Source organism: Macaca fascicularis, chromosome 19 (genome assembly GCF_037993035.2).
Source record: "Macaca fascicularis isolate 582-1 chromosome 19, T2T-MFA8v1.1".
Classification (NCBI taxonomy): Eukaryota; Metazoa; Chordata; class Mammalia; order Primates; family Cercopithecidae; genus Macaca; species Macaca fascicularis.
The window spans coordinates 41,725,825-42,002,500 of record NC_088393.1 but is presented as its reverse complement, the minus strand read 5'-3'; the positions used below and the strand labels follow the sequence as shown (position 1 = coordinate 42,002,500).

The following is a 276,676-nucleotide window of genomic DNA, read 5'->3' as shown; positions in this document are numbered from 1 at the left end:
GAGAGGGTGAAGTGAGAGGGCAGGTGTAATCACTTCCTACCTAGGGTCCTGAATCCAGGACAGGAGTTGGAAGGAGAGGTCCCTGTTTCTGGCTCTAACTTTGAGCTGTCGCCTCGCTGCCCTCGGCCTCCATTCCCTCGGGTCTAAAATGCGAATCTCAATAATTTTCTCTGTGGAGGGAACTGGAGCTGGTACGCTTGTGACGTGGTCCCCTTTCAGTGCTCGGAGAGCATCACTCTAGGTGCCGTCTTTGAAGAAGGACTTCCCAGGTCCTGCTGTTGTTTTAGGGAATCATTCCAGCGGAAGTCTGGCCCTACCAAAAGCTAGGAGAGGGAATGAGAGCCTCGAGGGCAAGAGGTGAGGCGGGAGCAGCATTTTTGGCAGGAGGCTAGAAGGCAAGAAGCTCATTGGATTTGTCTTTGTGGATGCCTTGTTTGTTACAAATGAATCTGGCATGACGCCTAACAGCAGTGAATCCGTGCTCCTGTTTAACACATGCTCTTGTATTTAAAAAGCAAATCCAGTTCAATATTCATTAATGACAGTGTACGTGAATGTGTGTCTCTTGGAATGTGAGCACATAACAGGCCCCAAGTTACTCTCCAGCATGTCACACTGTTTACTCCTCATAACTCTGATCACCTTCAGGAGTTGTCTATTCATTTTTCCTCACCTGGCCTGTTCTCTAACCTCAATCTAACCTTGTTCCAGGGTCTCTTCAGAGAGAGCTTCCCTGGTTTCATCATGTAAAGTCACTCCCAGTCTTTGTGGTCTTCTCACTCTTGTGTTGTTTTCTAGAGTCTTCTGACTTTATCTTGATTGTTTATTGCTGAGGATCTGTCCCCTAACCCCGGAATGTGAGCTTCTGTTTTCCATCCCCAGCCCCAAAACTGTTCTGTTCTGGGCCTGTACCACTTAGTCGATAAGTGATTAATGAATGAGATTCTACCCTCTGGGGCTCCCATCCTACTTAGATTTAATCTAACCCAACCCCACCCCACACCCCACCATGGCTGCAGAGTCACTGCCCAGTCCACCAGGACACTTCCCCTCCCATTCTTCTCTCCTGCACATGCCAAGCTCATTGGACAATTTTCCCTGTCACATTGTTCCCAGATCTCTGCAAGCCTTCTCCTGGATGTGTGCTGCATTGATCTCTCCTAGGGTGCTACCGGAGCAAATAGGAAAAATACTAACAGCAACAAATAATAGCTGGTCTTCACTGAGCACACTGATAATGTGCTGAGAGGCAGTTTCTGCGTATTATCTTTAATGCCCTTCTTCTCAGAGTAAAATTCTTTCATTTTCCTTTCTTTACAGAAGAGGAACCGGAGACTCAGATCAACTACCCAAGGTTGCATAGGTCACAAGTAACAGAAACAATCCAGTATGTCGAGCACAAAGGCCTACATTATTTATTTATTTATTTATTTTTTGAAAGAGGGTCTAGCTCTGTTGCTTAGGCTGGAGTGCAGTGGCCCCATCACAGCTCACTAGCAATCCTCCCCACTAAGCCTCCTGAGTAGCTAGGATTATCGGTGTGTGCCACCACACCCAGCTAATTTTTTAATTTTTTGTGGAGACAGGGGCTCACTGTGTTGCCCAGGCTGGCCTCGAACTCCTGAACTCAAACAATCCTCCCACTTTGGCCTCTCAAAGTACTTACTGGCATGAGTCAACATGCCCAGCCATAAGCTTACATTTTTAACCAATATTTCACCCACAGTGAATTGGAGATCCCTTGGGGCGACAGCTAAAGTACACTTTGCAAGGGGAAGGTGCAGGCCTCTCTCTAGTAGGTGGGCATTGGAATGAAGGGGTCTTAGGGGAACCTTTCTGGCAAGGGGAACTGTATGGACAAAGGCAGAGGCATGAGGAGACGTAGAATGACACCAGGGCTTGTCACCTGCTGACATGTATCTTGTGTGATCATCTCATGATCATCGTGCCAACATCCCATTCTCACCCAGGACAGACAAGGTGCTTAAGGCAACTGCCCAGGTTCTTAGAGCCACAGCCTGCATTGCCCTTGGCCACTTGTGTTACCTGGTACCTAAGGGAAATGTGCTAATCGTGGCTCCGGAAGAAAAAGAACAGGTTGCTGCTCATTGTGGGATATTCCAGGGAGTCTGCAAGCCCCAGCTGCCTGAAGGCAGGGAAACCTTGTTTGAGCCCTCCTAAGCCCTAGGCAGCTGGCACCTCTTCAGGTACCTCTTCTATGAGGCAAAGAAAGGCTCTGCTCTTCCTTCCATATCTATGGAAGTATTTTCAGGAGTGGCTGAAATTGTTTTCATTGTAAAAATTATAGGAAATATTTTTAGCACTTGTCACTGTGGATTCACTGTGGTGATGGAGGAGTACAGGGGTCACACTCATAGATCCTGGACCTGAGAGATGTGGCTTCAAATCCTGCTTCTGCTTATTAGACATACACCTCTGAGTGACTTGACTCTGAGCCTCAATTTGCTGATTGTGAAATGGAGATGATGATGGCATTTACATCATGGGCTATAGGATGATTACTGAAATTGACAAACACATTGTAACACATGCTGGGCACTGCCATGTTTGCTTTATGAATGTTTTCTCATTAATTCTCACAGCAGTCTGTTGAAGTGGGAACTATTAATGTATTGATGTGGAAACTGGGGCTCCAAGAAATTAAGAGACTTCTCCAAGGTCACACATCTGGCATGGGTTGGTTCAAGAGGCTGGATCTAAACTTCAGGAGCCTGATTCCAGACCTGGAGACATTTAGTTGCTTGAACACAGCATGTAAAGCCCTCGGGTGCAGGCAAATGGTGCAGACCAGTGAGGCTCAGCTACTGCTGCTGTGATTATTGTTTGAATTCTTATTTTTCCCCATTCTTCTAACGTCCTAGGATGTTACTGTCTGCTCTTCACAGTCATATGGGATTATCATTGTCTTGTATCATTTTCCAGTGGTTTCCAACCTAGGAGGCTTTTCTCTCCCACATCTTTGTATTCTGTCAGCGGCACCATCTTCCTCCACAGAGCTCAGTGCTTCTCAGGAGTTGCTCAGTGATTCAGGGCCTCTGGACCCTTTGCCAGTAACCAAGAAATGGGCTGTAATTTCACCTAATAGCTCCACAGCCACCTGTCACCTCTGTTTGACTTCCCAGGCATTAGTATCATTTGAAGACGTGGTTGTGACCTTCACTGGAGAGGAATGGGGGCACCTGGACCTGGCCCAGAGGACCCTGTACCAGGAGGTGATGCTGGAGACCTGCAGGCTTCTAGTCTCACTGGGTAAGACCTCATTACCTTCCCATGTCGGGGACCCACAGCCTCTTTGAATCCACCCTTTCTAGGCCTGGCTGGTCCGGAAGCCTCAGGACACACCCTTCCCTGATCCCTGCAGCCTCCGCACGTTGTGGTCTGACCTCCTCTTCCTGGGTTTCCTTTCGTCTCCGTCAAAGATTGTTGTGTAAGGAACATAGTCCTCCTCAACACTTTCATCCCGCTGTCTAACACAGCTGGCCTCAGTCTGATATGCTTATCCCAGACTGCCACAAAAGGTAATTGGCCCAGCTTGGTTGAGTCAAATGTCCTCACAGCCCAGTTAGCAGGACCTGTGGATAATGGGAAGTTCTGCAAGCAGCGGGTGATTGACACAGGTACTAAGAAGGTGCTTGTTATCAGTGCTGCTGGTATCTTTCTCAGCAACACAGTCTCAGCTGAAAAGTCTATTTGGCCCCTGGCACCTGCACAGGTAACCCTTACTTCCTAAGGCCTGTGCCTTGCTCCTCTGCTGCTACAGATGATTATGTAAAGGGGGCATAGACACATTCTCAAATGGCATGGGTGTATGCTATCTGAGAAAGCTGTTCTTTGTTTCTTTTCTCTTTCCTGCCTTTTGAATGTTGAGTGTTGGCTTAGGGCTGAATCTTTAACACTCCGGTAGCTGTTGGTGAATTTCTTCCTCAGTAGAAAGAGTAGCCTCAAACTCCCAGCCTCGAGCAGGCAGCAGGAACTTGCTGGGACCTGATACCGTTTTGATTTTGCCATTTTTATAGTAACCTGTCACAGCAAGTTAACTAATACCCATAAAGTGCTTAGAATAGAGCTGGAAACAAAATAACTTCCACATGTGTTTGCTACATTTAACAAATTAATAAATACCAAATGCTTTGCCACCTAAACGTCTAATAGCCAGTTTGCCCAGAAGTTGGTCTGAGTAGAAATTAATGGAGGCCCAAGGTCTCGCTTCGTTCAGATGTTCAAATGGTTACCGTCACTGGGCTCTCCCAGCCCTGCGTCCCCACAAGGGATGAGTCATTAATGAAGTAAACGCGGTGTTATTTTATGACAACTGTGATTAGCTGTGAAAAGGAGATGTATGGGGAACAGCATTCCAGGAGGAGGGACCGACATGAGCAGCATCCGTGTGGGAGCAGGGTGCTTGATTCCTTAACAGAGATGAAGGCAGGCCTGATTCCCCTTTAACACTGCTCATCACCCAGCTCAGTGCCAGGCATATGGCAGAACATTTGCTGAGTGTGCATGTGGCATGGAAGTGTGCATAATCCTATGGTGAACATTTGCTAAGTGACAGCTGGATGCATGCCAGGACAAGATTTTCCAATTGATGCTTCTGGGTCCTGGTGCGTCAGTCACTGACTTCTCTCCAGAGTCTTCTGTCTTTTAGCCTTCCCAGTTGGCAAAATGTGTGTGGCTGCATGTGGAAGAAGACCACCTCCTGCCAGTTTCACCCTGAAAATAATTTATTACTTCACCTGATGAGAAGCCCTGAGGTGCTGCTGGCTCCTGGCTTGGTCGATGCCAATCCATGCTAACCCAGTTCTCTATCTGCTTTCTCTCCTCAGTCTAGGGCCCTGGCCAGTACCCTTGTGGGGCAGTAGGCCTCCATGTTCAGCTTCAGTCCCTGGCCTGCCTTACACAACTATCAATAGATGCCATTCATCAGGCGATTTAGTCCTGTGTTTTTCAACCATCATGGGCACCAAAATCACCTGGGGAGCTTTAAAAACTACCAGTGCTCAGTCCTTCTGCTCAGAGAGTTGTTTTAATTTATTCTGTTTTTGGAACTGGGTGTTGCTAGGTAGTTTTGATGCACAGGGTGGTTGAATCCTACTAGCTTAGGTTAATTAGGAAATAGTTTTGGTGAGGCGGGGGAGGGCCCCTTCTGGGGTTTCGTTGCAGTATGTTAAATGTATATACTCCTTTCCACCTCAGACTTTTCTTTTTGTCTTTACCTATATACCATACTCCAGTTGTTTCTCCATGCACAGGGCATCCTGTTCCCAAACCAGAGCTGATCTACCTACTGGAACATGGACAGGACCTGTGGACAGTGAAGAGAGGCCTCTCCCAAAGCACTTGTGCAGGTTGGTGACTTTGAGAGTCTGGCAGCGAGTATCAGGGCAGCTTGCAGACCACCCAGGCATCACTGTGTCTGAAATGCCATGGGCAGCTATTTTGTGGTCTTGAGTGGTCATGGAGCCCTTGACCCCATGGTTCCCCATCTTCCCACTCCATCACACACTCTTCACCTTTATTCAGGTTGGAATATGCTCAGTAGGAGACAGATTCTAGGCTTTAATGATTTGCCACTCACTAGCCTCATGACTCTGGAGAAGTTGTGTGATGTCACTGTGCCTTTGGTATATAAGTTAGGCTGAGTTATTTACCTTCTCTGAAAAATAAACTCCAAAATCCTGGCGACTCAACAGATTTAGTTTAGTTTAGTTTTTTCATCCATGCCATAGTCCAGTGTGGGTCAGCGGGAAAGCCGTGTACCTGTATTTATTTAGGGATCACATGCATTCTGTTGTCAATATGCAGCTTTAAGGTTGCCCTGGCCAAGAGGAATGGGAGAGGTGGGCAGTAGTCACTTCCACTTGCACACACACATCACTTCCATTCACATTTCATTGACAAGAACTAGGTATTAGGATACACGTTTTATCAGGCTGGGAAATGTGGTTTAGCTTTTTTATGCCCAAGGAGAAGAGCCCATGGGTATAGTGAACATACACTTATCTGATAAACTTAGCCTACATTTGAAAGATAGTGATGATAGTTTCTGCATGACTGGGTTGTTTGGGAATGTGACTGCATAACAGGAAACTGCCTAACACACTGCCTGACCCAGAGTGGCTCAACAGAAGTTACCTGTTAGTAATATTCATGTAGTGTTAGTCATAAGGAATAGTGATAGCTCGGACGTTCTTCTGCATTCAGAAGACAGTCCTTTCTTTTCCTGCAGATTACTATTTCAAACTACACTCTGCATCCCACCATTTTTCACCTTCTCCAGCCCGTCATTTATTGATCCATCCATCCATCCATCCTTTCATTTGTGTATCAGATACCCAGAAGCACTCCCTAGCCCTATTGTTTTCTGGCCCTCCTGTCTTCTAAAACCTCAAGGTGATGATTGCCTTTGTCAGTCCCACATCTGGGCTGCCAAAGGGAGCTGGAGCCATCAAGCAGCTGGATTTGTGACACTGCAGATTCACCATCTCGCCCCTCTAATGTCCTTCTTGCCTGCTCAGCCAGCTTTCACCCCTCTCCCCAGTTCCACATCTTCACTTGAATGTCTCAGAGACACCTCACACTCATCATGCTTCAAAAGGACCTCATGATCTCCCCATTTTCAGCTAATGCCCCTTTCAGTGAGTGGAGAAGGCTAAAAACAAACGTGGACAACCCCTCAATACCTCCATCTCCCTCATACCCAATATCCAGCCATCCCCGAATCTTGACCGCTTTACATCATCCATGTCTCCTGAATCCCTCACCTTCACCAGTTCCATCAGCTCCAGCATTAGTACTCTAGGCCAAGTGATTATCTCTTGCCTGCATAATGCTGCCATATTCCTCACTGTTTTCCCCACATGTGCTCTGTGCCTCTGGTCAGCCCTGTGTGTTATATCTGCATCCACTCACATATTCCATGTATCACCGCCTCCCTTGCCACTGATGTCAGAGCATCTGACCTACTTTATGAATAAAGCCTACACACTTGATTTTCTTGTTTTTTGACACTTACTGAGTCACGTGCATCTGACTCATCCTGCAACTTCCTTCTCACTTCCGTGGAAGAGTTCTCATCCTAGCCATGGCTAATTTCTCCAGCATAATCTAGATTACACTTTCTGCCTTCTCAGGTGTATTAGCCATCTACTGCTATTCATATGTAACAATATTACCACAAACCCTGCAGCTGGAAACATCACTCATTTATTATCTCCCACCTATGGATTGGGAGTCCGGGCACAGCTTAGCCAGGTCCTCTCAGGACTGTCATAGGCAGCTCATAGCTCATCACAGTCAGCTCACTTCTTCAAATCAAGCCACTATGTGAGACTCCAGCAAAACTGATGCTTCAGTCTTATAAAATTACATATATTTTATCATGCACATTCCATCATCTTTGCCATATTCTATTCTTTAGAAGCAAATTGAGGTCCTGCCAATATTCTAAAGGGGGACTACAAAAGGGTGTGAACACCATGACTTGGGGATCATGAGAAGCCATACATGAATCTCTCTGCTGCATCAGGGAACATGCTTCTTCACTTATTTCCTGCCTCTTCTATATTGTCATCCCCGCTGTACTCAACATTTAAAAAAATGATGATGTTTCTGATACCTGGGGGAAACTTTTTTTTTTAATGCTCTTACGTCTCCAGCAGCATCTAAATATTGCTGACTCTATTTCACCTGAATAGCCAAGCTTGTTGGAGGAGTCTTCTCATTCTTTGAAGAGACATCTACACAAGACCTTCCTTTATTTTTTCCCTTATGTTTGTACTGAGGTGCAATTTATACATAATAAGTGTACAAATCATAAAGTTTCATTTCTTTAAAATTTTATATATGTACAAGTCAGAGAAACCACCTCACAGTTCAAGAAATACAGTGTTTTCAGCACTTAACAGGCTCCTTGTGCTCATTCTTTGTCAGTATCCCCTTCTACAAAAGTAGCCAGTGTTTACACTCTATCACCATACATTAGTTTTGAAGGCATATACGTAGAACCTTCCAGTATATACTCTGTCCTGACTTCTTTCGATAATCTTTATGACTCAGATTCATTCATGTGGTTGCATATCGTTGGAGTTAGTTCATTACCATCATTGAATGAATAGACTACATAGACCCATTTTCCTATTGATGGACATTTGATTTGGTCTCCATTTTTGGAATATTATGAAGACTACTCTTACGAATATTCTTGATTTTATTTTTTGTTGGATATAAACTCATATTTCTGTGGGGAATATACATACAAGTGGACTGGCCAGATCAAGTGTGGGCATAGATTAGCTTTAATCGAAACCACCAGTTTCAGAGTAACTCACCATTTCACATTTCCACCAGCCATGTATGAGAGCCTTCATTGTTCCACATACGCCTGAGCAGTTGGTGTCTTTCCCTTTATTCCTTGATGCCTGGTAGTGGTGTTGCTCAGCACCACAGCACTTAATATGTTCTTACCCAGGTCACTGTTGCCATCCTGATTGCTAAATTCAACTATAATAATGATAATAGACAGTGGTCTACAGTTTACCAAACATTTACCCTTTGTCACGCAAATGAACTTTGGTTTGGTTTTTGTTTTTTTTTCAGACAGGGTCTCACTCTGTCGCCTAGGCTAGTGTGCAGTGGCACAATCTCAGCTCATTGCAGCCTCTGCCTCTTGGGTTCAAGTGATTCTTGTGCCTCAGCCTCCTAATTGCGATTACAGGCATACACCACCACACTTGGCTGATTTTTTTGTATTTTTAGTAGAGATGGGGTTTTGCTATGTTGGCCAGGCTGGTAATTCCTGGCCTCAAGTGATCTTCCTGCCTCAGCCTCCCAAAGCACTGGGATTACAGGTGTGAGCCCCCACACCCAGCCACAAACAAATGTTTTATATGCTTTTTCTCCTAACAGCTTGTAGGCAGGAACAGAACATCCCAGTTTTTCAGATGAGGAAAGTGAGTCTTAGAAAAGTATGTTAGTCTGCTCTGGCTGCTGTAATAAAATACTATAGACTGCATGGCTTATATAGCAGAAATGTATTTTCTCTCAGGTTTAGAGGCCGCAAGTCTAAGGGCAAGGTACCAGCATGGTTGAGTTCTGATAAGGTTTGTCTTCCCAGCTTGCAGACAGCTGTCTTCTCACTTTGTGCTCACATGGCCTTCCCTCAGTGCCTTCACACACAGTGGAAGCTCTCTAGTGTCTCTTCTTACAAGAGGTTTACCATGTTGGCCAGGCTGGTCTCGAACTCCTGACCTTCAGTGATCCGCCTGTCTTGGCCTTCCAAAGTGCTGGGATTACAGGCATGAGCTACCACACCTGGACCCCCCTCTGACTTTCATAATTGTCCCTAGGTGTGCAGAATTAGAAAAATGATAAATAGTGATTTATGACACATTGTGGTCATTAGTCAATGCGTGTCCTGGTTTTTTGTTTTATTTTCTTTCATTGCATTTTATTATTTATTCATCCTCCTTTAAAAAGATCGCAATGAACACCTACAAACTTTCGCCAAGTACAAGAACATTACCTGCTTCCTGCATCTGTTGATGTGTTTCTTTCCTTTCCCATTCCTGTGCTGCCTCCCTTGCATACATGGCCAATTTAAGATTTGTTATTCCATTGCTTATTCTGTAGGAAGATTCAGGTTTTTTCCATAAATATAGGCTATTCAGATATTCTGATTTTGCTTGTCAGTTTTGGTAATTTGAGTGATTTAAAATATTTGCCCACTTTATCTTTGTCTTCCCATTACTTTTTAAGATTGTTTCATCTCAAAATGGTGAATTTTATATTTTATCACAATAAAAGTCAGAAAAATAAATTTAACATATCTATATATCTTTTTATAATGCCATTTAAAACTGATAAACCTTCTAAAAAAATAAAAGGTTGTTACATTGTATTCTTGTGTGTGTGTATTTTGCTTTTTTTGAACATTATAAAAAGTGTATTGTGGTTTATATTGTCTTCTAGGGTTTTCACTCTTACTCAACAGTAAGTTACTAACATTCATGATGCATATAGCTGTAGTTCACTCATTTTTTTCCTGCTATAGTCAGTTGCATGAATATAACACAATGTATTCATTTTCAGGGAGAGCTTAAAAATGTTTGCTTATTGTTTTTTGTTCTCATAAACAATGCTGCCATAAATTCATATATGTGACCTCAGACACATCTATAGGAGTTTCTCTTAGTAAAGTTCCTTGGACTGGCATTTCTGGATTATAAGATAAGCAAAAGAAGAATTTTACTAGATAATGCTCTGTTGTTTCCTAAAATGGTTATACCCATTTCACTTCCCTTGCCGTATCTGAACGATTTCATAGAACACCATACTCTTCAATAGTTGATGCTGTCAGGTCCTTTAGTTTTTTCAACCTAGTGAGTATAAAATGGGGCATCTCATTGTGGTCCTAATTTGTTTTTCCCCCATTACCAAGAAAGTTGAACACATGTTGATTGGTCAATGTATATCTTCTGTGGAATATCAGTGCATAATATGTTCATTTTTCATTTTGGGGTGGAGTGAAGTTCCCAACCATAATTGTGAGTTTATTTCCCCTTTCAACTCAGTTTTTGGTTCATGTATTTTGAGGCTCTGGTGTTTGGTGCATACAGATTTAAGATGATTTTGTCTTCCTAGTGCCATGGTCTTCTCTTTATCTTGTGATGCCCCTCTTTGTCTCATTTTCTTAGGTCTTTGCTATCTGATACTAACGTTACCTTTTTTGTTTGTTTGCTTTTTTGTTTATTATATTTACTGTAGTCAAATTTTTCATTTATGATTAATGCTTTTATATCTTGTTCTAGAAATCTTTCTCAAAAGATACTCATTTTTATTTTGTGTTTAATGTTTAGCTTCTGACAGTTGGATCTTAATCACTCTGGAGGTAATTCTGTATGTGGTATGAGGTAGGAATATTATTTCATTTTTCTCCATGTGGCAAATAATTGTTCTAAATCCATTTATTGAATGGTTCCTCCTTTTCCCAATGGCCTTCTCTGCTGCTTCTATCATATATCAAAGTTACATATATACATTTCTGAGTTCTCCATTTCATTTTTCCCTTTCACCGTTTGTCTTATATCTATGCCTAACCACACTGCCTGAATGCATATAGTTTCATCATAATACTAATTCCTCATAGGATAAGTCCCCTGCTTTATTCTTCAGAGTTATCCTAGTCTCTGTATTAGCTGACTGGTCTCTATCCACAGTCAGCTTGTCAATATCTATGAAAAACCCTATTGAGATTTTATCTGATGTTGTACTGAATTTAGAAGTGAATTTAGGGAGAAGTGACAACTTTATATTGATTAATCTCTTTTCATATAGATCTTTAGTGCATTAAGTTTTATAATTTTCTTCATGTAGATCTTACCTATTTTGTGTATGTTCACTTAGTCTTTACTCAGACATTGTGGACTCATTATGTTCATCCAGATGCTTCTCACCCTCCTCACTTTTACAGGCAAGGATCCTGAGAATATGTTTCTTCTCTGTCTCTGCCTGCCTTTCCATCCTCATCTCCATCATCTCATTCCATTTACATTATTCAGCAATCAGCATTCTCTCAAGACTTTCAACCCTTGTACATTCTGTTTTCATCTGCCAAAGTTTCCCTCCTAATTCCTCTGTCTGGGAACTCCTACTCCTCTTTTTAAAGAAAGCTCACATAGCACCTTTTCTTGGTGCTGTGATCCAAGACATCCTCTGATCCCTCTCTGTCTCTCTTCTGGGCCATGTTAAGTATACCTTCCCTGCATTGCCATAGTGCCATGAGACTGCCTCTGTCAGAGCACATTCATCACACACATTGTAATTATTAGTCTGCCCAATCTCCCTCATTTGGGAGAGTGAGGAGCTGTCTCCATTCCAGATTCTCTGTCCTCTGCCCTTGCTTTTCCTTTGGGTTTCCTTTTAAAGATCTCAAGAGTCCAAGAATTAAGAAAGAATTTGCAAGCCTGGTTTTGAGAGATGTAAAAATGCAGTAGGCGGCCAGGTGTGGTGGCTTACGCCTGTAATCCCAGCACTTTGGGAGGCCAAGGTGGGCGGATCACAAGGTCAGGAGATCGAGACCATCCTGGCTAACATGGTGAAACCCCGTCTCTACTACAAATAAAAAAATTAGCTGGGTGTGGTGGCAGGCGCCTGTAGTCCCAGCTACTCTGGAGGCTGAGGCAGGAGAATGGTGTGAACCCGTGAGGCAGAGCTTGCAGTGAGCCAAGATCGTGCCACGGCACTCGAGCCTGAGCGACAGAACGAGACTCAAAAAAAAAAAAAAAATGCAGTAGACATCAGAGACACTGTTGTCACCTTCATTCTTCTGCTAAAATAGTGATTTTGTTTGTTCTATGTTGACATCACTAATGTTTTTTTTATATTGGATTTCCTTCAGGTGAAAAAGCAAAACCCAAGACTACAGAGCCTACTGTTTCTCAGCTGGCCTTCTCTGAGGAATTCTCTTTCCAGGAATTTCTGGCACAGAGATCCTCAAGAGATTCCAGGTTTGGGCAAGCTAGAGATGAGGAAAAGCTAATAGAAATTCAGGAAGGGAACTTGAGGCCAGGAACAAACCCGCACAAAGAGATATGCCCTGGGAAGTTGAGCTATAAACATGACGATTTGGAGCCAGATGATAGTCTGGGCTTAAGGGTTTTACAGGAACGAGTCACTCCACAAGATGCTGTCCATGAACATGACTCTCAACGACCAGAAAAAGACCCCATAATTGATGCAAGGAATAACCCTTACACATGCATGGAATGTGGGAAAGGCTTTAGCAAGAAGTGGGCCCTTGTTCGGCATCAACAGATTCATGCTGGAGTGAAGCCCTATGAGTGCAATGAGTGTGGGAAAGCCTGTCGTTATATGGCTGATGTCATTCGACATATGAGGCTTCATACTGGGGAAAAGCCATATAAGTGTATTGAGTGTGGGAAAGCCTTCAAACGCAGGTTTCACCTCACAGAGCACCAGCGTATTCACACCGGAGATAAGCCCTATGAGTGCAAAGAATGTGGCAAAGCATTCACCCACCGCTCTTCTTTTATCCAGCATAATATGACTCACACTCGAGAAAAACCCTTTTTATGCAAAGAATGTGGGAAAGCTTTTTACTACAGTTCCTCATTTGCTCAACACATGAGGATTCATACTGGAAAGAAACTCTATGAGTGCAGTAAATGTGGAAAGGCCTTCACACACCGCTCCACATTTATCCAGCACAATATGACCCACACGGGAGAAAAACCATTTTTATGTAAAGAATGTGGAAAAGCCTTTTGCCTCAACTCATCCTTCACTCAGCACATGAGGATTCACACTGGAGAGAAACCCTATGAGTGCAGTGAATGTGGAAAGGCCTTTACTCATCGCTCCACTTTCATCCGACATAAGAGGACCCATACCGGAGAGAAGCCCTTTGAGTGCAAAGAATGTGGGAAGGCCTTTTGTGACAGCTCTTCCTTAATTCAACACATGAGGATTCACACTGGTGAGAAGCCTTATGAGTGCAGTAAATGTGGAAAGGCCTTTACACACCATTCTGTTTTTATTCGACACAACAGGACCCACAGTGGACAAAAACCCTTGGAGTGCAAAGAATGTGCAAAAGCCTTTTACTATAGCTCTTCCTTCACTCGACACATGAGGATTCACACTGGAGAGAAACCCTATGTTTGTAGAGAATGTGGGAAGGCTTTTACCCAACCTGCAAATTTTGTTCGGCATAAGAGGATCCACACTGGAGAAAAACCCTTTGAATGCAAAGAATGTGAGAAAGCCTTCTGTGACAACTTTGCTTTAACTCAGCACATGAGAACTCATACTGGAGAGAAACCCTTTGAGTGCAATGAATGTGGAAAGACCTTCAGCCACAGTTCATCGTTCACTCACCATCGAAAGATTCATACCAGAGTTTAAAAGATACAGGAAGGACTTTTACAAGTGTGTTCGCCTTTAGTGAACTCATAGTGGTGACATACCTTTCCTTTTGAATGTAACTATTGAGGGAAATCTTTTGGCTAGAGAAATGTCTTAGTATCTGAGAATTTATACTAACGAGAAACAAAATTGTCCCTGTGAAATCTTTTTATGGCAGGTAATCACTTATCATCCAAAGAATTATATTAAAGATTGACCCAGTTTAGAGCCTTACACTGTACCTGAGAATAATAGAGAGGAGAGACCTGGTGGTTAACATGCATTTAGGTAAAATGTCAGCAACAACTTTCCTCTTATTAATACTATAAATCCATCTCAAGCATATTTTAAAATAATGAGAGATGGAAGAAACAATCTAGAAGAGAAAAGAAAAAGACGTGCATAACTTGTTTCCAATTTCCCTGTTTATGACAGTTTGTCATTTGGCGGGTTGGGGGATGGAACAGGGAATAAGACATTGAAAAAGTCTCATCCCCTTTATATGTCTGATATATATATATCTCTCTCTAAGGAGAATTGGACCATTGAGGGCAGCTCTGCCAACATTTATTAGAAGTATTCATTGTTCCAAAACTGCCATCTCTACCCTTGAGGGAGTGTAAGTCTTTGTGAGAAATATAAAGGCTTGAGTCATGAAATATGTAACACATGTGCACATGTACACACATTCATTTATATATATATATGCAGTGAATTGTTACTCGTGGTAGTTAGGTTCTGTGAATTTTCTGTGCACACTGAATTAGTGAATGCTGAATGATTGTTGCTAGAGGAAATACAGGATTAGCTTCTATAAGCCTTGGATCCAAACATTTTTATCAAGCAGTCAACATATAACTTTCTTCTATGGGTATTTGTTTGTTTGTTTGTCTGTTTGTTTAAAGACATCTTATCAGTGTTTCTTGAATAATTATAATTACTATTCTTTATAATAAAAATATTTTAATTATAGCATGTTTGTGTAATGTACTCAGTATATTATACTGCTTTACCTCTTAATTATGTACACACAGTACACATATACAGTATTCATATACAATAAACATAGTAAACTGTACAGTACTCATATGGTAAATGGTACTGTGAACACCTATATGATACAGTACAGTCATGCCAATAAAGATAGTCCTGGGGGAAAAACATTAAAGATTAAAAAAAAGATTAAAAATGTACTTTTGATGGAGCTGCAAGATGGGACAGCGCACTGTATGGTTAAACTTCTTGACTTTGACTTACCCCCAGAAAACTAAGGAAGAGGTTGATGCAACTTACTCTGCAGAAGAGGAAGGCATTTCTGAGGGTGCCATATCAACATCTGGCAATTTTTACTTCAGGAGTTTGACTTTTGCCACTTGTTGACAGCATCAGCAGTTTTCCCTCCTGAACTGGCATGAAAAATTGCATCAGCCTTGTCTGGCTTTTCACCTAAAGTGTTTTTATCTTTTTTTGAGACAGGGTCTCACTCTGTTGCCCAGGCTAGAGTGCAGTGGAGTGATCACAGCTGACTGCAGCCTTGCCTCCTGGGCTGAAGCAGTCCTCCCAACTGAGCTTCCTGAGTAGCTGGGATCACAGGTATGTGCCATAATGCCCAGCTCATTTGTTTTTTGTAGAGGTGGGGGTTTCACTATATTGCGCAGGGTGGTCTCAAACTCCTGGACTCAAGTGATCCTCCTTCCTCAGCCTCCAAAGTGTTGGGATTACAGGCATGAGCCACTGTGCCCGGCCCCACCTGAGTGTCCCAGTATAAAGGAGTGCAGTGGAGGTTAGGGGCTTAAATTTGAGGCTACATTCGGGTATAGGGTCATATTCTTCCATGTAATTGAAAATGTTTCCAAGGCAGGATTTCAGTTTGATATTTTTGCTGCTGTAAGGACAATTCTTGGAATCTTAGGCTGACCTTCATCACAATCTTTAATCATCACTGACTTTGATGCCTCAATAACGTTGCTTACAGTGACTGGCTTCCAGTAGTCCAAAATCGTGGTTTCCTTGTTGAGAGCCTCACAAGCCTTGCTATAAAGGTCCTTCATGTTGTGCACCTTGAAAGCTTTTAAGTACGCTCTGATTGAAGGGTTGTATGACAGATGTGTTCGTGGCCATAAAAATTATATCTAGGTTGCAGTGGGAATTTTCAGGTTCTTTATGGCAATGAACTGGAGCATTATTTCAAAGTAATTAAACTTAGAAGGCAAAGTTTTTGCCTTGGAGATAGCATTCAACTTCTTGGATGAAGCAGTTGTAAAACCAATCCCAGAATATTTCGGAAGTCACCCATGCTTTTCTTTCCACCTACAGTGGACTGGAATATGGCTCAGGTTTTTCTCTTTAAGTTCCTATGGATTTGGGGTTCTGTACACCATTAGTGGTTTGCACTTATAGTTACCATTGGTACTGATGCACAGTAGCAAGGTTGCAGGATCTTTGATTTAAAGTAAGGGACTTTGGAGGCCATTTGTGCTATATAGATTCATTGCCTTCTAAAACAAGCCACTCTCATCAGTGTTGAAACCTGTCTTTTCTCATAACCCTTTTCCTGGATAACATTTAGTGGATATTATTTAAATTCTTCTACAGCCCTCAGAAGAATTTGCCTGCAAGTTTAATACCTTTTATGTTGTAGTGCCTTTGGAAATGTGTGAGTAGCCAGCACTAGCTAAGCAGGGTTAGCATTTTCCTTACTTAGGTGTCATGACCATAAATTTCTTTGGCTTTAAGCCTCATAATAATGCTGTCCTCTATTTTTTATTGGTCATCATCTGATTCACCCATAAATTTAGCCTTTTTTTCATGTTTTCTATAACTTCATCATGCATTTTAGATGTTCCTTTTTATACTTCTAGGAGCTGCCTCATGTACAGACAGGTGAATTTCCTCCTATTTCTGGTTGTATTGTATTGTTGATTTGTAAACATTGAACTCACAGACAACAGCATATAACTCATGACTGAATGAATCTTTTTTTTTTTTTTTGAAACAGAGTTTCACTGTTCTTGCCCAGGCTGAGTGCAATGGTGTGATCTTGGCTCACTGCAACCTCCACCCATTCAAGCGATTCTGCTGCCTCAGCTTCCCAAGTACCTGGGATTACAGGTGCCTGCGACCACACCTGGCTAATTTTTGTATTTTTAGTAGACACGGGGTTTCACCATGTGGTTGGTCTCAAACTCCTGACCTCAAGTGATTCACCCACCTCAGCCTCCCAAAGTGCTGGGATTACAGGCGTGAGCCATTGTGCACTAAATGACTGAAAATGACACTATATTATGAATGCCAAAACAAGAAAGTAAGCATCACCTTTGACCTCAGCTGGTGACATGCAGGCTTGATGAATCATTTTTTTCATCACTCTGCACATAATCTGCAAATGACTGCAAAAATGCAAAAACCTCAAAGTATTGATTTGAGAGTTATAACAAAATTTCAGTAGGTGAGTTCTCAAATACAGAATTCACATTCATATATACAGACAGCAGTTTAGTTTTGTACTCACTGGAAAGAGCTGAAGACCTCATCCTCCCGCAAAGTGACCTGGTGGCTAAGAGCCTAGATGATAGATTGTAATTTCAGATCATTCGGTGTTTTCATGACCCATTGGGTGACCTTGGTCATGCACTTCTCCGTGGAGCTGTGTTACTCTCTGTAAGAGAAGGAAGGTGGACATTAAACACATGGGAAAATGAATGTACAGTATGTTAGGTGATATGCAGACCCAAGAAGCATGCAGGAGCCCAGAAGAGAGAACCACATATCTAAGACCTCAAGGGTGGCAAGAGCTTGAGGATACAGCTCGATGGTAGTGTGGCTTGACAGGGAGAATAGAAATTAATGATGGAGTGGAGTAGCAGGCCATATGCACAGACAGGGCACCATGAAATTTTGATTTAATTCTAATTGTTATGTGAAGTCATGGGACAATTTTAGCAGATACACAAAATATTTTTTTTTCCTTTTTTCTAAAAATTTAACAGTTGTATGTTTTACACTTGGGTCAGAATTTCTCAACCTTCTAAAGCTGAAGTCATTCATTTGAGACCTTTCATTCTTTTTCTAATATAGGCCTTTAATGCTATAAATTTCACTCCAAATATGGTTTAGTAGCATTCCATAAATTCTGACATAATTTTCAATCAGTTCTAATAATTTTTAATTTCCCTTTTCTTTTTTGATCTATGAAGTTTGATTATGGTCTGAGAACATACGTTGCATGACTTGAACCCTTTTCTATTTATTGAGGTTTGTTTTATGATCCAGAATGTGGTCTATCTTGGAGGAATGTTTACACATTATTACTGAAAATAATGTGCATTCTGATCTTGTTGGGTGGAGTCTTCTATAAATGTCAAGTAAGTCAAATAGTTGAGAGTGTTGCTCATGTCTTCTGAGTCCTGATTTTCTACTTGTTCTGTCACTTATGTAGAGAATGGTGTTTTCTTTTTTTAAAAAAAAAAACTACTGTAATTATGGATTTGTCTATTTCTCTTTGCATATCTATCATTTTTAAGTTCTTTTATTAGGTATATAAATATTTAGGTAATAGTCTTTGTTCTGAAGTTAACTGTGTGTGATATTAATACAGCCTCTCTAGTGCTCTTTTGCTTACTATTACAATGGTGTATCTGTGTCCTTTGATTTTTTTTTTTTTTTTTTGAGATGGAGTTTTGCTTTTGTTGCCCAGGCTGGAGTGCAATGGCACAATCTCGGCTCACCGCAACCTCCACCTCCCAGGTTCAAGCGATTCTCCTGCCTCAGCCTCCCAAGTACCTGGGATTATGGGTGCCCATCACTACACCCAGCTAATTTTATATTTTTAGTAGAGATAGGGTTGCTCCATGTTGGTCAGGCTGGTCTTGAACTCCCGACCTCAGGTGATCCGCCTGTCTTGGCCTCCCAAAGTGCTGGAATTACAGGCATGAGCCACCATGCCCAACCATGTCCTTTCAGTTTTAAATAATTTTTGTCATTATATTGAAAATGTTTTCTTGTATGAAACATTATTGGATCTTGCATTTTATCTACTTTGAACATCTCTGCCTTTTAATTAGCTCATTTAATTTAGTGTGATTGCTGGGTTTCAATTTATCATTTTGCTATTGGTTTTTCTCTTTGTTTAATCTGTACTCTTTATTTTCTCCCCTGACCCCACTCCTGCCTTTGGATTGAATATTTTGCATGATTCCTGTGTTGTTAGAACTATTTAAATTGTGTGCTCATAGGACTGTCAGTCAGGTGTAGGCAAAGGAGGAAACACATGAGAGGGTTGTCAAAGAACAAAGTTTATAATACTAACAGGTCCTAGAGAGACAGTCATTGCACACCAAGGGAACCAAGGGGGCACAGACAGCATCAGGGAGGCTGGCTAAACTGAGCTGTTAGGGAGCCAAGAGAATGAAGACCTATGCGGAAGTGCCTTTATTGGCAGCCAGGATGGAGTACACAAACAGCACAACAGAACTTGTGGCAGGGCCAGCCTAATCACACTGGTATAGCTGGCTGGGGGCTCACAGCCTGTTTATGGGAATACCAAGGCAGCAGGAAAGTACAGTGCTTTAAAATTTACATTACAGTTTGCCCTGTGGTCCCTCAACATCATTACAATACTAATCAGATGGATAACACTTGCCACGTGGGTTGCGGAGATGTTAAAGGTGCCCGGGACAACATGACTTAGCCACTGAAGGTGAACTTTAATAAAAGTAACAGTTCAGAAGAGTTCTATTAGGCATATGATGAGGGTTTGGTATCCAGTTTGTAACGAGGCATCCCACTTTGTGGAAGAAAGCCAAGAGAACAGGCCAGGCACCCTTGGATTAAGGGAATCTGTTGGAATATTTGGCTAAGTCATGAAAAACCTTTACCTCTTGACCTATTCCTCATAGTTGGCCTGTACCTGTCCAGAGTTATTAATGTACATACAGTAGGAGGTATCCTGAATGGCACAAACTCCTCCTTCCCTGGCTAATAGTCAAGAGCCAGCCTGTTATCTATTGCCATTTGAGCTAGAGACTAATAGGCTTGTTGTATTAAGGACAGTACTTTGTACAGCCTTTGAATATGATCTGAAAGGGCCACCTAATGATGCTGCTTGGCAGTTATGATCTTATTCGACAAAGGCTGCTGTATTGGTGTCAGCAATGGTGGGTCCTGTGCCTATGGCAAGTCCTATTAAGATAGGGATAAACACTGCCCATTTTGCCTTGTGTCTTTGAACCATGGCAATCCCCAGTGTAACCACTGTTTACCAGATTTTATCAGGGAAAACATGCAGGGTGATTGGCAAGGAAAAATACATAAGGTGCTGTGCCTGTGATTTCGAGGCACCAAAAAACCCAAATGTGCCATTATTCAGAGTGTACTGTACCCATGAGAATACTGTAAGGAGGGTGAAGGCCTCAGGGTAGGGAATTGGCCACTGGTGGCTGGCTCCTGGGCACAAATAGTAAGCCCATAGGTTGACTTGGTCATAACATGTAGTCATCCCTGGTGAGGATGAAGGCAGGTGGTGGATTTAAGCAAATAGCACTTTGGGAGTTTATTTATTTATATGGCATTATTCAAGACAGTAGTTCTGAAATCTTTAGGGTCACTAACAATATCTTGGTAGTGTTTTAAGTGCATTAGAAACACGTTCAGGTCAAAGTGACAGGTTTGGCAGTTGTAATGTTGGAGGGTATGAAATGATAGTAAGGTATATGTAAAGGTTAGTGGTATTTGTGTGTGATCAAGGGGAAAGAGTGATCATAGTAGGAGATACAGGGCGAGAGTAGGAAAAGGCATCGGGGAGTAAACTGTACTCTTTCTAGGGGGAGAAGGGGTTGACTGATTTGAGGCAGATGCCTCCTGAGGAAAGTAATAATTTCCACTAATTTTTAGAATGGCATAGATAGTAGTAACCTCTACTAGATTTACTGTTAGACATGGAAGTGTAGGGTGTACATTTTGGCAGAGAGCAAGGAATATACCAGAATCATAGGTTAGACAGACAGCAAGTTCAGAAACATAGTAGAACCTTTAACATCCAAGGGAGAAAAGCATAAATATCCCATGTTTAATGCATGCCTTAGGAGAGGCACTCCATAGGCACCACGGGGACAGAGGTTTTCATATCTGGGGTGAAGCTGTCCCTGGCACAAGAGGTAAATTCATCTACAATGGCAAAGACATGGGCTGGGACAATGTCATCTCCAGCAGTGAGCTTCTGGGCAAGGGTGAAATCATCTGAGATATGGAACTTGGGTGTCCTTTTTAAATGGGTACCCTGTCAGGGTGATGTGCAACTCAGCATTTGCCATGTTTGGTTGAGGCTTATTTGGGGAGTTTAGACCTCTGAATTGAAAACCAGTGAATCATCCCAACCAGCAGTAAGGAGACCAATAGTTACCAGAATGGTGTGCAGTGCACTTAACAGATCTTCTGTTTTTCTTTGTGGAAGTCTAGGCTCAAATGGGTGCCATAGCAGATGAGTAGCTGCCTGAACCATGGGACAGTCTCTATGGTCACTGAGTCCAAGGGAAATAAGCACCCTCAATCCAGCCTTCCGCCCCGTGCTCCTGGAGAAAAATGGATGCAGCTATGATCTATCTTGCAAAGAATGTGTGTGATGGCAGAGCTGCTGAAGTACCCCACAGGTAGCCTGAAACAGGAGGATTATGTCCCTTCAGAAATGAAGGTGAACTGTAGTTGACAGACTATTGAAATAGGCCTGGAACAGAACACATTCTCCAAATCTATAAGAGCTGGTTATTGATTTAATAGAATCAGTAATTTTAATAATATTAGCTATTTTATATGGGGAGCCTAATTGGTGGGAACACATTAAGGTTGTAGTAATACACCATGAGGCACTTTACCTTTTTTATCCCCCAGGTTTAACTGGCAAGATTGGGATATCAAATAGAAAAGCAGTTGGGGTAACTGCCTTTTTATTAATTAGGTTTTAACTCTTGAAGGCCCTGTTGTACCCTATATTGGACCAGATTAACTATTTTAACTGGGTATTCATGGGGTCCCATTTTATCAAGCCAGTTTGTAAAAGACCTACCTTAATTTATTATTTATGTTAGAGCATCTATGCTCCAATATGGGATATTTTAGGGCAATGGGTATTATGACTTGGGAAATATAGGCAAGGCTACATTTAAAGTGAGGCATTGCTACTTTTTCTCTATTTTATATATAGTGACTTCAAGATTATAGGAGAGGCACAATGCTTAAATTTAATGGGATCCCCCAGTATAAATGTAATTTGAACTCCAGTACTGATTATGTCCATGGAGTTTTGTCATTGGGTACATTTTAGCTTCTTTTAATTTCAACCTGATAGACTTCCTTTACTTTTTTTTTTTTTTTTTTTTTTTTGCAGAGCAGGTCTAGTGATAACTCCTTCCACTTTTGTTTATCTGGAAATATGTGAATTTCTACATATTTTTTCAAGAACATTTTGCTGAATATAAACTTCTCTATTGACAGCTTTTTTTTCTTCACCCTTTACGTTTATTGACCCACTTCCTTCTAGCTTCCAAGGTCTGATGAGACACTGGTTAATAGTCTTGAGGATCCCCTGTATGAGAGGAGTTGCTTCTCTCTTCCTATTTTCAAGATTATCTGTCTTTGGCTTTTGACATTTGATGATGTATCTCAGTGTGGGTCTCTTTGCAATTCTCCTACTTAGAGTTCATTCATGGTGAGCTCTTGCTGGATTTGCAAATTCATGTCTTTTATCAAATCTGGAGATTTTTCAGCCATTATGTCTTCAAATATTTTCTCTGCCTCTTTCTTTCTCTTCCCCTTCAGGGATTCCCAAATTGTTGTTGTGTTAAGTTCCAATAAGCTATGTTCACTCTTCCTCATTCTTTTTTATATTGATAATTTATATTTTCCTATTTTTAAGTTTGCTGAATCTCTCCTCTGATTGCATGTCTTTTTAATCCCTTTGTTGTATTCATATTTTTTGTTTCCATTACTGTAAATTTTGATCCAGAATTTCTTTTTAGTTTTTTTTAAAATAATTTTCTCTCTTTAGTTCTATCCTTAGTTTGCTCATACATCTTTTTCCTTTGTTCATGTCTTTAGCTTTTAAGCATCTTTAAGACAGTTGTCTTTTTCTAGTGAGACTGACATCTGGGTTTCCTCAAGTATTTTTTGTCTCCATTCATTTTGTTCCTTTAATTGGGCCATACTTTTCTGTTTTTTGGCATGCCTTCAGGTTTTTTTTTTGTTGTTGTAGAAAACTGGACATTTGAATCTTACCATGTGATAACTCTGGAAATAATATTTCCCCCCACCTTTCCCTGGATTTGCTGCATTTTTGCCTTTGTTTTTATTATTATGGGATAACTATGTGCCAGAGATCAGCCTAAAGTGAAAGCTGAAGAAAGTCTCTTCAGTGCTTGTATCTTTCCTTGGGCATGTGAGGTGGCTTTCTGAATTCTTCCATATATGTAGTTATTTTTGAACAGACACAAAAAAATAGGTGCAATTCTTTTATATCTCGTGAGAGTCACTTCATCCAGTAGGGGTTGAAACAATGATGACTAGCCTACAAGCCCACAAGATCAGAAGCACCAATCCACAGTAAGAACACAGAACCTCAGTACCTGTGGGATAAGGTACTTATTGCCCACCCTGGCTCCAGAAATCTGCACCAGAATGACATTCCCATCCACAAAGCTGCTTGCCATGGAGCTGGGAGTGAGGAATGTGTAGACAATACCACTCTGATGGCTGCAATCAACACAAATTGTAATTTATTAGGCAAGCTGGAAATTACAAGCATTCAAAGAAACTCTGGAGTTCCAAAATTGTCACTTCAGAGAGATGCCAGAATAGTTTTTCAGGTATAGTAGCAGATTTGTAGCACTTTCTATTTGGTCATTTTCCCTGAAATCATACTCCACATATTTGGTTTTGTAGTATTTCATAGTATCTGAAATAATCTCTCTCTAAATATTTATGTGATCTGTTGCAGACAGTAAAATATGGAAAACTGGGTACTCACCTTTAAGAAATGAAGTACCGCTCTCTTCATGAGTCTTTTGATGCTCCTTCCTAGTGGTCTTCTGGGTGCTACTTAGCCATTGCCTCAAAGAATGTGAAAAGCTACATTACCTAGAAGGATGTGCTTCATATGCCCAAGTGAGACCCTAGGACAGAAGTGCTTCCTGCAGCCTGCATTATTATGGGTTGCATTATTGGCACTGCTATGGTGGACTTTCATTTGTCACATGACCTGTCTGACCACACCACCCTGGGGGAGCAGGTGGCTCTTTGGGACCAAGCTAGGAAGGCCAGTAAGGAGGATAGGATCCATCTAGACACCTTTGTAGGGCCTGCGAGAGAGTTCAGCTGAGTCTGAAGTACTGATGCCATCACCTCCGTCCTAGCACAGGTGTGTTAACTACCCTCATATTCTTGGACCCTCAGCCACATGGCTGTGGCACACTGACATGGAGGATCGTGGCATCCTGGGATTCTTCAGGCCTTCTCTTCCTGCTGATAGGGTCACTCTCAGTCCAGAGTCCTAGACTTACATGAGGTATTACAAGAGAAAGTTCCTCTTTCTGGCAATCGGTGGTATGTAGTGGAGAAGTATGAACTATAACTTCTTAGTATCCCCCATTCATGTACAGTGGCATGTGCAGATCCTCAGGAGAGCATGGCCTACAGAATCCAGAGACATGATTGGATCATGCTGTGCCCTATCTCAGGGCTGTGGCCTTGTGCAAGCTACCTTGCTACCCTTCACCTCCATTTTCCTCAAGGAAGGCTTAAAGGGGAAATATTAACCATCTTAATTCTAGATGAGAGTATCAGAGATGGCTAAATGTGTGATGTGTGTTCCCAGTGCCCAACATTGTGCAAGGAACATCCCTCTAGATGCTATTTCTAGGGAGATACATCCTTAGGCCTATAAATCTGTCCTCTACTCCATCTTCCTTTGCTTACTGCTCTCCTGCCAAGCTGTGCTGATCATTCTAAGCTCCTTCCCACTTCCCAGGGTTTCTCTCTGCCTGTGACACTGAGTCCAGATCACCGCAGTGCCTCTCCCTCTCCTCTCCTCCCTTGCATCCTTCCCTGTTCTGCACAAATGTCACCTACTAGGAGAGTCTTCCCCCTCCTCCCCCTTTGGCCTTGCTAGTTCTAGATTAAGTATTTCTCATCTTCTGGAATCTTTGTGCAGGGAATGTGACACACTTACAAAAGTAGAGATCAGGACTTGTTTGGGTTTTCCAGGGTGGTGTGGAAGCAAAGAGGCTAAATAATAATAATAGCTACATTTATTGAGCTCTGAGGGTACCTGGTTATGTAACAGTTCATTTAATCCCAGTTTCCTCAGAGTTAGGTTCTATTATTCCTGCTTTACAGAAAAGGAACCTGAGGTTTGGATAACTTAAGTTACCTTCTCAGGGTCACACAACTCTTGGCAGAAACTCACACCCTGTATGTTGATCCCTTGAGGCTATGTTCTTTCTTCTTCACCTCCATTCTTCCTCAGTGGGTTGGGGAAGCCTAAGGTGACACCTGACAAAGATTTCTCTTTCTTTGACCAAACTCTAGCCAGGCCCCTCTGAGCCTTCTTCAATAGGCCTGTCAACTTTTGCCTATTAAGACTTGAACAACACTAACACTTTCTAATGACTGTTAAAGTGCCAGCCTGAAAAACTCAAAGCTGTCCACAGAATTTCTTCCAGCCAACACTGAAGATAAGGCCCTTGTCTCCCAGCCTCTGTGGGAGGATAGGAGCCTCAAAGTGCCAGTAGCAAACCCAGATAGACTGCACACAGATCAGCCCCCTCCCTTCCTGTGTTCTGTAATTTTTCAGTTTTCTTACTCTACTGAGCCCGTTCTCCACTCCCTCCCTATTTCCTCACCCTCCCTTTAACATACTCATTCACCTCTGTACAAATCAAAGCTGGGTTCAGTTCATGCCAAATTCCTTTCCCCATTGCAATAGTTACTACCAATTAAAGTCTGTTCTCACCACCGTCATTAATGTCCAGCTTTGTTCATCTTTGACACACCTAGTGAGCTTTGCAAGGTCGGCAGGCCTCCCTCGGCAGGCAAGCATGGTAATAAATGGGGTATGGGACATATTCTAGGCAGAAGGAACAGCATGGCCAAAGGCAACATTTTTTGTTCAAGGAGGCAAGAGAGCCTGTTTATTTGCCAAAAGAAACCCGTTTCTGAGATCTGTCCTAGGAGGGCAGTATGGTGTGGTCTTTTACTGAATGTTCAAATTTAGCCTATATTCCTAAGATGTGTGACTCTGAGCTCAGGTCACTAGCATGAACATAATTACAGCATTTACTTTACAGTATATGGGAAGACTATTAAAAGCAGGAAAACCACAGCAACAAACTTCCATGTAGAGGCACTTTGTTGCTTGCTTTGTAAGTCTTTTAATTCTCACAACCACCTGGTAAGATGGGAATTATTTTTGTTTTGATGGAAAAATCAGGAAATGAAGTGACTTTCCCAAGTTTATAGAGTAAGCAAGTGACAGTCCCAATACACTTAGGAATTTGGGTCCAGAGCTGAGAACATTTAATTGTCTCAATGCAGCACATAGTGCAAACACAATGCTCAGTTTATGCTGCTATTAACAATATTGTGTTATGATCATTTTAATTTTTCCCTATTTATCTTTCATGCCAGAGTGCTTACACTCTGCACCTCTCAGGCCATATGGCCTTGTCATTGTCTTATTTCTTGCATCAATTACTTCTGCATATAAAGCTTTTTTCTCTAACACAATTGCAATTTGTTTAAAGACTGACTCCCCCTCAGCAGCAAAAAATTAAGTTCCCAGGAAGTGCTCAGTGATATGTGCCTTGCTTCTTTCTAGGTGTTTACCAACAACTGAGCTCTAATCACATCTGACTGGCCCAAGGCTAACAAGGAAACTGTTTGACTTTCCAGGCATCAGTGACCTTCAATGACAGGCTGTAACCTCCATTTAGGAAGAGTGAGAACAGTGGCACCCAGCCCACAGGACTCTGTATTGAGAGATGATGATAAAGAACTGTAGGCTTCTGGTCTCTCGGTAAAGCCTCCCCTTTCCTTCATGTGGAAGCCTGATGCCTCCTTCACTCGGCCCATTTTCCAAATCTGTAGGGCACCCTCCTTCCTTCCCATAGACCTGCTAGGTTCCCATCTCATCTCCTACCTGGTCTCTTTGTTTCTCCTCAGATTATTTAGGGCAAGAAACATTCTCTCCCTCAAAATGGCTCAGATACTCAAGAATTTGTTGGAAGGAAACCAGGGGGTTTTGTAAGAGCTCTCCCCTAAAAATGTTAAACAGCAAACATGTAAGAATGACAAGTGATTAGATGTGACATTTGAGACCAGAATGATGAAGCAACCATGAGAAGACAATGATGATGAAATCAACAGCTAATACATATTGAATGCTATTGAGAGGCCAGGCACTGTTATAAACACTTTGCACCAATTGATACATTTAATCTTCATAATAATGCTGTGAGATAGCTTTATTACCATTTTACAGATGGAGAAACTGAGGCATGACACAGTGAAATAGTTTGTCCAAGGTCACACAAAGCCAGTATACACGCAACTTGGATTTAAACCCAGGTAGCATGACTCCAAAGCTTAATGCTCTTCACACACACACACACCTTGGGGCTCTTAAAGGATATGGAGTGTTTCTTATCTATTAGGCCCACAGTGGATGCTCAAGAAATGGTTAATAGGTATAACTGAGGAAACAATGTCAGCGACATCATAACATCATCATGACATCAGCCAAACTTTCTATCATAGCAAAGTAAGTCTCTTATTGCTTTCTTAAAACCATCTTCATTTAAAAAGATGGCCTTCTTTTTCCTAGTTCTGTATTGTGAAGGCACTTTAAATCCAGAAATGTAAAGCATTATCATATGTATGCTCATGCTTTTTAAATGACAAAGCACAGGTATTTCGATGAATCCTCTCATAACAAAGTGACATGGTAGCAGTAAACTACGTGTAGTGGAAACAAAATCTGGGCATTATAGGGCTACTTCATCTTTGTGGTACCAGTTGCTTGGGAGAGCAGAGAAAGGACACAGAATGGGAGAAAAGAAAGCTACTCTCATTATCCCATAAGTATATATGTGGTAGCCAGTCTATCCATACACAACTGTTTGATACCACGTCATGCTTCCTTAAGCATGACGTTGTTCTTCTTGTGTTGTTCTTCGGTCCAGGCTGGAAAGCAGTGGTGTGATGACAGCTCACTGTGACCTTAAAACTCCTGTACTCAAGCAGTCCCTCCCCACTCAGCCTCCTGAATAGCTAGGACTGCAGGTGTGTGCCTACACCTGGGTAATTTTTTTTTTTTTTTTTAAACAGACTAATGAGTTTTGCTGTGTTGCCCAGGCTGGTCTCGAACTCCTGGCCTCAAGCAATCCTCTTGCCTCTGCCTCCCAAAGTGCTGGGAATACAGACATGAGCCACTACATCTGGCCCTTCCTTAATTATAAATCTTCCAAAGATCCTTCAGTGTTCCACAGAATTTCAATATAAATTTCACGATTAAAAATAAATCAAATGAAAGATAAAATCCCTGCAAAATAGTAAAAATTTACCACCCCATTCCAAACCTACTTTCTGTTGCAAATTGCTATTGGGATATGCCTCTGTGCTTTGGCTTTCAGTTAAGGTCGCACATATATCAGAGGAGATATATTTTGTTGCAAGTCAGAAACCTTATCACTCATTCCACACCAGAATTATATCTATAATGTTCCTTTTTAAAACAACAACGTATCTTACTACTCACCCAAGATATAGAACAAAATCTGAAGCACAATCCATATCACAGCCCTTCACTTGCATCAGTGTCCATACACTCCAAATCAAATTGATCTGTATTACCTTTTTAATCACAAGATAGGATTCTAATCACAGGGCCAGTGAGACTGTTCCATTTCTTATCTAGAAGTTAGAATATCTGAAGCCATCCTCCCTCCTTACAAACCATAATTGTCTGTCAAGGTTCAGTGCACAGAACAAAAACTCTCTTAACTATTTCAAGGCATATATTGCTGTAAATTAGTGCTTTCAAAATTGGTAGGTAGGCTGTAAAAGTAATGAGAACACTTCTGGACTAGTGACTTCAACGTAAACTCCCATAACTATGATCCAGGGATAGAGAAATAATGGTTGCTGAAACCAATGATGCTGCCAGCAGTACTACCTCAAAGCCACAGAATCTGAAACTAGACATGGGAACATGGAGTCCAGCTGCAGCAAGCATGACAGAACTCGACTGTCCACTTTACCTAGAATAACACCCAGTACACCACATACACACATGCAAAGGCACAAGCAGGGATGCACATAGCTACATGAGTAGTACTCATTACATAATTAGTGTTCATCATTTAGGATTCATTTCAAAAATCACATCCAGCTAAGCCTGCTCTGATCTCTTATAGTATGTTGTTTCTTGGTTATGTCCTCATAGCACTTGTAAACAATTATTTCAAATTTACTTGCTATCCATCTTTCTTGTCAGATAACATCCCTGTGAGAAAAATATCACATTTGTTTTGTTCATTATTACAATGCTTATCAAAATGTGCTTTCTGGACGGCGAGAACACATGAAAAATGCAAATTCAAATCAACTCATACAGAAACTCTAAGATTCAGACTTAGCAATCTGTGCTTTAATAAACCCTCCTAGTGATTTTGACACATCACTAAGCTCAGAACTACTGAATTCCTGTATTCCATCCCTGTGTAATACACATGAGTGATGCTCAGTAAATTTTCTTGAAATGTATTTAATTAAGCCTACTGGAAATTGACTCTGAATTATCCTCATCAAAATACTATTTTTTTTTTTTTTTGAGATGGAGTCTTGCTCTGTTGCCCAGGCTGGAGTGCAGTGGCCGGATCTCAGCTCACTGCAAGCTCTGCCTCCCGGGTTTACGCCATTCTCCTGCCTCAGCCTCCCCAGTAGCTGGGACTACAGGCGCCCACCACCTCGCCCGGCTAGTTTTTTGTATTTTTAGTAGAGACGGGGTTTCACCATATTAGCCAGGATGGTCTCGATCTCCTGACCTCGTGATCCGCCCGTCTCGGCCTCCCAAAGTGCTGGGGTTACAGGCTTGAGCCACCGCGCCCGGCCCAAAATACTGCTATTCTTAGTACAAAGAGCAGGTGATTTTTCTCTAGGTTTGCTAGTCTCCAACTAAAGGCTATGCTAAGGCTAATCTTAGTGAAATTTTTTTACAAGAAATAGTCACAGTAAAAGAGTTTGTGGTATACAAAATGATTTTATTAGATGCCAAAACTTTTATTAACATCACTTTATTTCTTTTGCAGCTTTAATTTTCAACATTATAACACTGGCTCCTCTGGGTGACTAAATATCTTCACATGTCCACTAGCTAAAAAGAATTTCTAAGTATAACTCAACTGAAACTGAAAGCTACTGCTCTAAGAAATGCATATTATAATGTTTATTTGCTCTCCTGTAGAATCCAGTTTACAAATAGCATGACTGCAAAGATTTACACATAATTCCTAAATCCTTCAGGTTGTTCTACCATTAATCTTCTGATGTGTAGCAAGATAAAACACTCTTAGTGAACACTTTGCTACATCTCTTAAATGAGATTTCTCTCCATTTTGAGTTCTCTGCTGTAGAATAAGGGATACACTTGGAACTGAAGACTTCCCTCAATTTCTAAATTTTCTACATTCATACAGCTTCTCTCCTGTAGGAGTTTGTAAAAGATTCCTATTGCCTAGTCTTTCCCACATTTGCTACATGTACAGGGTTTTTTTCCTAGTGTGAGTACACTTATGTCAATTAAGGGATTAACACTGACAAAGATTTTCCCACATGTATGGTCTTCATATGATTTCCCTACAGTATAACGTCTGATAAACAAACAGGCCTACATCTTTGCTAAAAAGTCTTCCTACAGTCACCACATTCATACGACTTTCCCCAGTATAAATTTTTCTAATGTTAAATAAGGGAGAATCTAGGAATGAAAATTACCATGATAAACACTGCTTCATATGGTTTCTCTTCTGTAAGGTTTCTCACATGTATAGTGATTCATATGGTCTAAAGGCTTTTCCACACTTACCACATTATTGGGTTTCCCTCCATTATGTACTCTTTGATGGGCAGTAAGATTTGAGCCTTTGCTAAAAGCTTTCCCACACTCATTACATTTATATGGCTTTTCTCCAGTATGAATTCTCTGATGTACAGTAAGGTTTGAACTACAGCTGAAGGTTTTCCCACATTTAATACATTCATAGGGTTTCTCTCCAGTATGAATTCTGTGATGTTGAAGCAGGGATGACCTATGACTGAAGGCTTTCCCACATATACTGCATTCATAGGGTTTCAATCTAATGTGATTTCTCAAATGCATATTCAGTGATTCAAGCTGGTTGAAGGATTTCCTGCATTTCTGACATTCAAAGGGTTTTTCTTCAGTATGAATACTCTGATGCTGAACAAGAAATGAGAGGCTACTAAAGACTTTGAGACATTTGTTGCATTCATATTGTTTCTCCATAGTGTGAATTCTTTGATGTCGAGTAAGGTGTGAGCTACAGCAAAAAGCTTTCCCACATTCTCTACATTCATAAGGCTTCTCTCCAGTATGGATTTTCTGATGGTGAATGAGAGATGACCTATGAATGAAGGCCTTTCCACATATACGACACTCATAGAGTTTTTCTTGCGTATGAATTCTTAGATGTTCAATAAGATGCGACACACGACTAAAAGACTTTCCACAGTTCATACATTCGTATGGTTTCTCTCCAGTGTGAGTGCTCTGATGGTTAGTAAGTGATGACACATGGCTAAAGGCCTTCCCACATTCAACACATTTGTAAGGTTTCTCTCCACTATGGCTTATCAGATGTCGTGTAAGGGATGAGCCATGGCTAAAAGTCTTCCCACATTCACGACATTCATAGGGCTTCTCTCCTGTGTGAATTCTCCAATGGCGATTGAGGATTGACTGTTTGCCAAAGGCTTTCCCACATTCACTGCATATATAGATTTTCTCTCTATTACAAGTTTGGTGAAGGGTAAGAGATTTGCTCTGGTGGAAGGCTGCCCCACTTATACTAGAATTCAAAAGTTTCTTTCCACCACTGATTTTCTCATTTTTTACAACTGACTTTTTTGGTAAGTTCTTCTTTAATATAGCATATTTGTGTGAATTCCCTTCAGCAGAAATTTTTTGTGTTTCAAAAAGAGTAGACTTTGAATGAAAGGTGTAAATACTGTCTGGAGTGGGGCTTTCTCTAAAGGTGAGAGTTGCTGGTCTGAAATGCTCTACCTGACTTCCATGCTTCCCTTCCAACTTCTCTATATATTCCAAATTCTTCTTAGAATTTGAAAATTCATAACTTTGTTTTACAACTTTTTCTATTATTACTGTTTGGGGTGAATCTTCATCATAAATATCCTTCTTTGTTGATAATTCCTTGCTTTCCCATCTTGATTCCCAATCTGAAATACATCAAGAAAGTAAAGCACTGCTTTTTTTTTTTTTTTTTTTTTTTTTTTTTTTTTTTTTTTTTACTTCTTGAAAAGTAACTTCTATAGTGGAATTAGGAGAACTGGATTAGAAATGAAGCCCCCACAAAACACATAGCTCTGACAACTCAAATATTTCAATGATTTCTGAACAATGCTCAAATGGAGCAGAGAATACAAAGTTCACAGAAGTAGGAACAGAGTGTGATAACAGAAATGGGAAAAATACATGTAATGAATGAAATAGTATGGAAAAAAAGGAAATTATCAAAATAAAATGTGGAAGGCATTCTGGATTCCAAGCCATCATTTTGTGCCTATATTCATGTGTGAAAGACTGCATTTTGTCTCATAGCCTTTTTCTCCAACATTCAATTAATCTCAATTTGCTGCCAGATTAACACACTTAAAATACAGAATTGATATTTCTACTTTAAACAGTTTCAGTAAAAACAAAATAATCTAAATGCTCTTTATATGTGACAAAGATTTAGGCTTTCCGAGGTTATGAAGAAACTGTGTGAATCATGTCATTTACCGGACATTAGAAAATATTATTCCTAGAAACATCTTTATATATGTTCGTTTTTTCCTCTAATATGTTCATATTTCATCTATAAGGCTCAGCTTTAGAAAAGTGATTTCTCATCTAATTGACAGCTTTTCTTAGCCTAAAACTATCAGTAGGTTTTTCTTTAAGTAGATTTAAGAAAGAATAATTTGCCTTACTTTGTCATGAACAGAGTAACAATTGAATTATTATGATGGCAAAAACCTCTAACCCTGATTAGATGACATGAGTAACACAGATAATAATTTGAGATAGAGGAACAATTGTTTTGAAAATCTAAGCTAAATATCCCTCAATTTTTCATTTCTATCTGAGATCTTTGAAGACAGTATCCCTAAAATGCTTCCACACTCTCTATAAACATCTTTAACAAAATCTTCCTTAGTCTCGTTCACCATGACTCACCTGGAATCATACCTTTTGACAGTTTTTTCTCCACCATCCAGGGCTCTTTTCCATCCTCCAATAACATGATCACATATGGCTTAGTTACGGAAAGACCTGCTTACAGGAAGAATATAGAATTGTTTAAGCTGTGGTCCTCTATTATGAGAGGCATCACATGAGGGACCACAGGAAGGGATGAAGGGTGTTCACTGAAATGGAAAGATAAGCTTCAGGGGCACAACAGAGCCGCACATTTCTTTGGGAACATGCTACAGAAATTCAGCCATTTACTTAGGAGGATCTCCAGCAATTCAGAGTGGCAAAAGAGCCCCTAATGGAGTGGAATGGGTGATATCCTTACCTACAGAGACCAGGTTCTCATAATTCTGGACCATCACATCCTTGTATAAGTCCCTCTGAGCAGAATCGAGCCATCCCCACTCTTCATGAGAGAAGTCTATAGCCACATCACTAAATGTCACCTGAAATAGCAAATATATTTAGGCTCATGCATAGCCCAGGCCTCTTCTGTCACTGAAGAAAGGGTAAAATTAGCCTGGTTGTGGGAGAAATGGAATAAGATTCAGGAATTGTGGCAATGATTGGGAATGTGATCTCAGTTAAGTAATAATAGGACAGTATGTAGTTGGAATTACTAAACCATAAGGGGGACAGGTATGTGATTAGAATTATTATACAATAAGGGTGAGAAACAAATATGAGAGCTTTGCTTCAGGAGAGTTAATTTTGCTAAAAGTTACAGAAATACACGAATTTTTAAAAATCAGTATTTGACATTTGACAGCACAGGGTCAAGTATTTAGTTATATCTTTTACAGCTTAAGTGCTAGGTAAGTAATTAAAAAAATGAGGCTAAAGCGATTGTCTCTCAAATGGGATACTCAGGATGATCCACTAAGGCTCACAAAAAATGGGCAACCAGGTGTGGTGGCTCACACCTGTAATCCCAACTACTTAGGAGGCTGAGGCAGGAGAATGGCTTGAACTCAAGAGACGGAGGTTGTGCCACTGCACTCCAGCCTGGGTAACAGAGCAAGACTCTGTCTCAAAAATAAAAAAAAATCTTTATATTAAAGACTGATAGACATACACTGTTATGGTTTGATTGTGACCCCCAAAAAGCATGTATTGAACTTAATCGCCATTGTAACAGTTTTGAGAGGTAAGACCTTAGGAGATGATTATGCCTTGAGGGCTTTGCCCTCATGAATGGATTAATGTCATCATCATTAGGACTGGCTTATTTAATAAATGCATTTGAGCCCCTTTTTGGTTCTCTCTCTTCTCTTCACCCTTCCACCATAAAAGGACACAGCAAGAAGGCCCTTGCCAGATGCCTGCCCCTTGATCTTGGACTTCCCAGGCTACAAAACCATGAGAGGTCAATTTCTATTGTTCATAAATTGCTCAGTCTGTGGTATTCTGTTACAGCAGCACCAATGGACTAAAACATACATATAACTGATTCATAAACAAAAAAGAAAAATATATTTATGGTGTATACTTAAACTTTGTACTGACAGACATTTAATAATTAAAATATGAGACCTCTGAGTGAAAAGACTGAAGGATGGTTTCATATCATAGATCAGGTGTCTCTAACCCCCTGGGCCACAGACTGGTACCGGTCTGTGGCCTGTTAGGAATTGGGCCATAGAGCAGGAGATGATTGGGAGGCAAATGACTATTATCACCTGAGCTCCACCTCCTGTCAGATCAGCTATGGCATTAGACTCTCATAGGAGCACAATCGCTACTGTGAATTGCGCGTGCAAGGGATCAATTCACACCCCTTATGTGAACTAAACTAATGCCTGATGATCTGAGGTGGAACAGTTTTATCCTCAGAACACCACCTCCCACTTCTGTGGGAAAACTGTCTTCCACAAAACTGATCTCTGGTGCCAAAAAGGTTGGGGACCACTGTCTTAGATAGTCCTTAAATAGGACCTGAAAGGAAAGGGAAAAAAATAAAAGGGTACATTTCAAAGAAAATACTCTAAGGAAATGCTCACAGATGTGCTTAGAAATTCCTTTCAATAGTACTCATTTCACAATATTACTTAAAATAGTAAAACTTTGGAAGCTTCAATATTCAATAGTAGTTTATTGGCTAGTTAAATTATATTATGTACAAAAAATATATCCATTTAATACAGCATTATTACTGTCTTTGATTTGTGAAACAAATTGCTTGCCTGTGGTAATTTTTTAGGTCTGACAGTTAATTCAGTATTGTATTACATTATTTGGATATTTTGCATGCATATTCACCAGTGATACTGGTCTTTGGTTTTAAAGGCAGAATTTACTTTTCCCAGGTGTTGGGAAAATAATTAAAATTCAAATCTCCTGCCAATGGCAGAAAATCCTCTCCACAAATGTAGAAAAAAACACAGTTTTATTACTTAATAAGCATTAAATCAATTGTGATGTACTTCACAGGCAATCCACTAATGAGATTAAAAGGACAGGAAGAAATCTCATCTTTTTTATAGCCAAGCAGATACAATCCAATACATACATTTTCCAAATAATCAAGTAAGACCTGACAGTTCAATTTGCTACACATAATTTATCCTAAATTCATCTGTTAATTGTAGTTGCCACTGTGTTAGTTAATTCCCTTTATCCCAAATCAAAAAAACATTTATCATAGCTTTATGATGAACAGGTTATTACAAGTTAGAGCCAGGGATTACAAGTTCTTCCCCTTCAGTTGCCTGGGCAGCCTGGGGTGTTCACTTATCTCTGTCCCCAAAAGAACATAGGATATCTATCCTAGCACTTATTTTAACTTCTTATGCTTTCTTACTTTTCTACCAGTGCTGCAATCCTCAATACAGTAGCCACTAGGCAATTTGGCTACATACATTTAAATTAATTAAAATGTAAAAATAAAATAAATAAAATTTAAAATTCAGTTCCTCAGTTGCTTAAGCCACAGTTCAAGGACTCAATAGTCATACAGGGCTGGTGGCTACCGTACTGACCAGCACATGTGCAGAACACTTCCACCACTGCAAAAAGTTCTCTTAGACAATACTGTATTAGAACATGAAGTCCTGTGTGTCGGTGTACACCGAAATTCATCTACAACTTTTCCTAACAGGTACTTCACAAGTGTTTAGAAGATGAACCAATTAATAATTTTGGCATGAGTTCACTTTAGCTGTTACTTTTTTCTTGCTGTCGCCAGGCTGGAGTGCAGTGACATAAACATAGTTCATGAAGCCTCATACCACAGGGTTCAAGAAATTTTCTCAACTCATCGGCCTCTCGAATAGCTGGAAAAAGAGGCATGTGCCACCACACCAGTTTTTCGATTCTAATTATCTAATTTCTCCAAGAAAACAGACTTCACCCAACATGTACATCTGCTATTCATGTTCTCTCCTGTGCAAGCTTCACGTTCCATGCCATGATTCTGCCCCATCAGTTCTTCATTACTCATCTTATTCACTCAACAATTACTTACTAAGCATCTATTTGGTGCCAGGTACCACTCTGGGTACTGAAGCTATAACAGACAACAAAAAAGAAAAAACATTTCTCCCACCAGGAAGAGGCAAACAACGAGCATGTGCGTATACTGAATATACAGTACATCAGCTAGTGAGTGACACGTGCCGTGGAAAACAACAAAGCAGTGATGGAGAAGTGGAAGTGCTAGGCGAGAGAAGATGACCGCAATTGCAAATAGGCGTTCAGGGACGCTTTTCTGAGAAAGTAACCACGGAGCAAACACAGGAAGAAGATAAGAATGCAAGCTTGTGCCTATGTCGGGGAAGAATATTCCACGTGGATGGCACAGCAACTGGTGACAGTGGCTGGAGCTCACAGGAATGAGGAAGCAGAGAAGGAAGGTGGGATCAGAGAGGTAATGGCCTAATTGTACAAACAGGTCATTGCAGAAGTAACTCAGAGCCACTGAAAACTTTTAGGTTGAGGAATGATAGGAATTGATATAACAGTAGGGTCACAATAACAGCTGTACTAAGAACAGACCGATGAGGGTTAAGGGCAGATGGAGGGAATCCAGCTAGGATTCCGCAATAATCCAGGTGGCTTTATCGCTAGCACTACCGGGGTGGTAGTGGTGGTGGTAGTGATGGGGTAACTAAGGGTCAGATTCTGTATACAGCGTATAACTTAGTTCCAACTAGAGGATCTGAGTAAGAGTTATAAGTCAAAGGGAGAATCAAGGATGTCGGCAAACATCTCTTCACTTGAGACTACATGGTACAGTTTTGACAATCATAAAGCAAATAACCTTACATTCCAAAGCTGCATTGTGAATTGTAGTTTTAAAACGTTGGCAAGACTAGAAAGTCTTCTAGCAGAAAACTGTAGAATAGAGGACCACTGGGTGAGGAGGACAATACCTTGTGGGCTCCATCTTTCCTATATATATGGATGGAACCATAGATTCAATCCCTTAAATAGACTTAATTAGGTGGGAACAGGCAGGAGAAGTAAACACACAGTCCTGATAAAGTGTTTCAGGAAGATTTGGGGACACACTGACTTACCTGAGACATTACTCTGCAATTTCCCAACAGCCAACAGAGTCCTCTTGCCAGGCTCTTATCTTAGAGATGGGCAGTGTCCTGAGGGCACAGAAGGGCAGGGAAAAGCAGTCATGAAAAATCAGGTTTATCTTGCGGCACCTGTGACACACCATAATGGAAAAGCACACTGGTAATCACTCTCCAGGGCGTCAATCTCTCCCTGGGAACTAACAGGTTGTTTCTCCGCAAGGGCTAACCGTTTACCAGGTGCCACCTGCGGGGAAAATCAATTATTCTGTACATAAAAGCCTCATAAAACAACGGTAACAACTATCAGCTCGTTCGATCTTCATTACTATGCATGGTCGGCATTCACATTATTCCAGATTTCTTTTTAAACAATGACAAAACTGAAATTCCAAGATACCGAACCCATTTGTTCAAGGTTACACAACTGCAAAGCGCCGGCTTCATGACGACATAACCCAAAGACAACTGTGGCTGGCGTCTGCTCACGCGCCCACTTCGCTCTCACAACAGCGCCAAGATGTCGGCGCCGTCATCACCCCGCGTTTACACAGGAGGACAAGGCGGCCAGGAAAAGCCAAGGCACCGGCCGGAGTCACACCGCGGGGCAGACCCAGGGCCTGAGCCCCGCCGCCGCCCCCGGGACTCACACTAGCCGGAGTCCTCAGCGGGGCCTCACCGTCCCCGCAGGCGCCCCGAGCCCGCACCTCTGCGGACCTGACGCCCCGCGTCGCTGGTGAACGGGCAACGGCCGCCGACCTCCGGGAACGACACTGCCCAGAATCGTCCCTGAGCCTAGGAGTCGCCGTCAGGCCTGAGGCTACCGCGGGACGGACCCAGTGCGCAGCCCACAGCCGATCGACATTTCCCAGAATCATCCGCGAACCGCCGGCACCGGAAGACCACGCTTCCCAGGAGTCTCTGCGGCCGCGCGGACCTGGCGCGCCGCGGGCAAACCGGTCTAGGTTTCCTAAGAAACTAAACCGCCTGGGACTGTTGTCCCAGAACCGGCCAGTTAGGACCATGCGCAAAGTGTCCTGGGGCACACAGTCATCCTGTGGTGAAAGATACACCTCGGAACCAAGGGCTACCCTCTACTTTTGAGGACAATAGCGCCAGGACCAAGAAACTACACTTCCCAGAAAACCGTGCGGCCATGGCAAACTCTTTCTGGGTCAGCGTGGGCTCACACCAATATTTCTTTCCGGGGGCGTGGGGAGACCTTACTGGTACCGCGCGAGCTCTCGCCTTTGCTAGCAAAAGAGCTCCTCTCTTGCCAAACCCTGCTGCTACGCTGTCCAGCTTCTGTGGTATTTGAGGTTTTTTTGGAATGCACTTGCCGGAGACTACAGCTCACAGAACGCCCTGGGCTGGAGTGTGCCAGCTGTAGTTCGCCAAGGACATTTCTTGGAAATGCATGCGGCCACGTATCTGTGACACAAATGGGCGTTCTCATGTGCGTTAAGCTCCGTGGAAGGACTTGGAAATACGGAACTTGAGAGAGCGCTGGGAGGACACAGACCCTCATCCTGGGAGGAGTCACTCCTCCCGCAGCCATCGAGCCTGACCCCCTCTCTCACCAGAGGCGCTTCTTAGACCCTGACCTTGCCCGGCCCACCCAAAGGGGCAATGGACCTCTTTGTATGCAAGCCAGAGCAGTCTACTGTTGGTGTATATTTGAATTTTTTACTTTCTTTTTAATATTTAAATTAAATTTTAATTTAATGCTGCCTCTGCCTCTGAGAGAGACAGGGAGAGATAGGGGAGGCCTGGAGTGGGGGCCCTGGGGGACAGGGATAGGGGACCCTTCCTCACTTTGCACAATCTGGGAACCCTCCCCAAGGGGAACATAAAGCTGCAGTGGAAGAGCACTGGCCTAGTGGGCTTCGTCCTGGGGACAAAGGCTGGGAGACTGCAGCTGAAAGGTGTGGGCTCCAGGAGGGCCGCAGAGGGCCCAGCAGCAGAGTCAGGGAGCAGAGGTCCGCCCTCCGTCCATCTTCCTTCCTTCTCTGGCCCACAGAGCACTCTGTGCCCCTCCCATGCCCACAGCTACAGGTGGAGCCGGCTTGCGGGGGCGGGGGTTCTTTAGAAGGAGTGGGGGTCCTCCTAGGGTAAAGAGGGCCAGGAGGCTTCCTGGGGACCTCAGGCCCCTCTGGGCCTCCCAGGACTGGGCCTGTGGCTGTGATGTGCTTTGCCCTGGGAGTGACGTGCTCAGTGGTGGAGTTTGTGTAACTGTCACTCATTCACCTGCCCGTGCCCAGCCACTCCCATCGGCGCCCACCCAATACACATGTGGGTCCTCAGCTGCCGTCAGGGGAAGTTCCTGCCTGTGTCACACACATCCGTCCCACCCACCACACTGCAGGTTACAGGACTGCCCCACATGCGCCACCATGCCCACCTGAAGTTACCTGGCACACAGGTATCATCACCTGCACGACATGACCAGGTCGTGCACTTTCTATGCTAGGGCCAGGGCAGGCTTGCACCTTCAGCCTTAGGGACACTGGGGGTGGTGATAGCTGGAGGCCAGGGAAGTCACCAGGCTGGAGACATCATCTACCTCCAGGAGAGGGTTGATATGAGACATCTCCCATGCACCACTTTGAGCCATCTCAGCCTCACCTGGGACTCTGGCTGGCACCAGCAGTTCCATGAAGGTTTAGACCATCTCTAGGTTTAGGAAGGGCCTCCCTTGCCATCACCGTGGTCTGGGCTGCACGCCTTCTGAGCAAGGGCTCTGGGCAGCAGATGCAGCCAGCCAGAGTGTGGGGGTGAGGGGCCTAGGCACAGGAGGGTTGCAAGGCCTTCACTACACCCACCATTTCAGAGGGAGGACAGTAATTGTTTGGGTTTGTCCTGTGAGGTGTGGCAGAGAGCAGGGCCCAGGGCACGTCCAGGGCCAGACAGGAATCCTGTGCTGCAGCCTCGGGGCCATGAGGGTACATGATGGGGCCAGTATGGGGGCATCCCCTGTGCCAAACACCTGGGCAGTAGGTGCCCTGGGGTCAGTGGGTGGGTCAGAGCGTTTGCAGGATTTCTGGTTTCTGTTGGACTTGTGTGTGCTGGAGGATAGAGAGAAGAGAGAAAGGGTGGAGAGAAGGGGGAGATGGCCCCTGCTGCTTCCTGGCCTCTAAGTGGGGATGATGGGTGGTAGATGAGTGGCAGAGGGGTCAGCGGGAGCTTCAAGGCTGAGCCAGGGAAGCGGAGGCAGCAGGGATGCAGGCCTTGCCTGAGGTTGACTTGGGGCTGGGGCTTCTTAGAGGCCAGGGCCCTAGAGCTCCCAGACAGGGAGTCTGCAGGAACACAGCACATGACACAGCACAACTCAACACAACACAACCTGGCACAGCAGAGCAGCGTGCTGTGCACTGGGCTGCAGCAGAACGGGGAGGGAAGTCTGTAGGGTCCCAGGAGTCATGGAGCAAACTGACCTGAGCCGTGTCCCTCAGCCAAGGCACAGGCACCTGGCCTTGAGCCACCTACTTCCTTGTGACAGCCCCATGCCCTGGTGTCCCTGGGGCTGAGACAGGGCTGGGGCTGCTGTCCAAGGTGAGGTCTGACTAATCCCTAACCTCTAACCCCGAGCTGTTTTGGGAACTTGAACTTCTTCTAGGGGACCCAGTGGTGCTGACAGGATTTCTGGGCACCTCAGCCAGGCCCCCTGCCCGCCTGGCCACATTGGCTCCCACTCAAATCTGACCTTGGGGCTTGTGTGGCCTCTGCTTACTGAGCCCTGTGGTTCTCTGCCAGGCACTGTTGGCCCTGCGGCCAGGCTGGCACCTGGAGAATGGCCTGTCCCCAAAGCCTGCACTCCTCCCAGTTCACCCGCTTTGCTTTTCTCCCGCACTGGGAGGTGGGAACCAGGTTGACACTGGGGGAGGAGCTCCCTCAAATCTGGCTTCACTTTAGAGTTCTGGGCAGGGCTTTGGGAGATCATACCCTCATTATTTATTCTTTGGAAGAATTTGTATAAGATTGGTTTCCTCCTTAAGTATTTGCTAGAATGTCCCAGAAAAAGTCATTTGCCTGGGATTTTCTTTGCAAAAGCTTTTAAAATTTTAATTTGGTTTCATAGACAATTAGAGGACTGCATGGCCACCAGCAACAGTTGCAGATTCTTATGGGCAATAAAACTCACAGACACAATAGGTGAATGTTCACTTGACTCTAAATTAACGTAGATTTATGAAAGGACAAAGAAAAAGCATGTTCAGCATTTTCAGTGTTATTGGTGGGGTGAGAGATGTCCAGCAGCAGTCTAACATTTCACACCACCATTCAGTAGCATCGCTATTTGGGAATTGAAGTTAATGTGCATGAGGTTCACCTTGAAATGTTCATGTATCATTGTCTGATCCAGAACATCTTACAACATTGGAGGACACCTCCATGTCCATGTTAGTTCAGGAAAGCCTTGCTTTCCTGTCTTTTACATGATCCTAATCATGTCGTCCTTCAGTGTCCATACACCACTCACTGCCCTCCCAGTTCAGGTGCAGTTCCCCAAGCAAAGCTTTCACAATAAACAATGCCTGAAATGCAGCATTTCTCATTGATCTAATTCCATTCTGACTGAAGAAACAGTGCTGGAGGAAATAAAAGCAACATCGTCTTCCTAGGATTGAATATAGGAGAGAGCCTAGGCCTCCTGTTCATGGTTCACCCTTAAGGATTATTCAGGGTTTCTCTATCTTCTCATGTCAGTATTTGAATGTTTTTTTGGAATTTAAAAATCTCACCTAATTTTAAAAATAAACACAGGCCGGTCACGGTGGCTCAAGCCTGTAATCCCAGCACTTTGGGAGGCCCAGACGGGCGGATCACAAGGTCAGGAGATCGAGACCATCCTGGCTAACACGGTGAAACCCCGTCTCTACTGAAAAATACAAAAAACTAGCCGGGCGAGGTGTCAGGTGTCTGTAGTCCCAGCTACTTGGGAGGCTGAGGCAGGAGAATGGCGTAAACCCGGGAGGCGGAGCTTGCAGTAAGCCGAGATCCGGCCACTGCACTCCAGCCTGGGTGACACAGCGAGACTCCGTCTCAAAAAAAAAAAAAAGAAAAAAAAAAAAACACAAAGTTTCCATAGTATCCTATTTAAAATGTTTCATTACTTTATTTTTAACAAATAAACTCTCACTATATTGCCCAGGCCGGAATGCAGGAGCTGTTCCAGGTGTGATGATAACTCACTGCAGCCTCAAGCTCCTGGGCTCAAGCAACACTCCCACCTCAGCCTCCTGAATATACTCTTACTTTAATGGCTGAAAGATCTTTAAGAAGGTCTCCTTTTAAATTAATTTATTCATTATTTGTGTCTTTTCAATTTTTCTTTTTAATGTCTCCCTCCCCATAGGTTTTTCAGTTGGTAGTAGATTAATGTTCCACAACATTTACTTTGTGCAGCTAAATTGCCACACAGGATCTACATGATCCTAATCATGTCGTCATTCAGTGTCCATACACCACTCACTGCCCTCCCAGTTCAGGCGCAGTCCCCCAAGTACCCTCACTCCATTGATGTCCCTAGATTTGGACAATGGGATGTTAGCAGACAATAGGCAGTTAATTGCTTCAATAGGACCATGCAGTTAGTCTTTCCTTCCCACATTCCTGTGGTCACTATGAGACGACCTTTCCCCTAGAAGTGCTGGTTCTTAGGTGTGAACCCCTGAATGAATAGATGTGGCTCAGATTTGAGCCCAACCTACAGGAGGGACCAACTCCTACCAGGTCCACAGCTTGAGTGTTCACCATCTAGCCAAGCCCAGCTTATATCAGCTGAAACACCAGCCAACCCACAGCACATGAGGGATCAATGATTGTCAGTCATCATCAATGAGTGTCATTTTAATCTATTGAATTTTCAGGTTGTTTGTGACACAGTAAAAGTGGGCCAATTGGATAATTAATTTGTATAAATATGAAGAGTTTGCAATCACTTTTTGTTATTGATTTCTATGAAAATTGCATTGAGATCAAATTATATCCTCTGGAAATTTTAAAATCCTTTGAAATTTGTTGAGACCTACTTTATGCTCTAATAAGTGGTCATTTTTATTAATCATCCACATGCAGTTAAAAATGCATATTCCTCCATTATTACATGCCTTATTCTATTAAGTTTTTCCTAATTGTATTTTTAAATCTTATTTTTTTATTTTAACAGCTTTAATGAAGTATAAATGACATATAAGAAGCATATATATCAAAATGTACAATTTGTAACTTCTGACAGTTGTGAAAACCAGAAAAATCATCATGATCAAAATATGAACAGATTTATCCCTTGTGAAAGTTTCCTTGTGCCTCTTTAAGTGCCTCTCTCTTGCCTGTCCTTGTCCCCTTCCTTCTCTTTGGGCAACCACTGATCTGGTTTCTGCCAGTATAGATTAGTTTGCATTTTCCAGCACTTTATGTACATGGAATCATAGAGCATGCACTGTTTTTGGTCTGATTTCCTTCACAGAACTTAAAATCTTTCAAGTTCATTGGTCTTATGAGTATCAATACTTCATACAGTTTTTTTTAGTTTCAAATGTTAAAAAATTTACATAAAGCAAATTCACTCTTTTTGATGTGCATTTCCATGAGTTTTGAGAACTCTGTCTTATGTAGGTTTTGTATGGGTGTCTGGAGTCGTAGGCACTTCCACTACAGTAGAGATATTCTTTCCTGACTTCAGACGCTCCTTGTGCTATGCTTTTGTAGGCAGATGGTCTCCTTGCCCTTAATCCTGAGTGGCCACCAGCTTGTTCTTCATTCCGATGGCTTTGCCTTTTCCAGAACTGCTTATCAATGAAATCATGTACTATGTAGCTTTTTGAGTCTGGCTTCTTTCAATAATTTTCTCATTGACAAATTCTACCTATAATCTTAAAATGCTAAAGTGTCAAGTATCTTTATTAATACTCTTTTTTTCAGATGTTTTAATTACTGGAAATAAGATTACCAAATTTATTTTTTAAAAATCAGGTTCTTATGTGGCAATATACTTAATGTATTTTTATATAGTAACTAGATAATAAGATTTCTTTTTTCCCTCCAGCTTTATTGGTATAATTGACAAATAGGAATTGTGTATATTTAAAATGTATGGCTTGATAATTTGATATATATTTACAGTGTGAAGTGACCACCATACTCAAGGTAATTAACATATTCATCATAGATTTGATTATGTTTCAAATTTTAAAATAAAAAGGTATTGAAGTCAGGTAGACTCAAAAGCTACATATTGCGTGATTTTACTTATTAGCAATTCTGGAAAAGGCAAAGCTATAGAGATAAGAGCACACCAGTGGCCACTAACGATTAAGGGTGAGGAGATTATTTGAGTACAAAGGAACAGCAGAAGAAATTTTTTGAGGGGTAGAAAACAGGTTTTTTGTTTTGTTTTGTTTTTTTACTGATGAGGACCCTTAAAAATTTTTAGCAAATTTCAAGTAAGATGGCTCCTCCCTTTTTCACAGTTTTGCTTTCTGCAGTTTCAGTTACTCATAGTCAACCAGGGTTCAAAAATTGGTGAGGCAGTACAATAAGATATATTCAGAGAGAGACACTGATCAGATTCATATAAATTTTACTACAGTATGTTGGTATAATTGTTCTATTTTATAATTAGTTCCTGTTAATTTCTTAGTTGAATTTATAAATTAAACTCTATGATAGTCATGGAGGCATAGGAAAAAAGCATAGTATATTGTATACAAGGTTCATTACTATGCATGGGTTCAGGCATTCACAGAGAGTTATAGAATGTATCCCCTGAGGATAAAGGGGATTCCTCTATACAATAGAGTATTATTACTCAAGGTCACCATGCTGTCCATTAGACCTCCAGAGATGTATCTTGCATAGCTGAAACTTTGTACCCTTTGAGGACTTCTCACTCATACCGCCCACCACCACTTTGTGGCCCCAGGCAACCACAATTCTACTCTCTGATTCTATGAGTTTTATCATTTTAGATTACACATAGAAGTGAGATCATGCAGGATTTGTCTTTTTGTGTCTAGCTTATTTCACTAATGTCCTCAAGATTCATCCATGTTGTTGAAAGTAGCAGGATTTCCGTCTTTTTTAAAAGGCCAAACAGTATTCCATTGTATATTTTGTAAAACATATGTGATTGATAGATAGCTTTTGTGTGTATGTGTATGTGTGTGTGTGTGTATATATATATATATATATATATCTCACATTTTCTTTATCCATTCATCCATTGACAGACATTTAGGTTTTTTCCCTATCTTGGTGACTGAATAATGCCACAATGAACCTGGGGGTGCCAATCTACTGATCTTATTATTATTGGATATATATGTAGAAGTGGGATTTCTGGGTCATATAGTAGTTCTATTTTTTATTTTTATTTTTTGAGACAGAGTCTTGCTCTGTCACCCAAGCTAGAGTGCAATGGTGTGATCTTGGCTCACTGCAACATTTGCCTCCTGGGTTCAAGTGATTCTCCTGTCTCAGCCTCCCGAGTAGCTGGGATTACAGGCACACACCACCATGCTCGGCTAATTTTTGTATTTTTAGTAGAGACAGGGCTTCACCATGTTGGCCAGGTTGGTCTCAAACTCCTGACCTAGGGTGATCTGCCTGTCTCGGCCTCCCAAAGTGCTGGGATTACAGGTGTAAGCCAATGCGCCCTGCCTATTTTTAATTTTTTGAGAAAGGTTCATTCTGTTTTTTATAAAGGCTGTACCATTTTATATTTCTACAATAGTGCACAAGGGTTTCAATTTCTTTACATCTTTGCAAACACTTATAATTTTTCATCTTTTGGGTAGAAGCCATGCTAATATGTGTGAGATGGTATCTTGTGGTTTTGTTTTTTTTTTTTTTTTTTTTTTTTTTTTGAGACGGAGTCTTGCTCTGTCACCCAGGCTGGAGTGCAGTGGCCGGATCTCAGCTCACTGCAAGCTCCGCCTCCCGGGTTTACGCCATTCTCCTGCCTCAGCCTCCCAAGTAGCTGGGACTACAGGCGCCCGCCACCTCGCCCAGCTATTTTTTTGTATTTCTTAGTAGAGACGGGGTTTCACCGTGTTAGCCGGGATCGTCTCTCGATCTCCTGACCTCGTGATCCGCCCGTCTCGGCCTCCCAAAGTGCTGGGATTACAGGCTTGAGCCACCGCGCCCGGCCATATCTTGTGGTTTTGATTGTCATTTCCCAGATGATTCATGATGGTGAACATCTTTTCATGCAGCTATTGGCCATTTGTAAGTCTTTTTAGGAAAAATGTGTATGCAGGTCCTTTGCCCATTTTTAATTGGATTATTTTTTACATTGAGTTGTATGAGGTAATTATATAGTTTGGATATTAACCCCTTATCAAATATATGATTTACAAATGTTTTCTTTCATTTTTTAGGTTGATACCTCCAGCCTCATCTTCTCACTCAGGATTGTTTTCACTTTTTGGGCTTCTTTGCAATTCCATGAACATTTTAGGATTTTTTTTTTCCTGTTTCTATAAAAAATGCCATTGGGATTCATAGAATCTGATAGATGTCTTCTTTAATTTTCTTTATCAATGTTTTACAGTCTTCAGTGTGCAAGTATTTCACCTCTTTGGCTAAGTTTATTTTGAAGCATTTTATTCTTTTTGTTGTTACTGTAAATGTAATTGTTTTCTTATTTTCCTTTTTGGATAGTTCATTATCAGTGTATAGAAATATCTTAGATTTTTGTATATATATTTTGTATCCTGCAACATTACTAGACTTATCAGTACTTTAACAATACATTGTTAATTACACTTATCCTACAGTACTATAGAACCCTAGAACTTATTCCTCCTATCTAGTTGCATTTTGTATCAGCAATCAACCTTTGGCTATAAACCCCTCTCCCCCAACTTTTCTTTGCCTCTAGTAACTATTACTGTATACTCTCCTATGAGTTCAACTTTTTTTAGCTTCCATGTATGAGTGAGAACATACAGCATTTATCTTTCTGTGCCTGGCTTATTTCACTTAACACAATATCTCCAAATTCATCCATGTTGATGCAAATAACAGAACTTTGTACTTTTTAAATGGCTAAACAGTATTTCATTGCATATATATACTGTATTTTCTTCATCCATTCACTTGTTGATGGAAACTGAGATTGATTCCAATAAATATGAGAGTGCAGATATGTCTTTGATATACTAATTTTCTTTATTTTTTTCTTGGATGTATACTCAGTAATGATATTGCTCAATCATACGGTAATTCTGTTTTTAGTTTTTTGAGAAAACCTCCATATCATTCTCCATAATGGCTATCCTAATTTACATTCCCACCTACAGTATGCAAGGGTTCCCTTTTCCTTGCTTCCTCACTAGCATTTGTTATCTTTTGCAATTTTGATAATAGCCCTTCCTACTAAGGTGAGATGAATCTCATTGTGGTTTTGATTTGCATTTCCCTGATGATTGGCGATGCTGACCATTTGAAAAATACCTGTTGACCATTTGTATGCCATCTGGGTTTCAGCTCTTGCATATAAGTCTTCATGCTATTTTGAGTTGATTTAAGGAAAAATATGATTAGAGATGGATGTCTGGTTTCATATTTTTGGCATATTAATATCCAGTTTTCCCAGCACCATTTATTGAAGAGGGTCCAACACCCAGGGAGCCTTGCTCACTGCTAGCACAGCAGTCTGATATCAAACTGCAAGGCAGCAGTGAGGCTGGGGGAGGGGTGCCCACCATTGTTGAGGCTTGAGTAGGTAAACAAAACATCCAGGAAGCTCGAACTGGGTGGAGCCCACCACAGCTCAAGGAGGCCTGCCTGCCTCTGTAGACTCCACCTCTGGGGGCAGGGCATAGCCAAACAAAAGGCAGCAGAAACCTCTGCAGACTTAAATGTCCCTGTCCGACAGCTTTGAAGAGAGTAGGGGTTCTCCCAGCATGGAATTTGAGGTCTGAGAACGGACAGACTGCCTCCTCAAGTGGGTCCCTGACCCCCGAGTAGCCTAACTGGGAGGCACCTCCCAGTAGGGGCCGACTGACACCTCATACGGCCAGGTGCTCTTCTGAGATGAAGCTTCCAGAGGAACCATCAGGCAGCAACAATTGCCATTCTGCAATATTTGTGGTTCTGCAGCCTCTGCTGGTGATACCCAAGCAAACAGGGTCTGGAATGGACCTCCAGCAAACTCCAACAGACCTGCAACTGAGGGTCCTGACTGTTAGAAGGAAAACTAACAAACAGAAAGGACATCCACACCAAAACCCCATCTGTAAGTCATCATCATCAAAGACCAAAGGTAGATAAAACCACAAAGGTGGGGAGAAAGCAGAGAAGAAGAGCTGAAAATTCTAAAAATCAGAGCGCCTCTTCTCCTCCAAAGGAACGCAACTCCTCGCCAGCAATGGAACAAAGCTGGATAGAGAATGACTTTGACGAGTTGAGAGAAGAAGGCTTCAGACGATCGGTAATAACAAACTTCTCCGAGCTAAAGCAGGATGTTCGAACCCATTGCAAAGAAGCTAAAAACTTTGAAAAAAGATTAGATGAATGGCTAACTAGAATAAGCAGCATAGAGAAGACCTGAAATGACTGATAGAGCTGAAAACCATGGCATGAGAACTACGTGACGCATGCACAAGCTTCGGTAGCCAATTCGATCAACTGGAAGAAAGGGTATCAGTGATTGAAGATCAGATGAATGAAATGAAGTGAGAAGAGAAGTTTAGGGGAAGAAGAGTAAAAAGAAATGAACAAAGCCTCCAACAAATATGGGAATATGTGAAAAGAACAAATCTACGTCTTATTGGTGTATCTGAAAGTGATGAGGAGAATGGAACCAAGTTGGAAAACACTCTTCAGGCTATTATCCAGGAGAACTTCCCCAACCTAGCAAGGCAGGCCAACAATCAAATTCAGGAAACACAGAGAATGCCACAAAGATACTCCTCGAGAAGAGCAACTCCAAGACACATAATTGTCAGATTCACCAAAGTTGAAATGAAGGAAAAAATGTTAAGGGCAGCCAGAGAGAAAGGTCAGGTTACCCACAAAGGGAAGCCCATCAGACTAACAGCAGATCTCTCGGCAGAAACTCTCCAAGCCAGAAGAGAGTGGGGGCTGATATTCAACATTCTTAAAGAAAAGAATTTTCAACCCAGAATTTCATATCTAGCCAAACTAAGTTTCATAAGTGAAGGAGAAATAAAATCCTTTACAGACAAGCAAATGCTGAGAGATTTTGTCACCACCAGGCCTGCTGCTACAAGAGCTCCTGAAGGAAGCACTAAACATGGAAAGGAACAACTGGTACCAGGCATTGCAAAAACATGCCAAAATGTAAAGTCCATCGATGCTAGGAAGAAACTGCATCAACTAAGGAGCAAAATAACCAGCTAACATCATGAGAGGATCAAGTTCACACATAATAATATTAACCTTAAATGTAAATGGGCTAAATGCTCCCATTAAAAGACACAGACTGGCAAATTGGATAGAGTCAAGACCCATCAGTGTGCTGTGTTCAGGAGACCCATCTCATGTGCAGAGACACACAGATGCTCAAAATAAAGGGATAGAGGAAGATCTACCAGGCAAATGGAAACAAAAAAAGGAGGGGTTGCAATCCTAGTCTCTGATAAAATACATTTTATCTGATAAAACCTAGTCTCTGATAAAACAAACAAAGATCAAAAGAGACAAAGAAGTCCATTACCTAATGGTAAAGGGATCAATTCAACAAGAAGAGCTAACTATCCTAAATATATATGCACTCAATACAGGAGCACCTGGATTCATAAAGCAAGTCCTTAGAGACTTTCAAAGAGACTTAGACTCCCACACAGTAATAATGGGAGACTTTAACACTGCACTGTCAATATTAGATAGATCAACGAGATAGAAGATTAACAAGGATATCCAGGACTTGAACTCAGCTCTGCACCAAGTAGACCTAATAGACTTCTACAGAACTCTCCACCCCAAATCAACAGAATATACATTCTTCTCAGCAACACATCACACTTATTCCAAAATTGACCACGTAGTTGGAAGCAAAGCACTCCTCAGCAAATGTAAAAGAACAGAAAATATAACAAACTGTCTCTCAGACCACAGTGCCATCAAACTAGAACTAAGGATTAAGAAACTCACTCAAAACCACTCAACTACCTGGAAACTGAACAACCTGCTCCTACTGGGTACATAACAAAATGAAGACAGAAATAAAGATGTTCTTTGAAACCAACGAGAACAAAGACACAGCATACCAGAATCTCTGGGACACATTTAAAGCAGTGTGTAGAGGGAAATGTATAGCACTAAATGCCCACAAGAGAAAGCAGGAAAGATCTAAAATTGACACCCTAGCATCACAATTAAAAGAACTAGAGAAGCCAAGAGAAAACACATTCAAAAACTAACAGAAGGCAAGAAATAACTAAGATCACAGCAGAACTGAAGGCGATTGAGACACAAAAACCCTTCAAAAAATCAATGAATCCAGGAGCAAGTTTTTTGAAAAGATCAACAAAATTGATAGACTGCTAGCAAGACTAATAAAGAAGAAAAGTGAGAAGAATCAGATAAACGCAATAAAAAATGATAAAGGGGATATCACCAGCGACCCAACGAGATACAAACTACCATCAGAGAATACTATAAATATATCTATGCAAACAAACTAGAAAATCTAGAAGTAATGGATAAATTCTTGGACACATACACCCTCCCAAGACTAAACCAGTAAGAAGTTGAATTCCTGAATAGACCAATAACAGGTTCTGAAATTGAGGCAATAATTAATAGCCTACCAACCAAAAAAAGTCCAGGACCAGATGGATTCACAGCCAAATTCTACCAGAGATACAAAGAGGAGCTGGTACCATTCCTTCTGAAATTACTCCAATCAATAGAAAAAGAGGGAATCCTCCCTAACTCATTTTATGAGGCCAGCATCATCCTGATACCAAAACCTGGCAGAGACACAACAAAAAGAGAATTTGAGACCACTATCCCTGATGAACATCAATGCAAAAATCCTCAATAAAATACTGGCATCTGAATCCAGCAGAATATCAAAAAGCTTATCCACCATGATCAAGTTGGCTTCATCCCTGGGATGCAAGGCTGGTTCAACATACACAAATCAATAAACGTGATCCATCGTATAAACAGAACCAAAGACAAAAACCACATGATTATCTCGATAGATGTAGAAAAGGCCTTCAACAAAATTCAACAGCCCTTTATGCTAAAAACTCTCAATAAATTAGGTATTTATAGGACGTATCTCAAAATAATAAGAGCTATTTATGGCAAACCCACAGCCAATATCATACTGAATGGGCAAAAACTGGAAGCATTCCCTTTGAAAACTGGCACAAGACAGGGATGCCCTCTCCCACCACTCCTATTCAACATAGAGTTGGAAGTTCTGGCAAGGGCAATCAGGCAGGAGAAAGAAATAAAGAGTATTCAGTTAGGAAAAGAGGAAGTCAAATTGTCTGTTTGCAGATGACATGATTGTATATTTAGAAAACCCCATCATCTCAGTCCGAAATCTCCTTAAGCTGATAAGCAACTTCAGCAAAGTCTCAGGATACAAAATCAATGTGCAAAATCACAAGCATTCCTATACACCAATAACAGAGAAACAGAGAGCCCAATCATGAATGAACTCCCATTCACAATTGCTTCAAAGAGAATAAAATACCTAGGAATGCAACTTACAAGGGAATTACAAACCACTGCTCAAGGAAATAAAAGAGGAAACAAACAAATGGAAGAACATTCCCTGTTCATGGATATGAAGTATCAATATCGTGAAAATGGCCATACTGCCCAAGGTAATTTATAGATTCAATGTCATCCCCATCAAGCTACCAATGACTTTCTTCACAGAATTGGAAAAAACTACTTTAAAGTTCCTATGGAACCAAAAAAGAGCCCGCATTGCCAAGACAATCCTAAGCCAAAACAACAAAGCTGGAGGCATCACTCTACCTGACTTTAAACTATGCTACAAGACTACAGTAACCAAAACAGCATGGTACTGGTACCAAATCAGAGACGTAGACCAGTGGAAGAGAACAGAGCCCTCAGAAACAATACCACACATCTACAACCATCTGATCTTTGACAAAGCTGACAAAAACAAGAAATGAGGAAAGGATTCCCTACTTAATAAATGATGCTGGGAAAACGGGCTAGCCATATGTAGAAAGCTGAAACTGGATCATTTCCTTACACCTTATACAAAAATTAATTCAATATGGATTAAAGACTTAAATGTTACATCTAAAGCCATAAAAAACCTAGAAGAAAACCTAGGTAATACCATTCAGGACATAGGCATGGGCAAGGACTTCATGTCTAAAACACCAAAAGCAATGGCAACAAAAGCCAAAATTGATAAATGGGATCTAATTGAACTAAAGAGCTTCTGCACAGCAAAAGAAACTACCATCAGAGTGAATAGGTAACCTAAAGAATGGGAGAAAATTTTTGCAATCTACCCATCTGACAAAGGGCTAATATCCAGAATCTACAAAGAACTTAAACAAATTTACAAGAAAAAATAAAACAACCCCATCAAAAAGTGGGCAAAAGATAAGAATAGACACGCTCAAAAGAAGACATTTATGCAGGCAACAGACACATGAAAAAATGCTCATCATCACTGGTCATCAGAGAAATGTGAATCAAAACCACAATGAGATACCATCTCACACCAGTGTAGAATGGCAATCATTAAATAGTCAAGAAACAACAGGTGCTGGAGAGGATGCGGAGAAATCGGAACATGTTTACACTGTTGGTGGGACTGTAAACTAGTTCAACCATTGTGGAAGATAGTGTGGCAATTCCTCAAGGATCTAGAACTAGAAATACCATTTGACCCAGCGATCCCATTACTGGTTATATACCCAAAGGATTATAAATCATGCTACTACAAAGACACATGCACACGTACGTTTATTGCGGCACCATTCACAATAGCAAAGACTTGGAACCAACCCAAATGTCCATCAATGATAGACTGGATTAAGAAAATGTGGCACATATACACCATGGAATACTATGCAGCCATAAAGAGGATGAGTTCATGTCCTTTGTAGGGACATGGATGAAGCTGGAAACCATCATTCTGAGCAAACTATCCCAAGGACAGAAAACCAAACACTGCACTTTCTCACTCATAGGTGAGAATTGAACAATGAGAACTCTTGGACACAGGATGGGGAACATAACACACTGTGGCCTGTCGTGGGGTGGGGGAAGTGGGAAGGGATAGCATTAGAAGATATACCTAATGTAAATGAGTTAATGGGTGCAGCACACCAACATGGCACATGCATACATACATAACAAACCTGCACATTGTGCACATGTACTCTAGAACTTAAAGTATAATTAAAAAAAAAAAAAAAAAAAAGAAAAAAATCACATACGAGTCAATGGGATGCCGGGTGTGGTGGCTCACACCTGTAATCCTAGCACTTTGGGAGGCCAAGGTGGGCAGATCACGAGGTTAGGAGTTCAAGACCAGCCTGGCCAACACAGTGATACCCCATCTCTACTAAAAATACAAAAATTTAGCAGGGCATGGTGGCAGGCACCTGTAATCCCACCTACTCGGGAGGCTAAAGCAGGAGAATCATTTGAACTGGGGAGGGGTGGAGGCTGCAGTGAGCTGAGATCGCACCATTGTACTCCAGCCCAGGCAACAGTGCTAGACTCTGTCTCAAAAAAAAAAAAAAAAAAAAAAAAAGAGTCAATGGGGTATCCGTCACCTGAAGGATTTATTCTTTGTGTTACAAATAATTTGATTATACTTTTTCAGTTATTTTAAAATATACAATTAAACAATTATTAACTATAGTCACCCTGTTTTCCTATCAAATACTAAACCTTATTCATTCTTTGTTAAATGTTCTTACAGAAAGAAATATTATTTTGCAGCTGTTGGATGAAATAGTCTATAAATATCTCCAAGAGCCATTTGGTCAGAAGTGCAGCAATTGTGTCAAGAAAGTTTTCAATTTTTCCACATATATATATATTTCACTGTTTTCTTGTCAGTTTTGATTTCTGGTTTCATTCCATTGTGGCCAGAAGACACTGAATATGATTCTGATCTTCTTAAATTTGTTAAGACTTGTTTTCAAATTAACGTGTGTTCTGTCCTGGAGACTGTACTGTGTAATATTGACGAGAATGTCTTCTGCTGTTGGGAGGAAAGTTCTGTGTGTGTCTGATAGGTCCATTTGTTCTATGGTTTTGTTTAAGTCTGCTGTAGGTTGTCAGTCTAGATGGTCTGTCTCTTATTAAATGTGACATGTGGAAGCCTCCTACCATTTACTATTGCCATTTTGTTAACATTTTTGTTTGTCTTGTAGTTCTTTTGTCCCTCTGTTTCTACTCCCTAAGTGTCCTTTCACTGTGACCTAGGGTGGAGAGGAAGACAGTGGGAGCGTCCCCCCAACAGTTTTCTCTCTTTGGTTCCTGTGTCCTAGCATTGTGTTAAAGGTGCTGCCCATGGTTGTAGGCGTGGTCTTCCAAGTCATGGAACCATATGAACTAAGTGATGGGATTAACCATGGTTTACCCACACAGCCTTAACTTATCGATCTGTGTGATCTGCCTGGCTTCCTGAAAAAAATGGATCTCTGGAGAGTGTGTGTCCCCTTTGGTCAAGGCTTCTTTAAGAGAGTCAATGTGCTAAATTACCTGCTATTTTGGCCTGTGCTAAAATATTTACCCTTAGCAAAACGGTTCTGTTTAACCTTTGTACTTAAAATCACTTTACTAATTAAGTACTGCTCTCATTGGAGACAGAAATGAAAATAGGGACTTAACGGCTATTTTTCCTGATGTTGGGACAGTATCGGCGCTAACATTTGGCTATGAAGGATATTTTCCTCCTAATTGTTGAAGGTGGAGCTTTCCCATTCACAGAAGGAGCTTAGAGCCTGATTTCTAACAGTGCAAAAAGAGAGAATTGAGAAGATGCAGCTGTGAAACACCATCAATTTGCCTGATGAAGAGGATGTCTATTTCCACTAGGTGGCGCTGTTGGCTCAGAAATACCATGTGCTCACCGGAGGAAGGATAGAGATAGGCTTGTTAAGTTGCTGCATGTGGTGTTTGCTGATCTTTCCTAACAGAACTGTTTCCCTGAACTGTAAAATTTCCTGCACACTGCACATAGAGGATAGGAGACATAGTGACTGTGGATAGAAAAGAAAGGAAAATTTTGTGACAGGATAGCTGAAATCCATGACCAACACCTGGATGGGCTGTTGGAGGCTGGGTTCAATCCTGAAGCCTTTGAATAATGCCAGGGTGGGCCCTGGACAGAAATTCTCAGTTGCCCTAGGACTTCTCCCAGCCTCTCGTGATGTGATGGCTAGGAACTCTGTGAAACAAAAAACAAAACAAAACAAAAAAAACTGGTTTGAAGACAGCCTTGAGATTAGAGGACAGATTTGAGGTTCACTCCATACTACCAGTCTAATGTTTCCATCTTCCATTCTGATCCTGAGCCTAGATGAGAACCGCAAAAGGAAACAGCTTGGTTGTCTGGGGTATAGTCCCTTTTTTTTTTTTTTTGAGATGGAGTCTTGCTCTGTCACCCAGGCTGGAGTGCAGTGACATGATCTTGGCTCACTGCAAGCTCTGCCTCCCAGGTTCCCGCCATTCTCCTGCCTCAGCCTCCTGAGTAACTGGGACTACAGGCACCTGCCACCATGCCCAGCTAATTTTTTGTATTTGCAGTAGAGACAGGGTTTCCCCATGTTGACCAGGATGGTCTCGATTTCCTGACCTTGTTATCTGCCCGCCTTGGCCTCCCAAAGTGCTGGGATTACAGGCATGAGCCACCATGCCCAGCCTACCCTGTTTCTTTGTCTCAGGTGAGAAAAATTCAGGACACAAACACACATGAGGAGTGGGTTTAGGAGCAGAAAGTTTAATAGACAAAGAAGAATAGAGAGAGAAAATGCTTCCTCATGCTGAGAAACCAGGTTGCCCAAGAGAGGGTCTCCAGTTTGCAGCAGGATGCAATTGATTTTGCACAGTGGCTTGGGGAGGTGGTGACTGATTTACATAGGGCCCAGGGGATTGGTTTGACTAGATGTGCCATTTGCATAGCCTGCAAAAAGACTGGTCTTTCCACCCTAGTCTTTTATTATGCAAATGTGGTTCTGCCTGGTGGGTCACCATGATACCTACACACATGGTGACAACGAAAAGGAGAGCAGGAACCAACACATTGAATGTACCTGGCTTTCAGGTACCACTGTTGGCATTTACATATGAAAGCTCCTAGCTTTCATATATCAGGCTGCTTTCTGTTGGAGAATAAATGGTTTGGGGCTGCTTTTTATTAAAGGAAAATTCCACTGAGAATTTTTACCTTTTCTAGCTGCCAAAAAATAATTTCTTAATAAATCCTGTATTAGAAAGACACAGGGCTCATGGTTTGGAGAAGATTCGGTCCATAGCCTCATGTGCTATAGAGCCTGGAGGCAGGGAGGTCAGAGTCAAGGGTGTAAAATTGAGGTTGAGTGGTCCGTGGACACAGGAGGTCCTGGAGGTTCTCAGGCTAGCCTACAGAGCTGAACAGCCAGAGCCAGCCCACAAGCTCAAGGGTTAGCTGAGTCTCCCTTCTTGGCCCTTCCCTGCATCATTGGTGTCTGCTCTCTCCTCTCTACCTCCTCATTCACAAGGTTTCCTCCCAGATTCCCAGGGAAAGACCTTGGTAGGAGAGTACCTTGTCATGCTTTTATTTTAATGCTGAATTTACAGAAAAACCATATAATACGCTTTTGAATTTAGTCAATATATTCATACACAGAATTTTTGCAAGATTAATTTTTATACTTTCCACCACTTGTTTGAACTTTTAACTTCATATTATCTAATTTTAAAAATTATTTAACCCTAGGCAAGAATTCACATTTTTATGCCTCTTATAACCTTTTATTAAAACATTTTACTGTTCCTACACACCTCACATGTAAATCTATTTCCAGTAGGCTCAATTACATGTCATAATAGTAACTTGGTGGGAGGAGAATAAGCACTCCCACCACTGCTCTAGAACCAGCAGACCCTCCACCCAGACTAAGGCACAGGCACAACACTAACACTTTCTAACGATGCCTGAAAAACTAAAGGCTGTCCAAAGAATTTCTTCTAGTCAACACCTGAAGATAAGGCCCCTGTCTCCCAGGCTCTGTGGCAGGATAGGAGCCTAACTCAAAGTGCCAGCAGCAAACCCAGATACACTGCACACAGACCAGCCCCCTCCCTTCCTGTGTTTTGTAATTTTTCACTTTTCTGAGTCCACTGAACCCCTCCTCACCACACCCAATTTCTTCACCTTCCCTTTAACGTACTCATTCACCTTTGTACAAATCAAAACTGAGTTCGCTTCATGCCAAATTCCTTTCCCCATTGCAATAGTTATCAATCAGTCTGTTCTCACCACTGTTATTAACGTCCAGCTTTGTTCATCTTTGACACACCTAGTGAGCTTTGCAAGGTAGGCATGCCTCCATTGGCATTAGGTAAGCGTGGTAATAAATGGGGTATGGGACACATTCTAGGCAGAAGAAACGGCATGACCAAAGGAAATGTTTTTTGTTCAAGTAGGCAAGAGAGCCTGTATGGTTGCCAAGAGAAATCCCCGTCTTCTGAGATCTGTCCTAGGAGGGCAATATTGTTTGGTCTTTTACTGAATGTTCAAATGTAGCCTATATTCCTAAGATGTGTGACTCTGAGAGAGACTCAGGTCACTAGCATGAAGATGATGACCATATTTACCTTACAGTATGTGGGAAGATTATTAAAAGCAGGGAAAACACAGCAACAAACTTCCATGCAGAGGCACTTTGTTGCTTGCTTTATAAATCTTTTAATTCTCACAACCACCTGGTAAGATGGGAAATATTTTTGTTTTGATGGAGAAATTGGGAAATGAAGTGACTTCCCCAAATTTATAGATTAAGCAAGTGACAGTCCCAATAGGCTGAATTCACACCTAGCAATTTGTGTCCAGAGCTGAGAGCATTTGTCTGAATGCAGCACACAAAGCAAACATAAGGCGCAGTTGTTGCTATTAACGGTATTGTATTATGATCATTATTTTTCCCTATTTGATGCCAGAGTGCTTACACTCTGCACCATACAGCATTGTCATTGTCTTGTATCTTGTATCAATTACTTCTGCATATAAAGCTGTTTTCCTCTAACACAACTGCAATTTGTTTAAAGACTGACTCTCCGTCAGCAGCAAAGAATTAAGCTCCCAGGAAGTACTCAGTGATATGTGCCTTGCTTCTTTCTAGGTGTTTATCAACAACTGAGCTCTAATCACATCTGACTGGCCCAAGGCTAACAAGGAAACTCTGACTTTCCAGGCATCGGTGACCTTCATTGACAGGCTGTAACTTCAATTCAGAAGAGTGAAGGCAGTGGCACCTAGTCCATGGGACGCTGTACTCACAGATGCTGCTGAAGACCTGTAGTGTTCTGGTCTCAGTGGGTAAAACCTCCCCTTTCCTCCATGTGGAAGCCTGATGCCTCCTTCACTCAGCCCATTTCCCAACTCTGTAGGGCACCCTCCTTCCTTCTCACAGACTTGTTGAATTCTCATCTTATCTCCTACCTGGTCTCTTTGTTTCTCCTCAGGTTATTTTAGGCAAGAAACATTCCCTCAAAATGGCTCAGATACTAAAGGATTTGTTGGAAGGAAACGGGGGTGTTTTGTAAGAGCTCTCCCCCAAAAATGTGAAACAGTAAACACATAAGAGCAACAAGTGATTAGATGTGACATCTGAGACCACAATGTTGAAGCAACCATGAGGATATGATGAAGATAAAATCAATAGCTAATACTTATTGAACGCTATTGAGAGGCCATTGTTGTAAACATTGTGCATCAATTAACTCATTTAATTTTCACAATGCTGTGAAATAGCTTTATTACCATTTTACAGATGGAGAAACTGAGGCATGACACAGTGAAGAAGTTGGTCCAAGGTCACACAAAGCCAGTATACATGCAACTTGGATTTAAACACAGGTAACAAGACTCCAAAGCTTAACGCTCTTCACACACACACACACACACACACACACACACACACACACACACACCCCCACCCCTCGGAGCTCTTAAAGAGTATGAAGTGCTTATCTATTAGGTCCACAGAAGATACTCAAGGAATGGTTAATAGGTATGACTGAGAAAATAATATGTTGTCAGTGACATCATAACATTATAATTATATTCTGGACAGTGTTAGTGGCCCCTAAGAATGTGTGAAAAATGCAAATTCAAATCAACTCATACAAGAATTCTAGGATTGAGGCTTAGCAATCTGTGCTTTAACAAGTCCTTCCAGTGATTTTGACACACCACTACAGCTCAGAACTACTGGATTCCTATATCCCATCCCTGTGTAATACACATGAGTGATGCTCAGTAAATTTTCTTGAAATGTATTAATTAAGCCTACTGGAAATGGACTCTGAATAATCCTCACCAAAATACTGCTATTCTTAGTATAAAGAGCAGGCCATTTTTCTCGAAGTTTGCTGGTCTCCCACTAAAAACTATACTAAGGCTAATCTTAGTGAATTTTTTTTGCCAGAAACAGTCACAGAGAAAGACTTCATGATATACAAAATGATCTTATTAGATACCAAACTTTTATTAACACCATTTTATTTCTTTTGCAGCTTTAATTTTTAACATTATAATATTTACTGGCTCCTCTGGGTGACTAAATATCTTCACATGCCTACTAGCTAAAAAGAATTTCTAAGTAGAACCCAACTGAAACTGCAAGCTACTGCTCTAAGAAAGGCATACTTAATTATGTTTATTTGCTCTCCTATAGAATCCTGTTTACAAACAGCACCACTGCAGATTTACATGTAATTTCTAAATCCTTCAGGTTGCTCTACCATTCATCTTCTGATGTCTAGCAAGACAAACACTCTTAGTGAACACTTTGCTACATCTCTTATATGATGAGATTTCTCTCCAGTTTATTTCCTGTAGAATAAGGAATGCACTTGGAACTGAAGAATTCCTTCAATTTCTAAATTTTCCACATTCATACAACCTTTTTCCTGTAGGAGTTTGTAGGAGATTCCTATCGCCTATAGTCTTTCCCACATTTGCTACATGTACACAGTTTTTTCCTAGTGTGAGTATACTTATGTCAATTAAGGGATTAATACTGACAAAGGCTTTCCCACATTTATTGACTTCATATGATTTCTCTACAGTATAAACTCTGATAAAAATGTCTGCATCATTGCTAAAAGTCTCCCATATTCACCACATTCATACAACTTTTCCCCAGTATAAACTTTTTCTGATGTTAAATAAGGGAGGATCTATGAAGTTTACCATGATAAACACTGCTTCAAATAGTTTCTCTTTTGTAAGATTTCTCACATGTACAGTGATTCATATGATCTAAAGGCTTTTCCACACTTACCATATTATTGGGTTTCTCTCCATTATGTACTCTTTGATGGGCAGTAAGATTTGAGCCTTTGCTAAAAGCTTTTCCACACTCATTACATTTATATGGCTTTTCTCCAGTATGAATTCTGATGTATAAACTCTGTATGAACTGATAATAGTGAAATTTATTGATGCAGTTCAATAAGGTTTGAACTACAGCTGAAGGTCTTCCTACATTTAATACATTCGTAAGGTTTCTCTCCAGTATGAATTCTGTGATGTTGAAGCAGGGATGACCTATGACTGAAGGTTTTCCCACATATACTGCATTCATAGGGTTTCAATCTAAAGTGATTTCTCAAATGCATATTCAGTGATTCAAGCTGGTTGAAGGATTTCCTGCATTTCTAAACTTCAAAAGGATTTTCTTCAGTATGAATACTCTGATGTTGAACAAGAAATGACAGGCTACTAAAGACTTTGAGACATTTGTTGCATTCAAACTTTTTCTTTATACTGTGAATTCTTTGATGTTGAGTAAGGTGTGAGCTACAGCAGAAAGCTTTCCCACATTCTCTACATTCATAAGGTTTCTCTCCAGTATGGCTTTTCTGATGATGAATGAGAGATGAACTATGAATGAAGGCCTTTCCACATATACGACACTCATAGCGTTTTTCTTGCGTATGAATTCTTAGATGCTGAATGAGAAGGGACACACGACTAAAAGACTTTCCACAGTTCATACATTCGTATGGTTTCTCTCCAGTGTGAGTGCTCTGATGGTTAGTAAGTGATGAGCCATGGCTAAAGGCCTTCCCACATTCAACACATTTGTAAGGTTTCTCTCCACTATGACTTATCTGATGCCGTGTAAGGGATGAGCCATGGCTAAAAGTCTTCCCACATTCACGACATTCATACGGCTTCTCTCCTGTATGAATTCTCCAATGGCGATTGAGGATTGACTGTTTGCCAAAGGCTTTCCCACATTCACTGCATGTATAGATTTTAGCTCTATTACAAGTCTGGGGAAGGATAAGAGATTTGCTCTGGTTGAAGGCTGCCCCACTTTTATTAGAATTCAAAAGCTTCTTTCCACCATTGATTCTCTCATTTTTTATAACTGACTTTTTTGATACATTCTTCTTTAATATATCATATTTATGTGAATTTCCTTCAGCAGAATTGTTTTGTGGTTCGGAAAGAGTAGACCTTGAATGAAAGGTGCTCCTAAATTTGTTGCATTCTATATATTCCAAATTCTTATTAGAATTTGGGAATTCAAAACGTCGTTTTACAACTTTTTCTATTGTTACTGTTTGGGGTGAATCTTCATCGTAAATATCCTTCTTTGTTGATAATTCCTTGTTTTCCCATCTTGATTCCCAATCTGAAATATATCAAGAAAGCAAAGCACTGCTTTTTTTTTTTTTTCCACTTCTTGAAGAAAACTTCTACAGTGTAATTAGGAGAAATGGATAAGAAATGAAGCCCCCAGAAAACACATAGCTCTGACAACTCAAAATATTTCAGTGACTTCTGAACAATGCTCAAATGGAGCAGAGAATAGAAAGTTCACAGAAGTAGGAACAGAGTGTGATAAAGGAAATGGGTAAACTATACAAAATGGATAAAATAGTATTGAAAAAAAGGAAACTATCAGAAATAAGATGTAGAAGGCATTCTTGGATTACAAATCATCTTTTTGTGCCTATATTCATGTGGGAAAGATTGCATTTTGTCTCATAGCCTTTTTCTCCAACCTTCCATTAATCTCAATTTGCTGCCAGATTATCAAGCTTAAAATACAGAATTGATACTACTACATTAAACAATTGCAGTAAAAACAAAGTAATCTAAATGTTCTTTATAGCTGACAAAGATTTAGGCTTTCTGAGGTTATGAAGAAACTGTGTGAATCATATTATTTCTTGAACATTAGAAAATATTATTCCTAGAAACATATTTATATGTCCCTTACTTCCTCTAATATGTTCATATTTCACCTACAAATTTAGAAAAGTGATTTTCCATCTAATAGACAGCTTTTCTTAGCTTAAAACTATTAGTATATTTTGCTTAAGTAGAATTAAGAAAGAATAAATTGTCTTACTTTGTCATGAATATAGTAACAATTTTAATTATCTCTAACCTTGATTAGATGACATGAGTGATACAGATAATAATTTTAGAGGGAGAAGTAATTGTTTTGAAAATATAAGCTAAATATCCCTCAATTTTTCATTTCTATTTGAGATCTTTGAAGACAGTATCCGTAAAATACCTCCACACTCACTATAAACATCTTTTAACAAAAACTTCCTTAGTCTCGTTCACCATGACTCACCTGGAATCATACCTTTTGACAGTTTTTTCTCCACCATCCAGGGCTCTTTTCCATCCTCCAATAACATGATCACATATGGCTTAGTTATGGAAAGACCTGCTTACAGGAAGAAAATAGAATTGTTTAAGCTGTGGTCCTCTATTATGAGAGGCCATCACAAGAAGGACCACAAGAAGGGATGAAGGGTGTTCATTGAAATGGAAAGATAAGCTTCAGGCAGGGCACAACAGAGCTGCACATTTCTTTGGGCACATGCTACAGAAATTCAGCCATTTACTTAGGAGGCTCTCCAGCAATTCAGAGTGACAAAAGAAAGGTGTCCCCTACTGGAGTGGAAGGGGTGATATCCTTACCTACAGAGACCAGGTTCTCATAATTCTGGACCATCACATCCTTGTATAAGTCCCTCTGAGCAGAATCTAGCCATGCCCACTCTTCATGAGAGAAGTCTATAGCCACATCACTAAATGTCACCTGAAATAGCAAATATATTTAAGCTCAGTCATAGCCCAGGCCTCTTCTGTCACTAAAGAAGGGGTAAAATCAGCCTGCTTGTGGAAGAAATGAAACAAGATTCAGGAGTTGTGACAATGATTGGGAATGTGATCTCAGTTAAGTAATAACAGGACAGTTATGTAGTTGGAATTAACATACAATAAAGGGGACAGTTATGTAGTTAGAATTTTTACACAATAAGAATGAGAGACAAATATGATAGCTTCACTTCAGTAGAGTTAATTTTGTTAAAAGTTTAGAATTATATGAATTTTTAAAAGGCAACATTTGACATTTGACAGCACAAAGTATTTAGTTATATCTTTTAGAGCTAAGTGCTAGTAATTAAAAATAAGTAATTAAAATAAGTAAGTGAAAATAAGGCTAAAGTGATTGTCTCTCAAATGGGATACTCAGGAAGATTCACTAAAGCTCACAAAAAATGGGTTCAGAAAAAAAGACATCTTTATATTAAAGACTGATAAGACATATGGTTTGATTGTATTCCCTAAAAAAGCATATATTGAACTAATCGCCATTCTAATAGTATTGAGAGGTGAGACCTTTAGGAGATGATTGGCCTTGAGGACTCTGTCCTCATGAATGGATTAATGTCATCATTAGGGGAGAGGGTTCCTTATTTTAAAAAATGAGTTCAGGCCCCTCTTTGCCTCTCTCTCTTCTCTTTGCCCATCCACCATAAAATGACACAGCAAGAAGGCCTTTGCCAGATGTCTGCCCCTTAGTCTTGGACTTCCCAGGCACCAAAACCATGAGAAGTCAATTTTCATTATTTATAAACTACTCAGTCTGGGGTATTCTGTTACAGCAGCACAAACAGACTAAAATATACACACAACTGATTCATAAACAAAAAACAAAAATATATTTATGGTGTATACTTAAACTGAGTACTGACAAACATTTAATAATTGAAATATGAGACTCCTGGGTGAAAAGACTGAAGATGTCATAGATCAGGGGTCTACCGCCCGGTCACGGACTGGTACTGGTCTGTGGCTTTTAGGAATGGGGCAACACAGCAGGAGGTAAGTGGCAGGGAAGTGAGCATTACCACCGGAGCTCCGCCTGCTGTCAGATCAGCTCTGGCATAGATTCTTAGAGGAGCGCAATCTCTACTGTGAACTGCGCATGCAAGGGATCGAGGTTGCACACTCCTTATGTGAATCTAACTAACGCCTGATTATCTGACGTAGAACAGTTTCGTCCCCAAACCACTACCTCCACCACCTCCCACTTTCATGGAAAAATTGTTTTCCACAAAACTGATCCCTGGTGTCAAAAAGGTTGAGGACTCCTGCCATAGACAGTCCTTAAATAGGACCTGGAAGTAACAGAAAAAAACAAAAGAGCACATTTCAAAGAAAATATTCTAAAAAAAATGCTCACAGATGTACTTAGAAATTCTTCTCAATAGTACTCATTTCACAGTATTATTTAAAATAGTAAAACTTTAGAAGCTTAAATATTCAATAGTAGCTTATTGGCTAGTCAAATTACAATATGTGCAAAAAGTACATCCATTTAATACAGCATTATTACTGTCTGTGATCTGTAAAACAGACTGCTCTACTGTGGTTATTTTTTAGCTCTGAGAGTTCATTCAGTATTGTAGCACTTTATTTGGATATTTTGCATGCATGTTCACAAGTGACATGGGTCTTTGGTTTTAAAGCCAGAATTTACTTTTCTCAGGTTTGGGGAAAACAATTAAAATTCAAACCTCCTTCCAATGGCAGAAAATCCTCTCCACAAATGTAGAAACAAAAAGAAAACGGTTTTATTACTGAATAAGCATTAAATCAGACCTTGAGGCACTTCACAAGCAATCCACTATTGAGATTAAAAGGACAGGAAGAAATCTCATCTTATTATATAGGCAAGCAGATACAATCCAACACATATGTTTTCCAAATAAACAATAACTTATCCTCAAGTAAGATTTGACAGTTCAATTTGCTACACAAAATTTATTCTAAATTCACCTGTTAATTGGAGTTGCCACTGTGTTAGTTAATTGCCTATATCCCAAATAAAAATAACATTTCTCATATCTTTGACAAACCAGTCATTACAACTTAGAGCCAGAATGCTTCTTTCTTCCCCTTCAGTTGCCCGGGCAGCTTGAGATGTTCACTCATCTGAGCCCCCAAAAGAACATAGGATATCTATGCTAGCACTTATTTAAATTTCTTATGCTTTCTTACTTTTCTACCAGTGCTGCAATCTTCAACACAGGAGCCACTAGCCAACTTGGCTACAACATTTAAATTAATTAAAATGTAAAAATAAAATAATTAAATAAAATTTAAAATTCATTTCCTCTGTTGCTTAAGCTAAAATTCGAGTACTCAATAGTCACACAGGGCTGGTGGCTACCGTACTGACTAGTACACATGCAGAACACTTCCACCACTGCAGAAAGTTCTCTTAGACAATACTGCACTAGATCATGAAGTTCTGTGTGTCAGTGTACACTGAAATCCATGTATAACTTTTCCTAACAGGTACTTTGTAAGTGTTTAGAAGATGAACCAATGAATCGTTTTGGTATTAGCTCACTTTAGCCTTTCCTTTTTTTTTTTTTTTTTTTTAAGAGACAGGTTCTTGCCCTATCACCAAGCTGGAGTGCAGTGACATAATCATAGCTCACTACAGCCTCAACCCACAGGGCTCAAGAAATCTTCCCACTTCATCAGCCTCCCAAGTAGCTGGGACAACAGGCATGCACCACTACGCCAGTTTTTCAGTTCTAATTATCTAATTATTCCAGGAAAACAGACTTCACCCAACATGTACATCTGCTACTTACATCCCCTCCTGTGCAAGCTTCACCTTCCATGCCATGATTCTGCCCCACCAGTTCTTCATTACTCATCTTATTCACCCAACAATTACCTACTAATCTATTTGGTGCCAGGTAACACTCTGGGTACTGAAGCTATAGCAGTCAACAAAAAAGAAAAAACATTCCTCCCACCAGGAACAGACAATGAGCAGGTGCATATACTGAACATACAGTACATCAGCTAGTGAGTGACACGCGCCATGGAAAACAAAGCAGTGATGGAGGAGTGGAAGTGCTGGTCAAGGGAAGGTGACTGCAATTGCAAATAGGCGTTCAGGGAAGCTTTTCTGAGAAAGTAACCACGGAACAAATACATGAAGGAGATAAGAATGCAAGCTTATGCATATGTAGGGAAAGAATATTCCACGTGGATGGCACAGCAACTGGTGACAGTGGCTAGAGCTCAAAGGAATGAGGAGGCAGAGAAGGAAGGTGGGATCAGAGAGGTAATGGCCTAACTGTACAAATAGGTCACTGCAGAAGTGACTCAGTTAGAGCCACTGAAAAATTTTAGGTTGAAGAATAACAGGAATTTATATAACAATAGTATCACAGTAACAGTTGTACTGAGAATAGATTGATGCGGGTTAAGGGCAGATGCTGGGAATACAGCTAGGAGGCTACCCCAATAATCCAGGTGGCTCAGACTGGTGGTAGGGGTGGTGGTGGTGATGGGCTAGCTAATGGTTAGATGCTGTACACGGTGTATCGTTTAGATCCAACTAGAGGACCGGAATATTAGTTATAAATCAAAAGGAAGAATCAAGGATGACTCCAAACATCTCTTCACTTGAGACCACATGGTACAGTTTTGACAACCATAAACCAAATAACCTTACATTCCAAAGTTGCATTGTGAATTACAGTTTAAAAATTTTGGCAATCTAGAAAGTCTTCTAGCAGAAAACTGTAGAAAAGAGGAACACTGGGTGAAGAGAGCAATACCTTGGTGTTCTCTTGTGGGCTCCATCCTTCCTATAGTGAAAGGAACCATAGATCCAGTCCCTTAAATGGACTTGATTAGGTGGGAATAGGCAGAAGCAAAGCAAACACACAGAGGCCTCATGAAGTGTTTCAGGAAGACTTGGGGACACACCGACTTACCTGAGCCATTATTCTGCAATTTCCAGTAGCCAATAGAGTCCCCTTTCCAGGCTCTTATCTTACAGATGGGCAGTGTCCTGAGGGCACAGAAGGACAGGAAACAGTAGTCATGAAAAATAAGGCTGGCACCTGTGACACACCATAATGGAAAGGCACACTGGTAATCACTCTCCGGGGCGCCAGTGTCTCCCTGGGAACTAACAGGGTGTTTCTCTGCAAGGGCTAACCGTTTACCAGGTGCCACCTGCGGGGAAAATCAGTTATTCTGTATATAAAAGACTGATAAAACAACAATAATAACTATCAGCTTGTTCAATCTTCACCACTTTGCACGGTGGACATTCACATTATTCCAGATTTCTTTTTTCTTTTTGTCTCTTTTTTTTTGAGACGGAGTCCCGTTCTGTCGCCCAGGCTGGAGTACAATGGAGCGACCTCGGCTCACTGCAACCTCCGCCTCCCAGGTTCAAGCGATTCTCCTGCCTCAGCCTCCCGAAGAGCTGGGATTACACACACGTGCCACCACGCCCAGCTAATTTTTTTTTTTTTTTTTGTATTTTTAGTAGAGACGGGGTTTCGCCATGTTGGCCAGGCTGGTGCGGTGGCTTACGCCTTTAATCCCAGCACTTTGGGAGGCGGAGGCAGGCGGATCGCTTGAGGTCAGGAGTTCTAAACCGTATTTTTTTTTTTTAAATGAAGACAAAACTGAAATTCCGAGATACAGAACCTATTTGTTCAAGGTTACACAACTGAAAGCGCCGGCTTGATGACAACATAACCCCAAAACAACTGCGGCTGGCGTCTGCTCTCGCACCCACTTCGCTCTCACAACAGTGCCAAGAGGTCGGCGCCGTCATCACCCCGCGTTTACACGACTCGACACCAAGGGCAGGAAATGCCAAAGCCCGGGCCGGTGTCAAACCGCGGGGCGGACGCAAGGCCTGAGCCCCGCCGTCGTCCCCGGGACCCATACTTGCCGGAGTCCTCAGCATGGCCTCACCGTCCCCGCAGGCGCCCGGAGCTCGCGTCTCCGCAGACCTGACGCGCCGCGTAGCTGGTGAGCAGGTAACGGCCGCCGACCTCCGGGAACGACACTGCCCCAAACCGTTCCTTAGCTTGGAATCCGCCTCCAGCCCTGAGGTTATCGCGGGACTGACCTCGTGCACCCACGGCCAAACCACATTTCCCAGAATCCTCCGCGTGCGGGACACCTGTCCCCGGTGCCGCGAACCGCCGGCACCGGAAGACCACACTTCCCAAGGGTCTGTGCGGCTGCGCGGACCTTGTGCGCAGAGGGTAAACCGGTCACGGCTTCGTAAGAAGCTAAACCGCCTGGGGCTGTAGAGCCAGAGCCGGCCAGCTAGGACCACGCGCAGTGTCCTGGGGCACACAGTCGTCCTCTGGTGAACGATACACCTCGGAACCAAGGGACACCCTCTACTTGTAAGGGTCATGGCGCCTGGACCAAGAAATTACATTTCCCAGAAAACTCTGCAGCCGCGCCGAGGTCTTCCGGGTCATTCCTGCGCTCACACAAACGTTTCCCTCCGGGACGTGGGCAGCCCTTGCTGGTACCGCGGAAGTGCTCGCCTTTGCTAGCAAGGGGGCCCCTCTCATCCCAAAGCCTGCTGCTATGCAGTTCATCTTCAGAGCTCTTTTTGTTTTTTTGGCCCTCATATGCCCAAGACGATAGCTCACAAAACGCCCTGTGACCCGACTATCACGACTGTAGTTGCCAAGGACATTTCCTGGAAATGCAAGGGGACACGTATCTGTGACACCAATGACCGTTCTGACGCGCGTTACGCCCCCTGCAATTACTTAGAAATACTGAATTTGAGTGAGCGCTGGGAGGACGGAAACCATCCTGGGAGGAGTCACTCCTTCCGCAGCCATCAGCGCCTGACACCCCCTCTCCCCAGAAGTGCTTCTGAGGCCCTGACCTTGCCCGGCCCACCCAAAGGGGCAATGAACCTCTCTGTATGCAAGCCAGAGCAGTCTACTCCTTATGTGTATTTGGGTTGTTTACTTTCTTTTTAACACTTAAATGTCAATTGACTTATTTTTAAAATGATAAATAGTGTGGTTATAGACTTTTTTGTACTTAGTAAGTACTCACCTGCATGATCTTCGTGAAGTGGTGCTTGTTACCAGCAAGGGGTCCCGGTCCAGACCCCAAGAGAGGGTTCTTAGATCTCACACAAGAAAAATCCACGGGAGTCCACAGTGCAAAGACAAAGCAAGTGTATTAAGAAAGTAAAGAGGCCGGGCGCGGTGGCTCAAGCCTGTAATCCCAGCACTTTGGGAGGCCGAGACGGGCGGATCACGAGGTCAGGAGATCGAGACCATCCTGGCTAACACGGTGAAACCCCGTCTCTACTAAAAAATACAAAAAACTAGCCGGGCGAGGTGGCGGGCGCCTGTAGTCCCAGCTACTTGGGAGGCTGAGGCAGGAGAATGGCGGGAACCCGGGAGGCAGAGCTTGCAGTGAGCTGAGATCCGGCCACAGCACTCCAGCCTGGGCAACAGAGCGAGACTCCGTCTCAAGAAAAAAAAAAAAAAGAAAGTAAAGAAACAAAAGAATGGGTACTCCACTGTTGGAGCAGCAGCTTGGGCTGCTGGACTAAGGATAGTTATTGCTTGATGATATGCTAAGCAAGGGGTGGATTATTCATGAGTTTTCCAGGAAAGAGGTGGGAAATTTCCCGGAGCTGAGGGCTTCCTCACTTTTTAAATCATGCAGGGTAACTTCTGAACCTTACTATGGCATTTGTAAATTGTCATGGCACTGGTGAGAGTGTCTCTTAGCATGCTAATGCATATAATTAGCATATAACTGAGAGGTGAAGGCAGCTGGGCTTCTGGGTCAGGTGGGGACTTGGAGAACTGTTCTGTCTAGCTGAAGGATTGTAAATGCACCAATCAGCGCTCTGTGTCTAGCTAAAGGTTTGTAAACATACCAATCAGCACTCTGTAAAAATGCACCAATCAGAGCTCTGTGTCTAGCTAAATGTTTGTAAATACACCAATCAGCACTCTGTAAAAACGGACCAATCAGTACTCTGTAAAATAGACCAATCAGTGGGATGCAGGTGGGGCCAAATAAGGGAATTAAAAACTGGCCCCACCGGAGCCGGCAGCTGCAAGCCCCTGGTTTCCCCTTCCACAGTGTGGAGTGTTTTGTTCTTTTGCTCTTTGGGTCTGCACTATTTTTATTAGCTGTAACACCGCAAAGGTCTAGATGCAGCTTCACTCTTGAAGCCAGTGAGACCACCAACCCACTGGGAGGAATGAACAACTCCAGACGTGCCACCTTTATGAGCTGTAACAGTCACTGTGAAGGTCTGCAGCTTCACTCCTGACACCAGTGGGACCACAAACCCACCGGAAGGAACCCATTCTGGACACATAAGGAGCAGTGAGGACACCAAAGGTCAGTCTCCTCGCCATCTTGATTTTGGTGGGTTTTGGCTGGCTTCTTTACTGCAGCCTGTTTAACCAGCAAGGCCTTTATGACATGACATGTATCTTGTGCCGACCTCCAATGTTATCCTGTGACTTAGAATGTGGTAAGTGTCTGGGAAGTTGGTCTCAGCCTTATTTTACCCAGGCCGTATTCAAGATGGAGTTGCTCTGGTATAAACACCTCTGACACTTCTACCTTGGTGTGTCCTGTGGGTGTGGTGGTGAATTCCTATAGCAGCTACAGTTTTACAAAACACTGTGGCATCAGCTGGCTTCCTCTAAAGGCTTAGAGTATGTAATAAGGAAAGACTGGCTTGTGCAAAGTATATTCCCGTCTATGACTTTACTGTACAATGATGAATTGTTTTCCAAAGTTGTACCAATTTTCACTCCTACCAGAGTTTATGGTTATTTTGGTTGCCAACTCTTACTGCCAACACTCTCTTTGTGAAACTTTAAGTTTGATAATCTACTAGGTGTGAAATAGGAGGTGTGAAATAGTAACCCATTGTGGCTTAAAGTTGCTTTTTTTTTTTTTTTTTTTTGAGACAGAGTCTCGCTCTGTCACCCAAGCTGGAGTGCAGTGGCTGGATCTCAGCTCACTGCAAGCTCCGCCTCCTGGGTTCACGCCATTCTCCTACCTCAGCCTCCCGAGTAGCTGGGACTACAGGCACCGGCCACCATGCCCGGCTAATTTTTTGTATTTTTAGTAGAGACAGGGTTTCACCATGTTAGCCAGGATGGTCTCGATCTCCTGACCTCATGATCTGCCCGCCTCGGCCTCCCAAAGTGCTGGGATTATAGGCGTGAGCCACCGCACTTGGCTCGCTATTTCTATTTTCTAAGAGAATTTTAAATTTTTTTTTGAGACAGGGTCATGCTTTGTTATCTGGGCTGAAGTGCAGTGGTGCAGTCATGGCTCACTGTAGCCTCATCCTCCTGGGCTTAAGAAATCCTCCCACCTCAGCCTCCTGAGTAGCTGGGATTATAGGTAGGTACCACCACAGGTGGCTATTTTTTGTAATTTTTGTGGAGACAGGGTTTCGCCGTATTGCCCAACATGGTGTCAAACTCCTGGCTCAAGTGATCTGCCCACCTCGGCCTCCCAACGTGCTGGAACTATAGGTGTGAGCCACTGCACCCTCTGTGAAGGAATTTTTTAAATCAAGAAAAGATGAATTTTATAACATCTCACTTGCATTTAATGAAATATGCATACAGTTTTCCTTAGTCTCTGAATGTGTTAAATTACATCAAATAATTTTGTAATTTGAAACCTACCTTGCATTTCTGGTGTAAATCCTCCTTAGTCAGCATATAGTATTCTTTATATGTAATTTCATTCACTTTGCCAATATCTTGCATAGAACATTTTGTCTATGTCCTTGAGTGGTTGGATTTTGGTGTCAGGATGATACTAGCTCATTGTGAATTGGGGGATGTAGAGGTGATTTATATTTATTCCAACAGAGTTCGTCTTCATTCCATAGCCTGCTTTGTACCCCAGGACCTGACCTTTTCTGGATTTGCATCACTGGGCAACGTTGCCCTTTGGTTTTTTTCAGGGCTACAGTTTGGCAGTGGCTGCATTTCTCCTGTGACCTTGGCCTCTCCTGCAGTTACAGGTCTCACTGGATTGTAGAAATGGCTCCTTTTCCTTGCCTCTCATTAGATATGTTGCTCTCACTTGCCTTGGGTTTCTCACTTTTTAAATTGGTTTCCCTTAATTTTGCTCACAGCACAGCCATAAGCCTGTGAACCAGAAAGTATTTGAGAGAGGTCTCAATCAATTTAGAAAGTATTTTTCGAAGGCTAAGGATGTGCCCATGACATAGATTCAGGAGGTCCTGATGACATGTTCCCAAGGTGGTCAGAGAACAGCTTGCTTTTATACACTTTAGGGAGACATAATACATCAATCAATGCATGTAAGATTTATATTGGTTCCATCTGGAAGAGCAAGAGGACAACTTGAGGTGGGGTTGGTGGGGGCATCCAGGTCTTAGGTAGTTTTAAAATTTTTCTGATTGGCAATTGGTTCAAAGAGTTATTGTCAATAAAAAGGAATGCCTGGGTTGTGATAAGTGTTTGTGGAGACCAAGGTTTTATCCTGCAGACGAAGCCTCCAAGTGGCAGGCTTCAGAACGAACAGATTGTAAATGTTTCTTATCAGACTTAAGGTCTGTGTTGATGCTAAACCTTGGTCAGCTTTTCCTGAATTCCAAAAGGGAGATGGGTATAATGAGGCAGGTCTGACTCCTCCTTCCATCTTCACCTGAACTAGTTTTTCAGGTTAACTTTCGAATGCCCTTGGCCAAGAGGAGGGGTCCATTCAGATGTTTGGGGGCCTTAGGATTTTATTTTTAGTTTACAGCCATTCATTAAACTCTTGTCACATATCCTGTGTGAGTATGCCATTTCTTTCCTGCAGAGACACTGATTGGTACAGAGAATGTACCCTCATTGTTTATTCTTTGGAAGAATTTACATAAGATTGGAGTGGTGTAAGTGCCCGAAGGGTTCTTCCTGCCTGCTGCACACACAGATCAATTCAGGAAGACCATGGCATTGCAGAGTTTAATTGATGGGAGGCCGGCTATACCATGGGGGAGACAGAGTTATCATCAAAGTGATCTCATTGAAGGCCCAGAGGCTAGGCGTTTTTCAGAAACGCTTGGTGGGCTGGGGGCTAGGGTATGTGGAGTGCTGATTTGTTGGATTGGAGATGAGTTTGTAGAGAGTTGAGCTGTTTTGTTGCATGCAGTTCCTTCTGGGTGGGACCATAGAAACAGTTGGTGAATCCAGGTGGAGCCATTGGTGTTAGACATCCAAAAAAACCTGAAAAGATGTCTCAAAAGGCCTATCTCAGGTTCTAAAATAGTGATGGTATCTGCAAAAGTAACTGGAGAAGTTGGATATCTGTGACTTCCAGAATAATTGCTGGCAATTATTTACTATATTTGTTAAATTTAATTTTTTGTTTTAATAGCTTTATTAACATGTAATTGACATGTAACAAGTATGTTTATCTAAAGTGTATAATTTGTAACTTTTGTTTGTGTGTGTACTTTGGCCAAATTAAGGTTCCTCTATCCTCCTAGCCTGATGGTCTCTCATTAGCTTTACATAAACAGTTGAGTTTTGGGGAAGTTGCGCTTTAAATATTATCATTTAAAGTATTAAGTAAATGTTTCTTTTTAGTGTTTCTCTCTTCATTAACCTATTAAGTTGATTCTAATTTTATTTTAGGATCTTGTATATGTTTATTAAATTAGTTTTATTGAAATACAATAAAGCTATTGAAAATAGCTTTATCGAAGTATAATTTACATATAACTAGTATGTATATCTAAAGTACATATTTGTAACTTTTTTTAAAATTATACTTTAAGTTCTAGGGTACATGTGCACAACGTGCAGGTTTGTTACATATGTATACTTGTGCCATGTTGGTGTGCTGCACCCATCAACTCGTCAGCACCCATCAACTCGTCATTTACATCAGGTATAACTCCCAATGCCATCCCTCCCCCCTCCCCCCTCCCCACTCCCCATAAGAGGCCCCCTTCCAGAGTCCAAGTGATCTCATTGTTCAATTCCTACCTATGAGTGAGAACATGCGGTGTTTGGTTTTCTGTTCTTGTGGTAGTTTGCTGAGAATGATGGTTTCCAGCTGCATCCATGTCCCTACAAAGGACGCGAACTCATCCTTTTTGATGCCTGCATAGTATTCCAGGGTGTATATGTGCCACATTTTCTTAATCCAGTCTGTCACTGATGGACATTTGGGTTGATTCCAAGTCTTTGCTATTGTGAATAGTGCCGCAGTAAACACACGTGTGCATGTCTTTATAATAGCATGATTTATAATCCTTTAGGTATATACCCAGTAATGGGATGGCTGGGTCAAATAGTATTTCTGGTTCTAGATCCTTGAGGAATCGCCATACTGTTTTCCACAATGGTTGAACCAGTTTACAATCCCACCAACAGTGTAAAAGTGTCCCTGTTTCTCCACATGCTCTCCAGCACCTGTTGTTTCCTGACTTTTTAATGATTGCCATTCTAACTGGTGTGAGATGGTATCTCATTGTGGTTTTGATTTGCATTTCTCTGATGGCCAGTGATGACAAGCATTTTTTCATGTGCCTGTTGGCTGTATGCATGTCTTCTTTTGAGAAATGTCTATTCATATCCTTTGCCCACTTTTTGATGGAGTTGTTTGTTTTTTTCTTGTAAATTTGTTTGAGTTCTTTGTAGGTTCTGGATATTAGCCCTTTGTCAGATGAGTAGATTGTAAAAATTTTCTCCCATTCTGTAGGTTGCCTGTTCACTCTGATGGTAGTTTCTTTTGCTGTGCACAAGCTCTTTAGTTTAATTAGATCCCATTTGTCAATTATGGCTTTTGTTGCCGTTGCTTTTGGTGTTTTAGACATGAAGTCCTTGCCCATGCCTATGTCCTGAATGGTATTACCTAGGTTTTCTTCTAGGGTTTTTATGGCTTTAGATGTAACATTTAAGTCTCTAATCCATCTTGAATTAATTTTCGTATAAGGAGTAAGGAAAGGATCCAGTTTCAGCTTTCTACTTATGGCTAGCCAATTTTCCCAGCACCATTTAATAAATAGGGAATCCTTTCCCCATTTCTTGTTTTTCTCAGGTTTGTCAAAGATCAGATGGCTGTAGATGTGTGGTATTACTTCTGAGGGCTCTGTTCTGTTCCATTGGTCCATATCTCTGTTTTGGTACCAGTACCATGATTTTTTTTCTTTTCTTTTTTTTTTTTTTTTTTTTGAGACAGAGTCTCGCTCTGTCGCCCAGGCTGGAGTGCAGTGGCCAGATCTCAGCTCACTGCAAGCTCTACCTCCCAGGTTCACGCCATTCTCCTGCCTCAGCCTCTCGAGTAGCTGGGACTACAGGCGCCCGCCACCTCGCCAGGCTAGTTTTTTTTTGTATTTTTTAGTAGAGACGGGGTTTCACCGTGTTAGCCAGGATGGTCTCGATCTCCTGACCTCGTGATCCACCCGTCTCAGCCTCCTAAAGTGCTGGGATTACAGGCTTGAGCCACCGCGCCCGGCCATTTTTTTCTTTACCGTAGCCTTGTAGTACAGTTTGAAGTCAGGTAGCGTGATGCCTCCAGCTTTGTTCTTTTGACTTAGGATTGTCTTGGCAATGTGGGCTCTTTTTTGGTTCCATATGAACTTTAAAGCAGTTTTTTCCAGTTCTGTGAAGAAAGTAATTGGTAGCTTAATGGCGATGGCATTGAATCTATAAATTACCTTGGGCGGTATGGCCATTTTCACGATATTGATTCTTCCTATCCATGAGCATGGTATGTTCCTCCATTTGTTTGTGTCCTCTTTTATTTCACTGAGCAGTGGTTTGTAGTTCTCCTTGAAGAGGTCCATTACATCCCTTGTAAGTTGGATTCCTAGGTATTTTATTCTCTTTGAAGCAATTGTGAATGGAAGTTCATTCATGATTTGGCTCTCTGTTTGTCTGTTACTGGTGTATAAGAATGCTTGTGATTTTTGCACATTGATTTTGTATCCTGAGACTTTGCTGAAGCTGCTTATCAGCTTAAGGAGATTTTGGGCTGAGACAATGGGGTTTTCTAAATATACAATCATGTCATCTGCACACAGGGACAATTTGACTTCTTCTTTTCCTAACTGAATACCCTTGATTTCTTTCTCTTGCCTGATTGCCCTAGCCAGAACTTCCAACACTATGTTGAATAGGAGTGGTGAGAGAGGGCATCCCTGTCTTCTGCCAGTTTTCAAAAGGAATGCTTCCAGTTTTTGCCCATTCCGTATGATATTGGCTGTGGGTTTGTCATAAATAACTCTTATTATTTTGAGATATGTTCCATCAATACCAAATTTATTGAGACTTTTTAGCATGAAAGGCTGTTGAATTTTGTCAAAGGCCTTTTCTGTATCTATTGAGATAATCATGCGGTTTTTGTCTTTGGTTCTGTTTATATGCTGGATTACATTTATTGATTTGCATATGTTGAACCAGCCTTGCATCCCAGGGATGAAGCCCACTTGATCATGGTGGATAAGCTTTTTGATGTGCTGCTGGAAACGGTTTGCCAGTATTTTATTGAGGATTTTTGCATCGATGTTCATCAGGGATATTGGTCTAAAATTCTCTTTTTTCGTTGTGTCTCTGCCAGGCTTTGGTATCAGGATGATGTTGGCCTCATAAAATGAGTTAGGGACGATTCCCTCTTTTTCTATTGATTGGAATAATTTCAGAAGGAATGGTACCAGCTCCTCCTTGTACCTCCAGTAGAATTTGGCTGTGAATCCGTCTGGTCCTGGACTTTTTTTGGTTGGTAGGCTATTAACTATTGCCTCAATTTCAGAGCCTGCAATTGGTCTATTCAGGGATTCAACTTCTTCCTGGTTTAGTCTTCGGAGAGTGTAAGTGTCCAGGAAATTATCCATTTCTTCTAGGTTTTCTAGTTTATTTGTGTAGAGGTGTTTATAGTATTCTCTGATGGTAGTTTGTATTTCTGTGGGATCAGTGGTGATATCCCCTTTATCATTTTTTTTATTGCATCTGTTTGATTCTTGTCTCTTTTCTTCTTTATTAGTCTTGCTAGCAGTCTATCAATTTTGTTGAGCTTTTCAAAAAACCAGCTCCTGGATTCATAGATTTTTTGGAGGGTTTTTTGTGTCTCTATTTCCTTCAGTTCTGCTATGATCTTAGTTATTTCTTGCCTTCTGCTAGCTTTTGAATGTGTTTGCTCTTGCTTCTCTAGTTCTTTTAATTGTGATATTAGGGTGTCAATTTTAGATCTTTCCAGCTTTCTCTTGTGGGCATTTAGTGCCATAAATTTCCCTCTACACACTGCTTTAAATGTGTCCCAGAGATTCTGGTATGTTGTATCTTTGTTCTCATTGGTTTCAAAGAACATCTTTATTTCTGCCTTCATTTCGTTATGTACTCAGTAGTCATTCAGGAGCAGGTTGTTCAGTTTCCCTGTAGTTGAGTGGTTTTGATTGAGTTTCTTAGTCCTGAGTTCTAGTTTGATTGCACTGTGGTCTGAGAGACAGTTTGTTATAATTTCTGTTCTTTTACATTTGCTGAGGAGTGCTTTACTTCCAACTATGTGGTCAATTTTGGAATAAGTGTGATGTGGTGCTGAGAAGAATATATATTCTGTTGATTTGGGGTGGAGAGTTCTGTAGATGTCTGTTAGGTCCACTTGGTGCAGAGTTGAGTTCAGTTCCTGGATATCCTTGTTAACTTTATGTCGCGTTGATCTGTCTAATGTTGACAGTGGGGTGTTGAAGTCTCCCATTATTATTGTATGAGAGTCTAAGTCTCTTTGTAAGTCTCTAAGGACTTCCTTTATGAATCTGGGTGCTCCTGTATTGCGTGCATATATATTTAGGATAGTTAGCACTTCTTGTTGAATTTATCCCTTTACCATTATGTAATGGCCTTCTTTGTCTCTTTTGATCTTTGATGGTTTAAAGTCTGTTTTATCAGAGACTAGGATTGCAAACCCTGCTTTTTTGGTTCTCCATTTGCTTGATAGATCTTCCTCCATCCCTTTATTTTGAGTCTATGTGTGTCTCTGCATGTAAGATGGGTCTCCTGAATACAGCAAACTGATGGGTCTTGACTCTTTATCCAGTTTGCCAGTCTGTGTCTTTTAATTGGACCATTTAGTCCATTTACATTTAAGGTTAATATTGTTATGTGTGAACTTGATCCTGTCACTGTGATATTAGCTGGTTATTTTGCTCGTTAGTTGATGCAGTTTTTTCCTAGCATCTATGGTCTTTACATTTTGGCACGTTTTTGCAATGGCTGGTACCGCTTGTTCCTTTCCATGTTTAGTACTTCCTTTAGGGTCTCTTGTAGGGCAGGCCTTGTGGTGACAAAATCTCTAAGCATTTGCTTGTCTGTAAAGGATTTTATTTCTCCTTCACTTATGAAACTTAGTTTGGCTGGATATGAAATTCTGGGTTGAAAATTCTTTTAAGAATGTTGAATATCAGCCCCCACTCTCTTCTGGCTTGGAGAGTTTCTGCCGAGAGATCTGCTGTTAGTCTGATGGGCTTCCCTTTGTGGGTAACCCGACCTTTCTCTCTGGCTGCCCTTAACATTTTTTCCTTCACTTCAGCTTTGGCGAATCTGACAATTATGTGTCTTGGAGTTGCTCTTCTTGAGGAGTATCTTTGTGGCATTCTCTGTATTTCCTGAATTTGAATGTTTGCCTGCCTTACTAGGTTGGGGAAGTTCTCCTGGATAATATCCTGAAGAGTGTTTTCCGACTCGGTTCCATTTTCCCCCTCAATTTCAGGCACACCAATCAGACATAGATTTGGTCTTTTCACATAATCCCATATTTCTTGGAGGCTTTGTTCATTTCTTTATCCTCTTTTTTCTCTAGACTTCTCTTTTTGCGTCGTTTCATTCATTTGATCTTCAATCATTGATACTCTTTCTTCCAGTTGATCGAGTCAGTTACTGAAGTTTGTGCATTTGTCACGTATTTCTCGTGTCATGGTTTTTATCTCTGTCAGTTTGTTTATGACCTTCTCTGCATTGATTATTCTAGTTATCCATTCTTCCATTCTTTTTTCAAGATTTTTAGTTTCTTTGCATTGGTTATGTAGTTCCTCCTTTAGCTCTGAGAAGTTTGATTGACTAAAGCCTTCTTCTCTCAACTCGTCAAAGTCATTCTCCATCCAGCTTTGATCCGTTGCTGGCGATGAGCTGCATTGCTTTGGAGGGGGAGATGCGCTTGATTTTTTGAATTTCCAGCTTTTCTGCCCTGTTTTTTTTCCCATCTTTGTGGTTTTATCTGCCTTTGGTCTTTGATGATGGTGACGAACTGATGGGGTTTTGGTGTGGGTGTTCTTTCTGTTTGTTAGTTTTCCTTCTAATAGTCAGGACCCTCAGCTGCAGGTCTGTTGGAATTTGCTTGAGGTTCACTCCAGACCCTGTTTACCTGGGTATCAGCAGCGGAGGTTGCAGAAGATAGAATATTGCTGAACAGCGAGTGTTGCTGTCTGATTCTTGCTCTGGAAGCTTCGTCTCAGGGGTGTACCCCGCCATGTGAGGTGTGAGGTGTTGGTCTGCACCTAGTGGGGGATGTCTCCCAGTTAGGCTACTCAGGGGTCAGGGACCCACTTGAGCAGGCAGTCTGTCCATTCTCAGATCTCAACCTCTGTGCTGGGAGATCCACTGCTTTCTTCAAAGCTGTCAGACAGGGGCATTTACCTCTGCCGAGGTTTCTTCTGCTTTTTGTTTAGCTATGCCCTGTCCCCAGAGATGGAGGCTACAGAGGCAGGCGGGCCCACTTGAGCTGTGGTGGGCTCCACCCAGTTCAAGCTTCCAGGTGGCTTTGTTTACCTACTTAAGCCTCAGCAATGGCGGGCGCCCCTCCCCCAGCCTCGCTGCTGCCTTGCAGTTAGATCTCAGACTGCTCTGCTAGCAACGAGGGAGGCTCCGTGGCCGTGGGACCCTCCCATCCAGGTGTGGGATATAATCTCCTGGTGTGCCTTTTGCTAATACTCTTGGTAAAGCACAGTATTAGGGTGGGAGTTACCTGATTTTCCAGGTGTTGTGTGTCTCAGTTTCCCTTGGCTAGAAAAGGGATTCCCTTCCCCCTTGCGCTTCCCAGATGAGGCGATGCCTCGCCCTGCTTCAGCTCTGGCTGGTCGGGCTTCACCAGCTGACCAGCACCAATTATCTGGCACTCCCCAGTCAGATGAACCCGGTACCTCAGTTGAAAATGCAGAAATCACCCGTCCTCCATGTCGCTCGTGCTGGGAGCTGGAGGCTGGAGCTGCTCCTATTCGGCCATCTTGCTCCAATGTTGTTTATAAGTAAGATCAGTTTTGTTTCTTTGTTTTCAAACTGGCAACTGTGGAATTTATTGGATTAAAATTGTTAATATAATTCCTTATTACCTATTATAATCTGTAAAAGCTGGGTGTGGTAGCGCCCAACTACTCTGGAGGCCGAAGCAATCCACTTGCTTCAGTCTATGAGTTCGAGGCTGCAGTGAGTCATGATCGTGCCACTGCACTCTAACCAAGGTGACAAAGCAATACTCTGTCTCAAAAAAGATTTAAAAGTCCCCTTAGAAAATAGAAATAGGATAATATATCTTTAATCTAGCAAAGAATATCTACCAAAAGTATCTTATGTTAAACTTACTATTTAATGATAAAATATCAAAAGCTATCCTCTTGAATCTGGATGAAGGGTATCCAGAAATAATTATATATACAATGTTGTGTAACTTTCTTATAAGTCTAAAATTATGTGAAATTTAACAATTTATATAAAATACAATGCTGTCAAGAGCAAAACAAACAAACAAAAAAGTTCCTCTTGAGTTTAGATACTAAACAAAATGCCTGTTTTCACCATTGCTATCCAACATTGCACTAGACATTCTACAAATGCAATAAAGCAGGACAAGTAAAATATATGAATATTGAAGAGGAAGAAACAAATACACATTAGATATATTTATATAAATAATCTGAAAGAATCTACAGAGAAAATACTAAAGAGTTTTTGAATTCAAATACAAAATAATATAGAATAATTTAAAATTTTCATACAGCAACACAAATATTTGTAAACTTACACTTTAAAAGAATGTAACATTTATAGTGGCATTAAAAAGAACAGATGCCTTGGAATAAATCAATTAATACATGTATAAGAGCACCACAGAAATATATATGTAAAAAGTTATTGAGAGAAAATAGGAAAGATCAAAATAAACAGCAACATGTCTCAGCATTATGGAGAGGAATACTCGATGTCATCAAAACTTCACTTCCCTCCAAATTGAATTCAAATAGCTGTTTCTAAACATCTGGCACTGTAGAGGGCCAAAACCAGCAAAGGCACTCTAGGAACAAGGCCAAAGCAGAAGGACTCCCTCTGCCAGAGTCAAGAACCAAAGCTTTAGTGTGTATTCAACATAGTGCCATATTGGCATAGAGACAGACAAACAAACCAGCAACAGGAAATAGAGAACTCAGAAGCAAACCTATGTCCCTCTATGGGGCACTTGCTTTTTGACAAAGGTGACATTGGGAATAATGGAATGAGGGCCATCTTCTCCAAAACTAAATTTGTCCAACCTGCAGCCTGCAGGACCCTTGCGGCCCAGGGTGGCTTTGAATGCAGCCCAACACAAATTTGTAAACTTTCTTGAAACATTATGAGATTTTTGCGATTTTAATTTTTTTTTTTAGCTCATTAGCTATTGTTAGTGTTAGTGTATTTTATGTGTGACCCAAAACAACTCTTCTTCTTCCAGTGTGACCCAGGGAAGCCAAAAGATTACACGCCCCTGTCCTAAACAGTACTGGGACAGCAGGGAATCTATATAATTAAAAAGTAAGGGGACTGTTACTCACACAAAAGTCAATTCCATATGCCTTAGAGACCTCAATGGATAAGGTAAAAGAATAAAGACTTCACAAGTATTTATACAGAAGAATATATTTACAACCATGAGATGAGAATCTTTTTTCCAAAGGAATAAAACCACATTAAGAAATAAAAATTAAAAAGATAAGACTATTAAGCAAAACACACACACACACACACAACATCAAGCATAAAGGAAGTGTTGATAAATTTATTTACAGTAAGCGTTAAACTTCTGTTCAATAAAAACCATCAACAGAATACAAAGCTAGTAATCCCCAGTGTTGCAGAAGGCATTTTAAATAAATAACCAAACAAGGGCTCTTATCAAGAAAATACTGGCTGGGCACAGTGGCTCATGCCTGTAATCCCAGCACTTTGGGAGGCTGAGGCGTGTGGATCATCTAAGTTCAGGAGTTCAAGACCACGCCAGCCAACATGGCAAAACCCCACCTCTACTAAAAATACAAAAATTAGCCGGGCCTGGTGGTGGGTGCCTGTAATCCCAGCTACTCAGGAGGCTGAGGCAATAGAATAGCTTGAACCCAGGAGGCAGAAGTTGCAGTGAGCCGAGATCACACCATTCCACTCCAGCCTGGGCAATAAGAGTGAAACTCCATCTCAAAAACAAAAAAAGAAAATACCAAGAACTCCTCCAGCACGTTGGGAGATTGAGGCAGGTGAATCACCTGAGCTCAGGAGTTCAAAACCAGCCTGGGCAACATGGCGAAACCCCGTTTCTAGTAAAAATGCAAAAATAAACCAGGTGTGGTGGCATGCGCCTGTAGTACCAGATACTCAGGAGGCTGAGGCAGGAGGATCACTTGAGCTCAGGAGGTTGAGACTGCAGTGAACTGAGATCATGCCACTGCACTCCAACCTGGGTGGCAGAGAGAAACCCTGTCTAAAAAAAAAAAAAGAAAATACAAAAAACTCCTACAAATGACCAGAGATGGAAAAAAGAAATGAACATGCAATATACAAATGGGAAGAAAGACTCCTACTCACACTTCACTAAATGACCAATAAACACATAAAGAGGCCTCAACCTCATTAGACCAGAAAATGCAAATGGGAACCCAATGAGATGTCCCTGACACCTGCCTACCGGATGGTTCACTCGACACTGACGATACCAGCTTGTGGCCATCTACAGCGGCAGGAAATACTACAGTGTGGCTGGGGATGTGCGTTGTACAACTGCTTTCGAGGTTTCCTGTTTCCTAAAACAGTCAAGAATATGAATGTCTTATCACCTAAAATTCCACACATGGGCACAAACCCATACAAATATGAATGTAAATGTGTGCCAGGACATCAACACATAAAAGCTCCCTGCAGTGTTGTTCATGATAATAGAATCAGTACACAATGGTCGATGCTTTTAAACCATAAAGAAAGCTACATGGATTGATACCAACAAAAACATTGAACAAAAAGGTAAGATATGGGAGAACATACGCATGGTGACCAAGGTTATAAAAACTGTAAAATAATAAAATTAACACTTATTATATGTGAAGATGTTTAGGTAGCAAAATCATCCACTAAAACAACAATAAACCACAAACTCAGGACAGGGGTCAACTCTAGGTGGTGAGGCTGGTGCCGGGAGGGGCTCACCATGACCTTTCTTGAACTGCAGGGATATTATGAGGTTTGCATCACAGTCATCACTTAAGATACACTTTATATGGTGTGTCCTAGTCTGTATTTGTGTCATATGTCACAATAGAAAGATGAAAGGCGAGGGGAGGAGCGAAAGGGAGAAATAGAAAGTGAAGGAGAGGAGAAATGAATAAGGAAAAAGGGACATGAAGACAGAGACGCAGAGGGAAAAGAAGGAAAGAACAGGGCAGGGAGGAAGAGACAGGAGAGGATGCAGGGGGCGTGGGAGAGGATGGGGAGAAGGAGAGAGTGTGAGCTGCACCCATGTAACCTGCCTGCCCCATCTCCTCCACAGCCCGGTTGTCCTCCCTGCCCACCCTACCCCTCCACTGTGGGTCTGAGACCACTCCCCACTCAGAAGGCTCTTGACCTCCAGCCCCTATCCAGACAGTCTCATTGCCCAAAACCCTGCCCAGAACCCTAAGGTGAAGCCACAGTTGAGGGAGCCCCTCCCCCAGTGTCAACCTGGCTCCCACCTCCCAGTGCGGGAGAAAAGCAAAGCGGGTGAGCTGGGAGGAGTGCAGGCTTTGGGGACAGGCCATTCTCCAGGTGCCAGCCTGGCCGCAGGGCCAACAGTGACTGGCAGGGAACCACAGGGCTCAGTAAGCAGAGGCCATACAGGCCCCAAGGCCAGACTGCAGTGGGAACCAGTGTGGCCAGGTGGGCAGGGGGCCTGGCTGAGGTGCCCAGAAATCCCATCAGCACCACTGGATTCCCTGGAAGACGCTCAAGTTCCCCAAACAACTGGGGATTACAGGCAGGGGAATAGAGTCAGACCTCACCTTGGACAGCAGCCCCAGCCCTGTCCTCAGCCCCAGGGACACTAGGGCATCCGGCTGTCACAAGGAAGTGGGTGGCTCAAGTCCGGGGGCCTGTGCCTTGGCTGAGGGATGCGGCTCAGGTCAGTTTGCTCCATGACTCCCTGCACCCTGGGCCGCACTCTGCTGCAGCCCAGTGCACCGCACGCTGCTCTGCTATGCCAGGTTGTGTTGTGTCAAGTTGTGCTGTCGTGTGCTGTGTCACTGTTCCTGCAAACTCCCTGTCTGGGAGCTTTAGGGCCCTGGCCTCTAAGAAGTCCCAGCCCCGAGTCAGCCTCAGGCAAGGTCTGCACCTCTGCGGCCTCCACTTCCCTGGCTCAGCCTTGCAGCTTCCACTGCCTCCTCTGCCACTCACCTACCACCCATCACCCCCACTTAGAGGCCAGGAAGCAGCGGGAGCTGTCTCCCTCATCCCTCCATTCTCTGCCCTCTCCCGCCATCCTTCAGGACTCTATCTTAACTTGGCTCTTGCAAATGCCCGGACCCACCCACTGACCCCAGAGCACCCCCTACCCATGTGTTTGGCCAGGGGACGCCCCCACACCGGCCCCATCGTGTCCCTTCGGGGCCCCAAGGCTGCAGCACGGGATGCCTGTCTGGATCTGGACCTGCCCAGGGCCCTGCCCTCTGCCACCGCTCACAGGACAAACCCAAATAATTGCTGTCCTCCCTCTGAAATGGTGGCCATGGGGGTGCAGGGAAGGCCTCGAGTCCTTCCTGTGCCCAGGCCCCTCACCCCCACACTCTGGCTGGCTGCAAATGCTGTCCAGAGCCCTTGGTCACAAGGAAGCCCAGACCACAGTGATGACAAGGGAGGCCCTTCCTAAGCCTAGAGATGGTCTAAACCTTCATGGAACTGCTGGTCCCAGTGCCAGCCAGAGTCCCAGGTGAGGCTGAGGTGGCTCAAAGTGGTGCACAGGAGATGTCTGATATCAACCCTCTCCTGGAGGCAGATGATGTCTCCACCCTGGTGACTTCCCTGACCTCCAGCCACCCCCCACTCCAGTGTCCCCAAAACTGAAGGTACAAGCTTGCCCTGGCCCTGGCATAGAAAGTGCACAATCTGATCATGTCATGCAGGTGAGGATACCCGTGTGCCAGGTAACCTCAGGAGGGCATGGTGGCACTTGTGGGGCAGTCCTGTAACCTGCAATGTGGTGGGTGGGATGGATGCATGTGACACAGTCAGGAACTTCCCCTCATGGCACTTGAAGACCCACATGTGTATTGGGTGGGGCCGATGGGAGTCACAGGTGTGTGGCTGGGCACAGGCAGGTGAGTGAGTGACAGCTACACAAACCCCACCACTGAGCATGTCCCTCCCAGGGCAAAGAAGATCAGAGCCACAGGCCCAGCCCTGGGAGGCCCAGAGGGGCCTCAGGTCCTCAGGGAGCCTCCTGGCCCTCTCTGCCCTCAGAGGACCCCCCTCCCTCTAGAGACCCCTCCAGCTGGCTCTACCTGCAGCTGTAGGGCTGGGAGGGGGACACAGTGCTCTGGGGTCCAGAGAAGGAAGGAAGAGGGTGGGAGGGTGGCCCTCTGCTCCCAGGTCCTCTGCTCCCTGACCCTGCTGCTCAGCCCCCTGCAACCCTCCTGGAACCCAGAGCTTTCAGCTGCAGTCTCCCAGCCTCTGTCTCCAGGACGAAGCTCACTAGCTGGCTTTTCACCTTCAGACGGCATAAAGTGAAGAAGAGTCCCCCGTCCCCGCACCGCAGGGCCACCACACCAGGCTCTCCCATCTCTCCCTGTCTCTCTCAGACGCACATGCAGAGGCAGAGGCAGCCACGTGCCCTGTCCCAGCCACAATCACACCCTCATATTCATATAATCACAGACCCCCACCCCACACAGTCAACACCCCAACCTCAGGTGCCCCACACACACCCCACACGCTCCCGCCAGAGCATTCTACTCACACACACATATCCCATTCTCACAGGCATGCATCCAAGCCTCGTGACGCACACACGATGGGACAGGCCATACAGTCAGCTGAGAGTCTCAGCGCTCATGGACACCTGAACTTCGCAGGCACCGGCGCAGGACCGCGCCCAGCCAGTGGTCCCCGCCTGCACCGCAGCTGCCTGGATCCAGCATCGTGGGAGGGACTGGGGGCGGGGCAAGGGCGGGGACCCGCAGATGCAACCTGCTACGCTGGAGTGCCACAAACCCCACTCCCGCCCCTACCCTCCCTGTCCAGCCAAGCCACGCCACCCGGGCCCGCCCCTAGGACACGGAGTTTAAGGACAGTACCTCCTGAGATGCCAGAGGGACCTGCGTCCATACTGCCCCAGTGTGACCCGCATACCTACTGGCCCCGACCCCGAACCACATGGCGCCCGCCCGAGCCCTGGCGCTGCTGGGTCTCCTGCTGCTGCCGCTGCTCGCGGGTAGGCCCCGCCAGGGGAGCCCGGGCTGTGCTGCAGCCCTGGGGCACCTACCCCTACCTGCTCACATGCTCCTACTCTCCCGGCAGAGCCCAGGAAACTCTGCCCGCAGCTTATGACGGTCATTAACCAGTTTCTGACCAAGGACAAGGACACCTACATGGACTCTGTCAACAGATACCACCCCACGGAGCTGGAGAGAAACACAGCCTCTAAACTCAAGGACTGCGTGACCGACACCATGACCCCCGAGGAGGCACAGGCCGTCATGCAGCAACTGGTGAGTGCAGCAGGCCCGGCCACCAGCGCCTCCTCACAGCCCTTGACCTCCTTTGAGAGGAGGGACTCTGTTCCTTGAGAGCCTCTCTCTCCACCCAAACACCTCCCCTCCTATCACCAAGCAATGTCCCTGCAGACGGGCAACTGCCCAGAGACAAGACCTCAGGGCGCTGGGCCTCCGCCTTCTGATGCTCAACCTCTGCTGTCAACCCCATCCTACCCCTTCTTCCCCAGAAGACCCCTCCCTTCAGCCTCCCACCCCTCCCCACAGGAAGAAATCAACAACCAGTGTGCCTACACCCTACTGAAGTAACACCATCCACGGGCACCTCGGGTGCCTGTCCAGGCTGCCTGTCCCACCCATGAGAATCTGGGCCCAAGGCCCTGCCCTCCCCAGCTCCGCCCTGCTGCTGCTGCCTCTGCTCCCTCTCTGGCTGTGCTGATTGGGGCAAGCCTAGGAACCGCTGCCCCCTCCCCACCCAGGCCTGTCCCCTGCCGAACAAGGCTGCCTAATAAACTCACCTGCATCCATCCAGCTTCTGTGTGTGTTTTTCAGCCAAGGGGGAAGTGGGAGTGCTGACCCCAGAAGGGCAGGTGGAAGGACAGGCATCTCTCAGACAGGCATGGGGCAACCTGATGGGGTGTCCCCACCCCACTGCCCCTTCCCTGCCTCAACCATTACCCTCCACCTTCAACACTGCCCCTGCCATCTGCAGCTCCACCACCGCCTCCACCCCCTCCCTAACTCCAATGTCAAGTGCCACACCCGCCTGGCCAGGGGGTTCCCTGTTCAAGTCCTCTGGGTTCCCTGCAATCTGCGACCACACTTCCTTCTCCTCAACCTGTAATTCAGTTTCCCCAGCTCTGACCTCAACCTCCCCGTGCTTCCCCCATCAGAATCTCCCTTGCTTCCCATCCCCAGTCATCTGTTCACACCCATTCAGCACTGACGATACCCCCTCCTCAATCCCATATCAGGGCATCAAAAGCCCCAAGCATCCCTGATCTAGATCCCACATCCAGCTCTACCCCGCCAACTCTCCCATCCAGGGCCTACACCACACAGGAGCCTTTCAAGGGGGGTCCTCATCCATTTGTCTGCAGCCCCCAGTGGGATGCAAAGGTGAGGACCCATCCTGGGGCCTCCTTCCCCATCCATCCCCAAACTAGGCAGCTGCAGGAACAAGAGAAACCAGGGAAGACCGGAAAGGGTCAGGTTCTTACCACAGCCCAGTCATCCCTGGTCTTGGCCCCAGACATCCACACACACACACACACACACACACACACACAGACACACACACACACACACACAGACACACACACACAGACACACACACACACACACACACACACACACACACACACACACACACACAGACACACACACCAGGCCTAGAGCTGAAGGACACTTGTGAGTTTGCTGGAATCTGTTTAAGAAAAAAGCTTGGTCCGAGGTCCAAGAAAACTACATTCTTTTAAAGAAAATGAAAATATCCTCAAGGGAAAAACTTAATTTAAGTCAAATCCTGTCCTTTTGTCGTGGAGCCCCGTGCCCCGCTCAGACAAAGGCTTTCCTGCAGGGTGACCTGGGTGTTCCCTCGCGGCTCCTGAGCCAGACCTGTGGCTGGAGCTGCGCAAGGTTTTTCGCGGGCCTAGCAAGGGGGCTCCGGAAGAGGAAACAAGGCAGGAACTGGCTGCCAATATCCATCAGGTTCCCCAAGGCCAAATCCCACAGTAACCACGTGGCCACAGACAGTGCCCTTTGCAGGCCCCCTCTCCAAGGGTGTCATTTGTCACCCTCTCCTTGGACTCCACCCAAGCCAGTCACCCTCCCACCCACAGCGGGCACAGCGTTAGGAGATGCAAGAACACGCGTGTCCCGGCCAGTCCAGCCTTCCAAGTCTGCACTCTGTCCTGAAGCCATGCTTGGGGGACTTGTTGGGGGACAGGGACACGGTCCCAGGCCCCTGAAGAAGGGACAGCCACTCCCACCAGGACCTGCCAGGAAGACAGCCGGGTCACCTTGCACCCCTGAGTGGGGCCACGGCTCTCTCCAGCCTGGTGGCCCAGGGCCTGCATAGAGACTACAGGCTGCAGGGATTCCCTGAGCGGAAAGCCACTGAGAGGGCCAGTGGGAGGCAGGGCTGCGCAGGGCAGTGGCTTGAACAGCCCCAGACGGTGAATAAATAGAATCTTCCCTGCGGGCATCAGGCCCCTGCAGGGAGCAGCTTGGTAGGAGTGAGGCAGGAGAACAGGGTCTGGAGGCACAGAACCTAAGGCTGACTCACTCTGACTTCCTAGAACTAAATCAAACAGAAAACAACTTTTCACACCTAAGTAAGAAAAGGACCAGAGACTACTCCCTTTACAAGCCCATTTCCCCTTTTTTCTGCGTGGCAGATGGAAAACTGAAAGTATCTGATTGGTTGCGGAAAACAACCAATCAGAGGTTTGCATGGGAGGGTAACTTTGTAACTTCACTTCAGCCACTGATTGGTTGCTTTCCACAACCAATCAGATCCTTGCATAGGGTGTAACTTTTGTAACTTCACTTCAGCCTCTGTTTGCTTTCTGCAACCAATCAGACTGATCGTGAGCCACTACATCATTTACATAGGATGCACACCAAGTAACCAGTGGGAAACCTCTAGAGGGTATTTAAACCCCAGAAAATTCTGTAACCTGGGGGCCCCTATGCTCAGGCCTGCTCCCAGCAGCCTGCTTCCATCATGTGGAGTGTTTTTTTGTTTTGTTTTGTTTCGTTTTATGAGATAGAGTCCTCACTCTGTCGCCCAGGCTGGAGTGCAGGCTGGGTTCAAGCGATTCTCGTGCCTCAGTCTCCCAAGTAGCTGGGATTACAGGCGTATGCCACCAGGCCCGGCTATTTTTTGTACTTTTAGTAGACATGGGGTTTCACCATGTTAGCCAGGCTGGTCTCGAACTCCTGACCTCAAGTGATCTGCCTGCGTCAGCCTCCCAAAGTACTGGGATTATAGGCATGAGCCACTGTGCCCAACCAATAAATAAATAAATCTTTGCTTTTGTTGCTTCATTCTTTCTCTCACCACGTGGAGTGTACTTTGATTTTCAGTAAATCTCTGCTTTTATTGCTTCATTCTTTCCTTGCTCTGTTTGTGAGGTTTTTGGGTTTGTTTTTTTTCCCCCCAATTCTTGGTTCAAAACGGCAAGAACCTGGACACCCTCCATGGGTAACAGGAAGGTGGGATGCAGGGAGCCCACCCTGACACTGATCAGGGCCACCCACGTGCCCCTCCCCCCACACCCATACTCACTAGGGTCCTGGGTGAAGCTTCCCCTGCTGCTCACAGCTCAGTGAGTCACCAGGCCAGCAAGCACCCCCAGCTGTCCCCCGCTGCTGATTTTGTCCCTGGTCACCCTTACCAATCAGGGTTCAGTCAGGTGACAGAAATCACAGGCAAGTGGCTTTCAACACCCACATATGTAGGATCTCTTCACTGTGTCACATGTGTTCCTAACTAACTTTCTATACCTCACGTCCTTTAGGTTCTGTGTTTCATTCCAAGTTATGTTCCTTGAATCTAAATTACAATTTACTAATTTTCTCGAAAGCTGCACCTAATCTGTTATCCATTCAGACAAACAAACTCACTTATCAAATGTTTGTTGAACCAGCACTCGGTGGCAGATTCTGTGCTAGGGTGTGCCAAGTGCAGACACATGTTTGCCAAGACACACGGTCATGCCTCAGGGCCTCCTGGGTGCACATGCACACATGGATCTGCAGGCTGGCACCACAGTGCTCAGCCTGCTCCCAATCCCAGGGTGCTCCAGGGAGGACAGAGGATGTCACAGCAACACCCAACCCCTCACCCCCCGACTGCATGCTGAGCTTAGTTCCTGATACACTGTCACCCCAAAGCCATGGCCCAGCACCGTGGGTCTCTCTGCAGACCTGCCCTGCCCCAACTCACACACACACACACACACAGGCGCACGCGCGCAAAGAGATGTGTCTCATTTCTACCTGTGGGATTTTAACTTAAGGTGGTGACTGAGTGACCACACAGAGAGGCCAATGTGATGGAAAGCAATTATTACGTACATTTCCTAGGGGCACACCATGCCACACAGGGCCACATGGAGAGCACCAGTGTTGATCGGGAGGCAGGAGCAAGGGGAAGGCATAGGCAACAGCCTTTATTGGGGTTTTCATGGGATAGGCCAGGCAGGGCAGAGTAAACAGCTTATGATTAGCTAGTTTGAATAACTCCGGCAGGCTTTGGCCTATAGTGTTGGTCTCTGGTTACCAGGTACCTGGTCGTGGGGTGCTTCAGTGCAGGGGAGATATTGGCGTGGGGTGTGAGAGTTGGATAAAGAGGTAATTGGGGCTGTAGACTCAGGAGCAGTTGGTTGTATATGAGAGAGGTGCTCCGGGTCAAGCGCTTTGCCGTCTCTAAGAGAAGACTAATCCTGGGAGGGCAGTCTCTCCAGAGCCAGCAAACTTTAAAAGATGTCATCATAAAACACAGAAAATAAAAAGCATAAGCACACCAAATCACAGGGTAAGTGGATGTTTACCTTTCTACAAACTGACAAATTGTGTTTCAAAGTGGTTATACTACATTACATGCCCTCCTCAGTGTTATGAGGATTTCAGGTACTGCATATCCTCACTAACACTTGGTATAGAGAGTCTTCAATTTTCACCATTCCCATTTGGTGTGTAGTGGTATTTCTCTGTGATTTTACTTTGTATCTCCCTAATGACAAATGTTTACAATTTTTATTTGTACTACTGCCATCCCTCTATCTACTTTGGTTAACTGTTCAAATCCTTTGTCCATTTAAACTTTTATTATTGAGTTTTGAGAGTTTTTAGTAAATATTGGATGCAAGTCCTTCTTTAGATGTGTGACTTGCCAGTATAGTCTTCTAGCCTACAGTTTGTTTTCTCCTTCATCTTAACAGAGTCTGTCCTAGAGCAGAAATTTTTACTGATGACAAAGTTGAACGTGTCATGTTTCCTTAGATTGAATGTGTTTTTGGTGCATATTTCAGAAGTATTTGCCAAGATTTAAAAAATTCTCTCATGTTACTTAATGAAGGTTTTATACTTTCAGGTTTATAATCCATTTTGTGTTAGTTCTTGAATATTATATACCATGTGAGGTTTGGGGTCACCGCTTGTGGTTTTGTTTCTTGGTTTTTGTTTTAATATGGATGTCCAGTTGTCCCAGCAACACTTGTTGAAAACACAATCTTCACTGAATTGCCTTTGCACCTTTCTAAAACATCATTTGATCTTAGATGTGTTGGTCTATTCCTGGGCTTTCTTAATCTATATTTTTGCTAACATTTTAAAGTCTTAACATAATTATATAATACATCTTCAAATCAGGCAATGTAATCCTTTAACTTTATGCATGTTTTAAATTTTTTTTTTTTTTTTTTTGCTATTCTAAGTCCTTACCTTATGTGTTACCATATAAATTTTAGAATTCACTTGTTATTTTCTAATGAAAGCATCATGGGATTTTGATTGAGATTGCATTGAAAAAAATATATATACATATATATAGTTGTTTTGTTTTTTGAAACGGAGTCTTACTCTGTCACCCAGGCTGGAGTGCAGTGGCGTGATCTTGGCTTACTGCAAGCTCCGCCTCCTGGGTTCATGCCATTCTCCTGCCTCAGCCTCCTGAGTAGCTGTGACTACAGGCGCCTGCCACCACACCCAGCTAATTTTTTTGTATTTTTAGTAGAGACGGGGTTTCACCACATTAGCCAGGATGGTTTCGATCTCCTGACCTCGTGATCCACCCGCCTCAGCCTCCCAAAGTGCTGGGGATGGGATTACAGGCGTGAGCCACCACACCTGGTCGCATTTATTTTCAATTAAATAATTAAAACATTAATGAGTTTAAAACATTGTTGGGTTACCCACAAAGGGAAGCCTTTGTGTTCTAATCCATAAATGTGGTGTATCTCTCCATTTATTTAGATCTTTAATTTTCTTCCACAATATTTTGTAGTTTCCAGTGTACATCTTATATGTATTTCAGTTGCACATCTTATATGTCTCAAGTTTATGTTGTATGCTCTTGTAAAAAGCCAGCACTTTGGGAAGCTGAGGCAGGCACATCACCTGAGGTCAGGAGTTCAAGATCAGGCTGGCTAACATGGTGAAGCCCCATTTCTACTAAAAATACAAAAAATTACCCAGGAATGGTGGTGTGAGCCTGTAATCCCAGCTACTCGGGAGGCTGAAGCAGGAGAATCACTTGAACCGGGAGGTGGAGGTTGCAGTGAGCCGAGATCATGCCATTGTACTCCAGTTTAGGCAACAACAGTGAAAATCCTTCTCAAAAATAAAAGTACTTTTTAAATTTCAGTTTCAAATTGATCATCATACATAGAAGTACAATTTTTATAAAAATCATTGTCTGCCCTGGAAACTATAATTTCATTTATTCTACATTTTTGTTTGTAGATTCCATGGGATTTTCTCCGTTAATATTTATGTTGTATCAGGGGAACCCATCCCCAATATTTCAACGTAAGTTCTTTCTATTTTCCCTAAGTGTTGGCCAATCTGAGAAATAAGAGAAAGAGTACAAAGAGAGGAATTTTACAGCTGGGCCTCCAGAGGTGACATCACATAATGGTAGGACCGTGATGCCCACCTGAGCTGCAAAACCAGCAGGTTTTTATTAAGGACTTCAAAAGGGGAGGGGATGTACGAATAGGGAGTAGGTCACAAAGATCAGATGCTTTTGAGGCCAATAAAGATCACAAGGCAAAGGGCAAAGCAAAGATCACAAGGCAAAGGGCAAAATCAGAATTTCTGATGAGGGTCTATGTTCAGCTGTGCATGTATTGTCTTGATAAACATCTTAAACAACAGAAAACAGGGTTCCAGAGCAGAGAACCGGTCTGACTCCAAATTCACCAGGGTGGGGTTTTTCCCCACCCCAGTGATCCTGAGGGTACAGAAGGAGACCAGGCATATTTCAGTCCTTATCTCAACTGCATAAGACAGACACTCCCAGAGCAGCCATTTATAGACCTCCCCTCAGGAATGCAATTCTTTTCCCAGGGTCTTAATTATTAATATTCCTTGCTAGGAAAAGAATTCAGCAATATCTTCCCCACTTTCACGTCTGTTTATAGGCTCTCTGCAAGAAGAAAAATATGGCTCTCTTTGCCCGACCCCACAGGCAGTCAGACCTTATGGTCATCTTCCCTTGTTCCCTAAAATCACTGCTATTCTGTTCTTTTTCAAGGTGCACTGATTTCACATTGTTCAAACATACATGTTTTACAATCAATTTGTACAATAGTGGTCCTGAAGTGACATACATTCTCAGGTTACAAAGATAACAGGATTAAGAGATTAAACACAGGCATAAGAAATTATAAGAGTATTATTTGGGAACTGATGAATGTCCATGAAATTTTCACAATTTATGTTCAGAGATTGCAGTAAAGACAGGCATAAGAAATTATAAAAGTATTATTTAGGAACTGACATAGGTCCATATTAAAATGAAATCCTCACAATTTATGTTTCTCTGCCGTGGCTCCAGTCAGTCCCTCCATTTGGGATCCCTGACTTCCCACAACAATGTTATCTAAAAATAAGTTCAATTTTATTTGTTTTCAAACTGGTCACTGTGAAATTTATTGGAATAAGATTATTCATATTATTCCTTATTACCCTTTTAGAATCTGTAAAAACTGGGTGTAGTGGCACACTCCTGTAGGCCCAACTACTCTGGAGGCTGAAGCAAGTGGATTGATTTAGCCCAGGAGTTCCAGGCTGCAGTGAGCCATGGTCATGCCACTGCACTCCAGGTGGGGTGTAAGAATAAATAAATAAATGAATAAATAAAATCTATAGTATCTAGCGATGTCACCTCACCTGTACCTAACATTGGTAATTTGTGTTTTCTCACATTATTTCATGCTAGATCCACAAAGGTGGATCTCTTTTATTGATCTTTTCAAAAAATCAGTTATTGGTTTCACTGGTTTTTCTCCATTGTTATTTTGTTTTCCATATCATTAAGTTTTCTCTGATCTTTATTATTGCCTTCTTGTTTTGAGTTTCAGTTGTCCTTTTTGAAGTTTTTTAGGTTGAATCTGTCATTGATTTGACACATTTCTTTCCTGAGATAGGAATTTTAACCTATAAATTTAGCAGCATCCACAATTCTTTTTTGGTTCAGATGGAGTCTTGCTCTGGCACCCAGGCTGGAATGCAGTGGCAGGATCTCGGCTCACTTGCAACCTCTGCCTCCTGGGTTCAAGCAATTCTCATGTCTCAGCCTCTCAAGTAGCTGGGATTAGAGGTGCACGTCACCACCACCAGCTAATTTTTGTATTTTTATTAGAGACAGGGTTTCAACATGTTGGCCAGGCTGGTCTCAAACTCCTGACCTCAGGTGATCTGCCTGCCTTGGCCTCCCAAAGAGCTGGGATTACAGGCAGGAGCCACTGCACCTGGCCCCACAATTCTTTTTGTATGCTGTACTGTCGTGTAGTATGATACTGGCCTAGCAATGCTCTAGTCTTATCCCTGGAGATTCCTGGGTATCCATCTTTAATGCTCGGTAAAATAAATGAGCAAAATTTATGATGAGCTCTTCAAAATCTAAAATCCCGAAGGGTAGCTGGCAAGATGACGGAATAGGAACAGCTCCAGTCTGCAGCTCCCAGTGAGATCAATGCAGAAGGCAGGTGATTTCTGCATTTCCAACTGAGGTACCCAGCTCATCTCATTGGGACTGGTTAGACAGTGGGTGCAGCCCACCGAGGGTGAGCAGAAGCAGGGTGGGGCGTCACCTCAACAGGGAAGCACAAGCGATTGAGGAACTCTCTCCCCTAGCCAAGGGAAGCTGTGAGGGACTATGCTATGAGGAATGGTGCATTCCGGCCCAGATACTACGCTTTTCCCACAGTCGTCACAACCCACAGACCAGGAGATTCCCTCTGGTGCCTACACCACCAGGGCCCTAGGTTTCAAGCACAAAACTGGGCAGCCATTTGGGCAGACACCAAGCTAGCTGCAGGAATTTCTTTTCATACCCCAGTGGCACCTGGAATGCCAGCAAGACAGAACTGTTCACTCCCCTGGAAAGGGGGCTGAAGCCAGGGAGCCAAGTGGTCTAGTTCAGTGGATCCCACTCCCACAGAGCCCAGCGAGCTAAGATCCACTGGTTTGAAATTCTCGCTGCCAACACAGCAGTCTGAAGTTGACCTGGGACACTCAAGCTTGGTGCAGGGAGGGGCGCCCACCATTACTAAGGCTTGAGTAGGTGGTTTTCTCCTCACTACATAAACAAAGCCACTGGGAAGTTCAAAATGGGCAGAGCCCCCCACAGCTCTGCAAACCTGCTGTAGCCAGACTGCCTCTCTAGATTCCTCCTCTCTGGGCAGGGCATCTCTGAAAGAAAGGCAGCAGCCCCAGTCAGGAGCTTATACATAAAACTCCCATCTCCCTGGGACAGAGCACCTGGGGGAAGGGGCAGCTTTGGGCACAGCTTCAGCAGACTTAAACATTCTTGCCTGCCAGCTCGGAAGAGAGTAGCAGATCTCCCAGCACAGCACTCGAGCTCTGCTAAGGGACAGACTGCCTCCTCAAGTGGGTCTCTGACCCCCATGCCTCCTGACTGAGAGACAACTCCCAGAAGGGGTCGACAGACACCTCATAGAGGAGAGCTCCGGCTGGCATCTGGTGGGTACCCATCCAGGATAATGTTTCATGAGGAAGGAACTGGCAGCAATCTGTGCTGCTCTGTAGCCTCCACTGGTGATACCCAGGCAAACAAGGTCTGGAGTGGACCTCCAGCAAACTCCAGCAGACCTGCAGCAGAGATGCCTGTCAGAAGGAAAACTAACAAACAGAAAGGAATTGTATCAACATGAACAAAAAGGACATCCACACCAAAACCCCATCCAAATGTCAATAACATCAAAGGCCAAAGGTAGATAAATCCACAAAGATGGGGAGACACCAGTGCAAAAAGGCTGAAAATTCCAAACACCAGAACACCTCTTCTCCTCCAAAGGATCACAACTCCTCACCAGCAAATGAACAAAACTTGACAGAAAATGAGTTTGACGAATTGACAGAAGTAGGCTTCAGAAAGTGGGTAATAACAAACTCCTCCGAGCTAAAGGAGCAGGTTCTAACCCAATGCAAGGAAGCTAAGAAACTTGAAAAAAGGTTAGACGAATTGCTAACCAGAATAACCAGTTTAGAGAAGAACATAAATGACCTGATGGAGCTGAAAAACACAGCACAAGAAATTCGTGAAGTATACACAAGTATCAATAGCCGAATTGATCAAGCGGAAGAAAGGATATCAGTGACTGAATATCAACTTAATGAAATAAAGTGTGAAGACAAGATTAGAGGAAAAAATTGAAAAGGAATGAACAAAACCTCCAAGAAATATGGGACTACGTAAAAAGACCAAACCCATGTTTGATTGGTGTACCTGAAAGTGATGGGGAGAATGGAACCAACTTGGAAAACACTCTTCAGGATATTATCCAGGAGAACTTCCCCAATCTAGCAAGACAGGCCAACATTCAAATTTAGGAAATACAGAGAACACCACAAAGATACTCCTTGAGAAGAACAACCCCAAGACACAAAATCATCAAATTCGCCAAGGTTGTAACGAAGGAAAAAAAACGTTAGGGGCAGCCAGAGAGAAAAGTCGGGTTACCCACAAAGGGAAACCCATCAGACTAACAGTGGATCTCTCTGCAGAAACCCTACAAGCCAGAAGAGAGTGGGGGCCAATAGTCAACATTCTTGCAGAAAAGAATTTTCAATCCAGAATTTCATATCCAGCCAAACTAAGCATCATAAGCAAAGGAGAAATAAAATCCTTTACAGACAAGCAAATGCTGAGAGATTTTGTCACCACCAGACCTGCCTTACAAGATTTCCTGAAGAAAGCACTAAACTGGGAAAGGAAAAATTGGTACCAACAACTGCAAAAACATGCCAATTTGTAAAGACCATCGACACTATGAAGAAACTGCATCAACTAATGTGCAAAATAAACAGCTAGCATCATAATGACAGGATCATATTCCCACATAATAGTATTAACCTTAAATGTAAATGGGCTAAATGCCCCAATTAAAAGACATAGACTGGCAAATTGGATAGAGTCAAAACCCATCAGTGTGCTGTATTCAGGAACCCCAGCTCATGTGCAAAGACACATATAGTCTCAAAATAAAGGGATGGAGGAATACTTACCAAGCAAATGGAAAGAAAAAAAAAAAAAAAAAAAAAGCAGGTGCTGTAATCCTCATCTCTGATAAAACAGACTTTAAGCCAACAAAGATCAAAAGAGACCAAAAAAAGGGCATTACGTAATGGTAAAGGGATCAATTCAACAAGAAGAGATAAGTATCCTAAATATATATGCACCCAATACAGGAGCACCCAGATTCATAAAGCAAGTTTTTAGAGACCCACAAAGAGAGACTTAGACTCCCACACAATAATAGTGGGACATTTTAACACCCCACTGTCAATATTAGACAAATCAACAAGACAGAAAATTAACAAGAATATTCAGGACTTGAACTCAGCTCTGGACCAAGCGAACCTAACAGACATCTACAGAACTCTCCACCCCAAATCAACAGAATATACATCCTTCTTAGCACCACATTGCACTTACTCTGAAATTGACCACATAATTGGAAGTAAAACATTCCTCAGCAAATGCAAAGGAATGGAAATTGTAACAAACAGTCTCTCAGACTACGGTGCAATCAAATTAGAATTTAGGATTAAGAAACTCACTCAAAACCGCACCACTACATGAAACTGAACAACCTGCTCCTGAATGACTCACTACTGGGTAAATAATGAAATGAAGGCAGAAATAAACAAGTTATTTGAAGCCAATGAGAACAAAGACACAATGTACCAGAATCTCTGGGACACATTTAAAGCAGTGTTTAGAGGGAAATTATTGCACTAAATGCCCACAAGAGAAAGCAGGAAAGATCTAAAAACAACACCCTAATATCACAATTAAAAGAACTAGAGAAGCAAGAGCAAACAAATTCAAAAGCTAGCAGAAGACAAGAAATAACTAAGATCAGAGCAGATCTGAAGGAGATAGAGACACGAACAACCCTTTAAAAAAAAAATCAATGAATCCAGCAGCTGGTTTTTTGAAAAGATCAACAAAACAGATAGATCACTAGCCAGACTAATAAAGAAGAAAAAAGAATCAAATAGACAAAATAAAAAATAATAAAGGGGATATCACCACTGATCCCAGAGAAATACAAACTACCATCAGAGAATACTATAAACACCTCTATGCAAATAAACTAGAAAATCTAAAAGAAATGGATTAAATTCCTGGACACATACACCCTCCCAAGTCTAAACCAGGAAGAAATTGAATCCCTGAATAAATCAATAACAAGTTCTGAAATTGAGGTAGTAATAGCCTACCAACAGAAAAAAATCCAGGAGCAGATGGATTCACAGCCCAATTCTACCAGAGGTACAAAGAGGAGCTGGTACCATTCCTTCTGAAACTATTCCAATCAATAGAAAAAGAGGGAATCCTAACTCATTTTATAAGACCAGCATCATCCTGATACCAAAACCTGGCAGATGCACAACAAAAAAAGAAAATTTCACGCCAACAGCCCTGATGAACATCAATGTGAAAATCCTCAATAAAATACTAGCAAACCAAATCCAGCAGCACATCAAAAAGCTTATCTACCACGATCAAGTCAGCTTCATCCCTGGGATGCAAGGTTGATTCAACATATGCAAATCAATAAACGTAATCCATCACATAAATAGAATCAATGACAAAAACCACATGATTATCTCAATAGATACAGAAAAGACCTTCGACAAAATTCAACACCACTTCATGCTAAAAACTCTCAATAAACTAGGTATTGATGGAACGTATCTTAAAATAACAAGAGCTATTTATGACAAACCCACAGCCAATATCATACTGAATGGGCAAAAACTGGAAGCATTTCCTTTGAAAACCAGCACAAGACAAGGATGCCCTCTCTCACCACTCTGATGCAACATACAGTTGGAAGTTCTGGCCAGGGTAATCAGGCAAGAGAAAGAAATAAACGGTATTCAATTAGGAAAAGAAGAAGTCAAATTGTCTCCGTTTGCAGATGACATGATTGTATGTTTAGAAAACCCCATCATCTCAGCCCGAAATCTCCTTAAGCTGATAAGGAGCAACTTAAGGAGCAACTTAGGATAAGCAACTTCAGCAAAGTCTCAGGATACAAAATCAATGTGTAAAAATCACAAGCATTTCTATATACCAATAATAAACAGCCAAATCATGAGTTAACTCCCATTTACAATTGTTACAAAGAGATTAAAATACCTAGGAATGCAACTTACAAGGGGTGTGAAGGACCTCTTTGAGGAGAACTACAAACCACTGCTCAAGGAAATAAGAGAGGACACAAACAAATGGAAAAACATTCCATGCTCATAGATTGGAAGCATCAATATCATGAAAATGGCCATACTGCCCAAAGTAATTTATAGATTCATTGCTATCCCCATCAAGCTACCATTGAATTTCTTCACAGAATTAGAAAAAACTACTTTAAATTTCATATGGAACCAAAACAGATCCCGCATAGCCAAGACAATCCTAAGCCAAAAGAACAAAGCTGGAGGCATCACGCTACCTGACTTCAAAGTATACTACAAGTCTACAGTAACCAAAACAGCATGGTACTGGTGCCAAAACAGATATATAGACCAATGGAACAGAATAGAGGCCTCAGAAATAATGCCACACATCTACAACCATCTGATCTTTGACAAACCTGACAAAAACAAGCAATAGGGAAAGAATTCCCTATTTAATAAATGGTGTTGGGAAAACAGGCTAGCCATATGCAGAAGACTGAAACTGGGCCCCTTCCTTACACCTTATACAAAAATTAACTCAAGATGGATTAAAGACTTAAATGTAAGACATAACACCATAAAAACCCTAGAAGAAAACCTAGGAAATACCATTCAGGACATAGTCATGGGCAAAGACTTCATGACTAAAACACCAAAAGTAATGGCAACAAAAGCCAAAATAGAAAATGGGATCTAATTAAACTAAAGAGCTTCTGCACAGCAAAATAAACTGTCATCAGAGTGAACAGGTAACCTACAGAATGGGAGAAAATTTCTGCAATCTATCCATCTGACAAAAGGCTAATATCCAGAATCTACAAAGAACTTAAACAAATTCACAAGAAAAAAACAACCCCATCAAAGTGGGTGAAGGATATGAACAGACACTTCTCAAAAGAAGATATTTATGCAGCCAACAAACATATGAAAAAAAGCTCATCACACTGGTCATCAGAGAAATGCAAATCAAAACCACAATGAGATACCATTTCATGCCATTTAGAATGACGATCATTAAAAAGTCAGGAAATAGCTTTTCCCTTTTGTGGCCATCACCGAAGTGGGAGCGGCCAAAATGAAGTTTAATCCCTTTGTGACTTCGAAGCAAGAATCGCAAAAGCCTTTTCAATGCACCTTCCCACATTCGCAGGAAGATTATGTCTTCCCCTCTTTCCAAAGAGCTGAGACAGAAGTACAACGTGCGATCCATGCCCATCCGAAAGGATGATGAAGTTCAGGTTGTACGAGGACACTATAAAGGTCAGCAAGTTGGCAAAGTAGTCCAGGTTTACAGGAAGAAGTATGTTATCTACATTGAACGGGTGCAGCGGGAAAAGGCTAATGGCACAACGGTCCACGTAGGCATTCACCCCAGCAAGGTGGTTATCACTAGGCTAAAACTGGACAAAGACCGCAAAAAGATCCTTGAACGGAAAGCCAAATCTCGCCAAGTAGGAAAGGAAAAGGGCAAATACAAGGAAGAAACAATTGAGAAGATGCAGGAATAAAGTAATCTTATATAAAAGCTTTGATTAAAACTTGAAGCAAAGAAAAAAAAAAAAGTCAGGAAATAATAGATGCTGGAGAGGATATGGAGAAATAGGAACGCTTTTACATTGTTGGTGGGAGTGTAAATTAGTTCAACCATTATGAAAGAGTGTGGCGATTCCTCAAGGATCTAGAACCAGAAATACCATTTGACCCAGCAATCCCATTACTGGGTATATACCCAACGGATTATAAATCATGCTACTATAAAGACAAATGCACACGTATGTTTATTGTGGCACTGTTCACAATAGCAAAGACTTGGAACCAACCCAAATGCCCATCAATGATAGACTGGACAAAGAAAATGTGGCACATAATACAGCATCGAATATTATGCAGCCATAAAAAAGGATGACTTCCTGTGCTTTATCAGGACATGGATGAAGCTGGAAACCATCATTCTTAGCAAACTAACACAAGAAGAGAAAACCAAACACCACATGTTCTCACTCATAAGTAGCAGTTGAACAATGAGAACACACGGACACAGGAAGGGGAACATCACACACTGGGGCCTGTTGGGGAGTGGGGGGCTATGGGAGGGACAGCATTAGGAGAAATACCTAATGTGTAGATAGCGGATTGATGGGTGCAGCAAACCCGCATGGCACATGTATAGCTATGTAACAAACCTGCACCTTCTGCACATGTATCCCAGAACTTAAAGTATAATAAAAACATTTTTTTCAATCTAAAATCCCTCATGGCCCCAAGGGCCATTGTGTCTACCAATGGCTTTTGCTGTAGTCTGCATGTTTGTAACCCTCAAAATTCCTATGTTGAAATCTAATCATCAATATGGTGGTTTTGAAAGGTGTGGGACCTTTGGGAGATGATTAAGTCAACAAGTTGGAACTCCCATGAATGCGATGAGTGCGCTTATAAAAGAGGCCCCAAACAGCTGTCTTGACCCTTCAGCCACATGAGGACGCAGCTAGAAGACACCCTCTAGGAACCAGAAAGCAGCCCTCGCCAGACTCTGAATGTTCTGGCATCTGGATCTTAGACTTCTCAGCCTTCAGAACTACGAGGAATAAATCTCTGTTGTTTATAAGCAACTCAGTTTACGGTTTTTGTTACAAGAGACTGAACAGACTAAAACACCTTTACCTGGCATAAATGTCTAAACAACTGGTTCTGGTCATATAGCAAGAGAAACATAAAAGACCTTGCTAGGAACTTTTGCTCTGAGCTCTTCCAAAGTCAAGATTGACTGAACAGATGTTGTTGGCTCAATCAAGAAATGAAGCATGTCATGTATGAATATGAATTTTTGGGGTATCATTCCTGGAGAATTTGAGAATCTAAGTAAATATTAATAGAATTGATTATAAGCCATTTACTAAATTAAGAAGGAGCCTGATTTCTGCCTCATGCTATGATCTAATGAAATGACCAGAATTTTTTCTTGCTTTCAACAAGAAGAAAACCAGATGCAATATATGAAAACAGTAACACAATTTTCAGGCATTGGGGAAGAAGCAATGAAGGACTGGGATCTCAACGAAGAAGATACAAAGTATGTGTGTGATACCTAACCTTGTTTTAACCTGAATTGACGCTCCCTTAGCTGAGAGAGCCAGACAGACTCCATCTTGGCTCCTTCACTTACAGCTCCTTACCCGTCCCCTTCCTCAAGGACTTAACTTTTGCAAGCAGACTCCCAGCACATCCAAGGATGAAATTAACTGCTAAGATACTGTGGCAAGCGATATCCGCAGTTCCTAGGATTTCCTCCGGTTGATAACACACAAATCCCCGCGTCTATCACCTTGTGATAGATTTAAAGCCCCTGTACCTGGAACTGTTTGCTTTCCTGTAACCATTTATTCTTTTAACTTTTTACCTGCTTTACTTCTGTAAGATTGTTTTAACTAGACTCCCCCCTCCCCTTTCTAAACTAAAGTATAAAAGAAAATCTAGCCCCTTTTTTGGGGCTGAGAATTTTGCGCACTAGCCGTCTCTCAGTCGCCAGCCAATAAAGGACTCCTGAATTCATCTCAGAGTGTGGCGTTTCTCTGTAACTTGCTCAGTTACAACATTTGGAGGCCCCAGTGAGATTTTTTGCCACTGGATGAGAGCCAGACTCGTTCCAGGCTCCCCCAGGGCAAACAGCGGACTTATAGGGGAGGCGCCACCTGAAGATGTTCCAGGGGCCCATAAGACCCTGTCTTCCACAGGGAAACGGATCGGCCACCAGTGTGTGCCCACAAAAATTCAACTCCTGAGTCCTCAGTTTCTGATCCTGGGAAGGTAAGTCAGATCTGACTTTCCTTCTCTCAGGGGAAAGCGGCTCTGACAAGGGCCCTCCCTTTTTGACTCTGCCCGCATTCCAGGATGCTGGAGGACAGAGTCCTGGTTTTCTGTTAGGCCTCTCTGTTAAGACTAGTCTGTCTATCTCTCTTTCTCTCTCTCTTTCTCCCCACCTCTGTCTTTCTCTATCCTTCTCCTTCTCTCATTCAGGTCTCCCAGAGACCTCTGTTTTGGAACGGGAATAAGAAAACTGTTATAAATTCCGTGTGAATGAGTACGTGAATGTGGAGTTCAAGGGCTTGCACTTGAATTTCCAGTTTGTAGCTCTACGGTGAAAGTTACAGAGTTCGAGTGGGCCTTCACCTGCAGTTCCGTAGGGACCTCATAAGGCTTAAGGCAGCATCGGGCATAGCTCGATCCAAGCCGGGGATTTATACCAGCCCGCCAATGCTAAGAGGAGCCTAAGTACCCTCATGGGGAGTGGCCAGGTGAGCATCTGACTGATCCTATCATGGGACCCTCTCCCTTTGTCTGTCTATTAAAAAAATGTCATAATTGTTTATATGCCCAGGGTCTATTGTCTTGTTTGGTAACATTTTGTATGTCAGATCGTCGATACTGCCCCAGACAACTGGATAAGAACTTCTTCAAGGTCCTCAGTACTGATTTTCTATCACAGGAGGTCAAATTTCTCATCAGTCGTTTGGGCTGGACATCTCAGTCCTGCCCTTTCTGTCAGAAACAAATCAGGTGTTGTTATGGGAAAGAGTGTGGGAAACATTCGCCCGTTTGGAATTTCTGGCACCATAAAGGTTGCTGGCTTTTAGATTGCCACACACCATGCCCAAGTGACTAGACCACCTCCACATTAGACCAGTGGTGGATTCAAAATAGCCACCCCTCAGACCTCCTTGCTCATCTTTTCTGTCATCCCATAACTTTTTCCATGCCCCTGGACAAGGCACTGTGCAGGGAAACCTCCACCCATACTGCTCTACTCTGTCCAGAGGTCTCAGGCATGTCTCTTCGGGCTGCCAGACCCAGGGGCCAGGCACACCTCTGCCACTTTACGAAAAAAACAGCCTCCTTCCCCAAGGCAGGGGCTCCTGACCCACAAGCGAGGAGTGGAGGGTGATGGTGCCGGACCTCCTGCCCCAAAGACCCCCGCGGGCACCCGGCTCCTGCACCTTCAGGCGTCAAAGCCCCCAACTTCCCCGAGCACCAGTGCATCTGCACCCGGCTCAGAACGCAGGGGCCCAGGCTGCTGCGGTGACCTTGGCCCAGGGCCAGGCTTCTGAGCCAGGCTTGCAGTGCCTGACGGGGCCTGGAGGTGGGGCAGGGGAACGGCAGAGTCACCCTGGTGACCCAGCGCTGCCCAGCACGCCTCCTCCCAGCCTGAAAAGATCTGAGTGGCCCCTTTTCCTCTTCATCCCCAGCCTTAACCCCATACATCTCGTTTTCCTGTGTCGCAGCAAGTCCAGCGTCTCCAAGACTTGGCTCCGTCCTCCCTTTTTAAACCCTTAAAAGAAAAGGCCAAGTTTTAACTTTTTACCTTCAAGTCGTGGAGACACCAAAGATATGTAGGCTATAGGTTAAAAAGGAGGGGGGGGATCACGTAGGTCCCACTGGCCTTGGACCCACCTCTTGTCCTCCCGCTAGATCTCAAAGCTTAAAGAGACAGTCCTTATGTGGCAAGAAGTGTTGACTATTGTTGTTTTCATACTTCTTCTGGTTATAATACTTTTGTCTTTCCTATACTACAGGCCCCCAGGTCATGAATTTATCTGTCTGTGCTGGGTTTACTATTTCTGCTCAAACCTTGTTAAATTGCCTCCAGAATGGGAAACTCTTCTTCCCAGCCTCATAAAGACTGGAGCCCTCTCCAATGTATGTTACAAAATTTCTCCCTGGGTTTCCCAGAGGATTATGGGGTCCACCTTAAAAAAGGCAAACTCCGGACACTCTGTGAAGTAAAATGGCCACAGTCTGGAACTGGGTGGCCCCCAGAAGGGTCACTGAATCTCACAGCTGTTCAGGTTGTGTGGCGGGTCATTGCTGGAACTCCCAGTCACCCTGATCAATTTCCCTACATTGATCAATGCCTGAGCTTGGTCCGGAGCCCTTCCCCTTGGCTCCGCTCATGCACCGTTCATAATCCTACCTCCAAGGTCCTTTTAAGCCAGACCACACTTTTGTCCTGATCCTCAGCTCCCTTGGCTCCTCCTATATTGCCTCTCTCTGAAGAAGAGGAAAGTTTTCTTTACACAGTTCCACCGCCTTATAACCCTCCTGCTCCCCCAGAATCTTCCCTTGTCCCCTTGACTACATCTCCTGTGGTGTCCCTTCCTATTGCTTCCTGATTGTGGCCATGGCAGGAGGAGGTAGCCCCCCTCCTCCTGCTGAGAGAGGCACAAATCCCTTCGGGTGATGAGCGCTCAGCTCCATTCTTAATTTATGTCCCTTTCTCTACTTCTGACCTGTACAACTGGAAGGCTCATAATCCCCTCTTCTCTGAAAAGCCCCAGGTTCTGACCTCACTGATGGAGTCCGTGCTCCGGACTCACCAGCCCACCTGGGATGATTGTCAGCAACTCCTTTTAACCCTCTTCACCTCTGAAGAGAGGGATCGTATCCGAAGAGAAGCCAGAAAGTATTTCCATACATCAGCCAGTAGACCCGAGGGGGAAGCCCAAAACTTCCTCGAGGAGGTTTTTCCCTCTACCTGGCCTAACTGGGATCCTAACTCCTCAGGTGGAAGGAGGGCTTTAGATGGTTTTCACCGGTATCTCCTTGTGGGCATCAAGGGAGCTGCTCAAAAACCCATGAATCTGTCTAAGACAACTGAAGTTGTCCAGGGGCCTGATGAGTCACCTGGAGCATTTTTAGAACGCCTCCAGGAGGCCTACTGGATTTACACCCCTTTGACCCGGCGTCTCCCTAGAATAGCAATGCATTAATTTGGCATTTGTGGCTCAGGCAGCTCCTGATATTAAAAGAAAATTGCAAAAGCTGGAGGGATTTGCTGGAATGAACATTAGCCAGCTTTTAGAAGTACCCAGAAAGTTTTTGACAATCGAGAGTTTGAAAAACAAAAATAGGCAGCTGCGGCAGCTGAAAAGGCCACTGAGAAAGCATCCAAAAGACAAGCGAAAATCTTAGTGGCGGCCATCCAGGAAGCCTAAAAGGAAGGGACCCCATCACAGAGCACTAGCCAGGGGACCCTGGCTAGCAAAGCATCATCCACTGGTAGTTGTAGAACTTCTGGCCACTGCCATGCCAGTCCAGGTAAAACAGTATCCTATGAGTCAGCGGGCTACAGAAGGGATCGATCCCCATATTCAGTGACTATTACAAGCTGGCATACTCACACCATGTCAGTCTGCCTGAAATACTCCATTTTTGCCAGTCCAGAAACCCAGAACAAATGATTACCGGCCTGTACAGGACTTGAGGGAGGTTAACAAGCAGACAGTTACTGTCCATCCAACTGTCCCCAACTCTTATACTTTACTCAGCCTGCTCCCACCAGAACATACAGTATACACTGTCCTTGACTTACAGGATGCCTTCTTTGCTATTCCTCTGGCCCCCAAAAGCCAACCTATCTTTGCTTTTGAATGGACAGATCCTGGCTCAGAAGACACCATCCCATTAAGTTGGACTCGGTTACCTCAAGGCTTTAAAAATCCCCCCACCTTTTTTGGGGAAGCCCTCCAACAGGATCTTATGCCATTCCGAGCCAGTCACCCCAATTGTGCTCTTCTTCAGTACGTAGACAACTTTTATCAGCTACTGAAACTACTGACAGCTGCCTGCAATATACTAGGGACCTACTTTACCTCCTTCAGGAGCTTGGGTATTGGGTCTCAGCCAAAAAGGCCCAGCTTTTTCTTCCCAGAGTGTCCTACCTAAGGTACAAGATAAACAAAGGAAAAAGAGCACTCACCAGCGCCCGGAAGGAAGCCATCTTGCGAATCCCCACTCCCACCACCAAGAGGCAGACATTACCACACCTGTCCATGACTGCCAAGAACTGTTGGAGACTACAGAAACCGGCCGACCTCATCTGCAGGTTGTGCCTTTAAAGGAGGCAGACGCCACCGTGTTTAAAGACAGTAGCAGTTTTCTTGAGCAGGGAGTTTGAAAGGTTGGTGCTGCCGTCACTATGAAGATGGATATACTGTAGGCCCAAGCACTGCCAGCAGGTGGCTGTAATTCACTGCAAAGGAAATCAAAAAGAAGACATGGCCATTGCCCGTGGTAACCAAAGAGCAGACTCTACAGCCCAGGAAGCAGCTTGACTCCCAGTCGCGCCTCTGACCCTGCTGCCTGCAGTGTCCTTTCCACAACCTGACTTGCCAGATCATCCAAAATATTCCCCAGAGGAGGAAAAACAGGCTTCAGATCTTCAGGCCAGTAAAAATAAGGAAGTCTCTCCAACAGGTACAAGACATCATCCAGCCACTTGTCCAGGGAGCTCACCCTAATCCAGTTCCTGACCAGACGGGGCCCTGCCACTCTTTACAGCTGGGTGACCTGGTGTACGTTAAAAAGTTTCAGAAAGAAGGATTCACTGCTACCTGGAAAGGACCTCATACCGTCATCCTCAACACACCAACAGCTCTGAAAGTGGATGGCATTCCAGCTGGGATTCATCACTCTCACATCAAAAAGGCCAACAGAGCCCAACAAGAAACATGGGTCCCAAAGCCTGGGCCAGGCTCCTTAAAACTGTGCCTAAGTCAACTGAAGCCATCAGATTAATTCTTTTTATTTACCTCTATTGTTTGTTTCTGCCCATTATGCTTTTGCCCCATCCTACTCTTTCCTCCTCACTTCTTTCACAACAGGACGTGTGTCTGCAAACACTACTTGGAAGGCAGGAACCTCCAAGGAAGTCTCTTTTGCAGTCGATTTATGTGCTTTGTTCCCAGGGCCTGCCCGTGCCCCATGAAGAACAATGCAATCTGCCTGTCATAGCAGCAGGGAACATCGACCTTGCTGCGGGATTTGGACACTCCCAAAGCCAGACTGGATGTGAAAATTCCAAAGGTGCAGAAAAGGACTTCAGAATGTTGACTTTTACCTCTGTCCTGGAAATCACCCTGACTCTAGTTGTCGAGATTCTTACCAGTTTTTCTGCCCTGACTGGACATGTGTAACTTTGGCCACCTACTCTGGGGGATCAACCCAATCTTCAACCCTTTCCATTTAGCTCAGTGATATTATGGCATGTCATAGGGATTAAGGCTTTATAGCCCAGGATTTGATGTTGGAACTATGTTCACCATCCAAAAAAAAATCCTGGTCCCATGGAGCCCTCCTAAGCCAATCAGGCCTTTAACTCATTTAGGTGACCCTGTGTTCCAAAAATACCCAGACAAGGTCGATTTAACTGTCCCACTGCCACTCCTGGTTCGCAAACCTCAGCTGCAATGACAGCACCTCCAACCCAGCCTGAAGTCCATTCTAGGCGGGGTACATCACCTCCTCAATCTCACCTAGCCTAAACTAGCCCAAGATTGTTGGTTGTGCCTAAAGGCCAAACCTCCATGTTATGTTGGATTAGGAGTAGAAGCCGCACTTAAAATTGGCTCTCTTTCTTGTCATACACGCCCCCATGCCCTCACATTAAGAGACGTGTCTGGAAAGGCTTCTTGTCTAATTAGCACTGGATATAACTTATCTGCTTCTCCCTTTCAAGCTACCTGTAATCAGTCTATGCTTACCTCCTTAAGCACCTCAGTCTCGACCAGGCACCTAACAATACCTGGTTAGCCTGCACTTCAGGTCTCACTCGCTGCATCAATGGGACTGAACCAGGACCTCTCCTGTCTGTGTTGGCTCATATACTCCCCCAGGTCTATGTGAATAGTGGGCCAGAAGGACAACTTATCATTTCTCCCCCTGAATTACACCAAGCCGCGCTACTCCTTGTACCCCTCCTGGCCAGCCTTAGCATAGCTGGATCAGCAGCCGTCGGCACGGCTGCCCTGGTTCAGGGAGAAACTGGACTAATGTCCCTGTCTCAACAAGTAGATGCTGATTTAAGTAATCTTCAATCAGCCATAAATATACTACATACCCAAGTGAAGTCTCTAGCTGAAGTAGCTCTTCAAAACCGCCAAGACTTAGATCTGCTATTTCTCTCTCAATGAGGATTATGTGCCGCTCTAAGAAAGAGCTGTTACTTCTATGCCAATCAGTCTAAAGTCATAAAAGATACTCTCCAAAAAGTTCTGTTACTTCTATGCCAATCAGTCTAAAGTCATAAAAGATACTCTCCAAAAAGTTCAAGAAAACCTAGATAGACACCAGCAAGAACGAGAAAATAACACCCCCCGGTACCAAAACATGTTTAACTGGAATCCGTGGCTAATTACTTAATCACTAGGTTAGCTGGACCCCTTCTCCTCCTATTGTTAGGCTTAGTCTGAGAGCCTTGTATATTAAATTGGTTTCTTAACTTTGCAAAACAACGCATAGCTTCTTTCAAGCTTACATATCTTAAAATGCAATAAAATCCCCTCGTTATAACTGAGGAATCAATGATTTGATTCCCAAAAACACAATGGGGAATGTGATACCCCACCTTGTTTTAACCTGAATTGACGCTCCCTTAGCTGAGAGCCAGACAGACTCCATCTTGGCTCCTTCACTTACAGTTTCTTACCCAACCCCTTCCTCAAGGACCTAACTTGTGCAAGCAGACTCCCGGCACATCCAAGGATGCAATTAACTGATAAGATACTGTGGCAAGCGATATCTGCAGTTCCTAGAAATTCGTCCGGTTGATAACACTCAAAGCCCCACAACTATCACCTCGTGATAGATTTAAAGCCCCTGCACCTGGAACTGTTTGCTTTCCTGTAACTATTCTTTTAACTTTTTGCTTGCTTTACTTATCTAAGATTGTTTTAACTAGACTCCTCCCCTTCCCTTTCTAAACCAAAGTATAAAAGAAAATCTAGCCCCTTCTTCGGGGCTGAGAGAATTTTGAGCACTAGCCGTCTCTCAGTTGCCGGCTAATAAAGGACTCTTGAATTCGTCTCAGAGTGTGGCGTTTCTCTGTAACTCGCTCAGTTACAACATGTGAGCCCTACAATTATTCCTGCTTACAATGTAGAAGAAAAATAAGTATATATGGCGACCATTGTGGGTATAATTTAGGTGGGATAATAGGAGAGAGGAGAGAGGCAGAGATTTGCAGAACTCTCCGTGTAAATCTTTGGCTAAGTCCTGATCTGCACAAGCATGACCAGACACTACCTGAGGTTTAGAAAGGAACCCCTACAAAGCAATGTCCCAATTATTTGAGCTCATCCAGGGCTGGGAACTGTGTGTTCACCTGCCAGTGCGGAACACCTATTAGTATAGAAAACACCAGATAGAAAGGTATACCTAAAGAATGAGGCTGACAGACTCAAGGCTGTTCTGGTCTTATACTAAAAAAGTTTAAAAGAGAAAGACCCAGTGCCAAGCAGGCAAGAGAAAAGCCTGCTGCTAAGTAATTTTATTGAATGGCATACCAAGGTCCAACATTGTTTAAAGCGATACAAACAAATACAACATTCAATGATGTAAAATTCAGTGTCTGGCATCCAATAAATAATAACCATGCACACAAAGAAGTAGTGATATAAAAATCATTAACCAGAAGAGTGAATTGAGAAGCACAGAAATGATGAAAATGATGAAATTAGTGGACAAATATGCTGTATAGCTTTTATAACTATCCAGCATTTGTTTGGGGAAAATAAAACTTGATAATGAGAAATAGTACATATATATATATACACACACATATATATACAAATATATATACACACACACATATATATATTTGTGGTTTCTACTCCAACATCTAAAGACCTTGTTACTCCTATCCTCACAACAACAGAAAGTTGAACAAACTGAAAATCAGTAACTCTTCTTAGATCCATCAGAGAATTGAGTTCATAGGGCTAAAGCAATGCCCCCAAAACTGGAGACACAGCAAATACAGAGGATCAGATTTTGAGAAGCAGAAGCCACTGGAGCCAGCAACTGATAGGTGAACAGTGATTAACAAATTGCTGGAGGCTAATGGTGGACAAGCTTGAGTCTTTTTTTTTTTTTTTTTTTTTACAACTTTAAGTTCTAGGGTACATGTGCATAACGTGCAGGTTTGTTACATATGTATACTTGTGCCATGTTGGTGTGCTGCACCCATCAACTCGTCAGCACCCATCAACTTAAAAACTCCTGGGAGCCCAGTCTTATCATGGGAGCAGCACCCGTATTTTCATGAGATTTACCTCCAGGAGACCCACCAGACTCTCATGATGAAGACTGGAGAACAATTATCTCATGCTTCAGGCAGGAAGAGGGGGAAAATAATCATTCTAAGACATACCCAAGGAAACATAGGCATTCTGAAATAAGCCCAGAGTATTCTGTGCTACGTAACAAAAGCCTGACCTCAGGAAACTACCAAATCGTATGTGACTTGTGAGAAGAACTAGTCAGTCGGTTCCATCTAGCCTTCCTATCTCAAATAAAGGTGTTGTACCCGAGCGAGTTAGAGAAATGCCACACTTTGAGACAAATTTAAGAGTCCTTTATTAGCCGGCGACTGAGAGACGGCCAAGAGACGGCTAATGCTCAAAATTCTCTTGGCCCCTAGGAAGGGGTTTGATTTTCTTTTATATTTCGGGTTAGGAAGGGGAGGGGGAGCTCAGTTGCAACAACAATTCTACAGAAGTAAAAACATGTACAAAGTTTAAAAAAATAAGACAAATGATTACAGAGAAACAGTTTCCAGGTGTAAGGGCTCTAAATCTTTCATAAGATGTTATATACGTGGGCTCTGTCAGACACAAACTCAAGGCTTTACGGTGTTATCTCTTGAGCAAAATCCTGGGAACTTCATACTTTGCTTGCTTCAGTACCTTATCAGTTAATTGGACTCTTTGATATGTTGAGAGTCTGCTTACACAAGTTAACTCCTTGAGGAAGGGGGTGGGTGGGGAGTCCCTGAAGCCTTGCCAATGACACAGCCAAATGGAGTTCGTCCGGCTTTCTCAGCTAAGGGAGAGCTTATTCATGTGGAAACAAGGCTAGGAGATTAAGGGAGAAAGGGAAAGTCTAAAAACAAAGTTAGTAAAAAAGCAAGGTTAGGTATTATATTCCCCACTTGTGTTTTTGGGGGAATCAAATCATTGATTCCTCAGTTATAACAAGGGGGTCATATTGAGTTTTAAGACACATAAGTTTGACAGAAGCTGTGCGTTGCTTTGCAAAGTTAACAAACCAATTTAATATACAAGGCCCAAAAATTAAGCTTAACAGTAGGATGAGGAGGGGTCCGGCTAACGCAGTGATTAAAGTAGTTAGCCATGGGTTACAGATGAACATGCTTTGATGCCAGGGGATGTTATTTTCTCGTTCTTGCTGACATCTATCCAGATTTTCTCGAACCTTTTGAAGAGTATCTTTTACGACTCCAGATTGATTGGCATAGAAGCAACAACTGTCTCCCAGATCTGCGCATAAACCTCCTTGAGAGAGGAATAGTAGATCCAAGCCTTGGCGGTTTTGAAGAACTACTTCAGCCAGAGACTCTACCTGGGAATGTAGTATATCTATGGCAGACCGGAGGTTACTTAAATCAGAATCTACCTGTTGAGATAGGGACATTAGTCCAGTTTCCCCTTGAACCAAGGCAGCCATACTGATAGCTGCTGATCGGGCTATGCTAAGGCCAGCCAAGAGGGGAACTAGGAGCGGGGTGGCGTGGTGGAACCTGGGATGTAACTCAGGGGGAGCGATGAGAACTTGTCCTTCTGGTCCACTGTACACGTATACCTCGGGAAGTACATGAACTAACACGCACAGGAGAGGTCCTGGTTCAGTCCCGTTAATGCAGCGAGTGAGACCTGAGGTGCAGGCCAACCAGGTATTGTTAGGCGCTTGGTAAGAGACTGAGGTGCTTATGGAAGTAAGCAGGGACTGATTACAAGCAGCCTGAAAAGGAGAAGCAGATAAGTTATACCCAATACTAATTAGACACGAAGCATTTCCAGACACATCTCCTAGTGTGAGAGCACGGGGTCGTGCACGACAGGATAGAGGGCCATGTTTAAGTGTGGCTTCTACTCCTAATCCTACATAAAAAGGGGGCTTTGCTTTTAAACATAGCCAGCAATCTTGAGCTAGTTTAGGCTGGGTGAGGTTAAGGAGGTGATGTACTCTGCCTAGTATAGACATCAGGCTGGGTTGAAAATGTTGTCGTTTTAGCTGGGGTTTAGGAACTAAGAATGGCGGTAGAACAGTTAAATCAACTTTGTCAGGGTGCTTTTGGAACACAGGGTCACCTAGATCAGTTAATGGCCCGATTGGCTTAGGAGGGCTCTCTGAGACCAGAATTTTCTTTTGGATGGTGAACATAGTCCCAATATCAAATCCTGGGATATAAAGTCTTAATCCCCATGACATGCCGTAATACCATTGAGCTGAATTAGGGTCATGGACAGTTATAGTAAGAGGATTACAATTTTTTCTAGTACACAATCTAGGACGAGAAGCACGACTTATGGAAAGAGTTGAAGATCGGGTTGATCCTCCAGAGTAAGTGGCTAAAGTTACACATGTCCAATCAGGGCAGAAAAACTGGTAAGTATCTCGACAGCTAGAGTCAGGGTGATTTCCAGGACAGAGATAAAAGTCAGTATTTTGGAGTCCTTTTTCTGCACCTCTGGAGCTTCCACATCCAGTCTGGCTCCCAGAGTGTCCAAATCCTGCCGCAAGGTCGACACTTCCCGCCCCTGTGACCGGCAGATTGCGTTGCTCTTCCTGGGTGCGGGCTGGTTCTGGAAACAGCACACATAAATCAACTGCAAGGGAGACGTCCTTGGAGGTACCTGCCCTCCAAGTAGTGTTTGCAAATACACGTCCTGTCGTGAAAGAGGTGAGGAGAAAGGAATAGGAAGGCACAGAGGACATGATAGGCAAAAACAAACAGGAGAGGTAAATAAAAAGAATTAATCTAAGAGCTTCACCCGACTTAGGTGCAGTTTCAAGGGGCCTGACCCAGGCTTGAGGACCCATGTTTCTAGTTGGGCTCTGTTGGCCTGTCTGATGCGGGAGTGATGAATCCAAGCAGGAATGCCGTCCACCTTCACAGCCGTTGGCGTGGTGAGGATGACAGTGTGTGTGTGGTACCTTCCAAGCAGGAGTGAGTCCTTCTCTCTGAAACTTCTTGATTTTTATTGGCTCCGAGATCTGAAGCCAGTTTTTCTTCTGTTGAGTACGTGGGATTGTCAAGCAGATCTGGCTGTGAAAAGGATACTGCGGGTAGTAAGTTTAGAGGCGTGACTAGAAGTCAGGTTGAGTCCCAAGCCTCTGAGTCAGCTTTCTGGTTACCACGGGCAACGGCCGTGTTTTCTCTTTGATGTTCTTTGCAGTGGATCACAGCTACCTGCTGGGGGAGCCACAGGGCTTCAAGCAGAGCTAGAATTTCTCCTTTGTTTTTGATAGTCTTTCCTGCCGAGGTAAGTAGCCCGCGTTCCTGATAGATGGCTCCATGTACACAGTACAGTAGCAAAGGCGTACCTGCTGTCAGTGTAAATGTTAATACTTTTATCCTTACCCCATCGGAGAGCCTGAGTGAGGGCAATCAATTCCGCTTTTTGTGCTGAGATGTTTGCTGGCAAAGCCTGGGCCCATAGCACATCTGTCTCCGTAGTAACGGCTGCACCAGCCTTTCATACCCCCTGCTGGAGGAAGCTGCTACTGTCTGTAAACACGGTGGCGTGCGTCCGCCTTCTTTAGGGGCGCATCTTGGAGATCAGGTCGGCCAGTTTCTGTAGTTCCTGACAGTCATGGACAGGAGTAGTGAAGTCTGGATCAGGGAGTAGAGTAGCTGGATTGAGACATCTTGAAGGAAAGTCAGACAAGGCTGATCTAACAGTAAACCCTGATACTGCAGTATGAGGGGCCGTAAGGGTTAAACTTTGGCCCAGAATTAACTTAGCCTCTTGGACTAGGTTTGCCGTAGCCGCTATGGCTTGCAGACAACTTGATTATCCAGAGGCCACAGGATCCAGCCTCTTAGACAAATAGGCTACCAGGCGTCTCCAGGGTCCTAAAGCCTGAGTAAGCACCCCTTTAGCAACTCCCTGGCTTTCGTGGACAGACAAGTGAAACAGCTTTGAGATATTCGGGAAGGCTAGAGCAGGGGCTTCAGTTAATGCCTTTTTCAGGTTTTGAAAAGCCCGTTCTTCTGTGTCTGTCCAAACTAGCGGGTCATTCCCTCCTGTAGCAGTGTACAGGGGCTTGGCAATCTCCGCGAACCCCAATATCCAGAGGTGACAATATCCCACAGCCCCCAGGAATTCACGTACCTGTCTCTTGGTGGTGGTGGTGGGAGTGGGAATTCATAGGATGGTTTCTTTTCGGGCACCAGTGAGTGCCCTTTTTCCTTGGTTTATCTTGCATCCCAGGTAGGACACTCTGGGAAGACAAATCTGGGCCTTTTTGGCTGAGACTCCACACCAGAGCTCCTGAAGGAGGTAAAGCAGGTCTCTAGTATGTTGCAGGCAACTGTCCATAGTTTCAGGAGCTAATAAAAGTTCATGTACATATTGATGAAGAGTACAGTTAGGGTGGCTAGCTCGGCATGGTGTAAGATCTTGCTGGAGAGCCCCTCCAAAAACGGTTGGGGAGTTTTTAAAACCCTGAGGTAATCGAGTCCAAGTCAATTGGGTAGTGTCCCCAGAGCTAGGATCTGTCCATTCAAACGCAAAGATCGGCTGGCTCTTGGGGGCCAGAGGAATAGCAAAAAAAGCATCCTTTAGGTCAAGGACAGTGTATACTGTATGTTCTGGCAGGAGCAGGCTAAGTAGAGTATAAGGATTAGGGACGGTTGGATGGACAGTAACAGTCAATTTGTTAACTTCCCTTAAGTCTTGTACCGCCCAGTAATCATTCGTTCCAGGTTTCTGGACTGGCAAAAATGGAGTATTCCAGGCAGACTGACATGGTGTGAGCATGCCAGCTTGTAACAGTCGCTGAATATGGGGATTAATTCCCTGCCTAGCCGGCTGACACATGGGATATTGTTTCACCTGGACCGGCATGGCGGTGGCCAGGAGTTCTACAACCACTGGTGGATGGTGTTTAGCCAGTCCTAGGGAGTTTGACTTGGCCCAAACTCGGGAAAAGAGTGTAAGTCCAACAGGAGAGGATCAGTACTATTTTCCAGTGGTTGTGATGGCGAAACTAAAAGGTATTCCTCCGACAGAGGGGTAGTTAGCAGGAGTTGAGCAGTGGGGGGCGCTGTATTTCCTAGTGTGAGGTGAGCCTGCTGAGCTGAGAAGATAGAAGCCTATAACTTATGGAGCAGGTCTCATCCGAGGAGAGGAAAAGGACACTCTGGAACCACAAGAAATGAGTGAGTCACTCTTTCCTGTCCCAAGCTCACTTCTCATGAGTGTGTGACAGGATATTCTTGAATAGCTCCGATAGCTCCTTGTACAGCCACTCTCTTAGTGGAGACACTGCTCAAGGGGGTCTGCAGTACCGAATGCTCTACCCCGGTAGCTACTAGAAAGCATACAGGCTGGTCTCCCCAATGTAGCAGTCACCATGAGCTCCTGGGGGCCAAGAGCAAGGGAGCCCTGGCCCCGTCAGTCTTCAGGCTCTTCCGTAATGGGGAGGGTAAGGACCTTTTTCTTTTCTAATTTTTCCTCTGGCTGAAGCGGGCATTCCTTTTTCCAGTGTCCAGTCTGCTTGCAATAAGTACATTAGTCCTTCCTTAAGCGGGGCTGTCCACCTCTTTTTCCCTTCTGGTGGCGGAAAAAGGTTCCAAGGGAGCAGGATGGTTATAAGGCAGCAGGACTGGGTCGGGGAGACTCTCCTCTTCATCAGAGGGAGGCAATACAGGGGGAGCCGAACTGGCTAAGGGTCGAGACGAAAATGCGGTCTGGCTCAAAACGACCTTGGAGGCAGAATTATGAATGGTGCATGAGCGGAACCATGGAGGGGGGCTCCTGATCAAACTCAGCCATTGGTCAATGTAGGGAAACTGATCAGGGTGGCCGGGAGCTTCAGTAACAACCCACCACACAGCCTGAACAATTGCGAGGTTCAGTGACCCTACTGGGGGCCACCCGACTCCAAACTTTGGCCATTCTACTTCGCAGAGTGTCCAGAGCTTGCCTTTTATTAAGGCAGACCCCATAGTCCCCTGAGAAGCCTAGAGAAAAATTCTGCAACATACATTGGAGAGGGCTCCAATCCTTACAAGGCTGGAAAGAGGAGTTTCCCATTTTTGGAGGCAATTTAACAAGGTTTGAGCAGAGATATTAAACCCAGCACGGACAGAGAAACTCACTCCCTGGTGGGCGGAGTATCGGAAGAACAGAATTAACATAACCAGAAGGAGCAAAAAGACCACAATTGCTAATGCCACTTCCCACATTTTGGTTAACTGTAGTTTTAAGATTGAGGGAGGAGGACTGGAGGCCGACCCCAAGGTCTCCTTGACTGGACGGACCTAGGTGTCCTTCCTCTTTCCCTGGACCTGTAGCCTAAATACTTTTGGTGTCTCCATGACTCAAAGGCAAATAGCCCAAACTCAGCCTTTTCTTTCAAGGGTTTGAGGAGTGACAGCAGAGCCACATCCTGGAGTTGCTAGACTTGCTGTGACACCGGAAAATGAGAGGTACAGGGTAAGGTGTGGGGATAAGGAGGAAAAGGGCCACTCAGATCTTTCCTAAGGTAGGAGAGTAGCCACCGAGGAATAGAATAAGAGTCTAACCAAAGTAAAGCAGTGTGGGCATAGGTTTCTCTGCACAGTGCCCTATTTAAGGGCACAGGAAAAGTTACAGGATGACAAAAGAGATGAGCAAGGAGGTCTGCAGGGTGGCTATTTTGAACCCACCACAGGTTTAGTCTGGGGTGGCCCAGTCACTTGGACATGGGGTGTGACTATCTAAATGCCAGCAACCTTCACGGTGCCAGAAATCCCAATCAGGTGAATGTTCTTCACATTCGTTTCCATAACAACACCTGATTTGTTTCTGACAGAAAAGGCAGGACTGTGGTGGCCAGCCTAAACGATTGATGAGAAATTTAACCTCCTGTGATAAAAAATCAACACTAAGGACCTTGAAGAAATTCTTGCCCAGACGTCTTGGGCAATATCGACGACCTGACATACGAAACTTTGACAACCATTAAATAGAACAATAGACACCGAGCAGGACAATAAACATAAAACAAACTATAGACCCTAGGGTATATAAACAATTATAGCAGTTTTTTTTTCTTTAGACAGACAAGGGGAGGGGGTCCCGTGTTGGGATCAGATGCCCGCCTGGCCACTCCCCTGAGGGGACTTGGGCTCCTCTTAGCATTGGCGGGCCGGTATAAACCCCCGGCTTGGATCGAGCTATGCCCAATGCTGCCTTAAGCCTTATGAGGTCACCACGGAACTGCAGGTGAGGGCCCACTCAAACTCCGTAGCTTTCACCATGGAGCTACAAACTGGAGATCCATAAGCATGCCCCTGGACTCCTCAGTCATACACACATTCACTCAGAGTTTATAACAATATTATATATATATATATATATATATTTTTTTCCATTTTAAACAAAAGGTCTCGGGAGACCCGAACGAGAAGAGGAGGTAGTGGGAGTGATAGAGAAAGGGGGAGAAAGAGAGAGAAAGAAAGAGGAAGAGAGTGAGAGACTAGTCTTAATGGAGAGGCCAGCCTGCCAGAAACCAAGACTCGATCCTCCAGCATCCTGGAGTATGGATAGTCAAAGAGAGGGATGCCCTCGTCAGGGCTGCCCCCCTCTCACCAAATCGAAGTCAAATCTGACTTACCTGACCCCGGGGTCAGAAGCTGAGGACTCAGAGGTTGAATTTTTGTCAGCACACACACACGGTAGTCGATCTGCTCTCCTCCGGAAGACGGTCGCCTTTCAGGGACCTGTAAAATTTCTTTTTCAGGTGGCACCCCCACCTATAAGCGGGCCATCCGACCAGGGGAGGCCGGAGCGAGCCCGGCTCTTGCCCAGTGGTGAAGTAGATCTCGCTGGGGCCTCCAAATGTTGTACCTGAGCGAGTTAGAGCAACGCCACACTTTAAGACAAATTTAAGAGTCCTTTATTAGCCGGTGACCGAGAGACAGCTAATGCTCAAAATTCTCTCGGCCCTGAAGAAGGGGCTTGTTCTTTTTTTTTTTTTTTTTTTTTTTTTGAGACGGAGTCTCGCTCTGTCGCCCAGGCTGGAGTGCAGTGGCCGGATCTCAGCTCACTGCAAGCTCTGCCTCCCGGGTTCACGCCATTCTCCTGCCTCAGCCTCCCGAGTAGCTGGGACTACAGGCGCCCGCCACCTCACCCAGCTAATTTTTTTTTGTATTTTTAGTAGAGACGGGGTTTCACCGTGTTAGCCAGGGTGGTCTTGATCTTGACCTCGTGATCTGCCCGTCTTGGCCTCCCAAAGTGCTGGGATTACAGGCTTGAGCCACCGCGCCCGGCCTTGATTTTCTTTTATATTTCGGGTTAGGAAGGGGAGGGGGAGCTCAGTTGCAACAATTCTACAGAAGTAAAAACATGTAAAAAGTTTAAAAAAAAAAAAAAAGACAAATGATTACAGAGAAACAGTTTCCAGGTGCAAGGGCTCTAGCTCTTTCATAAGATGTTATATATGTGGGCTCTGCCAAACACAAACTCAAGGCTTTATTTATGGTGTTATCTCTTGAGCAAAATCCTGGGAACTTCATACATTGCTTGCTTCAGTACCTTATCAGTTAATTAGACTCTTTGATATGTTGACAGTCTGCTTACAAGTTAACTCCTTGAGGAAGGGGGTAGGTAAGGAGTCCTTGAAGCCTTGCAAATGATGGAGCCAAAAGGAGTTCATCCAGCTTTCTCAGCTAAGGGAGAGCTTATTCATGTGGAAACAAGGCTAGGAGATTAAGGGAGAAAGGGAGAGTCTAAAAACAAAGTTAGTAAAAAAGCAAGGTTAGGTATTACAAAGGGAGAAAAGAAAGCTAAGAAATTTTTCTGAAGGTCAGCCCAGGGACTCAGTCTCACTGATAAAACTGAGATGTAATCATGAGATTAAAAAATGCTGCCTCTCCACAATACCTTATCACCACATCAACAGGTCTGCAGTATAATAACAGCAGATGGGCCAGGCGCAGTGGCCCATGCCTGTAATCCCAGCACTTTGGGAGGCTGAGGTGGGTGGATTACTTGAGGTCAGGAGTTCAAGACCAGCCTGGCCAACACATCGAAACTCTGTCTCTACTAAAAATACAAAAATTAGCTGAGCGTGGTGGTATGTATCTGTAATTCCAGCTACTCAGAAAACTGAGGCAAGAGAATCACTTGATCCTGGGAGGCAGAAGTTGCAGTGAACCAAGATTGCACCACTACACTCCAGCCTGGGTGATGGAGGGATACCTTATTTCAAAAAATAATAAAATAAATAATAATAATAATAAAAAACAGTAGATGGTAACTGATAGAGCTGCAAGACACAGACAGGAATTTCTAGGGAAACCCACAGACAACAGCAGAGATACCAATAAGGATATTAGAGGAAATTTAATCCCCCGAAATCTACTGCTACAGCAAATAATAAACAGCCAAAATTCTAGCCAGATAAACACAAAACCTCGCAGGAAAGTCCTATTAACTTTAGTTCATATTACCCAATACATCATGTCTGGCTATCAACAAAAATAGCATAACATGATAAAAGGTAAAGGCTCTAGACTGAGTTGTGTACATCCCTCCCCACCAAATTCATGTTAAAACCCTAATCCCCAATGTGATTGTATTGGAGACAGACTTTAAAGAGGTAATTAAGGTTAAATGAGGTGTAAGGATGGATCCCTAAACAAATAAGATTAGAGTACTTATAGGAAAAGGAAGAGAAACCCAGGGTGTGTGCTCACAGACTGAAGGCCATGTCAAGACACAGCAAGAAGGCAGCCATCTGCATGCCTGCAAGAGAGTCCTCACCAAAACCCAACTCTGCTGACATCTTGATCTAGGCGTTCCATTCTCCAGGATTATGAGCAAATAAATTTCTTTTGTTTATGTCATTCAGTCTGTGGCATTCTGTTAAGAAGAATAACCCAAGAAAACTAACGCATCAGGAAGAAACACATTAGGAAGAGACAAAGCAGCTGTCACAACAAGACGCTGGGGCAGAGAGGTTGGAATTATCACACCAGGATTTTAAGTTGTAATTAATATGCTAAGGATTCTAATGGAAAAAGTGGCCAACAGGCAAGAACACATGTGTAATGTAAGCAGAGAGATGCAAACACTAAAAAAAAAAAAAAAAAAAAATCAAAAAGAAATGCTAATGCCGGGCGCGGTGGCTCACGCCTGTAATCCCAGCACTTTGGGAGGCCGAGGCGGGCGGATCACAAGGTCAGGAGATTGAGACCACGGTGAAACCCCGTTTCTACTAAAAATACAAAAACTTAGCCGGGCACGGTGGCGGGCGCCTGTAGTCCCAGCTACTCAGGAGGCTGAGGCAGGAGAATGGCGTGAACCCGGGAGGCGGAGCTTGCAGTGAGCCGAGATTGCGCCACTGCATTCCAGCCTGGGCGACAGAGCGAGACTCTGTCTCAAAAAAAAAAAAAAAAAAAAAAAAAAGAAATGCTAGAAATAAAAAACACTGTTAACAGAAATGAAGAATGTCTTTGATGGGCTTATCAACAGACTACAGAAGGTCAAGGAAAGAATCTGTGAGTGTGAAACATGTTGATAGAAACTTCCCAAACTGGAAAGCAAAAAGAGAGAGAAAAGGAGAGAGCGAGGGAGGGAACTGAAACAGAACATCCAAGAACTATGGACAGTTATAAAAGATGTAGGGCATAATGAGAATGAATCCTAGAGGAGGAGAGAAAGGAGCAGAAAACCTATTTGAAGTGATAATGACTGAAAGTCTTCCAAACTTACTGGCAGACATCAAAAAGCACAGACATAGGAAGTTGAGAGAAGATCAAGCAAGATTGTGATACGACATACATTTGGTTTTTGTCACCACTTCCTCTCGGAGTGCTGACACCCCTTGAATGTACTGAGTGACAGGAATGTCTTTTGTTATTAATAGTGAGCCCCACTGACGACACCTGAGTTTATGCTAAAGAGGTACTTAAGGTAGAGCATCTGGATAGCCTCAGGATGGGCTATAAGATATTGATGCTTCATGCAGTTGAATTTCTATTTATGATGGTCAATTGCATTATTCATCACACAATTTAACAATAAAAGTACATGTCCACTTTTCCTTGGTCATAGTCTCTGCATTAATTAAATTAAACTCTCCCTTTTCCAACCCTCATACTTTGGGCATTAATATAATACATTTTGCCCAGCTACATATTTTAGTTTATTTTTTTCATTTAGTTTATTTCCTATCTTTTAAGTTTTTATTCTTCTCTATACAGCATAAAATTCCTGATGGATTACTACACCTTAATGCTGTGGTCCCATCCATTGAGGCCTCCATAGCCAATATCCAATATTATTAAAATTGCTGATTCTATTCAGTCAACAACTGGTATATATTTTGCTTTTATAGATTTGGCTAACATGATCTGTTCAGTGCCAATTCCAACAGCCTCTCTACTGCAATTTATCTCCACCTCTGAAGGCATGCAACACACCTTTCCCAGGCTACCCAGAGGGTACCTCGTCAGCTTTGGCATCATGTACAATATTTGCAGACAAGATCTGAACTGCATCCGTCTTTCTTTCTCTAAGAGCACAGGTATGACATGATATTAATAACATGCTCCTCCCAGGAGACTCATTTGAAACATTCATTAAGGACATATAAGTCCAATCTTTTAGTACATTTTGGGTCCTGGTGGCAACATGTTCCACATTTACAAATTTTACTTCCAAATTAAAATCAGTAGCCCAGGCTGGAAGCAGTGGCTCATGCCTGTAATCCCAATACTTTGGGAGTCCAAGTGGGGAGGATCGCTTGAGTCAGGAGTTTGAGACCATCCTGGGCAAAATAGGGAGTCCCCATCTCTACTAAATGAAAATAATAATGAAAAACCCCTAGCTGGGCATGGTGGCATGCACCTGTGGTCCCAGCTTCTCAGGAGGCTGAGGTAGGAGGATTACTTGGGCCCAGGAGGTTGAGGCTACTGTGAGCTGTGATTGTGCCAGTGCACTCCAGTCTGGGTGACAGAGCAGAACCCTGTCTCAGAAAAAAAAAAATAGGTAGGTACTCCTGTTACTGCTCTCAAAGCCTCCTTCACTGTAGAGTTTTTGACAACCTCCTCTTATCCCTCCTGGAGCCTTTGACCACATATGATGGCCATAAATTGCCCAAGGACTTCTGATGCAAGAAATTTCCCTCTTGGCCTCATGCTATACATTCTTAAACAATAAATGATGGCTACTTACTGGGCTTTCCTGGAAATACAGAGACACAGACCCTGAGCCTGTGCCCCTCCATACCCAGCTGCTCATAATGCTTTGGGTCATGGACACAGCACCCCACAAGCTGGGCATGGCTACTGAGGCCTCCCTAGATAGGATGGAACCAAACCTAGGTCCTCTGGTATGTTCCACCTACAGGAGGGGGTGATCTCCTCTGTCCTCCAGTCCAAAACACAAACCCCTAAAGGCCTGTATCTCAACTCAGGCCTTAACTTATCTTCATAAATGTTTGCTCTTGTCCCCGTCCCATAAGTGCTGGAGGCCAGATTAAGGGCTCATACTCCCTTGTGACCCATTAACCATGAATTTTCCCACAGGCTAAGCAGCTGCTGTGCTGATCTGATATGGGACTCATTGGAACCTAAACTTCCACCAAAAAACAAATCAGAAACCTTGTCTCCCTTCATACACGACACTTTCTTCCATATCCTCAAATGGCAAAAGGAGCAAACAAGTTTGGGCCTCTTTTATGAGGACACTAATCCATTCACGAGAACTCCAGCCTCATGACTTAGTATCTCCTCAAAGGTCTCACCTCTTAATAGTATTAAACTGAGGATTTGGTTTCAACATATGAATTTGGTGGCAGGGGCAGGGGACAGACATTCACATCATAGCATGCCCTGAATCTTAAACAGCTTCAGCATCAACATAAACTGGCATTTATTCTCCCAAGTTCATATTCTAAAATGTGCCCTTGACCAGAAAAATCCCAACAGCAAAAATCACTGACTGTAAATACTGCATTATTTTAAATAGGAAAGGGACAGAAGGCAGCTAAGAACTAGTGGAAGGGAGTGGATTCAGTATTGCATGTAATGTTTTCCTTCTCCTTATTTCTCTCTCTCTCTCTGCCCCATTTTCTTTCTCAAGTGTCTGGCATAATATTTGTTTAAAACAGACTTGCTTATACCTGTGATTCTCTCTACCTCACACCCAATTTCTCCTTCTCAGTCTCTATACCAGTGCCTCTAACCTTTCTGCTAACAATGCAAGTCATGGTGTCACTAGAAAAGAGGTCTCGATCTAGACCCCAAGACAGGGTTCTTGGATCTGGTTCAGGAAGGAATTTAAGGTGAGTCATAGAGTGGAATGAAAGAAGCAAGTTTAGGCTGGGCAAGGCAGCTCACAACTGTAATCCCAGCACTTTGGAAGGCTGAGGCAGGCAGATCACAAGGTCAAGAGATTGAGACGATCCTGGCCAACATGATGAAACCCCATCTCTACTAAAAATACAAAAATTAGCTGGGCATGGTGGCGCATGCCTGTAGTTCCAGCTACTCAGGAGGCTGAGGCAGGAGAATCACTTGAACCTGGGAGGCAGAGGTTACAGTGAGCCGAGATCGCACCACTGCACTCCAACCTGGCAACAGAGCGAAACTCCATCTCAAAAAAACCAAAGGAAAGAAGCAAGTTTATTAGAAGCGACACCATTAGTGAGCAGCCCTCAGAAAGCAAGAGGGGGAATGCACTGGCTTTGTTTTAGGTTTTTCTTATATAGGGGTCTTATCTACAAAAAAACTAAGCTAAACTGTGTCTATGCGTGGGTGAGCAGGCACAATGACAAAATTTATTACTGTATTCATTTAAACTAGCCTTGACATTCTAGTGTGTAAATACATCAAAGCATAGCTATTATCTTGAAAGCATACATTGTTATGGGTACTGGGACATCTGGACTCTGCACTGTTGTAGGAGCGTCCCTGTAGGTATCTTTAGGCTGTTTCCTCAACTATAAACACCCCATGACTATGGCTCATGACCAGCAAGGAATGTACTTTGCTAGTCTCAAAATGGAGCTGTACTTAAGATGACATTCTTTGGCTTTGCTAGACTACTGCTTTCCCTACAATGGAGCACTCACAAGTTAGGGCTTTAGCGTCACAGGAATGCTTTTTACGAGATGGCCAGACATAGCTATTGAAACAAAAGGACTAGCCCTCCATTTAAAGTTCTTCTCACCTATGCCCTGAGTCACATCTAGTGCTTTAATGTTGGCTCTCTCTCCACTCATGAACTTAACTCATATTCCAAATATCGGAGGACTCACAATGGGAAGCCACCACAATTCTTCCAGGGAGCTCATGAGGAAAAGCAGCAACAATGAAGAATCCCTATGTAAGCTTTTCTGGATGGATTGAGCAGGGACTTTATGTCTTAAGTGTGGTTTAAAGTGGTTCCAGAGTGGTAGGGATCTTAGTTTTGTCTGAAAAAAAAAAAGTATATAATCTCTAGAAGAGAAAGGCACTTTCATCTAAGGATATAGGGAGGCTCCCTGAAATCTCTTTTCAAGGACAAAGATAACCAACAAAAAAGGAAGCAACCAAACTGATTGAAGAATTTAAAAATGAACATCCCAAGCCTGTAATCCCAGCACTTTGGGAGGCCGAGACGGGCGGATCACGAGGTCAGGAGATCGAGACCATCCTGGCTAACACGGTGAAATACAAAAAAATAGCCGGGCGAGATGGCGGGCGCCTGTAGTCCCAGCTACTCAGGAGGCTGAGGCAGGAGAATGGCGCAAACCCGGGAGGCGGAGCTTGCAGTGAGCTGAGATCCAGCCACTGCACTCCAGCCTGGGCGACAGAGCCAGACTCCTTCTCAAAAAAAAAAAATAATAAAATAAATAAATAAATAAATAAATAAATAAAAATGAACATCCAAAGGGGCCCATAAAATCTTCAGTTATTGCCATTATCAGATACATATTATGAAGCAACTATGCCTACCATGTTAAAAAATTTTTTTTGAAAAATTGAAATTAAAGTGTCCTGGAGAGACAATTATGAATGGGCAATAGATCGGAATAAATTATTCAGAATGCAACGCAGAGATTGAAGGATGGAAATTACAGAGAATTTAAGACACCTGGAGGATACAGAGTGGTAATACCTGCCTTATAATGAATTGGGGTTCTCAAGGGAGAGAAAGAATGGGCAAGAGGCAATACATGAGAGAGGAAGTGTTTGCTTAGCACCGAAGATGGCACGTCACAGATTCAGGTTGTTCAGCAAATCCCAAGCAGGAAAGATTTTAAGAATTTCATAACCAGAAACATTATGCCAAGCTCCAGAAAACACATTCAGTTACTACTTCAGTTGAAAGCTCAGGATTCTAAGTGGAAAATAATCTTAATAACCTAGTCACTGCACTATCTCCTTAAAATCTCATTTTTTTCTATGTCTCCTGCATTTTAATACTAAAAAGGTCATCATTCCAAAAGAACATTAACCAAAAGACCTGCAGTTCTCAGAGAAGACAATACTAAGGCCAACAGACATTTGAAAAGACTCTCAATCTCGTTAAGAATTAAACAATGCAACTTTAAGCCACGAGTTATGATTTCACACCTAGTAAATTATCAAAATTTTAAAGTTTCACAAATCCAGTGTTGGCAGTAAGAGTTGGCAACCAAAATAACCATAAACTCTAGTGGGAGTGAAAATTGGTACAACTTTGGAAAACAATTCATCATTGTACAGTAAAGTCATAAATGGGAACATACTTTGCACAATCCAGTCTTTCCTTATTACATACTCTGAGCCTTGAGAGGAAGCCAGCTGATGCCACAATGTTTTTTAAAACTATGGCTGCTATAGGAACTCACCACCACATCCACAGGATACACCAAGGTAGAAGTGTCAGAGCCAAAGCGACTCCATCTTGAATGGGGCCTGGGTAAAACAAAGCTGAGACCTACTTCCCAGACAGTTAAGGCATTCTAAGTCACAGGATAACACTGGAGGTCCGCACAAGACACAGGTCATAAAAGTCTTGCTGGTTAAACAGGTTGCAGTAAAGAAGCTGGCCAAAACCCACCAAAATCAAGATAGCAAGGAGAGTGACCTTTGGTAGTTCTCACTGCTCATTATATGCTAATTATATGCATTAGCACGCTAAGCGACACTTTTTCCCAGAAAAAGGCTAAGCCACCTTTTTCCCAGAAAACTCGTGAATAAACCACCCCTTGTTTAGCATATCATCAAGAAATAACTACAAGTATCCTTATTCCAACAGCCCAAGCTGCTGCTCTGCCAGTGAAGTACCCATTCTTTTGTGTCTTTACCTTCTTAATAAACTTGCTTTGGCTTTGCACTGTGGACGCCCACGGATTTTTCCTGCCTGAGATTTAAGAACCCTCTCTTGGAGTCTAGACTGGGACCCCTTTCTGGTAACAGAAGCACCGCTTCACGATCATGCAGGTCAGTACTTACCAAGTACTAAAAAGTCTATAGCCACACTATTTATAATTTTTAAAATGAACGAGGTCAATTAACATTTAATTTAAATGTTAAAAAGAAAGTATGCCGGGCGCGGTGGCTCACTCCTGTAATCCCTGCACTCTGGGAGGCCGAGGCGGGCGGATCATGAGGTCAGGAGATCGAGACTATCCTGCCTAACACGGTGAAACCCCGTCTCTACTAAAAAATACAAAAAATTAGCCGGGCGTAGTGGCAGGCGCCAGTAGTCCCAGCTACTCGGGAGGCTGAGGCAGGAGAATGGCGTGAACCCGGGAGGCGGAGCTTGCAGTGAGCCGAGATCGTGTCACTGCACTCCAGCGCTCCAGCCTGGGCGACAGAGCAAGACTCCGTCTCAAAAAAAAAAAAAAAAAGAAAGAAAGTAAACAAGCCAAATATACACAAACAGTAGACTGCTCTGGCTTGCATCCAGAGAGGTCCATTGCCCTTTTGGGTGGGCCGGGCAAGGTCAGGGCCTAAGAAGCACTTCTGGAGAGAGGGGGCGACAGGCTCTGATGGCTGCAGGAGGAGTGACTCCTCCCAGGATGAGGGTCTCCATCCTCCCAGTGCTCACTCAAGTTCAGTATTTCCAAGTCCTCCCAGGGGACGTAACGCACGTCAGAACGGCTGTCATTAGTGTCACATATACGTGTCCGCATGCATTTCCAGGAAATGTCCTTGGCCGGAGAACTACAGTTGTGACAGTCGGGTCACAGGGCGTTTTGTGAGCTATCGTCTTGGGCAAATGAGTGCCAAAAACACAAAAAGACCTCAAAAGGTGGACAGCACAGCAGCAGGGTTTGGGATGAGAGAAGCCCCTTTGCTAGCACCGGCGAGCACTTGCGCAGTACCAGCAAGTGCTGCCTACGGCCCGGAGGGAAACGTTTGTGTGAGCAAATGAATGACCCGGAAGACCTTAGGGCGCCTGCAGAGTTTTCTGGAAAGTGTAATTTCTTGGTCCGGGCGCCACTGGGTGGCCCTCGGTTCCGAGGTGTATCATTCACCACAGGACTGTGTGCCCCAGAACACTTCGCGCGTGGTTCTAACTAGCCGGCACTGAGACGACAGCCCCAGGCAGTTTAGTTTCTTACCAAGCCAAGACCGGTTTGCCCGCAGCTGACCAGGTCCGCGCCGCCGCAGAGACTCTTGGGAAGTGTGGTCTTCCGGTGCTTGCGGTTCGCTGCACTCGGCACTTTTGTCCCGCACGCGGAGGATTCTAGAAAATGTGGCTTGGCCTTAGGCGGTGCACTGGGTCAGTCTCGCGATAGCCTTAGGCCTGGCGGGGACTCCCAGGCTGAGGAACGATTCTGGGCAGTGTCGTTCCCGGAGGTCGGCGGCCGTTGCCCGCTCACCAGCTACGCGGTGCGTCCTGTCCGCAGAGATGCGGGGACGGTGAGGCCCCGTTGAGGACTCCGGCCAGTGCGAGTCCCGGGGGTGGCGGTGGGGCTCAGGCCCTGGGTCTGCCTCGTGGTGTGACCCTGGCCGGAGCCTTGGCTTTTCCTGGCCTTCGTGTCGTGCTGTGTAGAGGTGATGACGGCATCGACCTCTTGGCGCTGTTGTGAGAGCGAAGTGGGCGCCTGAGCAGACGCCAGCCACAGTTGTCTTTGGGTTATGTCGTCATGAAGTTGGTGCTTTGCAGTTGTGTAACCTTGAACAAATGGGTTCAGTATCTTGGAATTTTCAGTTTCGTCATCGTTTAAAAAGAGATCTGGAATAATGTGAATGCCCACCGTGCATTGGTCAAGATTGAACGAGCTGATAAAGTTACTACTGTTATTTTATGAGTCTTTTATGTGCAGAATAATTGATTTTCCTCTCAGGTGGCACCTGGTAAACGGTTAGCCCTTGTGGAGAAACACCCAGTTAGTTCCCAGGGAGAGATTGGGGCCCCGGAGAGTGATTACCAGTGTACCTTTCCATTAAGGTGTGTCACAGGTGCCGCAACATAAGCCTGATTTTTCATAACTGCTTTTTCCTGCCCTTCTGTGCCCTCAGGACACTGCCCAGCTCTAAGATAGCCTGGAAAGAGGACTCTGTTGGCTATTGGAAATTGCAGAGTAATGTCTCAAGTAAGTCGATGTGTCCCCAAATCTTCCTGAAACAACTTTTATCAGTTTGCTTTGCTTCTCCTGCCTGTTCCAACCAAATCAAGTCCATTTAAGGGACTGGATCTATGGTTCCTTTCACTATAAGAAGGATGGAGCCCACCGGAGAGCTCCAAGGTATTGTCCTTCTCACCCAGTGGTCCTCTTTTCTACAGTTTTCTGCTAGAAGATGTTCTAATCTTGCCAACATTTTTAAACTGTAATTCACGATGCAAGTTTGGAATGTAAGGTTATTTGCTTTATGGTTGTCAAAACCGTACCATGTGGTCTCAAGTCAAGAGATGTTTGCAGTCATCCTTGATTCTTCCCTTTCACTCATTGCTCATATTCAGGTCCTCTAGTTGGATATAAACAATACACTGTATACAGAATCTGACCATTCATTACCCTATCACCTCCACCACCACTACCACCCCAGTCCAAACACCTGGATTATTGTGGTAGCCTCCTAGCTGGATTCCTTGCATCTGCCCTTAACCCTCATCAGTCTGTTCTCAGTACAGCAGTCACCGTGATCCTATCCTTACATAAATTTCTGTCATTCCTTAACTTAAAATTTTTCAATGTCTCTAACTCAGAGTCACTTCTGCAATAACCTCTTTGCACAATTAGGCCATTACCTCTCTGATCCCACCTTCCTTCTCTGCCTCCTCATTCCTGTGAGCTCCAGCCACTGTCACCAGTTGCTGTGCCATCCACGTGGAATATTCTTCCCCGACATATGCACAAGCTTGCATTCTTACCTTCTTCATGTGTTTGTTCCATGGTTACTTTCACAGAAGAGCTTCCCTGAACGCCTATTTGCAATTGCAGTCACCTTCCCTCGCCTACCACTTCCACTCCTCCATCACTGCTTTGTTGTTTTCCACGGCACGTGTCACTCACTCACTGATGTACTTATGTTCATTTTATGCATGTGCTCATTGTCTGTTCCTGGTGGGCGGAAAGTTTTTTCTTTTTTGTTGTCTGTTATAGCTTCAGTACCCAGAGTGATACCTGGCACCAGATAGATGCTTAGTAAGTAATTGTGGAGTGAATAAGATGAGTAATGAAGAACTGGTGGGGCAGAATCATGGCATGGAAGGTGAAGCTTGCGTAGGAGGGGGTGTGAGTAGCAGATGTACATGTTGAGTGAAGTATATTTTCTTGGAAAAATTAGATAATTAGAATTGAAAAACTGGCATATTGATACATATCTGTTGTCCCAGCTACTCAGGAGGCTGATGAGGTGGGAAGATTGCTTGAGCTCAGGGGTGTGAGGCTGCAGTGAGCTATGATTATGTCACTGTACTCCAGTCTAGCAACACAGCAAGACCCTGTCTCTTAAATTAAAAAAAAAAAAAAAGTCTAAAGTGAACTAATGCCAAACCATTCATTGGTTCATCTTCTAAATGCTTATGAAGTACCTGTTAGGAAAAGTTGTACATGGATTTTGGTGTGCACTGACACACAGAACTTCATGATCTAGTGTAGTATTGTATAAGAGAACTTTCTGCAGTGGTGGAAGTGCTCTGCATGTGTACTGGTCAGTACAGTAGCCACCAGCCCTGTATGACTGTTGAGTAATTGAACTGTAGCTTAAGCAACTGAGGAACTGAATTTTAAATTTTATTTATTTTATTTTTACATTTTAATTAATTTAAATGTAGGTAGCCAAATTGACTCGTGGCTCCTGTATTGAGGATTGCAGCACTGTAGAAAAGTAAGAAAGCATAAGCAATTTAAATAAGTGCTAGTACTCTTTAACTCTCGGAGCTGACAAATTACCACAGTAGATCAGTCTGTTTCACAAATCAAAGACAGTAATAATGCTGTATTAAATGGATGTATTTTTTGCACATATTATAATTTGACTAGCCAATAAGCTATTATTGAATATTTAAGCTTCTAAAGTTTTACTATTTTAAATAATACTCTCGCCTGTAGAGAAATAAAACTCTCACCTCTAGAGAAAGCCCCACTGGGGACAGTTACAAATATGACACATTTAGAAGCACCTTTCATTCAAAGTCTACTCTTTCTGAACCACAAAAAAATTCTGCTGAAGGGAATTCACACAAATATGATATATTAAATGAAATGAGTACTACTGAGAGGAATTTCTAAGCATATCTGTGAGCATTTCCTTAGAATATTTTCTTTGAAATGTACCCTTTTATTTTTTTCCCCTTAGTTTCAGGTCCTAGTTAAGGACTGTCTGTGGCAGGGGTGCCCAACCCTTTGGGCACCAGGGATCAGTTTCATGGAAGACAGTTTTTCCACAGGAGTGGGAGGTGGTGGTTTGGGCGTAAGCTGTTCCACCTCAGATCCTCAGACATTAGTCAGATTCTCATAAGGAGCGTGCAGCCTCAATCCCTTGCATGCGCAGTTCACGGTAGGGATTGTGCTCCTATGACTTCTCATAGTTTTGGAGCCTGAGAAGTCCAAGATCAAGGAAGGTGTCTGGCAAGGGCTGTGTTGTTGTGTCCTTCTATGGTGGATGGGCAAAGAGAAGAGAGAGAGGTAAAAGGGGCCTCGGACTAATTTTTTAAATAAGGAACCCACTCCCACGATGATGACATTAATCCACTGATGAGGACAGAGCCCTCAAGGCCTAATCGTCTCCTAAAGATCTCACCTCTCAATACTGTTTGAACAGCGATTAAGTTCAATACATGCTTTTTGGGAGACACAATCAAACCGTAAATTTCTGTAGAACATTTCAAACCAGCAACTCTCACCTCTAGAGAAAGCCCCACTGGGGACAGTTACAAATATGACACATTTAGAAGCACCTTTCATTCAAAGTCTACTCTTTCTGAACCACAAAAAAATTCTGCTGAAGGGAATTCACACAAATATGATATATTAAAGAAGAATTTACCAAAATGTGTATTAATGTCTATCGGTCTTTAATATAAAGATCTTTTTTCTGAACCCATTTTTTGTGAGCCTTAGTGGATCATCCTGAGTATCTTGTTTGAGAGACAATCGCTTTAGCCTCATTTTTTAATTACTTACCTAGTACTTAAACTATAAAGGATATAACCAAATACTTGACTGTATGCTGTCTAATGTTAAATGTTGATTTTTAAAAATTCATGTAATTCTATAACTTTTAACAAAAAATTCTACTGAAGCAAAGCTCTCATATTTGTCTCTCACCCTTATTGTATAATAATCCTAAGCACATAACTGTCCCCCTTATTATGTAAGAATTCCATCTACATAACTGTCCTATTATTACTTAACTAAGATCACATTCCCAATTTTTGTCACAACTCCTGAATCTTGTTCCATTTCTTCCACAAGCAGGCTAATTTTACCCCTTCATCAGTGACAGAAGAGGTCTGGGCTATGGCTGAGCCTAAATATATTTGCTGTTTCAGGTGACATTTAGTGATGTGGCTATAGACTTCTCTCATGAAGAGTGGGGATGACTCCATTCTGCTCAGAGGGACTTATACAAGGATGTGATGGTCCAGAATTACAAGAACCTGGTGTCTGTAAGTAAGGATATTACCCCATCCACTCCAATAGGGGCTCTTTTGCCACTCTGAATTGCTGAAGAGCCTCCTAAGTAAATGGCTGAATTTCCGTACCATGTTCCCAAGGAAATGTGCAGCTCTGTTGTGCCCTCCCTGAAGCTTATCTTTCCATTTCAGTGAATACCCTTTATCCCTTCTTGTGGTCCCTCTTGTGATGGCCTCTCATAATAGAGGACCACAGCTTAAACAATTCTATATTCTTCCTGTAAGCAGGTCTTTCCATAACTAAGCCATATGTGATCACATTGTTGGAGGATGGGAGAGAGCCCTGGATGGTGGAGAAAAAACTGTCAAAAGGTATGATTCCAGGTGAGTCATGGTGAACGAGACTAAGGAAGATTTTGTTAAAGATGTTTATAGTGAGTGTGGAGGCATTTTAGGAATACTATCTCCAAATATCTCAAATATAAATGAAAAATATAAAACGAAATATTTAGCTTAGATTTTCAAAATAATTGTTTCTCTATCCCAAATTATTATCTGTATCACTCATATCACCTAATCAAGTTTAGAGGTTTTTGCCATCATAATAATTCAAATTGTTACTCTATTCATGACAAAGTAAGGCAAATTATTCTTTCTTAAATCTACATAAGGAAAAACATACTGATACTTTTAGCTAAGAAAAGCTGTCAATTAGAGGGAAAATCACTTTTCTAAAGCTGAGCTTTGTAGATGAAATATGAACATATTAGAGGAAGTAAAGAACATATAAAATATGTTCCTAGGAATAATATTTTCTAATGTCTAATAAGTGATATGATTCACAGTTTCTTCATAACCTCAGAAGGCCTAAATGTTTGTCAGCCATAAAGAGCACTTAGATTATTTTGTTTTTACTGCAGCTGTTTAATGTAGTAGTATCAATTCTGTATTTTAAGTGTGTTAATCTGGCAGCAAATTGAGATTAATGGAAGGTTGGAGGAAAAGGCTATGAGACAAAATGCAGTCTTTCACATGTGAATATGGGCACAAAGAGATGACTTGGAATCCAGAATGCCTTCCACATTTTATTTCTGATAGTTTCATTTTTTTCACATACTGTTTTATCTATTATGTATATTTTACCCATTTCTGTTATCACTCCTTCTGTGAACTTTGTATTCTCTGCTTCTCTGCTTCATTTGAGCATTGTTCAGAAATCATTGAAATATTTGAGTTGTCTGAACTATGTGTTTTCTGGGGACTTCATTTCTTATCCATTTCTCCTAATTCCACCATAGAAGTGTCTTTTCAAGAAGTGAAAAAAAGAAAAAGCAGTGCTGTGCTTTCTTGATGTATTTCAGATTGGGAATCAAGATGGGAAAACAAGGAATTATCAACAAAGAAGGATATTTATGAGGAATATTCACTCCAAACAGTAACAGTAGAAAATGTTTTAAAACAAAATTATGAATTTTCAAATTCTAATAAGAATTTGCAATCTATAGAGAAGTTGGAAGCATGAAATTTATGTAGAACATTTCAGACCAGCAACTCTCACCTCTAGAGAAGGCCCCACTGGGGACAGTTATAAATATGACACATTTAGAAACACCTTTCATTCAAAGTCTACTCTTTCTGAACCACAAAAAAATTTTGCTGAAGGGAATTCACACAAATATGATATATTAAAGAAGAATTTACCCAAAAAGTCAGTTATAAAAAATGAGAGACTCAATGGTGGAAAGAAACTTTTGAATTCTAATGAAAGTGGAGCAGCCTTTAACCAGAGCAAATCTCCTCACCAGACTTGTAATAGAGAGAAAATCTATACATGCAGTGAATGTGGGAAAGCCTTTGGCAAACAGTCAATCCTCAATCGCCACTGGAAAATTCATACAGGAGAGAAGGCCTATGAATGTTGTGAATGTGGGAGGACTTTTAGCCGTGGCTCATCCCTTAAACGACATCAGATAAATCATAGTGGAGAGAAACCTTACAAATGCATTGAATGTGGGAAGGCCTTTAGCCATGGCTCATCACTTACTAACCATCAGAGCACTCACATTGGAGAGAAACCATATGAATGTATGAACTGTGGAAAGTCTTTTAGTCGTGTGTCCCTTCTTGTTCAACATCTAAAAATTCATATGCAAGAAAAAACGCTATGAGTAAAAAAAAAAAAAAAGAAAAAAAAAACACTATGAGTGTCGTATACATGGAAAGGCCTTCATTCATAGGTCATCTCTCATTCACCATCAGAAAAGCCTTATGAATATAGAGAATGTGGGAAAGCTTTTTGCTGTAGCTCACACCTTACTCAACATCAAATAATTCACACTATGGAGAAACAATATGAATGCAATAAATACCTGAAAGTCTTTAGTAGCCTGTCATTTCTTGTTCAACAGAGTATTCATACTGAAGAAAATCCCTTTGAAGTTTAGAAATGCAGGAAATCCTTCAGCCAGCTTGAATCACTGAATATGCATTTGAGAAATCACATTAGATTGAAACCCTACGAATGCAGTATATGTGGGAAAGCCTTCAGTCATAGGTCATCCCTGCTTCAACATCACAGAATTCATACTGGAGAGAAAACTTACAAATGTATTAAATGTGGGAAGACCTTCAGCTGTAGTTCAAACCTTACTGTACATCAGAGAATTCACATTGGAGAAAAGCCATATAAATGTAATGAGTGTGGGAAAGCTTTTAGCAAAGGCTGAAATCTTACTGCCCATCAAAGTACATAATGGAGAGAAACCCAGTAGTGTGGTAAGTGTGGAAAAGCCTCTAGACCATATGAATCACTGTACATGTGAGAAACCTTACACAAGAGAATGTGTATGAAGCAGTGTTTAGCATGGTAAACTTCGTTCATAGATCCTCATTTAACATCAGAAAAATTTATACTAGGGAAAAGTCTTATGAATGTAGGGAATATGGGAAGACTTTCAGCAATGATGTAGACGTTTTTATTTATCAGAGTTTTTACTGTAGAGAAATCACATGAAGACCATAAATGTGGGAAAGCCTTTGTCAGTATTAATCCCTTAATTGACATAAGTATACTCATACTAGGATAAAACCCTGTACATGTAGCAAATATGGGAAAGACTATAGGCAATAAGAATCTCCAACAAACTCCTACAGGAGAGACACTGTATGAATGTAGAAAATTTAAAAATTGAGGGAGGACTTCAGTTCCAAGTGCATCACTTATTTTACAAAGAACTCAAACTGGAGAGAAATCTCATTTAAGAGATGTAGCAAAGTGTTCACTAGGAGTGTTTATCTTGCTACCCCATCAGAAGATTAATGGTAGAACAACCTGAAAGATTTAGGAATCACGTGTAAATCTTTGCAGTGATGCTATTTGTAAACAGGATTCTACAGGAGAGCAAATAAACATAATTACGCATTTCTTAGAGCAGTAGCTTGTAGTTTTAAGTTCTACTTAGAAATTATTTTTAACTAGTGTGCATGTGAAGATATTTAGTCACCCAAAGGAGCCAGTAAATGTTATAATGTTAAAAATTAAAGCTGCAAAAGAAATATAATGGTGTGAATAAAGGTTTTGGTATCTAATAAAATCATTTTGTATATCATGAACTCTTTCTCTGTGACTATTACTGGCAAAAAACCTTCACTAAGATTAGCCTTAGTATAGCCTTTAGTGGGAGACAAGCAAACCTAGAGAAAAATGCCTGCTCTTTATACTAAGAATAGCAGTATTTTGGTGAGGATTATTCAGAGTCCATTTCCGTGGGCTTAATACATTTCAAGAAAATGTACTGAGCATCACTCATGTATATTACACAGCGATGGGATATAGGAATCTGGTCATTCTGAGCTTTAGTGGTATGTCAGAATCGTTAGGAGGGCTTGTTAAAGCACAGATTGCTAAGTCTCAATTCTAGTTTCTGTATGAGTTTATTTGAATTTGCATTTTTCACACGTTCTTAGGTGACACTAACACTGTTTTGTCCAGAAAGCACATTTTGATAACCATTGTAATAATTAACAAATGTGGTCTTTTTCTCACAGAGACATTATCTGACAAGAGAAATGGATAGCAGATAAACTTGAAATAATCGTTTACAAGTGCTATGAGAACATAACCAAGAAACAACATACTATAAGAGATCGGAGCAGGCTTAGTGAGATGTGATTTTTTGAAATGAATCCTAAATGATGAACACTAATTATGTAATGAGTACTACTCATGTAGCTGTGTGCATCCCTGCATGTGCCTGTGCGTGTGTGTATGCGGTGTGCTGCGTGTTATTCTAGGTAAAGCAGTCGAGTTCTATCATGCTTGCTGCAGCTGGATTCCATGTTCCCATGTCTAGTTTCAGATTCTGTGACTTTGAGGTAGCACTGTTGGCAGCATCATTGGTTTCAGCAACTGTCATTTCTCTATCTCTGGGTCATCATTATGGGAGTTTACCTTGAAATCACTAGTCCAGAAGTGTCCTCATTGCTTTTACAGCCCACCTACCAATTTCAAAAGCACTAATTTACTGCAATATATGTCTTGAAATAGTTAAGAGAGTTTTTGTTCTCTGCACTGAACCTTGACAGATAATTATGGTTTGTAAGGAGGGAGGATGGCTTCAAATATTCTAAGTTCTAGATAAGAAATGGAACAGTCTCACTGGCCCTGTGATTAGAATCCTATCTTGTGATTAAAAAGGTAATACAGATCAATTTGATTTGGAGTGTATGGACACTGATGCAAGGGAAGGGCTGTGATATGGATTATGCTTCAGATTTTGTACACTATGGCAGGTGAGAATCATAAGATATGTTATTATTTTAAAAAGGAACATTATGTTATACATACAAGAATTCTGGTGTGAAATGAGTGATAAGGTTTCTGACTGTCAACAAAATGTATCTCTTCTGATACATGTACTACCTTAACTGAAAGCTAAAAGCATAGAGGCATATTCCAATAGCACTTTGGAATAGAGACAGTAGGTTTGGAATGGGGTGGTAAATTTTTACTATTCTGCAGGGATTTTATCTTTCATTTGATTTAATTTTAATAATGAAATTCATATTGAAATTCTATGAAACATTGCGAGATCTTAGATTTAAGGAAGGGCCAGGTGCAATGGGACATATCTGTAATCCCAGAGCTTTGGGAGGCTGGGGCAGGAGGATTGCTTGAAGCCAGGAGTTCGAGACCAGCCTGGGCAACATAGCAAGATTCAGTCTCTAAAAATATATATATTTTTAATTACCCAGGGGTAGGCATACGCCTGCAGTCCTAGCTATTCAGAAGGCTGAGTGGGGAGGGATTGCTTGAGTACAGGAGTTTAAGGTCACAGTGAGCCATCATCCCACCACTGCTTTCCAGCCTGGCAGCAGAACAACACTCTGATTCCAAAGTAAGTATAATTAAGGAAGTATGACGTAGTATCAAACAGTTGTAATTATGGATAGTCTACCTACCACATATATACTTATGGGATAATGACAGTAGCTTTCTTTTCTCTCATTCTCTGTCCTTCCTCTGCTCTCCCAAGGAACTGGTACCACAAAGATGAAGTAGTCCTATAATGCCCAGATTTTGTTTCCACTACATATAGTTTTATGCCACCATGTCATTTTGTTATGAGAGGATTCGTCGAAATTCCTGTGCTTTGTCATTTAAAAAGCATGAGCATACACGTGATAATGCTTTACATTTCTCGATTTAAAGTGCCCTCACAATAACAGAATTAGGAAAAAGAAGGCCTTTTTTTTTTTTTTTTTTTTTTTGAGACGGAGTTTCACTCTTGTTGCCCAAGCTGGAGTGCAATGGCACGATCTCGGCTCACTGCAACCTCCGCCTCTCGGGTTCAAGCAATTCTCCTGCCTCAGCTTCCCGAGTAATTGGGATTACAGGCACATGCCACCACACCCAGCTAATTTTTTGTATTTTTAGTAGAGACAGGGTTTCACCATGTTGGCCAGGCTGGTCTCAAACTCCTCACCTCAGGTGATCTGCCCGCTTCGGCCTCCCAAAGTGCTAGAATTACAGGCGTGAGCCACCACACCCAGCCAGAAGGCCATATTTTTAAATAAAGAAGCTTTTAAGAGCAATAAGAGACCATTACTTTGTTATGATAGAAGATTGGGCTGATGTCATAATGATGTTATGATGTCACTGACATCATATTTTTCCTCATTCATACCTATTAACCATTTATTGAGCATCTACTGGAGTGCACTGGCGCGATCTCGGCTCACTGCAAGCTCCGCCTGCCGGGTTCACGCCATTCCACATGTCTTCTCTTGATTTGCGAGGCCATCAGCAACTCCTGCGATTGCCTCAGTTCCTGGTACCAAATTTAAATGGACTTTTGATGCTTTGAAAATTTGTTCTTATAATTTGGAAATGTCTAAAGTGAGATTATCTTCTCTTCCCTGTAGATGGCGTCTAACCATGTTCCAGTGATGTTCAGACTCATTATAAACTCGGGGTGTAATACAAAAATCTGACGTATTCCAGTCACACTGTAACTGGAAATGATGTTCTAAGCTCATAAGCCTATCTCCCATCCAAATGACAGTTTGTCTAAGATCATTAATTTGATTTGCCAATTTTTGATCAATACCAGATTGTGAATTCCACAATCTTGTAGAATTCTTTTGCCAATCGTTAACAAAGTTTACCGTCTGAACAGAAGAGTGCAATGCAACTCCTTCCACAGCGGCCATAGCTGTGACTGCAATTAATCCCATAATCACTGCAATTAAAGTAAAAATGAATCTTTTGGAGCTATTTAAAATGACTTTTAATACCTCAGTCAAAATATGGACAGACAGCGAGGCCTCCTACGGTCAGTCCACGGACCCAGGGATCCACACGTCTTCTCTTGCTCTCACTAGCAGAATACGGTGCTGCCAATTAAAAGTCAAATCAATGCAAGTAAACAATCTGCAATAGTCACAGGTTATAGTTTGGGAGTCTGGTTTAATAACTATATTTCCTACAACTAGCATGTAAGAGGGCTTTACACAACTTTGTAAAGGAACTGTAAGACTGGAATTTAGGTCAATAGTATAAAATGGCTTACGATCTCTTGTTTCTATAGTTCAATTTCCAGACCAAATTCTAATGCGGTATGAGGCTACAGTAAGCCTCCATAATTCTGGATGTTCAGGACCAGAAACAGGACTTATTATTTTTGGTCTTGGAGTAGAGATTCCTTTTTCTCCCCATTCCTAAAGGTAGAAAGACTGTAATTTTTTGTGCTTACGTTTATCTAAACTTTTTGTTAAGTCACTATCAACAGCTGGACTCACTTGTGCACTGGGACACGGTTGAGTTTGTCCTGTGCAATTGTGGTGGAATTGACCTCAAGGTGCTCAATCTATAATAGTTCTGAATTCATTGTTCTGTAATATCACCGCACTATTGGCCACACATTCTTCCCAAACTACAACTTCTGTGTCTTTTGATCCTTTGGGAACTTCCTTGGGGCAAGGTTTCCCTTTAGGCCTAAATTTTAATGATCTTTGATGAGAAAAGTCCTGTAAATAATTTACCTGTGGCCCGAGTGACATTCCACTTATCATGTGATAAGTAAATCTACTGCTGGTATTGACAGTAGGTACTTCTACCAACCAATTTTGGATTGCCGGAATCAAACATCCTGGTGCTCTCCCTAGGCAAGTAGGAGGATAATAATACCCAGTGGAAATATTTATCATCATTCCTTCTTCCTCAGGTTTGGCAGGGCAATGATCATCTGTGGGGCCAGGTACCCATGCACTATTATTAACATATATTTCAATAGGATTATCCATCCATGTGACTGCCCGAATTAAGGGCAGGAAAGGCACATAGGCCCAGTAGGTATAATTAGCTGCAGCTGCTCCTGCAGGCATGGAGAGACTTACCACCATTGATACAATCATCAAAGCTGCAAGCAGCATGTTCTTTGGAGTTTGTGTCACCTTTGTGTTCTCTAGGCTTTTTTCAGCTAACTGTGTCAGCTTCTTTAACTGTGCCCAAGTTGGCGGTTCTGCCTTCTTGGTGGATGGCAACTTCATCTGTTCTTCTGACATCACCATTTTGTTCATCTTGTGAGTCGATGCTGCTCGATTGCAGTGCTTCCGTCTCTGTGCAGGCGCTTTTCTTTGCGTCTCTGATGGGTTCATTGTAGAACTTCAAATGTTTAGTGGGTATCCAAACAGGAAGCTGATTTTCTCCTGGTGAAACACAAGTAAAACCTCTCCCCCACGTTACCACCTTCCCTATTTCCCATGTCTTATTTTTGTTGTCTTTCCACCAAATCAGTTTTCCTTCATGTGGGCTGTTCTTTTTACTAGTAAGATGTTGTTCTGCAGAAGTAGTAATCTGATTTCTATAAACGTTTAAAAACTTTTAAGTATAGAGTGCTAGATTAAGTTGCATCTGAGGAGTGGTACACTCCTTACTGTCTCCCCCTTCTTTTTGTTTAACTAACTGAGTTTTGAGTGTTCTATTAGTCCTTTTAACTATGGCCTGTCCTTGGGAATTATAGGGAATTCTTGTTGTATGCATAATTTTCCACTGATTTAAGAATTTTTGGATAACTTTACTACAGTATCCTGGTCCATCGTCAGTTTTAATTTCTTCTGAAACTCCATTACAGCAAAACAAGATAATAAATGTTTTTTAACATGGGAAGTACTTTTCCACACAATTTTATTATTGGTAATCTTGTCTGACCAATTAATGTAGCTATTTGATCCAAGTACAATGTAAAAGTCTTAATTGTACTGTGAGGAAGGAATGACCACTCCACAAGATCAGTATTTTGAACAACGATGCCTGTTGGAGAATGTACAGTAGCAAAAATCAAAAGTTGGAGTGGGGCTAAGGGATCTATTATATTTATTTGAGCGACTGAATTTTTTCTTCTACTAATTTAATTTCTTTAGTTGCCTCTGGGGTTAATATTCTTTTACTATTTAAGTCTGAATCTCCTTTTAAGATAGAGAACAAATTGGACATGGCATAAGTAGGAATGCCTAGAGTTGGCCGAATCCAATTAATATCTCCTAGCAGTTTTTGAAAGTCATTTAATGTTTTTATTATGTCTTTTCTTATTTCTATTTTTTGTGGCTTAATTTTTCTATTTTCTATTTGCATCCTTAAATAATGAAAAGGAGCAGAGGTCTGAATCTTATTAGATGCTATTGCCAGTCCTGCATTGGCAACCTCTGCTTGGAGAAATATGTAATGGTCAATTAATTTGTCTCTCATTTCTGCAGCACATAAAATATAATCAATATAATGAATGATATAACAGTATGAAAATTTGTCTTTAACTGGTTGAAGAGCTTGACCTAGGAAAGTCTGACAAATAGTTGGGACTATTAAGCATTCCTTGAAGTAACACTTTCCACTGAAACCTAGTGGCTGGTTCTTTATTATTTACGGCTGGTATAGTAAAGGCAAATTTTTCACAATCCTGCTCCGTCAGAGGAATGGTAAAAAAGCAATCCTTCAGATAAATTATAATTAAAGGACAGTCTTTTGGGATCATGGCCGGAGAGGGCAACCTGGGTTGGAGAGGTCCTAGGGGTTGAATTATGGCATTCACAGCCCTTAAATCTGTTAACATACGCCATCTGCTGGATTTTTTCTGAATTACAAACACAGGAGAATTTCAAGGTGAGAATGAAGGCTCGATATGTCCTTTTTCTAATTGTTCCTTTGCTAATAAATGCAAAACCTCCAGTTTTTGTTTTGGTAGCAGCCACTGATTTAAATATACTGGTTTTTCTGTTTTCTAAGTTAATGGAATGGTTTTAGGAGGCTCTACAGTGGCCACCCCTAAAAAGGATACCTTGTTCCTTTTCTTTCTTGATTTTCCTCAGTCTCAATTGGGACTTTAATGCCATTTTCATTTTTTCCTAGTCCTTTTCCTGGTATATGTCCTATTTTAGTCATGATTTTTTGACTCATGGGGGCTGTATAATGGAGCAGGCAATAGAGATTTCTGCACCTCATTATTGTAATAAATCTCGACCTTACAGATTAACAGGACTTGAAGTAATCATTGGTTGAACAGTACTTCCTTGATTATCTGGCCTTAAACAATGTAAAATCATAGTACTTTGATACACCTCTGAGGCAGTGCCTATGCCGACAAGTCCTGTAACAGCCTTTTGTTTAGGCCAATTTTTGGCCACTGATTTTTTTTTTTTTTTTTTTTTTTTTTTTTTTTTTTGAGACGGAGTCTCACTCTGTCGCCCAGGCTGGAGTGCAGTGGCCGGATCTCAGCTCACTGCAACCTCCGCCTCCCGGGTTCACGCCATTCTCCTGCCTCAGCCTCCCGAGTAGCTGGGACTACAGGCGCCCGCCGCCTCGCCCGGCTAGTTTTTTGTATTTTTTTTAGTAGAGATGGGGTTTCACCGTGTTAGCCAGGATGGTCTCGATCTCCTGACCTCGTGATCCGCCCGTCTCGGCCTCCCAAAGTGCTGGGATTACAGGCTTGAGCCACCGCGCCCGGCCTTGGCCACTGATTTAAAGCAGTGATAGAGACATCTGCTCCAGTGTCTACTAACCTTTCAAATTGTTTTCCTTGAATAATGGCCTTATACACAGGTCTGCTCTCTGAGAACTGACTTGCCTAATATGTAGCCTTTCCTGCTGGATCAGTGCTTCCAAACCTTTCTGTTCTTTTTATTTCACTGTTTCCAACCTTAATATAAGGCAGGAGTAATAATTGAGCAATCCTGTCTCCTGGACTGGCCCTCCAAGGAATTGAGGAGCTAATAACCAATTGAATTTTGCCTTTGTAGTCTGAATCAACCACACCAGTATGAATTTGAACTCTTTTTAGAATTAGACTCGATCTTCCTAAGATTAGTCCTACAGTCCCCTCAGGCAATGGGCCATATATCCCTGTGGGGAATTTTTTGTGGGGGCTCCTCTGGAAGCAGAGAGACTGCTTGTATAGTACATAAATCTACTGCTGCACTGCCGCTTGTGGCGGGTGACAATTGCTGTATTGTGGTAACTGGCTCATTCCTTGAGGCACTTGTGACAGTGGGGGTTGTTGTCCTTGAAAACCTTGAGGAACAAAGGGCTGAATTGGGAATGCCTCAGTTTGTTGTAGGGCCTGAGGCTGGCCCCACTTCTCATTTCCTGACAATGGTTGCCCATTTTTATCAAATTTAGAATGACCTTGATTAGCCCAATGTTTTCCTTTTTTACATCTTGGACATAGGTCAGGTGGTTCTTTATCTGTTATTGTAAAAGCTTGAATAGTTATATTTTGTTTATTTGAGGCTGGGCAATTCCCTTTTAGATGACCAATTTGTCCACAATTATAACATTTTCCTCTAAATGTTCTAACTTGTCCTCCTAAAGCAACTCCTGTGATTGCTTGAGCCATAAGCATGGCTTTATGCATGGCTCCTCCAATTCAATTCCATCACAGGCTTTTACGTAGTCTGAGATTACATCTGACCCTGCCAGGACCTTACCTTTTAATGGCTTAATGACTGATTGACACTCAGTATTGGCGTTTTTATATGCCATCAACTCCACTATGACCTTACTGGCATTCTTATCGGCAATTGACTTTTGAGCAGCATCTTGGAGCCTTGCCACAAAATCAGGGTAGGGCTCTTTAGAGCCTTGTCTTATTGTATTGAATGAGGGGCAGGCAGTTCCTGTGCCCTGGATTTTTTCCCCAGGCTCTAAGGCAGATAGCTCTAACTTGCTCAATTGCCTCATTTTGCATTATTGTTTGTTGATTAGTAGTGCTCCAATTTTGACCTGTTCCTAATAGTTGATCTGCATCTATGTTATCTGGAGGATTCGCAGCCCTATTTTTTCAGGCCTGTTCTTGGGCCCCATCAGTCCACCAAGTCTTAACTTGTAAAAATTGAGAGGGTGAGAGTAATGATTTGGCCAGAATCTCCTAATCATAAGGAATGAGTCTATGTCCATGAGCAATGGAATCTAATAATGTTCTCATATAAGGGGAGTTGGGTCCATACTGTTTTACTCCCTCTTTCATATATTTTAGCATTTTTATAGAAGAGGACTCATATCTGGCCTCAGCTAGGGGAGGTGCTCCCTCTGGGGCCTCTTCTCCAGGTGGTATCAGCTCTAATATTACTGGGAATTGCCACACCTCAATATCTCCTTGTTTCCTTGCCTTATCAATAATTTTATGTAATGTACTACCTTGTCCACTAGGTGGTGGTATACAATTAAGTCTCATAGTGGGCGGCTGAGGATATAGAGCCCAGCCTTATGGTGCTGGAAACATTCCTGGCTGTCCATACTGATTTTCTGGGGGCGGCTGATACTGAAGTTTGGCTGGTGGCCAGTACTGATAGGCTACTGGCGATTGGCTCTTATTTTCTACTGGCTGATATTGTGGATACCGTATTTGGATTGGCATTGCCGTGACAGAGACTCTATCTTTTTCTATTTGATTTTTTTTGGGGGGGTTTGTACTTGTCTAACCTGCATTTGAGGTTGTAATGTTTCAGGCATCTTAGCTGCTGGAAGAGGAGTTGGCCATTGTGGTTTAGACTCTGATGCCTGCTAATTCTGGACCTTTTTCTTCTAATTTTAATGTTTCAGGATATATTACCTCCTGTAATTGATTATGGTCAACATTTTGCGTTGACTGAGCCATTACTGGCTCTGCTACATATTTACAATGTGAACTTTCCATTCCTTTCTGGGATTCTATCCCTGCCTCTTCTTCATAATCTATTACACAGCTTTCAGGGACATCAGACTGAAATGCTATCTTCTCCTGTTTGAAACAGTTCTAAAGCTACTTTAATAATGACCCAATCATTCCATACTGTAAGTGAGATGATTTTACCCTCCCTATTTGCTTGTTTTAATTCTTTGCCCAATTTTTTCCCAATCTTTTAGATCCAAAGTTCCCTGTTCTAGAAACCATGGGCAGAACTGTTCTACTGTTTGAAATAGCGTAATTAGATTTTTTGTAGAGACTCTACCTCCCCCTCTTTTTAAAAGGATTTTAATAGAGCTGATATAAGAGGCATATTTACTTTTAGTCTGTCCCATTGTTACCCTAAGTTCTTCTGAGTGCACAAGCTTACTGCAAGGCTGACCGTAGACATACTTGGGAATATCTCGTCAACTTGTCCTCAATGACCACGCTCAAGCGTACCTTCACCTTAGAGAAAAGCCCCACATTGGGCGCCAGATGAAGGGGTGGCCTGCCCCTCCACACCTGTGGATGTTTCTCATCAGGTGGGATGAGAGACATGAGAAAAGAAAGAGACACAGAGACAAAGTATAGAGAAAGAAAAGTGGGCCCAGGGGACTGGCACTCAGCATATGGAGGACCCACGCCAGCACTGGTTACTGAGTTCCCTCAGTATTTATTGATCATTATCTCTACCATCTTGGAGAGGGGGATGTGGCAGAACAATAGGGTAATAGTGGGGAGAGGGTCAGCAGGAAAACATGTGAACAAAGATCTCTGTGTCACAAATAAGTTTAAGGAAAGGTGCTGTGCCTTGATGTGCACGTATACAAACATCTCGGTGCATTAAAGAGCAGTATTGCTGCTAGCATGTCTCACCTCCAGCCCTAAGGCAGTTTTCTTCTATCTCAGTAAATAGAACATATGAGTGGTTTTCTCCTATCTCAGTAAATAGAACATACAACTGGGTTTTACACTGGGACATTCCATTGCCCAGGGACAAGCAGGAGACAGATGCCTTCCTCTTATCTCAACTGCAAAGAGATCTTCCTCTTTCACTAATCCTCCTCAGCACAGACCCTTTACAGGTGTCAGACTCGGGGATGGTCAGGTCTTTCCCTTCCCATGAGGCCATATCTCAGGCTATCACATGGAGAGAAACCTTGTGATACCTGGCTTTCCTAGGCAGAGGTCCCTGCGGCTTTCCACAGTGTATTGTGTCCCTGGGTACTTGAGATTAGAGAATGGTGATGACTTTTAACAAGCATACTGCCTTCAAGCACTTTTTTAACAAAGCACATCCTGCATAGCCCTAAATCCATTAAACCTTGAGTCAACACAGCACATGTTTCTGTGAGCACAGGGTTGGGGCTAGGATTACAGATTAACAGCATCTCAAGGCAGAAGAATTTATCTTAGTACAGAACAAAATGGAGTCTCTTATGTCTACTTCTTTCTACATAGACACAGTAACAGTCTGATCTCTCTTTTCCCCACAGAATGGAGGGTACTAAGAAGTTATAGTTCATACTACCCCACCACATAACACTGATTTCCAGAAAGAGGAATTTTCTCTTGTCTAGGACCCTGGACTGAGAGTGACCCTAACAACAGGAAGAGAAGGCCTGCAGAACCCCAGGATGCCACGATCCTCCATGTCAGTGTGCCACAGCCGTGTGGTTGAGAGTCCAAGAATATGAGACTGGGGATACTTAACACACTTGTGCTAGAAGGGAGATGACTGTATAAGTAGTTCAGACTCAGCTGAACTCTTTCCCTACAGAGGTGGCTAGATGGGTCCCATCCTTCTTACTGGCCTTCTTAGCTTGGTCCCAAAGAGTCACCTGCTCCTCCTGGGTGGTGTGAGCAGACAGGACATGTGACAAATGAAAGTGCACCCTAGCAGTGCCAAAAGTCCAACCCAAGACAATGCAGGCTGCAGGGAACACTCCTGTCCTACGCTGTCATTTGGGCCTATGAAGCACATCCTTCTGGGTAATGTAGCTCTTCATATTCTCTGAGGCAGTGGTGAATTAGCACCCAGAAAGGTACTAGGAAGGAGCATCAAAAGACGCTTATGATCACATCTTAAAGGTGAGTATCCAGTTTTTCATATTTTACTGTCTGCAACAGATCACATAAATGTTTAGAGATATATTATTTCAGATGCTATGAAAGTCTACAAAACCAAATATGTAGCATGTGATGTCAGGGAAAATGACCAAGTAGGAAGTGTCATGAATCTGTCACTGTACCTGAACAACTATTCTGGCAGCTCTCTGAAGTGACTATTTTGGAACTTCAGAGTTTATTTGAATGCTTGTAATTTCCAGCTTGTCTAATAAATTACAATTGTGTTGATTGCAACCATCAGAGTGGTGTTGGCTACCCATTCCTCACTCCCAGCTCCTTGAAGCAGCTTTGGGGATGGGAATGTGATTCTGGTGCAGATTTCTGCAGCCAGGGAGGGCAATAAATACTTTATCCCACAGATACTGAGGTTCTGTGTTCTGACTGTGGACTGGTGCTTCTGATCTTGTGGGCTTGTAGGCTAGTCATCGTTGTTTCAACCCACCAGATGAAGTGACTTTCAGGAGATTTTAAAGACTTGCAACTATTTTTTTTATTATTCAAAATCAACTACATATATGCAAGAATTCAGAAATCCACCTCACATGCCCAAGGAAAGATACAAGCACTGCAAAGACCTTATTCAGCTTTTACTTTAGGCTGATCTCTGGCACATAGTTATCTCATAATAATACAAACAAAGGCAAAAATGCAGCAAATCCAGGGGAAGTGGGGAAATATGATTTCCAGAGATATCACCTTGTAATATTCAAATGTCCAGTCTTCAACAACAACAAAAACCTGAAGGCATGCCAAAAAACAGAAAAGTATGACCCAATTAAAGGAACAAAATGAATTGACAGAAAACATACTTGAGGCAGCCCAGATGTCAGACTCACTATAAAAAGACAACAGTCTTTTTTTTTTTTTTTTTTTTTTTTTTTTTTTTTTTTGAGACGGAGGCTCACGCTGTCGCCCAGGCTGGAGTGCAGTGGCGCGATCTCGGCTCACTGCAAGCTCCGCCTCCCGGGTTCCCGCCATTCTCCTGCCTCAGCCTCCTGAGTAGCTGGGACTACAGGCGCCCGCCACCGCGCCCGGCTAATTTTTTGTATTTTTAGTAGAGACGGGGTTTCACTGTGGTCTCGATCTCCTGACCTTGTGATCCGCCCGCCTCGGCCTCCCAAAGTGCTGGGATTACAGGCTTGAGCCACCGCGCCCGGCCGACAACAGTCTTAAAGGTGCTTTAAAAGTGAAGTAAATACATGAACAAAGGAAAAAGATGTATGAGCAAACTGAGGATAGAAATAATGAGATGAAACTTTTTATAAGAACGAAAAAATCTGGATCAAAAATTACATAACAGAAATAAAGAATATTATTACAGTAGAGGGATTCAAAAGATAAGCAATTAGAGGAGAGATTCAGCAAACTTAAAAATACAAAAAATATAATTTATCAACATAAAAAAGAGTGAACAGAGCTTAATGGTACTGTAGCACAACATCAATTTGGGAATCCTTGAAGGAGAAAAGAGAGAAAGGGGAGGAGAAAATATTTGAAGACATAATGGCTGAAAAATCTCCAAATTTGATGAAAGACATGAATTTGCAAATCCAGCAAGCAGAATGAACTCTTAAGTAGGAGAATTGCAAAGAGACCCACAGTGAGATACAAAATCAAATGTCAAAAGCCAAAGACAGATAATCTTGAAAATAGCAAAAGAGAAGCAACTCCTATCATACAAGGGATCCTCAAGACTATCAACCAGGGTCTCATCAGAAATCTTGGAAGCCAGAAGAAAGCTGGTCAATAAACATAAAGTGCTGAAGAAAAAAAGCTGTCAATAGAGAGTTTATATTCAGCAAAATGCTCTTGAAAAATTAGGGAGAAATTAACATATTCCCAGATAAACAAAAGCTGAGGGAGTTGATTATCACTAGACCTGCCCTGAAAAAAAATGCTAAAGGAAGTCTATCAGGTTGAAATTAAAAGAAGCCAGACTATAACTCAAAGCCATATAGAGAAGTAAAGATCTCTAGTAAAGGTAAATACATGGTAAACTATAAAATGTAATACTATGATAATTTTGGTTTGTAACTCCACTTTTTAAATCTTCTACAGGGTTGAAAAGACAAATACATAAAAACAGCTAACCTGTTATTGGGAACACAATGTATAAAGATCTAATCTGTGACATCAATAATGGGAAGTGGGGGGTGGACTTGCAGAGTCAGAAGGACTGGTCTCTACCTCACCTAATTCAGATCTCAGGCAGCAAGAAGCATCAAGTACTACTTGGGAGAGCTGCAAGGACACTAAGACCTGTAGACACATGGAGTAAAATAATACAGGTGGAGATATGTATACACTGTCTAAGTCCCCAAGACAACCCAGGGTGAGATTCTTTGGGAAAATAAGACATTTAAAAGCAGCTGTGTATACAGAGGGATTGAAAAAAAACCACACACAGACCCAGCCAAGATGTATGCTCAGAAAATACCCGAGAACCTTAAGCTTTTTCCTCATACTGATCCCAAGGCACAGAACATTCCCAGCTAATTATTAAAGGACTTTCCTGAAACAGACCCAGTATGCAAAGACTGAGAGATGTGGCTATTTTTTTTCAAATGCCCAATTTTCACTTAAACAATCACAAGGCAATCAAAGAAACAGAAAAAAACATGGTCCATTCGAAGGAAGAATACAAAGTGGCAGAAATTATCTCTGAAGACAGGCATTGGGTTTACTGGACAAAGATAACTGTGTTAAATATGCTCAGATATTAAAGTAACTGTTAAATAGGGTCAGATACATAAAGGAAACACAAAGAACTAAACGATATCAAGGAAATGATTTAAAACAAAATGAGAATATCTACAAAAAGATATAGATACTATAGAAAGGAACCAAATAGATATTGTGAAGCTGAAAAATATATTAATCTATTAGTCAATATGAAAAAATAAGTAGAGGAGTTCAACAGCAGACTTCAGCAGCCAACTTGAAGATAAGACATTTTAAATGATCAGATCTCAGCAATAGAAAGTAAAAAGAATGAAGAATAGTGAATAAAACCTAAGGAACTTATGGGAAACCATCAGTGGACCAATATATGTATTATGGGAGTCCCAGGAAAAGAGAGAGAGAAGGTAGTAGAATTACTTTAAGAAATGTTGACTGAAAACTTCCCAAATTTGAGGAAACACATAATGCATATATTCGATACATTCAGTGAACTCCAGTAAGATAAACCCACTGAAACACATAATAGTGAAATGCCGAATGACAGAGAGACTCTTGAAAGCAGTAAAAGAAAAGTAACACATCACCTGTAAAGGATCCTCAATAAGATCATCAAGTCATTTCTCAGCAGAAACCCTGCACTCCAGAAGGTAGTGGTATGATATATTTGAAGTGATGTAAGGAAAAAACTGTTAAAACCAAAGGGCAACATAGCCTAATGATGTCATCCAGAAAAGGCCAGGTCCTAGCATACAAAGCGAGCTGTGAAAAGAAGACAACTAGCTCTGCTGAAATAAATAGAAATCACCACTACATCCCCCAGTTCATAATGAGCTAGTATCCTGACACCAAAATCCAACCACTCAAAGACATAGACAAAATGTTCCATGCAAGATACTGGCAAAGTGAATGAAATTATATATAAAGAATACTATATGCTCCAGCCTGGCCAACATGGTGAAACCCCATCTCTACTAAAAATACAAAAATTAGCCAGGTATGGTGGTGGGCGCCTGTAATCCCAGCTACTCTGGAGGCTGAGGCAGGAGAATCACTTGAACCCGGGAGGCAGAGGTTGCAGTAAGCTGCGACCACGCCATTGCACTCCAAACTGGGCGACAGAGCAAGACTCCACCTCAAAAAAAAAAAAAAAAAAAAAAAAAAGAGAAAAGAATACTATATACTGATTGGAGAATTTAAACCAGAAATGCAAGGTAGGTTTCAAATTAGAAAATCATTTGATGCCCAGCACTTTGGGAGGCCGAGGCGGGCGGATCAGGAAGTCAGGAGATCCAGACCATCCTGGCTAACACTGTGAAACCCCGTCTCTACTAAAAATACAAAAAAATTAACCAGGCCCACGTGGTGGCGGGCGCCTGTAGTCCCAGCTACTCGGGAGACTGAGGCAGAAGAATGGCATGAACCCGGCAGGCGGAGCTTGCAGTGAGCCGAGATCGCGCCACTGCACTCCAGCCTGGGAGACAGAGTGAGACTCTGTCTCAAAAAAAAAAAAAAAAAAAAAGAAAGAAAGAAAATCATTTGATGTAATTTAACACATTCACAGAACTGAGGGAAAATTTGCATGCACATTTCATTAAATGCAAGTGAGATGTGTTATAAAATTCATCCTTTCTGGATTTAAAAAACTATTTTACACAGGGGGCAGTGGCTCATACCTATAATCCCAGCACTTTGGGAGGCTCGGTGGGCAGATCACTTGAGCCAGAAGTTTGAGACTACGTTGGGCAACATGGAGAAACCCTGTCTCTACAAAAATTACAAAAGTTAACCAGGTGTGGTGGCACCTACCTGTAGTCTCAGCTACTCGGGAGGCTAAGGTGGGAGGATCATTTAAGCCCTGGAGGTTGAGGCTGCAGTGAGCCAAGACCGCACCACTGCACTCTAGCCCAGGTGGCAAAGCAAGACCCTGTCTCAAAAAAATTTTTTTAATTCTCTAAAAAATAGAAATAGAATAATATATCTTTAATCTAACAAAGACCATCTACCAAAAAATCTTACATTAAACTTTCTATTTAATGGTGAAATATCAAAAGCTATCCTTTTGAATCTGGATGAAGGGTATCCAGAAATACTTGTAAAATGTTGCATGACTTTCTTATAAGCCTAAAATTATATGAAATTTAAAAATTTATATAAAATACAATGCTATTAACAGCAAAAAAAAAAAAATTCCTCTTGAGTTTAGAATAAACAAAAATGCCTTCCTTCACCATTGCTATCCAACATTGTGCCAGAGATTCCACAAATGCAATAAAGCAAGGCCAGTAAAATATATGAAGACTGAAGAGGAAGAAACAAATATGCATTCGATATATTTCTATAAATAGTCTTTGTGAATCTACAGAGACTAAAGAGTTTTTGAACGCTAAATACAAAACAATATGAAATAGTTAAAATGTTCCATATGGCAGCACAAACATTTATAAACTTACACTTTAAAAGAATGTAACATTTACAGAGGCATTAAAAATAAAAGATGCCTTGGAATAAATCAATTACTACATGTATAAGAGCACCACAGAAGTATATATGTAAAAAGTTAATGAGAGAAAATAGGGAAGACCAAAATAAATGGCAACATATACCAGTGTTATGGAGAGGAATACTCAGTATTATCAAAACTTCAATTCTCTCCAAGTTGAATTCAAAAAGCTGTTTCTAAACTTATATGGGAATGCAGAGGGCCAAAACCAGAAAGACACTCTAGGAACAAGGCCAAAGCAGAAGGACTCCCTCTGCCAGAGTCAAGAACTAAAGCTTTAGTGTGTACTCAACACAGTGCCACATTGGCCTAGAGACAGACAAACAGACCAACGACATGAAGTAGAGAACTCAGAAGCAAACCTATGTCCCTCTATGGGGCACTTGTTTTTTGACAAAGGTGACATTGAGAAAAATGGAATAAGGGCCATCTTCTCCTAAACCAAGCTTGTCCAACCTGCAGCCCGCAGCCCCATGCAGCCCAGGACAGCTTTGAATGTGGCCCAACACAAATTTGTAAATGTTCTTAAAACATTATGAGATTTTTTTTTTTAGTTTTTTTTTTTTTTTTTTTTTTTTGCTCATCAGCTATTGTTAGAGTTAGTGTATTTTATGTGTGACCCAAAACATTTCTTCTTCCAGTGTGGCCCACAGAAGCTAAAGATTACACAACCCTGTCCTAAACAGTACTGGGACAGCAGGGAATCTATATAATTAAAAAGTAAGGGGACTGTTACCCACACCTCACACAAAAGACCATTCCTTGTGGATTAGAGACTTCAATGGACAAGGCAAAATAGTAAAGACTTTACAAGTATTTAGGTAAAAGAATAACCTTATGACCATGAGATAAGAATCATTTTTTCCAAAGGAATAAAACCATATTAAGAAATAAAAATAAGAAAGATAAGAATTGTTTTTAAGCAAAACACACAGACAACACTAAGCATAAAGGAAGCATTGATAAATTTAATTACAGTAAACTTTAAACTTCTGCTCATTAAAAATCATTAAGAGAATACAAAGCTGATCCACTGGGGAAAACATTTTCCACAAATAACCAAACAAGGGCTCTTATGAAGAAAATACAAAGAACAGCACGTTGGGAGGCCGAGGTGGGCGGATCACCTGAACTCAGAAGTTCAGGACCAGCCTGGACAACATAGCAAAACCCAGTCATTACTAAAAATAGAAAAGTCAGCCGGCGTGGTGGCCCACACCTGTAGTAGAAACTTCTCAGGAGGCTGAAACAGGAGGATCGCTTGAGCCCAAGAGACGGAGGCTACAGTGAACCGAGATCATGCAACTGTGTGCCAGCCTGGGCGGCAGAGAGAAACCCTGTCTCAAAAAAAAAAACCACAAAGAACTCCTACAAATCAACCAGAGATGGAAAAAAGAAAAGAACATGCAATATATAAATGGGAAAAAAGCCTTCTACTCACACTTCACTAAATGACCAATAAACACATAAAGAGGCCTCAACCTCATTACACCAGAAAATGCAAATGGGAACCCAATGAGATGCCCCTGGCACCTGCCTACCAGATGGTTCACTCAACACTGATGATACAAGAGTGTGGTGGTCTAGAGCGGCAGGAAATACTACAGTGTGGCTGGGGGTATGCGTTGTATAACTGCTTTAAAGGTTTCCTGTTTCCGGCGGGGCGCGGTGGCTCAAGCTTGTAATCCCAGCACTTTGGGAGGCTGAGACAGGCGGATCACAAGGTCAGGAGATCGAGACCATCCTGGCTAACATGGTGAAACCCCGTCTCTACTAAAGAAAAATACAAAAAATTAGCCTGTAGTCCCAGCTACTTGGTAGGCTGAGGCAGGAGAATGGCGTGAACCCAGGAGGCGGAGCTTGCAGTGAGCTGAGATCCGGCCACTGCACTCCAGCCTGGGCGACAGAGTGAGACTCTGCCTCAAAAAAAAAAAAAAAAAAAAAAGGTTTCCTGTTTCCTAGAATAGTCAAGAATATGAATGTCTTATCACCTAAAATTCCACACGTGGGCACAAACCCTAACAAATGTGAATTTAAAAGCCCCCTGTAGTGTTGTTTATGATAATAGAATCAGTTCACAATCATAGATTTTTAAAACATAAAGACAGCAACGTGGATTGGTATCAACAACAATGTTGAACAAAACAGGAAGATACAGGCCGGACACGGTGGCTTATGCCCGTAATTCCAGCACTTTGAGAGGCCAAGGCGGGTGGATCACGAGGTCAGGAGATCAAGACCATCCTGGCTAACACAGTGAAACCCCATCTCTACTAAAAAACACAAAAAATTAGCCAGGCGTGGTGGCAGATACCTGTAGTCCCAGCTACTTGGGAGGCTGAGGCAAGAAAATGGCATGAACCTGGGAGGTGGAGCTTGCAGTGAGCCGAGATTGCACCACTGCACTCCAGCCTGGGCAACACAGCGAGACTTTGTCTCAAAAAAAAAAAAAAAAGAAAAGAAAAGAAAAAGAAAAGCAAAGAAAGATACAGTCAGGCACAGTGGCTCATGCCTGTAATCCCAGCACTTTGGGAGGCCGAGGCGGGTGGATCACCTTAGGTCTGGAGTTCCAGACCAGGCTGGCCAACATGGTGAAACCCCATCTGTGCTAAAAATACAAAAATTAGCTGGTCATGGGGACGGGCGCCTATAATACCAGCTACACTGGGAGACTGAGGCAGAAGCCTCGCCTCACCTCACCCTACCCCTCCACCGTGGGTCTCTCTGCTATGGGACCACGCCCCACTGAGCAGGCTGTTGACCTCCAGCCCCTATCCAAAAAGTCTCATTGCCCAAAACCCTGCCCAGAACCCTAAGGTGAAGCCACAGTTGAGGGAGCCCCTCCCCTAGTGTCAACCTGGCTCCCACCTCCCAGTGCGGGAGAAAAGCAAAGTGGGTGAGCTGGGAGGAGTGCAGGCTTTGGGGACAGGCCATTCTCCAGGTGCCAGCCTGGCCGCAGGGCCAACGGTGACCGGCAGGGAACCACAGGGCTCAGTAAGCAGAGGCCACACAGGCCCCAAGGCCAGATTGCAGTGGGAGCCAGTGTGGCTAGGCCAGCAGGGGGCCTGGCTGAGGTGCCCAGAAATCCCATCAGCACCACTGGGTCCCCTGGAAGATGCTCAAGTTCCCACTGGGAATTACAGGCAGGGGATTAGAGTCAGACCTCACCTTGGACAGCAGCCCCAGCCCTGTCCTCAGCCCCAGGGACACTAGGGCACCCAGCTGTCACAAGGAAGTGGGTGGCTCAAGGCCAGGAGCCTGTGCTTTGGCTGAGGGACGCGGCTCAGGTCAGTTTGCTCCATGATTCCCCAGAGCCTACATACATGACTCCCTGGACCCTGGGCTGCACTCTGCTGCAGCCCAGTGCACCGCACGCTGCTCTGCTGTGCCAGGTTGTGTTGTGTCGAGTTGTGCTGTGTCGTGTGCTGCGTCACTGTTCCTGCAAACTCCCTGTCCGGGAGCTCTAGGGTACTGGCCTCTAAGAAACCCCAGCCCCGAGTCAGCCTCAGGCAAGGTCTGCATCTCTGCGGCCTCCATTTCCCTGGCTCAGCCTTGAAGCTCCCGCTGACCCCTCTGCCACTCACCTACCACCCATCACCCCCACTTAGAGACCAGGAAGCAGCAAGGGCCATCTCCCCCTTCTCTCCACCCTTTCTCTCCTCCCTCCATCCTCCAGGACACACAACTCCAACAGAAACCAGAAATCTTGCAAATGCCCCGACATACCCACTGACCCCAGGACACCTTCTCTCCAGGTGTTTGACACAAGGGACACCCCCACACCGGCCCCATCGTGTGCCCTGGTGGCCCCGAGGCTGCAGCACAGGATGCCTGTCTGGCTCTGGACCTGCCCAGGGCCCTGCCCTCTGCCGCCACTCACAGGACAAACCCAAACAATTGCTGTCCTCCCTCTGAAATGGTGGCCATGGGGGTGCAGGGAAGGCCTCGAGTCCTACCTGTGCCCAGCCCCCTCAGCCCCACACTCTGGCTGGCTGCATCTGCTGTCCAGACCCCTTGATCACAAGGAAGCCCAGACCACAGTGATGATAAGGGAGGCCTTTCCTAAGCCTAGAAATGGTCTAAACCTTCATGGAACTGCTGGTCCCAGTGCCAGCCAGAGTCCCAGGTGAGGCTGAGGTGGCTCAAAGTGGTGCACAGGAGATGTCTGATATCAACCCTCTCCTGGAGGTAGATGATGTCTCCAGCCTGGTGACTTCCCTGGCCTCCAGCTATCACCACCCCCAGTGTCCCTAAGGCTGAAGGTGCAAGCTTGCCCTGGCCCTAGAATAGAAAGTGCACGATCTGGTCATGTCATGCAGGTGAGGATACCTGTGTGCCAGGTAACCTCAGGCGGGCATGGTGGTGCTTGTGGGACAGTCTTGTAACCTGCAGTATGGTTGGTGGGATGGATGCTTGTGACACAGGCAGGAACTACCCCTCATGGTAGTTGAGGAACCACGTGTGTATTGGGTGGGGCTGATGGGAGTCACAGGTGTGGCTGGGCACAGGCAGGTGAGTGACAGCTACACAAACCCCACCACTGAGCATGTCCCTCCTAGGGCAAAGCAGATTAGAGCCACAGGCCCAGCCTCCTGGCCCTCTCTGCCCTCAGAGGAGCCCCCTCCCTCTAGAGAGCCCCAGCTGGCACCACCTGCAGCTGTGCGGGTGGGAGGGGGACACAGTGCTATAGGTCCGGAGACGGAAGGAAGATGGAGGGAGGGTGGCCCTCTGCTCCCAGGCCCTCTGCTCCCTGACCCTGCTGCTCAGCCCCTGCAGCCCTCCCGGAGCCCACCCTTTCAGCTGCAGTCTCCCAGGCTCTGTCCCCAGGACGAAGCTCACTCTGCCAGTGCTTCTCCACTGTAGCCGGCTTTTCCCCTTGGGGAGAGTCCTCAGATGGTGTAAAGTGGGGAAGGGTTCCCTGGCCCTGCCCCGCAGGCCTCCCCCATCTCTCCGTCTCTATCAGACACAGAGGCAGAGACAGAGGCAGCCACACACCCAGTCCCAGCCACAATCACACCCTCATATTCATATAATCACAGATCCCCACCCTACACAGTCACACACCCCAACTACAGGTGCCACCCACACACCCCACACGCTCCCGCCAGCGCATTCCACTCACACACACACAATCCCATTCTCACACACGTGCACACAAACCTTTTGCTGCACACACAACATGACAGGCCACAGAGCAGGATGAGAGTCTCAGAGCACATGGACACCCGCACCGCACAGGGACCCCCCAGGACCGGACCGCGCCCAGCCACGGGTCCCTGCCTGCACTGCAGCTGCCTGGATCCTGCACCACAGGATGGGCTGGGGGCGGTCCTGAAATCATCTGCATGCCAGGGCTCGCTCTCTCTCACAAGTGAAGTTGTTTCCACAGGCAGGTGCACGATACACACAACACGTAAGGCATTCTTGAGTTAGAGGAGATTTCCATGTATTCATTTTATCAAAGTACAATCTCTGCGGTCCTAATGATGCCAATGGCCAATGCCAGACTCAAGGTTGAGTCTGACCCTGACCTGCCTCTTGGCCTTCCCATTAGAGCCAGGAGAAAGGCAGCACGCCCAGCACTTCCACCACTGTCTCCTTAGCACGGGGGTGGAGTTTCTGGACAAGAAATCAGAGCCAGAAAAACAAGTGAGGCTTCTGAAGACCCTAATCCATAAAGCTCTACTGAGAGATGTAAAATAAAACTTCAGTGAATGGAGGAAACGCACCGGACCCTCAAAGCCAGGACTCAATATTAAAGGGTGTCAGTTCCAAATTAATACAGAATTTGAAAGCACTTCGAATCAGAATTCTAACAAGTTTTTTTTTCTTTCATAATTTGAAATAAAAGTTCTTCATCAAGAATGTGTAAGAATATTCAATCCCAAACTAGTGAACTGGAAGAAGGACATTCACAGGCAAATCACAAAAGGGAAGCCCATGGCCAATGCATGCAAAAGATGCTCATTCTCACAGCTCATCAAATGCGCACATTCAAATTATTTTCATCAAATTCATACAGACTTTGTTTTCTTACTGGCATTATCTAGGATTGGTGAGGATGCGGGAAACAGTATTTTCCTATGATGGATGGGAACACTGCTTGGCACAGATATTCTAGTAGGCAAGGTGGCCATGTGCATCCAAAGGCAGGAACACTTGGCCTGCCATTTTCACGTTCAGGTCTTGATCCTTGGTAAATAATGAAAGCCAGGCCCAAACACTTAGCTACTTTTTTTTTTTTTTTGGAGAGACGGGGTCTAATATGATTTGGCTCTGTGTCCCCACTGAAATCTCATCTTGAATTGTTCTCCCATAATCCCCACGTGTTGTGGGAGGGACCTAATGGGAAATATTCTGAATCATGGGGGCAGCTTCCCTCATATTGTTCTCATGGTAGTGAATATGTCTCACGAGATCTCATGGTTTTATTGAGGGTTTCCACTTCTGCACCTGTCATTTTCTCTTGCACCTCTCATTTTCTTTTGCCTCAGGCCATGATTCTGAGGCCTCCTAGCCATGTGGAACTGCAAGTTCCATTAAACCTCTTTTTCTTCCCAGTCACAGGTATGCCTTTATCAGCAGCATGAAAACAAACTAATACAGTAAATCAGTACAGAGAGTGGGGTGTTGCTGAAAACACACCCGAAAATGTGGAAGCAACTTTGGAACTGGGTAACAGGCAGAGGTTGGAAGAGTTTGGAGGGCTCAGAAGATACGAAAATATGGGAAAGTTTGGAACCTCCTAGAAATTTGTTTAATATTTGACAAAAAATGCTGATAGTGATATGAATACTAAGGTCCAGGCTGAGGTGGTCTCAGATGGAGATGAGGAACTTGTTGGGAACTGGAGCAAAGGTGACTCTTGTTATGTTTAAGCAAAGACACTGGTGGCATTTTGCCCCTGCCCTAGAGATTTGTGGAACTTTGAACTTGAGAGAGATGATTTAGAGTATCTGGTGAAAGAAATTTCTTTTTTTTTTTTTTGAGACGGAGTCTCGCTCTGTCGCCCAGGCTGGAGTGCAGTGGCCGGATCTCAGCTCACTGCAAGCTCCACCTCCCGGGTTCACACCATTCTCCTGCCTCAGCCTCCCGAGTAGCTGGGACTATAGGCACCTGCCACCTCGCCCGGCTAGTTTTTTGTATTTTTTAGTAGAGATGGGGTTTCACCGTGTTAGCCAGGATGGTCTCGATCTCCTGACCTCGTGATCCACCCGTCTCGGCCTCCCAAAGTGCTGGGATTACAGGCTTGAGCCACCGCGCCCGGCCTGGTGAAAGAAATTTCTAAGCAGAAAAGCATTCAAGAGGTGAGTTGGGTGCTGCTAAAAACATTCCATTTTAAAAGGGAAACAGAGCACAAAAAATTGGAAAATTTGCAGCCTGACAATGCAGTAGAAAAGAAACACCTATTTTTTGAGGAGAAATTCAAGTTGGCTGCAGAAATTTGCATAAGTAACAATGAGGGGATGTTAAACCCCAAGACAATGGGGAAAATGTCTCCACGGCATGTCATTGGTCTTCCCATCACAGACCCAGAAGCCTAGGAGGAAAAAATGGTTTTGTGGGCTGGACCCAAGGTCCCCATGCTGTGTGCAGCCTAGGGACTTGGTGCCTTGTGTCCCAACCACTCCAGTCATTGCTAAAAGGGGCCAAGGTACAGCTCAGCCCATGGTTTCAGAGGATGGAAGCCCCAAACCTTGGCAGCCTCTATGTGGTGTTGAGCCTGCAGGTGCACAGAAGTCAAGAACTGAGGTTTGGGGACCTCCACCTAGATTTCAGATGTATGGAAATGCCTGGATGCCCAGGCAAAAGTTTGCTGCAGGGGAGGGGCCCTCATGGAGAACCTCTGCTAGGGCAGTGCAGAAGGGAAATGTGGGGTCAGAGCCCCAACACAGTGTCCCTCCTGGGGCACTGCCAAGTGGAGCTGTGAGAGGAAGGCCACCATCCTCCAGACACCAGAATGGCAGATCTACTGGCAGCTTGTACCAGATGCCTGGAAAACGGGCACTCAATGCCAGCCTGTGAAAGCAGCCAGGAGGGGAGCTATACCCTACAAAGCCACAGGGGCGGAGCTGCCTAAGACTATGGGAACCCACCTTGTGCATCACCATGACCTGGATATGAGACATGGAATCAAAGGAAATCATTTTGGAGCTTCAAAATTTGACTGACCTGCTGGATTTTGGACTTGCTGGGTCCTGTAACCCCTTTGTTTTGGCCAATTTCTCCCATTTGGAATAGCTGTATTTACCCAATACCTGTACCCCCATTGTATTTACGAAGTAACTAGCTTGCTTTTGCTTGTACAGGCTCATAGGCGGAAGGGACTTGCTTTGTCTCAGATTAGACTTTAGACTGTGGACTTTTGGGTTAATGCTGAAATGAGTTAAGAATTTGGGGGACTGTTGGGAAGGCATGATTGGTTTTGAAATGTGAGGACATGAGATTTGAAGGGGCCAGGGGCAGAATGATATGATTTGGCTCCATGTCCCCACCCACATGTCCCCCATCAAATCTCATCTTGAACTGTACTCCCTTAATTCCCACATTTAGCGGGAGGGACCCAGTGGGAGATAATTTGTATCATGGGGGTGGTTTCTCCCATACTGTTCTCATGGTAGTGAATAAGTCTCACGAGATCTGATGGTTTTATCAGATCGTTTCTGCTTTTGCATCTCTGTCATTTTTCTCTTGCTGCCACCACGAAAGTGCCTTTTGCCTCCCACCATGATTCTGAGGCCTCCCCAGCCATGTGGAACTGTAAATCCAATTAAACCTCTTTTTCTTCCCAGTCTTGGGTATGTCTGTATCAGCAGCGTGAAAACAGGCTAACACAGGGTCTCGCCGTTACCCAGGCTGGAGTGCACTGGCACAGTCATAGCTCACTGCAGCCTGGAATCCTGGCCTCAAGCGCTCCTCCTGCCTCTGCCTGCCAGGTAGCTGGGACCACAGGCAGGAGCCAACCGCACCCAGCTCTAACTGCCACATTATTTGTCACCACATGATTTATAAAGCCAGGTCCAGTAGAAAAACAGATGATGTTTTACAAGAAATAAACCACTTAAATTTCCTAAATGTACCACAATGAACATATGTTGCGTTGTAGAAGAAATTTTTCACGTGGGACTGATACTTATATTTTTGAAAAGAGGGCAAGGTCCTTGCACAGAAAATGTTTATACACCACCTTGGCAGAGCGGATTTTACTGGAGGCGTCTCTCTAGATAACATCTCAATACGGATGGGGTGATGGGTGTGTCCCGGGGCCATGAGTAGCCTCCTGCAGCTCAGCGCTTCGGGCTCCTAGGAACCACCAGTCCCAGATGGCAGGGGGAGAGGCCTGGCAGGAGGGGAGGGACACAGCTGCTCCTGCATCCCTGGCTCAGCTGCTCCATACAGGGCAAGGAAGCAGCTATGGGGTTGGAGTCGGCCATCCTGGCCTCATCTCCAGGGTCCTGGCCACATAAAGTCAACACAAAGGTAACCCCAAATAAAAACATGTCCATGCAAAGGAACACAGGTCAACACACCTTTAAAAATAAAACCATAGAGGTTGCTGCTTACATAGGGTGGACTGGAACCTTCACCATGTCCCCTCCTTCTGGTGACCAAACCAAACCAAGGCTAAGGGAGTACTAAAACTTCCCACCTCACAGGCCGGGTGCAGCGGCTCACACCTACAATCCTAGCACTTTGGGAGGCTGAGGCAGGCAGATCACTTAAGGTCAGGAGTTAGAGACCAGCCTGGCCAACACGATGAAACCCCATCTCCACTAAAAATATAAAAAATTAAGCCGGGCGCGGTGGCTCACGCCTGTAATCCCAGCACTTTGGGAGGCCAAGGCGGGCAGATCACAAGGTCAGGAGATCGAGACCACGGTGAAACCCCGTCTCTACTAAAAATACAAAAAATTAGCCGGGCGCGGTTGTGGGCGCCTGTAGTCCCAGCTACTCGGGAGGCTGAGGCAGGAGAATGGCGTGAACCTGGGAGGCGGAGCTTGCAGTGAGCCGAGATCGCGCCACTGCACTCCAGCCTGGGCGACAGAGCGAGACTCCATCTCAAAAAAAAAAAAAAAAAAAAATTAGCTGAGCGTGATAGCGCGTGCCTGTAATCCCAGCTACTCGGGAGGCTGAGGCCAGAGAGTCACTTGAACCCGGGAGGCCGAGGCTGTAGTGAGCTGAGATTCTGCCACTGAACCCCAGCCTGGGTGACAAAGCAAGACTCCATCTCAGAAAAAAAAAAAAAAAAAGTCCCACCTCACACTAACAAAGAGAATGAGGAGGGATCCTTAGAGGACCTGAGATTTCAACCACATGGAGCAGGAGGAAGATGCTGTGACTGAAACGGAGCTTGGTGGGTCTCAGGGGAAGGTGCTCCAAGGTGGAGTCAAGACGGGGAAACCTATTTGCTCCTCAATCCCCTACAGAGGCTGGGAATCAGGCTCTGCTCCAGGGGATGTGTAGGACCAGGACGGGAGGCTGAGGCCATAGGATGGATTAAAATCTGTGCATCTCTTATCATCTTCAGCAGGGAGCTCGGGCTTCCTCTGTGACATAACCCGACAGCATCTGCCATCACCACCACCAGGAACAATAGCATCCGCCTAGTCCAAGTCTATAATGCAGCGGCTCACTCTCTACCCCACCCCCCAAGCAAAAGCCCATCTGCTGACAGGCACTGTCCCAGACACCAGGGCTCCCCTCCAGGTCTCCAGCTCCCTGGTGACAAGACTGACAGACAAAACTAATGGAATCTGGTACCTAGAAGAGGATGAGAAGGATCCCCATGAACCCTAGAGAAGACAAGGGGATGTGACCGGGCAGACCCTCAGGAGGCACAAGACACAGATTCAACTGGCATCCAAAGGGGACAGCCAGCAATTTTTATTTATTATTATTATTTTTTAGTTTATGTTTGTTTGTGATTGTAACATTTTCTTTTGGACATCAAACACTGCACCCAAATATGAGCCATTCATCTTAAGACAACTGCTTTTGTCCTAAGAATCCTGTTCTGATGTTTACAATTAACTCTGGACAACTTAAAACTTATTAGTGGCACTGCTGTCTAATAATCAAATATTTCATTATAGGCCAAATGCAATTATTAAACGAAAAGAGCAAATTTCCCCCCCCCCTTTCTTACCTTCAAACCAAACCAAAAAGGTAGTTTTCACATGGAAAGAGCACCTACTTCAGGGAGACTGAATTTTTAACCAGTTATATTTTTATTTAATTTAATTAATTAATTAATTTATTTATTTTTGAGATAGTGTCTAGCTCTGTTACCCAGGCTGGAGTGCAGTGGCGTGATCTCGGCTCACTGCAACCTCCGCCTCCCCGGTTCAAGCGATTCTCATGCCTCAGCCTCCCCAGTAGCTGGGACTACAGGTGCCCACCACCACACCTGGCTAGTTTTTATATTTTTAGTAGAGATGGGGTTTCACCATGTTGGCCAGGCTGGTCTGGAACTCCTGGCCACGGCCTCCCAAAGTGCTGGGATTACAGGCATGAGCCACTGTGCCTGGCTGTTAACTAGTTTTATTAAACCCTACAAGCTCTAAAACATGAGACAAGGCTTTCCAGAGTAAATGGGATGATAAAAAGGTAAAATTCCCTGGAAGTCTGTTTTCACCAACTTGCAAAAAATGAAAGAGCTGATTTCTTTCTGTTTATTCTTTAAAAGGTTCGGCCTGCACCTTCAGTACACACTGTGGAAGGACAGCCCCATAGTCACAGGGGCTGTTCAGGGACAGCGCTTCCCAGTCATCCAATCCACAGCCAGGAATCTCGACAAGCAGCAAAAGAAAAGTCACTCATCACCTACGAGACAGGATCCGTGAGAGACACAGCCAACTTCTCACCAGAAACCATGAGCGTCTGAACACACGGAGGGCACGTTCAGAGTGCAGAAGAGAAAGGGAACTAGGCTGGGCAAGCTGATGGCAGGGTGGTCCAGGAACGGGCTGGGACTCCCAGCCCCCATCTGTTCTCAGGGACAAGTCCTGGCTGAGATCCACGCAGCTCAGGAAGGTGGCGACCCCAGGCCATGGGCCTCGCTGAGGATGCCTGGAAATCTTCATCAGCCCGGCTGGCTCAGGTGGAGATGGAGGCTCCAGGACAATGTGGGATGGGAGGAGGGTGAGTAAATACCAGGCCTGGTCCTGCACCTCTCCCTGGCCTCCAGCCTGCAGCCCCCCCTATAACCCTTCCTCAGCAGGGCTGACAATGGACGGGGGCATGGATGTCCCAGGTGCTGTCAGAGAAGAGGGTGAGCCAGCTGTGTCCTGAGTGCCTGTGACAGGTCCCAGTGGCAGGAACTTCAGGTAGGGAGGAAGAGATCCCACACAGTCCTTTCACCATGGCAGGGCAGGTGTGTGACACGGACGGGTTCCCGTGCGCAGCGTGGAGGGGAGTGCGCGCTGGGTATAGGACAATGGGCGTGGCAGGTGAGGGGAGGCACAGGTGGGTGGGTGTGACAGGCACACAACCACCACTGCTGAGCACCTCCCTACAAAGTGCCAGGGGGGCCAGGTCTACCAGTCCTGAGGGTCCACAGGGGGCCTGGAATCCCTGGGGAATCCTTGGGCCCTGTGCCCTCCTGGCAGCCCTGTGACACATGCCCCAGGCCTGGAAGGGTGGCCCAGCAATGCCCTCAGGGTCGGAGAAGTGGGTGGAAGGACAGGAGCTGCGTCTACCCTCCTCCTGAGTTTCCTATGCTCTCCAGGATCCCAGGCCATCCTGGGGTATCCGGCCAGGGACTGGAGACCTGGGGAGGGCCTGGGCCTGAGACAGGTGAGTTTCTTCTGCCACCTCAGGCCTCAGCGCCCCTCCCATCTTTGAGCCCCCACCCAGGCTGGCTCCCAGAATCCCCCACCGTTCCCATGAAATGTGTGCACATGCCCCTCTCCCAGGTCCCCACCAGTCTCTAGGGTGCACGCCTACCACGGGGGGAGTGGGAGCAAAGCCTCCAGAGCTGGGCTGGGTGGAGGCTTCAGGTGGCCCTGGTGCTCCCCACTCTCCCAGACCTGTTCTTGATCCCCACCCCAAGGCTCTCCTGGGCCCCAAAGGCTGAGGCTACTCCTAACCCTACAGCCAGCAACGCCCTCACCCCTCCCGAGTGCGGCACTGGAAGTCCCTGCTGGCCTCCTGGCTAGGTGAGGGCTGCCAGACATGGAGGAGACAGGACCCCATGATCGGAAAGGGACTTCTCTCGGCCTCTGCTCATGGAGCTGGAGACCAGCCTCAGGGTGGGGCTGGGTGGGAGGGGTGAGCACAGCTGCACCCCACCCCGCTCACCCCAAACCCCAGTCACCCTCTGACCCACACTGCTCTCCACACTTCTGCCCAGCCCTGCCCAGGTCCCATATATCCTGCCCAGTGGCCCCTCCCCACCCACCCCCCAGAGCAGGTCCACTTGGGGTTGTCATGGTACCTGCAGCTCCGCAAGCTGACATCTGTGCTTCCCATCTCAGCAGGGGCAGGGAGCCCGGATGAAGAAAGAATAAGGGCAGAGGACACCCCATGCCTAAGACCCACCCACCCCGGGACCCTTCCAGAGGCCATCATAAGGCCCACACACACACAGACACACACACAATTACAGCCCACAGTCTGGTCATTTGCAGGAGGTGAACCTTCTCCATTTGAGGGTCAGGCCTCAGTGGGGTCACTGAGAACCCACCAAATCCTCCCACATCACCTGGCTTCAGGGCAGCCCGCCTGCCAGGAAGGGCGGGGAGAACCCCGGACTCTGTTGGTCTCGCTCCAGTTCAATCCCTCTCTCCCTCTCTCTCCCTGCCGCTTATCCTGTCTCCGTATCTTTCCCCCTCGTTCTCGGAGACAGCCTCCCTCTCATACAACAGGTCTCTTTCCCACTCCACCTCCCACCATGTCTCCCAATGTCTCTCATTCATTTTCTGAAATACTCAATCCCTTTCACACATGACTTTCTCCATCTCTCTCATTGATACACACACTCTCCCCCCATCCCTGCCTCTCTCTCTCTCTCTCTCTCTCTCACATACACACACACACACACACACACACAGAGGCAGACTCAGCCCTTCAGGGTCTATGCCCTGAGCTAAGCCCCGCTGAGAGGCAGGCTTGTCTGGGGATTGCAGGGAGCACTCATGCCCACATGGGATGTGCCCGTGTGGACAGCGCTTGGCCCTGTATGTACCCACTGTGGATCCTTCACTGGGCAACCAGGCTGGGCTTGGACCAGTGCAGGTGGAACTAAGCCAAGACTCTGAAGGCCAGGGCAGGGTCAGCTCCAGCCTCAGCATTCACCCTAAACCAGGCGCTGTAGAAAGGAGCATGAGCCACTAGGCGGGCCCAGGCTGGAGAGCTCACCGCCTAGCAGGGATGGATGGCAGGAGACTTGCCACTCAGACCAGGGAAGGATGACAGGGACCCCAGGCACAGGCGCAGGTGTCAGCAGAGACCACACCACTGGGGGTCCCCTAGAGCAGGTGGGGGGTGGCACCCAGGGTTGGAGGGTCACAGGCCACTGGCATGGCTTAGCCCGGTTCTCACAGGGCATCCTCCATCTCTATAACCATGGAGTCAATGTCACCACTGGGCATGAAATGGAGACGCTGCTGTTGGCAAATGAGCTTAGAGAGCCGGGGCCAAGACTTGTGGGTGTCAAGTGAGGTGTCACAACTGGGGCCTGACTTCACAGTGGCCGAGACGAGAAGGCTGAGGAGGAGGAAACCCGGGAGAGAGTGGCTCCGGCGGAGGGAACTGCAGTGCACACCTCCGGGGGAGGAAGTGGAGCGGCAGCCACCAGCCCTGGCAACGCGGGGCCCAGGGACCCAGAGAGAAAGGCAGAGTGTGGCCTAGTGAGGCCACTGCCCTTCGCTTGGCTGTCACCTTTGACAAAGCGGGTTCCTTGGGTGGGGTTGGGGGGACTCCAAGCTGTTATGACTCAGGCCAGCTGGCAGGAGCGTGCATGGTGACCGGGATGGAGCAGGGTTCACTGAGGCAACCGCATGGATGTAAGAGCAGGGTCCACCATGGCACACGCAGAGAAAGGGGAGGAGAAGGACTGGGTTGGCAACAAGGAGAAACCCGGCTCAAAGCAGGTTTGAGGGAGAAAGCGGAGAGGACGGTTCAGAGAACAGCTTTGCAACTGACCAGTTCAAAGGGAAAGCAGCCCAGGTCAAGCGCAGTAGCTCACGCCTGTAATCCCAACACTCTGGGAGGCCAAGGTGGGCTCGCTTGAGGTCAGGAGTTTGGGACCAACCTGGCCAACATGCTGAAACCCTGTCTCGACTAAAAATACAAAAAGTAAGGCCGGGCACGGGGACTCATTCCTATAATCCCAGAACTTTGGGAGGTCGAGGTGGATGGCTCGCTTGAGGCCAGGAGTTCCAGACCAGTCTGGCCAACATGGTGAAATCCTGACTCTACTAAAAGTACAAAAACTAGCCAGGCATGGTGGCGCATGCTTGTAATTCCAGCTACCTGGGAGGCTGAGGCAGGAGAATTGCTGAATGTGGGAGGCGGAGGTTGCAGTGAGCCAGGATCATGGCACTGCACTGCAGCCTGGGTGACACAGCAAGACTGTCTTAAAAAAAAAAAAAAATAGCTGGGCGTCATGGTGCACACCTGTAGTCCCAGCTACTCAGGAGGCTGAGACATGAGAATTACTTGGGACAGTTAATTGGGAGGCAGAGGTTGCAATAGGCCCAGATCGTGCCAATGCACTCCAGCCTGGGTGACAGTGCAACACTCCGTCTAAAAAATAAAATAAATATATAAATTTTAAAAAGCAGCTCAGCTCGCAGGGAAGAGACAGCCAGCATCGGAGCCTCCATATCTTGACTTTACTCTCTGGCCCCACTGGGATTACCTCCTCCAGGAAGTGGCCCCTGGTCCCGCTGAAAGCCCCACTCTGAGATGCAGCACTCTCCACGCTGTGGAAGTCCCTGGTGAAGGATCCCTGACCGTCCCTGTACTTGCCGGCTCAGTCCACCAGGAGGCGCCCGCGCCATGCCTCGGCCCTGCTGGACTCTGGGGCCGCCACTTCCCTGCGGGCGCCTCCTGGTGTTCCCTTGGGCTCGGCCTGTACAGCCCAGCTGGTTCCGGGCGCCTGGCCCAGCCCCGCGGGTGATTCACTGGCCTCGCACCTGAAGGTGGGGGAGGAAGGAGAGAGCAGCAGCCAAGAGGCGGGTCCAGGCTCTCCCAAAAGCCAGCGACTTCAGTCCAAACGTCCCCTGAACCCGCAGAGATTCCACATCAGGACCAGGCTCCCCACGTCCAGACCCCACATTCCCGTCAGTGTGTCCCAGGGAGCACGGAGGGACCGCCACACTGCATTTCATGGGGCGACTGCCCTCAACACCCCTACACACACAGAACCCCACACTACCCTAAAGTCTGAAAGGCGGACACGCAATCGAGGTTTTAGAGGAATTTATACAAAAGTCCTGAAACCACAAGGTTCTTACCACCTGAAAACCAGCTCCACGACAGACAAATTAGACACTTGTGAGTTTGCTGGAATTTGCTTTAAAAATAACAAGGCTGGTCCAAGATCTTAGAAGAAAATTATATTCTTTTAAAGAAAATGAAAATATCCTCAAGGGAAAAACTTAATTTAAGTCAAATCCTGTCCTTTTGTCTTGGAACCCCGTGCCCCGCGCGCAAACACAGGCTTTCCTGCAGTGCGGCCAGGGCGCCCCCGTCGTCGCTCCTGAGCGATACCCGGGGCTGCAGCCGCACGGGGTATTTTCCCGGGCTGAGCAGGGGAGTGGGGGGTGGGGGGCGCCAAGCTAGGAGCCCTGGAAGAGGGAGCAGGGCAGCAAGTGGGGCCGCAAACACCCATCAAAGTCCCCAGGACCAATTCCCACAGTGACCACGTGGCCACAGGCAGTGCCCTTTGCAGGCCCGCTCCCCAAGTGTGTCATTCCTCACCCCCTCCCGGGACCCCACCTAAGCCAGGCACCCTCCCACCCACCAGCAAGCACTGCGCTAGGAGACGCAGGAACACCCATGTCCCTGCCAGCCCCGCCTTCCAGACCACACCCTGCGTGGGAGCGCCCTTTGCGGGGGGTGGGGGGGTGTCCCCAGGTCCCTGAACAACGGACAGCAGCTCCCGCCCAGGAATGCAGCCGCGTCACCTCGCGCCCCTGACCAGGGCTGGGGCCCTCTCCAGCCTGGTGACCCACGGCCTACTCTGAGGCTGCAGGGTGCAGGGGGCCTCCAAGTGGAAAGCTGGTGATGGGGTGGGTGGGAGGCAGGGCCCGCAGGGAAGTGACTTGAGCAGGCACAGACGGTGAATAAATAGAAGCTTCCACGCGGGGGTCCGGCCCCTGCAGACAGCAGCTCGGTGGGAAAGTGGGATTAGAGGGAGCTCCCCCGACACTGACCGGGGCCACCCACGCAGACCCTCCCTCCACACCCACACCCACCCCGGCCCTGGGACGGGTTTTCCCCTGCTCAGAGCTCAGTGACGTGCACAGTGGGTGAGGGAACAGGCCCAGGTTGGAGGCGCCGCAGGTGGCAACGACGACACAGCAGGTGGCCCGCCAGGGGGTAGCAGCGGCGTCCCTCCTCCCCGCTCAGCTGCAGCCCGCAGTCCTAGGGAAGAACACAGCCCCCCAGCCCCAGAGTCAGCAGACAAGCGCACATCATAAGTCATGAGGCGGGACGGGGAGAACCGAAGGGCGGGGCAGAGCCGCAGGGGACCGCATAACAACATAAAGACTCTTCCGCCCGGCACAGGCGCTCACACCTGCAATCCCAGCACTTTGGGAGGCTGAGGCGGCTGGATCACCGCCTCGGTCGGAGTTCGAGACCAGCCTAGCCAACATGGTGAAACCCTGTCTCTACTAAAAACACAAAATTAGCCGAGCATAGTGGCACATGCCTGTAATCCCAGCTACTTGGGAGGCTGAGGCTGAAGAATCGCTTGAACCCGGGAGGTGGAGGTTGCAGAGAGCAGAGGGCCTGACATTGCATTCCAGCCTGAGTGACAACAGCAAAACTCTGTCTCAAAAAAAAAAAAAAAAAAGACTCTTCTTCTGCCAGAGGGGGGATAGGAAGCCCGGTGTGGAGCACTGGGGACTGGAGCTGCCTCTCAGGCATCCAAGAGGAAGTCACTGGATATAAGTCAGACTATGGGGAGAGGACTAGGCAGTCAACGTGGGTGTCAGCATAAAAACCTGATGGTTTGGGTGTGTTTTGTTTATTCGTTTGTTGTTTATTGTTTGTTTGAGACAGGGTCTCTCACTGTCGCCCAGGCTGGAATGCAGTGTCTGGATCCCAGCTCACTGCAGCCTCGAGCTCCAGGGCTCAAGTGATCCTCCCACCTCAGCCTCCTGAGTAGCTGGGACCACCGGCGCACCCCGCCACACCCTATGAATTTTGCTTATTTTTTGTAGTGATGGGGTTTCACATTGCTCAAGCTGGTCTAGAACTCCTGACCTCAAGCTATCCTTCGCCTCAGCCTCCCAAAATGCTGGGATTACAGGCATGAGCCACTGTGCCTGGCCTGTTTTTTATTAGACAAGGTCTCACTCTGTCACCCAGGCTGGAGTGCAGTGGTGCGATCTCAGCTCACTGCAGCCTCAAACTTCTGGGCTCAAGCAATCCTCCCACCTCAGCCTCCCAAGTAGCTGGGACTACAGACACGTGCCACCATGCCCGGATAATTTTTGTCCCTTCTATTTTGTAGAGATGGCATCTTGCCATGCTGATCTGGCTGATCTTGAACCCTTGGCTTCATAACCATCCTCCCACCTCAGCCTCCCAAAGTGCTGGGATTGCAGGTGTGAGCCACTGCGCCCAGCCAAACGTGATGGTTTTTAAATACAAAACAGCAGACCACCTCTTCCAGGGAGTGCAGACCACTGGAAAAGAGAAGAGGGCAAGCAGCAGAACCTTCCATGAGGAGGTAGGAAGAGAAGAGGCCTGGGCTGGGGAGATTCCAGGAGAAACGAAAGTGAAGAAAACCAAAACCCGGCAGCCCCAAGGGCAAAGTGAAGCAAGTGCAGGGAGAGGAGGGAGCGGCCCTGTGCTCCAAGCTGCTGGGGGGCCCGGAAGGAAGTGTCCACCAGTTCCCGCCACACAGGGGTCCCTGGAGCAGAGCGGAGGGAGGAATGCCACCCCCAGGTGGTCTGAAGAGGCAGTGGTGAGTAGACCTGGAGACACCAGGGGAAGCAGGGGGCTGGCTTCACGTCCCTTATCTCACTGTTTTTACCTTTGCGAGCTTGGGGCTGGAATGCTGGCAGCTTTGCCCCGTTATCCAGAGCCCCTGACACCACCACCTGGCCCGCCCTGCGTGGGGAAGGGAGCTGGACTGCCACAGTGGCACCACCCCACTCCTTTCCCTGGTCTCTCGCCTGTCCTACCACAGGCCACCGGCTGGGCCTTGCACACCAGGCCAGGGAGGAGTGCGGGGTCCCAGAGGTATCAATCCCCATCCAGCAGCCTCATCGCAGCACAGCAGCACCACCAGCCGCCTGCCCTGCTCTGACTCTCAGGGTGGACCTTTGGCTGTGCTCGGTACTGGACAATCCCCAGGCAGCACAGTCCACAGGACAGCCCAGCAGGTAGAGGGATGCGGAGGTCCTGTTAGTGCTGGAGGGGAGCCCTGGCCCCTCTGCAGACTATCTGTTCCTCGTCCTCCCTCCTGGGTCCCCTGGCACGATCAGTGCTCCCATGGGGCCACTCGCCTGCACCCAGGAGACCTTGTCACCCAAGGGGATCCCTGATTGCTACTGCAGATTCCCGCTGCCACTTGCTCTGCTCTTGCTGGGGCGCGGTCGCCGGCAGCCTCCTGGTTCTCCTGCCCAGGCCTCCTCGGCCTCCCTCTGTGGCCACTTCGCCTGTGTGTGTCCTTAAGTGGTGGTGCTCCTTGAGCTATCCTGACCCCCACTCCTTCTTTTCCAACTCACCCTGGAAGACCCCATATGCTCCCTGGCTTCAGCTGCCGTCCCTGCGTCCATCACGGGACCCTTGCTTCCCGCCAGAACAGAGGAACAGAAATTGGATTTCCCCTCCCACCTTCAACAACGAGAACAACAGGCTAAAGAGATGACAGTGACTCTCAGACCCCGGACAACAGACCAGGGAGGCCCATCATCTCTCAGAGAGGGGAAACCCAGCAGGTACACCCCACACCGCCCGACTGACCGCCTGGAGACTGCTCCGGCTGCCCAGGGGAGCCCCGTGGTCTCCTTGAGTTGAGAATCTGGGGAGGCCAAGGCAACTGGAATTCCCAGGGCCAGGATTCAGAGAAGAAGGTCTGGGGCGGTGGCTCGCGCCTGTAATCCCAGCACTTTGGGAGGCCGAGGTGGGTGGATCGCTTGAAGTCAGGAGCTTGAAACCAGCCAGCACAGCCAACGTGGTAAAACCCTGACTCTACTAAAAACACAAAAACTAGCTGGGCGCGGTGGCGGGCGCCTGTAGTCCCAACTACTCGGGAGGGTGAGGCAGGAGAATGGCTTGAACCCAGGAGGCAGAGCTTGCAGTGAGCTGAGATGGCGCCACTGCACTCCAGCCTGGGCAACAGAGTGAGACTCATTTCAAAAAAAAAGAAAAAGATTCAGAGGAGAGAGAGCGCCACACATCAGTGACCCCAAATTCCCACAGCTGTCTGCAGGGTCGTTGAACCCCCGCCCACTTACAGGTCTACTGGACATCTCCAGCTACCAAAAATGAGAGCGTCTCATCCCCTCTTCCCCCGCCCTCACTCTTTGCCGGGGTTCTCATGAATACCTCCCAATCCCCAACCCTCAACCCCCCACATCCAGACACTCACCAAATCCAGTCCTTTCTATGGCCTGACCATCACTTCCCTGAACCCCGGCCCCCAACCCTGACCCCTCCAGCTGCTCAGGGAGCACCTACCTTCACTCCCTCCCCCAATTCACTCTCTGCAGGGCAGGAAACGGATAGATAGAATGGGGTAGACGCCATAAAATAGGTGAGGCCATCGCGGTGGCTCACGTTGTGGTCCCAGCACTTCGGGAGGCCAAGGCAGGTGGATCGCTTGAGCCCAGGAGTTTACCCCATCTCTAACTGAAAATAACAAAATTAGCTGAATGTGATGGCGCAAGCCTGTGGTGGTAACCACTCAGGAGGCTGAGGTAAGAAGATAGCTTGAGCCCGGGAGGTTGAGGCTCCAGTCTGGGCAACAGAGTGAGATCTTGTTTCCAATATATATAAACAAAAAAAAAATTTTTTTTTTTGACACAGAGTCTCACTCTTGTTGCCCCAGGAGTGCAATGGCATGATCTTGGCTCACTGCAACCTCTGCCTCCTGGGTTCAAGTGATTCTCCTACCTCAGCCTCCCGAGTAGCTGGGACTACAGGCGCCTGCCACCACGCCTGGCTAATTTTTGTATTTTTAGTAGAGACAGGGTTTCACCATGTTGGCCAGGCTGGTCTCAAACTCTTGATCTCAGTTGATCCACCCACCTCGGCCTCCCAAAGTGCTGGGATTATAGGTGTGAACCACCACACCCGGCAAAACTAAAATTTTGATAAGGTGAGCCCACAGAACACCCGGAGAGGAGAGCCGCGTGGAAGGAGGCCCACCCCAGCTGCCAGCCTCCTGGGGGCCCAGGCTCACCTCACAGTGGTAACATGCCACGTGGTAGTCTCTGTCCATGGACACCACACGGATGGTTGTCTCACAGCCCTGGAGGAAGAGACGGAGTTCACACATGATGAGCATGCGGGGACTGGAGGCAAAATGCAGGAGTGTACACTTCCACATACCATGCTCCTGTCCCAGCTGAGGTGCATGCCCGCCCCAGAGAGCACAGCCACGATGCTTCTGTGGGGCGGGACAGGCACCAGCAGGTGCATACACACAGACACACATGGGCCTCAGGCATCCTCTGTGGCCACAGCCCGCAGCACACACAAAGGCCCACAAGAGGGTCATGTGGGTGTCAATGGATGTGGATATTATTTTCACCTCATTGCTTCTTTTTTTCTTTTTTCTTTTTTTTTATTGAGACAGTCTTGCTTTGTTGCCCAGGCTAGAGTGCAGTGGCGCGATCTCGGCTCACTGCCAGTTCTACCTCCCAGGTTCACGCCATTCTCCTGCCTCAGCCTCCCGAGTAGCTGGGACTATAGGCACCCGTCACCACACCTGGCTAATTTTTTCTATTTTTAGTACAGACGAGGTTTCACTGTGTTAGCCAGGATGATCTCGATCTCCTGACTTCATGATCCACCCACCTCAGCCTCCCAAAATGCTGGGATTACAGGCGTGAGCCACCGCGCCCAGTCTTTTTTTTTTTTTTTTTTTTTTTTTTTTTCAGGGATAGAGTCTCTCTCTGTTGCCCATGCTGGAGTGCAGTGGTGCAATCACGGCTCACTGCGGCCTCAAACTCCTGGGCTCAAGCAATCCTCCTGCCTTAGCCTCCCAAGTAGCTGGGACTACAGGCAGGCACAACCATACCCAGCTAATCTGTTATTTCTTTGTAGAGATGGGGTCTCACTAGGCGGCCCAGGCTGGTCTCAAACTCCTGGCTTCAAGCAATCATCCCACCTCGCCCTCCCAAAGTGCTGGATTACAGGCGTGGGCTGCTATGCCTGGCCTGTTTTCACTTCCTTGGAGTCTCAAAAGGGCACTGCCAGTCCTGCTTCGCCAGGCACACCAGCCTGGGACAGAGCCAGCACTGTGGGAAGACCCCAGGCCAGAAGAGCTGCAGCACCCACGGGGGGCTCCCACACAGACCACGTCCATCTCTCATCTGCTCCCCCAGCACCCCCACCTCAGCCTGCAGAGCTGAGAAGACCCAGGGAACAGCCCTTCCGTCAATGGAGAGTGGAGCGGAGGCTGGCAGTGGGGCAGCCAAGCAGCAGGGCCCACCACCTTCCTCCACCTCGTGCGAGGAGACAGCTGTACCCTACATGCACAAGCACGACACACACCCCTCAGTCCTGAAGGACCTGCAGAGAAGCACCTGCTCATCCCTCCCACTGTGGCCCAAGACCTGGGCTAGACCCAGGCTGGACAGGGCAGCAGCCGGCTGGGCCAGGCACCTGATCATCTCTGGGTGAGTGGCTCCTACCTGTGCAGGGAGGATAGGACGGGCACAGGAGGCGCATTTTGGTGCAAAAACCCTAGAGAGATAAAGGAAACCAGAAGTGATCAGCTGAGTGACCAGAGGCCAAGGGCACAAGGACAGGGGCACCCACAGGAATCCCCTGATGTGGCCCAAGAGGCCGTCTCTCCCTGTGAGCACACCTCGGGGCAGACAAGGAACAGCTTCCGCCGCGCCTTCCCGTACTGGCCTCTTCATTTTTTTTTTTTTAAACAGAAATGGGGTCTCGCTATATTGCCCAGGCTGGTCTCAAACTCCTGGGTTGAAGCAATCCAGGATTGCTTGGCCTCCCAAAGTGCTGGGATTACAGGCATGAGCCACCACGCCCGGTCCTGGCCTCTTATCTGACTGCCCATTTCATCTCCACCCAATCACCTCCTCCAGGATGGCTTCAGGTTCTGCTCTGCCATCCACCCCCATGTTTCCTGTGAGTTCCCTTCTCCTTAATGTCCAGGTCTGGGGCACCGCTAGCTAGGACCACTGTGAGACCCGGCTTCACTCTGAGTACCAGGGACCTCTGCCCAGGACTCCAATCCCATGCAAGGCCCTCCTCAGAACCAGAGCTCCCAGGAATAAACCTGGAGTCACAGTAGGAGGAAACAGATCGGGGATCAGACAGGCAGGAGGAGGGGGCTGCAGAGACCCCAATCCCCTGCCCCAGCCGGAAGAGGCCTGGCCTGGCAGGGGATGGAGGGGAGGAGCGGGAGAGACGGTAGATACTGCAGCCAGGAGGGTCCCCTGTGCCAGGAGTAGAGAAGCACACAGGCTACGACAGGGAGAGAAGAGGGAAGGAAAAGACAGCTGGTGGCCGGACCACCGGGAGAGGGGATGCAGGCAGAGACGGGAGAGGGGGTGCAGGCAGAGACGGGAGAGGGGGTGCAGGCAGAGACGGGAGAGGGGGTGCAGGCAGAGACGGGAGAGGGGGTGCAGGCAGAGACGGGAGAGGGGGTGCAGGCAGAGACGGGAGAGGGGGTGCAGGCAGAGACGGGAGAGGGGGTGCAGGCAGAGACGGGAGAGGGGGTGCAGGCAGAGACGGGAGAGGGGGTGCAGGCAGAGACGGGAGAGGGGGTGCAGGCAGAGATGGGAGAGGGGGTGCAGGCAGAGACGGGAGAGGGGGTGCAGGCAGAGACGGGAGAGGGGATGCAGGCAGAGGCACATGCCTTACCCAAGCCTGGGTGCACAAGGGGAGGCAGAAGGCAAAAGGCCAAGAATGAAGGGCAGTCAGTCTGGTGGGAAAAATGCTTCCAGGGGAGCCAGAGAGGACAGCCCGAGTCCCGCCTGCGCCACAGTGCCAGCCACTCACGTGTGATAGTCTCGCACGCAGTAGATGTTGTTCTCCACGTCCACGGTGAAGGGAACCCCGTCCAGGCATTCATTGCACACGGAGCACCGGAAGCAGCCTGGGTGGTAGGACTTGCCCAGGGCCTGCAGGATCTGTGGGCGGGGCAGAGGGGTCAGCGCGGGCAGGAGGCTCAGCGCCGCCCTGGGAGAGGCTCTGGCTCTGAACCCCTGGCAGGTCTGGAGCAGGGGAGAAGGTGGGGTCCTTAGATTCCACCCATGTCAGAAGGGCTCCAGGAGGCTGGGGCAGGGGCTCACCATCTCCATGATGAGATGTCCACACACGCTGCACTTGTCGGCCGTCTGCTGAAACCCGGAGTACTGGGAGGGGACACAGGATCCAGGACACGTTGTGTGACAAAGGGGCACTCGCGGCCCAGTTAACACCTGCCTCCTGGCCTCAGGTCTCCACTCGAGTCAGAATGAGGATCGCTGCCCCAGTTCCCACCCCTGGCACCGCCGGGGCACAGCTTGGACTCACCAGGAAGTCCTCCTGGCAGTACACTTTCTCGCCCACGTTGTAGAACGCCTTCCCACGGAGTCGTCTCCCTGCAAGGACAAGGGTTGAGAGGGGTCCCTGGAATGCTGAAGACCAGGGATGGAGCTGCGCTTCCAGCTCTCAGCACCCTCCTCCAACAGATGAGACACTGGGTTATGGGTGGTTTTCTAGGTTGTTGTTGTTATAATAACAAAATTTCAGAAAAAAATTAAAGAGAACATACTGTCGATAGAATTACTGCAAAAGGTTGCCAAACCAAATATATGAAGAAATATTTTACTAATGTAAATACATGTGTTGGTTAATAAACACATTCACTTTAAGATCAGTTGAACTCAGAGCAAATTTTCGAGAATGAATCTTTTTTTTTTTTTTGAGACAGAGTCTCACTGTGTTGCCCAGGCTGGAGTGCAGTGGCACGATCTTGGCTCACTGCAGCCTCCGCCTCCTGGGTTCAAGCGATTCTCCTGACTCAGTCTCCCAAGTAGCTGGGACTACAGGGGCCCACCACCACGCCCAGCTAATTTTTTGTTTTTTTTTTTCTTTTTTTTAGTAGAGACGGGGTTTCACGGTGTTATCCAGGATGGTCTCCATCTCCTGACCTCGTGACCCACCCGCCTCTGCCTCCCAAAGTGCTGGATTACAGGCGTGTGCCACCATGCCCGGCCTATCCAATGCATTTTTATATTCTAGCAACAAACAATTGGAAAATAAACTCACAAGTTTTTTTTTTTTTTTTTTTTTTTTTTTTGAGATAAGGTCTCACCGTCACCTGGGGGCTGGAGTGCAGTGGTGCAGTCATAGTTCACTGCAGCTCTGACCTCCAGGACTCAAGGCATCCACCCATCTCAGCTCCCTGACTAGCTGGGACTATAGGCACACACTACCATACCCAGCTACTTTTTCTTTTCTTTTACTTTTTTCTTTTTTTTTTTTTTTTTTTGCTATGGAGTTTAGCTCTTGTTGCCCAGGAGAGGTGGCTCACACCTGTAATCCCAGCACTGTGGGAGGCCGAGGCAGGCGGATCACGAGGTCAGGAAAGAGAGACCATCCTGACCAACATGTGAAATCCCGTCTCACTAAAAAAATACAAAAATTAGCTGGGAGTGGTGGCGCGTGCCTGTAATCCTAGCTACTCGGGAGGCTGAGGCAGGAGAATCGCTTGAACCAGGGAGACGGAGGTTGCAGTGAGCTGAGATTACACCACTACACTCCAGCCTGGCAACAGAGTGAGACTCTGTCTCAAAAAAAAAAAAAGAAAAGAAAAAAAAAAGTTATAAAACGTGCAAATAAATAAAAGATGTCTGATTAAGGCAAGGTCTGGAAGAACAGTGGGCAAATCAAGAGTGGAGATTTCTTAGGGTGGTTAGATTATAGTTCCTTTTTTTCTTTTTGTAACTTTGTCTAGGTTAAACTATAACACTTAGAGTTTATGTTGGGTGTAAAATTGTGGCCAAAAATAAATTATAGGCCAGGCGCAGTGGCTCACACCTGTATGCCCGGCACTTTGAGAAGCTGAAGTAGGCGGATCACTTGAGCTCAAGAGTTTGAGACCAGCCTGGTCAACGTGGTAAAACCCCATCTCTACTTAAAAATACAAAAAAAAAAAAAAATTAGCCGAGCATGGTGGCACATGTGCCTGTAATCCCAGCTACTCGGGAGGCTGAGGCAGGAAAATCTCTTGAACCCGGGAGGCAGGAGCTGCCGTGAGCCGAGATCACTCCACTGCATTCCAGCCAGGGCAACAGAGTAAGACTCTGTCTCAACAACAACAACAAAAATAGATTGCAGGAAAAAGAAATATTAGTCGTATGTCCAGACAGGCAGAAGGTCCTTCATGGGATTCTGATGCTGCTTCCAGGCAGCTGGGTGACATCAGTGCCCTGTGTGGCACAGAGGCTCCACAGCTGACGACCGGGGGCAGCCCTGTCCTACCGCCAGCGAAAGGCTCCTCAGTGGTCCCACGCCTCCTCCCCAGACAGAGTCCTCCACAGCCCCGCCTGGGCCAGAGGCGGCCGGTCCATCTGCCTGGACTCAGGTGCAAGGGGGTTTGAGGGGAATGGGGGTGACGTGGCGGGTCCCCTTCACAGAGCTACCCGGGGCACGAGGTTACCTACCACACGAGTCGCAGGTGAAGCAGTCGGTGTGATAAAGACTCCCCATTGCCTGGCACGCCTGCTGGGCTCCGTAGATGCCAAGCCCACACTTGATGCAAATGCCTAGGAGAGGAGAGGCAGGAGAGAGCAAGAGTTAGCGCAACAGCCTATACCACCCAATGGACACCAGGGGTTAGCGCCACAGCCTACACCACACCAACGGACTCCCTGTCTTGACACCGCCCACCCGCCTGACCTTGGGGATGCTAACTTTCCTAGGCCAACATCACTCGATTACTGATGACTGACATGGGCACCATCAGAGTGGCCACGACCCAGGGATTGCCGCTGCTGCTGTCTGAGGATTCAAGGGCTTGGCCAAGCACCTAGTGCAGAGTCGGAGCTAATCAAAACTGTCCATCACAACTGTTCTAATAGATTCTTTTGGTTTTTGATTTATAAATAGGGACAGAGTCTCACTATGTTGCCCAGGCTGGTCTCAAACTCCTGGGTTAAAGCGATCCTCCTGCCTTGGCCTCCAAACGTGCTGGGATTACAGGCATGAACCACTGCACCCAAACAGTTTTAGGCCTTTTAAATTTTTTGGCGGGGGAGGGAGACAGGAGTTCGCTCTGTCCAACAGGCTGGAGTGCAGTGGTGCAATCACAGCTCACTGCAGCCTCAACCTCCTAGGCTCAAGCAGTCCTCCGGCCTCAGCCTCCCAAGTAGGTGGGACTTCCAGCACATGCCATCACACACGGCTAATTTTCTTTTTCTTTTGTGGAGACAGGGTCTTGCTATGTTGCCCAGTTGCCCAGGGTGCGCTCAAGCAATTCCTGGGCTCAAGCGATCCTCCTGCCTGGACTTCCCAAAGTGCTGCAATTACAAGCGTGGGCCACCACACCCAGCCTATCATGGTATCTTTATACCTAGACAGTTGTTAGCCCTTTCACCTATGGCCTGCTCTTGGACTGAGGGAGAATCCTTCCTACTGTTTGTGAACCAAATCCTGTTCTTCAACATGTTTTGTGACCCAGACACAATAATGAAGACCACACGGGCACTCCGGGGCAGTCACCACCCCTCTGCAGCCACTCTCTCCTCCTCTGTACCCCACGGTCCACTTATTCTCTTGGTCAGTCAGCACACAGATGAGTCACATGCCCCTAAGGTCAGGCACCACTCAGTCTGCAATGCACCCGGTCCCTACCCTCAAGAATCCTGCATCGAGTGGAGGAGGGCAAATAACATCAGGCAGAGACGAGTGCTACAGCAAAAAATAAGGCTGATCAACAAAATGCTTGGATGCAAGATTTCTTTTTTTTTTTTTTTTTTAAGATGGAGTCTCACTCTGTCACCCAGGCTGGAATGCAGTGGCACAATCTCGGCTCACTGCAACCTCCACCTCCCGGGTTCAAGCGATTCTCCTGCCTCAGTCTCCCGAGTAGCTGAGATTACAGGCGCCCGCCACCACACCTGGCTAATTTTTTTTTACTTTTAGTAGAGACAGGGTTTTACCATGTTGGCCAGGCTGGTCATGAACTCCTGACCTCAGGTGACTCACCCGCTTTGGCCTCCCAAAGTGCTGGGATTATGGGTGTGAGCCACTGCTCCCAGCCTTTTTTTTTTTTTTTAAAGACAGAGTCTCACTCTGTTGCCCAGGCTGGAGTGCAGTGGTGCAATCATGGCTCACTGCAGCCTTGACATCCTGGGCTCAAGCAATCCTCCCACCTCGGCCTACCAAGAAGCTGAGACCACAGGCAAATACTGCTATGTCCGGCCAAGGATGTGTGATTTTTAAACCGGGGATTCACAGAAGCCTCACTCACAAGGTGATATTTGAGCAAAGGCCTGAAGGAAATAAGGAAGTGGGCTGGGTGCAGTGGCTCACACCTGTAATCCCAGCACTTTGGGAGGCCGAAGCGGGAGGATCACTTGAGCCCAAGAGTTCCAGACCAGCCTGGGTAACACAGTAAGACCTTTATTTCTACAAAAAATTTTTAAAATATCCAGGCATGGTGGCGTGCACCTGTGGTCCCAGTTACTCAGGAGTCTGAGGCAGGAGGATGGCTTAAGCCTGGGAGTTTGAGGCTGCAGTGAGCTATGATCATGCCACTGCACTCCAGCCTGGGTGACAGAGTGAGATGTCTCCAAAAAAAGAAGCCGACGCAGTGGCTCATGCCTGTAATCCCAGCACTTTGGGAGGCCGAGACGGGTGGATCACGAGGTCAGGAGCTCAAGACCAGCCTGGCCAAGATGGTGAAACCCCGTCTACTAAAAATACAAAAATTAGCCGGGCGTGGTGGCAGGTACCTGTAATCCCAGCTACTCAGGAGGCTGAGGCAGGAGAATCACTTGAACCTGGGGGGCGGAGGTTGCAGTGAGCTGAGATCGCGCCACTGCACTCCAGCCTGGGTGACAGAGTGAAACTCCGCCTCAAAAAAAAAAAAAAAAAGAAGACAGACATGAGGGCTGCTGTGCAGGTGCCTGCGATCAGTGGATGGAATCAGGGACCACACCTGTGTACTCAGCATGCAGCGGGGAAGGTGGAAAGCAGAGGGGTGACCAGCAACCCCAGGGCCCAGCCTGGCTCCAGCCTCAGGGCACTCCCTGGCCAGCCCTCCTGGAAACCCAGACAGTAAGCAGGCAGCCCACTCATCTCATGTCCCCTTTACAGGGTCACCCAGGGTCTCCCATGCCACACAGCACATGAAGATGGCCCTCCACCTGCCCTCTGGACCGTAAATCTTCTGCCAGCTCCAGACCATGCTGCCCTCCCCCAACCCTCTTGCTTTCTCCTTACATCTCTTTCCTTACATAACCTCTTCTCCCTCCTCCACCAGCCGCCCCATTCCCTACCTTCCCTCAGTCAACAAAGAGAGCATGGCCCACACTTGGTCACCTCCTAGCCGTGCCCATCTATGGACTTTCCATTCTGATCTTGCTAGTGGGTGACACCCCCTCCTCTCTGGTGTCCAGGATTCAGCCTGCACCCAGCTTTCCAGGTCTTCATCTCCCTTCCCTGCTTTCCTGGGTACCCCCTGCTCTGCCCAGGGCCTCCCACGCCTCACTCTCACTGGGCAGAGAGAAGACCAGTCCAGATGCCTTCAGGACCAGGCAGGAGCCGGGCACAGTGGCTCACATCTGTAATCCCAGCATTTTGGGAGGCTGAGGTGGGTCGACCACTTGAGGCCAGGAGTTTGAGACCAGCCTGGCCAACGTGGTGAAACCTCGTCTCTACTAAAAATATAAAAATTAGCCGGGCGTGGTGGTGCACACCGTAATCCCAGCTGCCTGGGAGGCTGAGGTGGGAGAATGGCTTGAATCTGGGAGGTGGAGGTTGCAGCGAGATCATACCACTGCACTCCAGCCTGGGTGACAGAGCAAGACTCCGTCTCAAAAAAAAAAAAAGCAGGCAGGGACCAGGCTTGGTGGCTCATGCCTGCAATCTCAGCACTTTGGGAGTCTGAGACAGGAGGATCACTTGAGGTCAGGAGTTCAGGCTGCAGTGAGCTGTGATCGCACCACTGCACTCCAGCCTGTGCAACAGAGCTAGATCCTGTCTCTAAAAAAAAAAAAAAAGAAAGAAACAAAGGGAAAGGGCCAATGAAAAGAGGAGAACTGAAGGTGCAGGAGGTGTAGGTTGGTGATGGAAGGATCCTTGTCCTCTCAGACGGCAGGAGAGTGAGACCCACATGGACTGGAGTACCTACAGGGGAGCGGCAGGATGCTGGTGGAGATAGACTGCAACTGGTGACCTCAAGATTCCAAGCGAAGTTGGAAGCAAACATAGGGGTCCAAGGAGGGAGGAAGGTTGTTGAGAGAATAAGAGAGGAAACCGACAAAGGCGGCTGGGCACGGTGGCTCACGCCTGTAATTCCAGCTCTTTGGGAGGTCGAGGCAGATGGATCACCTGAGGTCGGGAGCTCAAGACCAGACTGGCCAATATGGTGAAACCCCCGTCTCTATTAAAAATACAAAAAATTAGCCAGGCGTGGTGGCGGGTGCCTGTAATCCCAGCTACTTGGAAGGCTGAGCCAGAAGAATCGCCTGAACCCGGGAGGCGGAGGTTGCCGCGAGCTGAGATCTCGCCATTGCGCTCTAGCCTGGACAACAAGAGCAAAACTCTGTCTCAAAAAAAAAAAAAAAAAAAACCTGACAAAGACTTAGGGTGTCAGTGGTGCCAGGAAGACCTGTGTGGTGAGGACAACAAACCTCTCACGGTCCTGAGGGCTTCCTCAGAGCCCTTCCCAGCCTGGTATACTGGCCGCAGAGGGGGTCGAAGCATGGGCCCAGAGTCGGGGTTCTGCTGGGCAGACGGCGATTACAGGAATGAGAGGAACTGCTGAGAAGCAGGCTGGGGTTACCACTAAGGACTGCTGGAGTGAAGGGGAAACAGGGTGTGGCCCTGAGAGTGGGTGGCTGAAGAGAAGGCAGGGAGGTCACCAAAGTTGAAGAGGTTCCGGAAGCCCGAGGCTGTTGGCTGGCTAGTGGCAGCGGAACTTGGGGAGGGGAGAGGGGAAAGTTCCAAAGACATCAGTGAATGGCAAAGAGCAACCAAGAGGTCAGCTGGTACCAGGGCCAAGGACAGGAAGGGATGAGGGGTTGGACAGAGAAAAAAAAAATGCTCTGGCCAGGCGTAGTGGCTCCCGCCTATAATCCCAACACTGGGAAGCCAAAGAGAGAGGATCGCTTGAATCCAGAAGTTCAAGACCAGCCTGGGCAACAAAGCAAGATCTCATCTCTACATAAAAATAAAAAAATTTAGCCGAGCATGGTGATGCGCACCTGTGGTCTCAGCTACTCAGGAGGCTGAAGCAGGAGGATCGCTTGAGCCCAGGAGTTCAAGGCTGCAATGAGCGCTGGTCTCACCACTGCACTCCAGCCTGGGTGACAGGGTAAGACCCAGTCTCTAAAAATAAATAAATAAATAAATAATTTAATTTAAAACAAAAAAGCCACACTCTGACGACAAGGTTTATCAGAGATCACCTGAGCTTATGCTACCTGCAGATTTCCTTTTGTAAACTGCTATATTATTCTGGTTGAACTCTATGAAACTGCCACATTTGTAGCTCAACAAAGTCAAATATCATCAGAACCATATAGTTCAAACAAATAGTTGCCCATATTTTTTAAAATCAGGAAAGTGGGCCGGGCATAGTGGCTCATGCCTGTAATCCCAGCACTTTGAGAGGCCAAGATGGATGGATCCCCTGAGGTCAGGAACTCAAGACAAGCCTGGCCAACATGGTGAAACCTCATCTCTACTAAAAGTACAAAAATTAGCCAGGCATGGAGGTACACAGTACCTGTAATCCCAGCTACTGGGGAGGTGAAGCCAGGACAATCACTTGAATGCGGGAGGTGGAGGTTGCAGTGAGCTGAGATCGCACCAGTGCACTCCAGCCTGGGTGACAAACCGAGACTCTGTCTCAAAAAAGTTTAAAAAAATAAAATAAACAAAATCAGGAAAGTATTACCAAATCTCAATTTCTAGCTTTTCTTGAAAACAAAATAAAAAAGGTCTATCATCACGCCTCTAACACTCACAGCGCTACAACAGCCTGATCTGAGCAGCTCTTTTTTTTTTTTTTTTTTTTTTTTTTGGAGACAGAGTCTCACTCTGTCACCCAGGCTGGAGTGCAGTGGCAGGATCTTGGCTCACTGCAAGCTCCACCTCCCAGGTTCACGCCATTCTCCTGCCTTAGCCTCCCAAGTAGCTGGGACTACAGGTGCCCGCTACCATGCCCAGCTAATTTTTTGTATTTTTAGTAGACACAGGGTTTCACTATGTCAGCTAGGATGGTCTCAATCTCCTGACCTTGTGATCCGCCCGCCTCGGTCTCCCAAAGTGCTGGGATTACAGGTGTGAGCCACCATGCCTGGCCCCTTTTTTTTTTTTTTTTTTTAAAGACAGGATCTCTCTCTGTCACCCAGGTCAAAGTGCAGTGGCACGATCATAGCTTATTGCAGCCTGGAACTCCTGGGTCCAAGTGATCCTCCCACCTCAGCCTCCCAAGTAGTTGAGAACACAGGTGGGTGCCACCATGCCCAGCTGATTTTTAAAATTTTTTGTAGAGACAAGGTCTCACTATGTTGCCCACACTGGTCTTAAACTACTGGGCTCAAGCAATCCTCCCATCGCAGCCTCTCAAAGTGCTGGGATTACAGGTGTGAGCCACCACACCCGGCCTAGCAGCTCCTCCTTAGAAAACAAATGTGCTACCACACCCTATCGTCTTGTACCATCTCCACATTGCCTGCTAGGGACCTCAGCCACCCCTATATCATGCAAAGATTCAGGGGTGTCTACAGAACACACCCCCACTTGGGTTCTTCAGTACATAGGGGCTGGGAAATGGGTACTCTCCCCTGCAGAAGGCACTGGGAAGCATGCCCTTCAAAAAGTCAGCCCCAGCCTCTGTTCCTGGCACCTGTCTGGCTCGCGAGACGACAGCTCCTGGCACATCTCCCTGCTCCCAGGCCATCCAACAGCCGCCACAAGACCTGCCCCGCCACAAAGTCTCACCATGACCTCACAGATGGGAGGCGCTCTCCGTCCCAAAGCAGGAGCACCCCCTCTTAGCCCACACATGCACTCGACCACCTGAGCCCTCTGGGCTGCAACCCCTGGGGGAAGCGCGGGGCAATCCCTCATCCCACCTGGCCTCCGCTGTTCATTCTTCCTTCTCTCTGGAATGCCCCCACCTGGCCCCTCACTGACAGCCTCCTCACCCCTCAAGATCCAGTTCAGGGCCGGGTGCAGTGGCTCACGCCTGTAATCCCAACATTTTGGGAGGATGAGGCAGGCGGATCATGAGGTCAGGAGATCAAGACCATCCTGGTCAACATGGTGAAACCCCGTCTCTACAAAAAATACAAAAATTAGCTGGGCGTGGTGGCGTATGCCTGTAATCCCAGCCACTGGGGAGGCTGAGGTGGGAGAATCGCTTGAACCAGGGAGTCGGAGGTTGCAGTGAGCCAAGATCTCACCACTGCACTCCAGCCTGGTGAAAGAGCGAATTCCATCTCAAAAAATAAATAAATAAATAAATAAATAAATAAATAAATATCCAGTTTAGGGCAGCCATGAGCTACTGACACCATCGAATGCTCAAAGACACAAACCCCAGGACAGCTGCAGTCCCAGGCATGCTGACCATCCATCCACCAAGCCAGATGCTTAATACAGAAGGCAGGTTGGGAAGTTCTCTCCCCAGGCCCCACAGTATACCTCTGCCCCGCTCACAATCTCACCTGAAGAGCTGTCCCAAGAACTAGAGATCAGGGGGCCTGGGCCACACTGGGAAGTGGAGGCTGTCAGGCTGCTGGGCTTTGCAGACGCACCTGCAGCAGGATTCCTTTAGGAAACATCCTATGTCCACAGCACAGTCCGGGCGAGGGCAGTCACGTGTGACTGGCATGATTTCCCTCTCCCCCAAAGTGGGCTTTTCTTCCCTCACACAGTCGCCCTCTCCCGCCGCTACCATCACCAAAGCCTGGGTCAGGAGGTGTCCGGTGGTACCTGGGCCACTCCACTTCCCGGTTGCTGTCCACACCCATACCGTGGCGGGGCAGACGAGGAAGCACCCCTTTCTGCTGATCACGAAGCATGAAAGGATCAGACAGGATGAGAGCGCCAAGTGTAAAGAAAAGATCAGGCCGGGAGCACCGGCTCAAGCCTATAATCCCAGCACCTTGGGAGGCCGAGGAGGGCGGATTGCTTGAGCCCAGGAGTTTAAGACCAGCCTGGGCAACATAGGGAGACTTCGTCTCTTAAAACAAAAAAAAAAAAAAAAAAAAAAGAAAAGAAAAGAAAAGAAAAAAAGAAAAAAGCTGGGCGTGGTGGTGTGCACCTGAGTCCCAGCATCTCGGGAGGCTGAAGCGAGAGGATCCCTTGAGCCTGAGAGGCGGAGGCTACAGTAAGCCGAGATCGCGCCGCTGCACTTCAGTCTGGGCGACAGAGGAAGACCCTCTCTCAAAATAAATAAATTAATAAATAATAATAATAAAGAAAGAAAGAAAGAATAAGAAAAAAAAAAGGGAGAAGAAAAAAGTATCAGAAAATGGCTCAGTGTGCCCATGAACCTGACTTGCCAGTTAATTTAGGCACCGCGCATCAACTCACTCGGCCAGAACCCCTCGTGTGGTGGGGCACCCAGAAGCAGTAGCGAAGCCGTTGCTGGGGATCCAGGCGCACTCACCTTCTGCGCTCCCCAGTGCCCGGGAGACGCACCTTCCTCGTCCCAACCCCGTGTACCGCCGCACCCCCAGCCAGTCCCGTGATCTCCTCCGCTGATCTGGCCGCCTACTCGAGGCCGTCCCGGAACCCCGGACCCAAGCCGCGCGCGCAGGGAACTGCCCGGCCGAGCTCGCTCACCGAAGTAGTCCCGTGCCGTGCGCGCCTCGAGCGCCCGCTCCAGCTCCCGGGTAAGCGCCTCCAGCCGCCGCTCGGCCGCGCTTGGGCCGCCCTCCCGGCCCGGGGGCAGCGGGAGCGCAGGCAGCGGGAAGGGGGCTGGCCCCGCAGGCTCCGGGGAGCGAGCGGGCGCGGGGCAGGCGCCGGGCGGGAGGAGGTCAGCATAGGCGCCGGCCGAGCCCCGGGAGCCGAGGCTGGACACGCTGGAGCGGGCGCTGCCCACCGACGGCGGCCCGGGGCCGGGGCGCGGGTCCGAGCGGCCGGAGCGCGGGCTGCCGTGGCGCTGGTCGTAGCCCAGGCTGATGCCGCTGGAACGGGCGCTGCCGCCGCCGCCGCCGCCGTCGGACCCCGCCAGGCTGGCCCGTGGGCTGCCCGCAGGCTGCGCGCTGACCTCCGGGGCCGCCGCGCGCCGGGGACCCCGCTCCCCGCGGCTCAGTCCGTCCGCCCCGGCCTCGGGGCCGCCGCCGCCCTTCCCTCTGCGGCCCAGCGCGGGCGCCGCCTCGTCTCCAGGCCCAGGCCGCGGTCCCCGCCGCCCCCGACCCGGAGAGCAGCCCCCGGGCTCCAGCTCCCGCAGGGCCAGCCCGGCCAGGAGCAGGGCCGCCTCGTCCGCGGCCGCCCGGGAGCGCTGCATGGCCCGGCCCGCCGGCCCTGGCGCGTCACCTCCGCCTCCGCTTCCCGCCGCCGCTCCGGCCGGGCCGCCGCATCGTCCGCCCGAAGCCCGGAGCCCGCCCCGGGACCCCTGGGCGCGGGGCGGGGCGGGGCCGGCGCCGGGCCGGGGTCGCTCCGGCGGCCACGCGTGGGCCGGGGGACGCTGCGCCCTACTCGGCGGCGCGCGCAGCGGAGGAATGTGCGCTCCCAGACGCCGGGCCGCGCCCCCTCCTCGCCGCGGCCTCGCGGGGGGCGGAGGGACTCCTTTGCGGGGGCAGGAATGCGAGGAAGGAGACGGCGCTGCGGCCTCTGGAATGTGGGGGGAGTGGCGGCGGCCGCGCTGCGCCGGGACCTCGGAGGGGCGTGGAGGCCGAGCCAGGACGCAGGGGCGGGCGGCGGAGGCGCCGCGGGGAGAGCCCAGGGTCCGCGGGGCGCCCGGGCCGTCGGGCCGTTTGGAAAAGCTCGGATTTCCGCAGGCTGAGCTGGAGGCAGCTGGCGCCATCCGGCCTGGAGAGATCCAAGCAGTCGACAGCGTTCCCCACATCCCGCCCCATCTCCTTTCCCTGCGCCGCCTCGCTCTCTGGCGCTGCAGGGCCGACCCAGCTCAGCTTGGAGCCCAAGGCGCTGCGCCTGTCCCACGCCCGGGAACACTGTGCGCCTCGCGCAGATGCGTCCCCACGACCCCCTGCCTGGCCCGGGGCCATGTGTCCGCGCACGGGCCTCTGGAGCCCCCGTCTGACTGCTGGGGAAGGCGCCCAGAGCTAGGAGCGGGTTGGTTGCGGACTGCTCCTCGCGCTGGGTCGCTTTGCCCAGGTCCCCAAGGCCAGGCCAGAAGCAGGCCTCAAGCTCAGAGCCGGTCGGCGGCGAACCTCCCCTGTGGTCATCACAGGCAGTCCCCGTGAAATGTGGGGACTCCTCCCTTTTCCAGCACCTGCACCCACTGTGGTGGGTGAGGCTTCGAGGGGAGGTCCTGGAACCGGCGGAGCCATGGGGGCCACATAGGTGGGGAATTGAGAGGTGACTAGGGCTTCATGCCCAAGGACACAGCTAATATCCCTTGTACAAGTCACACGGCTATAGGGAAGAAAACCAAACCGTTATCTGTCAGGGCCTGATGGATCCAGGAAAAGTGTTGCGTGAAAGAGTACTGTTTCCAGGCCTCTGCTCAGAGATTTTCGGGAAGGCGCCTACAGTGGCTCAGCGCGCAGGGAGCCCGCATCGGGAACTGTCCCAGCCAGATGGCCCAGGGCAGTGTGGCCTCAACACAACTGAGCACCTGCTGGGCCGCTGACCCCAGCACCTTACCATAGCCTGTCGCTCTGTCCCCCAGGCTGGAGTACAGTGGTGTGATCACAGCTCACAGTGATGCCACACACCCCCGAGTTTCGACCTCCTGGGCTCAAGCAATCCTCCCACCTCAGCCTCCTGAGTACTTAGGAGTACAGGCGCACACCACCACACAAAATGCTGAGATTACAGGCATGAGCCTCCATGCGGGGTCCAGAAGCCAGCATTTGGGAGAGTAAATACCCAGGGAAGCCACGGCATGAAAAATGGTCTACCTTTCTAATGAAAAAGGAAAAGCCAGTTCATATCGCATTTCACAGATTGCATTATCTACTATTTAAAAAGGACAATATTGGCAGGACTGTGGTGAAACAGTTGCACATATGCTACTGGTATGAGTGCAAATTGGTATATCCTTTTGGGGAGAGCAGTTTGGTGGTGTCAACACCCGCACAAACGAACACGAACACTTAGAAGCAGTAATACTGCTTCTAAAAATCTGTTCAAGGGAAGTTATCCAAAATGCAGACAATAATCCAATCACAACCGTGTCGTATAATCCCAACATCATTTAGGTAATCTACAGAGCTCCCCAACCTTTTTGGCACCAAGGACTGGTTTTGTGGAAGACAATTTTTCCACAGACAGAGATGGGTAGGGTGGGAATGGTTTCAGGATGATTCAAGGGCATTGTATTTATTGTGCACTTTATTTCTATTATTATTACATTGTAATATATAATGAAATAATTATACAACTCACCATACCATAGGAACAGTGGGAGCCCTGAGCTTGTTTTCCTGCAACTAGATGGGGGTGATGGAAGACAGTGACAAATCATCAGGCATTAGATTCTCATAAGGAGTGCACAGCCTAGATCCCCTGCATGCGAAGTTCACAATAGGCTTCGTGCTCCTGTGAGAATAGAGGTGAAACCCAGGTGGTAATGCTCCCTCGCCCTCTGCTCACCTCCTGCTGTGTGGCCCAGTTCCTAACAGGCCGTGGTATACCAGTCTGTGGCCCAGGGATTGAGCCCCTGATCTATTCTGTCCTAGGATCTCCAGCCTTCTGAAAAGACGCTCAAAGGGAGCTCTCTGCATTTAAAGGCAGCTGTTGAGCTGAGTGTGATGTAATCCCAGTGCTTTGAGAGGCCAGTATAGGAGGATCACTTAAGGCCAAGAGTTCAAGACCAGCCTGGGCAACGTAATGATATTCCATCTCTACAAAACATTAAAAATTAGCTGCTAATGGTGGCACATGCCTGTAGTCCCAGGTAGTTTGGGAGGCTGAAGTGAGAGGATGCTTGAGCCCAGGAGGTCAAGGCTACAGTGAGCAGTGATGGCATCACTGCACTTCAGCCTAGATGACAGCACAAGATTCATCTCTACAATAAAAAATAAAAAATTAAACTGGTGCGGTGATGGGCACTTGTAGTTCAGCTATTCGGGAGACAGGCGGGAGGATTACTTGAAACCAGGAGTCTGAGGTTACAGTTAGCTATAACTGTGCCACCACACTCCGGCCTGAGTGACAGAGCAAGACCCTGTCTCTACAAAAACAGTAAACAAAGGCAGTTTAATTAAACTGTTCTGGCTGGGCACGGTGGCTCACTCCTATAATCCCAGCACACTGGGAGGCTGGGACGGGCGGATCACTTGATCTCAGGAGTTCGAGACCAGCCTGGCCAACATAACGAAACCCTGTCTCTATTAAAATAAAAATACAAAAATTAGCCGGGTGTAGTGGTGCACACCTGTAATCCTAGCAACTTGGGAGGCTGAGGCACAAGAATCGCTTGAACCCAGGAGGCAGAGGTTGCAGTGAGCCAAGATCACACCACTGCACTCCAGCCTGAGCAACAGAGCAATACCCTGCTCCAAAATAATAATAATAATAATAAGTAACTGTTCTTTCCCCACCTGCCCACTTAGAGCTTTCAAGATTTAAACTATATTCACATCCAGGGTCAGCTAAAACCTGTTACTTGCTCTACTAGTAATAAATGACAACAACAAAACCCAGAAACAACCTAAAATGTTCGATATTCACCATTAGAATAGTTTAAGTACTTCCTTGAAGTGGGAAATACATTAAGCAGTTAGTTATATTCAAAAGATTTAATGAATGACTTGGGAATCAGACTATTGCGATGTTAGGTGAGTTTGAAGTAGTCTACAGAATTGTGGGGTCTCATCTCTACATTACCTAAATGTCCCCCTGACCCCATCTTCTGTCTTCTCACTCCAGGGGTATTGAGTGATCTCAACAGACTGGCTCCTTCTGACTGAGATGCACAGTCTGGGAGAAGGAAGGGGATGGGGCTCTCTCAAGGGATTTAAAGCACTGTCCATGGACTCAATGTCCAGCCCCCACTGATGCCCCCTCTGTCCTCCCCTGTTGCAGGAATGTTCGTTGTGTTCACCTCTCTCTGGGCATTTTCCTCCTGAGTCCAGTTGTGTGCTGGTAAATGTCTAACCAGTTCTCTGGGGAGGAATTGGTATAAATCAAGAGCCCTGATGTGTAGCATTTGTCAGTTACCATGGTATAAATTCTCCCAGCATGGCCAATTTCAAGCTATAAATATGGGGCCACTGAACTGAGCTGGAAAGAAATGGGTATAACCAGTTCTTGCAAGCTGGGATAAGCCGGCTCTACACACCACTGCCTGAGTCCCACTGTTCCAAAGGAGGGGTTTCACTACGCTGTGGCTTCTAGTTTATCATCCTCTCAAGTTACCTGGTCTTCCCTTTGTTTAAGCAGAGACACACTTGGAGGCCGGAACAGGACATGTTCAATCTAGTCTTGTACCATGTCCTGAACCACCATCATCATCATCTTCCCAGAACCCAGGAGCTTACCCTACCCGGACTCTGTCCACATCATGGTGATTTTTTTTTTTTTTTTTTTTTTTGAGACAGTTTCACTCTTGTTGCCCAGGCTGGAGTGCAATGGCATGATCTCAGCTCACCACCACAACCTCCACAGGAGGCTACACAACCACCGCAACCTATGCCTCCCAGATTCAAGCAATTCTCCTGCCTCAGCCTCCCAAGTAGCTGGAATTACAGGCATCCACCACAACCCTGGCTAACTTGTGTGTGTGTGTGTGTGTGTGTGTGTGTGTGTGTGTGTGTGTATATATATATATATATATTTTTTTTTTTAGTAGAGATGGGGTTTCACCATGTTGGCCAGGCTGATCTTGAACTCCTGACCTCAGGTGATCCACCCACATTGGCCTCCCAGAGTGCTGGGATTACAGGCGTGAGCCACCCTGCCTGGCCCACCATGGTGATGTTTTAAGGAGCCCCCCATGCCCCTCCTTGTAATGTAGCTTCCATCAGACCTCCTTAATTGTCTGTACTGTATGGACCCCAGGTATTGACAGAATTCAGGGGTTTTCCTATGGAGTCCTGGGCCACTTGTCAATCAGCTGTGACTGGATAACGGGTTATAAGGGAAGGGGGATGGCAGCCAAACTCCACATGAAGTTTCTGGGACCCACACTTCTTTCTCGTTAGCCTATGACAGTTTTTACCCTTGTCTAATTTCCAGCACCAGTCTCTCACCCGAAGCACACACAGCTTTCCTGCTCAGCTCCTGGGGGCCACTCCTCCCACACACAGCACCAGGCTCAAGGTGCATGTTCTATCCTATCCACTGGGAGGGTTTTTCCATCCCGTCTTCTCTGAGCACCCACCCTGTGTGCCGCCACGCTGCGAGGCAGCTTCCAGGAGCTCTAAGAGTCATAGAAACCAACCTCATACTAAAAAATGTAATATCAGGCTGGGCACCCAAGGGGAGTTTTTCATCCCTTCTTCTCTACCAGATTGAGTTAACTTCAATCTCTCCTGGTCCTGTTATCCCTTTTAGGCCTCTCTGAGGACGCAAGAAGATTCAAAGCATTGACCGCTGAAACCATGGAAAGACTGGTTCCCTAATCTAAGAAGGCTAAGACATGATACTTGCAGCTTGCTTCCTTCTTGTTTCCGTGGGGGTTTTTGTTTGTTGTTGTTGTTGTGTGTGTGTGTGTGTGTGTCTATAACATGGTCCCACTCTGTCATCCAGGCTGGAGTGCAGTGATGCGATCATGGCTCAGCTCACTGCAGCTTCGACCTCCTGGTTTCCAGTGAGCCTCCCACCTCAGCCTCCAGGTTAGCTGGGACTACAGGCGCATGCCACCATGCCAAACTAATTTTTTTTTTTTTTTTTTGTAAAGGTGAGGTTTCACCATGTTGCCCAAATTCCCGGACTCAAGCAATCCTCCTGCCTTGACCTCCCCAAGTGCTGGGATTACAGGTGCAAACCACTGCATCTGGCAAAGACCCTCTTTTCTTGTCTGGAAACCTTACCATGCACGCAGGAATGCGAATTCTGCCCAAACTTTGTACCATGGTAAAAACCCCAGCCAATCTACAGCTCAATGGGAAGGACCTATTAGCTTTTGGTATTATTTTTTGAGACAGGGTCTCACTCTCTTGGCCAGGCTGCAGTGCTGTGATCATACCTCAGCCTCAACTTCCTGGCTCAAGTGATCCTCCCACCTGAGCCTGTCAAGTAGCTGGGACCACAGACACATGCCACCATGTGTCTGTGGTTTTTATTTTTTGTAGTGATAGGGTCTCCCTATGTTGCCCAGGCTGGTCTTGAACTCGGGCTCATGATCCTCCTGCCTCAGCCTCCCAAGGTGCTAAGATTACAGGCGTGAATCACCATGCCCAACCTGGCATTAGGCTTTTCAGTATGAGGTGGTCGTTTATGACTTCCAGACCTCCTAGAAGCTGCTGCTGTAACCAACTGGGACATCTGCCTCTCAGTGTGGCAGCACACAGGGTGTACGGGTACTCAGATCCCCAACTCACCACCTATTGCTGTCAAAATGACATGAGGAGTTGGGTTTTCATGCACACCAGTCCTTTGTTCATTGTGCTTTCAAAGGTTTCTACCCAGGCTGGCAACAGCGGTAACGTTTTCCACCGAGTGCAGCACTGCACAGGGCAGGGATGCAATTCGTGTTGACAGAATGGCTGAATGACATCGTGTGCACAGTGCCTACATTTCCTGAGATTGGTTGATCTAAGAATCAAAGTAAACCATTGAAAGATCTAAAGTGCAAAGGCTGAGGACCTTCTCAGACGCTGTACGTTCTGGTAAAGCTTTTGTTCGGAATCTTCCCCGATCTGTGAGTCATCACTTGTTGCTAGACTTAAAATTTTTTAAACCGGCATGAGTCAGAGACATTTAGCAAAACTTCCTAAAATGTTACTTGACCAGGAGATAATTGTCTTCAAAACATAGCCAAACTACACAGTGACGCTGTAGCCCTGTGTTTCCACTGTTGATTTTTTTTTTTTTTTTTTGAGACGGAGTCTTGCTCTGTCACCCAGGCTGGAGTGCAGTGGCCGGATCTCAGCTCACTGCAAGCTCCGCCCCCCGGGGTTTACGCCTTTCTCCTGCCTCAGCCTCCCGAGTAGCTGGGACTACAGGCGCCCGCCGCCTCGCCCGGCTAGTTTTTTGTATTTTTTAGTAGAGACGGGGTTTCACCGTGTTCACCAGGATGGTCTCGATCTCCTGACCTAGTGATCCGCCCGTCTCGGCCTCCCAAAGTGCTGGGATTACAGGCTTGAGCCACCGCGCCCAGCCCCACTGTTGATTTTTTATGTTTTTAGTTTGAGTTTGGAAATTTCTCAAATAAGCTTTTGGGTGGAATGTGTTTTGAATTGGATGCAGGAAAAAGAAAATGTTCCTTCTGTGAGCAGAATGCAAATAATGTGTTCCCAGCGCGGAATAAAAATACTCCTCTAAATATATCCTCCCTCAACACGGTCAATGGACCTCAGGAATACTGCTGTGAAATGCAAAGAAACGGGAGGTCCTCCTTACCTCTACACGTCACAATGACTAGAAACATCTGCTGACGTTTTTTTCTTCTCTGATCTTTTTGGGTTTTCTTTACTTTTGACATTTTTATTGTTTATTTATTTATTCATGTATTTATTTTTTTGAGACAGTCTCACTTTGTCACCCAGGCTGGGGCACAATGACACCATCTCAGCTCACTGCAACCTCTGCCTCCTGGGTTCAAGCAACTCACATGCCTCAGCCTCCCAAGTAGCTGGGATTACAGGTGTGCACCACCACGCCCAGCTAATTTAGATGGGGTTTCACCATGTTGGCCAGGCTGGTCTCGAACTCCTGGCCTTAAGTGTTTATCTGCCTCGGCCTCCCGAAGTGCTGGGATTACAGATATGGGCCACCTCACCTGGCCCACATTTTTGTTTTTTGTATATTACAAAAGGCTGGTAAATGGCTTACATTTGCCCATGTTCCTTGGGCGTAGGCCAAGTCCACATCAGACATGTATGCCACTAATGGACAATTTTCAGGAACATCTATTATCAACCAAATGTTCTCTGGCAGCATCTGAGTGGACCATTCATCTAGTGGGAACCACCTGGCTTAGTTCTCTGGAGGCTCAAATGAAAGAGAATCCTTCCTAAGTCACAGCCTAGCAACAAGAAGGATGGGTAAAGCTGACTTCAACAGTGTTGAACCCGGAATCCCACTAGGACTTTCTCTTTCCACCTTACATGTTTAATAACCTTTATTGCCTTTCTGACTTTAATCATAGGACATACTCAATATAAAACTTGGAAAAGTCAAACAGGCACAAAAGGAAAATAGACTGCCTGTGTATGTATATATTCACTTTTATTATGAAAGTTTTCAAAGCTGAATGGTACAATCACACACACACACACACACACACACACACACACACACACACACACAGAGTACCTAGGTTCAATCAAAGTTTTCAAAGCTGAATGGTACAATCACACACACACACACACACACACACACACACACACAGAGTACCTAGGTTCAATCAATGTTAATTTTGCTGTTTTCCTCTCCATATAGTTTGAGCCAGGTGCAGTGGCTCTCAGCTGTAATCCCAGCACTTTGGGGGAGGCCAAGGAGGGAAGATCGCTTGAGCCCAGGACTTTGAGACCAGCCTGGGCAACACAGCAAAACTCCCTCTACAAAAAATTGAAAAAATTAGCCAGGCATGGTGGCATAACACCTGCAGTCCCAGCTACGTGGGAGGCTGAGAGAGGGAGATCGCATGAGCCCAGCACCAGAGCGAGTCCATCTCAAAAAAAAAAAAAAAAGTTGCTAGTATTGAAGCTTTGCCCATAATACACTAAAAAGAAGAACGTAATTACAGTCACATTATTGTACTGAAAAAAACAATTCTATATTACCTATATTCATTCCATTTTCAAATTTCCAATTGTCACAAGAATTGTTATAATCATTTATTTTGTTGAACTAGGATGCAAAAAAGTGATTCATACATTGTATTGGGTTCTCTCTTAAATGCCTTTTAACCCAGAATACCTACTCCTTCCTTTTTTGAAATGACAGTGACTTACCGAAGAGCCCTGGCAGTGATGGAATATCACACATATTCTGCTCACCTGATTGTTTCTGAACGTTAACTTGTTCCTCTACCCCCTCTCCATTTCCTGTCAGCTGGAGGTCTAGATGCTTGGTTAGATTCCAGTCAACAATTTCTTGGTGAGATACTGCTGTGTTCTTGATATCATCTTAGGAAGCACAGTAACATCAAGCCACCCCGTAAGTGACACTAGGTTTGATCACTTGATTATGGTGGCAGCAGTCAGATCTGTCCATTGTGAAGATTGGTGTTTTTCAAATTAGCCAGGCGTGGTGGCTCACACCGGTAGTCCCAGCCACTCGGTGGGGGTGAGATGGGAAGATCACTTGAGCCTAAGAAGTCGAGGCTGCAGTGAACTGTGATCACATCACTGCACTCCGGCCTGTGGGATACAGCAAGACCCCGTCTCTAAAATAAATAAATAAAGACTGATGTTTTCCTTTTGCAAGTGACCTGTGCAGCAACATTTGAGCATTGTGCTAATATTCTGTTCCTCAGCAGCCTTTTACCTGAAAGGTTTTGGCATCCAGTGATCTTTGCCTCATCAGTTATCTCATTAATGGGCTGGGCTCTATGTTAAAATGTTGGAGCCTCTCATGGCACATGCTGAGTAGTCAGTAGTCTTTAGGACAATGGATTCTCCAGGTAATCTTGTCACCACACTGTTCCCAGTGAGGCTGGAAGACGGTTTGTCAACACCGTTATTTCAGGCTGGAGGTGAAAAGAAGCTGTTGAGGAAATTCCCTTTGCAAGCCCTACTCCCAGCTCCCAGCTGGTGAGACAATTTACATGGAAAAACCATGAATACAACACAAGATCTGAAGTGTCTCCACCCTCTAGGAACCTGGGAGAAGCTTGGATAGGCTTTGGTTCACTATCCAAATAGGATCCCGGCAACTAGTAGTCAGACCTGCCTTCCTAACAAACCTGCTGAAAAAGGTAGTAATAGTTAATGCAAAGATGAAAACCACAGGTCTGCCAAATTAGAAACACCTCCGCAGACCTAACTGGCACTTATCACCAGGTACTATACATTCAAATGGGAAAGAACAAAAGAATGTACACAAAATATCAGAAACACATTGTTGATAACTGTGTCTACAAGGCAGGGTGAGGACAGGGCATGTGGCTCAGGGCCTGTAATCCCAGTACTTGGCAAGGCCAAGGTGGGAGGATCACTTGAGGCCAGGAGTTGGAGACAAGCTGGGCAACATGAGACCCTGTCTCCACAACAAAAGTTTTAAAACTTAGCTGTGCATGGTGGTGAGCTCCTGTAGTTCCAGGGACGTAGGAGGCTGGGGCGGGAGAACTGCTTGAACCCAGGAGGTCAAGGCTGCAGTGACCTGTGAGGGCACCATTGCAAAAATAAAGGCAGGCAGGATGATGTGTAAAGAATGGACAGAATTTCAAAATGCAAATTTCTAGAGAGCTTTTCAGAATAAAAAGTTTCAAAAGTGAGATGGCATCCTAAGATATTTCATTTTATAATACGTAGGTCTGTTAAGTTTCAAATTATTTTCTGGAGGAAAATTAAACACCTTCTAAAAACCTAAAGGCAGATGAAGCTCACAGGTGAAAAGTCACTCCACTCTGGAGCTCCAGAAGGCTGAGTCTTAGTCAACATTATTTTTTTTTCTTTTCAGAGACAGGGTCTCATTCTGTCACCCAGGTTGAAGTACAGTGGCACAATCTTGACTCACTGCAAAACCCGCCTCCCAGGCTCAAGCGATCCTCCTCCATCAGCCTCCCGAGTAGCTGGGGCTATAGGTAAGTGCCACCATGCTCAGCTAAATTTTGTATTTTTTGTAGAGACGAGGTTTTGCCATGTTGCTAGGCTGTCTCCACAAACTCCTGGGCTCAAGCAATCCTCCTGCCTCAGCCTCTCAAAGTGCTAGGCTTATGGGTATGAGCCACCACACCGTGTTCAACATGGCTTTTCTGAAAGCTCTGATTACATGCTGAATTTACAAATGGTGGAAAACAAGGAGTAATGGTTAATAAGCTGAATGGTACAGTAAGAATTACACAAAGTAGAACAATATATGAATTAGAAATTTAAAATTTAGTTGAAATATAAAAGAAATATTGCCAGAAACACAAAGCACAGATGAACACAAAAGGGGAAACAGCTTAATGGGTTTCTGTTCTCTGAAAACCCAAGGCACATCTCTGAGTGATAAGAGTACCCTAAGAGGCAAAGCCCTCTGAGGTCCAGAACCAGAAGGACAGTGCTACTCTACCTACTGCCAGTCTGGCACTATCTGTAGGCTGGAGTTGGGATGGGGATGATACATTCAAAATGGACTTTGGTAAACTAGGGGACGACGCAGACAAACACTGCAGAAAGGAGGAAGGACTCCCTCTCCAGCATCTCAAATCCAAGGCTCCAAGTTGCCAGGCTTGGGAAAAAGTCACCTACTTTCTCAACACAGGCCATCTGCTGACAATCCAAATGTAAAAAATACTGCCATTAGGCCAGGCACAGTGGCTCACGCCTGTAATCCCAGCACTTTGGGAGGCTGAGGCAGGCAGATCACGAGGTCAGGAGTTCGAGACTAGCCTGGCCAACATAGTGAAACCCCCTCTCTACTAAAAATACAAAAAATTAGCCGAGCATGGTAGTGGGCGCCTGTAATCCCAGCTATGGGGGAGGCTGAGGCAGGAGAATTGCTTGAACCCGGGAGGCAGAGGTTGCAGTGAGCTGGGATTGCGTCATTGCACTCCAGCCAGGCGAACGTGAGAGGCTTCATATCAAAAACAAACAAAACACCCACAGCCGAGGCTGGGCGCGGTGGCTCACACCTGTAATCCCAACACTTTGGGAGGCCAAGGCGGGAGGATCACAAGATCAGGAGATCGAGACCATCCTGGCTAACATGGTGAAACCCCGTCTCTACTAAAAATACAAAAAAATTAGCTGGGCGAGGTGGCAGGTGCCTGTAGTCCCAGCTACTCAGGAGGCTGAGGCAGGAGAATGGCGTGAACCTGGAAGGCGGAGCTTGCAGTGAGCCGAGACTGCGCCACTGCACTCCAGCCTGGGCCACAGAGGGAGACTCCGTCTCAAAAAAATAAAATAAAATAAAAAAACACCCACTGCCATTAGAAGCTTTCTTTTATTTACTTATTTTTTGGAGACAGGCTCTTGATATGTTACCCAGGCTGGCCTTGAACTTCTGTGCTCAAGCCATCCTCCTGCCTCAGCCTCCTGAGTGGCTGGAACACGTATGTGCACCACCACACAGGAAGAGCTTTATTTTACAAAGTCTCCAAGAAAAAAGAAAACAAAGTACTCATCTATGGCAAACAGTGATCTTCTGAACCTTTTTTGAGATGGAGTTTCGCTCGTCGCCCAGGCTGGAGTGCAATGGCACAATCTTGGTTCACTGCAACCTCTGCCTCCCGGGTTCAAGCAATTCTCCTGCCTCAGCCTCCTGAGTAGCTGGAATTACAGGTGCCTGCCACCACACCCGGCTAATTTTTTTTTAAGTAGAGATGGGGTTTCACCATGTTGGCCAGGTTGGTCTTGAACTACTGACCTCAGGTGATCCACCTGCCTCAGCCTCCCAAAGTGCTGGGATTACAAGCGTGAGCCACTGTGCCCAGCCGAGTTCTTTTTTTAATGGAAAGAATTTGGCATTCCTGCAGTAGATAAAAGGCAGCAGAAACAGAAACTGTGCAGGCATGTGTAACAAGAATGCAGATGCCATTTATTTGGTCCATAAGTATAGTCGTTATTTGAGTTTTACAAAACATCGAATATAAATAACCTGAAACTGTAACAATACACAAAAATTGGCTTCTTACACAGACATACCAGGCAGTACAAACTGAAAACTTGAGTAAATTAACATTGTTTTACATTAATATACATAGTGCCATTTAACATTTAAAAACAAGTTTCAATGCATAGCACTTGATACTTCTTTGAATCTGTTTCAATCAGTTAAGAGTATGAAAATGGTTAGATCTAGGCTAAAAATAATTCTTCTTCTAGCCAAAAATAAAGGCATAATATTTATAACCAGGTATCAACTTTACTAAACCACAATATTTTGAAACTATTAATGATACCTAAGGGTATTTACATTAAAAAGGCAACATGCATTGTGTTGTTTTATCTCATGACTGGTTATGCATACACTTTGTTCAAAGGGTTTTTAAAACTATATTCCTACTTTCAATACAGCATACTGCAATGTGTCTAACAGTTCTAGCAAAAAGAATGCTTTCAAAGGGAGCAGAATAATTTTCAAATCACTGGTGTCAATTTTTTCCCTTTGGAACAAAGGACATAACAATCTGGTTCTGCCCAGATAAACTAGACAGTAAGAGGGTTCTGTTTAGAGGCGTTTCTGTTCAATCTAATGCTATGACATCATCAAGCTCTTCCTTCTGTTCTAGACGTGACCTCTTTGCACTGAGATTCTCTTTCTCATCTAATTTCCTCTTGCGGCTTCTCTCTTCTTCACTGACGTCAGCATTATTTGAAGAATCTTCTTCATCTGAATCAACTATGAGAACGTCATCTTGCTCTTGAGCTTATTTCAGAAAAAAGAAAATGGGTAAAAGCGTGGGAGTTACTTGTGCTCACCAGTATTTTCTGTAATTGAAAGCTGACTCTTCTAATATACACCAAACTTAAGAATGGCTGCATTTTCACTTTACACATCATGTATTTCCATACTGTTTTAAATCTTTTATATAATAAGCACCTATTTATTTTCTAATCAAAACAAAAAATTGTGACAAGCATTATGTAACTCAAAGGACCCATTACACATCCTTGATTCTACCTCTACCTTCTCCAACTGAAGAGCAGAGGGAACATATTCTAATAATGGTAGTAGTGGTAACAATAACAACAACAATACAGCACTTACAATGTGCCAGGAACTGTTCTGAGCACTGTGCATATGACAACTCATTTAATCATCACAACCCTATAAAGAAGATCACGATTATCCGCTTTCCAGGAAAGGAAACTCAGTGAATGACTTCCCAAGCTTACACAGTAGCAGAGGATGAAGCCAGGAACCATCCCCAATGCAAAAATGATACTAAAGGTGGTTTTATCTCCTCGTCCAACAAAATCAAAGGCAGAATACCTACCTTACTCATGGCTGTAACCCTGGAAACCTACCCACAGTAGAGGATCAATAAATGTACATTTCAAATTATGATTTTGGAAAATCTACCATATAGTCTCTTCCTCAAAGGAGGATGATGGACCTTTCTAATTTCAGTGAGGGGGAAAAAAAACAGGTTATGAACCAATGACCCAGGCCATAATCTGAATGTTCATCTTCAAATATCTCAAGAGAACATTAGAGCCAAGAGTAAACATATTCCAAAGAATGCCACAGACAGGGTCAAAGAAATGAAAACAAGTAAAAATTTGGTAACTTTTTGTTTCCTAACTAAAGGAAGAGAGGGAGCAGAGTAAATATTCAAATCAGAACACAGTAAAGAATCAGTTATTTGGAAAAATACCAAGCACCAGCACTGGAAATCCAGGGGAAAGGACTATACCCAAGGCATACTGGTGACGAGGAAACTCTAACATGCCTAAATTCCATACTTACCAAGCATTTGTTCACTCAAAATAGTCAGATGCATGGATTTATTGCTCCTAAATAAAACAAGCATACAAAACCCCAACCTGCTACTACATAGGCTGACTGCGCACTAGTAAACTATCATTTCAAACTGTAAAAACCAATTAACAAAAAATAACAAAGTGTTCCTATTTTCTGTAAGAAATTTCCGTAAGAATTTCCCCCAGTCTTAAATGACTTTTTGTTTTGAGGTGGAAGTCTCACTCTGTAAACCAGGCTGGAGTGCAGTGGCACAATCCGGGCTCACTGCAACCTCCGCCTCCCGGGTTCAAGCGATTCTCCTGCCTCGGCTTCCCAAGTAGCTGGGGCTACAGGAGTATGCTGCCATGCCTGGCTGATTTTTTTGTATTTTTAGTACAGATGGGGTTTCACCGTGTTGCCCAGGTTGGTGTCGAACTCCTGGGCTCAGGCAATCTGCCCGCCTCAGCCTCCCAAAGTGTTGGGATTACAGGCATGAACCACTGTGCCCCGCCTTAAATGACTTTTTTTTTTTTGGAGACATGGTCTTGCTGTTGCCCAGGCTGGAGTGCAGTGGTGCGATCATGGCTCACTGCAGTGTTGAGCTCCTGGGTTCAAGTGAACCACTCTAGCCTCCTGAGTAGCTGAGACTACAGGTATGCGCTACCATGCCTGGCTAATTTTTTTTTTTTTTTGTACAGATGGGGGTCTCACTGTGTTGCCTAGGCTGTTCTCCAACTCCTGGCCTCAATACTCCCATCTTGGCCTCTCAAAGCGCTGGGATTACAGGTGTGAGCCACCACACCCAGCCCTTAAATGTCTTCATGGTTCATAAATTCAAAGCTCCATTACAACAATCAATACCAAACCAATACACACCTCTAGTAGTTTTATGGATTTATGGTCAATGTTCCTAATAATCAGTTTGCTTTTATTCTTGCTTGGTGGGTGTTTAACAACCTGCTGGCTGGGGCCATACTTACCTGTGGAGGTAGAGGGCTGAGCTCCATCATCACTGCCATTGGTTATGCTTTTAGCAACATCTTCAGCTTGTTTGGGTCCCACTTTTTCCGGGGCATCACCAACAACCTCAAATTCAACGTCCTTTCCTAGGTCTTCACTGTAGGAGAATCACACAGGTCACTGCTATGACTATTTACAAAGCAAAGGAGCACCAGAGAAATCCTGTTGTTCCTCAAAGCATACACTATGTACACACCAAATATGTGGATCCTAATTTTTTTTTTTAATTTTTATTTAAAAAAAAATTAGAGATAGGGTCTCGTAATGTTGCCCAGGCTGGTCTTGAAATCCTGGGCTCAAGCCATCCTCCCACCTTGGTCTCCTAAAGTGCTGGGATTACAGGCATGAGCCAACCATACCCACCTTGGATTGTAATTTTCAAAGAGCTAAACTTACAATAAGAAAGACGGTACACAACAATTTCTGTGATAATCTACATGCACTTTCAAATCAGGGCAAGGTTTTGGTGTTTTGTTTCTTTAAAACAGTAAATTAACTTTTATTGCTAAAGCAGAAAACTGAGTCCAAAACTCAGTGGCCTGAAGTGGTAACTCTTAGACATGATTTCTTCAGCCACCATGGAGTGCAGCAGCGAGATCTCGGCTCACCGCAACCTCTGCCTCCCAGGTTCAAGCTATTCTTCTGCCTCAGCCTCCCGAGCAGCTGGGACTACAGGCAGCTTTTAGATACCATGTGGTATATTTCCACTTCATTGTACATGTCCTTCCACTATCTTTTCTTTCACAAGTGAAAACAAGCATGCCACTTACATCTAACTAGTGTCCAACTGAAGCAGGACCGCTTTGACTCCATTATACAACTGTGAAATACACTACTTACTAATAACTCTCATTCAGTCCTTCCTGTCATTTTTTTTTTTTTTTGAGACGGAGTCTCGCTCTGTTGCCCAGGCTGGAGTGCAATGGCGCAATCTTGGCTCACTGCAACCTCGGCTCCCAGGTTCCAACGATTCTCCTGCCTCAGCCTCCTGAGTAGCTGTGATTACAGGCATACGCCACCACACCCAGCTAATTTTTGTATTTTTAGTAGAGACGGGATTTCACCATGTTGTTCAGGATAGTCTCAAACTCCTGACCTCGTGATCCGCCACCTCAGCCTCCCAAAGTGCTGGGATCACAGACATGAGCCATCACACCTGGCCTCCTTCCTGTCATTTTATGCTTTTTATAAACAAAGTATGAAATGCAGTTCTCTCCAAATAGCCACACAAACACTATGCATGTTTGTATACTCATGAAAATACTGACAAAATAACTGGACACAGGCGGCAGCACCACTAAACCCTTTGTTTGTTAGATGCTACCCAAAAACCCCAAGTCAGGCGCAGTTCCACCACGTCAGTGAGCATGAACAAAAATGCAACCTGGTCAACACATGAATATATAAGCAGACATGGTAAGATACCATGTCTCTCTTAACTGTGCTATAGACTCAGGAATCTGTACAATTCTTTTTTTTTTTTTTTTGAGATGGAGTTTTGCTCTTGTCACCCAGCCTGGAGTGCAATGGCGCAAACTTGGCTCACTGCAACCTCTGCCTCCCAGGTTCAAGTGATTCTCCTGCCTCAGCCTAAGTTTTTGGGATTACAGGCGTGTGCCACCACCAGCCTTTGGGCAGGCTGGTCTCAAACTCCTGACCTCAGGTGACCCGCCCACCTTGACCTCCCAAAGTACTGGGATTACAGGTGTGAGCCACCGTGCCCGGCCAGTACAGACAATTCCCAATATTCTTTTGCTATTGTCAAAAAATCACAAACGAAATGATTTGTTTTATGGGAGAAATACTACTTTTTTCTAGAGAAACTTGAAAAACAATAATTTTATTCCAGTTTAATTACTATAATGAATTCGCCTCTGTTTAAACTGTTCAAACACCTGGACTCTAGCTCTTCCTGATCAGCCACCACTGATGACAGTTACTCTTAAACATTTTTTGCTTATTTCTTTTATTTCTGAGTTTGTTTTCTTTTTTAAGTTGGAGTCGCACTCTGTTGCCCAGGTTGGAGTGCAATGGCACAATCCCGGTTCACTGCAACCTCCACCTCCCGGGTTCGAGGGAATTCCCCTACCTTAGCCTCCCAAGTAGCTGGGACTATAGGCGCCTGCCACTATGCCTGGTTAATTTTCGCATTTTTAGCAGAGACGGGGTTTCACCACGTTGGCCTTGAACTCCTGACCTCAGGTGATCCACCTGCCTCAGCCTACCAAAGTGCTGGGATTACAGGCGTAAGCCACCACACCCTGCCAATTTCTGATTCCCCAAATGTTCCTGTTGGTCAAACATCACAGAACTCAGTGACCAACTCGACCAAATATACGATACAGTTTCAAATGAACAGCAGGGTTTAAGGATAAGAAAACACTTTTCCTCCATTTCCTCTAAAGTTTATATATTCAAATAATTTCTTACAATTAAAATATGAGTAGCTCTTACCTATGAAGGATGTTGATCAATAAAGTATAGTCCTGGAGGAAGTCATCTGCTTGAAGCCGGCTGCCATTTCTAATTCCAAATTCTGACAACTTCTTGTGATTATTAGCTAGGAAATGTGAAAATAATTTAGATAGTTCAGTTACATCTTCATAGAGCAGTCAGGTTTGTTTTTTAAAAAGCTAAACCTCTGTTATGGGGCTGAATTGTGTCCCATCCACCAAAATCCAAAGCTTGAAACCCTAATCCCTAGTATCTCAGAATGTGATTGTATTTGGAGACAGGACTTTTTAAAGGAATGATTAAATTTAAATGGGGCCAGTAGGGTGGGCTGTAATCTGATCTGACTGATGTCCTTATAGGAGGAGGAAGGCAGGCACAGTGGCTCACACCTACAATCTCAGCACTTTGGGAGGCCAAAGCAGGATTGATTCCTGAAGCCCAAGAGTTGCAGTGATTGCACCACTGCACTCCAGCCTGCTGGGCAACAGAGCAACAAAATTTTTTTTTTAAGACTCTGTCTCCAATCAATCAATCAATCGTGAAATTTGGACAGAGACATCAGGGATGTGCACCCCCAGAGGAAAGGCTATGTGACACAACAGAAAGGCAGCTATCTGCAAGCAAAGGAGAGAGGCTTTAAAATAAACCAAACCTGCCAGCACCTTCATCTTGGTCTTCCAGCCTCCAGAACTGTGAGAATGTATTGTTTAAGCAACCTGGGCTGTGGTATTTGTTATGGAGGCCCTAGCACCCTAAAACATTAAAACACTGGGAATTCAGTCTTAAAACACTTAACTACCGAAACTACTTCAAGGGGACCAGACTGAGAAATTCTGAAAACTTTTCCCCATTCTAATCAATTTTTTTTTTAAGACAGGGTCTCACTGTGTTACGCAAGCCGGAGTGCATCCCAGGCTTGAGCGGTCTTCCTACCTCAGCCTCCAGAGTAGCTGGGACTACAGGTGTGCACCACCATGCCTAGCTAAATTTTTTTTTTTTTTTTTTTTTTTGGAGACAGAGTCTTGCTCTGTTACCCAAGCTGGAGTGCAGTGGCACCATCTTGGCTCACTGCAACCTCCACCTCCCAGGTTCAAGCGATTCTCCCACCTTAGCCTCCCGAGTAGCTGAGATTACACGCACCCACCACCATGCCTGGGTAATTTTTGTACTGTTAGTAGAGACGGGGTTTTGCGATATTGGCCAAGCTGGTCTCAAACTCCTGATCTCAGGTGTGACCCACCCACCTCAGCCTCCCAAAGTGCTGGGATTACAGCCACAATGCCCGGCCTAATTTTTGCATTTTTACAAGAGATAAGGTTTTGCCATGTTGGCCAGGCTGGTCTCAAACTCCTGGCCTCAAGTGATCTGCCCGCTTCAGCCCCTCAAAGTGCTAGGATTAGAGGTGTGAGCCACCGCACCAAGCCCAATTTTCTATATAACCTCAATTTTCAATCCCCTTCTTGTCTTTTTTTTTTTTTTTAACATTTATTTCATCGTTTATAAGGAAAACGTTTAGAAAGGTTTTCCCTACACTGACACCCAGAACATACTAACGGTTTCTCCTAGTTCTTTTCCAGATCTGTTGCTTGCTTTACCATTTTTATCACCAGGAATGCCCTTGGCATTCTTACCCAGATTTCCACCTCCAAGCCCTTTCACACATCTCCACTGACTGCAAACCTCTTGGAACCATCACATTCAAAAGGAAAACCAATTAATATGGGTTCTTATTTTGGTGATTTAGCATCACCTGTGAAATCTTGTGCTGGCCTAACAACGCTGCTAACATTGTAAGGCTATTCCTCAACTGGGCTCCAAGTTCTGACTTTGCGAATCTCAAATCTATCACCTGCCTCTGCCTTAGTAAAAATCCCTCAATCCCCTCCTCCCTAACTAGCTCCCTGCTACTCCCCTGTTTAAACCCTGGTGGCAGGTGGCAGTGAAATACTGCCCCTTCCTCTGGAGGGTAGGGGTCAAGGGAGAGGAGGAAGACACACAGTGCACGTATGACAAGAGAGACTCCAACCTCACCACTGCTGCCAACCCCTCAGCACCCCAGCTTCCAGTGAAACCAAATAATGGGCCACTCCCAAGGCAGTTTAGGTTGTTTCACAAGCTCACACCTTTACAGACAGATGTTCATTCTGTCTAAATGCTCTCTTCTTTGTCCAGTGAGTCCCAACTATTTCTTCAAAAACTGACCCAAGGGCCCCCCCTCTCCTATTACTCCCCCTCCCTTTCACAAAGCTGAGTATACTTTCCTTAGATTTGTACTGTGTACACACTCTTTCTACAGTTTTCCTTGGACTATGCTGAATTCAGCTGTTGACAACCTACCTTCTCCTTCCAGGCCACAAGGCACTTCAAGCCAAGGTCTGTTGTCTTATTCATCCTTGACTTATGAATACCCAAAACTATGCCTGTCATACAGGACTCCACACATATTCTGATAAGTGCTGTCTCACCCTCCAAACCACATGTATTTCTGTACAGAACAGTCACACTGAGAAGCCACTGAGATTCCTGACCAGTTTCCATTTTTAAGCTAGCATTTGAAAGTGCTGGCTACAACTAAGGGACAGCATATAATCACAGACAGACTTTTTTTAAAAAGTCAGCTGGCTAGAATAAGGCTTGAATACTCAAGTAGACTCCTAAAATAGAGCACCACACAGCCAAAACATGGCCTCCAATTACACATGACCTAATAGCCCAAACAATTTCTCAACAAGCAACTACAACCAAGAAGAACCCTGACACTAAACCTGCATTTAAAGCCTTAACATCTGGATCCCAAAGTATGAATAAATGACCAATGGACAAATAGGTATGAATTAACTCAATATACGGGGAAAACACAGGGCCTAGAACCTTTGAAAATAACAGTACACTGGCAAAAACCGGGACATGAAAAAACGAGAACAGCAACCCAAATGAGCTGCAAAAGTGACCGAGGAGGTACGGGATCAACGAGTAGTCTGAAGGAGGAATAACTACGACGCAATTCTTACTATGAAAGCTTCAACAGAATCAAATATATTGTACCTTGTATAGCAAATGCATCAGCAAAAGGGATGACCTGCTTGAACTTTTCAAAGGAAAGATCAGAAAGCCAAAACTGGGCACTGAATTTCAATAATCTTTCTGCTATATAGAAGGAACAGGCTACCAAGGCTTGCCCACTCTTGGAGAAAAATCTCCAAATGCCTTAGAACCCTCCCCATTGTGATTTGACGGAAAGAACAGTCTTCTCATCACAAGGTTAGCTCCCAGGATCCATGATACCGGCAAGGAGGTTCCTTGGAAGTGGACAAGAGCACTGCAGTCACTGCAAATGTCTGACATGGAGCTCCCAAACATGGAAGTGTGATGACCCCCAGCAATGTCACCTTGAAAGAGCACCTCCATGACCAAACACTGCCACTCTCTGTAATATTGAGTATCATATACAGTAAATGAATCAACTAATGTGCACTCTTTCCTTTAAGCAGTCTCCTCAATGAGAGGAGTGAATAAATGCAATGTATGATACCTTCCGTCTCTCCCTCTTCGGAAGATATTAGGATCGTTCCTTTCCCATCTTCAATTTGGACATCTGGTGCTACCATAGCAAATTTTTCTTTCACTATCTACAAAAAAAAAAAAAAAAACAAAAAACAAACACGGATTCAAAATATTAACGTAGGTAATTAAAGATCATCAGAAATCCTAGACTTCTATAAAGGCTCTTACTTTCCCCTTCGATTTATTGGAAACCGGCCAAGTCACTCTTCAAGATCCCTTAGAGCAAGCAGGAAAGCCGTGAGGATTCACCTGAGTCCCATCCCCGCATCTGACCACTGATGCGGATCAGATCCAACTTCATCCCAACAGGGGACTACGAACTCCCTGGCCGGCTCCTGCTACTTTGTCTTTCCCTGCAGATTAGGTAGTGAGCTACACACACTTGACATATTTCATTTCAGTCTCTGTGCCAACCCTGTAATGGCAGGGGTTTAATAGATGGAATCATTTCTCATTAACCTGACTCTCAGATAAGCCTCCCCATTCCATGCATTTAGAGAAGTGATAATATTCTGTTAAATCCTACCAGCTCCTAAAAAAGAAGGAAAAAAGGAGGAACTCTCTATAGGTCTAAGTATCCTACAAACAGAGGAATTACCTTTAAGCTCAAGAATCACGAGATACCAAAGATGGGGCAAAAGAAACTGGGGCAACCACCCTCTGTTGTACCTGCCACTTCCCTGACCAAAACATAAGCTCAAATCAATCCGTCCTGCGTAACCAGTTTCTGGAAGAAAGGCCATTCCCTATCAGGCAGCAATGCTATTTGAGAAGGGCTGCTTCCTCCTCTCTCAAGAGGCATGTAAATATGTAGCATTATGATGGTCACAACCAGAGAACATCATGAAGTGATCTCAAAGTGGAAAGTGACACTTTTGGGTCATAAAAAAAGAAAACCTCCCTAATACACAAATATAGCCAATTTAACAGGAACTTAAGGACCAGACCATGTCCTAAATCCCCATTTCTTCCCTCACTTCAGCTCCAGAGGTGAACCCAGGTGTGCAAATGCTCTACGTCCTCAGGGACTAACTTACCACACCAGAATCAGGTCATATTAGTTAAGTGTGTACCACCACCAAGTCTCAACTCAGACCTCAGCAATAACAAAAGCCCCCTAATTTGCTGGGAGTGGGCACTGTCCAACATGCACAGAACCCAAAACTCTGCAAATGACTTATACCCTTTAATACAAAGCTGGTAACTGGGGCTTTGCTCTACTGGAAATGCAAACTTTGCACTGCATGCAAATACTTATCTGCTCACTGCCACAGTGAGGACCATTCAAGGATACCTGTTATTTGTCAAAAAATACAGAATTTACCCACTGTCTGGGAAGCAAAGAGCAAAGATGTCCTCTGCTTGCAGTGATACTGTGCCACCACTGTGCTGCAGATTCCAGTCAAATACTCCCACTCCGTTCTGGGATGTGAGGCACTTACTCTGGAACCACAGACAGAAAAGCCTGCAGGTATCCAGAAGGCAAAATAACCCAGGAAATCACAGCAACACATCTCTGCAGTCGGACTTTTTCAGAGTCACTAGCTAGTGTTTGCCTGTTATCACAGTAATACTGTAAAAGCAAAAGTAAAAGAGACCCAGGCCTTGCACTGACCTTGTCTTGTAAGGTGAGAACAGTCACTTTATGGACATTCAGCCGCACAGTCACCTCTGGCTTGCTGGCACATACGTAACAATTGGGGTTGGGAGGATCCAGTGCACAAGGCACAAGAAGCTTCTTTCTTGGGTTTGGTTGTTTATTCAAAAAAATCTTTGGAGGAGAAATAACAGGCAGAAATCAGAAACGTGTGCTATAATTTTATATACCATACAATCTAAAATTGCGTTTACCAGATATCCAATAAAAAATGACTTAAAAATTCCCTTCCAGATGGCAAAATGGATCAGGAAAATCATGAGCTTTTTAGGAGTCTAGTTTTTCAACCTTCTTTTCTAATCAGCTAAAGGCCAGGCTTGCTAGCCTTGCTGAAAAGACATCTCCTTGTATTATGTAACACTCCGTGTTCTTCTGCAACCTAATTTAGCAAGAGTAAGGGCAGAGGCATGCTCATCTGTGGTGCCTTCATTGTATCAGCTGCTGGTGTCCCTCCCTGAGGCTATTCTTATCAACCAAGTAATCTCATGACAAGACCAACACATTCATTTCTCCAGTTAACAATAATGCCTTTCACAGATGTCTAGAATCAATGTCACTGCCTTCCCAAATTTTCTGATTATAATAACATTTATATAATGAGGGAAAAAAATAACGTATTTCTGGCAGTATATGTACCTATTTACCATTCCTCTAATACTAAACAAAAAAATAATTAAGAACCAAGGCAGATATAAAATTTTTTTTTTTTTTTTTTTTTTTTTTTTTTGAGGCAGAGTCTCGCTCTGTCGCCCAGGCTGGAGTGCAGTGGCGCGATCTCAGCTCACTGCAAGCTCCGCCTCCCGGGTTCCCGCCATTCTCCTGCCTCAGCCTCCCGAGTAGCTGGGACTACAGGCGCCGCCACCACGCCCGGCTAATTTTTTTGTATTTTTAGTGGAGACGGGGTTTCATTGTTTTAGTCAGGATGGTCTCGATCTCCTGACCTCGTGATCCGCCCGTCTCGGCCTCCCAAAGTGCTGGGATTACAGGCTTGAGCCACCGCGCCCGGCCAAAAATTACATTGAAATTAAGAAAAGCTGGCCGAGACGGGCGGATCACGAGGTCAGGAGATCGAGACCATCCTGGCTAACATGGTGAAACCCCGTCTCTACTAAAAAATACAAAAAAACTAGCCGGGCGAGGTGGTGGGCGCCTGTAGTCCCAGTTACTCGGGAGGCTGAGGCAGGAGAATGGCGTGAACCCGGGAGGTGGAGCTTGCAGTGAGCCGAGATCCGGCCACTGCACTCCAGCCTGGGGGGGGACAGAGCGAGACTCCGTCTCAAAAAAAAAGAAAAAAAAAAAAGAAAAAAAAAAAAGAAAAGCTCCAAGTTCCTGCTACTACTAAAGTTTGGAAAACACTAGCAAGATCCAACACAAACAACAAATGTCAGAAGACAAGAAGTTGAGACACGAACCTTTATCTTGTGACTACAATGTAGTGTTAAGTCTGCTAAGAGGAATGAATTCTAAAGGAGTACTCTATGGATTCCCCCGAGCATACAGAACTAAATCCCTCAAGAGACACTAAAGCCCTCCTCTGTAAAATAGCTTCTCCCTACAATGAATACTGGCAGGTAGAAGGGCTAGAAGCAAACTGCCCAGGCCAAGCAGGCTACAGAGGCAGAAAGATTTGTTTGATTTTGGGCTTCACTGGGAAGTTAAGTGTGCTAAGGGAAACTGACAATAATAAAAGCAATTGCTACCACGATTAATACCTGGGCTAACATTAATCCATGCTGGAATTCATTTACAAATGTAAACAAATGAAATCCAGATATATTACTATTTTTTCTTTTGAGACAGAGGTTCACTCTTGTTGCCTGGGCTGGAGAGCAATGGTGCGATCTCGGCTCACTGCAACTTCGCCTCCTGAGTTCAAGTGATTCTCCTGCCTCGGCCTCCCGAGGAGCTGGGATTACAAACTTGCGCTGGGATTACAAACTTGCGCTGGGATTACAAACTTGCGCCACCATGCCCGGCTAATTTTATTTATATATATATATAAATAAAATTATATATATATATATATAAAAAATATATATATATTTTAGTAGAGACCAGGTTTCTCCACATTAGTCAGGCTGGTCTCGAACTTCCGACCTCAGGTGATCCGCCCACCTTGGCCTCCCAAAGAGCTGGGATTACAGGCGTGAGCCATTGTGCCTGGCCAGATATATTAATATTAATAGTCCAAGAGTGACATGGAGCTAAGCAGGCAAAGAAACCAGAAGGATGTGATGGGAAATAACATACATTTTAATAAGTTCAGTAGTTTGTACACGCCTGTAATTCTAGCACTTTGGGAGGCCAATGCGGGCAGATCACCTGAGGTCAGGAGTTCGAGACCAGCCTGGCTAACATGGTAAAACCCCGTCTCTCCTAAAACTACAAAAATTAGCCAGGCATGGTGGCACCCGCCTGTAGTCCAAGCTACTGGGGAGGCTGAGGCAGGAGAATCGCTTGAAGTTGGGAGGTGGAGGTTGCAGTGAGCTGAGACTGCGCCACTGCACTCCAGCCTGGGTGACGGAGCAAGACTCCATCTCAAAAAAACAGATACCCAAAAATAAAGTTATTAGAAATTAAAAATATATACAATAAAAGTTTAAGTAGAAATGACAGACTGGGCAATTTGATTCTGTTCCTTCAAACTGAAATTTCATAAAAATAAAATATTTTAAGAGTGCATCGAGGCTGCGCGCAGTAGCTCACACCTGTAATCCCATCACTTTGGGAGGCTAAGGCAGGCGGATCATTTGAGGCTAGGAGTTTGAGAACAACCTGGGCAACACGCTGAAACACCGTCTCTACTTAAAATACAAAACTTAACCATGTGTGGTGGCATGTGCCAGTAATCCCAGCTACTCGGGAAGCTGAGGCAGGAGAATCGCTGGAACCCAGGAGGTGGAGGTTGCAGTGAGCCAAGATCACACCACTGTACTCCAGTCTGAGTGACAGTGAGGTTCCGTCTCAGAAAAAAAAAAAAAAAAAAAAAAAAACAGGAAGGAAGGGAGGGAGGGAGGGAGGGAGGGAGGGAGGGAAGGAAGGAGGGAAGGAAGGAAGGAAGGAGGGAGGGAGGGAGGGAGGGAAGGGAGGGAGGGAGGGAGGGAAGGAAGGGAGGGAGGGAGGGAGGGAGGGAGGGAGGGAGGGAAGGAAGGGAAGGAGGGAGGGAGGGAGGGAGTGCATCAGGCCAGGTGCAGCGGCTCACACCTGTAATCCCAGCACTTTGGGAGGCCAAGCTGGGAGGACTGCTTGAGCTCAGGAGTTCAGGACCAACCTGGACAACATAGCAAGACCGCATCTCTTAAAAAAAAAAAAAAAAAAAAAAAAAAACGGCCAGGCGTAGTGGCTCACACCTGTATGCCTGTAATCCCAGCACTTTGGGAGGCCAAGGTGGAAGGATCAGGACGTCAGGAGTTCGAGACCAGCCTGACCAACATGGTGAAACCCCGTCTCTACTAAAAATACAAAATTTAGCCAGGCATGGTGGCGTATGCCTGTAATCCCAGCAACTCAGGAGGCTGAGGCAGGAGAATCGCTTGAATCCGGGAGGCAGAGGTTGCAGTGAGCTGAGATCGCGCCACTGCACGCCAGCCTGGGCGACAGAGTGAGACTCCATCTCAAAAAAAAAAAAAAAAAGTGTGTATCAATGACACTGCAAAGTAAAGAGTACCATTGCAAACTAGGTATTTTTTGAAATTTCTGAAGGTAAATGGGTCATTTTATTTCAACAAAAAGGGGAACCTAAACAACAGTAAAAGTATTGGCTAATATTTCCTAGGAAGCGTTCTTGAGCTGGTAAGAAAGTGAAGTGTCTGCAGACATAACATCGAAGGAAGGAATCCAAAGAGAACATCCAAGTAGTGTTAGTCTTAAGAGATACACCTACCCCACCCACCACTAAGGTAGGAACTCTTAAAATAGGAGATCCTTACACAAAGCAAGGAGCTGAAAGGACAGGAGAAAAATACTTTCTCCATAAAAATTATCTTAAACTTGGTGCTTAGTGGAGGGGGAGGAGTATCTTCCCATATAATTCATGACAATAACACACGGCCCGTTCAGGTTTGTGGTCTGAATACATAAGTATTGAAAATCCTAAAATTAAGAATTGAAAAGTGGTCCTCTATTGGCAGTGCCCCAAGCACCCACATATTATAACCAGAAATGCTTTTTGAAGAAATACATCTACAATGGGTTCCTAAAGAATTACCAGACACAATTCTAATACACATTCAGTTTTTAAAAAATCATAAACCATACAAGCGAAGCACTATGAGAAATAGCAGAAATGACAGCAGATTCACCCATAAAGATCTCAGACACTAACATGATCAAAAACTATAAAATAAAATTGAAAAGAATGACTCAACAGAATGACTGAAGAGGGGACTATAAAATGATCAAGCGGCCAGGCGTGGTGGCTCATGCCTGTAATCCCAGCACTTTGGGAGGCCAAGGCAGGCAGATCATGAGGTCAGGAGATGGAGACCATCCTGGCTAACACGGTGAAACCCCGTCTCTACTAAAAATACAAAAAATTAGCGGGCGTGGTGGCGGGCGCCTGTAGTCCCAGCTACTCGGGGGACTGAGGAAGGGGAACGGCGTGAACCCGGGAGGTGGAGCTTGCCGTCAGTGGAGATCGCGCCATTGCACTCCAGCCTGCGCGACAGAGCGAGACTCCGTCTCAAATAAATAAATAAATAAATAAATAAATAAAAATTTAAAAAATAAAATGACCAAGCAAATTTTAAAACCCACATAGCACTCTCAGAATTGAAAAACAGCTGAAACATCTTCTTTGTATAAGGATCACACAATGAATTCTTCCAAGAATTCAGCAAAATTGGAAATGTTAGAAGCAAAAACAACTTCTTTTTTTTTTTGAGACAGAGTCTCACTCTGTCGCCCGGGCTGGAGTGCAGTGGCGCCATCTCGGCTCACTGCAAGCTCCACCTCCCAGGTTCATGCCATTCTCCTGCCTCAGCCTCTTGAGTAGCTGGGACTACAGGCACCCACCACCACACCCGGTTAATGCTAATTTTTTTGTATTTTTAGTAGAGATGGGGTTTCATCATGTTAGCCAGGATGGTCTCAATCTCCTGACCTCGTGATCTGCCCGCCTCAGCCTCTCAAAGTGCTGGGATTACAGGTGTGAGCCACCACGCCCGGCCGCAACTTCTTATTTCATTTTTGTTGCAATTTCCAGGAAGCTTAAACACACTCACTTGGTAACTAGAAAAATTAATTTTCCAGTGCTTTAAACCAATTTTATTGTTTTCATTTTAAAAATTACCTGTTTAATGTACTTTTTATTAATGATTTTTAAAAGGGGGGTGAATATAAATGCAAACAGAAATACTCACTGTTCTGCACTGGTCTATTTTTCCTGATAAAATCTTCAATCCTTCCAGTACTATCAACCCAGCAATCACTGCATTAGTAGTAGCAATAGCAGGAATAATGTTCCCTGCCATTGCTGGAAAAAAAAAAAGATGAGTATGTTTTGCTGCTTAAAAAAACAACTTCAAGGTTTTAGTGATACAACTTTAGTACAAGTAACTTACACTTGATATCAAATCTACTCTTCATATTCATACTGAAAATATGCATCCTGAGGTTTGCAGCAGAGGTGACAAAATCCATTGCAGATGGGTCATCCTGCCAATAATTTAAACAATTTAACAAGTTTCTCCACAAATTTACTATTCTGAAGCATTACTTTCAGAACAATACTTTCATGTGTTTGTAACACTGTAGGCTTTCAACTAGAACGAGAGGGTGCTGAGCTAGGACCTCACAGTAGCATGGAGGTGGGCTAAGTAGGGGGCGGGGTCTTATCATCAGCTCCTCTGGTTCAGTAATGACTCTGATAAGAACACCAAAAACCGGCCGGGCGTGGTGGCTCAAGCCTGTAATCCCAGCACTTTGGGAGGCCGAGGCGGGCGGATCACGAGGTCAGGAGATCGAGACTATCCTGGCTAACATGGTGAAACCCCGTCTTTACTAAAAATACAAAAAACTAGCCGGGCGTGGTGGCGGGCGCCTGTAGTCTCAGCTACTTGGGAGGCTGAGGCGGGAGAATGGCGTGAACCCGGGAGGCGGAGCTTGCAGTGAGCCGAGATCATGCCACTGCACTCCAGCCTGGGAGACACAGCGAGACTCCGTCTCAAAAAAAAAAAAAAAGAACACCAAAAACCACCAGCTTCTAGGAACTCACTACAGCCTAAACAAAGGCACCAGAGACTCAGGTTGTACACCAGAACCTCAATTCTACTCACTGACAATGGCAACCCTTTCCTGGGTCCATTCATTAGTAATGAGAAGGTTGCTGGACAAACAGAATCTGGGCCAAAAGATGGGTCATTTAAGAAAACTGTTATAGGCTGGACATGGTGGCTAACACCTGTAGTCTCAAGCAATTTAGTAGGTTGAGGCAAGCAGATTGCCTGAGCTCAGGAATTTGTGACCAGCCCAGGCAACATGGCAAAACCCCATCTCCACCAAAAATACAAAAAATTAGCCAGGCATGGTGGCGCACAGCTAAAGTCATCCCAGGTACACGGGAGCCTGAGGTGGCGGGATCGCCTGAACCCACGCAGAGGCTGCAGTGAGCCAAGATAGTGTCACAGCACTCCAGCCTAGATGACCGACCGAGTGAGACCCTGTCTCAATTTAAAAAAGCTGTTTCATTAACACTTCAGAAAAACCTGGATGACTCTTTTCAGCTCCCCTTTGCCAAACTTTCTTCATATGCGCCACTCTCTCATATATGCTGTTTCTTCAGATAAGGCAATACAAGTTTTTCCCGTTAACGATTTATATTTTTTCTGAGACTATATCCTAGTCTCTAGATTTCAGCAAGGCTTCCTGCTTTGAACTGAGAAGATACTACCCTGGTCTAAAATTCAGAGGCATCACAGAACAGAAGAAAAAACACTGATAGCATAGCTCTTTACGTACTTATTGTTTCGCTGTGAATCCTCAGGCAAGTCAAATTCCCTGAGTCAAAATCCCTTAATCTATTAAATATGAGAAATTATATCCGTATCTCATAAGGTGTGGTGAGGACTAAGAATACTGAATACTCAACACAGTGTCTTCCCTAGGCAGCTGTCTTATCACACCCATTCCATGTGGACTTTACTCAAGAGGATAACAATTCCCGTTCCGAGGGCTCTTTATTTAGCCTCTGTGCAGATGAAAACTTCCCAAATCACTAGCATAACAATAACAATGAAAATATGAAAAGTTACTCTTTAAATATCACAAAACCCAAGAGACTAATGTTTATAAGAATCCCAAGAATCTAAATATACTAGCTTCATTTTAGTGTATTTAGATGTCTGATTCAACCAGTTTCAAAATCTGTACACACAAATTTTTCTCAGGTTTCTAAAATTGGCCTTTATGCCTTAAGATCCATGACTAATCTTTACCACCATTCCTATCTCATACAAACTTTATGAGATAAAACACTTTTAGCCATAGATAATACTGATCACAATTAAGTAAGATTAATTCATAATATCAAATCTCAAAATATGACATAACTGCAGAGTACTATTAAATATGATTTTAACGTCTAAGAATAATTACATCTCATTTTTATATCAAGAGCTCCTTCAGACTTCTGAAACAGTCACAACTATTTCAATTCAGACAATCTTACTACTTTCGAGGGCAAATCAGGCCAATGAGATGTTTTCTCCAAATGATTTTATGACTTCTATGAACACATCTACACTACACAAGAAACATTTCACTTTAATATGTTCACATTATTTTTCTAGTCAACATAATTATAAACCCCGAACACATCACTAGAATCCCAAATGAAGTTTTATGATATTGCTTGAATTCATGTACAGAAAATTCAGCTCCATACAGCAATTAAAGCTGAAAATATCCAAGCCAAATTTAACATATTTCCTCAAAATCTAGTAAATATTCAAAAAATGACTAGCTTGTATTACACCTCAAGAACTAACCTCAAGAACTAAAACACACTTTTGATATGTAATTACTTGCCACACATTGTCAAAACGAACCTTATCCCATATGAGCTCAGCTCCATCCCCCTTTTCTGCTAAATGAACTCTCAAAGTCTCAATGCTCTTTGAAAAAAGGCGTGCATAGCTCTTTACATCTAGAACCTGCTGGTCTTTCAGGCCTAACTGGGGTTCATTCTGTTGATCTGTTGCATTCGTTTCTTCTCCTTAAAAAAAAAAAAAAAAAAAAAAAGTATATATAATATCAGAAATTTCACTGATAAACATCATTCCTCTACTGTGCTCTATTTAACAAGTTCAATCTCCAACCATTAAGAAATCAAATATGAAATAAATTCCATTAAAATAATTATCATGGGACCGGGCACGGTGGCTCACGCCTGTAATCCCAGCACTTTGGGAGGCTGAGGCAGGTGGATCATGAGGTCAGGAGATCGAGACCATCCTAGCTAATACAGTGAAACCCCGTCTGTACTAAAAATACTAAAAATTAGCTGGGCGTGGTGGCAGGAGCCTGTAGTCCCAGCTACTCAGGAGGCTGAGGCAGGAGAATGGCGTGAATCCAGGAGGCGGAGCTTGCAGTGAGCCGAGATGGCGCCACTGCACTCCAGCCTGGGCGACAGAGCGAGACTCCTTCTCAAAAACAAAACAAAACAAAAAACTGTTAAAGCTGAGATAGGAAAGGTACAAGACCACCTCAGAACCTCACAGGATTACTGGGAGATTCAAAGATATAATGTAGATAAAATGATAAATAAGCATTATGCCCAGCACCTAGTGAGAACTCAGTAAGCGGACACTACTAGAATCATAATTAAATCTGTTTGATAACTATCCCCAGATTGTTGAGAACTGCTCTAAAATGATATCCCAAGTCTCCCAGGATCTTTTAAGTTTCAATGCGTGTTATATTGCTGTGCATAAATTAATCCTAATATAGTTCAGATAAAGGAGAGACAAGAAGTGTTGAAGGGGAGTGGGATGAGAAAGCAGCCACAATTGTTTTCCTGCATTTAAATTTTTTTTTTTTTTTTTTTTTTTTTTTTGAGACGGAGTCTGGCTCTGTCGCCCAGGCTGGAGTGCAGTGGCCGGATCTCAGCTCACTGCAAGCTCCGCCTCCCGGGTTCCCGCCATTCTCCTGCCTCAGCCTCCCGAGTAGCTGGGACTACAGGCGCCCGCCACCACGCCCGGCTAATTTTTTTTTTTTTTTTTTTAGTAGAGACGGCGTTTCACTGTGTTAGCCAGGATGGTCTCAATCTCCTGACCTCGTGATCCGCCCGCCTCGGCCTCCCAAAGTGCTGGGATTACAGGCGTGAGCCACCGCGCCCGGCCTAAAATTTTAAAATGTGCTGGGCACAGTGGCATACAGTCCCAGCTACTCAGGAGGCTGAAGCAGGAGGATGGCTTGAGTCCAGGAGTCCAGGGATGCCTTGCGCTATGACAGCCTGTGAACGGCCATTGCACTCGAATCTGGGCAACACAGCAAGACTACGCCTCAAAAAAACTTTTCATTTCTAAAAATTAAAAAAAATTTAAATTAAAAATGTGTTTCTAGATTAAATCTTAAAGAGATAATCACAAGGATACAATGGTGTACATAAATAGGCCAGGTGCAGTGGCTCACGCCTGCTATCTCAGCTACTCAGGAGGCCAAGGCAGGAGAATCGATTGAACCCAGGTTGCAGTGAGCTGAGATAGTGCCACTGCACTCCAGCCTGGGCAACAGAGTGAGACTCAGTCTCAAAAGGAATCACCAAGATGTACATAAATATATAGTGATCTCAAAACTTTATTTCAGGGAAAATATGAAAACACTACGTGTTAATCAATAACAGACTAGTTAATTACACTGACTGACAAAAGCAAGTTAGAGTTTATCAATAGGATGATTCCATTACGCAGTGTATACACGATTGCCTGCATCTGTGTGCATAGGGCGGACCACCAGAACACTTCTGAAAATGTTATTAGTGGCTATTTCTCTAACTGTGGGACTTCAGTGACTTTTGTTCTTCATACTTTTTTGCATCGTTTGAATGTATGAAGACATATCATTTTCAACCAACAAGGGGGCTATACAAAGACTTTAGGCAAGAACATTTCCAGCTTAGGTGTTCCACGACTAAAATGTATTCTTTACCTTGACTTTGTACTTCAGCCCAGTCCAACGGAACTGGAGGTTTCCTTTTCCGCCACAGTTTGTCCATTGTCAACAGATACCTGATGTCATCTTTAAAAAGCTTAAAAAAGAAAGATAGATCCCATGAACCCTACAATCCCTAATTGATAAGATACAAGAACATTCCATTGCTGATCTATTATATTACACTATGAAATCTGATTTAAAGATACATGTCATATACCACCAGCATAACAATTTTCAAAAGAAAAAACATTTGTAAAAGGAAGTTCTAACAGAATCCCTACATTGAAAACAGTGAAATGCAGAAGTGCTCTGAGGAATGCAGAGTAAAGGAGCCCTGAAATGCTGACTGCCCCTGCCTTCCTAAGTCACCTCTCCAAAAGCTCCCCTAAAACTCCAAAGATCAGTCTGAAGCACAATCATACAAATAAATGTACACCAGCTCTGCGGGAACTACAGACAATCACTGAGCCTAGGGATGCCAGTCAGAAATGCCTCCAAGCTCATGGGTACATGCCAATAAAGTATACAGATTTTTAAAGTAAAGTGCTTCACAACAGAACTTCTGAACTGCAGTATCTTTAAAATGTGGTCTCCTCTCGAAATATAACCCACAGAAACAAGAGCAAAAATAAAATGAAAAAACCCCCAAACACACAATTATTACAAAAACAAAAACATTACAAGTAGACGGAAAAACTATCCTATGAAAAGATGTGCTAGAACTTCAAGTGATTTTAATATTTTTTTCTTATTCCTTATCTGCATTTTCTATTGTTAATTTATTCAACACATTTATTGCTGGTACCAGGCAAGAACAGAAATTTGGCTATATTTAAAAATCACAGCCATTTCTATCAAAATATACTTAATTCATCAATACTAATTGAGCATCCTTAATCTTTAGAGAATAAGCCAAATATACAAATAATCAGAATACAATTTAGTGCGAATAGCACAAAGTCTTGAGTAATATAAGGATTTCTGGCTGAGCGTGGTGGCTCACGCCTGTAACCCCAGCACTTTGGGAGGCCAAAGTGGGTGGATCACGAAGTCAAGAAATGGAGACCACTCTAGCCAACATGGTGAAACACCATCTCTACTAAAAATACAAAAATCAGCTGGGCGTGGTGCCACATGCCTGTAAGCCCAGCTACTCGGGAGGCTGAGGCAGGAGAATTGCTTGAACCCAGGAGGCGGAGATTGCAGTGAGCTGAGATCGCACCACTGCACTCCAGCCTGGCGACAGAGTGAGACTCGATCTCAGAAAAAAATATATTTCTATTTTATCTAAGAAATAAGGAAAGAGTCTCCTTGTGACAGCAACATGTGAAATGGGTACAAAGGCAAGGAGATGAATCCCCTATGACTTGGGTAACAAATGTGGCTGGAAACAATTTGTAGAGGATGTGAAGGCTTGAACCAACAGTTTTCTAAGCCTAAGCTCCACCTCTTTCTCTTTTATGCAACTATTACTAAATATTAGGAGTCCCTCAGATTTCTGTACTGAACCATCTTTTCATTCTATCCTCCATGGTGTATCATGTCCATTTCCAGTAGTTAACCACATCTATAAACCTAGGAATCCCAAATATAACCCCAGTTGAAACCTCTCTACTTATCTACAAAAACACTTCTCTAATGTTCCAAAAGAATTTCAAATGAGTTCAAAGTTGCTGTATCACCTTCTCCTACCCTCCCCCAACCCCTATACACACATCTGCTTCCCACCTCACTTACATCAGAGAACAGCACCTCTGTTCTTTGACCTGCCCAGGCTGAAGTGCAGTGGTGTGACCATAGCTCACTGAAGTCACAACCTCTTGGGCTCAAGTGATATTCCTGTCCCAACCTCCTAAGTAGGTAGGGACCGCAGGCTCAGGCCACCAAGCCTGGTTATTTTTTTTTTTTTAGTGATGGGGTCTTGCTATACTGCCCAGGCTGGTCTTGTGCTCCTAGCCTCAAGTGATCCTCCCGCCTTGGCCTTCCAAAGTGCTGGGATTACAGGTGTAAGCCACAGTGCCCAGCCAGGTACCATTTTTTTATTCCACTGACCTTCACCATATACATCCAAAATCCTGTTGAGTCTACTCCTCCATGCTCCACTGGGAGTACAGATGGCTGTACTCCAGATTATTCCGGCACTGCACAACTCCAGGGGCACTGTCCCAGATTGGTTATCATACGAATACCAGATCCTAGGGTAGTGTATGCATCCCTTCTATCCCCTTATAGTGATCCTGTAAGACTATCTTTCAATGGACTGCCACTGTCTTGCTGTAACATCCTTAACAAGGCCTAGAAAGTCTGCCTGATCTGACGTCAACTTATCTCTCCAGTAATCTTTTTCCACTCTCCCCTTAATGGAATTTAAGTCAGTTTTCCAACTGAGAGTTTCCTTGCACATACGGTACCATATTCCAACTCTTATTCTTTCAAGCCTTGGGCTTAAATTTTTTTTTTTTTTTTTTTTTGAGAAGGAGTCTCGCTCTGTAGCCCAGGCTGGAGTGCAGTGGCCGGATCTCAGCTCACTGCAAGCTCCGCCTCCCGGGTTCACGCCATTCTCCTGCCTCAGCCTCCCGAGTAGCTGGGACTACAGGCGCTGCCACCTCGCCCGGCTATTTTTTGTATTTCTTAGTAGAGACGGGGTTTCACCGTGTTAGCCAGGATGGTCTCGATCTCCTGACCTCGTGATCCGCCCATCTCAGCCTCCCAAAGTGCTGGGATTACAGGCTTGAGCCACCGCGCCCGGCCGGGCTTAAATGTTACCTCCTCTAGAAAGCTTCTTCTGAAGCCTCTCCCTAGCAACATCTGAAATGGGTTCGCAGGCCAGGGGATGAGTCCATTAGATGAAAATTACTATTAAAGGGCTGCAAAGTCTCTGAACTTAATGTCATTAAGACTTTGAAGCTGAAATTTACTGTTCAATGTTTGACTTCTCATCTTGACTATGAACTCCCTCTAAAGAGCAAGCACTCTGTCTTCTGTCTTGTTCACAACTAAATCCCCTGTACTTAAAGTAAGCGTCTGGCACACAGATGTTTAAAATTATCTGCTAAACAACAGATTGGGGATGCACTTCAGATTTTTCTGGCATTCAAGTGTTGCTCAGATTGGAATGGAAATAAGTATACCAGTTTGGAAGATACTGCTGATGCCCATATCAAAGTTTACAGCATCTTAAGTATAATAAAAATAAAAACTATTATGATGCTTAATACTGAGTGTCAACTTGATTGGTTTGAAGGATGCAAAGTACTGGTCTTGGGTGTGTCTGTGAGGGTGTTGCCAAAAGAGATTAACATTTGAGTCAGTGGACTGGAAAACGCAAACCCACTCTTAATCTGGGTGGGCACCATCTAATCAGCTGCCACTGAGGCTAGAATACACAGAAGGCAGCAAAACATGAAAAGACTAGACTGGCCTAGCCTCCCAGGCTACATCTTTCTCCCATGTTGGATGCTTCCTGCCCTCAAACATTGGACTCCAAATTCTTCAGTTTTGAGACTCAGACTGGCTCTCCTTGCTCCTCAGCTTGCAGACGGCCCTATTGTGGGGCCTTGTGATCGTGTGAATTAATACTTAATCAACTCCCCTTTATATATATCTATCCTATTAGCTCTGTCCCTCTAGAGAACTCTGACTAATACAACCATGTTTTAGAAAGGGCTGTAGTGAGAAAATAAATGCAATAGGGATAAGAAAGTCAATCTGTAGGCTGGGCACGGTGGCTCACGCCTGTAATCCCAGCACTTTGGGAGGTCGAGGCGGGCCGATCACCTGAGGTCAGGAGTTCAAGGCCAGTCTGGCCACTATGGCGAAACCCCGTATCTACTAAAAATACAAAAATTAGCCAGGCATGGTGGCGGGCACCTGTAATCCCAGCTACTCAGGAGGCTGAGGCAGGAAAATAGCTTGACCTGGGAGGCAGAGGTTGCAGCAAGCTGAGATCGTGCCACTGCACTCCAGCCTGGGCGACAGAGCAGGATTCTCTCTCAAAAAAAAAAAAAAAAAAAAAAAAAAGTCAACATGTGACTTTTCTTCCTCTGTTACCACTGGGGAAATGAGATGAAATACAAGCTGGGGAGAGCAGTATGTCATTTAAGACAGCAGAACCTTGCCGGGCGCGGTGGCTCACGCCTGTAATCCCAGCACTTTGGGAGGCCGAGGCGGGCGGATCACAAGGTCAGGAGATCGAGACCACGGTGAAACCCCGTCTCTACTAAAAATACAAAAAATTAGCCGGGCGCGGTTGTGGGCGCCTGTAGTCCCAGCTACTCGGGAGGCTGAGGCAGGAGAATGGCGTGAACCCGGGAGGCGGAGCTTGCAGTGAGCCGAGATCGCGCCACTGCACTCCAGCCTGGGCGACAGAGCGAGACTCCGTCTCAAAAAAAAAAAAAAAAAAAAAAAAAAAAAAAAAAAAAAAAAAAGACAGCAGAACCTGTGCATGCTGGAAAGCAGACAAAAGAAACCAAGAAAAAAAAGATGCAAGACACAGGGGAGAGATGAAAATCCTGTCTGAATAATGGTACAAAAGAAAAGTAAAAAGCCACACGCAAGAGTTAACCTTTACTGAAAGTGGTCTCTCTCCAGTAGAAAGAAAAAGGTTGAGTTTTCGGTGATGCGGATCATTCTCTCAACAGGTAAATCATGTACAATGGCTTCAAACCTGTTATTATATCCTTAAGGTCATCTGCTTAGTGAGAGTTGCAAGAATACTGACTCAGTTTGATAAGAGCTGAGAAAGTTTTAAGCTCTGTGATAAGCTTTGCTAGGGGCTAGGCTCAGTGGTTCATGCCTGTATCCTAGCACTTAGGGAGGCAGAGGCTGGAGGACAGCTTGAACCCAGGAGTTTGAGACTTGAAACCAGGAGTTTGAGATCTGCCTGGGTAACATGGTGAGACCCCATTCTCCACGAAGAGGGAAAAAAGAGTCAAAAAAATCCACACATGTACAACTTGTTAGGGAGTCAAGACAGAACAAAAAACTTTCCAAACATGGACCTGAGGGTCTAGATGAACAATAATTATGTAGACCCAATAAAAACAATCTCATAGATTTCTCTAGAAATATTCAACAGGCAAATAATATATGCTGATGAAGAAGGATTTCACCAAGAACAAGGGGCCTACAGGATTCAAGGGTAATTTAGGACACATGTCAGTCAAATTGCTAATAAAATACATGAGCAGGAAATAAACGTGAACATGAAGCCAGGAGGGGTGGCTCAAACCTATAATCCCAGCACTTTGGGAGGCCAAGGTAGGCAGATCACTTGAGGTCAGGATTTCATGACCAGCCTGGCCAACATGGTGAAAACCCGCTTCTACTAAAAATACAAAATTAGCCAGGCATGATGGTGCACACCTGTAATCCCAGCTATCAGGAGGCTAAGGCAGGAGAATTGCTTGAACCCAGGAGGCGGAGGTTACAGTGAGCTGGAATCATGCCATTGCACTCCAGCCTGGGCAACAAGAGCGAGACTCTGTCTCAAAACAAAAAAAAAACTGAAAATGAGAAGCAGCAGAAAAACCAAGAAGTTCTATAAAAAGTGAGGGAAGGAAAGACAACCAAGAAGGTATACAAGCCGCCTCTAATTATACCTCCTATTTAGATGTTATACAGATAAATTTAGTGTAGATGGTAACATTTTAAAACTTGCATATCCTGACTGCATCAACCATTTTATTAGGACATCATAAGGCATATACATAGAAGCTTAATTCAATTTTATGGACTATTTTAAAACAAGCAGAACTAGAATACATCTATGCACAACAATACATCTATCCATGATTATACAGAAAGTAAATCTAACCTTCGTAAAAAGTTTAACCGGATCATATCCAGTTGATTTAGCCCATTCCTTAGTAGAAATACGTTTAATGTCACCATCTTCATTAGATGCTCTAGCTCTGGCTTCAGCTTCTGTTGGTTCCCCTATAAAACAATCATTATTTTATTTTCAGCTGTAATAAATGTAGAACTGAACTCTTTCACTCACCTTTGGGAATAAAAAGAGTCATTCATGGAAATCCCCAAATGCAACACATTCTGAGTTCAAGGAAAAAGAAAAATAACACATTCATCAGCATCTTTTTGTATCCCAATTTTCTTTCTTGTTTTTGGAGACAAAGCCTCGCTCTGTCACCCAGGTTGGAGTGCAGTATTAAGATCTCGGCTCACTGCAGCTTCTACCTCTTGGACTCAAGCCATCTTCCCGTCTTAGCCTCACGAATAGTTGGGACTACAGGTGCACACCATCACACCCGGCTAATTTTTGTATTTTTTGTAGAGACGGGGTTTTGCCATGTTGGCCAGGCTGGTCTTGAACTCCTGACCACCTGCTTCAGCCTCCCAAAATGCTGGGACTACTGGCATGAGCCACCTTGCCTGGCCTATTGTACCTCAGTTTCTGAAAGCTACACAAATCAGTTAAAAGCACAGACCAATCATCAGATCTAGGAATAACTTGCAGCTCTATTTACTAGACTTGTGAAATTTCTCTTAACCTTGATTTTCTCATCAGTAAAATGGAATCACATTTTTTTTGTAAAACATTGTTTTGGCCAAGTATGGCAGCTTACTTACGCCTGTAATCCCAGCACTTTGGGAGGCCGAGGTGGGTGGGTCACCTGAGGTCAGGAGTTCGAGACCAACCTGGCCAACATGGTGAAACCCTGTCTCTACTAAAGATACAAAAATTAGCTGGGCGCAGTGGCAGGTGCCTGTAATCCCAGCTACTCAGGAGCCTGAGGCAGGAGAATCGCTTGAACCCAGGAGGCGGAGGTTGCAGTCAGCCGAGATCGCACTACTGTACTCCAGCCTGGGCAATAAGAGTGAAACTCCATCTCTGAGAAAAAAAAAAAATTAAATAACACATGTTAAACACACATTACCTAGCACATATAGCAATTATTTTTTTTTCCCTTAAGCTACCAAAATTAAACCAACAAAATAAAGATAATAGTCTCTAATAAAACATATGCCAAATAATTTACTCACAGGCAGCTTCAGGGTCAGCTCTGTCAGGAGATACTTCTTGATCAGCATCTTCTTCCCCAAACAACTGGCTATAATTTAAGAATAGTAAATACTTATGTACAACAAAGCATTCCGAACATGTAATTTATAATATTTCAAATATTTAGCAGACATAAAGACTGAACAACTGGTTGGGCACAGTGGCTCACACCTTTAATCCCAACACTTTGGGAGGCTGAGGCAGACAGATCACAAAGTCAGGAGTTCAAGACCAGCCTGACCAACATGGTGAAATCTCGTCTCTACTAAAAATACAAAAATTAGCCACGCATGGTAGTGCATGCCTGTAATTGCAGCTACTCGGGAAGCTGAGGCAAGAGAATCGCGTGAACCCAGGAGGCGAAGACTGCAGTGAGCCGAGATCCCGCAACTGCACTCCAGCCTGAGTGACACAGCGAGACTCCATCTCAAAAAAAAAAAAAAGAGTAAACAACTGATAAATGACTATAAACTTAAAAGTTTAACACAATGTGCTTGGACACCTTGCATCCCAATTTCAACAGCAATGCAAGCAAGGTTAAATTTTAGCAGATGTACATCCATTCCTATCAGCAAGGCTCTGCGCATTTCAATGTTAAAACCTCTGCTCAAGAAACAGGTGAGTGGTTTTCACTTACAACCTGGATAACATTCTAACACCAGAATAATGTTTGTGAAGTACACTTGCAACTACCTGTTCAACGAACATTATTATATACCTTCAGGTGCAGATTCCTGATCTAGGGGATAGAAATTCAGCAATGAACAAGATTAACTTTTTTTCATGGTAGAATGGCTCTTTACTGCTGAACAGTCTTAACAAACAATTTGAAGGTATTAAGCTGAGATTCCCTTTTATTAATAAAGTTATCCTAAAAATTGTTTAATAACTCATGGGTAGGCCGGGCGCGGTGGCTCAAGCCTGTAATCCCAGCACTTTGGGAGGCCGAGACGGGCGGATCACTAGGTCAGGAGATCGAGACCATCCTGGCGAACACGGTGAAACCCCGTCTCTACTAAAAAATACAAAAAACTAGCCGGGCGAGGCGGCGGGCGCTTGTAGTCCCAGCTACTTGGGAGGCTGAGCCAGGAGAATGGCGTAAACCCGGGGGGCGGAGCTTGCAGTGAGCTGAGATCCGGCCACTGCACTCCAGCCTGGGCGACAGAGCCAGACTCCTTCTCAAAAAAAAAAAAAAAAAAAAAAAAAAAAAAAAAAACTCATGGGTATAAAAGTTTCCAGTGAGGCCGGGTGCGGTAGTTCACACCTGTAATCCCAGCACTTTGGGAGGCCGAGGTGGGTGAATCACGAGGTCAGGAGATCGAGACCATCCTGGCTGACACGGTGAAACCCTGTCTCTACTAAAAATACAAAAAATTAGCCAGGCGTGGTGGCAGGTGCCTGTGGTCCCAGCTACTCGGGAGGCTGAGGCAGAAGAACGGCGTGAACCCGGGAGGTGGAGGTTGCAGTGAGCTGAGATTGCGCCACTGCACTCCAGCCTGGGTGACAGAGTGAGACTCCATCTCAAAAAAAAAAAAAAAAAAAAAAAGTTTCCAGTATTTCCTCAAATACATGAATAATGAAAGTTATCTTACAGAAATCCTTTGTACAAACCCCCCACCCAACTATAATTTCAAAGCTCTGACAGTCACTCCCAACAATGGCATGTTAACACTTCCTAAAATTAATGCTTTGCCAACTAGTGAGTGCAAAATAGTAGACAGCCCCTAACTTAAAATGGTTCCACCTATGATTTTTCAACTTTGCAACAGGTTTATTGAGGTTATATTAAAATGCATTTTTGTCTGGGCGTGGAGGCTCACACATGACCGACACCTTGGGAGGCCAAGGCAGGTGGATCACCCAAAGTCAGGAGTTGGAGACCAGCCTGGCCAACATGGTGAAACCCTGTATCTACTAAAATACAAATATTAGCTGGGCGTGGTGGCAGGCGCCTGTAATCCCAGCCATTCGAGAGGCTGAGCAGGAGAATCGCCTGAACCCAGGATGCAGAGGTTGCAGTTGCACTGCATTCCAGTCTGGACAACAAGAGCGAAACTCCACCTCAAAAAAAAAAAAAAAAAATGCATTTTTGACTTAACGGTATTTTTTATTTATGAGTTTATCAGGAAGTACACTGAGAAGCACCTGTATCTCACTGTGGCCTTATACTTAATTTTCCAAGTCAGTCTTATGATTAAAACATAACTTAATTTGCTTATTGCCTATTTAGGTTTCCCTTTGAGTGAAAAATGCTGCTCATGTTAATTTTGCCAGATTATCTTTTTTTGTGTGTGACAGTCTCACTGTCCCTTAAGGCTAGAGTGCAGTAGTGTGATTACAGCTCACTGCAGCCTCAACCTCCCTAGGCTCAAGTGATCCTCTCACCTCAGCCTCCCAAGTAGCTGGGACCACAGGCATGTGCCACCATGCACGGCTAATTTTTAAATTTTTTGTAGTGATGGGGTCTCACTATGTTGCCCACACGCTGGGCTCAAGCAATCCTCCTGCCTTGGCCTCCTAAAGGGCTGGGATTACAGGTGTGTGTCACTGCACACAGCCACTTTTTTTTTTTTTTTTGTCTTTTTCTGAGACACAATCTCCCTCTGTCCCCCAGGCTGGAGTGCAGTAGCACGATCTCCACTCACTTCAACCTCTGCCTCCCGGGTTCAAGTGGCTCTCACCGCTCAGCCTCCCAAGTAGCTGGGACTACAGGTGTGTGGGTCTGTTGGTTCCACACCATCACACCCGGCTAATTTTTGTATTTTTTGTAGAGACGGGGTTTTGCCATGTTGGCCAGGCTAGTCTTGAACTCCTGACCACCTGCTTCAGCCTCCCAAAATGCTGGGACTACTGGCATGAGCCACCTTGCCTGGCCTATTGTACCTCAGACAGGGTTTCGCCATGTTGCCCAGGTGGTTCTCGAACTCCTGGCCTCAAGTGATCCACCCACCTCAGCCTCCCAAAGAAAAAAAATGTTTGCCAAATAAATAAAGTTTCCAAGTGTGGTTTTTGTGAACACACATCAAGCTGACACTGTTACGTATACTATTCTGAGTGCAAAAATTAAAGACAATGTTTGCTGAAAGTTTCTAAAAAATACTCCTTTATCAGGTTGAGGACATTCTCATTTTAGTAAGAAGGTTTTACTTCTGTTTTAGTAGAAACTTTCCTCATGAAAGGCTGTTTGCTAAATTTTACCAAATGTTTTTTCTACATCTATGAAAACTACACAGTTTCTCTTTAATTTCCTAATGAGTGAATGACATTTACAGATTTTCTAATTGAAACCATGCTTGTATTCCTGAATAAACACATTTGGTCAAGATATACATTTTATTTTATATGATTCTAGATCCATATGCTTTTTTTTTTTTTTTGAGATGGAGTCTTGCTCTGTTGCCCAGGCTGGAGTGCAGTGGGGCGATCTCGGCTCACTGCAGTCTCCACCTCCCGGCTTCAAGAGATTCAGCCTCCCAAGCAGCTGGGATTACAGGTGCCCACCACCACGCCCGGCTAATTTTCTATTTTTAATAGAGATGGCATTTCGCCATGTTGGCCAAGCTGGTCTTGAACTCCTGACCTCAGATCAGTGATCCACCCACTTCAGCTTCCAAGTGCTGGGATTACAGGCATAATCCACTGCGCCCGTCCCCAGGATATGCTAATATTTTACATAGGGTTTTTGTATCTATTATTTATGTGTGAGACTAACAATTTTTTCTTATGCCATAATAGCTTTGACAGGTTTTGCTATCAAAGACATTACCAGCCTCATAACACGAGCTAAGTAGTATTCCCTTTTAAAGACTTCTCAAGGAGAGTTTAGCTAATATTGTAATGCATTCCTTGCAAGTTTGGTGAAATGAATCTGTAAAAATAACATAGGTTTGGTGCATTATTTAGAAGAATTTAAACTACTTATGTTTCTCTAAGGTATAGTGCTAAATTCAGGCACTCTATTTACTTTCCAGTTGTTTTTTTTGAAACATCGTCTCACGCTGTCCCCCACGCTGGAGTGCAGTGGCCCAATTTCCACCCACTGGGTTCAAGTGGTTCTCATGGTTCAGTCTCCCAAGTAGCTGGGACTACAGGCGCCCACGACCATGCCTGGCTAACGTTTGTATTTATAGTAAAGACGGGGTTTCACCATGTTGGCCAGGCTGTTCTCGAACTCCTGGCCTCAAGTGACCCACCCACCTTCAGCCTCCCAAAGTGCTAGGATTGCAGGCCTGAGCCACCGCACCGCACACTTAGTACGTTTCTAAAAATATATTTACCCAGACCATTTAAATTTTTTATGTACTAGCATCATCTTATAATCCCTTTTTTTTTCTTATAACTTACTTAATCTGTGCTATGTTCCCCGTTTAGTTCTCACTCACTGCTCTTCTATGTTGTAATCAAGAATGGGCTCTTACTTCAATTAATATTCTTCCTTCTCATTCATCTTTCTTTCTTTCATTTTAAGACAGCATCTCACTATAACCTGGGCTGCAGTGCAGTGGCACAATCTCGGCTCACTGCAGCCTAACCTCTCAGGCTCAACTGATCCTCCTACCTCGGCCTCCCACAGTGCTGGGATTAGAGGCATGAGCCACCATGCCCGCATCCTTCTCATTTCTTAAAGTGTATTCTGTGGTTCACTTTCTAACTTAAGATTCTTAGTAAAGATTTACTAATTAACGTTCAGCCTTTCTTCATGTATGTAAATCTGTAACTTTTTGCCAACCACCACATTCAATACGTTCTACAAGTTTCAGGTATAGCATTTTCATCATTATCAGTACAGGGTATTTTTAACTTCCATTGTGATTTCCTTTATAACCAATGAGTTATTTTTAAGTATGTGTTCACATTTCCAAATACATAGATTTTTATCACTTAGTTACATGGCTATCTCCAATACAAGACAAGACTAAGCTTCCTGAACAGGCATGGCCAAATTTAATTTTTTTGAGACAAATTCTCACTCTGTTGCCAAGCTGGAGTGCAGTGGCATGATATTGGCTCATTCCAACCTCTACCTCCCGGGTTCAAGCAAGGTTCCTGCCTCAGCCTCCTGAGCAGCTGGATTACAGGCACCCGCCATCACGCCCAACTAATTTTTGTATTTTCAGTAGAGATGGGGTTTCGCCATGTTGGCCACACTGGTCTCGAACTCCTGAGCTCAGGTGATCCGATCACCTCGGCCTCCCAAAGTGTTGGGATTACAGGTGTGAGCCACCGCACCCGGCCAGCTGAATTTTACCTAAGAAATACCGCAAGAAAGCTACTAAAGCATCCCTTCACCATATTTAAACATTTTAAGTTCAATCTCTTCAAGGTAATTAAATAAAAATGACTCCATTTTCCATCCTCAGTACCGAAAAGCATGCCAAGAAATAGATACACTCTTACTTGAACAAGTACTTTGCCCAAACGATGCAATGTATAGGTTCTGAAGGTGTGTTACGAATTGTACAGCCAGGAAAGGTTCTCTGGGTTGGCTTAGGATGACATTCATAACACTCGGTCACACCCTACAAAGTCAGGATATGAGAAAAATCTTTATTCCATGATAGCAGTTTCTCAACATTATAAGGTAATATAAACACTTCATTCATCTATATTCCAACTAGGTTTTATCTTGTCAAGGAAATTTTGAAATATTAGTGACTCTAAAACCCTTACTTTATGATAAACTAACACAAAAGCGAACTGAATCTATCAGTCACAGCTAAGGCTGTGCTTGGACTCCCAACTCCTGGCTCAGTGAACATGACTTACAAGCCAAAATAAAAATTACTACACCTGAGTGTCAAATATGAGTTTACCTTGATCGCACTAAACAGAAAAACTACTGGAAAGACAAACAGCAGCTTTCCAACAAATTGTTTCTTAAAGTTGTAAATGTTATTTCAATATTATTCGCAGCCATTTCCCTTTTATTTTTTTGAGATGGAGTCTTGCTCTGTCACCCAGGCTGCAGTGCAGTGGCATGATCTAGGCTCACTGCAAGCTCTGCCTTCCGGGTTCACGCCATTCTCCTGCCTCAGCCTCCCCAGCAGCTGGGACAGCAGGCGCACGCTGCCACACTCGGCTAATCTTTTCGTATTGTTAGTAGAGATGGGGTTTCACTGTGTTAGTCAGGATAGTCTCGATCTCCTGATCTCGTGTGATCCACCCGCCTCCGCATCCCAAAGTGCTGGGATTACAGGCGTGAGCCACCGTGCCCGGCACCCATTTTCCTTATATTTTTCTTTTTTTTCTTTTTTTGAGCAAAACTAAGTGGGACTGGGGAATACAGCCATATCCTTATCATTTCCTGTAAATTAAGTAAACAAAAGTATTAATTTCAAGATATATCTACCTACACAGAAAAATCTTAGGTATTACTAAACCAAATACTCTTCATTTTATTGATATACATAAGGAGGAGACGGAGTCTCGCTGTCACCCAGGCTGGAGTACAGCGGCGTAATCTAGGCTCACTGCAACCTCCAGCTCCCAGGTTCAAGCAATTCTCCTGCCTTAGGCTCCCAAAGAGCTGGGATTACAGGCATCTATCATCACTGCCAGCTAATTTTCATATTTTTAGTAGAGACGGGGTTTTTCCATGTTGGCCAGGTTGGTCTTGAACTCCTGACTTCATGTGATTCGCCCGCCTCGGTCTCCCAAAGTGCTGGGATTACAGGCGTGAACCACTGAGTCCAGCCCATTTTACTGATATACATTCAAGTTTAAAATTACAATTTAAGGGCCGGGCGCGGTGGCTCAAGCCTGTAATCCCAGCACTTTGGGAGGCCGAGTCGGGCGGATCACGAGGTCAGGAGATCGAGACTATCCTGGCTAACCCGGTGAAACCCCGTCTCTACTAAAAAATACAAAAAACTAGCCGGGCGAGGTGGCGGGCGCCTGTAGTCCCAGCTAATTGGGAGGCTGAGGCAGGAGAATGCCGTAAACCCGGGAGGCGGAGCTTGCAGTGAGCTGAGATCCAGGCACTGCACTCCAGCCTGGGCGACAGAGCGAGACTCCTTCTCAAAAAAAAAAAAAAAAAAAAAATTACAATTTAAGGAATTTATGCCTTGCAAGAAGTACATGACACCTGAGACAACTATCAAATGAATCATCTTTCATCATCTCAGATATTCCTAACCTCAGTCTTTTCTTTTTTTCTTTTTGTTTGAGACGGAGTTTCGCTCTTGTTGCCCAGGCTGGAGTGCAATGGCGTGATCTTGGCTCACCACAACCTCCGCCTCCTGGGTTCAAGTGATTCTCGTGCCTCAGCCTCCCGAGTAGCTGGAATTAGAGGCGCATGCCACCACACCCGGCTAATTTTGTATTTTTAGCAGAGATGAGGTTTCACCATGTTAGCCAGGATGGCTCCAACTCCTTACCTCAGGTGATCCGCCTGTCTTGGCCTCCCAAAGTGCTGGGATTACAGGTGTGAGCCACCACGCCTGGCTAACTTTCTATTTTTAGTAGAGATGGGGTTTCTCTATGTTGGTCAGGCTGGTCTCGAACTCCCGACCTTAGGTTATCCGCCTGCCTCTGCCTCCCAAAGTGCTGGGATTACAGGTATAAGCCACCGTGCCCAGCCATCTTCAGTCTTAATACATAGTGGTGTGTCGGAATTACAGTAACAAGGATGTAAAAAGCAACGTCTGGCCGGGCGTGGTGGCTCATACCTGTAGTCCCAGCACTTTGGGAGGCCAAGGCAAGAGGATCACCTGAGGTCAGGAGTTTGAGACCAGCCTGGCTAACATGGCAAAACGTCGTCTCTACCAAAAATGCAAAAATCAGCCAGACTAACTGTTCAAGAACCAAAACTCTCAAACACTGTTTTAATATAAATTGCGGCTGGGCGCAGTGGCTCACGCCTGTAATCCCAGCACTTTGGGAGGCTGAGACGGGCGGATCACAAGGTCAGGAGATCAAGATCATCCTGGCTAACACGGTGAAACCCTGTCTCTACTAAAAAATAGAAAAAACTAGCCGGGCGAGGTGGCGGGCACCTGTAGTCCCAGCTACTCGGGAGGCTGAGGCAGGAGAATGGCATAAACCTGGGAGGCGGAGCTTGCAGTGAGTTGAGATCCGGCCACTGCACTCCAGCCTGGGCGACAGAGCGAGACTCCGTCTCAAAAAATAAATAAATAAATAAATAAATAAATAGCAGCAGATTTAGAGTTTTCTCCGTAACACCATTTCTGATGCCCTCAGCCTTCCAACATGCTTTCTTGAGGGTAGCCAAATGGCAGTCATGAGATTCATATTGCAATGCAGAGAACTTCCGTCTTGATCTGTCAACAAATATTGAAGGCCTCCACTTATTCAACAACTTAATACACACTGACATACACAAGTCTTTTGTAAAATGGTATTGAATAAGGTTCCAAGAATAACATTTAACAGTTAAAACAAATAAAGACAATTTCTAACATGAATAAGCTGCCAAAAAAATATTAGACACAATCAGCAAATGTTAAGTACATAACTCTCTTTCTATAGTTTCAAAATGTGGAAAACAACTCTTCAAATGTATCTACAATATTTGATTTCTTAAAAGAACTGAAAGAAAAAATATCTGGACAGCAAATGAAGCTGTGTTGAGATTTTAAAAACTGAGGTATGCACTGGGCACGGTGGCTCACACCTGTAAACCCAGCACTTTGGGAGGCCGAGGTGGGCAGATCACCTGAGGTCGGGAGTTCAAGAGCAGCCTGAACAACATAGAGAAACCCCAACTCTACTAAAAATACAAAATTAGCCAGGCGTGGTGGTGCATGCCTGTAATCCCAGCTACTCGGGAAATTGAAGCAGAAGAATCGCTTGAACCTGGGAGACGGAGGTTGTGGTGAGCCAAGATTGCGCCACTGCACTCCAGCCTAGGCGACAAAAGTGAAACTCCATCTCAAAAACAAACAAACAAACAAACAAAAAAAAAAAACCATAAATAAATAAATGAACCAAAACTGAGGTATGAGCACACAGGTATTTTGTTCTACTATTCTCTAGTTGTATTTAAATGTTTGAAATACTTCACAAATACACCACTAAAAACTTTTCAAAGTTCCCTTCCACTCTATAAGCCCAGACTCTTTTAGACAATAGAATTTTTTTTTTTTGAGATGGAGTTTTCTTAAGTTTCTTTTTAAGTTTGTTTTCTGAGACAGAGTCTTGATCTGCAGCCCAAGCTGGAGGGCAGTGGTGCAATCTCAGCTCACTGCAACCTCCGCCTCTCAGGTTCAAGTGATTCACCTGGCTCAGCCTCCCAAGTAGCTGGGATTACAGGCGCCTGCCACCATGCCCCGTTAATTTTTGTGTTTTTAGTAGAGATGGGGTTTCACCATGTTTGCCAAGCTGGTCTCAAACTCCTGACCTCAGGTGATCTACCCACCTTGGCCTCCCAAAGTGCTGGGATTACAGGCGTGAGCCACCGCACCCAGTTGCATTTTAAGTTTTACATGGGCATAAAAGCCCTTACATTTTGGATGTTCGCCTGCTCATTTTATATAAATACGAAGTTTATTTTCTACTGCTCCAAGGTCTCAAGTAAACATTTGTGAAGTTAAAAAAACAAAACTTTTCTTTACCTTTTTGATAGTAGTTACTTGTCCAAGATACCCAGCAGTTCCACTTTCAATAAGAGGAACATCAGCTGCCAGGCACATTCTATTAACATGGTTTCGGGCAGCTGGAAGTAAAAAAACAGTATGAGTTTTTGGGGAAAAAAAAACAAATTAGTTATCTTTAATTAGGATGACACAGACCTAAAACTATCATCTTACTGGCTTCATTTTTTGTACAATTTTCTTATAGCTATGGCCAGAAAAATACAACTGTTAATTACAGACATTTAAGAGACATTCACTTAACAAAATATCAAACAGAATTTGTATCACAAATCTTTTCCAGAAGTACCCACAGAAACACATAATTTTAAAAATCCAAACTGCCATCTTTCTCTTCTATCGCTGTACCTTACACAAAACACTGTTTCAAGGTGTTCCTTAACTCACCACTATTCTAATATAATTATCAGATAATAAATGATAGAAATGAAAGCAGAATGTGGAATATCAACTTGGAACTATTAAAGTAGTTTAAGGCTAGGAAAAAAAGATGAGTCAGGTTAAAAGAGTAATTTCAGGCCAGGAGCAGTGGCTCCTGCCCAGAATCTCAGCATTTTGAGAGGCTAAGTGGGAGGACTGCTTGAAGCCAGGACTTCCAGGCCAGCCCAGGCAACAAAGCAAGACTTCATCTCTACAAAAACAAACAGAAAAAAAATTAGACTGGTGTGGTGGCACATGCCTGCAGAGTAGCTACTGCAGAGGCTGAGGTAAGAGTATCACTTGAGCCCATTTGAAGGCTTCAGTGAGTTATGATTACACCACTGCACTCTAGCCTGGGCAACAGTGAGACCCCCAAGCCTTATATAATATATAAACATAATTTTTACTTTTCCTTGTTTTTTATTTAGGTATTTCTGGCCCAATTTGTTGCAAACTCACTTGATAGATATACTTTTACATGTGGAAGTAACTGCAGGCAAAGAATATCACCGAAGCATTCCACACCCCACCCTCTAGCCATACTTGTTCTTTTTTTTTTTTTTTAAAGACAGGGTTGTACTCTGTCACCAAGGCTGGAGCGCAGCGGTGTGATGTAGGCTCACTGCAACCTCTACCTCCTGGGTTCAAGCGATTCTCCCACCTCAGCCTCCGGAGAAGCTGGGACTACAGGCACATGCCACCACACCAATTTTAGTGTTTTTGGGTAGAGACGGGGTTTCACCATGTTGGCCAGGATGGTTTCAAACTCCTGACCTCAAGTGATCCTCCTGACTTGATCTCTCAAAGTGCTGGGATTACAGGCGTTAGCCACTGTGCCGAGCCCCAGTCACACTTTTTGAGAGCTTTTCACTTCACTTCTATTTATACCTTTTGGTAGAAATGCAAAGAATATGAAAGCTAAATTCCCACCTGGAATAAGTCATTTCTATATAAAACTGCAATCAATGGGCAAGCTTTAAACTCCATCATTTCTCTTATGTCTTTTAAGTTCTAAATCACAAGTAAATAGTCTAATAAATATTAAATTTGTAAACAAATTGGATATGTGAGAGAGAAAATACTGAGAAATTAAAAGTATATATAAACATAATCTCACCTCTGTTATCCAAAGCATTCATAACCAGTATAAACTGTCGAAAAAATTCCACATTATAGTCAGGACTACAAAACAAAATAAAAAAATGTCACCAAAATAACTAGCCTTCCACATCATCTTTGCAGTATAATAAACAGTTCTGAAAAAAACATAGTAAGTGTAAACAAAACTGATATTAGGATTATATGCCATATAGATAGTAAGGTTTGACTCTTCCCAAACATAAGCAGATTTTAAAGAAATTATTTCCCTCAAATTCCTATCCATTTTGGCCAGCTACCTAGGGCACAAGAGAAGGATCTCAAACTGGCAGAAAGATGGCATGACTTCACTAGTCCCACTAGGCCTTCTTTGGGCAGCAAGTGCCTGGGAACACATAAAGAACACATTCCCAGGATCCGCCTGGCCTCTGACTTCACCTCACATGGTCAGGATCAGGCAGGGTTCAGGCCCCTAGGGTCTCTGCTTTTAGCAGCACTGGGAAAGCAACACAGGGTAAGGAGGTTATAGGGCTATAGGCAGGTTCACAGAGTAAAAAACTAAAAAACAAGCCAGATACAGGCTGGGTGCAGTGGCTCATGCCTGTAATCCCTGCACTTTGGGAGGTTAAGGTGGGTGGATCACCTGAGGTTGGGAGTTCGAGACCAGCCTGGCCAACATGGTGAAACCCTGCCGACTAAAAATACAAAAAATTAGCTGAGTGTGGTGGCGTGCGCCTGTAATCCCAACTACTCAGGAGACTGAGACAGGAGAATCGCTTGAACCTGGGAGCCGGACGTTACAGTGAGCCGAAATCATGCCAGTATACTCCAGCCTGGGCAATAAGAGCAAAACTCCGTCTCACACACACACAAAAAATCCGGAGATACAACTGCCCTGAGAAAGTGTTAAGTACCTCAATTCTAGTACCTTAAACAAGGACTATTTTTAATACTATTTACTTGTGAGCTAAACAACCACAGATAAAGGACAATTTCAGCCCACAGTTCCTTTACTCCAATACCTCCAAAATTATATGTTTACTCTATCTTTACTGAGATAAATATATTTACGTACTGTCAATACTACTGCCCTACCATAATTCCAAGTGTTATATTACAGAAGTCACAGTCATAATAAACAGATTTTGGGAGGGAACCTTTTAAACAGAAAAAGGCAAATCTTTAGAAAAGTCTGAGTCATCATAAATAAGGATATTTCATAGTTTAAAATATCTTCTTACTTAAGGCAAGCATATAAGGTCTTCATAAATTTCCAAGTAACTTACTTATTAAAAGTATTAAAATATCTCACCACTTATCTACATCATTCAAACCATGTATTTATGAACTGGTAAAAAGAATGCCACTTTGTGAGCAGAAACTACCACTGATTAATAATTCTAGAAAAATCATTTTTTTTAAAAAAGTTGAATGACTTTGAGCTATGTATTTGGCTTACAAAACCCTTATTCTTTACACAACTCTGCAATGTAATCATTAAAGCATACTTCATGATGCTGTCATGGTAGGCCACGATATTAGCTTTCGGGTAAAACTGTAGTACACTTTCCTTGGCAACCTGGAAAAACAAACAACACTGAATTACTACAATATTTCTGCTCCTATCTGAAATCTGCTTCTGGAAGCCACAATGCTGTTATCTACTTACATAGTACCTTACTTATATTAAACACCAAAGAAATCCAAAATTGTGAGCAAACTGCATTAGGGTTAAGCTACACTTATAAAACTATACTTTTATACTTCTAAAATAACCGGAGAGCCCCCCGCCAACCCATGTACCACCAAACACATTTCTACATGAATGACAAGCTTCAGCAAAAATACAACATGACGAGGCCGGGCACGGTGGCTCACGCCTGTAATCCCAGCACTTTGGGAGGCCGAGGCGGGCGGATCACAAGGTCAGGAGATCAAGACCACGGTGAAACCCCGTCTCTACTAAAAATACAAAAAATTAGCCGGGCGCGGTTGTGGGCGCCTGTAGTCCCAGCTACTCGGGAGGCTGAGGCAGGAGAATGGCGTGAACCCGGGAGGCGGAGCTTGCAGTGAGCCGAGATCGCGCCACTGCACTCCAGCCTGGGCGACACAGCGAGACTCCGTCTCCAAAAAAAAAAAATACAACATGACGTACCCAAGTGTCATTCATTCATTCACTTAACAAGTATTTACTGAGCATCTTGCATGTACCAGGAACTATACAAAGTACATGTTAAGCAAGAGAGACATTAATCATATAGTAATCCAGATTAAGTTCAACTACAAACTCTGATAAATGCCATGAAAATGATAGGAAAAGGCCAGGCATGGTGGCTCACGCCTGTAATCCCAGCACTTGGGAGGCCAATGTGGGAGGATCCCTTGAAGCCAGGAATTCTAGGATGCAGTGAGCCATGACCGCATCACTGTACTCCAGCTCGGGGCGACAGAGTGAGACCCTATCTCAAAGAAAAAGAAAAGAAAATGATAGGAAAAGTAAAGGTTGTTATGAGAGAAAAACCAACCCGACTTAGTCTAAAAGGTTTAGGAAAGTACTCCTGGAGAAGGAAGCCAAAATATGAAAGAAGAAAAAGAGAAACGAGTGGGGGTTTGCCAAACAGGTTGGGAGACAGGCAAAGGGAAAAGATGTTTTAAGACTCTGAATCACCAAGGAACATTAAAAAAAAAAAAACTAAACAAAGGTCGAGGGAACTGTCTTGTTTCAACTAGGACAGCAGCGTAAGGTTACTCTAGCCCCCAAACATAGCAGTAGTCAACCTCTAGGGGGTGCAGGAACACAAGGTGCATCCTAAGTAAACCATCAGAAACTTAAATATAAAGAGGCCATGAAAGTTACACCATTCACAGGATTATTTCCTTTTTAAAACAAAAAAGGAGGGCTTAATCTTTAGTCCTTTACTTGATATATCTTCATCCTTCACAATCTCTCAGCTGAAATGAGAGCTTCACCCATTTTTTCCCTTCTATAGGACAGGCAGGATTAATCTGGTATCACAAATAGATGTTCCATCAAATAATTATAGAAATGGTATGCGAAATATAGTTACCTGTGCCTTTGATCTTCCAACATGTTTCTTTTGAAACAAAAACTGTCTGTTGAGGTTGCTGACATCAATAGTATCCAGATCAATCTACAAACGCATAAACCTCAGATAAATGACAAATGTTTAGGTATGTTTGAGCTGTATCACTACTCTCTGAACCTATAATCCAGAACTTTTGATACTTGCTACATCAGTGGAGAAAACGTTTTACGAATCCGCCATACTAAAACTGTTAAACTGATAAAGAATAACTTAATGCATGTAAGAATCTAGATTTAATGTCAGAGATAACCTTCAAAAATACTTTGAAAGAATGGCATATTTTGTTTGTTTAATCATCCTGGCAAATATTTCAGGAAATGCCTTGGATGCCATAAAAATATGTGAATTTATTAAAACTATATGTGCTGTCGAGGTAAACACTAAATATATTAAAATATTTCTCTATGCCGGGAGTGGTGGCTCACACCTGTAATCCCAACACTTTGGTAGGATGAAGTGAGAGAATCGCTTGAGCCCAGGCGTTCAAGATCAGCCTAAGCAAAATAGTAAGACCCTGGTGGCTACAAGAAATAGACGAATTAAAATTAGCTGGGCATGCCTATAGTCACAGCTACTCGGAGGTTGACGTGGGAGGATCACTGGAGCCTGGGAGGCCGAGGTTGCAGTAAGCCGAGATCAGGCCACTGCACTCCAGCCTGGGGGACAGGGCGAGACCGTGTTTCAAAAAACAAAAAACATTCAAGTATTTCTTTCAATCGAATTACTCTTTCAAATACAAAATATTAAATTTAACTGTGTCCTGTTCTTTTTGTTTTTTGAGACAGGGTCTCGCTCTGTTGCCCAGGCTGGAGTGCAGTGGTGCAAACACAGCTCACTGCAGCCTCGATCTCCCAGGCTCAAGCGATCCTCCTGACACAGCCTCCTGGGGAGCTGGAACCACAGGCGCACACCACCACACCCCGCTAATTTTCTTTTCTTGTAGAGACAGCGTTTCTCTATGTTGCCCAGGTTGTCTTCTTTCTCTTAAATGATACATGGCAAACGTTTATTGAATTTTTGCTCCCTCCCTTGATTCAAGCCTTCATCCATACACAATTTCATTTACTATTAATTAACCTAAGAAATGTGAAAGGAAACTTTTCCACATGGTTAAAAAAGTGTCATAAGTTTTATTTTTGGTTAAATACATAATACATAAAGGAAAGAAACAATGATTCAGTCGGCCATCTGTACTTTTTTGTTCATTCCATGTTTCTACTAGCCCTTAAGACACTTTAACACACCCAAGGGCCAGTAACATCTCCAAACTCTAAAAAGTTTGCATTAGTAGAAATAACTTGATTCAAAATAGCACTGGCTTGTCACTGTACACCAATGCAAAGGGCACAATTCTAATGTCTTTAATGAAACAAGCCAGTGTACCGTCTACTGTGAGAGCAATGACAGGCACGCAGCCCGCGGGAGCCCTGCCACTCGCTCCGAGACCCAGGGTAAGTTACTCAACCCCATTGCGTCTCCCTTTCCTCATCTGTTAAAAATAAAGCAGGGTGGAAATAGCGTTTGCACTCCTCGGGTGGTGTGAAGATGGAGCGCGTTCCGTGTGTAAACCTTCTCGTGACCAGCGCTTGGGACGCGTTGGTCGCTATCATCGCCATCCTCTGCCCCGGGTCGTTACTTCGGAGTTAGGAAGGGGACCTCCAAATTAAAGTCACAACATCCGCGAGGGACTCAGTCCTCTCCCGCATCTCCTAACACCCATGGATTTGTTTTGAAGGGAGGATACGAGGCGGCTTCACGCCCTCGAAGCGCCACACATTGGCGATGCCGGGGAGGCGGGGGCCCGCGGCCTCCTCTGCGTCCGGAGCCGGCCCAGGGAGCGGAGGCCCGCCCCGTGCCCAAAGAACAGTCCCCTCCCGCGGGGGGCCACAACCCGGGCCTCTCAGCCTGCCCCCGCCCCGCAACTCCGGTCCTGGGCTCCTGGCCCTGAGCCTCTGAGCCCCTCGAGCCCCGGAACCCCCGAACTCCAGCCCCCGCACCACAGCCCGCCATTCACCCGCGCGTGCCCGGCCCTCACCAGGTCGATGTGGGAGAAACCGGTGAGCACGAGGTTCTTGAGGAGCTCGCAGCCGATGCCGCCCGCCCCCACCACCAGCACTCGGCCCCCGGCCACCGCCTCAGCCAGCTCCCGGGGCAGCCCCCGCGACAGTGCCATGGCGGGACAACCACGAGCCGCGGCGGAGGCGGAGGCGGGAGAACCAAGCCGCGGCCGGAAGCGGGTGGGGGAAGGGCGGCCCGGTTTCCGCTCCTGCGCACTACGGCCTCCCAGCAGACAGGCGGGGCCCAGTGCGCGGGGATGTGCGGCAGCCCGCGGGAGCGAGCCGGCACTTGCTAAGGGCTGGCGACCTCCCGCTGAGACCGGTGGTGTTATTCCCACACCAGCATAGGCCTGCCATGAGACCTAAAAAGTCCAGGGGTCGCCTTCTAGCCTGGGGTTTCAACTCCCAGCCAAGACTTCCTTACAGGTTAGAAAACTGATGTCCCTATATGTAAGGAGCTCTTACAAATTAACAAGGGTCACCCCCCAAAAAATACAGGCAAAGGATGTGAACAGGAAACTCACAAAAAATTGGACAATATGATCAATAAGCGTATTAAAATGTAAACCACAAAAGAATTGCTTGAACCCTGGAGGTGGAGGTTGCAGTGAACCAAGATCGTGCCACTGCACTCCAGCCTGGGTAACAGAGCAAGACTCCGTCTCAAAAAACAAAACAAAACAAAATGTAAACCATGCACAATGGTAAGATTTTCACCTGCCGGGCGCGGTGGCTCCCGCCTGTAATCCCAGCACTTTGGGAGGCTGAGGCGGGCGGATCACGAGGTCAGGAGTTCAAAACCAGCCTGACATGGTGAAACCCCAGTCTCTATTAAAAATACAAAAATTAGCCAGGCGTGGTGGCGTGGGCCTGTAATCCCAGTTACTGGGGAGGGGGAGGCTGAGGCAGACGCAGGTGAATTGTTTGAACCCAGGAGGCGGAGGTTGCAGTGAGCTGAGATCATGCCACTGCACTCCAGCCTGGGCAACAGACTCTGTCTAAAAAAAAAAAACCCAGCTGGGCGTGGTGGCACAAGCCTGTTACTCAGGAGGCTGAGGCAGGAGAATTGCTTGAACCCAGGAGGCGGAGGTCGCACTACTGCACTCCAGCCTGGGCGATAGAGCAAGACTCTGTCTTAAAAAAAAAAAAAAAAGTTTTTCACCTACTAAACTGGTAGAAAGAAAAAACAAGTAACACTTAACAAGGTATTGGGAAACAAGCACTCTCACACACTCCAGGTAAGGATTCCAAAGCAAAGCTTCTCTAGAAGGTATGGTGGCTTGTACTTGTAATCCCAGTTACTCAGGAGGCTGAAGCAGGAGGATCACTCAAGCCTGAGAGGTTGAGGCTGCAGTGAGCTATGACTTTACCACTGCCCTTCAGCCTGAGAGACAGAGCAAGACCCTGTCTCAAAAAAAAAAGAAAAACCCTAAAATTGTGCACAACTTTCGACTCATTCATTCCAATTATAGAAAACTGTCCTGTAGCAGTTATCATTGATTTAATAAATAAATAAATAAATTAAGCTATAGGGATGGCCATCATGGGAATAAAATTTGGAAAAAACAAGTGACTAAAAATTGTGTAAAGCTTTTGATGTATATTTTTAAAATACAGCAATTATAAATTATGTTGTGGGAAAAATATTAATGGGAAAATGCTCCAAATATAATGTTAAATGTAAGAGACAAGCCCACCCCATGATCACCTGGGCCTCATTATCCTTATCTACACAGGCAGAGCATGTCTGAACATGGCTGGGAGTGTTTTTATACTGCTGTTACAGGGCTGAAGAAGGGAAGGGGTCGATCATGTTAAAAATAAAGAAAAGGGAGACTGGAAGGCAGCTGGATAAAGGGACAGTCTCCAGAACGGAGTAAAGACCCCTTCCTGGGATGCGACAGGAGGAGAAGGTGGGAGTGGGTGAGGGCGGGGACCTGGGCTGATGAACATGGGCAGGTCTAAACAGCCAGGGTCACAGAGCAAGAACCTCCAGCAGCTAGAGCAGGTTCAGTGGCTTGATCAGGTGCCAAAAATAGCATAGGGCGCACTGGAGTGCAGGTGTCAGAGGTGTAAACAAGAGGCAGACCACTGCTCTTGGCTCTTTTGCTGCTCTCCCTCCCCACTAGAATGCCCACCAGGATGGCTGTGCCGGCAACACCAGCCCTCTGGACTAGAGAGGAGCTACCTTCCTAGCTGCCACTGTGACAGCTGGCCCTGGACCCTGGAAGGGCAGACCAACCCACAGTCAGGAGGTCCTGGCCCAGCCCCAGCCCAGGCACCAGCACCCAAAGGCAAAAAGCAACTCAGAAAAACAGAGGTTAATAACTTGCAAGTTAAAATAAGGTACATACACACATACTTGAACATAAAAATTGTTTTAATTTATATTAATAAAAGGAAGTGCTCTTAAACAATAATTCATCTGGGTCTTCTTGTATAATACAAAATTCTTCCATGGGGATCTGATGATTTGGGGGCCAGCAACTCTTCTCACATGTGTAAACTAGAATTGTTCCAAATTCCACAGAAAGACCTGAAAAATACAATGTATTCAGGCTTCCAGCAAAAAGAGTTATGAGACTGATGTTACTAAAAGGAGTGATTTTACCTTACAAGCTGAAAAAATAATTAGGTAAAGCAAAAACAGTGCTTACTGCTTTCAGCTATAACAGAATCACAGTCTATCCTATAATAAGTGAATATTGATAAAAAGCAGAATTAATTTAAAGTGGAAGGAAAATGTACTTTAAAAATAAACAAAAATTTCAACAAGTGTTCATCACAACTGTCTAGATATCTGATGTTGAAAATCTATATTAAAATGTATCAGAGCCTTTGGCTAGGTGTGGTGGCTCACACCTGAGTTCCCTGCATTTTGGGAGGCCGACGGGGAAGGACAGCTGGAGCCCAGCCTAGGCAACATAGTGAGACACCTGTCTCTACAAAAAAAAAAAAAAAAAAAAAAAAAAAAGTTATAAGAAAAAAAAAAAAAAAAAAAATATATATATATATATATATATATATATATATATATATATATATCTCATATAGCCTGGTTGACATAGTGAGACTTTACTAAAAAAAAAAAAAATTCACTGGGTGTAATGGTGCACACCTGTAGTCCCAGCTACTTAGGAGACTAAGGCAGGAGGATCACTTGAGCCCAGGAGATAAAGGCTGCAATGAGCTATGATCGTACCACCATACTCTGGCCTGGGTGACAGAGGGAGACCCTGTCTTTAAAAAATTAATAAATAAAATAAAATAAAAATAAAAGAGAAATATATGGCCGGGCGCGGTGGCTCACGCCTGTAATCCCAGCACTTTGGGAGGCTGAGACGGGCGGATCACGAGGTCAGGAGATCAAGACCATCCTGGCTAACAAGGTGAAACCCCGCCTCTACTAAAAAAATACAAAAAACTAGCCAGGCGAGGTGGCGGGCGCCTATAGTCCCAGCTACTCGGGAGGCTGAGGCAGAAGAATGGCGTGAACCCGGGAGGCGGAGCTTGCAGTGAGCTGAGATCCAGCCACTGCACTCCAGCCTGGGCGACAGAGCTAGATTCGGTCTCCAAAAAAAAAAAAAAAAAAAAGAGAAATATATATATCATAGAACACACTACTGCCAAAAAAGGATAAGGATTCAGGAAAAAAAAAAAGAAAGAAAAAAAAAACCCTAAGAGTTTATAGAAAATTATCAATGAATAAAGCCATAAAAAAAAGCATACCAAGAAAACATAAGCAATAAGAACTCCCGATGATATTAGAACAGAAAAGCAGGAGTCAAAAGGATGACGTAGGCAATGATTTGCAGCAGCAAAGGAGAAATACGTTGTTTAAAAATGTATGCATTGGCTGGGCACAGCATATTGGCTCAGGCCTATAATCCCAGCACATTGGGAGGCTGAGGCAGGAGAATTGCTTGAACCTGGGAGGTGGAGGTTGCAGAGAGGAGAGATGGTGCCACTGGGCAATGGAGCAAGAGTCTGTCTCAAAAAACGAAAGAAAAAAAAAATGAAAAAACGGCAGAGTTTATTAACTGGTATATGACCTTCTTCTAGGAGAATGTGACTGGTAAGGGAAAATCGCCTCAAGTGAGCATGTCTACAACTCCAGTAAACACACTGCGCATGCGGCCTCTCCCAAGTGCTGGCGGGCCACTATGCCCATCCCAAGGGAAGAAACAAGAGAAGTAACACAAGACCCGGGAAGTACAAAATCCCAAGTCAAAGGTCAAAAATGGACACTTCAATCTCTCAGGTTGCCTCGTTGGCCCCCTCTTCCAACTGTATTTACTTCCTTTCGTTCCTGCACTAAAACTTTTTAATAAGTTTTCACTCCTGCTCTAAAATTTGCTTTGGTCTCTCCTCTGTCTTATGTGCCTCAGTCAAATTCTTTCTTCTAAGGAGGCAAGAACTGAGGTTGCTACAAACCCCTACAGATTTGCCACTGCTAACAGTATTGTGGCAAAAATGTTAGTTACAAAGGGGGGAAAAATCAGACCACCCTCATACCTCTACAAAGCTACATTCCATGCAAAAGACATTTCTATATAAGTGAAAAATCTCAGAGATCAGAATGCCCATAAGCCCTTCCAGAAAAATATATTTCCCAGTGAGACTGAACCACCAGATGACAGGAGGCACCAGGGCAATGGCTGGCAGGGCTTTCACTGTCAGAAGACAACACAGGGGTCTACAAGGTTCTGAAAAGAGAAAGTGGGATTTAAAAATTTTATACATGGGTTGCCCCTCAAATATGAAGCCACATTACCGTGCACAATCTGAAGCAAGGCACTTCTGAGCCCTCCTAAAAGCTATTACTTGAGAAAATCCAGCTAATGAAAAAAGGATCAAAATAAAACAGGAATAAAAAAGCTCATTGTAAGAGTGGTGATGAACACTGAATCCATTTACACATAGAATTAAGGCTATCCAAACAGCTGTGATAATTATGATACTGGCTGGGCGCGGTGGCTCATGCCTGTAATCCCAGCACTTTGGGAGGTCAAGGTGGACAGATCACTTGAGGTCAGGAGTTCGAGACCAGCCAAGATGGAGAAACCCCATCTCTATTAAAAATACAAAATTAAGGGCCGGGCGTGGTGGCTCACGCCTGTAATCCCAGCACTTTGGGAGGCCGAGGTGGGCGGATCACAAGGTCAGGAGATCGAGACCATGGTGAAACCCCGTCTCTACTAAAAATAGAAAAAATTAGCCGGGCGCAGGGGCGGGCGCCTGTAGTCCCAGCTACTCGGGAGGCTGAGGCAGGAGAATGGCGTGAACCCGGGAGGCGGAGCTTGCAGTGAGCCGAGATTGCGCCACTGCACTCCAGCCTGGGCGACAGAGCGAGACTCCGTCTCAAAAAAAAAAAAAAAAAAAAAATTAGCAGGGTGTGGTGGTAGGCGCCTATAATCCCAGCTACTCGGGAGGCTGAGGCAGGAGAATCGCTTGAACCTGGGAGGCAGAGGTTGCAGTGAGTCGAGACAGTGCCACTGCACTCCAGCCTGGCTGCAGATTGAGGCTCCGTCTCAAAAAGAAAAAAAAAGATACTGGGTCCGGGCGTGGTGTGGTTCATGCCTATAATCCAAGCACTTTGGGATGCCGAGGCAGGTCAGGAGTTTGAGACCAGCCTGGTCAACAACAGTGAAACCTGTTTCTACTAAAAGTACAAAAAATTAGCTGGGTGTGGTGGTGGGCACCTTTAATCCCAGCTCTTCATGAGGCTGAGGCAGGAGAATCACTTGAACCTGGGAGGCAGAGGTTGCAGTGAGCTGAGATTGCGCCACTGCACTCCAACCTGGGCGAAACTCCATCTCAAAAAAAAAAAAAAAAAAAAAAAAGATACTGAAATATTTCAAGGTAGGAATAGGGTATGAATTTCCTTATCTACTATGGTAAGGTGCCAGATGCATACTATCTAAAACTGAAACATAGGAAGAATGTAATTTTCTGTTAACAACAGAAGCACCTTTCAGAAACTTGGGCCTCTTGGGTAAAGAACCTATTACCAAAAGTCCAGGCCAGGCGCGGTGGCTCACGCCTGTAATCCCAGCACTTTGGGAGGCCAAGACGGGCAAATCACGAGATCAGGAGATCGAGACCATCCTAGCTAATACGGTGAAACCCTGTCTCTACTAAAAAAAAAAAAAAAAAAAAATTAGCTGGGCGTGGTGGTGGGCACCTGTAGTCCCAGCTCCTAGGGAGGCTAAGGCAGGAGAATGGCGTGAACCCAGTGGGCGGAGCTTGCGGTGAGTGGAGATCGTGCCACTGCACTCCAGCCTGGGCAACAGAGCAAGACTCCGTCTCAAAAAAATTCCAGTAACTGCTTCACTTATACTTAACATTCCTTCTGTTAATTTGTACAAAAATTTATTCTAAGACTTTTAATTACCATGTTAGTGAATTTCCCTATTTTAGGAAAATTATTTTCATCTAGCCATCCATACATTCATCTAACTTGCTGTTTGTCTTTAAGTCAAAAATGATTATTGGAATAATGGTTATTAACATTGATAATAGTTGTAATTTCTGGCCAAGCATGGTTCATGCTTGTAATCACTTTAGGAGGCCAAGGCAGGAGGATCGCTTGAGTCTAGGAGTTCGAGACCAGCCTGGGCAACATGGCGAAACCTTGTCTCTACAAAAAATGCAAATTCCAGCCTGGCCAACACAGTGAAACCCCATCACTACTAAAAATACAAAAACTAGACGGGCATGGTAATCCCAGCTACTGGGGAGGCTGAGGGAGGGGAATTGCTAGACCCCGGGAAGTAGAGGCTGCAGTGAGCCAAGAACGTACCACTGCCCTCCAGCCCAGGCAACAGGAGAGAGACTCCATCTCAAAAAATAAATAAATCAATAAATATATATATATAAAAAAAAGACTGGCTGGATTACAAATTTCTTTTTCTGTTTTTTGAGACAGAGTCTTGCTCTGTCACCAGGCTGGAGTGCATTGGCGCGATCTTGGCTCACTGCAACCTCCACCTCCTGGGTTCAAGTGATTCCCCACCTCAACCTCCCAAGCAGTTGGGACTACAGGCACATGCCACCATGCCCAGCTAATTTTTTATATTATAGTAGAGACAGGGTTTCACCACACTGGCCAAGAAGGCCCCGATCTCCTGACCTCGTGATCCGCCCACCTGGGCCTCCCAAAGTGCTGGGATTACAGGCATGAGCCACCACACCTGGCCTAAATTTCTTAAAATAATTTTTTAATTCCCAAATTTTCTATAATTTGCTTATGATATTTTATAAGTAAACAAAAGGTTTTTCATTTATTTAAAAATAATGCCAGAAATCCACAAACTCAAATTAATTTAGGCTTCTCACCTAAATTAGCACTCTTGAGCATGCTGACCAGTGCTGGCATAAGCTGAAACTCAAATATCCTTCGGCCTCCACATTGGCTGCAGGCTGGAAGCTCGGTGACTTCTGATGTAGGGCAGGTCAGAAAGAGTGGCTCTCCACTCCAGGAATACCTAGGACAAGGAAACAAAGAACCCCGAATTAGAGCCACACAAGTCACATTCTAGCATCTAAGGCCGTGCTTTGCAACCTTTCTTTGTTTCTTGCAGAAATCCTCCAAAGGCCCAAAAACCTAGCACCATGGCTGTAAAGCATAGCAAGATATCTGGAAATCTTGTCAGTGTTCGATTCAAAGTCTCAAAGGCATTAAGTCAACGTTCAATTGAATCTAGGTAAAGCTGTGACGAAGTTCAGACCCAGCTCCACTGCAGATTAAATGGAATCAGCCCTCCACACTACTGACCTTACAGAGGAAGGGGCATGCCTTAGAGCATAAGTCCCCAACCCCCAGGCCATGGACCCCCAGGTCATGGACCAGTACTGGTCGGTAGTCTATTAGGAATAGGGCCATGCAGCAGGAGGTGAGCAACAGGCAAGCGAGCATTACCACCTGATCTCCACCTCTTGTCCCTATGAGATTCTCATAGCAGCGCAAACCCTATTGTGAACTGCACATGCGAGGGATCTAGGTTGTGTGCTCCTTATGAGAATCTAATGCCTTATGATCTGAGGTGAACAGTTTCAACCCAAAACCATGCCCCACGCCCCCCACCTCAGTCTGTGAAAAAACTGCCTTTCACAAACCAGTCCCTGGTGCCAAAAAGGTCAGGGACCACTGCCTTAGAGGGAGTAAACATTCACTTCTGTTTTTGGGTTTTGTTTTGTTTTGTTTTTTTTAGATAGAGCCTTTTCCGTTGCCCAGGCTGGAGTGCAGTGGCACAATCACAGCTCACTGCAGCCTTGACCCTCTGGGCTCAAGCAATCCTCTGACCTCAGCTTCCTGAGTAGCTGGGAACAGATGCACATCACCATACCCAGCTAGTTTTTAAAAAAAATTTTGTAGAGACAGGGTCTTGCTCTACTGCCCAGGCTGGTCTCAAACTCCTGGCCTCAAGTGATCCTCCCACCTCAGCCTTCCAAAGTGCTATGATTACAAATGTGAGCCACCATATCCAGCTCACTTCAATACTACTGGTCTTCGATATATAATTTCTGGTAATCATTTTAAAAGTTACTAAACATGCAAAGAAGCAGGAAAATTTAACCCATAAAGAAAGTCAATGCAAGGAGACCCATGGACAAGATGATAAATTTATCAGACAAAAACTTTAAAATACCAATAATAGGCCGGGCGCGGTGGCTCACGCCTGTAATCCCAGCACTTTGGGAGGCCGAGGCGGGCGGATCACAAGGTCAGGATATCAAGACCATCCTGGCTAACACTGTGAAACCCCATCTCTACTAAAAATGCAAAAAATTAGCTGGGCGAGGCGGCGGGCGCCTGTAGTCCCAGCTACTCGGGAGGCTGAGGCAGGAGAATGGCGTGAACCCGGGAGGCGGAGCTTGCAGTGAGCCGAGATCGCGCCACTGCACTCCAGCCTGGGCGACTAAGCGAGACTCTGTCTCAAAAAAAAAAAAAAAAAAAAAAAAAAAAATCAATAATAAATACGTAAAAAAAAAAAAAAACAAAAAAAACCCTAGTGGAAAAGGTAGACCAGGTGCAGTGGCTCACACCTGTAATTCCAGCACTTTGGGAGGCTGAGGCGGGTGAATCACCTGAGGACAAGAGTTCGAGATCAGCCTGGCCAACATGGTGAAACCCCATCTCTACTAAAACTACAAAAATTAGCCGGGCACAGTGGCAGGTGCCTGTAATCTCAGCTGCAGGGGAGGCTGAGGCTGAGGCTGCAGAATCACTTACACCTGGAAGGCAGAGGTTGCAGTGAGCTGAGATTGCTTCACTGCAATCTAGCCTGGATGACACAGCGAGACTCCTTCTCAAATAATAATAATAATAATAATTATACAAAAATTAGCCAGACATAGTGGTACACGCCTGTGGTCCCAGCTGCTTTAGACGGTGTGGCAGGAGGATCACTTGAGCTCAGGAGTCTGAGGCTGCAGTGAGCCATGACTGCACCACTGCACTCCAGTCTACGCAACAGAACAAGACCCAATCTCTAAATAAACAAAACAAAAAAACAAACAAAAAAGCAACATAAAGAGTTTAAAAAAAGACAAAAAAGGGAACAAAATAGCAAACTAAAAATACTCAAGTCACCGACAAGCAGGTTCAATAAAAGGAATACAGAAACAAAATCAAAAATCTCCCCACCAAATGCAAAGCCAGGTGTGGTGACAAATGCCTATAACCCTAGCACTTTGGGAGGCTGAGGTGAGGGAATTGCTTGAGTCCAGGAGTTCAAGACCAGCCTAGGCAACATAGTGAGACGCCCATCTCTTTAAAACAAAAAGGAAAGAAAAAAGAAATGGAGGAAGAAACAATAACAGAATAAAATTAACCCAACATGGCAGGGTACAGTGGCTCATGCCTGTGATCCCAGCATTTTGTGAGGCAGGCGGGTCACCTGAGGTCAAAAGTTTGAGACCAGCCTGGCCAACACAGCAAAACCTGTCTCTACTAAAAATACAAAAAAATTAGCCAGGCATGGTGGTGTGTACCAGTAATCCCAGCTACTCAGGAGGCTGAGGCAGGAGAATTGCTGAACCTGGGAGGCAGAGGTTGCAGTGAGCCAAGATTGTGCCACTGTACTCCAGCCTGGGCAACAGAACAAGACTCTGTCTCAAAATAAATAAATAAATAAATAAATAAATAAATAAATAAATAAATAATCCAACAATACCAATGATTAAAGAGACTGCATATTCCGTGTTAAAAAAAATCATAACTGTTAAGTTGAACTTCATCAAAATTTAAAGCCATCTGTCAGAATCTGTTTGAATGCTAAAAAAATTAAACTGAAAAAGGACTTGTACTCTTGACCATATGAAGAATTCCTACAACTCAGTAACACAAACACAAACAATATGGCAAGAGATTTGAATGACGCTTTATCCAAGATGATATACAGAGATGGAAAACAAGCACTTGAAATGATACTCAACATCATTTGACATTTGAGGAAATGCAAATTGAAGCCACAATAAAATGCCACTACACACCTTCTTAAATGGCTAAAATTAAAAACTGAACATCCCAAGCATTAGCAAAGATATACAGGGAGTAGAATTCTTAAAAAAACAGCTAGTGGGAACAGAAATGGCATAACCACTTTGGAAAATGGTTTGGCCTGTTTCTTAACAAGTTAAACATGCATATACCACATAACACAACCATTCTATTCCTAGGTATCTACCCCCACAAAATCAAAACATGTCTTACAAAGAGATGTAAACAAATGTTCATAGCAGCTTTATTTATAATAGCCAAACACTGGAAATAACCCAAATATCCATCAACTGCTAAATGTATAGTGGCACATCCATACAATGGAATATGACACAGTGGTCAAAAGGAATGAACTATTGATACATGCAATAAGAATGAATCTTGAAGTATGCTAAGTGAATAAAACCAGACCAAAAAAAAAGTATATTCCGTGTGACCTTATACACTTTCACAGGAAATGCACTAAGGTGCGACAGAAAGATGATCAGTGGTTGCCTGGGGATTGGGGGAGCAGCATGGCACAGGGTTGGCAAGAACTTGCGAAGGAGTATGAGGAAACTTCTGGCAGGGAGGAATATGTTTACTGTCTTGACTGTTGTGATTTCAGGGTTGTATACAGATGTCAACTTATCTAAGTGCACACTGTAAAAATATAGGCAGTCTGTTGTATGTCAATTGTACCTCAATAAAGCTGCTGAAAAATAAATGTAAACAGACACACTTCACTATAGAAGATACATAGATGCCAAATGAGCACATGGGAAGATGCTCAACATCATTTGTTATTAGGAAAATGCAAATTCAAACCACAAGGAAATACCACCACCACCTACTAGAATGGCTACAATTTAAAAGATTGACAATATTTTTAAAACCACCACCAGGCTAGGTTTCTCAATGCCAACCATTCCTATACTCCCCGTATTTCAGTATTTGCATATTTAGTTCTTATTTCATTAAGGAAAAATTCCCAATTTTATCTTTGAATATTGTTTCTGATCCATCCATTAGGTTCTCTATTTTGGAGACCAATTCTCCTCATAGTAAATACAATTATGAACCCTTGCTCAAGTCTTTATACCAGTACTTTGATTTTTAGCCAAGTCTATTATGTTCCCTAATTTTTTTTTTTTTTAAGACAGAGCCTCACTCTGTTACCCAGGCTGGAGTGCAGTGGCGCAGTCTCGGTCCGCTGCAAACTCCTCCTCCTGGGTTCAAGCAATTCTCCTGCCTCCGCCTCCTGAGTAGCTGGGACTACAGGCGCCCGCCACCAACCCCAGCTAGTTTTTCTATTTTTAGTAGAGATGGAGTTTCACCATATCGGCCAGGCTGGTCTGGAATTCCTGACCTTGTGATCCGCCTGCCTTGGACTCCCAAAGTGCTGGGATTACAGGTGTGAGCCACCACGCCCGGCCTATGTTCCTTATATTCTATATGTATTAGATACGTAATGTCATGGGGCTTGGTTTCTTTAGCAATTCAATTTCCGATTCATACATAGTTACTTTATTTTCTCACCTTTGAGCTCTTGTTTTATGGAATCTATTGTCTTATGAAGTTCTTATACATTTTGAAGCATCTGCTGGGACTGATGTGCTCCTTGGATTGTATTTTATTTTATTTTTTGAGACAGAGTCTCACTCTGTCACCCAGGCTGGAGTGCAGTGGCACGATCTCAGCTCACTGCAACCTCTGCCTCCCAGGTTCAAGCGATTCTCCTGCCTTAGCCTCCTGAGTAACTGGGACTATAGGCGCCCACCACCATGCCCAGCTACTTTTTGTATTTTTAGTAGAGACAGGGTTTCACCAGGTTGGCTAGAATGGTCTCGATCTACTGACCTCATGATCCACCCGCCTTGGCCTCCCAAAGTGTTGGGATTACCAGTGTGAGCCACCGAGCCCAGCTGGATATTTTCTAGCAGACTTGGTTCTTGAGCTTTTTGTATGTGCTCTTCATTTCCTTAACTATTCTTGCCACAGTATGATTACCTGGGTGGCATGCTATTTTTCATCTAGCTCACGCCTAAAAGGTGCAACTCAGTTTAGACCATCTATTTGCTCTGAAATGTCTGCAGAGGTTCTCATTGATTTCCTGTCCATCTCATATGAGGCCTGTTTTCCCCTCTCGAGGAGTACTGCCCATTTCCTCTGCATTTCTGTAGGTAGTAAAAGAGGGAACTGGGGCGAGGAGATAGTTCTTCTGGGACTAGATGCAATCTTTATTAGAATACCTGGGCTTTGTTTTTTCCTCTGAGACAGTGTAAAATACTGTATGTTGAGAAAGATCCCACTCCAGTGGAGGCGAAATTGCCCTTAACTTTCCAATCATTGCTCTGACTCATCATGGAACAAAGGAATGTTGCTTCTGAGAGGCAATCCCCAATTCCTACACCACCTCCCCACCACACCCAGTTCTTCAGCCAACATGGTGGAGGAGGTCCACCATCCTCCACATTAGGACATGCAAACTCTCCTCCTGTGTGCTTCCTTCCAGACATTATTAACTGAAAATTCTTAGGTCAGGTGCGATGGCTCATGCCTGTCATCCCAGCACTTTGGGAGGCTGAGGTGGGTGGATCACCAGAGGTCAGGAGTTCGAGACCATACTGGCCAACACGGTGAACTCTCATCTCTACTAAAAATACAAAAATTAGCCAGGCATGGTGGCACATGCCTGTCGTCCCAGCTATTCAAGAGGCTGAGACAGCAGAACTGCTTGAACCCAGAAGATGGAGGTTGCAGTGAGCTGAGATCATACCACTGCACTCCAGCCTGGGGGACAGAGACAGACTCCGTTTCCAAAAAAAGAAAATTATTTGTGGACTCATCAGTATATTTTAGGCAGGTGAGAGAAAAGGCCTGTGGGATTAGAACTTGCACTTAACCATGCCAGAAATTTCTGTACCTTTCTCTGCAAAGACTAAATTAGTTACATAAGTGAATAAATATATGTGAAACACTCAAGAACTCTATTAGACATTTACTGATATTATATCCTGGGTTATCACTTTGAGTTTTATAGTACTAAGCCCTTTTCCTTTTTTCAATGCTGATAAAACGGAACTTCTTTTTTAATATTTACTGTTTTATTTGGGCTAATTTTTAGCTTTTAGATTCACTGTCGTACGTATCGGAGAAAAAGGCCATTTGAGCTAATTCTGCCCACTTTGTCTGGACCTGTTTTTACTATTTTTATAAACTATACCTGCTATTTTTATAAACTATACCTGCTGGGTATGTCATTTCCTCTGAGGCCTTCCTGATAGCCTACCTAAAATAGCTCTATTTTTTCCTCATTTATCACTTATGGAAATTACACAGGTTTTTTTTTTTTTGAGACGGAGTCTCCCCTCTGTTGCCCAGGCTGGAGTGCAGTGGCGCAATCTCAGCTCACTGCAAGCTCCGCCTCCTGGGTTCACGCCATTCTCCTGCCTCAGCCTCCTGAGTAGCTGGGACTACAGGCGCCCAGCTCGCCTCGCCCGGCTAGTTTTTTTTTGTATTTTTAGTAGAGACGGGGTTTCAGCATGTTAGCCAGGGTTTCAGCATGTTAGCCAGGATGGTCTCGATCTCCTGACCGCATGATCCACCCTCCTCGGCCTCCCAAGGTGCTGGGATTACAGGCGTAAGCCACCACACCCGGCCCATACAGGTTTGTTTTTAATCTCCCATTCTAGAAAATAAAATATATGGACCAGGGGCAGGACGCAGTGGCTCAAACCTGTAATCCCAGCACTTTGGAAGGCTGAGGCGGGCAGATCATTTGAAGTCAGGAGTTCAATAGCAGCCTGACCAACATGGTGAAACTCCGTCTCTACTAAAAATACAAAAAGTAGTCGGGTGTGGTGGCTGTAATCCTATACTCAGGAGGCTGATGCAGGAGACTCTTTTAAACCCAGGAGGCAGAGGTTGCAGTGAGCCAGGATCACGCCACTGCACTCCAGCCTAGGTGGCAGAGCGAGACTCCGTCCCAGAAAAATAAAAAAAAAATTAAAAAATAAAAATAAATATATGAGCCAGGGGTTGTGGCTGACGCCGGTAATCCCAGCACTTTGGAAGGCCGTGGCAGGAGGATCACTTGAGGCCAGGAGTTTGAGAGCACACTGAGCAACATGATCAGATCCCATCTCTACAAAATACATTTTTTTAAAAATTAGCCACACATGGTGGCACACACCTGTAGTTCTAGATACTTAGGAGGATCGCTTGAGCCCAAGAGGTAACGGTTACAGTAAGCAATGATCACGCCACTGCACTCCAGGGTGGGCAACAGACTGAGACCCTCTCTCTAAAAAAAAAAAAAAAAAATTAATAATAATAATAGTCCAGGCACAGGGGCTCATGCCTGTAATCCTAGAACAAACTCTGAGAGGCCAAAGCAGATGGCTGGCTTGAGCTCAGAAGTTTGGAACCAGCCTGGCCAACATGGTGAAATACCATTTCTAAAAAAATATACAAAAATTAGCTGGGCGTGGTAGCATGTGCCTGTAGTCCCAGCTACTTGGGAGGCTGAGGTGGGAAGGTCACTTGAGCCCGGGAGGGTGCACTGAGCTATAATTGATCACACCACTGCACTCAAGCCTGAGTAACAGAGCAAGACCCTGTCAAAAAACAACAACAAAAAAATTAAAGCCAGGCGTGGTGGCTCACACTTGTATCTCAGAACTTTGGGAGGCCAAGGCGGGCAGAATACATGAGGCCAGCAGTTCGAGACCAGTCTGGCCAACATGGTGAAACCCCGTCTCTACTAAAATACAAAAAAAAAAAAAAAAATTAGCCGGGCATGGTGGCGGGCACCTGTAATCCCAGCTACTCAGGAGGCTGAGGCAGGAGAATTGCTTAAACCCGAGAGGTGGAGGTTGCAGTGAGCCAAGATCACGCCACTACACTCCAGCGTGGGCGACAGAGCGTGACTCCCTCTCAAAGAAAAAAAAATTAAATTAATAATAATAATAAAGGCTATGAGAACATGGACTTCGTCTGTGCCATTTCCTGCTATGCCATTTCCTGCTATATCTGCAGCACCTACAAATAGCAGCACCTGGCATGCAGAATAGACTCCCTAAGTATTTGTTAGACAAATGAGTGCGCTTTACCTTACTGAATCCTTCTACACAACTGAATCCTCCTACACATCCTATAACGTAGGTATATGGTCCTATAAAGCAGGTATTAGGTTCTCTCTTGATTTGGGGAATACTGTAGGTTTTGCTTTTCTCATATTTTCCTGTGTTTTCCAAACTAACATGTATTACCTTTATAATCAAGGAAAACAATAAAATGAACTGTGCCTTTTTTTACCTCAAAATCTGCTCCTGACAAGCAGCAATTCGCTTCATGAATTTGTAAAACGTCTGATCTCCACTTTTAATTACGGTTTTCTCATATTTTTCATCACCATCATTAGAAAGACTAAAAACAGAAGCAGAAAACACTTGTGAATGTCTATATCCAGAAAATTACAGCATTTGCAAGAGGAAACAAGATAATTTTCTTTTAAAAAAATTTATCAGGCCAGGTGCGGTGGCTAACACCTGTAATCCCAGCACTTTGGGAGGCCAAGGCAGGCAGATCACAAGGTCAGGAGATCGAGACCATCCTGGCCAACATGGTGGAACCCCATCTCTACTAAAAAACACAAAAAATTGGCTGGGTGTGGTGGCTCAAGCCTGTAATCCCAGCACTTGAGCCACCGCGCCCGGCCTCCCAAGCTATTTTCAACTCTTGGGTAATTACTTACAATTTAAAAAATCGCAGGGCACAGTGGCTCACACCTGTAATCTCAACACTTTGGAAGGCCAAGGAGGGTGGATCACAAGGTCAAAAGATCGAGACCACCCTGGCCATATATATATATATATATATATATATATATATATATTTTTTTTTTTTTTTTTTTTTTTTGAGACGGAGTCTCGCTCTGTAGCCCAGGCTGGAGTGCAGTGGCCGGATCTCAGCTCACTGCAAGCTCCGCCTCCCGGGTCCACGCCATTCTCCTGCCTCAGCCTCCCGAGTAGCTGGGACTACAGGCGCCCGCCACCTCGTCCGGCTAGTTTTTTATATTTCTTAGTAGAGACGGGGTTTCACCGTGTTAGCCAGGATGGTCTCGATCGCCTGACCTCGTGATCCACCCGTCTCGGCCTCCCAAAGTGCTGGGATTACAGGCTTGAGCCACCGCGCCCGGCCTATATATATATATATATATATATATATTTTTTTTTTTTCGGCTGGGTGCAGTGGCTCAGGCCTGCGATCCCAGCACTTTGGGAGGCCAAGGAAAATGGGTCACTTGAGGTTAGGAGTTTGAGACCAGCCTGGCCAACATGGTAAAGCCCCATCTCTACTAAAAATATAAAAATTAGCCGAGTATGGTGGTGGGTACCTGTAATCCCAGCTATTTGGGAGGCTGAGGCAGGAGGATCACTTGAACCTGGGAGCTGGAGGTTGCAGTGAGCCGTTATCACGCCACTGTACTCCAGCCTGGGCGACAAAGTGAGACTCTGTCTCAAAAAATAAAAAATAAAAATTGGCTGGGCGCGGTGGCTCACGCCTGTAATCTCAGCATTTTGGGAGGCCGAGGCGGGTGGATCACGAGGTCAGGAGAGCAAGACCATCCTGGCTAACACGGTGAAACTCCGTCTCTACCAAAACTACAAAAAATTAGCCAGGCATGGTGGCGAGTGCCTGTAGTCCGAGCTACTCAGGAGGCTGAGGCAGGAGAATGGCGTGAACCCAGGAGGCAGAGCTTGCAATGAGCTGAGATCGCACCACTGCACTCCAGCCTGGGCGATAGAGCGAGACTCCATCTCAAAAAAAAAAAAAAAATTTTTTTTAAATTAGCTGAGTTTGGTGGCACACACCTGTGGTCCCAGCTACGGGGGAAGCTGAGGCCAGAGGATCCCTTGAGGCCAGGAGTTTGAGGCTACAGTAAGCCATGAGCAGGCTGGGCGCGGTGGCTAACACCTGTAATCCCCGGCACGTTGGGAGGTCGAGGTGGGTGGATCGCTTGGGGCCAGAACTTCAAGAAAAGCCTGGGCAATATGGCAAAAGCCCATCTCTACTAAAAAGAAAATACAAAAATTAGCTGGGTGAAGTGGCACACGCCTGTGGTTCCAGCTACTCGAGAGGCTGAGGCATGAGAATTGCTTAAGCCTGCAAGGCAGAGGTTGCAGTGAGCCAAGAACGTGCTACTGCACTCCAGCCTGGGCAACAGAGCAAGACTGTCTCAAAAAAAAAAAAAAAAAGCCATGACCACACCACACCACTGCAGTTCAGCCTGGGAAACAAGGCAAGTTTCCATCTCTAAAAAAAAAAAAAAAAAAGACAAATACTCTAGAAGAAACCCACCAAAAATAAGCAAATACATAAAAACTTAAGAAATTAAAAAATAAAAAATCTTGCCAGGCGCAGTGGCTCACACCTGTAATCTCAGCACTTTGGGAGGCCGAGGCAGGCAGATCACATCATCAAGAGATTGAGACCATCCTGGCCAACATGATGAAACCCTGTCTCTACTAATAATACAAAAATTAGCTGGGTGTGGTGGCGCGCACCTGTAGTCTCAAATACTTGGGAGGCTGAGGGTGGAAAATTGCTGGAACCCGGGAGGTGGAGGTTGGAGTGAGCCAGGATCGCACCACTGCACTCCAGCCTGGCAACAGAGTGAGAGTCCATCTCACAAAAAATAAATAGATAGATAGATAGATAAATAAATAAATAAATAAATAAATAAATAAATAAATAAATAAAAAATTAAAAGTCCTTATAACCATCAGTTCTATTAAGTGTTATTTTCAAACACCAACATGTCTTCATGCACTCCCCTTCATCATTATTCTGAAAAAGCCTACAAATGAAACAGTTCTGGTAAAGAACCAGGCCATTTCTCCGAACATTCTATTGTAATTTTTTTATTCTAATAGTAACAAATGCTGGGTGCAGTGGCTAAAAAAAATTTTTAGTCCAGGCGCAATGGCTCACACCTGTAATCCCAGCACTTTGGGAGGCTAAGGTGGGTGGATCACCTAAGTTCAGGAGTTTGAGACCAGTCTGACCAACATAGTGAAACCCCATCTCTACTAAAAATACAAAAATTAGCTGGGCATGGTGGCACATGGCTGTAATCCCAGCTACTCAGGAGGCTGAGGTAGGAGAATCACTTAAACCCGAGAGGCAGAGGTTGCAGTGAGCCGAGATCATGCCATTGTACTCTAGCCTGGGCAACAACAGTGAAACTCCAAAAAAAAAAAATTTTAATTGGTCAGACATGGTAGCGTGCACCCGTACTCCCAGCTACTTGGGAAGCTAAGGTAGACTGCCTGAGCCCAGGAGTTCAAGGCTGCGTGAGCTGTGATCACAGCAATTAACTCCAGCGTGGGTGACAGAGTGAGACCCTGTCTCTCTCAATCAATCAATAAGCAAAAATGATCATTCTTACTTCTTTAGAGAGCTTTGGTTTATAAAGCCTTTCAAGATCTACTCTCTCGTTTGACTCTCAAAATCATGTGATGAAACAGAGAACAGAGATAGCACTATCACTCTCACTTTACAGAATTCAGGATCTGAAAGCATCTCCGAGGTCCTGGGCCAGTTCTGGAGCCACAGCCAAGAGTCAATAAACAAATGGCATTTTTCTTTTCCTTTTTCCATTTTTTCACCCCAATCTTATTATCCCAGATCAAATGGCAGTTTTCTAACTTGCCTGTCTCTGCTATAAAGACATATTAGAAATATAAAAGAAAGTTAGAGTCAGTGAACGCATCTTCTATAAATACTTGCCATCTCTAACTTCTGTTTGTTCATCTTTGTTCACTGTCTTAACGGGAGTTATAAATAGAGCAGGGTTTTCAAGCTAACTCAAGTTGGCTAATAAGGAAGTAAAGTGAAAAGGTCCTACATACAAGTTCTGCCTGAAAGTTTCCCCAGGTCCTGTGGTGAAACTGAAGGGTAACTCCTGTGGCTGCTTCCCAATCCAGTCACCTGTCAACCTCAGGAGCACACATCCTCACCTTTGGGAAAGCAACTGATCCATGGCAATGCCTTCTCTCTGTTGATAGTCCCTCAGAAGGCTGTGGGCATGATCCAGGTTGACAAAGTCTATGTATTCATCCTCGTCTGCAACACAGATGTAGTAGGGCAGGAATAGCGGCAGCCCAGGAGACAAGGCGGTCTGCTCCCCAGGAGGCACAGGATGGGCAGCACCCAGGACAGCATCCTGCAGGCGGAGGTCTTGGAGCCGAGCAGTCCAGTCTACGTCTTTGGCACTGCTGGCATCATTCCCAAAATCCAAGGTAAGCTGTGGTGAAGGCGCCTCCTCAGTGTCACTTCCCCAGTCATCAGCACCTTCACACCAGTCCTCAGCTGCAAGGCTGTTTTCCTGTGTCTGGAAAAATATTCAGTGAATGAGGTCCGAGCACATTTGGGAGGTTTATTCCATTACTTCGGTTCCAGCCACCCATCCCTGTGCCTTCCAGAGGGAGCCTTCACACCAGCCCCTTCCCCTCTGGCACACTCCAATCAAACTTTCTAGACTTTATGTACTCAAAAGTATGTTGAAGGAAACTTAAAATACTTGTCTTTCCTTTTCAGGGTGTGGGGAAAAGAGAGATCAGCTTGTTACTGTGTCTATATAGAAGGAAGCAGACATAAGAGACTCCATTTTGTTCTGTATTTGAGATGCTGTTAATCAGTGACTCTACCCCCAACCTTGTCCTTGCAAGAGACATGTGCTGTGGTGACTCAAGGTTTAAAGGATTTTAGACTGTGCAGGATGTGCTTTGTTAAACAAGTGCCTGAAGGCAGCTTGCTGGTTAAAAGTCATCACCATTCTCTTAATCTAAAGTAAGAGAAAAGCATGTGTCTCCTCCCCGTCCCTGGGCAATGGAACATCTCGGTGTAAAACCCGATTGCATACTCTGTTTACTGAGATAGGAGAAAACCGCCTTACGGCAAAAAGTGGGACTTGCTGGCGCAATGCTGCTAAAAAGTTTGTGGAGATGTTTGCATATGCATATCAAGGCATAGCATTTTTCTTTAAACTTATTCATGTCACAGGGATCTTTGTTCATATGTCTTACTGCTGATTTTCTCCCTACAATGATCTATTTGTCCTGCCACTCCCTTATCTTTAAGAATGGTAAAGATAATTATCAATAAATACTAAAGGAACTCAGAGACCAGTGCTGCCATGGGTCCTCTGTATGCTGAGCGCTGGTCCCCTGGGCCCTCTTTTTCTTTCTCTATACTTTGTCTCTGTGTCTCATTTCTTTTTTCAAGTCTCTCGTTGCACCTAACGAGAAACGCCCACACGTGTGGAGGGGCAGGCCACCCCTTCATGGGGCGAGTGTGACAGATATAGTACATGGTTTATTCAACCATCTGTTCCAATATCTTTCTGTTGTGCTTCATGTATTGCAAGAACTGAAAAGAAAGAACTACATTTCCCAGACTCCTTAGCACCTAGGGTTTCAGACTCCTTAGCACCTAGGGTTTCAGATATGATTAGGTGTCTGCTAATCAGGTCTACTAGAGAGAGACATGAACTTGAGACAGAGTGAAGTAGAAAGACAGACCACGTAGCAAAAGGCAGTCAGAGTGTAGACATACACAGAACAAGGTTTTAGAGCCAACAGTTCTGTGGTGAAGACAGCATCTAGTTCACCAGATCACACTTAAGCTTCCTGACAGCAGGAGAGGTGGCATAGCAGCTCCTTCAGGGACAGTTCTCAGGTGTGATTCTGGAGGGCATTCCTGGAGCCTCCTCCTTCAGCCTATCCACTTACTAAAAACCTGACTCCTGTGCTAAGTCTGTCTCAGCTTAAAAGCCAGGCGTGGTTGCACATGCCTGCAATCCCAGCTACTCGGGAGGCTGAGGCAGGAGAATAGCCTGAATCCAGGAGGCAGAGTTTTCAGTGAGCTGAGATCACGCCACTGCACTACAGCCTGGGAGACAGAGTGAGACTCGGTCTCAAAAACAAAAACAAACAAACAAACAAAACAGTACTTTTCTAATTATCTGCACTTGAACACTGACAAATATAGGCACTGTCTTCAACATTTTATTCGAGTACTGCTAGTACTATGCCTAGCAAACATCAAGAACTGGGTGCAGGCTGGGCCCAGTGTCTCATGCCTGTAATTCTAGCATTTTGGGAGGCTGAGGTGGGTGGACTGTTTGAGTCCAGGAGTTCAAGACCAGCCTGGGCAACATGACAAAACCCCATCTCTACAAAAAATAAAAAAGTTAACTGGACATGGTGGCAAGTGCCTGTAATCCCATCTACTCAGGAGGCTGAGGTGGGAGAATGGCTTGAGCCCAAGAGGCAAAGATCATGCTACTGCACTCCAGCCTGGGTGACCAGAATGAAACCCCATCTCAAAAAAAAAAAAAAAAAAAAAGAAAAGAAAAGAAAAAAGAACTGTGTATATATAAAGATACATTTACAGTCAAAGGAGGCTAAATTTTGTTCTGCAGCTACCAACTTGCCTGCCTTTTCAATAAATTCAGATTTCATCTTATGAAATGTGTTAAAACATATATATACCTCATAACGTATATTTACTATAAAGACATATATGTTATCACATACAACCACATATATGTACATCCCCATATATATTCCCAAACAGGAAAATCAGTAAACTGTATCTCAAGACCTTCAGTGTAAGTTTGAAAAAACTACTATATACACAATGGAATATTCTTCACCCTTAAAAAAAAAAAAAGGAAGTTCTGTCGTTTGTGACAACATGGATAGAACTGGAGAACATTTTGCTAAGTGAAATAAGCCAGACACAAAGACAAATGCTGCATGTATTCACTTACATGTGGAATCTAAAACAATTAACCTCAAAGTAGAGTAGAATGGTGGTTAAAGAAATGTGGAGTGGCCGGGTGCGGTGGCTCACGCCTGTAATCCCAGCCCTTAGGAGGCCGAGGCAAGCGATCACGAGGTAAAGAGATCGACCATCCTGGCTACATGGTGAAACCCCGTCTCTACTAAAAATACAAAAATTAGCTGGGTGTGGTAGTGTGTGCCTGTAGTCCCAGATACTCAGGAGGCTGAGGCAGGAGAATCGCTTGAACCCGGGAGGCTGAGGCTGCAGTGAGCCGAGATCATGCCATTGCACTCCGGCCTGGCGAAAGAGCAAAACTCCATCTCAAAAAAAAAAAAAAAAAAAAAAAAAGTCTGGAGTGAGCGGGGCATGGTGGCTCATGCCTGTAATCTCAGCACTTTGGGAGGCCGACGAAGGTGGGTCACCTGAGGTCAGGAGTTCGAGACCAGCCTGGCCAACATGGTGAAACCCCGTCTCTACTAAAAATACAAAAATTAGCTAGGTGTGGTGGTAAGCGCCTGTAATCCCAGCTACTTGGGAGGCTGAGGCAGGAGAATCCCTTGAATCCAAGAGGTGGAGGTTGCAGTGAGCCGAGATTGTGCCATTGCACTCCAGCCTGGGCAACAAGAGTGAAACTTGGTCTCAAAAAAAAAAAAAAAAAGAAAGAAACCTAGAGTGGAAAGAATAAGGAGATGATGGTCAAAGAATACAAAACCTCAGTTATTCAGGAGGAATGTGGGTTTTTTTAAGTTCTACTGCACAGCTTGAATGTAGTTAATAATACAGTATTGTGACTGGGCATGGGAGTTCAAGCCTGTAATCCCAGCACTTTGGGAGGCCGAGGCGGGTAGATGACGAGGTCAGGAGATGGAGACCATCCTGACTTACATGGTGAAACCCTGTCTCTACTAAAAATTCAAAAAAAAAAAAAAAACCAATTAGCTGGCCGTGGTGGCGGGCGCCCATAATCCCAGCTACTTGGGAGGCTGAGGCAGGAGAATTGCTTGAAACCCAGGAGATGGAGCTTGCAGTGAGCAGAGATGGCACCACTGCACTCCAGCCTGGGCAACAGAGCAAGACTCCATCTCAAAAAAAATAAAAATATTTTGTATTTCCAAATTGCTAAAGGAAATTTCAAATGTTCTCACAAGACGTTAAGTATCTGAGGTGATGAATGCATTAACTGGCTTCATTTAATTATTCCACATGATATTCATGAATCATAACCATCACTTTATACCTCATAAATTTATACATTATTATAAACTATCAATTTACAGTTAAAAAAAAATGTTGAAGACATCCAGGAGGAAGTCTCCATCTCGCTCTCTTTTTTTTGGGAGGGGAGAGGGTCTGGCTTTGCCACCCAGGCTGAAGTGCAGTGGCACAAGTGTAGGTCACTGCAGCCTCAACCTCCTGGACTCAAGCAATCCTCCCACCTCAGCCGCCTGAGCAGCTGGCACTACAGTTGCGCGGCCATCATGCCCGGTTAATTTTTTTTACTTTTTATAGAGAGGACGTTTTGCTATGTTGCCCAGACTGCTCTCCCAACATCTTTTTTTTTTATACGGAGTCTGTTATTCAGGCTGGATTGCAGTGGCATGATCTCAGCTCACTGCAATCTCCACCTCCCGGGTTCAAGCGATTCTCCTGCCTCAACCTCCCTTGTAGCTGGGATTACAGGTGCCTGCCACGATGCCCGGCTAATTTTTTGTTTTTGTTTTTAAAAGAGACGGGGTTTCATCATGTTGGCCAGGCTGGTCTCGAACTTCTGACCTCTGATGGTCCACCCGCCTCGGCCTCCCAAAGTGCTGGGATTACAGGCGTGAGCCACTGCGCCCGGCCTGGTCTCCAACTTCTGAGCTCAAGCAATCCTCCCACCTCAGCCTCTCAAACAATGGTGGGATCACAGGCGTAAGTCACCATGCGGGGCCGCCATCTCCTTTTAACCTAGGAGTTAGAAAATAAAAATAAAGTAAAATAGAAGAAAAAAAAACCCTCACAAAACCTCAAGAAAATAGCATTCTATGGTTCTGCAGAAAAGCAAAAAACACTCCAATGTACTTCAAAGAACACGGCTTTAAACTCTGTCCCAAACTATACTCTGGATAACATCCTCAAATGACAGAAAAAAAATAACATGCCAACCACATTTACCTGAGCGTCCTGCGCCTCTCTCTCTGGAACCTGCAGGCACTGGGAGCGGAACACCTTCCAGCTTCGGGGTGAAGACAAAGGGCCGTGAGGGCTACACCCCTACTCCAGCCCGACGGCCTGCCCCAGCCCGCTGGAAAGGACACCCCAGAAGCAGCTCTGGGACTTCCCCGCCTACCTGCGCGCACCGCCGGTGCTGCAGCCGGGGCAGGCGCACGCGAACACGTGCAGCAGACGGTGAAACGGAGAGCCTTCCAGCGGGCAGTACACCTGCACGATCAGGGCGAGCGGCTGCCCGCAGCGCTGACACACGGGCCTGGGCGCAGCCACGGTGGGCAGAGCGTCCTGAGGGGACAGAGGAGGCGCTCAGACTCCAACTCTCCCCGGGACCTTGCCCACTCCCTCCGCACCCTTCGCCACCACCCATCGACCCCAGCTCCGGCACCCGCCCTCACCGGAATGCCGCCCAGCTTGCTAGCAGTCCAGGCGTCCGGCCCTGTGGGGCTGCCGTGCACCGGCGCATCTCGAAGTCCCAGCAGCACCGGCTTCAGAACGGCCGCCATGGCTGCCTGGCGACCAGGTGAAAACGCGAACTACGGCAGCCGAGCGGGCGCGCGTGTCCGCGCACGCGCAACGCATACACTGACATGATAGCCCCGCCCCCTTACTAGGATCCGATGCGGAGGCGTGGCTTTAAGGCGCGTGCACTCAGGCCCAAGAGCCGCAGAGGCGCTGCTGGCATTTTGTGCCCCTTAATACGCTGTAATAGGAAGTACACACCATCTACTAGGAAGTAGTTTTGCCAAAAAGCTAACTTTTTTTTTTCCTTTTTTTGTTGAGACGAGCACTTGCTATATTGCCCACACTGATCTTGAACTCCTGGCTCCTGGGTTCAAGTGATCCTCCCGCCTCTGCCTCCCAAAGTGTTGTGATGACAGGTGTGAGCCACTGGGCCCAGGCTCCAAAAAGCCTTCCCGGGAAATAAAAATTTTAGGTGGGATAATGGTATTATCAATAACAAGAAGAACAATGAAGTTTTTAATTTTTAGAGAAACACACCAAAATGCTTATAGATGAAATATCTGGGATTTGCTACTACATAATTAAAGTGGGATGTAGATACAGTAAGATTGGCCATGAATTGATAATTGTTGAAATTTGGTGCCAGGCACATGGAGATTTATTCTATTTGGGTTTTATATGTTTGAGATTTTTCGGAGTTTTTATTTTTGTTGTTTTTGAGACAGAGTCTCGCTGGGTCGCCCAGGCTGGAGTGCAGTGGCGCCATCTCACTGCAACCTCTGCCTCCCAGGTTCAAGCGATTCTCCTGCCTCAGCCCCCCAAGTAGCTGGATTAGGATTACAGGTGCCCACCACCACGCCTGGCGCCCAGCTTTTTTTTTTTTTTTTTGAGACGGAGTTTCTCTCTTGTTGCCCAGGCTGGAGTGCAGTGGCATGATCCCAGTTCACTGCAACCTCTGCCTCCAAGTTTCAAGCCCTTCTTCTGCCTTAGCCTCCCAAGTAGCTGAGATTACAGGCATGTGCCACCACGCCCGGCTAACTTTGTATTTTTAATAGAGACAGGGTTTCTCCATATTGATCAGGCTGTCTTCGAACTCCCAACCTCAGGTGATCTGCCCACCTTGGCCTCCCAAAGTATTCGTATTACAGGTGTGAGCCACTGCGCCCAGCCACACAATACAGTTTTTTAAATTCCTGCAGCACAACGTGGGTGAATTTCAAAAGCATCATGGGAAGAAGCCAGACACAAAAGGTGCCGTTCTGGTCAAAGCAGAACTTCAGGGGAAAAAAGATCAGTTCAATGGTAGTCAGGAATTGGGATGAGGGAGTAGGACTGGACCACAAAAGTGTCAGGAACTTTTGAGGGTGAGGAAAATGCTGTATATCTTGTCTGTAATGGTTATAAGACTGTATAGCCGGGCGCGGTGGCTCAAGCCTGTAATCCCAGCACTTTGGGAGGCCGAGACGGGCGGATCACAAGGTCAGGAGATCGAGACCATCCTGGCTAACACGGTGAAACCCCGTCTCTACTAAAAAATACAAAAAACTAGCCGGGCGAGGTGGCGGGCGCCTGTGGTCCCAGCTACTCCGGAGGCTGAGGCAGGAGAATGGCGTAAACCCGGGAGGCAGAGCTTGCAGTGAGCTGAGATCCGGCCACTGCACTCCAGCCTGGGCGACAGAGCCAGACTCAGTCTCAAAAAAAAAAAAAAAAAAAAAAAAAAAAGACTGTATATACACTTGTGAAAACAGAACTGTATAGCAAAGAAAGGTGAATCTAGTAAGATTCATTGGGGTATAATATGTAAATTATACCCCAATAAACCTTTTTTTAAATGCAGGCTGCAAAAACATTATTTTAGGATTCATAACATGGTATGCAAAGGAAACGTATGTTTTCAAGGATCTACACCTCAAAGGAGGAAGCACCAGCCTTTGTGATGTTCGGCTTTAGCCCAGCAAGGACCTGGAGACGCAACCTGTTTAATCCTGTTTTATCACACTTCAACCTGACAGCTGTAAAAGGCCCTGTGATGCTGGGCACGGTGGCTTGCACCTGTAATCCCAACACTTTGGGAGGCCAAGGCAGGAGGATCACTTGAGCCCAGGAGTTCAAGATAAGCCTGGGCAACACAGTGGTGTCACCAGGGCAGGGTCTTGACTACAGGTTGTCCAGGTTCTTGGAATGCTGAACAGAGAGGTGGACAAAACACACAAAAAAGCAACAAAAGAAGGAACAAAAGCACAGATTTATTGAAGCGAAAGTACACTCCACAAAGCAGGAGGAGGCTCAAGCAAGTGCCCTGTTTAGAAAATCTGGGGTTTAAGTACCCTTTAGAGGTTTCCTATTTGGTTACACCCTATGTAAATAAAGACTTGGCCTGCCACCAATCAGAGGCTGAAGTGAACGCTCCCTTGTCTCTAGACCCTATTCTCCTGTCTCAGTGAGACCCTATCACTACAAAAATTTATTTTCTATTTTTCTTATTTTTTTTTTTTAAACAACAGTACACTGATCTACAAAAATTTAAAAATGAGCTGGGTGTACTGGCTGTCTCACGTGTCCGTGTGAAAAGACCCCCAAACAGGCTTTGTGTGAGCAACATGGCTGTTTATTTCACCTGGGTGCAGGCAGGCTGAGTCCATAAAGAGTCAGCAAAGGGTGGTGGATTATCATTAGTCCTTGTAAGTTTGGGGATAGGCAGTGGAGGTAGGAGCAACGTTTGCAGGCAGGGGGTGGATCTCACAAAGTACATTCTCAAGGTGGGGGGAGAATTTCAAAGAACCTTCTTAAGGGTGGGGGAGATTACAAAGTACATTGATCGGTTAGGGTGGGGCAGAAACAAATTACAATGGTGGAATGTCATCAGTTAAGGCTATTTTCACTTCTTTTATGGATCTTCAGTTGCTTCAGGCCGTCTGGTCACAAAGGATATGATGGCTTAGCTTGGGCTCAGAGGCCTTACACTGGCATGCACCTGTGGACCCAGCTACTTGGAAGGCTGAGGTGAGAAAACCACCTTAGCCTGGGAATTTGAGGCTTCAGTCAGCTATAACTGCATCACTGCAGTCCAGCCTGGGCAATGAAGACCGTGTCTCTAAGAAAAAAAATTCTGAATAGGCATGATAATCCCAACACTGTGGGAGGCTGAGGTGGGAGGTTCTCAAGCCCTGAAATTCAAGACCCGTCTCTACAAAAAATGAAAAAACTAGCAGGGCATGGTGGCACAACCTGTAGTCTCAA

The 276,676-nt window shown here is 44.8% G+C and overlaps 7 protein-coding genes and 1 pseudogene across 50 annotated transcripts in view; 3 read left to right on the top strand and 5 right to left on the bottom strand.

Moving 5' to 3' along the window:
• ZNF599 (zinc finger protein 599) overlaps positions 1-14,339 on the top strand; it is a 14,855-nt gene extending 516 nt beyond the window's left edge. Inside the window, exons 1-4 of one of the 4 annotated variants that reach the window (XM_065536436.2) lie at positions 1-357; positions 3,144-3,270; positions 5,274-5,369; positions 12,419-14,339. The exon at positions 1-357 is cut by the window's left edge and continues 516 nt beyond it. In XM_065536436.2, the coding sequence (XP_065392508.1) occupies positions 3,237-3,270; positions 5,274-5,369; positions 12,419-13,944 (1,656 nt within the window). In that variant the 5' untranslated portion in view covers positions 1-357; positions 3,144-3,236 and the 3' untranslated portion in view covers positions 13,945-14,339. Of the gene's footprint in view, positions 358-3,143; positions 3,271-5,255; positions 5,370-12,418 lie in introns of all 4 variants that reach the window. The other 3 variants (XM_065536435.2, XM_005588792.5, XM_065536434.2) reach the window with 3 other exon arrangements.
• Positions 14,340-30,227: 15,888 nt separating this feature from the next.
• ZNF181 (zinc finger protein 181) lies at positions 30,228-38,883 on the bottom strand. Of its 26 annotated transcripts, none has more exons than XM_005588794.4 (5): positions 38,408-38,883; positions 38,002-38,079; positions 33,810-33,930; positions 33,467-33,565; positions 30,228-32,463 (listed from the first exon to the last, which is right to left on the bottom strand). In XM_005588794.4, the coding sequence occupies exons 2-5, from the start codon at positions 38,008-38,010 to the stop codon at positions 30,998-31,000; spliced, it is 1,695 nt and encodes a 564-aa protein (XP_005588851.1). In that variant the 5' UTR covers positions 38,011-38,079; positions 38,408-38,883; the 3' UTR covers positions 30,228-30,997. The 26 variants fall into 26 exon arrangements, with proteins under 26 accessions (XP_005588851.1, XP_073879223.1, XP_073879215.1 ...); XM_074023122.1 differs by having other exon boundaries at positions 33,479-33,565; XM_074023114.1 differs by having other exon boundaries at positions 33,467-33,562.
• A 21,052-nt stretch (positions 38,884-59,935) lies between these two features.
• On the bottom strand, positions 59,936-69,443 carry ZNF302 (zinc finger protein 302). 5 transcript variants are annotated; one of them, XM_065536428.2, is made up of 5 exons: positions 69,261-69,443; positions 68,284-68,360; positions 64,169-64,289; positions 63,816-63,914; positions 59,936-62,858 (listed from the first exon to the last, which is right to left on the bottom strand). In XM_065536428.2, the coding sequence occupies exons 2-5, from the start codon at positions 68,290-68,292 to the stop codon at positions 61,873-61,875; spliced, it is 1,215 nt and encodes a 404-aa protein (XP_065392500.1). In that variant the 5' UTR covers positions 68,293-68,360; positions 69,261-69,443; the 3' UTR covers positions 59,936-61,872. The 5 variants fall into 5 exon arrangements, with proteins under 5 accessions (XP_065392500.1, XP_065392501.1, XP_073879210.1 ...); XM_065536429.2 differs by having other exon boundaries at positions 63,828-63,914; XM_074023109.1 differs by having other exon boundaries at positions 63,816-63,911.
• Positions 69,444-102,806: 33,363 nt separating this feature from the next.
• LOC102140868 (large ribosomal subunit protein uL24) lies at positions 102,807-103,336 on the top strand. Its single transcript, XM_045379768.3, is given in 2 exon segments — positions 102,807-102,872; positions 102,874-103,336. Coding segments are annotated over 2 exon segments (432 nt in total). The 5' UTR covers positions 102,807-102,849; the 3' UTR covers positions 103,283-103,336.
• A 10,819-nt stretch (positions 103,337-114,155) lies between these two features.
• WTIP (WT1 interacting protein) lies at positions 114,156-192,138 on the bottom strand. Of its 9 annotated transcripts, XM_045380933.3 has the most exons (10): positions 191,252-192,138; positions 182,890-182,991; positions 180,755-180,822; positions 180,532-180,594; positions 180,239-180,369; positions 178,903-178,954; positions 177,447-177,515; positions 121,452-121,557; positions 117,962-118,120; positions 114,156-117,459 (listed from the first exon to the last, which is right to left on the bottom strand). In XM_045380933.3, the coding sequence occupies exons 1-10, from the start codon at positions 191,916-191,918 to the stop codon at positions 117,386-117,388; spliced, it is 1,491 nt and encodes a 496-aa protein (XP_045236868.2). In that variant the 5' UTR covers positions 191,919-192,138; the 3' UTR covers positions 114,156-117,385. The 9 variants fall into 9 exon arrangements, 8 of the variants coding, with proteins under 8 accessions (XP_045236868.2, XP_045236866.2, XP_045236867.2 ...); XR_012427432.1 differs by lacking the exon at positions 178,903-178,954; XM_045380931.3 differs by lacking the exon at positions 117,962-118,120 and having other exon boundaries at positions 114,156-116,428.
• Positions 135,836-151,531, top strand: LOC102122996 (uncharacterized; annotated as a pseudogene).
• A 12,235-nt stretch (positions 192,139-204,373) lies between the features above and the next one.
• On the bottom strand, positions 204,374-248,592 carry UBA2 (ubiquitin like modifier activating enzyme 2). 2 transcript variants are annotated; one of them, XM_005588787.4, is made up of 17 exons: positions 248,403-248,592; positions 246,329-246,412; positions 244,769-244,839; positions 243,280-243,344; positions 241,704-241,804; positions 237,529-237,650; positions 232,113-232,180; positions 230,926-231,047; positions 225,105-225,204; positions 223,004-223,170; positions 220,520-220,613; positions 220,319-220,431; positions 214,917-215,072; positions 213,270-213,366; positions 209,738-209,843; positions 207,244-207,380; positions 204,374-205,225 (listed from the first exon to the last, which is right to left on the bottom strand). In XM_005588787.4, the coding sequence occupies exons 1-17, from the start codon at positions 248,538-248,540 to the stop codon at positions 205,044-205,046; spliced, it is 1,923 nt and encodes a 640-aa protein (XP_005588844.1). In that variant the 5' UTR covers positions 248,541-248,592; the 3' UTR covers positions 204,374-205,043. The 2 variants fall into 2 exon arrangements, with proteins under 2 accessions (XP_005588844.1, XP_005588845.1); XM_005588788.4 differs by lacking the exons at positions 220,319-220,431; positions 220,520-220,613.
• Positions 248,593-250,786: 2,194 nt separating this feature from the next.
• On the bottom strand, positions 250,787-273,509 carry PDCD2L (programmed cell death 2 like). 3 transcript variants are annotated; one of them, XM_005588785.4, is made up of 7 exons: positions 273,370-273,509; positions 273,093-273,259; positions 272,918-272,978; positions 267,934-268,307; positions 264,227-264,337; positions 255,763-255,911; positions 250,787-250,960 (listed from the first exon to the last, which is right to left on the bottom strand). In XM_005588785.4, exons 1-7 carry the CDS (start codon positions 273,475-273,477, stop codon positions 250,815-250,817), a joined length of 1,116 nt encoding a protein of 371 aa, XP_005588842.2. In that variant the 5' UTR covers positions 273,478-273,509; the 3' UTR covers positions 250,787-250,814. The 3 variants fall into 3 exon arrangements, with proteins under 3 accessions (XP_005588842.2, XP_005588843.2, XP_073879209.1); XM_005588786.4 differs by lacking the exon at positions 264,227-264,337; XM_074023108.1 differs by lacking the exons at positions 272,918-272,978; positions 273,093-273,259.
• Positions 273,510-276,676: the final 3,167 nt, after the last annotated feature.

Coding starts and splice junctions, on each gene's coding strand:
- UBA2 (XM_005588787.4), bottom strand. CDS start 248,540: ATGGCACTGTCGCGGGGGCTGCCCCGGGAGCTGGCTGAGGCGGTGGCC. Junction 237,651..241,703: donor AAGTAACTACTATCAAAAAG/GTAAAGAAAAGT, acceptor CTGACTTTGTAG/GGTGTGACCGAGTGTTATGA. Junction 220,614..223,003: donor CTGAGCTCATATGGGATAAG/GTTCGTTTTGAC, acceptor AATTATTGGCAG/GATGACCCATCTGCAATGGA.
- WTIP (XM_045380931.3), bottom strand. CDS start 191,918: ATGCAGCGCTCCCGGGCGGCCGCGGACGAGGCGGCCCTGCTCCTGGCC. Junction 178,955..180,238: donor TGCGTGCGAGACTATCACAC/GTGAGTGGCTGG, acceptor TTATCTCTCTAG/GGTTTTTGCACCAAAATGCG. Junction 116,429..121,451: donor GCTTCTGACCCCGGGGTCAG/GTAAGTCAGATT, acceptor TGCTGTTTCCAG/AACCAGCCCGCACCCAGGAA.
- ZNF302 (XM_074023110.1), bottom strand. CDS start 67,209: ATGAGTAATGAAGAACTGGTGGGGCAGAATCATGGCATGGAAGGTGAA. Junction 64,290..67,143: donor AAGCTTGCACAGGAGGGGAT/GTAAGTAGCAGA, acceptor TTGCTATTTCAG/GTGACATTTAGTGATGTGGC. Junction 63,912..64,168: donor TGAGAACCTGGTCTCTGTAG/GTAAGGATATCA, acceptor TCCTGTAAGCAG/GTCTTTCCATAACTAAGCCA.
- PDCD2L (XM_005588785.4), bottom strand. CDS start 273,477: ATGGCGGCCGTTCTGAAGCCGGTGCTGCTGGGACTTCGAGATGCGCCG. Junction 268,308..272,917: donor GAGAGGCGCAGGACGCTCAG/GTAAATGTGGTT, acceptor ATATTTTTCCAG/ACACAGGAAAACAGCCTTGC. Junction 264,338..267,933: donor GATCAGTTGCTTTCCCAAAG/GTGAGGATGTGT, acceptor TTCTGTTTTTAG/TCTTTCTAATGATGGTGATG.
- ZNF181 (XM_074023132.1), bottom strand. CDS start 36,923: ATGAGTAATGAAGAACTGATGGGGCAGAATCATGGCATGGAACGTGAA. Junction 33,931..36,833: donor ATAGCAGATGTACATGTTGG/GTGAAGTCTGTT, acceptor TTGCTATTTCAG/GTGACATTTAGTGATGTGGC. Junction 32,464..33,466: donor GTCAAAAGGTATGATTCCAG/GTGAGTCATGGT, acceptor GATGTATTTCAG/ATTGGGAATCAAGATGGGAA.